Source organism: Xiphophorus hellerii, chromosome 7 (assembly GCF_003331165.1).
Source record: "Xiphophorus hellerii strain 12219 chromosome 7, Xiphophorus_hellerii-4.1, whole genome shotgun sequence".
NCBI classification, from domain to species: domain Eukaryota; kingdom Metazoa; phylum Chordata; class Actinopteri; order Cyprinodontiformes; family Poeciliidae; genus Xiphophorus; species Xiphophorus hellerii.
The window spans coordinates 30,290,164-30,521,467 of record NC_045678.1 but is presented as its reverse complement, the minus strand read 5'-3'; the positions used below and the strand labels follow the sequence as shown (position 1 = coordinate 30,521,467).

General features: G+C 39.8%; 7 protein-coding genes, 2 long non-coding RNA genes and 2 other non-coding genes across 27 annotated transcripts; 3 read left to right on the top strand and 8 right to left on the bottom strand.

The window, feature by feature from the left end:
• Positions 1 to 2,929: 2,929 nt before the first annotated feature.
• On the bottom strand, positions 2,930 to 76,398 carry col18a1a (collagen type XVIII alpha 1 chain a). Of its 2 annotated transcripts, XM_032567897.1 has the most exons (41): positions 76,262 to 76,398; positions 76,102 to 76,175; positions 30,268 to 30,809; positions 27,383 to 27,463; positions 26,567 to 26,638; positions 21,832 to 21,901; positions 18,621 to 18,745; positions 16,999 to 17,025; positions 16,084 to 16,281; positions 15,975 to 16,001; positions 15,839 to 15,901; positions 15,691 to 15,768; positions 15,567 to 15,617; positions 15,335 to 15,457; positions 15,068 to 15,130; positions 14,657 to 14,701; positions 14,416 to 14,547; positions 13,382 to 13,453; positions 13,122 to 13,148; positions 12,552 to 12,650; positions 11,930 to 11,965; positions 11,672 to 11,761; positions 11,448 to 11,483; positions 11,109 to 11,168; positions 10,949 to 11,026; positions 10,826 to 10,861; positions 10,691 to 10,744; positions 10,545 to 10,616; positions 9,698 to 9,772; positions 9,574 to 9,604; positions 9,333 to 9,377; positions 9,219 to 9,253; positions 8,997 to 9,128; positions 8,063 to 8,222; positions 6,999 to 7,063; positions 6,763 to 6,891; positions 6,630 to 6,662; positions 6,368 to 6,550; positions 5,190 to 5,387; positions 4,526 to 4,641; positions 2,930 to 4,428 (listed from the first exon to the last, which is right to left on the bottom strand). In XM_032567897.1, exons 1-41 carry the CDS (start codon positions 76,270 to 76,272, stop codon positions 4,218 to 4,220), a joined length of 3,855 nt encoding a protein of 1,284 aa, XP_032423788.1. In that variant the 5' UTR covers positions 76,273 to 76,398; the 3' UTR covers positions 2,930 to 4,217. The 2 variants fall into 2 exon arrangements, with proteins under 2 accessions (XP_032423788.1, XP_032423787.1); XM_032567896.1 differs by lacking the exons at positions 76,102 to 76,175; positions 76,262 to 76,398 and adding an exon at positions 41,400 to 41,742.
• A 3,023-nt stretch (positions 76,399 to 79,421) lies between these two features.
• On the top strand, positions 79,422 to 126,464 carry obsl1b (obscurin like cytoskeletal adaptor 1b). 12 transcript variants are annotated; one of them, XR_004339924.1, is made up of 39 exons: positions 79,422 to 79,705; positions 82,803 to 83,905; positions 85,687 to 85,956; positions 87,200 to 87,460; positions 87,550 to 87,861; positions 87,939 to 88,205; positions 89,150 to 89,425; positions 90,404 to 90,679; positions 90,922 to 91,197; positions 91,492 to 91,767; positions 92,054 to 92,320; positions 92,456 to 92,719; positions 92,814 to 92,888; positions 93,535 to 94,578; positions 95,004 to 95,288; positions 97,403 to 97,678; positions 98,322 to 98,600; positions 98,764 to 99,039; positions 99,994 to 100,269; positions 101,619 to 101,855; positions 103,056 to 103,331; positions 103,410 to 103,682; positions 105,506 to 105,781; positions 105,860 to 106,135; positions 106,796 to 107,071; positions 108,029 to 108,304; positions 109,419 to 109,688; positions 109,770 to 110,036; positions 111,072 to 111,341; positions 112,317 to 112,583; positions 114,271 to 114,537; positions 116,129 to 116,241; positions 117,357 to 117,510; positions 118,362 to 118,523; positions 118,611 to 118,715; positions 119,418 to 119,684; positions 120,843 to 121,112; positions 123,868 to 125,399; positions 125,596 to 126,464. XR_004339924.1 is itself a non-coding variant. In XM_032567941.1 (38 exons), the coding sequence occupies exons 2-38, from the start codon at positions 82,891 to 82,893 to the stop codon at positions 123,876 to 123,878; spliced, it is 10,581 nt and encodes a 3,526-aa protein (XP_032423832.1). In that variant the 5' UTR covers positions 79,422 to 79,705; positions 82,803 to 82,890; the 3' UTR covers positions 123,879 to 126,464. The 12 variants fall into 12 exon arrangements, 11 of the variants coding, with proteins under 11 accessions (XP_032423832.1, XP_032423831.1, XP_032423834.1 ...); XM_032567941.1 differs by having other exon boundaries at positions 92,817 to 92,888; positions 123,868 to 126,464; XM_032567940.1 differs by having other exon boundaries at positions 123,868 to 126,464.
• LOC116723206 (uncharacterized) lies at positions 126,184 to 136,444 on the bottom strand. The gene is made up of 6 exons (XM_032567951.1): positions 133,673 to 136,444; positions 132,802 to 132,903; positions 130,341 to 130,397; positions 128,549 to 128,641; positions 127,013 to 127,198; positions 126,184 to 126,937 (listed from the first exon to the last, which is right to left on the bottom strand). The coding sequence occupies exons 1-6, from the start codon at positions 136,040 to 136,042 to the stop codon at positions 126,809 to 126,811; spliced, it is 2,937 nt and encodes a 978-aa protein (XP_032423842.1). The 5' UTR covers positions 136,043 to 136,444; the 3' UTR covers positions 126,184 to 126,808.
• Positions 136,445 to 143,848: 7,404 nt separating this feature from the next.
• spegb (striated muscle enriched protein kinase b) lies at positions 143,849 to 183,383 on the bottom strand. 4 transcript variants are annotated; one of them, XM_032567364.1, is made up of 42 exons: positions 183,061 to 183,380; positions 182,398 to 182,893; positions 175,092 to 175,178; positions 173,692 to 173,737; positions 172,103 to 173,595; positions 171,890 to 172,033; positions 171,613 to 171,795; positions 168,731 to 168,897; positions 168,502 to 168,590; positions 167,693 to 167,868; positions 167,288 to 167,548; positions 167,049 to 167,207; positions 166,352 to 166,541; positions 166,044 to 166,273; positions 165,327 to 165,446; positions 164,748 to 164,852; positions 164,433 to 164,639; positions 164,236 to 164,359; positions 162,808 to 162,980; positions 162,629 to 162,741; positions 160,885 to 161,053; positions 160,709 to 160,805; positions 160,434 to 160,634; positions 160,288 to 160,345; positions 158,988 to 159,065; positions 158,721 to 158,893; positions 158,618 to 158,644; positions 158,382 to 158,534; positions 158,056 to 158,098; positions 157,887 to 157,955; positions 155,137 to 157,801; positions 154,906 to 155,055; positions 153,682 to 153,798; positions 153,446 to 153,613; positions 153,237 to 153,359; positions 151,955 to 152,119; positions 151,104 to 151,836; positions 149,816 to 150,055; positions 148,680 to 148,903; positions 148,116 to 148,191; positions 147,771 to 147,920; positions 143,849 to 147,697 (listed from the first exon to the last, which is right to left on the bottom strand). In XM_032567364.1, exons 2-42 carry the CDS (start codon positions 182,813 to 182,815, stop codon positions 147,442 to 147,444), a joined length of 10,620 nt encoding a protein of 3,539 aa, XP_032423255.1. In that variant the 5' UTR covers positions 182,816 to 182,893; positions 183,061 to 183,380; the 3' UTR covers positions 143,849 to 147,441. The 4 variants fall into 4 exon arrangements, 3 of the variants coding, with proteins under 3 accessions (XP_032423255.1, XP_032423252.1, XP_032423254.1); XM_032567361.1 differs by having other exon boundaries at positions 182,398 to 182,848; XM_032567363.1 differs by having other exon boundaries at positions 175,095 to 175,178; positions 182,398 to 182,848.
• LOC116722942 (uncharacterized) lies at positions 147,500 to 151,239 on the top strand. Of its 2 annotated transcripts, none has more exons than XR_004339870.1 (4): positions 147,500 to 147,613; positions 148,816 to 149,874; positions 149,956 to 150,097; positions 151,125 to 151,239. It is a non-coding gene; the product is annotated as an uncharacterized LOC116722942 (long non-coding RNA). The 2 variants fall into 2 exon arrangements; XR_004339869.1 differs by having other exon boundaries at positions 147,527 to 147,642.
• On the top strand, positions 151,830 to 162,297 carry LOC116722943 (uncharacterized). The gene is made up of 2 exons (XR_004339871.1): positions 151,830 to 152,057; positions 161,847 to 162,297. It is a non-coding gene; the product is annotated as an uncharacterized LOC116722943 (long non-coding RNA).
• A 3,107-nt stretch (positions 183,384 to 186,490) lies between the features above and the next one.
• On the bottom strand, positions 186,491 to 191,120 carry LOC116722940 (C-X-C chemokine receptor type 2-like). The gene is made up of 2 exons (XM_032567366.1): positions 188,732 to 191,120; positions 186,491 to 187,587 (listed from the first exon to the last, which is right to left on the bottom strand). Exons 1-2 carry the CDS (start codon positions 188,844 to 188,846, stop codon positions 186,512 to 186,514), a joined length of 1,191 nt encoding a protein of 396 aa, XP_032423257.1. The 5' UTR covers positions 188,847 to 191,120; the 3' UTR covers positions 186,491 to 186,511.
• Positions 191,121 to 191,241: 121 nt separating this feature from the next.
• Positions 191,242 to 195,503, bottom strand: nabp1a (nucleic acid binding protein 1a). Its single transcript, XM_032567367.1, has 6 exons — positions 194,626 to 195,503; positions 194,326 to 194,464; positions 194,180 to 194,251; positions 192,991 to 193,075; positions 192,364 to 192,433; positions 191,242 to 192,168 (listed from the first exon to the last, which is right to left on the bottom strand). The coding sequence occupies exons 1-6, from the start codon at positions 194,720 to 194,722 to the stop codon at positions 191,966 to 191,968; spliced, it is 666 nt and encodes a 221-aa protein (XP_032423258.1). The 5' UTR covers positions 194,723 to 195,503; the 3' UTR covers positions 191,242 to 191,965.
• An 814-nt stretch (positions 195,504 to 196,317) lies between these two features.
• On the bottom strand, positions 196,318 to 196,399 carry trnas-cga (transfer RNA serine (anticodon CGA)). Its single transcript has one exon. It is a non-coding gene; the product is annotated as a tRNA-Ser (tRNA).
• Positions 196,400 to 200,949: 4,550 nt separating this feature from the next.
• cavin2a (caveolae associated protein 2a) lies at positions 200,950 to 220,799 on the bottom strand. Its single transcript, XM_032567365.1, has 2 exons — positions 220,156 to 220,799; positions 200,950 to 202,835 (listed from the first exon to the last, which is right to left on the bottom strand). The coding sequence occupies exons 1-2, from the start codon at positions 220,699 to 220,701 to the stop codon at positions 201,969 to 201,971; spliced, it is 1,413 nt and encodes a 470-aa protein (XP_032423256.1). The 5' UTR covers positions 220,702 to 220,799; the 3' UTR covers positions 200,950 to 201,968.
• Positions 220,800 to 230,171: 9,372 nt separating this feature from the next.
• trnas-aga (transfer RNA serine (anticodon AGA)) lies at positions 230,172 to 230,253 on the bottom strand. Its single transcript has one exon. It is a non-coding gene; the product is annotated as a tRNA-Ser (tRNA).
• Positions 230,254 to 231,304: the final 1,051 nt, after the last annotated feature.

The following is a 231,304-nucleotide window of genomic DNA, read 5'->3' as shown; positions in this document are numbered from 1 at the left end:
AAAAACTTTAAAAAGAGCTACCTTCACAGAGGATGAACACATACCAAACTTTCTGATCAAAATATTAGCCTGTGCATACATCATGCAATACTGCCTACGAATGTCACGATCATCAGATAGGTCATCAGTTATGTAATGTCCCAGATATTTAATTTCATTGCATATATTGAGGACAATGCCAGATAAAGAGAAGTCAGGGGTTATCAGATGCTTATCTGCTCTACTTCTAACAATCATGACATTGCTTTTCTTAGCGTTATATTTGACATCAAAATCACATCCATATTGGGAGCAGACCCTTAGTAATTGTTGAAGGCCAGCACTATATGGGCATAAGATTACCAAATCATCCGCATACATTATGTGATTGATTGTGCGGTCACCAACTACACAGCCTGTTTTACAACAATTCAGGCGCTTTGATAGTTCATCCATATAGATGTTAAAAAGGTAAGGGGACAATATACTTCCCTGCCTTACTCCATTACCAACATTAAACGAGTCAGACAATGAGTTACCCCATTTGACATACATTAGTTGATGACCATACCAATAGACCATTATTCTATTTAGATATTTGGGTACACCTCTGCTTTCTAACTTGCAGAACAATTTTTGATGATTCACGCGATCAAATGCTTTAGAAGCAACAATAAAACACATAAATACTGTGGTGTTGCGCAAATTATACAAATCTAAAATCTCCTGTAGCACAAAAATACACATGTCTGTACCATGTTTGGGTTTAAAACCGAATTGATTATCAGAGGTCAAAAGAAACTCTTCCAGCCTATTTAGAAGGACTCTTTCAAAAACTTTCGACAAACTACTAGCTAAAGCTATGGGTCGGTAATTCTCCAAGGAGCTAATCTTACCCGCTTTGTCTTTAATAATGGGTACCAGAATGACAGATAACATTGATTTAGGTAGCAGACCATGTACTAGACAGCCAGTGAAACACATAGAGAGTAATGCACAGAGTTTTTTACTTGCATTTTTCAAATGCTCAGTGGATATGTTATCCATCCCACAGGCCTTATTGTCTTTCAGTGTCATAATTATATGATATATTTCTTGTGGGGATACAATCACATTCTCATTACTGTGAATGCTTCCTATGTCAGAAATGTCACTTTTGACACAATTAAACAGCGCACTGTAGTGCTCTTTCCATAACTGAGTGATTTCTTTTACACCAGTAACACCATCAATAGTAGATGGAAGTGACGTTTTACAGTTATTTACTTTCTTTATTTCTTTCCAAAAGTCCTTAACATTACTATTTCCTAACTTTCTAGCAAGAGAGTCAGACCTCATAGTATTTTCACGTCTCCTTATGAATCTTAAAAAATGTTTAAAATTAGCATTTGCTTGTTTTTTGTATTCAAACAAGGGGCCATGTCTCTGTTTACCTGCATCGACCCATGCTTTAAGAGCCCTTCTGGCCTCTGCATGATGTTCTTTTACATAGTCGTTCCAACCCGGCTTGGTGCTATGCAAGATGGTTTTATGCAGTGGCTTGCTTGAGATAAGGAGGGATTTCACAACATTCTCATACAGAGTACATAACTCAATACCATGTTGAGGGTCTTTACAATTCATATCACGGCATGAGATTGCTCCCTTTGGTAAGTGTGTATTGCTGAACATGTCATTAGTTTGATAGCAATAATCTGATAGATCTTTTTCAGTCAAGTTATCCCATGCTATTTTTCCTGTACTTATTTTATAGTCTACAGGCAAAACAGAAGGTATGCAATTCATGTTTACACATAAGGAGAATGGTATATGGTCAGTGGTGGCAAGGTCATAGTTGACACGAATTCCCAGAATGGAATCATGAGCATCAGCTGTACAGATACAATGATCTAACCAGGAAGTTGTATGCCATGATTCACTAATATTGGTGTAGCTGTTGTTAGGCAAAAGTGCCTTACTAGAAAGAATTAAGGCATTACTGTGACAGAATTGCATTAAATGTGTAGCAAATGTAGAATGTTTATCTGTAACATCTGCATTTAAATCCCCCACAATAAAAAAACAAGTGGATAGATTATCCTGCATAAAAGACATAATAAAAGACAGTCTATTAAGAAATTCGTCTTCGTTTTGAGGACATTCATAAGGTGTGTATATGTTTAAAACAATAAAATATTTGTCTCCACAAGTAAATTTCAGCCCTATGGCCCAATCCACACCCAGTCTAATCACATCAACCAGTTGATCATATTTTTTGTGCCATAATATTGCAACACCACCGGCTATCCTTCCCCGAATTATTCTGGTGCTAAGGTCGGTAGTGGATTCACCAGCGCCGTAAAAGTCTTTGTGTATGCAATTCAGCTTCTCCAGGTCCTGTTTAGCTAAGAATGTCTCCTGCACACACAGTATATCACAAGTCTCCAGTAATTTGTCCACCACAAGGCGACGCGCTCTGTCTGTTTCACTGTGTCCAACACGCAGACCTCGCGCATTATATGACACAATATTAATATCAGTCATTTATTTATCAGGATCTGCGTGGCCGTTGCTCATTTGCGGTGCTACAGATGCAGATACGTTGTCTTGCTGCAGTATACCAGTCTCAGACATTAAAATACTTCTGTTAGTTTATAAATCACTGAACGGCTTAGCGCCACAACACATTACAGGTCTGCTGTTGTCATAGCAACCTTCCAGACCTCTCAGGTCTTCTGGTTCTGCTCTGCATCCCCAGAACCAAACATGGAGAAGCAGCATTCAGCTTCTATGCACCACAAATCTGGAACAAACTTTCAGAAAACTTCAAAACAGCCAAAACACTGAGTTCCTTTAAATCAAAGCAAAAGTCCTGCCTCTTTAGAGTCGCCTTTGATTAGATGCAACACACCAAAATGAATGGTTAAATCTTTCAATACAACTCAAACTTGTTTATAGAAAAACACAAAAGTAATTGAAAAAGTCTTTAATTCAGTGCCTGGGTGAAACAGTACAGTCATACAAAAAAAGCATATTCACAGATACTGTTGAGACGTCTGAGGCCAGGGAAGGTATGAAACTCTGACCTCAACATGCTGGTTTTTCTGACAAATATTAGCCAGTTTGCTCAAATGTTTCAATGTGGTAAAAAGAGCAAAAATATTTATATGATCAACATTTAATTTAAAAAGAGCATTGTCCCCTGGATGACCAACATGAATGATTTTAATTCAGTTAAATGTACCAGCTTCTGGAAAATATCAGCAGAAAAGCCTGTAGTGGTGGAGTGTGTGATAAGGCACAGTTTTAATCTTTTTGTATAATGTTGTGTGAAAATAAAATGAGTATTATTTTTTCATTTTATAACTTCATTTAAAAATAAATATCTATTTTCTTTTTTTATTTTAAAATAATCCTTATAAATTTGCTGTAGTCCACCATTACCCCAAGTCCAGAGGAGGTCACACTTCCGCTAATCCGCTAATATCCAAGCTAATTCTTTGTTTAGCACTTTAGCATTTTTGCTAACTATTGTTTTTAGCGCACATAGCTTCTCCTAAAAATAATTTTCTAAAGCACCAATTTAGTTGGCTGTCTTGTAAACTTTCACTTGAATAAGGCTTATGAAAACAAACATCTATTTGAAAACAAGATGTGATTTATAAAAGCAATAGTTCAACGGTGGTTGTAACTCTGCAGCAGCTTTCGCGTTAGCATTTATTGTGAAAATGTTTCTGTATAAATAAACTGAATTGATTGCGCTTTAGCGTTAGCGGGACTAGTGTTTGAGTGGTGCTTTAGGATTAGCGTAGCTAACATCTTATCTAGCGGTGCCCCCCACTGCCCCAATCTATGCTGAAGATGAGAAAACAAAAGTAAAAGCTCAACTCCTAAAAGAAATGCTAAAAATTGGAGGATGGATGAAGACACACAAAAAAAACATTGATAACATAAAATTTAACACAAAAAACAAACATGTAATATACAGAATAAAAAAAAATAATTTGAGAATGATACTTTCTGCACTTAAAAGAAAATATGTGCCACTGCTCTGGAGATAAAGGACCAACAGTTTCCTGCTGGATCCTTTTCTTTAGCGTTTCTGGATGCTGGCAGGCAGGAAAACCCCTTGGGGGGCAGTTCGTCCTGATGTTTACAAGCTGCGTTGGCAGAAAAATTAAAAGAAGGGGGATAAAAATTTACCAGCTGAGTTTACAAAATGTATTTAGCTAGGGCCCTGAACGCACAGGATGGATTTATTATTTGGAGGGCGACGTGAAGGCGTTCTCGATGCAGAGGACGATGTAGGAGCCGGAGCAGCTGCTGGGCGTCTGCTGCAGGAGGCGGCCGCTCTGCAGGGACGACGCCAGGCCCGTCACAGCGTGCTCGCCCGCTCGCCACGTTTCACAGTAATGATCCATTTGCCGGTGGCCCTTTTTGCTCGATCCGTGCCAGACCATCTTCTCTGGCCTGGAGGGGGAACAAAAAACAAACAAACAACTTTAAATCAGGCGTGGAAACAAACACGGCCACGGATTAAAATCTGGAACGGTTAACAAAGACTCACCATGCACTGTCCCTGAGGATGTCTCTGCCGTCAAACGAGTACAACGATACATTCTCTCTCATTTTGTTGCTGTCCTCACTGAAGATGGACTCCCAGCTGCTGAACAACACTTGGTTCTGAAAGGAGAAGGAAGGAAACGGTCAGACTCATAAAAAGAAAACCATGAACAAACATTAAATCATTTCAAAGCACCAGATTCAGAAAACAATAGATTAAAAGCAGCTACTAGACTAGCAATTAACTTTACTGATGCAAATATTTTCCAAAAAATACATTCCTGCTCTTTGTGTTTACTTTGACAAAGTTGACCAAGTTATTTGACAGACTGGAATCTCTGTAAAGGTATTTGAGATTTCAAAATGTTAAAAAGTGACAGGTGAAAATAGATCATCACTGCATCTTTTTTGACACAGTCAGTCAAAATGACTCTAGTACAGCCTCTTCTTGGGAAGCTAAAGCGCCTAGCCCTAATGCTACTTGACATGGTATTGATTAGTGTTTGCAAAGACCCAATCATGGAGCAACATCTGTTTTTTTCGGTGTTAACTTTTGTTGAAGTTTGTTCATTTTATGTTTTACAGCTTTTGTGGCCAGTTCTCGTAAAAATACATTTTAATTTGATTTAGCTAGATAAGTAGAGGATGTATCTGGACAGTTGACTTACCTTCAGGTTCATGATGGGGACTCCGTTCCTGTCCGACCTGCGGACGATGGTGTAGAGGTCTTGAAGCTTGGAGGACAGGAAGGCTCTGAAAGTTCCCTTCAGACCAACAGCGCGAGCCTGCTGGAAGCACAGGAAGTCCGCCCCGCGAATCCCTCGCATGTTGCCGGTCTGGGGCGCGTTCAACGCTACGAGGTGGAGCTGAAAGAGAAGAGAGGCTAGCTTTAGCTTTTTATTTTAAAATATTTTCTCACATTGCAAATTTATGTGACAAGGTTTGACCAAAGCTGGTTGTCCAGTTAAATTGCTTGGAGAGTTTATGTTTGTGATGGTAGGACAGATGAGGAATGTAGATGGTCTACTGGTTGCTATGGAGACGTGCTGATGGTCTCTGCTGAGCACTGGAGATGTATTCACCTCTCTTACCATCTTCCTCGCAGAAAGACAAACCTGGATCTTCGCCTTGTTAGTCACAGTTTTCTAAACTTTCTTTAAAGTTTAACTGACTTTAACTAAGTTTAACTAAAATCAAAGTCAACTTTGCAGATAAAATGTGTAAATTGGTCTCTAAGGTTGCTATCCTTACGTTTCTACGCATATTTGTGTGACTGTTTAATTTTGCAACGTTAAGCATAAAACCGTCTCAGTGCTGCCCTCTTTGGTTTAAACAGTGGCTACTGCAGTTGAATTTTCTTACTGGTTCCAATGGTTCAGCCCCGCGATTGGGTATAAAAAAGTTTCACTCAGACACACGCCCCCTTGTGGTGAATCAGGAGTTTTACTAGCGAACATGGAGAGCAAAGAAGTCTCCAATAAGACCGAAAAATGTCAATAGATTTGCCTCCCGCTAGTCATATTTCAGATAAAAATTTGCCAAAGGGTCTCGCTTAACCCTCTGCGATCATCCTCACACTTGGCCACGCCCTTCAGTATCACTCGGCTCCGCCCACTTTGGTGGAATTGAATAATTCCACCAAAGTGGGGCTTTGCTATAGATGTGGAAAGGTTTAGACCAGTAGATGTTTCCTTGTAGCCATTTTCTGATGAACATCGAAACAACTCTGACTGAGTATAGTGGTATGTTATCTCATCTTTCCCATTTTAAAGAGTGGTTAAGAGAAAAATGGTTTCTGTTTGGTCATGTTTATACTGCAGTAATGTGTTTTAATTGTTGTACTCACTCCTGATTCTGACGAGTCAGCAGCTGGCACCACAGGGGGGCTGGGCTGCCGCAGCGGGGGTTCAATGGGTCGGATAACCGCGCTGCTCTGGGAGTAATGGCCCTCTCCGTTGTTGGAAGTCCGTTCTGGGGTGTGGGGGTACACCACCACCGGTGGGGGCTGCACTTCTGCCACCTCGTTGCCCTTTACATGAAAAACAAAGAGACTCAGAGATCAGAAACGAGTCGGGAAACGTCAAACCGAGTTACTCTTCAAAACGCACCAGATCTCCAAAGAAGGTCCTGTAATCTCCGAGCTGAGAAGAAAAACTGCCGGTTAATACTTTACATTAAACTCTTTGAATATTATGATGACACAGATTCATGGAAATTGAAGCTGAAGCTGTGAAGACGTACGAGGACTTGTCGAAGTCCATTGCGCACTCTCAGATAGAGGTCTGCTTTGTCCAGGATGTAAATGAGACTTCCCTCCGGCTGCTGCCTGGCCGTCGCAATCAGGATGTCATATGACCTCAACACCGTCACCTGGGGAAATAATTAACCATCTTTAGAGCATAAATAACTTAAACAATAGGTGCATAGCACATTAGCTGACAGATATAAGGTCATTTAAAACACAGAGATATTCGTACCCCAGAGGAGAGGCCAGGGCTTCCAGGTGGGCCTGGCGGACCAGGAGGTCCAGGAACGCTGACAGCTTCAAGTCAAAACACAAACAGAAGTTAGTAAAAAAGTCTGAAATAGTACATATCTGTACAAAAACTCCCAACCAGTTCCTCCTGGTGTTTTGGCTCTAAAACACTTTGGTTTACAGAGGAAGACTAAAGGAATTAGATTTAAGTCTAAATCATTATTCCTCTACTACCGTGCATGTTAGTGCTAATATGCTATACCAGACTTTTTTATTTTGGTGTCATCTGTTTGGACCCATCAGTTTTTAAAATGATAATTACATATTCAGTTGCTTTCAATTTTTATCCGATGCTTTCACACCTGATAGTCTGGTAGACTAGACTGGGGACCAAAGTTGTGACATTGGTTACATTTTTAGCTGCTGTGGTTCTCTGTCTCTCTGCTCTGAGCCAAACTAACCAAACCCTTTGAGCAACCTGTTCCCTCCTGGCTTGTGGGGGTGCTGCACCAACAACCACTGAAGGAAGCGACAGAAAAACCTCTGAAAAAGACACATGACAACTTCCTTCCTTACAAATGGGAAACAAAAATGTAATGTCAGATTTTTGTTTTCAGATTTTTATATTCGAGTCTCCTGTGTGTTTGGCTAAAGACCACAAGCCGTTTCTCCTGCTAGCACTAGACTAATGTATTTGTTTTGGTTGCATTTACCCAGAATGCCCTGTTCTGCAGTCCACTTCCTGCTTTTGAAGCGGTCTCCGGTCCGCTTGGTGTTCATACATGCATTGAAACCGTGCCAAAGTTTACTTCATCCACACCAATATCACAGTTGGTGTCTTGCAAACATAGTTTTAATCTTTTTCTTGCTTTCATTACAACACATTTAACAAGCTGATTAATGTCGCTAAGTTTTTAACTTCAACTATTTAATTTCTTCGTCCAGTTTGTTTCTCTGAAACAAACCAGCTCATGTGATCACATGACCCAATATTGATGTCTCATGATGTTGGTCTTGTGTTTTCTACAGCCTGGCTAAAAACAGGCTCAGAAAGAAACTACTTACGATAATTAGGTCTGTATGTTCCAGAAAATGAGGGATTCCCAGGAGGTCCTGGAGGTCCAGGTGGTCCTGCTGGTCCTGGACGGCCATCATAGCCAACACCTGGTGGTCCAGAAGGTCCTGATGGCCCAGGAGGCCCAGCTATAGACTCTCCCTTTGGCCCCTAATAGGAAAGGGGAAAACAGATCAGGGTTTATCTTCAAAAGAGATTCTGGTGCTGAAACTAAAACCACTCAGACCAGTGGTAATTTGTTATGAGGGATTATGTTTTACTAGCTCACACGTTCCTCTTCAGGTTTCACCATTTCACTTCGCTCTTCTTCATTAAACAGGCACAATTTATTGTCTGGTAAATCAGAATTTGTACTTGTTCCCTTTCATTCATTAATATAGTAAATGTTAATTTAACAATTCTTTTCATGCTTATTCTTTCATTATGTTTAGGTTTGAGTTTGGCATTGCTAACTAAAACGGTAGCTATGCTAACCTTAAAATACTAAATATTATTTCCACTAAGGGTAAAGTGTTATACCAGTATGGCATTTAAGAGAAGCTAAGCTAAGCTTCAATTCAAAGTCCTTGAAAGACTACAACAAATTACATTTTGTGTTTTTCTGTTGGTCCTGTATGTTTCTTCTTTCATATAATGTTGGAGTTTTCACCCACTTCAAAATAAGAGCATGAATAAAAACATCTAACTAGCTGAGAACAAGCTATCATTAGCAATAATTGCAGATTCAGTTTGAGTTTGTTTTAAATCATGTCTGGAAGGTCAGCTCCACATGGTTGACTCGAACATTAGCTTCCCCCAATTACCATGTTGGTATTGCATTTAGCATTAGCATAGCTAATGTTTATCGTTAGCGCAGCTAATGTTTTAGCTAGCAGTGCACACCATTGTTGAGCGCTGTAATTGTGCGGCTCCCTCTGAACTCACTGGTAATCCTGGGTTTCCTGGAGGTCCTGGTGGGCCCACTGGTCCTCCAAAACGTGGGTCGTAGTATCCACCACCTGGCTCTCCTTTCTCCCCCTTCACTCCTGGATCTCCCTGGTCTCCCTTCAGCTCATTCTGTCAAAGAACATTATGATATTTTGTCAGTTTACTGCCATCCCGAAATCCGAGAAAACTAAACTGAGGTGAAGAGATGAGGCGGGTTACCTTAAATGTGTAGATATCAAAGTTTGACGCAGTTCCTGTGAGGAAGAGGAGGAGATACTTTAGTGATGAAGATACTCCGGAGAAGGAATACAGAGATGAATTTTTCAGGATTACCTGGGATCCCAGGAGATCCATGCTCTCCTTTTTCTCCCTTTACCACTGCAGCACAAAACAGCATTTTACAACATTTTAGCGCCATAAAAACAATGTTTAACGTCTGATCGCCCACTTTTATCACACCATTACTTTAAAGGTTAGAAAGCAGTCTTAAAGTTCCCAGAATATAACATTTTAAACCCTTGAAACATGCTTATAAATTATTTAATCTATTAACTTTGTTTTATGGCGCCCGTACCTTGGTAACCCCTCGAGTTTTCATCAAAGCGCTAAAGAATGAACAGAGGGACAGAATCAGTTTGGAGGTAGATGAGTTGCATTGACTTGACATGGAAAAGTAGACCTGGCTCTTTTGGACTCACATTAAAGCGATCTAGAGCAATGGCTGGACCTGGTGGTCCGGGAGGTCCTGGAGGTCCTGGTGGGCCGGCAACTCCCTGTAGGAAACACGACTTTATGGTTGGTTCAGATTCAGAATGAAACGCTGCGTAGGTAACAGGAACAGTCTGTGTAGCTCTGACAAAAACACCAAGATATGGCTGAACGTTCCCATCCAACCTTTCCATCTCTTGATCTTTAAACTGCTGTCGAGTAAAGTTCAATATGTTCCCAGTGGTCGGCATATTACTGGCAGAATAACTTTCCCAGGCCATGTTTAGATGGTCAAACAACCTTTTATCGAAGCATTATTTCATTTTGTGGCAGGTAAACCAAGCCCAAAGCTGTTTTGAAAAAGAAAAAGTCAGATAGACTCACGCTGATGTTAAAGGAAAGCTAATATGCTTCCTTCACTAGGGTAGGATAGGTTTATGGGCGATGCATTACAAACAATTTAACACAAAATCATTCTTAGATAATGACATTTTAGTCTATTCAGTTTTGCCTGTTGAACTGGGGTTGCTAGGTGACGGGGCAGAGCTTTGCTGGGGTTGCTAGGTAACGGGTTGGGGTTGCTAGATGAGGAACTTTGCCTGCTGAATTGTGACGTTGCATTCCGGAGGTTTTTTCAAACGGATCTTTTTTCAGACAGCAACAAACATTAACTCATTACCAAAAAACAGTCGGGTGTTCTTTTTGTTTTTTTAAGTGCTTGTAAGTGGTTGTTTTTAGAAGCAGTTGAGACTCAAAAAAGAAGTACAAAAACGTGCAAAATGTGATTTTTTTTTTTGCATAATATTTATGCCGTACAAGAAAACTAATCCAACTTACCGGGTAGCCGTAACCTGCACCCCCTGCTGGCTCTCCTTTTTCACCCTTGTATCCATTCACACCTGGACGACCCTGATGGATAAAAATCACTAATCATTCTGATGCACTTTAAAAAGCCTCAGAAACTCTGAAATAAATGTACTCACAGGTCTTCCTGGCATTCCTATTTCACCTTTCAGTCCAGGAGGCCCCTGAGGCCCCTGCAACAAGACAAAATAATATAATAAAACAGTGAATAAAAATTTGCAGACACTTTAAAAATCTTGAAAATACAAACTTACAGAAGGTCCAATAATTCCTGGCAGTCCTCTGTCTCCCTAAAGAAACAAAGTGGAGATGATTAGCATAGCAAACGGGAACAAGAAAGAGCTAATGGGAATAAACAGACGGATGATGAGACTCACCTTGGTGCCTGTTAGGCCTCCCAGATACAAAGGATTTCCATCTGGTCCAATCATCAAGCCTGGCTCCCCTTTTTCACCCTGAACACACAAAACTGATGATGAAGACGATGGAAACGATTAGCAGCTTGATTACCAGATGATATAAATAACAGGAGTTCACCTTCAGGCCATAACCTGGTGAACCAGGGTCACCTCTGTCCCCCTTCGGTCCAACGGGACCCTGGCAAGCGAATAAAAATATTCAAGTGAGAGATTTAGAAATAAACAACCTCAATCATTACAATTAGCCATGCAGGTCAGCCTGGAAACTGTTGGGAAAATCATTGTGTTGAGCCTACAAATATATTTTGTCATTGTTTAGATGTGGTTAAATGTTCTGTAACTAAAGTCCAAGCATTAAAAATAGTATTTTTCCCCAACCCCTACCAGTGAAAAGTAATTTTAAATAGAGTATAAATAATGAAGAACAAAGGAATCAAATAAGACATTGAATGCTTACAGGAAATCCAGCTCTCCCAGGTAAACCAGCCACTCCCTGAGAAGAACAAGAAACCAGTTAATGTTTCTTCTTAAACATTCAGTGAAAATACAGAGACCTAATCAACTCATCCTGATATCTACCAACGCAACATGATGGAAAAATACACAAACTGTCAGCTGAAACATTTTACGATTTAGAGGCTGAAATGGGCTGAAGTTTGTAGTTGTTTTATGTGAACTCACGTTGTCAGATGGCTGGTAGATTATTTGTCCCGGTGATCCAGGTGGACCAGGTGGGCCTGGGAGTCCGGTTCCATCTCGACCGGGATCACCCTGGCAAAACAAATGAACCCACCAACTAATAAATGACTATTCCATCTGTTATCACATACAAAACAAAACTAAATAAACCACAAAAGCAACCTAAAGCCGTTCTGTATTAATGGTAAAAATTTCACATAGATTACCAGAAATGTAGCTAAGATCAAATATGAAATTTACCGTCTCTCCTTTGTCACCTCTGTCACCCTTTTGTCCCTGTGAAGATGAGGAGAAACAAAATTTTACAGCTTTATAGATCAAAAAAAGCTCTGCTCCTTTAAATATCCTGCCGATACTTGGGGTATGATATTTGATGCTGACATTATAGTCATATAATATATGGACATTAAGCCCTTAGATATGTTTTAATTTGTTCCTGTATGTTTCTTGTATGAATTGTTGGGGGAAAAGAGAGAATGTGAGAAGAAACATGACTGCTGTCGTCACCCACTTCAAAATAAGAGCATGAATATAAAAGTCTAAGTAATTGAAGAATTCTTGACCATCGATAACCAAAATTTTAAAACAGACGATCTTTATTCAACTGAAAGTTTACAAAACATCCAAGAATTTATCTGGGAAAATTAATTTAGGGGAAGCTAAGTGAGCTAAATGTTTACAAAGTTAGCCAAAATGCTAATGTGCTAAACAGAAATTTAGCCCTGCTATTAGCTGATGAAGAATTATTTGCAGTCTATATTTGTCCATTAGCTGAAGCACTTTTGACCTTAGAGGCGCCTCAAGGTCACTTTCTTAGATTAAATTAGCTGGTTTTGTAATTTTTTAAGCAGATGATTCTCACCGGCGGTCCTGGGAAGCCATCCAGGCCTGGTAGTCCGTCTCTTCCTGCCAGACCCTGCTCACCCTTTGGACCTTGACTACCTGGGAAACCGGGTTTACCCTGCAATGGTAGATTCAAGTTATACAACAATGGGAAGGAAAGAAGAAAAAACATCTGAACCTTTTGATTGACTGAGGAAAAAATTTGCCAAATTTTGATAGGGTGAGAGATACTTTGAAAGTTTTTTCCGGTTGTTACCAACTTCAGAACATTAACTAGACTTGTTACAGTAGGACGAAAGTTGGGTTTTATTAAAATGTAAACAAACTTTAGACCAACACTGTAAAAGAAGCAAAATATGTTACATTTACACAAAAAATGTGAATTTGTCTGCTTTGGTCTCAGCTGTCTGCCAAGAATATTTCACATTTTCCAGACTTTTCAACATTTTTTCAAAAGTTTCTTTGCCAATTTTAAAAACTTGGAGATTGTCGTTTAACATTTTCATCTTTAATCTGAAAACTGACGAACTATGGCAGAAGGCCGCCTTTTGGCTGTTCTTTTAAGCTTTTATTGTAGCTTGTTACTTACTGGGTGTCCAGGTGAACCAGGAGGTCCCTGAAAATACAACATGTACTTTGGTTATTTGAAACACAGTCAAAGTAAATAATTAACAGGTGCGCTTTGATATTCCTTTTCATTCAACTAAATTATGCGTATTTTAAAAATTTTTAATAAGCATTTCTACCCTAACAGATCAGAGATGCATTTAGGGCTGATTTAGTTTAAATGTAATTCTTGTGCTGAAATTCAATCCATATTTTATTAGACTACTGGAGTAATTAAGGTACCTGTATCCCTTCTGGTCCTCTGACACCAGGAAGTCCATTAGTGTAAATCCCACTGGAGTCCTCCATGTCATCCTGAAGAACAAGAGAAACAATTTTAGGGTAAAGTAACACATTAATTACGAAGTGTGTTTATCTGCAGGTATTGCTGCTAGTTAGCCCAAATGTTATGTTGTTGCATCAGGAATCAGGTGTTTCCAATGTACTATTCTTGCTTCCTTTTCCCTATCAGTGTTAAAGCAAAAGCTGTGCAGCTTGATTAAGAAAAGTTTGCTATACTTTTGGTTTTCGCCGGACTTTTGTTGCAAAATCGAGAAATTTCAGCCCAGCTTCCTGTTTAATGGCTCACAGAAAATTGGACTGTATCTGAACTGGCATAACTCATAACTTCAGTGGTTTATGCTGTATTCACAATTTTCTGCACCTCACCATTCAAGATTTTTGATAGTGTAGCCTAGCATATTACAGAAAAGGCGGGAATTACCATAGCGACCAGTGACTATGCTTTTTAATCATTGTCTTGTTTCTCATACCACAACCCCTCCATCCCCCATAAGTGTGTTTCTTATGACTGTTTCCATATTGGTATTTTGCAGAAGCTAATGCTACGCGCTAACTTCAATTCAAACTATTTCAGCTCTTAGATAGACTACAACCCTTGAGCAGTAATTTAATTTTGACCCTATAGTTTACGTGTTCTATGTTCTCTTTAATCATTGTGTTTATATATTTTTTTCTGTGTTTTTGATTTTGTTCCTGAATGTTTTTTATTTGAAATAAAGTTAGGAAGAATGTCAACAGAAGTAAATTTAGCAGTTTAGAATTTATCAGAAAAAAATTATTTAGGGGGAAGCTAAGTGTGCCAAACATTTTCAAGGTTAGCTAAAGCGCTAAAAAACAGACCTGGTACTAGCACATCAGCAAATTAGTGGAAGTCTGTCCGCCACTGCATGCTACTTTGTTTAAGCATGCTTAAACAACATGCTTTGTTTAGGCATATCTGCTTGTTAATTTCATTGCATGTTAATTGGACTCACAAATCCAACCCGATGACCTGGTCCTGGAGGCCCAGGAGGTCCAGGAGGCCCAACTGGTCCCATGGGTCCTGGCAGACCAGCCAGTCCAGGCTCTCCTGTAGGTCCCGGTAAACCAGGTTCTCCTAGAGATCCCTGTGGAGTAGAAACATGGCTCTTAAAAATTCACTTTTGTCACTTTTCTAGTTAATTTCACAATAAACTTTTCACCTTTAAGTTAAAATGAAAAATAGTGATGTCACACCTTTTGTCCAATTGCTCCTGGGAGTCCAAGATCACCTGAATCCCCCTAAGGACGTAACAAAGGAAAAAGAAAAAAATTTATTCACAGCAAAATTAAAACTTGAATCTTTTATTCACCTCATTAAGTTTTTTAAAATGAGACAATTTTTGCAAAATCATGTCCTAAAAAGCTCTGCTAATCCACCTCATTTGCTTTTTTGTTGTATTGTTAGAAGGATGTTGGAGTAGGGGATTTGATCATTATCTGTTATAATCAGTGGAAGAGATGGTTTGACAGACACCAAGTGTTTTAATTCAAACTTTCAACTAAAAATCTATTTTCTACATTTACAGGCATAATCAATGTTTGCTGCATGTTATTAGATGGTATTAACATTTAAATGATAAATCGTATGTTCCAGTACATCAGTACCTTTTCTCCCCTGGGACCAGGAGCTCCTGGAAGACCATCAGCACCAGGTAAACCAGGCAGACCCTAAAGTCCAAAAGATTTGGTTGTCGGAACTTGATTTTGGTTAAAGCGTTCTATCATCAGCATAATCAGGCAGTTTGTTAGCATGAAAACAAGAGAATGCAGACGGGTGAAATCCTGTTTTCAGTCAGAAACCCTGCATCCACTCATCTGGATGCTCCTGATTTCCTGCAGTGGTTTCTGATTGGAGTGGACTGTTCCACTTACAGGTTGGCCAGGTGCTCCATCTTTTCCTGGAGGTCCAAAAGCTCCAGAGTTCACGGACGTGCTTGTTGAGGAAAGACCGGGAGGACCTGGGGGACCGGGAGGACCTGGGGGACCTGGAAGTCCCTGCATCAACAATTATAAAGATTCAAAATTTTTCCTCCTCCAATAGATCCAATGGTCCTTGTGGTGTGACTGACGAGGACCAGAGAAGGCCGGTTCTGTTTGTTCTCACCCGAACGGAGACCAAATCAGGGAATCCAGAGGCCTCCATGTCCTCGAATGTCTGAAAGATTTGTTTTAGAATCAGCTGCAGAAGGCAGGAGGAAGTTTTTACCTCATAGCAGGATGTGACTCACAGATCTGTATCCTGTACCCGGTGGTCCTGGAGGCCCTGGGGGTCCTCTGAGGCCGGGCTGGCCCGCTCCACGGTCGCCCTGTATGAACTCGCCTCATTAGGACTTAAACTGAAACCCTTCAACAATCTGCAAACTGGGTTTATCTAACCTTCTCTCCTTTAACTCCTGCGTCACCCGGAGTTCCTGGAAACCCTGGAGGTCCCTGAGGCCCCTATTTAAAAAGCAAATATGATCTTCGGCCCCTGAAACATTCTATTTTGAAAGAAAAAGCAGAAACTACATACAGTTTTTCCATCTTCACCGGGGTCACCCTACGGGAACAGAACAAAGAACACCTGAGTGACTTTCAGCATCTCCAGAGAAGTCGCACGTCTTTCCTTCAGATCCACTTACTGGTTCTCCATCTTCTCCTGGTGGCCCCTGAGGCCCTGCCGGTCCAGGCGGTCCGCGCGGCCCAGGAACCTTCGAAACAACCGACCCATCTCGGTCAACTGAATACTCGTTTGCGGGTCCTGGAGATCCAGGGGGCCCTGGTGGTCCGGGAAGGCCTGGTTCACCCTTTGAACCCGGATATCCAAAACCTGCACTGCCCTGGAACAAAGGAAAGGTCCACATCATGACACTTCTAATACTTTTTGATGTAGAAATCAATAGATTAAACAATTTTTTTTATAAAGCCACACCAGAAGTATTTACTTTGGAGCCAAATTTTTCAACCTGGATATTTAGTTTGGAACTAAACCTAATTTTTTTAATGTTATGAAATTATTGCTGTTAATGTTACAAGCGGTACCTCTACTCGTGACACATCATCAGGGGTCCAAACATATCTGGGGGCTTACTGAATATTGTTTGAAAAACAAATTGAAATGAACATTTTTTACAAAAACAGCCATCTTAGTCATATTCAGTGCCATAGTGGGTATTAGTGGGGTTTTTTATAACAATAAAAAAAAAAAAGTAATAAATACTTAATTTAAAAAGGTAGATTTAGCATATGAGAGACCGGGAAATGGTAAAGAACATGAAAAAGTAAACTGAAAATAATAATGAATCAAAATTAACAGAAAAGAAAAGACGGTTTGGGTATATTGGTCAGATTTCTCATTTAAGCCTCTTGGCGCTCAGGCTTGTACCAAACCATGTTTACTGTTACACCCTCATAAAAACAAGAAGATTTTCTCTCTGTTCATATCTGTCCATCCGCTATGACAAAAGTCGACAATAACAAACTTTTTAATCTGCTTCGTTGCTTCATATTCAATATTTTCAAACTAATCGGTAACCTGACAGGCAGCTGTAACTTACCTTTGCTCCTTTTTCACCTGGTTCTCCCTGAAAATAAAACAAAAAAGCAGTGATGGAAATTATAATCCATTTTAAGAGTACAGTAGAAATCGCTGTAAATGGGAAAATAAAAGTACGGCAAGTAACTTTTGTAAAACTTCCTGTTTTTGTTTAGCAAATGGCAGGTGAATCCACCCAAACTTCCAGAAGTTTTCCCTTTTTTTTCTCTAAATATTTGAGTAAAATGAGAATAAGCTGCATGGTTTGGTGGTTTTGACTCTAGGGCCTCTAGCTCCCTCTAGTGTTGATTTGGTGTAACAACTACAAATTGCTTTGGAAGGCTTTTACTGATGATATAAAAGCTAAAATGTCAGAAAAATTGCAATATTGACTCAAATGAAGTATTTGCTAACTTTACATGTTATACTGTTGCTCAATGCTTCTTCCATACATAAATTATTGTGTTGCGAAACTTGTATAAAACAAATACAAAACCTCCAGAAGAAAACTATCCAAATTATAACTGATTATTTTCATCCAACTAATGAAATATTGTGTTCTTTAAAATGCTATGATTTTTGACCTCAGAACAGCATTAACTATGTGCAAAGCCTAAAATAAATTCCTTCCAAAGCGTACACAGGAGGGTTTTGAAATTAATTTAGGAATTGAGAGAAGAAAAGGATTTATTTAAAAAAAAATACAGTCAAGATGAATATTAAAAATAATTGTACTTCAGTTAGAGGGATTCAGGTGTGGAGTAACTGTTGTGAGGAGTTAAAACTGATTTTCACAAAAATATATAAGAATAATTATTTAACAAAAATACAATAAGGTTTGATTTCATGTTCATCTAAACTCCTTTATTTCTTAGAAAATATACAGGAAACAGGGTTTCCCTCAGTGTATTGTCAGCCTGGCGGGCCACCAGGCTTATTGTAGGTTTTTTAACAGTGATGGCAAAGTTGGATTAAAGAGTCTCTGATATAACGGTTGGAAGCAGAAAGGCGACATAATGTGGTCAGTATGTGAACGCATAAGGAGACAGAGGTCAGCCCCATAACCACTTCCTGTTTTTACCGCTCTACAGGCTAACAACTTCAGCAAACAAAATCACAAGTCACAGATATAAGATCTAAACATTTTGGACATTTTAATTAGGAAGAAACAACTGAAGTGCAAAAAATTGGTATTTAATTTTTTTGTTTGCTTTTTTAAAGACTTTATAGTTACTGGTTAGGTATTGTTTATCATGTCTTCCAATAACACATAATTACCAAGAGATATTTTCAAATTTCCTGTCCACTTTTAAACAGTTTTTAACTCAAAAACACGGTGGGCTGCTGGATGACTGGCATCATCGCTCCTACCACCGGGCTTAGCATGTTTTCCTTGGGAAAACCCTGAGGAAAGATTCTGCTGCTTTGATTTTGATGACCCTTCATGTATAACACAGTATCAATTTTTTCAGTCTACACTTGGTGTTCTTGCCACTGAGAGGAATTTCATTATTGTTAATTTCTGTACTGGTTTTGTTTGTTGACTTGTGTATGGAAAAGTTAAAAATTGGTGTAACTGCAGCTCCGTATTTTTCCCTTTGGAAGGGTCCTTGGATAAAAAATGCTCCGTTTTCTCTGGCTGACCTTTAGTCCGCGGTTTCCCCCTTGGGAGCCGGAGCCTGTGTCTCCCTTCGGCCCCGACGGGCCTTGATCTCCTTTCTCTCCTCTGTCCCCTCTGTCGCCTTTTTCTCCTTTAGCAGCAGCTGCACCTGGAAAGCATAACCACGGGACACATCCATTAGCATCCCAATGAAAACCTCTGGTAGATGATTAATGACTGCATCCCAGAGAAAGACAAACAATCCCTGATCCCAGAAGGAGAAAGGAAAGGAAGCAGGATTCCTGCTGTAATTCTGTAGTTTAGAGACCAGGTGAAGTGGAGGTACGTCTCCCACCTGCCCGTGATTTGACCCAATTTGACCCGACATGCTTGATATCCCGATAAATGAGTCACTTTCAGTAAGCAAGGTGTGAAATGCAGCCTGCTGCTCCAAGGAATGAACTATGGAAACATGACTGAGGCTAAATGTCGGGTTATCAGTTAGAGACGTCACTGCAGTGTGAAATAAACTGATGCCACCTCCTGGCTTTAATGGCCCACTTTAAAACATCAGTTCATCCAAAATGGTTTGCAGAATCTTCCTCCTCCTGACCCTTTTTTTCCTTTAAATCAACATTTTAAAGAAGGCCAATATATATATTTTTAAGCAGCTAACAGAATATTCAGTTTTTAGATGTGCTTCACAAACTAGTGTCAGGATTTTAATAATGAATGTTATCAGGTTATAAACTTATTTTACACTAGTTGAGGTTTTATAATCAGCACATTAGTGGAAGTGTGTCCACCACTAAATTCACCTAATAGCAGAGCTAATTTTATAGCTTAGTGATTTTGCTAACATAGCCACAGGCTAACTTAGCCACAGGCTAAGTTAGCAAAAATACTGTTGGTTTTGGTGTCTCTGTTTCCTCTTCACAAAGCCCCATATCAGTGGTGGGCACAGCTCTGCTAATCTGCTAAAGTGCTAATACTGGAGCTAACTTTTCGCTTAGCGCTTTTCTAACTTTGACAAAGCTTAGAGCACTTAGCTTTCCCTAAAGAGCTAACGTACTTGGCTGTTTGGTAAACTTTCAGTTGAGTAAAATTCTTTTGAATTTTAGTTATTGATCGTTAAGAATTCAAGCTGTCAGCCTTCATTATTTTGAAGGGAATGAAAACGGTTTACTATTTCCTTTAAGTCGAGACTAAAACCCACCTGTTTAGAGTTGCCTTTGATTAGTAGTAACTGGAATATTTCTCATTATATTTGTATTTACTTAATGATGGCATTTGACAAAACATTATTGCTTGTTTTGTAATTGGTGACTGTATGATGTTTTTCTGATGTAAAGCACTTTGAATGTTGAAATGTGCTCTACAAATAATCTTGGACCAAAAAAGAGCTCGCTTTTTTACATTCAAGACAAATGGACTGGAGTTGGATTAAAGCGGACCAAACAGGGCTGGTATGAACGTACCCTTAGGGTCTATATACTCTAGATCAGGGGGGCCCAAAGTCGGTCCTGGAGGCCCGGCATCCTGCATGTTTTAGTTCTCTCCCTGGTTTAACGCACCTGGATCAAATGATGGCTCGTTAGAAGGCCTAAAAAGAACATTGACATGCTGAAAAGGTTGTTGGTACCACCCAACACATTCTCACTCCTGACTCGTCTTATATTGACGAGTTGGGACGATTTCTGACCATGTGACTTGGACAGGGTCCTTCAGCATCACATGTTGACGATTTGGGAAGGTTACGTGTTTTACTTGGATTATTAATGCGAAGGGTTCTCGCAACCGCTGCCGAACCTTCAAAACCCGACGATTTGGTTAGGTTTAGGGCAAAAATTACGGTAAGGCATAGGGTAAAACCCCTCGCGTCACATATTGACGCGAAAGGGGTACCCCGTGCGTCAATATGTGACGAGGACGGACCGTCCCATGTGTCAATATATGACGACGTGGGAGTGAGAATGGGTTGTACCACCAGGGAGAGAACTAAAACGTGCAGGATGCCGGGCCTCCAGGACCGACTTTGGGCACCCCTGCTCTAGAGCAATGGAGAGTGTGGAAAAGAGGTGAAGAGGCTTGAAAAAATGTGAGGTGTGATAAAAGGTTCTTGGCAATAGTGAGACCAGAAATGTTTGGTTTAGAGACAGAACCAATGAGGAAAAGACAGGAGGCAGAACTGGAGGTTGCAGATCCCAAGATGTTGAGGTTCTGTTTGGGAGTGATGAGCATGGATGGGATCAGGAATCATCAGAGGGACAGCTCATGGTAGATTCTTGGAGACTGAGATGGCTTGGACATGTTCAGAGGAGACATGATGGCACCCATTCTGCAGAATGGGTGCTAAGGATGGAGCCACTGGGCAGAGAGGAAGACCCAAAGAGAGATTAATGGATGTGGAGAAAGAGGAGATGAAATTGGTGCGAGTGAAGGACGAAGAGGACAGGACTAAGTGGAGACAAATGATTCACTGTAGCAAAAAAAAAAAAATTGAGCCTTTTTTTCTTCCTCTAAGCTCATCTTTATTTATTGCAGTACTCGTATTGTCCACTAGATGGAGACATTTATCAGTGAACGTGTTTTCATCCCCTCTTTAACACTGTTAGTCAGAAAATGTTTCCCTCTGTCCCACAACGCGATTTTATACTAAAGTTTCTTTATAGCCAAAAATGTACTATGAAGTATTAGGATCAGAATAAGAGATTTGTTCTGAAATTGAGTATAAATTACTAATATTATGATGATTAAGTAATTTCAGCAGAATAAGGGCACAGCATTACTAAAATAAATCAATACCAAGGTCACTTCACATAATGCTCAGCGTCCTTATTCTTTTTATAATTTTATGTGTTATCATAAAATTGCTTAATTCTACTAATATTACGTTTCTATCCTGGTAACTTTGTTTTTCTCATATTATGTCTTTATTCTCGTAATATTATAACTTTATTTTTATATTATTACAATTTTTTTCTAGTATTTAACTTTATTCTCCTAATACTATGAGTCTGTCGTAATATTTTTGTAATTTTATGGCTTTTTTCCTGTAATTCTTTTTTTTCTTCGCCTAACCTTAGTTTTCCGTCGTGTTTATGTCTCTAAAAGTGAGAATCCTGAAGTTCTTTAACAATAACTGACAGGAAACAGCAGATCCAACAGGGTAAAATGTGAAATGTTCTAACTTTATACAAAAATTTAACTGATCCAGTGTGAAAAAACATAAAAATAAATGATGTGAAATATTACCTGCTTGTGCCCTCTGCCCGGTCCGCTCCAGCGGCGGCTGTTGGATTGGAGGAAGAGACTCATCGGCTGTCTGCAGAAAAACAGCAGATTCCAATTTAAATTTAAAACCTGCAGTGATTTTGCTCCATTTTCTCCGTCTCTACCTCCCACTGAGAAAAGCTTTTATAAACAACGCTGCATCATGGGAAAGAGTTTCTCCCTGTAAACATTAATCACAAGCTCAAATGAGTCATGTTCTGCAAACTGCTTTAATGTTGGGAGACTGGAAGTGAGTTCTGCTTGTACAAACTATCCCAAGCTTCTCACAACACAATGTGCCGCCTGTTTTCATTCATTTGCGGTTAATTTACTTTGCATATTTTGCACAACTTTACATTTACCTAGCTGAGGCTGTGAAGGTGAAGTCATCAGGTACTAGAATAAAACCTCAACTATGGAGAAAGTTAACATCTTTATTAGACTTTTATTTTTTACAATTAAGCTGAAAAACAAATAAATCCTTTGTAGAAAACATGCAAAATGTGGAAAAAGTATAATTTTAATAATTTACTGAAGCATCCTTCGGTTCATTTTTAGCATTATTTTATTTTATTTGGAGTCTTTCTTCTGAAGTCAGATTTCCCACTGGGAAAGTGGCAGCAACTCCGACTTTCTCTGGTTACGACTTGTAAGGTCAACTTGGCGTTTCAATATGGCCGCTACTCACATTAATAGTAATAAGCTGTGGCAGAAGAAAGACAGAGTGGCTCTAGAATCAGTGTTACATGTAGCACCTGCAACTCTAACCTGAACAATTTGAAAGTGGCGTTTGCTTAGGGAAAGTAAACCTTAACATGGTATTAGTAAGAAATACTACAATGTGTTAGCTCTAGACAATTGTATTAGCTGTAGCTAATGGTGTTAGAAATAACTAGTGGTGTTAACTCTAACTCATCGTGTTAGCTCTAGCTAGTGGTGTTATCTGCAGCTAATGCTGTTAGCTCTATTGAGTCGTGTTAGCTCTAGCTAATATTGTAAACAGTAGATCACAAGCCAACCATGTTTGTTTTTTCAGATATCTCATGTTGGTGAATGAAAATATACAGGCAGTTTTCCTCAATCCAGATGTTTTCATTAGCTTCCACCACCTTGACTTGTTTTTCTACTTTTTTTCTTTACATTTGTTAGTAGAATAGTGTAGGATATTTGTCCCTTAAAGAAGGGAAAAGTTTAAAGATAAGTCCTTATGCTTCTACATAATAAAACCTGGCATCTTAAAGAACATAGTTGCTTTCAACATGTACAATTCTTTGACCTCCCATAGCTCTGTGTGAGTAGAATGATTAAAAATGCATCATGCATCTGGAAATTTGTCAAATTAAAGTCGGCAATATGTTTCCTGACTTGTTTGCCACAAATGTTTTGTAATTTTTCAGAGAAATCATCTGGAACATAAAAAAGGCAGCGGCGTTATGAATGTTGTAATGCTTGAAACGGTTTCGGTGTGATTTGTTTTCCCTTTGATTCTGCTCACACCGCAGAGCATATCCGTCATACGTGTGGATTGTTTGAGTCGCTTGGCTCCTGTTTACTCTCTGAAATCACTCTGTGGTCGCTCCAGTCTCCAGTCAGCCAGCCAATAATCGCATCAGGCCTGAGACAGGAAATGAGAACAACAGAAGCAGATTTCTTCACTTTGTTTCTGAAAACCTCAGATTGTCCCCTGTGCATGTAGAAACGTTCAGGAGGAGGAGGAAATGAGGACCACCCGAAGGTTTGATGTGATGATAATTAACTGTATTTCTCAGCTCTGTTGCAGAGCTTTGATTGACCTGAGAATCCTCGTTATTTTAACTTGATTTATGGATTATTGTAATAAAGAATGGCCTGATCGCTTACACCATGGCTGCTAACGGCAGGTTGCTTAGCTTTGATGGAGCTCTGGACTTCTGAGGATCGTAATAGTTGCACTGAAGATTATTTAAAAAGTATTTCTTAAAGGTGACCAATTATATTTCATACAAAACATGTTAATTGCACTTTTTGCACAAAATCATTCTTAGACAATTAGTTTTTAGTCTGATAAGTTCTGCCTATAATGAACAGTTTAAGGGCCTCTACCACCAAATCCAAATAAAATGCTGCTGGCCACGCCCTCCAACTCAATGTTTACACTCGCAGGGAAAAATGTCTGCAAACAGATGCAGAGTTATACTACCGCACATCTTTGAAAAGCAGAAGTGGAGCCTCCTGCACAGCTAACAAGAATGCAGAAAGTGGTTTCTCAACAACTAAATACTTGCCTTTTCCAGCAACCATTGTACAGGGCATACGGCAGTAAAACCAGCTGACCAAACGTGCTGGAGCTCAGCTTGGGTTTCTAGGTAACGGGACAGAATTCTGCTGGGGTTGCTAGGTAACCAGACGGAACTCCGCTGGGGAGACCCAAATGGAAGTGCAAAATGTGAATTGTGCATAATAAGTCCCCTTTAACACTGGATTTCACTCCCATCTATTTACAAGATGTTCTGTAAAAGTAGCAGCAATTGTTAAACCTGAAACCTGATGCCTAACGGGGGAGCCTGATCTGGCAGTGACCCGTTAAAGACTCGCTCTGCCATCCATCCATCACGGTGGATTCCAGGAAGACAGAATGGAAAGTCTCACCTCTGCTCTCCGCCTCCGACGGCTCGCCGTCCGGACTTGCCTCTTAATTGCAAGGGTTGGACGAGAGAGAAGAGGACGGGACGGGACGTGTGAACAGATTCTCGTCAGATGGAAAAACATTGGCAGGTGGACATTAAAACGGCAGCTGTTTTCCCAAACATGACATTTTCATACAACATGCTGATTAATAAACGTCTGGAGGAACGAAAGAGAAAAAAAATCCTCGTAAAAGTTGCTGAAGATGAGACTTCCGAAATGAACTGCCTGACCTCAACCTCAACCTCCACTTTGTTGGTTCCTGAAGGCATGTTGATGGAGAAACCAGTGGAAATACCAACGCCTGGAGGCGGCGGGAAGCCTCCGACTTGGATCGGATCGGATCCAAATTGACATCTGGTTTTTCAGACTCCTCTGTAATTGTAAAAGCGCTGCGCTCACTTGAACTGGCTGGAAGCTGCAGCACATCTTAGCCTTGGTGTCAAAACGCAATGGATAGAAAGCAGAAAGAGGAAAGCTGAGGAGATAAAGAGAAGAAGTGAAGTGACAGCGTGAGGAGTCCTGGACACGGCCATTTCTATATTTATTGGGGCCCCTAAGTTATTAAACTACAATGAAGAGATTCCTAATCCTTTAGCTGGTCCACAATATATTACATTTTGCAAGCCAGACAGTTAAAATTACAAATCTAAATTAAATGAACTATATAAACTATAATACAAAGAACAGAGCAATACTTTATACGTCAATAAAAAATACAGATTTTAAGTGTTTATAAAAACTCTTGCTAGGATCCCAATAAATAGATCTGGAGTTATATTCATGACTCCAGAATAAGCACAGTGTGACGTCAAGCCCCACATCTCCCTGCTGGAGGGCAGAAAGCTGCTCACCGACGATGAAAACCATTGGATCTAGATGTCAAGTTGTCAATATGAGACACTAAATGTTAAATGTATGTGATATGTGAAAAAAAGTGCTTTGCTACCAATTGTCAACACTACAACAACTAGATAACAAGGTCAGAAAAAAGTTTTATATAAAAAAACAGCAAGTCAGAGGGAAGTAAGTCAGCTATCCGTCAGCTAGCTTGACTTTGAAAACCTTAACATGTAGATGTGCTATGGAATACGATCTGTTTCAGTTATGTTAAAAAAATTATCATCAGATCATCAGTAGAGCAGGTTTTTAAATGAGCTAATCAACAATGGCAGTGTTAGATTAACTAATGGCAGCGGTAGCTAATCTACCACAGCGATCGCTTATTAGTAATCATATTACAAAATATCAAACCTGAAAATATAAACCTGTAATGAACCAAAGTTCTGTTCTTTGTGTGGAAATGTTTGCGTGTATTTGTTGGTGTTGAATCCTGATACGTTAGCGGAGCTGTCAGTCAGTTGCTATGGGAACCGGCCTGTGTAGCATAGCCGACACAGAGAGCAATAAAGGATAATGCAAGTCGTTTTGAGTTGTTCAATGGCTTTTCTGCAGATAATTAATTCAATGTGTCAAAATGACAGACATCAAGAAACTCCAGCAGAGTTATTTTTTGGAGTTTATTTCTACCTTTAAGTTTTACTCATATAAAAGACGTAATAAATATATGAGATTGCTACAGATAAAGACAGGACTTCTTAATTTTCCTCAGATGAAGCTGAACATCTCAGGAAGGAGCAGTTGCCAAGTTAGCATAAAGCAAGAAACATCCCTGATCCGGGGAGTTTGAGGGAAGTTTTAGAAGACAATTCCAGTTCCTAAAACTTCCTGAATGCAGAAAAAATCCAGACGAAGCTCGATTTCCAGGCATCAGCTCTGCAGTTTTTAATCTTCCCTCAGGGATGAGTGTTTATCCACTTAAACAGAGTAACCCGAGGCTTCACTGAAACATAAAACACAGCTCTGCTCTTCACGTTTTGTGTGTAAGAAATACAGGCATGGCTGGGTGAACCGACGGATTTCCCCCTTTGCAGCAAAGTGCTTTCATGTAATCCCTCCTAACATCCGGAGATTAATTTTTAAACTGAATCTTTCAGGATGATAATCAGTTTAAATGAAAAAATAAGAGAGTCAGAAAATCACGTTTTCATACCGTCTGTTGAGGTTTCTCACTGAAAGGTTTTGGCCGTCTGGTTTCTCCGTAGCCACTTCCTTCTCCTGAAGCCTGAAGAGACCAATGAGGAAAAAAAACATCAAGTGTTTTTAATCTAAACATTGAAACTCTGTTAATTTATCATTAAATCACTAAAAAGCAAACTTATAATAGCCGATGCAGATAATTAGTTCAATGTGTTTTCAATTATTTAATGGTTTCTGTTCCTGGGCTTCATCGCTGTGGGCGGGGCTATGAAGTGTGAACTTTGATGGTCGAGTTTGACATGGTGACACTTTTTAATAATTTAATGACATATTTAATTAATTAACTGTCTATTGGGCATTTAATTGTTTAGTTACTTTATGGTACATTTCATTAATATTTTAATGACTTATTTACTGATGAGATTTTGTCCCTTTTGGTCTTCCATAACAATGTGAATAGAAAAACACAATTAAATTTTTCTTGCTTTTAAAATGTATATGATGATCTGAAACATTTTAATATGACAAGAAATATCAAAAACCAAGAAATCATATATAAGTAAAAAAATAATCATTTTAACCCAAGAAAATTAGATGATTCTAAACATTATTGGCAAATATGAAAAGATGAACTGAATAAATCTGAAATGTTGCCACCAAGTTCGGGTTAAGCTGCAGCAGATGGTCGTTTTAACACGATTACATAAACAGATTTCTTTTGAGCAGAAATACTTTCCTTAACCTTGTGAAATAAAATATGTAGCATTCCTGCAGAAAATCAAGCGCATACAGCCGTTGATCTGCAGATATGCGATTATTCGTCGCTCACCATATCGGAGTCGTCGTCCTCCTCGCAGAACCGCGCTGCGGCGCTGGGGTCTCCCACCACCCGCAATTCGCTGATGGCGCCCTGAAACACACACACACACACACACACACCACCGCTGTTTGATCTTCAACGACACGTATAATCACACACACTCCACACGTCCTCCGGACGTATAAACAGGAATGTTTGTCGTTGCCGTGGGTTTCCTGACATTCCCGAGGAATTCCCCCTACATCCGTGGCTCCATTGAATCGTCTGTTTCTGTGTGAAGTTTTGCTATCTGTTCCTCAAACATCCAATCTGCTGGAAGACCTCACACTCGCAGCAGCGGGCAAATCTTCTCTATCAATGAGCCATTAGTCTGAGGAAGAGCTTTTTCTGCAGCCATGTTTGAAGTTGACCGTTTAGGACGTACTGATGTCCAGAGTGAATCATTAAAGGGATTTTAGACGAACTGCGTTTGAACTCTCACCTTTAAAACGTTCAGATGACCAGGCTCCTTTCATCGCACTGCCTCAGATCTTCAACATTCAGATTTATGCCTCATGAAAAGGTTTAAACAGTCAATGTAGCACATTCACTGGTTTTTAATGGAAGTGGCATTTAATATATGTTGTAAACATAAGGATTCAGGCCAAACATAATCCAATTAGGACAAAAAATAAATTTGCACAACTGCCAGATTTGGGAGCCTTTAGAATCAACAAACAAAGTTTAAGCCTCCTTTAAATTGAGGAAATATTCCCACGTTTTCCATTTTAAAACAATCCAGGCTTTTCCAGACTCCCATTTTCACATGTTATTATTTTTGGACCTGTAAATGATAATATGGCATATAATTTGGTGTGACTATTTTTTTTCTATGAAGTTTAGTATGTAATAAAGCAATAATGATATCATCTAACTCCAGGCTGACCTTGATAAATATAAACCATTCATGCTTGGGTGTGTGTGTGTGTGTACATACTTGTTTATGTTGCTTTGCTAGGACCTTGTATTTACATACCTTAAGACACTGCTGCCCAAAGTCGGTCCTGGAGGGCCGGCAACCTGCACGTTATAGTTCTCTCCCTAATGGTAGTAACAACCTTTTCAGCGGGTCAATGTTCTTTTAGGCCTCTAACGAGCCGTCATTTGATCCAGGTGCGATAAACCGGAGCGAGAACTAAAACATGCAGGATGCCGGCCCTCAGGGACCCACTTTGGGCACCACTGCCTTAAGAGGACTGAAGGCCTTACGGGGACCAAAACACGGTCCCTTTTTTATGGTTTTTATGTATGGTGTAAATTAAGTTTCGGTTAAAGTTGGTGTTAAGGTTAAACATAAATACTGTTAGAACAGACTTTGTACCAAAATCACACCACTATGTCAAAAACTATTTTTCCCAGAAAAAGGAAAAAAGAAACAACAAACAGCCTAGTCTTTTTAAAATTTGTATTTTTTTCTCATACTGACCTATACTTTAGCTTTTAGACAGGCTAAAAGCTAATTCTATTTATTTTCATGCCTTTCAAGACAGTGAATGTTTATAGATATTCTAATTAGTCAGGAGAATTAAGCAAGTAATGCATAAACAGCTAATTTTATGCTGTTTTGCAATAAACAGTATAAAATTTGTTTTATGATGTTTTAAAACATATTTTTAAATTGGCACTTAAGAATCTGTCCGGAAAAATTTACCTATGAGAAGCTAAGTGCGCCAAACGGTAGCAACATTTCTAAATGAACAGTTAGCTCCAATATTAGCACATTAGTGGAAGTCTGCCCACTATGCATCTATTTGTTAAACCATCCATCCATTCGTTATACCATTCATCCAACCACTTGTTCAACCAACATCATCTGTCCAACCATTTACTCATCCAACCATTTGGTAAACCATCCATCCATCCATCCATCCATCTCTCTGGGCTCTGTAGGAATATCTGTCTTGAGTATGGAGTCTGGAAAAGTCTTGAATTTTGGCATGAAAAATGTGCAGAAACTTTTACCATAGAATGAAGACATTGAAAACATGTCTGCAAAACCGCTTGGTAAATGCTCACTGAATAATCACTGAGCATCTTTAACTGAAGCAGTGCACCCCAGACTGCTGAGGTCAGCATTTGTAGTTAGAAAATGTCAGCTGAGTCATGGTAATGAGATTAAAACCTGGAGCTTTGAATGGCAGGGGAATACAGGCGCATGTTTGGTGTCAACCTGTTTCAGAATAATGGGTCACATGAGAGTCATCACACTCACATATTTATTATGGCAACAGGAAATGAAAAACGTTCAGTCTCATCACTGCAGGAATGGCATTAGATCCTGTTCCAACTTTGGTCTAGAGCAGCGTTCAGACCGAATGCGATTTGAGCTTCAGGGCGTTGGGTTTACATGCAGTCTTTATGTTGACACATGCATTATGTGCGTATTGAGCATTTGATGAGCATCCGACGCTGGAGTTTTAAAATCTAACTTTTCCCGCCGGATCTGGAGCGTCAAGCAATCAAAAAGACTTCTATGTGACGTAGTGGCCTGTAGGTGGTGTCCTACCAGGAGATGCAGACAGCGATACGTGTTAGCAGGTTGTTAAACTGCAGGTTGAGATGAAAATAATCCTGATAGAAATCCTCAACGGTGCCAAACTAGGTAGTGGAACTCACCAAACTCTCAACACCTCTGAATTTTCTGGTGAATTCAAACACGGTGCAGAGACTCCCAACAATGTACTCTTGATTTCAGTAAATAAAGCCAAGACGCTCTCTCAATATTTCAGCCACCATTGTACAAAGTTACCGGAAGAGGAGATACAATGGCTTAATTCAAGAGGCTCCTGTGTGTGTGCGCGCCATTTGACATGAGTCTTGACCAAAATGTCAAGCATCGGACATGTTTTACCAACCTTAAATTTGTCAGGATGCTCCCCTCCAGCCTGGCCCACGAACACCCCAGACCCCGACTCCAGCTTCAGCTCCCCCGCCGATCGCTCCATCCGCATCACCTGCGGCTCCACGTCACAGTTCAGGTACAGCATGGCCTTGTCGTCCTTCACAGCCACAGCGAAGCGGTTCCAGGCGTTCGTCATGGACGGCACGCGGAACCTGGCCGCCTCTTTGGACTGCCGGGCGCCGACCTGGCTGTAGAACAAAACGACGTTTTGCTCCGATCCCTGAACGGCCGACAGCTTGACGCCAAGGTGCATGATCTGCTGCGAAGAGTCGGTGATGGAGAAGACGATGCCGCCGTCATCGGAGGTGGGCTTCAGGCTGAAGATGAGGGCGAAGTTCCTGTAGAAGGGGTTGGGGAAGTGGGCACGGGCCAGCTGGCCCGTGGCGGACTCTGGCCCGAACAGGTAGGCGGGGCTGTTGTCCGGGCCATCCACCTCCAGGATCTTCTCTGGAGGAGGATCGCCGATCAGCTGCAGCAGCGACACACCGCTGTCTTCTGGAAAACACAAACGGGAAGTCAGTCTGGAGTCTGATCGGACATAATGCAACTTTATACTGCAGATATTATGACTTTATTCTGGATTTATTACAATTTTATTCTGGATTTATTACAATTTTATTCTGTATTATTACAACTTTTTTGGCTACTACATTTTTCTCGTATTGTCACAACTTTGTCTTATGACCATTTTTCTCTTATTATAACTTTTTCTTCATATTACTATATTTTCCTAATCTTGTGGTTTTATTTTCATTATTACCACTTTATTCTAGTAATATAACTTTAATTTTATTATGACTTTGTTCTCATAGTAATGTGGTTTTATTCTCATAACAATATGACTATTCTCTTATTATTAATCTTGTATAATTACGACTTTTTTGTTGCATCACTTTTTTCTAATTTTATTACAATTTTTCTTGGAGTTAGCCCTTTATTCTCATAATATGGCTTTAATATCGTATTAGTGCTATTTTGTTCTCGTATTATGACAGCATTCTTGTGTAACCGCCTTTTTTCTGGTAATTTTATGACTATTCACATATTTCTATGACTTCATTCTCATATGACTTTTTTTGTATTGTTATGATTTTATTCTGGTAATATTGCAACTTTAACCATATGTTATTACTTTTTCTATATTTTTAAAGCTTTATTCTTGTAACATTCTGACTCTAATCTTGTATTATTACAACTTTTTTGTTGTGCTACCTTTTTCAACTGTACAACTTTATTATAATATTCTGACTATAATCTCATATTATGACTTTATCTTCACACGAGTTTTCTCTCATCATTTTGTGACTTGACTGAGACGCCGTTGTCTGGAGAACAGAAACAGGAAGTGAGTTTGTCGGCCCAATCGGACCGGGTTTGGGTTAGAGAGGAGGGCTGCATGGCAGAGTTTGGTGTTAGACCACAAACTGTAAGGCTGCGGGGTTGAGGACGAAACACAAAAGCATCACAAGGAACATTTATTAAAGAGTCACAGACAAATTACTAAACTTATACTTTAGAAAACAAAATACAGAAACGGAGCTGAAATCTAACTGAACAATCAGAAAAGTGGCAAAATTATGTAAAAATGAACACATCCGTCTGGTTTCAAACACCATGAAGATCTGAGTGATTGGGAATTATGAACTGAAGCCACATTTAAATGTATAAAGTTGGACATCTCAACCCAATGTCTTTGGGAAACACCAAGGAAACTGGATTTCACTTCTGTTTGCGAGTGCAACGTAACAAAACACGAAAAAGTTTATTTTCTACTTCAAACGTTTCTGTATTTAAATGTAATGGGTGGGTTTGCCAGAAGTCTGTTTTTAGGTAGAAACTCGCTACATGTTTGTGGCATGACTTTTGAGATAAAAATAAAGACAAGACCAAAAACAAAAGGCCAACTAAATTCTAACTCTGGTTAAGAAGATAAACTTTCCACAGAAAATCTCACTCTAAAAAAATTACAGAAAGGGCCCAATTTGTACCATGTGGGCCACACAAAACTAATTCAGGGGCCACAAACAGTCCACAGACCGCACTTTGAACACCCCTGTTCAAAGTGGATATTTATTCATGATAAATATCCACTATTTATTCTTTTACACCTGGACTCTAAGAGCCATTCCCGACTCATGAAACTGCTGAATAAACTGTTCTCCTTTCTTCTAAAGGACGTTTTTCCCGTACTGAGAGGAAAAGCAGAGAAATGACTGTTTTCGGACCGTTTTCGGCTCTCGTGTGACGTATTTTTGGAGCTTTGAAGACGTGTTTCGGTTTCACCACCTGGAGGGAAATAAGTATCTGTGTCGCTGCGTTCAAAGCCGCCCCGCAGCCACCAGAGCAGGAGTTTGGCGGCTCGGCTGTTGGCTTTGTTCAGACGTAAAACGCTCAGCTGGAGCCCGGATCTTCCTCTCTGCTGTGAAACCGTAAACATCAGCTGCGATCTGTCAGAGGAATAAAGACGCTTTGATTTGAGTCGGAGCTGACAGAGAGGCCAGTCAGGACGGCGATAAAAATCCTTCCCGCTACGCAGATGTTCTCCGCTCCATGTTTGGCTGCTGAGGGAGATGATTGTACTGCATCCCGATTTAAATACAGTAAAAAACATTACAATAAATTCATCTTGTCGCACTGGAAAACATGCTGCAGATCTGAAACAGAGAGCTATGGAGACGTTTTTACCATCGTGGTCGCCATTAATGGTGGAAGAAAGTCTTTGGTCACTGTCCAGCATTCTTTGTCCCAGTAGGTTTAAGCTTTATAAATATCGCCGTGACCTTAAAAATCATCCTGGCGCATTAGGGCCAGGCTAAGAAAATAAAGTCACATTATGAGAGTCGGAAAAATACGAGAAATGTTGTACAACAGTAATTATATTATCTAAATAATATAAAGTTGTAAAATTAACTGAAAAAAGTCGAAATAATAAAGTTGTACAACTATAAGTATATTATAATATTGAATTTTTAATATTACCAAAAAACGTAGAAAAATATAACGAAGTTGTATGACAATAAAGTTGTACAACTTATTGTATTAGTATGACTTTATTCTAGTAATATAACAGTTATATTATCTGGAAAAAGTCATGACACAAGAATTAAGTCGTATGACAGTAAATTTATAATATTCCCTAAATAATACAAGAATATTTTAAAATTGTGCTATGAAAAAATCTGTCAAGACAAATTTTCGAATTCTGTGGAATTTAATTTGGAGTTAAATTCCACAGAGAAATCCACGAATAGCTGGAGGTTCACGGCACTGATGGACTAAACTGGTGTATTCATGTTTAAATCTTCCACCAAACTGTAAATGTGCAGAAGCCAAGCCACAGTTTTCTCTGTTTTGTGTTTTTAACGACCACTGACATTAAATGTATTATTTCTTATCAGAATTTTATCATCATGACTCGAGAGCCTAATCAGATCATGTTGTATATTTATGTTTTAGAAATGGTGATATTTTTACACTTCTACTGAAATCTGAAATACATTTATTTTAATTCAACAACTAAACATAGGAAAAATGAAAATGTAAATAGAGAAGCAGAAAATGAAGTAATTACAAGATCAACCAAGAGTTGGTGGATGCAGCTTTGGTGCTGGCTTGCTGATACGCCATATTGCTAATTATCAACATCTCATCTTGACAAACGCCTTGTAAAAATATCCACTTGAGTTGTTCGAATGCAGTCCAGGTTAAGAGGCATTCAGGTACACCTCGCCTGCTGCATGAATGGCAGCCAACGATAAACAGTCATTTGCAGCGAGCAGAGCAGATGTTTGCTTAGATAAACTCAGAATGGGAGACCTGCAGAGTCCCACACGTCCTCACACGTCTCAGCCCGGCTTCCCATGAGCTCATTCATGACAGACGTTTGGAAAACTGCAAAAACTGATTGTAGTTCGGCTCTTAAACGCAGCGCTTCGTCAAAAACGCAGAACATCCAAAACTTTTCATGCTTTGGGTAATCCAGAGGATTCCTGTCTCCTCTCTCCCGACTCTTTCTTCTACAGTTCACACTTGTAATTAACTTTAATACTTCTACCAAAACATCATATTTGCATCTTGTTGGAAACTTTCTAAACCTGTCATTAGAGGCAGCATCGCTCCTACAGAACAGATGTGCTCTCCTTTTACATGCAGGCTGGCAAAAAGAGACGAAATGTTTCCATGAATCTGTAATTCTCGTAAATTTTCCAGATGCTGCAATTAGAAAATTTCGACCAGTTTGCACAAGAATTTGCAACAGAATCTGGTGCGCTGAGCGTGCAAAACCGCTAGCGACACAAAAGCTTTCATCATTAGCATTTTAAGTGCAATCTGAATTCAGGTCCCCATAATGGCCGCTGTCGAACAATGGCAGCTTCAAGGTCAGTTGAGCACCAAAAATAAAAGAGCTGCTGATGAAAGGAGCTGCTGGGTTTATGGTGACAGTTTGTCTTGTCAGGCTGGCCGCCTACCAACCAGGAAAGCAGCTCTTTGTCTCTAAGCGGCATTCCAGCACGGGGCGCCGCTGGTCGCGATGTCCCGTCGGCGAAGCGGCCCATACGTTGGGACACCATGTGCGCCGCTTTGGGAAATCAGGTCTGGTGGTAAGCTAGCGGGATTTCGGCCGGCTGGCAGGAGAAAAGACCTCAGTGTTTTATTTAAGAGCTTAACGTTACGTTCAAACATTCAAGTCCGACACATATCCGACTTTTTAAAGGCAATCTGAGCGGTTCAATTCTGATCTTTTCACCAAAAACAGAAAAAAATCCATGTTGAAAGATTATGTCCTATTTGTAAAACCAATACCGAAGTATAGATTCACAAGATCCACAATGTTTCTCTTTTTATTTCATTATTTTTTGTGCAGAAGTTATAGCATTACCACTTCATTCTTATATTACGACATTACTCTGGTATTATTACAATCTTCATTCATGAATTATTACTTTACTCTTGTATTATAACTTTGTCTCCAATTATGACTATTTCCACAATATTATGAGTTTATTCTTGCATTTTATTGAGTTTATTGTCGCACAACTTTATTCTCATAATGAGAATATGAGACACACTAACAATGCAAGAATAATTGTATTATTAGTGGTATAACTATTCTCGTCATATTAGTGTTTTATTATGAATGGTTGTGCATACAAAGATTTTTTTAATCTTACATCAAAATGTAAAACTTTTTTTGTAGTTTTAGATTAGTTCCTGTTCTTACTGTTGTTCTCTCAGCAAATTGCTCTTTTTCTGTAAACTCGAGTTAATGATTAATCGATTACTACATTAGTTGACGGTTATTTCATTAATCGATTAATCACATTTAATCCGATTAATCATTTCAGCCATAATCACATCTCTAGTATGTAGTTCTCTAAACTACATACAGCAAAACTTCCCAGTCCATTTAATGTCATTTCAATACATTTGTCAAATCAAAAAAGAAAACAAAAGTTGGATCTACATGTAGAAAGGAGAATCTACTTCTAAAAATTTTTCCTATAATCCATGTATTTCCTTAAATATATGTAGTTTTGAAGTTAAAAGTGAAAATGCTGGATATAATTGGAAACTCAACGAGAGCCAAGTCAGAGTGAATCCCTGCCAAGAACCACCATGAACTACTCAACTCAGACGAACCATCATGCAACTAATCAGTCGGATCACTAAAAACATATGAAACAAAGACTATAGACGCAACCCGAATATGTCAATTAAGGATGGTTTCCCCCTCAGGACATCGTCTCAAACCCTCTGGGATAAATTGCAGTTGACCTTTAGACCCTGATATGAATGACTGCTCATCTTTCAAGGAAGAGGCCGGTAACCATGGAAAAACATAATTAAAGGAGTTGTTGAGCCCTAACAATCCTGATCCCCGACGGTGATGGGATCACGCCTGATGGGAGTCGCACTGAAAAGTCCACGACTGCCTCACAGTATCCTGAAAATACACGGTTCCTGGTCACGGCTCGGCAAGCCGGCCAGGAGAGAAACGGATCGTCATAATCAGGATGAAGATGGAAGGTCAGGCAACGCCTCAGCAGGCGGACACCATGAAGGAGTCATGAGACTAATAACAAAGGGTGAGAGGGAAAGATTAACAAACTATTGTAGCAGATTTTCTTCAGTTTTTACTGAAATCCAAGTAAAATAGCTTAATATTCCTCAGAGGTTAGACGCTTCAGAACCTCCCACAGTTAACAAAAATCACGCGCACCTCCTCTTTGGATTAACGGTTTATTAAGGTTTTCTCCCAGCTCACAGTTCGGTAGACTCTCTTCAACTGGGGGCCAAAGTTGAAGCATTTGTTACATTTCCAGCTGCTGTGGTTCTTTCTCAATGCACTGGGTCAAACCAACCAAACCCTTTGAAAAACCTGTTCCCCTCCTCACCTGTGGGGGCGCTGCACCAAGAACCACTGAATAAAATGAAACAAAGCCCATTTTTGTTTACACTTCTTTACGAAATGTAAACAAAAATGGAGTGGTGTCAGATTTTAGCGTTTGGAGGATTTCTCTTTTGTCTTTGGCTCAAGATCATGAGCCATTTCTGCTACTAACGCTAGGCTAACATGTTTATTTTGGTTGTAATTACCCAGAATGCCCTGCACTGTAGTTCACTTCCTGCTTTTGGATCAGTCTCTGGTCCGCTTGGCATTCACACAATGCATTCAAAATGAAGCAGAGTTCACTTTAACTGAACCAAGACCAAAGTTTTTAGGCGGACCAGAGTTTGATTTTTTGGTCCGATTATGTGTTCACACCTCCCTAAACGAACCAGACTTTCTACACAAACGAACTGGAGTTGGATTAAAGTGGATTAAACCAGGCTGCTGTGAATGCACTTTAGGTTTAGCTGAAGGATTTAGAGTAAATAGACAACTTAGGTAAAAATAATAATTCAACAAGAAATACCATCAAATGCAGCCTGTTTTAGTTCTGGAGTTTTACACAGATTCTTTAGATTCCTCAATCTAACCTCAAGTGAGACTCCAGTCAACAAAGATGAGGAGGAAAAGCTCTAATTTACAACAGAATGGCTGAAAAAGTAATTCACCATGACATAAGATACAAATGAAGTCCGGTAGAAAACCTTTGCTGGAAGTTACTGCTGCTGAAGGACATTCGACAAACTCCATTTTGTTTAATAAATAAAAAATGAAAACAGTTTTAAAATCCATGTAAGCGTTGGATCAGTTGTTAAAACTTAAAATTAGGAAAGGATGCAACTCTTCCTGCAGTGACTGTTTCCTAGACACATTAGTTTTAATTTGACCATCCAACACCAAATCAAAACTCGCACAAAGTGGTGTGCTAATCGGCTAATAGCAGAGCTAAAGTTTTAGCTTATCACTGCAGCACTTTTGCTAACTTTGAAAACGTTTTCCTCACCTGGCGTCCCACAAATTAACTTTTCCTGATAAATTGTAAAGCACAAATTTTGTTGCCCATTTCAACTTTCAGTTGAATAAAGTTCAACATCTGAGTTGAAGTTTTGGTCATCGACTGTTACGAATACTTTAAGTAGCTAGACGCTCATTTTGACATTCTCATTTTTTTATGTAGCAATCCTGTTTCTTCTTCTCGCGTTCTTTCGCTTTTTTCCTCCCCGTAACTTTTATTTGAAAGAAGAAACATACAGGAACAAAATAAAACTTGTTCTAAACATGGATACAATATTTAATATCTAAGGACATTACAAAGTATGTAAATTAGAAGGTGTAAATTATACTGTAGCTCCAGTCTTTCAATGGCAGATATAATTTCAAATGAAGTTAGCGCTTTAACATTAGCTTCTGTAAAATACTGTTGGTGTAGCTTGTTGACATTAACAGAACAAATGTGTAGGATAATGTTTAAGGGTTAGCATAGCTAACTTTTTAGCTAGCAGAATCCACAACTGCCATTAGCTTTCTGTGAAAGTATTGTTTGTGTAGCACATTAACGTTAGCTAACCCTGAGTGTTTAGTGTTTATTTCTAAATGATTTTAGCTGTAAAACACTTGGTTTGATCCACAGTGACTAAAAGCAGCAGGCTAACATGTAACAGAACATGTTAGCCTGCTGCTAACAGAACATGAGCTGCCAATCTCTGCAGTTTTGTGATTCTTAATCTCTTTCCTTCCTGAAACTCTTTCACACCAACTCAAATATGTCTTGAAGCTGACATCTCTGGTGGTCATGGGACCAGAAACACGATGTCCACTCATAGCTGTCAGTGAAGCTTGGTGTCTAAAAGATAACACTGCTGTAAAAAGACCATCTTCAGTTCCCGCTGATATGGAAGATAGGCAGAGCAAGAACCGACTTCCCACATAAAGTCGGAAGTGTCAAAGTATGGTTTTATAGTTTGACACAAAACTATAAAACCATGGATCCTCTCACATTAATCACTTATGGACTAAACAACTGAGCCAGTCTCTCCGTACTCATGAGAAACATGGTAATATTGGGGATTATATGACTGATCTGATCCTATCTGCTACTTTATGATGTTTTCATCCAGAAATGCAGCAGAAAAAAGAAGCTGTTAATCTGGATTACAGCTGGTTCTTGACATTTCATCCCTGGTACGCAGGAAAATGTGTCAAGGTTTGGTAATTTGGGGAAATTCAGGGTTCAACACAACAAATCCATTCTAACTTTGTACCCTTTACCAGGTTCTAACATATAAAGCTAACCTGTCAAAAAAATCCAAAGTGGTCAATATTCTGAACAAATAATTTTAGTAATCGATTATTCTGTTGATTATTTTGCCTATTAGTCCGATTACAAAAATCCCAATAAAGCTTATTTTTCAAAATATTAAAAATACACAAACATTTATTTAATTAAATTCCTTTTTTAAGTAAGACAATTTTATTCCCAAAAATGCAATAATATAGCATTTTATTAGTGAAAGCTTGTTTGACTTAACATCTACAGTTTAAGGCTGAACTGGAGATTACTTTTTTTTATTAATTGATTAATAATTGGATAGCAAAAGGTGATAAATAGGAGACTCTTTGCAGACAAAAAGGGTTTTTTAGTATTAAATGCAAATTGTATATATTGTTTGAACAGTTTTGGCTTAAATACTGCTCTGAGTATGTTGCCTTTTTTGAGTCTGTGTTCTCCAGGTTAACGATTAATCTGATTGATCATTTCAAAACACTAATTTAAATGTCTAATAGTTAATTGAAGAATGCTTAACAGTCGATAACCAAAACAACAAACGTCTAATTTAATTCAACTGAAAGTTTACAAAACAGCTGGAAACATTAGTTTAGGAGGAGCTAAGTGTGCTAAATGCTTTCAAAGTTAGCAAAAGTGCTAAACAAAAATTGCAAAAGCAGCTTCAGGTTTTGCTGCTTCTTGTGTGAAATGACATATGAATGATGTGGTTGTGTTGTTTAACCACCATATGGCTGCAACAAACCAGAAAACCCTAATCTAGAAGCGAACACCAACATATGCTTCCTTAAAGCATTAAATGTGTTAAAGTTGAGACAGATTAGATTTTTGCGGCATGTTGAGGAAATCACAAGCACATCGGAGAAAAACATAAACATGCAACAAAAGTAGTTGGGATCCAAACTTGTTAGGCTGCAGCCAGAATATCCCAAAGGTTAATTCATCAAATGTTGACGCTGTTAATATCTCAGGGTGGGGATGAGGTACTGGGAAGAAGAGGATTCTCAAACCAGTTCAAAATGAACCCAAACATAATGTTCATTTTGAGCCAGTGGTTACCTTTCTGGTTACAAACTGACAAGCACTGAAACCCATCATCCTCCTCATCTGGCAGAGCCTGGCACTCCACAGGGAGGCGACCCTCATCCAGGAGCACCCAGCAACTGTCCCGCAACACTTCGCAGAAACGCCGGCAAGGCAACGCGGGTGGCGCGGCTGCCGGGCCACACTCCGGCACCAAGAGGAGGCAGAGAAACCACTCCATGGCGTGGTGGCAGCGCGACCGCAGCAGCGGCGCCCACTCTTCCAGGAGCGCCCGGACTTCCCCCAGGCTGCTGTGGTTGAAGTAATTGGGCACCGTAAAGTTTTCCCCCATCATGGAGGAGCAGAAAGGTAGAGGGGAATCTAGCTTCAAGCATTGTGAGGAATGAGTTGCAGTTGAGGATTCTGCTGGTGCCTCAACACCTACGACTGCCTGGCTAAGCTGTTGTTCCCCTATTGATGGTTGAGCAGCATCTGAAACATGTGGAGTTGGAGCTAAGTCAAGTTTATTAGCATAGCAAATGAGCAACAAGGCAGTTCAAAGTGCTTCACATCATAAAAACATCATTCAGTCACCAACAAGCAAACTTATCAAGCAAATATACATCAAATATGTTGGTCGATGTTTTAAAGTGTATTTTCTCAGCGGTGAAAATACTGTTGCAGTAATTAATGCCATTAAACATAAACGCCTGGATGAGTTTCTCTAATGTTTCAACCTCCTTCTTCACAATATGTAAACAAAACTAACGAGACATTAGTCCTCTTGAAATGTTTTTCAGGTGATAGGAGACCGACTTTGGAACCATCTTTATGTGGCTCTGAATGTTCAGGTCAGATTTTGGGTCTGATCTCTAGTTTCTAGCTGTAGTAACTGAAGATGGGCTGACTCTAGATCCAAATATAATAACCTCAGTTTTGTTTCTGTTTAGCTGGAGAAGCACTAAAGCGAACTCTTGACTGGACGTTTCATGCTGAGCAGCTGTGGTGGATACATCGGTGCCTGCTGTGTATCTCTGGTTGTGTGATATGAGTTGCTTCTGTTGAGGAAAACGTCTGGTGGGTTAATGGATGCTGACTTGTTACTAGAGGCTAAAATGAAGTCGAAGTCGGTCTGTAAAATGTTTTCACCAAAAGAGTCTGTTTTCTTTGTTTTGGGGTTTCAAGAGGAGAAGAAGGACTCAAGACTAAATTGCTGAACATTCCTAGTGAATCTTCCTTAGGAAACTTCTGGTTTTGAGATTTCAAACTGCCTCCAGTAACAGTGTCATGGGTATTACCTCAGTTCCTGTTAGAAGAACTGGTCTGGAGCCAGATTTTGGATCTAAAACCCTAAACAATCAGATTCTGCATGAGAAGATGTCATTACCGGGTTTAGTCCTGCGTGATGTTGTCCCTGCGGTGGTTTGTCCCACTCCACGCCCCCTCTCTGGTGGCGTTGAAGGAACTACAGTCGTCACTCGAGGACCTTCAGTGGTCTCATCCCAAGTCTGCCCAACTGTTTGGAGCACGTGTCCTTCATCAATGATCTCTGCTCCAGCTGTGGTGCTGCTCTCAGATAGAGGCTCTCCGCTACCTGTCGCAATGCCAGAACCCTCCAGTTCTAACCCGGGCGCCAACGTTGTGCCGGTCTCACTCCAGGACCAGAACCAAGCCTCGGAGTAGACCACCCACAGGGTCAGAAGGGGCAAAACCTTAAACCAGCTCCTCATTGTGGTGTCCAATGAACCGGATGAATCAGCCTTCCAGAGGGAACTATGACATGTCCACGCAGTCCTCACACACTCCTTCCCTCTGCTCTGTCACCACACACACTCCAGCACAAGTGAAGACGAGGGCATCCATTCAGAGGAATGCAGAGGAGGAGGTGTGCGCCGTATTGGCTGCCTTAGTAATATTTATGTTGCTAACTCCTCCTCCTTTTGTGGCAGCAGTGAAAAGCGATCTCTCCTGCTGAGTGATACCTCAGAGTTACAGCAGCCTGTCTTTTCAGGTTACAATACTGATGCTTTCAGAGACGGGCAATTTGTTCCCGTCTTTGTTAAGTTATGTTAATTAGAAAACTATAGATATAGGCTAAGGGTGATTCAGGTTTTCAACCAAAGTTATTACATTATAAACTGTGAGGAGAGTCTGAGAACAGACAACAATGTCCCAGAAACTCAGCTGAAGAACAGAATCAGGCTGCAAATAACTGTCAAAACAACAGAACCGGGACTCAATGAACAAACATACAAGAAGATGTTTTAAAATAACTGATTTCTGAACAACAGCATTAACTTTTTGCAGTGTAGAAAGTCATGATCCTTAGAGATTAAGTTTGGCAGACCTGGTTTAATTGGGCGCCCAAACTGCCACATTTGTTACATTTTCAGCTGCTGTGGTTCTTTCTCTCTGCTCTGAGTCAAACCAACCAAAACCTTTGAGCATCCTGTTCCCCTCCTGGCCTGTTGGGGCGCTGCACCAAGAACCACTGAAGGAAACAACATGAAAACCTCTGAAGACACTGAATGCAACCTCCTTCTTCACAATATGTAAACAAAATTGGAGTGGCATCAGATTTAGGCGGTTGTCGGATTTCTCTTTTTCTGTGGCTAATAGCCACGAGCCATTTCTCCCGCTAACGCTAGCCTAGCATGTTTGTTTTGGTTGTATTTACCCAGAATGCCCTGCGCTGTAGTCCACTTCCTGCTTTTGGAGCGGTCTCCGATCTACTTGGCGTTCACATCCGTGTCAGAGTTCACTTCAAACTAACCAACACCAAGTTTTGTAGGCGGACCAGAGTTCATACCTCCCCAAACGAAACAAGCCAAACTTTCTAGGCAAGCAAACTAGAGCTGGATTGAAGTGGACTAAACGGGGCTGGTGTGAATGCACTCCAAGTTTAACACCACATACAGCTGGACGCACATCTTCCATTAAGTCCATTTTGCATTAATCTAAACTATATTTGCCCAACAGTTTTGGGGAATCATCAGGATGATTTCTTGGTAAATGTGAGACCATAATGAAGCACACTGATGGCTTTAGGTAAAAATTTTGCTGAATTAAACAAATTTTATATTAAAATGACACAAATTGTATAAAAACATTAAGACAGCCCCCATAAGTACCAATTTATACAGTTTTTCTGCAATAAAAATTTGATTTGGAGTTTCAATTATGCTTTAAAACGGACAAATCTGTGAAAGGTAGATTGTTTTTCATAGCACTGGCACTTTATGATGATCTCTAAGTTCCATTCTTACATGGTAATATCTTTAAAATGGTTCTGCCAAAAGTCCAAAGAAAGTTTGGTGAGCTTTTGGTCGTTTATGGTTGAAGGATTACCGTAAAGCCTGTTGAAGAGAAACGTGTCACAATTATTCTTTAAGTTGATTGTTTCAGAAACTCCTCAATAATCCAGGATTCACCTTCCTGCCCAAACTGGTCTCTTATGCAGCCTGTAGGTCTGTTTGACAGAGACCCTCCACAGCCACTAATGGCCTCTGGGTGATAAAAGCAGAAGTCTGTCTTTTCCGTCAGAGTAGTGGGCTTTAAGAGAAACAAAGGTTTAAAGTCATTGATTGAAAAGCAGTCAACGGTTGTCTCTTATGCAGGTGTTTTAATGTCAGGTTGACAACTCTAAGTCTTTGTTTTGCGTCTGCAAGAATTGTGTTTTTGTTGGATTAGATAATTATGTTAAATATTTAATTGTGAAGGAATGTGTTTTTTTTGTAGCGCCTTACAGAAAGTCCCTGAATTTCTGATTTAGACAGAAAAGCAGAAGGTTTTTGTGTTGTCTGTCTGGAGAATGATCTCAGTTTCCCCTCGGGGCGAGAAGGATGCAACCCTTCAAAACAACCAATCACTCATTGTAAAACTGCCAAAACGGGACAATTTGATTACAACTGTGGACATAATGACAACTCCAGGAGGCAAAAGGACTTTCTCGAGTTAACCTTCAACAATGCATTTCAGTAGAGAACCAATTTCAAGCCTCATTTAAAGATTACTGTAAACTCTGGATGGCGATTCCCTTCTTTCTTCTGGTTATCGTACATTTAATCAAGATGTCTTGAAGTTTAAAATAAACTAGAAACTTTACCAATTTCCAATGAGCCGTTGGAAGGAAATGTAGCCAACCAAGCACGGGAGGCCAAACACACTTGGCAAAAGTATTTAGCAAAAGGTTTGCTTGTCAGCAGAAATTGCAGTTTAGGAAGAAAAACAAACTAAGCAGAATCATAAATCACATCCGAAGATGTTTGTACAACTTCAGTCTGCATCTTTTAGCGCATGTAATCTCCAGACATCAAACGCAGAACATTCTTTACGGAGTTTGTCAGAAATTATGTGTGGCTGTTTTCAACGTTTCTTTCATCTCTCGTTGCGCTAATAAAGAGTCTCCTTAAGACATGAAGAAGAGCTGGCTGGAGGACTTCCTGTTTCAAAGTGCTGTCGCACTGTTAATTACAGCTTGAAGGGTTCAAAAGTTGGGACTGTGTGTTTAAGGCTGAGGAAAAAGGAATGGGAGAAGCTTTCTAAATAAGACCTCAGAAAGCATGAAAGGGTTGGTTGGTAACTACGGAGGGCTGATCATGCCAAAACTGGCAACTATAGAGATAAATAAATGGCTTTATAAAGTACTTGACGTGTCAAATATCGCATCCAAAAAATAAAAAAGTTAAATATTACTATTAAATTTTACAAAAGTGTGAAAAGAAAATATTAAATAAAAAAAATAAATGTGTCATTTTTAAAAATTACAGTAAAAAAACAAGAAATACAGATTGTAAAGAGGTTAGTAAGGAAATAAAATTACACTAAATAAGGAAATATTTTAAATAAATAATAAATAAAACAAGATTGAACATTAAATAATAGTGATCATGTTAAATTAACACTGTTGAATTTTATAAAAATATTTTAATCTATTGTCACAAAGTATAATCAAATAAATTGGAAAAGTTCTGATTTTCTGTTTTTGGATACAATATTGCTCACATTAGTTTTTTTATGAAGCCATTTATTCATTTCCATATTTAATGCCAATTTTGGCAGGATCAGTACTCCGTAGTTAAATATGAAGTATAATGGTATCAAAGTGTCTTGTTAAGTGTGATAATGTGATAATGTAGCATTTGTTAACCAATTCAAAGCTAAAATGTGACTTGTTTTCCTTTGTTTACAAACAAAGCAAACTAAAAAACCTTTAGATTTCTTAAACATTACCAAAAGTGACTTTTGGTAATGTTTAAGAAATCCTAAAGATGAGATGAAATTCCAGCCGTGTGTCTGTCCTCACAAGAACAGACAGAAGGATGCAACCCAATGCCAGGAATGAGTCCATCAGAGAGCAGGTGACCGATTGACTCACTGCAGCACCAACATCCCTGCGATTCCCATATCCGATTTCACACCCAGAGGGTTCATTTTAAACACTCTAAATTTAACTTCAGTGACTAATTTAAGACCAGAACAGCTTTAAATAACGAACAGGAAGCTTGAATTGCTCCACTGAAGAGTATCAACACAAAGGAAATGGTGTGGTTTTCCCTTTAGGGTAGGAGGAATCACTAGAGCGCTTTCTGGTAGACACATTAGCTTTGAATGTTTCAGGAAAGTAATTCATGGTTTCTGTGAGGGCAGCTGGTAAATTCAAATAACAAACCTGTACATTTGAGAATCAGGACGTTTAGTGAAAGTAGCCTGTAAATTATGGGAAAAGTTTGGAAAGAAACACTCAGGCTCTGAGAAGGTAATATTTCTTCAGGTAAAAATGTGTCTGATTATTGTCAGATTATTGGCAGCAACCCAGACAATAAAAACCATAACCATTTCCACTGCTGCCAATCTGCTGATGGCGCTTTAGAAATTTTGCTAACTTTGAACATTTAGCGCACTTAGTTTCCCTTGATTTAATTTTTCTGGATTAATTCTAAAGCGTTATTCACACAGCTGCTTTGTAAACTTTAGTTGGGCTCCTTTAATGTTAAGTTCTAGGAAAGTAACCTGGAGGTTCGTTTTACGTCCAAATGTAAGTTCTGGGTACACAGAAAAAATAAAACTTTAAAGGGCACTTGTTATGTGAAATTCACCTTTTGCATGTTTTTGTACAGCCGGTTTTTGGAAAAAAGTTGAATGTTTTTTTTAGTGTCTGGAAAACGAGATATTTCAAAAACATCCCAAATGTTGAGTCACTGTTACCTAGGAACCTCAGCCAAGCCCAGTCTGATTTCCCTGGGTTGTAGCAACCCAAGAGGAGCTCCACCATGGTTGGTCAGCTGGTTTTACCACTGTCTGTGTTGTATAATGGCCGCTGGAAGAGACAAGTGTTTTGTCATTCACTCACTATCCAGAAACAACTTGCTGCATTCTTGTTGTTTGTACAGGAGGCTCTACTAATGCTTTTCAAAGGTTGTATAATTGCTCATCTGTTTGCAGCCATTTTCCTGTGTGAGTGTAAACGTTGAGTGGGGGGCGTGGCCAGCAGCAGATTATTAGGATTTAAAGTGATAAGACAGCCTAAAATTCGTAAAATCTCATTATGTAAGAATAATGAGATTCTTCTTTGCACAATAATTTTGCCCATATACCCATCCTAAGCAGTAGATTTTAGGTAAAACAGACCATAATAACCAGCCTGGCTGCAGCTTGGCCTCCATCCGCTCCAGATTTGAGCATTTTAGCAGCACCCCTCCTCGCCTTGCTCATCACGTTGAAAGACCCTAATTTAAACGACATCTCGTCTTCCATCTCTCAGATCTCTGAGCAGTGAATGTGTGTCACTGAGTGTGTGCGACAGCCAGAGAAAGAGGAGTGGGGGGTTGTCTAACAGAATGGAGGTCACGGGGTCACGGTTATCGCGCTCCGAGGGGAAGGGTTCTGGTTTCCCACAGATGGAGACTTATCAGGCCTGCAGGGGCAGGTTCTGACTGGGCCACTCCGCCTGAGGGATGAATGTGCCCCGGTTAGACATCAGGCCATAAACTGTTAAACTTTCTCAGAGAAAGTCAAACAATAAATGGAAGACATTGAGAAAAAAACCATCCAACCTTTGAGTTACAACATCTGGTAAATTTAACTTCCATGAAAAGTTTCAGGTGTCATTTTGGCCAAATTTTCCCAAAAATATGTCCAACAGTACTGACTGTCTTCTGAAATCTCCAATAATGATGATTAGGGACAGGCCCAGAGTGCAGTCAGCCCAGTATGGTAGCAGTTCTCAGGCATGTCTCAGGAATGTGGCTTCCATTGTCTCCGTGAGAAACCCAAGGACATTCCTGGAAAGTCTGGTGGCTCTAAAATGTCTGCCGTAGTATTCTGCATTATTTCTTACTTCACAGAAGTGGGTTTGAGTTCTGCCGGGCCACGGATTTCCATACCGTTTGTAAAGTTACTCAGTCAAAAAGTGCAGCAACAATTTGGGTTATTTAGTCTGTTAGAAGAGGAAAAACATGGCCGTTCTTTTTTAAATGTCCTATTTTCACATAAGTTTTTCATTCTATTTTAAATGTCACAGTTTCAAACTAAATATTTAGTTTACAAAGCTAGCTCAGAGCTAGACATTTAGATAGTATCCATATTCTGTTGCCTGTAGGTAGGAGTCAAAAATCACTCCAGGAAGAGTTTAAGAAATTTGCAATGTTTTGGTATTACACTTACAATTCTTAGCAACATAATTAAATATGTAGCTCCATATGAAAAATTATTTTGAAGCCACATTTATTTGTAAATTTATTTGACATTTAGTTTGAAGCTAAATATTTAGCCTGCTAACTAAAAATTTTGTTTTAAGCAAAGAAATTTGATTAATTAAATATTTAGCTGGAAGTGAAATACAGTATATATAGCTTGCTAGCTAAATAAATAGCTTAAAGGAAAAACATTTAGCTTGCTAACTGAATGTTTAGTTTTAGTCTGAACTTAACTAAACACTTAGTTTGAATCTAAATATTTGGCTTCAAATGAAACATTTAGTTGGGCGTCAAACATTTAGTTTTCTAACTAGACATTTAGCTTGAAGCAATACGTTTTGTTTTTTTAATGCATGAGAATGCGTCTGCTGGTTGGTTGAAGCTCGGCTCCATCAGTCAACTGAACGTCTGCTGCAGATTGAGCCTGCAGGGTTCCTGCTCAGACAAGCAGCAACAGCCTGGCTGTCACTCTCTGGGAGACGCATTCCTTAACAACGGGGAAAACGCCGCCTGCGGCGCAGAAACAGCTACAGTATCAACCAGAGCTGGATCTGCTGGATCTGTGTTCAGCCTGCGAGACTCAGAGTTTTACTTTAACCGCTCTGATCAAGATGTACGTCTCAATGTAAACCCAAACACTCAAGCAAATAAATCATTACAATAAGATTAAAATATCACAACAATCCATTGCTGCTTTTTAACCTCAACGGTTAAAGATTTAATCAGACCTTTTGATTGATGAGTGTTGATTCTCACAGGCTGGATTTAAAAACTGACATCATCAGTGTCAGACTTCTGTTGTGGTTCCTGAATTTATTTATAATAACAGCAGGAAATTAAATCTGCACTGCAAAAACACAAAATCTTACCAAGTATTTTTGGTCTATTTTCTAGTGCAAATATCTTATTACACTAAAAATGAGACATAGATAACTTAGAAGTAACCTTTATTTAAAATATAGGAGCTTGTTTTAAGTCAGTAGCTACTTAATATTGCCATAAAAATTTTGTTCCACTGGCAGATAATTTCATTAACAACAAAAGAAAAATATGATGTGAAAAATGTCTTATCAGTGAAATAATCTGCCAATGGTACTGGGCAACATCAATGAATTATTTACTTAAAACAAGTGCTAAACTTGATCAAACAGTCTCGTGATTTTAATGCTCTCAGGTGAGACTGGAGCGTCATCCTGCTGCACGTGCTGCAGAAACAGAGATAGAAAGGTGAGATGGGAAATGGCGCCCTCTGCTGTTTATAATGAAAACAAACATCCATCAGCCGCCTTTGTAATCTAACCACAACACTTTTTAAAACCCTGACTCTGATGTATAAAAAGTTTTCAACACCAGGAACATAACAGATTAAAATAACTGTCCTGTAAATGAGCAAATGACCAGAAGCAAGCAGCAGGTGATGCTCTGCTGACAAAAACCCACCTGGGGAAAATCAAACACGCCGTCATGAAGCTGTCAGCGCCTGGCAGATTGGAGCCAGAACGCTGCAGGAGGGAAATAAAAGGCGGCGTTTTGATTCTGTTTCTGTCTGATGCTGCTGCAGATAACGAAGTCGTTACAGGCTGCTTGTTTCCGTCTGCGGCGCAGACCGCAAACACGCAGCGCTGAGCTGATCAGGTTTAATCTGGCGCATTGAAACTCAGCTGCAGGGTTTCTCCTCGGTTTTACTCCAGATATCCAAACTTCTGTCATCAGCAGGAAGTTCAGCTGATCAGGTTACCGCCTGCTGCCCATCACTGCTCTGGGTAGTAAATGATTAAATTAGATTTACTGAGATTAAATGAGTCTGAGGCAGGAGGAGATTTACAGATTAGAATAATGGAATAATCTGAAATTAACAGGCAGGAAATTATTAGAAAAAAATATTATGAAAATATGGATGGATGGATGTTGGATAAACTGATGGATGGATGGATGGATGTTGGATAAACTGATGGATGGATGGATGGATGGATGTTGGATGGATGGATGGATGGATGGATGGATGTTGGATGGATGGATAAACTGATGGATGGATGGATGGATGGATGGATGTTGGATAAACTGATGGATGGATGGATGGATGTTGGATAAACTGATGGATGGATGCCCATAATTATTTTTTAAACTACCAGAACAGAAAAAGTCTAAAACAGTTTTTATCTTCTTCTTTCTATCGATCTGATTAATAGTGTCATTTAATCCCATTTCATCCCATTTAATCCCGGTTCACCATTTAAAACCAGTGTTTCTCAATTCCAGTCCTCAGGCCCCCCTGCCCTGCATGTTTTAGGTGTTTCCCTTCTGCTACACACCTGGATTGAATCTATGGGTGATCATCAGGTTTCTGCAGCAGTTGATGGTCATGCAATCATTTGAATCAGCTGTTCTGGAATAGAGGCACATCTAAAACATGCAGAGCAGGGAGGCCTGAGGACTGGAATTGAGAAGCACTGGATTAAAACAAACATCCTGTTTTTGTTCTCACTGAATCCATCATTTCTCTGGTGTGATTCCAGGTTCCACCAGCAGGGGGCGACCCAGCCCCAGTGAGGTCAGCTGAGGGGTCAGAGCCAGCAGGTGACTCTCAGCCAACCAGAACATCTGAACACAAGTAAAGACAAGCAGCTCCGTGTTCCTGCTGTCCTCCGTTTCTATCCTGAAAACTTTCACACTTTGATTCCTCCAGGTTTTAAAACAAACACAGAGGAGGAAGTGTTGCCGGCGGCAACCGGTTCGCCGTGTGTAAACCCGGAGCGAGGGGTCACGGCGCCCTGACTAATCATTCACCTGGAGGAGACGACCCTCCCTCTGCAGGAATCCGGACCCGGGGTCGCCGGGGTAACCGGGTTCAAAGGGCGCGCCGCCGCCTGGCTGCACATTTACAGCCGGGGGTCAGGTAAAGAACGCAACGCGTCTTCATCGGGTGAAAAGAAAGTACACCCCTCACTGTGTTCAAGCAGGATCTGAAATTATTTAACTCTCATTCTGTAAATTCAATATGCAAAAGTGGAGTTTGGAAAAAAATAAAATAAGTAAAGTAAGTACACCCCAGCGCCTAGCAGCTGTTAAAGCCATCTCTCTCTCTCTCAGCTGCTTGTTTTAGCCCAGTTTTCCTTCCATTGAGCTTCAGTTTAGGTCTGAACTTTGACTAGGCCATTGGGACACTGGATTAGGTTCCAACCATTTATTCATCCTTTTCAATTAGTGGAGTAAAATCTTGTCCTTCGTTTCCTCTTCAACTCTTGTCCTGTCATGAACATTGACCTTTAACCTGCTGAGACCTGTAGAGTCTGATTTGAAGCTGTTTGTTAGCTTAGATAGTTTGACCTTTAACCCTGAACAGACTGATGGGGAGCAACAGTTGCTTTTCTGAGCTCCAGGCTGACATTGTTCCATCTTGGCTTTGCTTAAATATGGGAGCTCTAACTGATGATGATCAAGATACCAGTCTATAATTAGCATCAGCTAGCTAATTAATCAGGTAATTAGTGCTATAATTAGCATTGGCTAGCTTGTCCAGTGGAGAATCAATGGTATATCTCCCACTAATGATTGGTGTGGAAACTGGTGGCGAACATCCTGAAGCTGAGTCAGGGTGTACTTTCTTTTTCACCACATCTATATTCCTAAAGATGACAGGAAAAGTGAAGCTGTGTGAGTCCAGAGGTGCAGAGGTTGGTGCAGGAGCGGCACATTCCAGCTGTTCGCTCCAACATGTCGGAACGTCTCCTTCCTCAGACATCCGACTCCCAAAACCAGGTCAAAGGGTCCGACTGGGGGCCAAACGCCAAACTACACACTGCCTGCTCATAGAACTACCATTTATCATCATTTGAGGGGAACAGAACAACACCTGATGAGAGAGGATGAGCAGTGGACCAATAACCGGATAAAGAGGAAAGAATAAACGATCCAGATGCTTTATTAAAGTGAGGAGATGATACCCATCTTGGCCTGTCCGGGTTTTCCCTCAGGACCGTTCCGGCAACATGTCCGCCCTGCTCTGGAGGAACAGGAAGTGCTCTCTGGGGATTGGCTCCTCCAGACGGTTGTTTGTATCCCGGGTCTCACTGAAGCCGTTTTCCCACACGAGAAAACGCAACGGGAACGTTCTGGGAATTCAGAGTTTCTGTCCGTAAAGTAAGCAAAGAAAAGAGCCGTGTGAAGGAAGGAAGAAAGAACTGATCCGCAACGAGGGAACGGCACGAAGCTGAACACCGAGAGGAAGAGGCTGCATGCAGCAAGCAGAGGGAATTCTGGGAAAATTCCTTCCTGGTCTGGAAAATTTGATACTTATTCATCCATCCATCCAATGATACAACTATTAGTTCATGTAACCATCCATTCAACCAACCAACCATCCATCCATCCATCCATCCATCCATCCATCCATCCATCCATCCATCCATCCATCCATCCATCCATCCATCCATCCATCCATCCATCCATCCATCCATCCATCCATCCATCCATCCATGTTTCTTGTGTCTTTATCTTTTGTCTTTTTCGCTGGAAGAAAAAGCTGTGAAAAGATGCCAGGATGTTTAACAGAAAATGAGCCACCATGTGGGAACATTAGTCACGCTCCATGTTGAAAGAATCTGAGACAAACTGTTTATTTGGTCTCAGTTTGTTTCCGTAACAATAACAGACCAAGGCTGTTTCTCCAAACCACTCATTTGCAGCTTATTAAGGTTTTCTTCCTCTCCTGCAACATAAACTGAAAGCTGAGACCTCTGTTTTATCTACGCAGTAGAAATATCCAAAGCAGACTGTATTCACCAGCATTTCATCTGCTGTGCAGTGCAGCAGGTTTGAATTCACAGTTCATCCGTGTGTCACGGCCATAACGGGACAACGGAAACATCCAATAAAGACTCGATTCGTGTTTGTTTCTGCCTGGTGACTCACTCAGAAATGAACAAAAACAATGCTGTGTTGGTTTGTAGCAAGCATGAGTCAGGAGCGAGCGTTTTCTCCGACCTGCGAACAGACGGAGGGGAACTCCAGGGGCTGAGTTCGCCACAGAGAGGCTGGCTTGTGTTTGGGACGCCATATGAACGAGACAGAGTATTGATTTATCAAGCAAAGGACAATAAATGACATCAAAGTGATGAAGGTTTCGGTCTCGACATGAAACTTTAGAAAGTAACAGCAGTTCTGGGAAGAGCAATGTACCGCTTCAAAACGCTTCTGTGCTTAAAAGGTCATCTGGTGATCTAAACTGGTGCTTAAAAACAGAAAATTAACTGCAGGTTTCTGGACGCAATGAGTGCTTCAAACAACATCAACCAAACTGTTTTCTTCTGCCAGCTAAACCAAAACACATGGGTCATATGGTCCAGAGACTGACGGTGGTCTACTGACACGAGTGAAAGGAACCGTTTTATCCAGTCAACCAGGCATGGAGGAACGGTGAAACAGAAAGGACACACCCGTATCACAGATCCAGCCGACCAGACGCCATCGGAGGCAGTGATCCCCCTCCTCAGCAACCTGATTAACCACAATCTCTTTGGTCACCTTTAGGCAATCAATTCAATCTGATCCCAAAAAGCAATTCATGTGATTCATGACTCAATGTCATGAATCATTGAGTCATGACATTGACTCAATGATTCATGACTCAATGATTCGTGACATTGAGTCTTGAGGTACTTGAACCTCAAGAACAGATGAGAAACATCTCTACTAAAATCTGGAAAATGTTTCACAGACATTTTTAAGGCTTAGAGACTCTACAATGAGAACCATCGGACAGCGGAGAGGCCTTGAGTTCATCAGCGGCTCATCCAGGACGTCACATCCTGAGCAGGTCTGGACGCTCAATTCCCTTTTTTTTTTTTTTTTATTTATTTTTTTGCCCGGTTGTTCATACTACTGATTAAATGCGACTGCAATCAGTCTTCTGAGTGAACAATTTATAATTAAACATAAATGTCATAAAGCAACGTGCCATCTACGGATAGTTTGTTCCATCAATGGGAGCCGACAGTATCGTCAAGATCATAAGACAAAGGAAGCTCATGAAAAGAAATCCCCACTTATACCAACGGGATTCTGTAGAGAAGTCCGTTTGCATGTGTAGTCAGAACCAAGAATGGCAGGATTGTGATAGACTGCTCTCATGTTTCATGATTATAATTTTATGCCCAGTTTGGCTTCTGGTGCAGAATTATGATGTGTGTCTCACGTCTCTGATGTAAAGGTCGGATAAAATGCAGCATGACTGTTCGGATTGCAGATGCTTTGAAAACTGTCGGATACAATTTATTTCCATATCTCGAAGTGGCACAGATTGGAATTTTTTGTGCAGTGAAAGATCAGAATCAGGCCGTTCAGATTGCCATGAAACGGTTGGATAATGGTCACATTTGCCTGCTGGATGCAGTTGTGTGACGACCATCATATCGTCCTCCCCTTCTTGTCAGAACCTCCTTGACGAACTTTTCTGGAAACTATTGAGTGTTTGGTCAGAATTGAGAGGATGTCTGTTTATGCAGGAAACGGCCTCATCTACTCAACTTCCAGAGATTTTCAGTCAGAGACCAGGATGACCAACCGAGGGATTTGAGAAGACGAGGAAGTACGTACCGTTAGATCAAACGTGCAGCGGGTGAACTGACCGTTCTTTTTCTGTTGCTGGAGCTCATCAATCATCGTGTCCTCCAAACTGTGAACTGTTAGAGCCGATCCTCTCTGCCATGATCTCTGTGTTTACTATGCTGGTGTAAACAGCATATAGGACAAACAGCATGATGATATTACAGGGAAAGAGGTTTGGTGTGTCTTGTGGGAAAATTAACCTCCCACAACCTCTTGACCGCCCATCAACTGTATGACTTTGGTCCCACCTTCCTGGACCCGTTAGGCCAAAACACCTAAAGCTTTCCAGGCCTCATAGTTTCAGCTGAGACAAGATAAGATGGAGTGATTGGGGTTAAATTAAAGAGTTTCAACCCCAAAGATCCTTTCTTCATGTCTTCTCCTGTCATAATGTCACAATATTTTGAAAAAGGAATGAAACTCATCTGTTTGTTTGGTTACCTAATTAGCCTTTTTGTCTTATTTACCCTTCATCTTTTCCTTCTTCCTCCATCATGCCAAAGGTAAATACTCTGGAAATTCTTATTCATAATCCGACTGTAAACGCTGGAAAAGCTGCAGATGAAAGCCTTCCGAAACGACAAGACGATACAGGCAAACCTGAATGCTGCTGAGTCATCAATTATCAGACAGCACATCATCATGAACAGCCACTGAAGGTAATGTCTGAGCCAGCTTCACCTAATGAGCACCAGGTCTGCTTTTCACATCAGTTTCACAGAGAAACTGATGGCTCTGGCTTTTTGTTTCCACACTTAAGTCTCACCACATAAATGTTCATTTAGAAGCACATGTTTTGACATGAAGACTAATTTAATGAATCCGTTCTTAACTCCAAGCTCCGGATTTTGTTTCCTTTCTTAAAAATTTCCTCCATTTATCAGAATTATGTGGCTTTAATGCTGTTCTCCCACCTGATAGTCTGGTAGACTCGGTTTGTTTGGGGAACAAAATCACAATATTTGTAACATTTTCAGTAATGGTTTGTACCAAACCAACGAAACCCTTTGAGCAACCTGTTCCCCTCCTCGCCTGTGGGGGCGCTGCACCAAGAGGCACTGATGGAAATGATATAAACAACTTTGAAGACACTGAGTTCAACTTCCTTCTTCATAAAATGGAAACAAAAATGGAGTGCAGTCAGATTTTAATGGTTTGAGGATTTCTCTTTTGTCTTTGGCAAACGATCATGAGACATTTCTCTCGCTAGTGCTAGACTCTCATGTTTGTTTTGGTTGCGTTTTCCCAGAATGCCTTGGACTGTAGTTCACTTCCTGCTTTTGGAGCGGTCTACAACCGCTGAAATCTGACGCCACACAATTTTTATTTCCATTTGGTGAAGAAGGAAGCTGTGCTCAGTGTCTTCTTGAGATATTTTTGTGTTGTTTCCTTCAGTGGTTCTTGGTGCAGCGCCCCCCACAGGCGAGGAGGGGAACAGGTTTTTAAAAGGGTTTGGTTGGTTTGACTCAGTGCAGAGACAGAGAACCACAGCAGCTGGAAATGTAACAAATGTTGCAGTTTTAACCTCCCACAACTTTCAATCCTCTAAGTCTTTGATTCTTGGGGAATATGAGCCCTGATAACTTAGAGTTAATAGTTATCCAATAACATAGAGCTGGGATTTTATTTAGGAGCATCAAAGATTACAATTTCACAAAAGAATACCCTGAAGTTTATGATTGTAGCATGGTAAAAGGTGTAAAAGTTTAAGATTTTAAGATCCTTTATGATTTTATCTGCAGAAATGCATCCGAAAAAGAAATCAAATTTCCACAACCCAAACCTCTGATGTCTTATTACTGATTTCACACTCCAACCTGAGCAGCTCCTGCCCATGAGCTCTGAAGCCTGAAGTGAAAACATTCCAGGTCAAATTATCCCGGCAGAACAAAAAAATCTGTCAAACAAAAACGGGACAAAGCAGAGAAAAACTGCATTCCGGTCATGTTGGTTCAGGATTCGCAATACCCGAATCTCCTGCATGTGAAGGAAGAGCAGCAGCTACGTTCACCGCCTGGGGGGGGAAACGTTTGTTTGGTCATTCAGACAGGCGACGGTTTGATTCCCTGGAGAGATTTACGGCAGTAGTGAAGGGTATAATAAAATGCTGGCATGGGGGCGGGGGATTTCGATCCACAAGTGATGCAGCTAACATCTGTCGGACTTTAATGACGGCGTGTAGGAGGAGAGCAGCAGGCAGAAAGAGAAAGGGAGAGGTTGTGGTTGAATTCATTCCACCGGGTCGACGTGGCCCTTCACTTCCTAAACACTAAAACAGGGATTTGCTTTGCATTGAGCCGCTCTTCAGACGGCTGCAGAATCATTTTCTGAGGCTCAAGTAATTATTTGAGGGAAATTACTCCTAAACTCCCCAAAGAAACCACAGAAATATCAGGATAACGGTTTGGTAAAATTCATTAAATGCAAAGGAGTGAAGTTAGGCTTTTACAGGTGGTCACTTATGCTTCCTTGAACAGGTTAGGATTGACCTATGGCCTATACAAAACATGTTCACTACATTTTTCACTCCAAATCTTTCTTAGCTAAAGAAATCTGAACTGTTTTAGGGCCTCTGTCACTTTAAATCCAAATAAACAGCAGCTGACCGCGTTCAACATTTACACTCACGTGTGAAAATGGCTGCATACATCTTTGACAAGCAAAAGTCGGTCCTCCTGCGCAAACACCAAGAATGCCGCAAAGTGATTTCTGTTCGGCAAGTCAATAACAAAACATTTCACTGCAAAAACACAAACTCATACCAAGTGTTTTGCTCCAGTTTCTGAATGTTTTAGTACACAATAAAACAAAACTAACATTACAAATGACTTTTAAGCAAAATATAGGAGTTTGTTTAGTAATAATTCCTTAATATTAATGGGCAAAGTACTAGTTAATAAGGAAAATAATCTGCCAGTGGAACTAGTGCTTTGTCCCCAAATATTAAGGAATTATTAACTTGAATCAATCTCCTATTTCTTACTGAGAAGTTACTTGTAAGTTAGTTTTATCTTATTTCAAATGTAGTAAGATATTTGTACTAGAAACTCGACCAAAAATACTTGATAAGTTTTTGTGTTTTTGCAGTGCAGTAGCCATTGTTCAGGACATACAGCAGTAAAACTAGATGACCAAACATGCTGGAGCTCTGCTTCGGTTGCTAGGTAACGGCCTTGGGCGTGGCTTGGGTTGCTAGGTAACAGGCCTGAATGTAACTTAACATTTGGAAGGTTTTTGAAATGACTCATTTTCCTGACACCAAAATCATAAATTAATTTCCAAAAACCGACTGGGTGGGTTTGTTTTAAACAGTTGGGTTGTTTTTAAAATCAATTGAGACCCAAATGGAAGCATAAAAATGTGCCAAATGAGAATTTTTCACCATAAGAGCCCTTTGATTTTGCTCTTTTGGAAAAAAATAAATGTGCTTCTGATATATTTGGTCTGGTTTTCTTCAGATTACCGTCTCCTACAGACCAGAGACCGAACGGCCGCGTCCTTTCATCCTCCACATCAGAGATCTGACAGAACTCGTCTAAATGTGTCGCATTATTTGCCCTGGTGTCATTTAGCAGCAGCAGAAGAAGAAAAGCTCTGTGTTTGAGCAGCGGCTGCTTTTCACTGCAGGTTCGTTGAGCAAATACTTGGCTCTGATTCTGACACTGATATACCCTCCTTTATGATATTTGTGTTTTTAGTGTCAAAGCCTCACAGATGCCTGAACTCGTTCACCTCAAACAAAATGAGTTCACTCCACTCATATTCATGCATTTCTATTACATTCAGTAAAACTTTGGAGTAATTAAGGGATGTTTGGTCCTATAAACAAAATGTAAACTGTAATGTGGGATTAAATACAAGTTGGTTCAGCAGATTAAGTTAAAACTATGGGGTTTTTTTTCTGTTTAAAATATTTTCTAATTAGCAATCAGCAGAAACAACTTTACAGAATCAGCATACTATGGTAATAATTGTGCTAAACCTAAAACTGATCATAAACATTAATTACGCCAACACAATATTTAGTGGAAGCTAATGCTAAAGCGCTAAATTCAATTAAAATGTTTCTGCCCTGGAAAAAGACTACAACCCTTAAACTCTGCTTCAGTTTTGACATAATTTACTTGTTCTAATGCCTTTACATTTTGTTTTTATGATATTTATTGTTCTCTATTGTCTGCTTTATTTTGTTCTTGTTTGTTTCTAGATTGAAATAAAGTTATTGAGGGAAACAGAGAGAGAACATGAGGACAGGAAGCAGAACTGCTGTGCAAACACTCTTCACTCACTTCAAAATAAGAGCATGAATATAAACGGCTAAGTACAAATTCTTAACAGTCAATAAGCAAAACTTCAACAAAGATGTTGAACTTTATTCAACTGAAAGTTTAGAAAACAGCCAAGTAAATTACAGTTTAGAATTTATCCAGAAGGTAAAACCGCTAAGCTAAAAATTAGATCCGCTGTTAGTGCATTAGCAGAAGTTTGTCCACCATTAGAAGTACTGTTTTCAAAATTAGCTAAGTGCTAAATGAAGAATTAGTTCTGCTATAAACACATTAGCTTCTACTGCGACACAGCATATAATCACAAACCCGCCATTTTAACAGTCAGACACGGTGGTGGAAGCATGATGATATGGGCTTGTTTTACAGCCATGATCTCCTCTAAAGACTAAAGTATTCTAATGCGAGTCCATCTGTCCAACATTGTCATCAAACACAGCAGAATCGAGGTCCTGCAATGGCCTAGTCAAAGTTCAGACCTCTATGTGATTGAAATGCTTTGGTGGGACCAAAAGCAGAAGCAAAAGTCTGGAAACCTCCAGGATCTGAAGCAAGAATGAGGCTCTAACCGTGAGTTTGTGACGCTTCTATCGTCCTAACCCAAGTTTAATCGAAATAAGCACCAAGACAAATGGAGACAGCAGAAATCTTTCAGCTTCAGGGATATTCCTGCAATCTGAACCGAACTGAACCGAGGAGCTCTCCACCGCCGTCCTGCTGCGTTTAGCCGCAATGGGTGGAGAAGCTAAGTAAGGATACGCCGCTTTTGTCTGCGCTCAGGCATTCCCCCTGAGCGCAGACTTTTCACCAGGGAGATTTCCCTGTGTGTGTCACTCAGAAACGAGACAGAGATCCAGAAAGTTACAACTGGAGCTGCACACACACGCAGGTTCATGCGGAGGCATTCCTGTTGGAAGGAGGAGGAGTGGATGTTTATATGTGTGTGGCCTCGTTCTCCTTCCAGACCAACAATGCGCCATTCAACAACAGAAAGTACATAAGCCTCGACAGCTACAAATTGTTACAGGAAGGGCGTTCAGAGGCTGGAGTTTATGAAGTGAGAGGAGATAAAATACACAAACACGGATGGGAAAATGGTTTCAGGGCAGCTAATGAATCTGGACGTCTCCTACATCTGAAGAAGATGAAGTAAACGTTCTCATGGTCATCTGCTAAAACCTACAGAAGCATTTAACTTCCAGACCTTGGAAATAAATTCAGGAATGTATCTTTTCATAACAGGATCTGAATTATGACATCTTAAAAAGGCATAAAGGGGTTTCCTCTGACTGCTTCTCACCCTGTTTCTTCTAGTCGACACTTAAATGCCCCAACAGGTGTTGCTGATTTACTGCTACCACCTTTATTTTTTAAACAAGAAGATATTTTGGTTTTAACAAGAAATAAATCTCATTATAACAATTTTTTTTTTTTATCTCATCCAAACAAATTTTGGATTTCATTATAACGTAAAAACCAGTGGTGAGCACTAAAAGTTAGCTGCACTAATCCTAAAGTACTGACCGTAAATATTAGGTCTGCTAATGCTGAAATGCTTCACCAACACAGTATTTTGAGGAAGCTAACGCTAAACCGATAGACCAACTTGGTATTTAAAATAAGCTAACGCTGAAGCGCTACACCGTATGTTAAAGAAGCTAATGCTAAGGCGTTATACCTACATGTTATTTTAAAGACACTAATTCTGAAGCGCTGAATTTAACCATGATGTTGTAACCTTGAGCATCAATTTAATGGTAATCAATCTCCACCTACTTCAAAATAAGAGCAGGACTTGCCTTTAAGCTTCAACACAAATGTTGAACTTTATTTTACTGGAAGTTTACAAAATAGCCAAGTTAATTATCGCTTGACAATCTGAATGGAAAATTAATTTAGCAGAAGCCAAGTATGCTAAAGGTTTTCAAAGTTAGCAGAAGCGCTAAATGAAGCAATAGCTCTGCTATTAGCGGAAGTGTGTCCACCACTGGTTAAAACACTTGCAGCATGTTGGTTGGCTCTAATCCTTCAGCGACCCTCGGAGGCCACAGCAGCTTCGTGATTTACTCTGAAAAGAAAATTAAATCCTTAAATTAAAGGTGCAGTCCGTAGCAGCAATGGTCTCGTCCATCTGTGAGCTTAAAATAGCAAAAGACTGAAACATTTCAACCGCAATAAGAAGGAAACTTTCCAACTTTGCAGGTTTTTAGGTCAGATCAGACCTGCTGGATACCTCAGCAGTTAACTCAATATCTCTGCAGGGCTGGGTGGAGGTTTGCACGGCCGGGAAGCTTTAAACCAGCGCCGCAAACTCCTCCGCTAATCCGCTAGTAACAAAGCTAATGTTTTGTTTAGTGCTTCTGGTAACTTTGAAAACATTTAGCATACTGAACTTCCCCTAAATTAATTTTCTGTTCAAATTCTGAAGTGCTAATTAAGTTAGTTGTTTTGTAGACTTTCAGTTAAATAACGACCAACTGCTTCTTCTTTCACGTTATTTAGCATTAGCTTCACATAAACACCATTTTGCTATCTCACTTTCACATTTTTGTTTCGTGCTTTTCCTAATTTTGAAAATGTTACTTCCACCAGAGGCCCACTTCTGCTTTTCTCATCACTTTAGTACTTTTAATAAGTTTTAAATGGTTTAGCAATTAGCTAAACAATTTAGCTTCTGTTCGGCAAATTTTTCCAGATGAATTCTAAAGCACAGGTTTCAGGTTAAAATTTATTTAACACACAGTTAAATACATTTAAACATCAACAATCAGCTTTCCTGCCTCATGTTCTTTAGCATTAGCTTCAGCTAAACTCTGTTTTGCTTTCACATTTTTGTTTAGCATTTTTGCTCATTTTGAAAACGTTATCTCCAGTGGAGGGAACGCCTCCACCAATCATCTATGGTGCTAACGGCAGAGCTAATTTTTCACTTCACACTTCAGTGATTCTACTAATTTGAAATTGTTTAGCGTACATAGCTTCTGTTAAGCTAACTCTTCCAGATAAATGCTAACGCCTTATTTGTGTAGCTGTTTTGCACAGTAAAAACGTAGGAAGTGGAGAACAACCAAACTGCAGCCTATTATCTCCCTGCTGAGTTTATCAAGGAATAATTTGTAGCCTGTGGACGCTTCGCCTCCCGTAGCGAACCTGCCGTGATATAGTGACGCTTGGAGAGCAGCCAGATTTTTTGTTAGCTTAACGCGGCCCTGCAGCAGGGGAGGTTTGGCTTGACTTGCCCTCAGGTTAAACATGGAGTTGAAGGTTAAAGAGAAGCAAAATGAAATCATCCATCATGTCAGCGCTTCCAACAGTTTCTGTGCGCTTCCCTCCTTAACACAAAGGTAGTTAAAGACATTAGCAACCGTGTTTATTAGAAAACTCTGAGGATATACGGCTTAATGCTGGTTTCTGCAGCTGGAGGGAGGCTCCTGCAGATGCATACCTCAAACAGCAAAGTGCTTTAACATGCTGAGGTCTCTGCAGTGGCTTTAAGAGCGAGTTGCAGCCTGTAAAATGACTCAGGTTGTGTCTAAGTGAGACTCTGACAGGTAAAACCCTGCTTTCCTTTGTGTTTGTCTTTCTGCCTTTGTTGCTTTTTCATCACAGTGCTGCATTAGAAGCTGTCCAATAATGTCAGGAAATAAACTTTATAGCTTAGTTTGTGTGGGAAGGGGGTGGTGTGTAGGTCTGATTAGTAGTTATTCACAATATGAGAGCTGGAAACTTGTTTCATATTTTTTTCTTATTTATGATTTTCTGCTCTTAGATATTGTATTTACATCTTGTCCTCTACTATCTATTTAGTTCCTGGACGTTTCTTGTTTTAAAGTTATTGGGGGAAATAAGAGAGAGAACTTGAGGGCAGGAAATGCTGCGTAAACAGTCTGCACCTACTTCAAATTAAGAGCGTGAAGATAAATGTCTATTTGCACAAACCAAAACTTCAACACAGACATCAAACTTTATTCAACTGAAAGTTTACAGCCAACTATATTAATGCTTTAAAAGTTATTCTGAAAAAAAAAATTAGCTTAGGGGAAGCTAAGTGTGAGGGAGGAAACAATCAGTTTACAAAACAGCTACACAAATCAGAGCTTTTAGCATTTATCTGGAAAACTGATTTAGGGGAAGCTAAGTACGCTAAACAAATTCAAAGTTAGCTGAAGTGCTAAGTGAAAAATTAGCTCTGTTGTTAGCGTATTAGCCGATTGGGGGAAGTGTTCTCTCCACTGGAAGAAACGTTTCAAAATTAGCAAAAGAACTAAATAAAAAATGTGAAAGCACTTTAGCAACATGTTGTTCAGCTGAAACTAATGATAAAGAACGCGAGGAAGGAAACAGTCCATAATTTAAAACACAACGTTTTCAAACTAGCCGACTATATTAGCACTTTATAATTTATCTGGAAAATCTGTTTAGGGGAAGCTAAGTGTGCTAAACATTTTCAAAGTTAGCTAAAGCGCTAAGCTAAAATATAGCTCTGTTATTATTAGGTAATTAGCTAATAATAATTAGTTGTAATAGTGTGCTCACTATTACAACTAATTATGATGCAAAACATAATTTGGACAATCAACTTTCTCAATAAAAGAGCCCAGATTTGGATTAGCTTTCCACCAATAATCAATAATCAAGTTTAATGACTTGATTGTAGGTTTTGATCTTTCTTTGTATTTTTAATTTTAAAGGTTAACTTCTAAATGCTGAACCAGCAAATTATCCTTTGCTGGAGGGGCTGCAGACGAGACAGCGGTTTATTTTAAAATGTTTTATTTCTTTTCCTGCTCAAATAAATGTGAAAGACCGGTAAGGACTTGGCAGATTTTTTTATCACCTAAACAAACCCGGTGAGACAAAGAAAGAGGTGGTGACTAATCCAAACTGTGGAGAGGTTTTTAATGCACAATCAGCAAAAGTTCAAGAAGCAGATGAGACAAGTCCAAACCAACACCAAGCGGCTAATTTGGGAGTAGCCAATACCTGCAAGTGATTTCTCAGATTTAATGAGCATTTTCTCTTAAATGAACCGCGTTGGAGGAGCATAATTAGATAAAGAGAAAGAATATGATCCATTTAAAAGCCACAACCTGACTCAGATGTTTAGCAGAGATGGATGCCCTCCGGTGTAATTCACAGGGAGCTTCTGAGTGTTTCTTAATCTAGTCAGTCTAACAGCAGAGTCACTACAGGTGCTTAAATCTGCAGCGGCTGAGCTAAAAGGTGCCGTTCTGAAAGCTAAGGAGAAAAACCAATAATAGCCTGAGGCTTCGGACCAAGTAACAGAACTCCAGGACTTTATTTATTAAAACAGAGACCCGCCTCTTTCCTCCAGGGCATTCTTAGGATTCCCATGTGGCTTACACAGGACGCTGACCACCTAACAGCCTCATGCTAAGCACTCGAAAAGGATGTTAAATATTTATCCCTGCTTGTATCAAACACTCAAAGGAGATGCGCTGCACAGCCGCAACGTTTAAAATGGCTGCAGGTTTCCTGAAAGAAGTTGGTTTTTATCCACCGGATGAGAGAGAAATTGACAGAAGAAAGTCTGGATCAAGCTAATTTTAGCTTAGCTTAGTTCAGAAATGGTTGTTTCCAAACAGCAGATATTAACTAAAGAGAAAGGTTTCAGCTACTGAAGCAGCTTCATTATTAAAGATTATTAATAATCATCACAAGTACATGGAATTTGCTAAAATCGGAATCTGTGCTAATGAGTGAATGCTAATGCTAACACGCTAATCCAACAGCATCTAGTGGAAGCTAAAGCTATCATGCTAACTTCAACTACAAAGTTGAATCCTCAAGCAACAACTTCATTTTCATTCTAATGTAATGTTTAATGTTATAATTTACATCTTAATGTAATTAAATTATTTTTTCTTCATTTAAACAGTTAGTGGGAAAAAAGAGAGAAAGTGTGATGAGAAGAAACAACTGACGTCAAATCAAGACCCAAGTTCAAACTTCAGAGGTAAATGAAACGCAGCATTACAGCAGTTTTTACTTCTAACATGTTTTAACACTTGCTGTAGGCGTCCTACGCTGCCCCCTGCAGTATAGGAGAATATTGACAACATCTCAGAGTTTAAATGCTGCAAAAGCTGCATTAAGCCTGATTCAAAGCTAACTTTTGACGGCTTAGATAGTGTGTGTGTGTGTGTGTGTGGGTGCGTGGGTGGGTGTGTGTGTGTGTGTGGGGGTGTGTGTGTGTGTGTGTACATGTTTAGGAGCTTTAAAGGAGCTTCTTAAAGGTCCAGAGGTGGCTTTCTCTTTTTCTGCTCTGAATTTTTACTAAATCAGACTGAATTGTTTCCTTTTTACCTTTGAAACTAAATTTTATAGGGGCAGTATTTTGTGTTCTCCAGGCACATAGTGCCATTTAATATAGGGTCAGGTCACTGTTACCTTCAGTTGTTATAAAAATGCTAAATATATCAAATATGACTTAAAAGAGCATTTACTTCCAAGGAGGAGCTACACCTTGAAGGCGGGGCTACATCCAACCAGGCGTTTTAATAGCTGAATGGTTGCCATGGAGATTAAAGAATTTCTAAAACCTGCATTTAAGTATCAAATAAACACTCCAGGTGTGACGTTTTGAGGGAATAACATTATAACATGATGGAAAACTAAAAGAAGTCAATTTGAAATGAAACTGCCCCTTTCAGGAAGCATCCAAAGACAATTTTCTAGTATTTTTTTCTGAATTTCAACAGACAGAATTTTAAAAATTTAAACAGGGTTTTAAAAAGTGAAAACTGAATTTTAAGAAAACTTTCACTCCAAGCAATAAACACCTGATATGTTTTAACAGTTCAACAGAAGAACTTTTTTCTGAGTCTCACTCCAGATTTTCCCCCTTTTCAATAAATCATTTCTTCACACACTTCATGTAAAACCTCTGCCTGCCTTTACAGGCCTTGGACTTTGTAATCAGGGGGAAAATGCTGCTACCTGCGCACCTGCGTATGCATTCAAACAAAGATTGATCTCTGTCCATTCCTGCTGCAGAATTCAACTTTCAGTCATGTTCAAGAACAAATCTTTACGTCCAACTGGAACATTCCTCCAGTCGTTTTGGAAATATTACACCTCACCTTCAATTGACACTTAAATCCCCGACAAAGAATGCAGATGGCGCTTGGAGGGGGATGGCGTCATGGCTACCGCGGCTATCAGCGGCCGCGGGGTGATACAGCAGATCGGGAGATACCACAAAGAAGGCTTTCATCCGCCAGACAATATCAGGGCCCTCAATTAGCAGAGCCCAGGGTGCCAGCGGTTATTGTTCCCAGACTGGCCACGTCAGCTCGGGGGGGGGGGGGGGGGGATGGCAGAGGTCACGGTGTAACTCCGCTTCAGCCTCAGCAAAGCAACGGCGTTTATAATCCATGTGATTGGGATTAAACTGGAGAGCGTAATGAGTCTGACTGGTTTTTAAAATGCATTTGAAAGCAACATAAGAGATGAAAGAATAGACAATTAGGTAATTAGGTCATCTGCACTGCTGTCAGTTTTACAGCTGCAACTAAATGCGTTGATGAAGAAAAAAAGTGACCTTTTCCTTTTTCCTGGAGCCTGCAGCTCAGCAGAGCCCAACGGCTTAATCCCACTAAAAGCCTCACCAACTTTTGCAATCCTGGCCTCCTTTTAGACATTTTTCCACTAATACTTGCTAATTTCTGCTGTGGGGGCGGAGAGCCTTTAAGCTACCAAGAAATACAGACTGAAATGTGCAATCGCTGGATATTTCTTCCCACAACTGAGGCATGAGAAATGAAAACCACTTGAGTTTTTCTTTTAGAAACAAGCAACAAATCAGAGCAGAAATACATTGAAAGCCTGTAAAATGCATTAGATATGTGGGGATGTTGAATGAGTTGGTGAAAGCTGAAATATTAATATTGAAACAGCTTTCAATGACACCAAAATACACCTGCAAGACTCATGAGTGGTGGGCTAAGCTAACCCTAAAACACCAATCATAAACAATAGTTTCACTAATGCAACAAAAACTTAATATCAGTGTTAGGTGTAAACAAAACTGATCTGGAAAATAAAATCAATTCCAATCTAAAGACCATCATCATTCAGAGAGAAAGATTATTCTCAAGAGGAAAACAGTTCAGAAAGCTGGAGCTCCATCTCAGACTTTACAAGCCTCAGTTAGCAGGTTAAAGGTTAAAGTTCATGACAGGACAATTAGACAAACACTGAACAGGTATGACTATTTGGAAAGTCGTGTCTCTCTAAAACCAACAAGATTGCATGATTTATGGCTGCATCTGAATAAAACACGACTTCTGGAATGACGACCTTTAGCCATATTAGACCAAAGTAAAGACATTTTATCGTGATGTTCAGCAACATGTCAGGAGGAAACCAAACAGCGTATCTGCGTAAGCTAACGGTCAAGCTACAAACCCTGGGCACCTTACAATCATGGAGTGGACAACGATGAGTGGACCAGCCATGTTGGAGGGTTTTGAGTGGTGAAGTGTCGTTTAACACCAAACTACAGCATCTTAACTGGGTTGAAGTCCAGGCTTTGGCTAGGCCACTCCAAACATTGGACCGGATGTTCTCCTGGTGGATTTCTGGTAGAGCCATCAACTGTGATAAATTAGTTTCCCATGAACACATGGAATATCCTCTTCTGTGGTCGGATTACATCTGAGCTGGTCCCAAACTGACATTGAATACTTATTTTCATGTCATTAATGGATTAAAATTTATGTAATTATTGAATTTCCATTACAAATGTGTCCAAACTTTTTTGATATTCCATTAAAAATGTTGAAAAAACACAATTTCACAAATGTGGTGTTACTATTAAATATGAAACGTGATTTAAATCAAATTTGTTCAGGCAATAAGAGATTAAAACATCCTCCGATCTCTTCTTGTCTTCTTTGTAGTTTCCGTCTGTAGTAACATCAGTTTGTTGATGTGACTCAAAAGTGTTTTGTACACAAATTTTGATACAGCTGTAAAAAAAACAAAAAAAACTCATTCTAGTGCAAAAGCTTTTTTCAAAAATGCCGTATTTCCATTTTCATATGTCCAATTTGAGCAATTTTAAGGTCAATGGAAACTCAGCCATTGACTTTGTTTTTTCTACTGTTTTTGATGGGATTTTTTTAGATAATGTGTTGCTTTTATAAATCTTTTATTCATCAGACGTACTATTGCATTACTTTCCTATATCTGCAGTTCAGGTATTAAGCAACCTAAAACTTAAGTAAAATGGCTCAATCAGTTAATTTGTGACCTAAAAAGCTTTTCATTGTTTGAAAACTGCTTCTTGTGTTTTCTCAGGTTATTTATGTCTGATGTAACAATTTATTTTATGATCCAAAACCTTCTTACGTGACAAAAAGAAGAAATCTCTCCTGGGAAAAACACTTCTTTCACAGCTTGTGGAGAAAACATTCAGCGGTTATAAAGATTTTACACAACCCAAATAATACGGCTATAAACTTCTTTTTCCAAACAACATGGTGCCTACTGTTGTTTCAGCCAATCAAGTGGTCAGTGAGGAAGCCAAATCCTGCCAATAATGGCACTGTCTGGACCAAAAGCCTTACAGATCTTTTAAAGCACCTCTAGATGTTTACAGTCTACAATCTTTCCAGTCTCTAATTCTGATGGCACTGAACCACCTGGACCAGAACAACGTCAGAGTGTATGAAGCATAACCATTCAGGCGCCCAGCGCTCCGTCTGTGCACCGTATAATAACCTGGTGAAGCTAAGCTAAACCGTGGTGAAGAAACGGGGTTGGACTCCCAACAAACCCATCTAACTTGTTAGTATCCATTTGGATTAGAGGGAAAGGAGGAGCAACATGGGAGCCTTCAGTCTTTCCCATAATTCATCCAAACCCGAACAGTCGACACGCAGTCATGTGGTCGCCGTACCTTCGTATTTTCACACAACACCAACTTCGGTGTGTAGCACACTCATTTCCACTGTTTTGCTACAATGAAGCGTCACGGAGACGGGCTCCTCTGTGGACGACAACATTGCAATTTCCATCCGTCTTTGTCGTTATGTAGTGGAAATTGAACAAATGCATATAATTCTACTATAAGAAGTATTCATGTCGCTTCATGCGGATATAAAAACCGGTTAAAGAAGCGAAATGTCAAAACCAGAGCAGACAGGTTTTCTGTTTGTGTTGAAGAAACACTCCATCTTGGAAAAATAAGGGAAAGGGTGCAAAGAGTTTTACTTTTAGCAGTGAAATGTAAACATAGCAGAGTGGGAATCTTTTACTTTCTCACAATTTGATTCCAATTTTTGGGGCCAGAATTTGATTCAAAATAATTTTTTTCATATTGATTTCTGCTTTAATCTCAGTGTTCAATGAATCCTGGTGATCTCCTCCAGTCTGCTTCGTAGGGCCGAATGACAAATCGAGACATTAAAGCTTCACATCTATTAAATTTTAAATATTAATCCATGTTTAGATGGAATTACTCCTTCCCTGCTTCCTAAACTTTTTTAGCGAAGTGTCACGTAGCGAGCGCCACCTTTCTGCAACCTCCCCCATGGACGCCAACGTTGCAATTTCCATTCAGGAGTTTGTTTTTTTTTATAGTTATTTACTGAGGATTCTTAAACAATGTACATAATTCCTCACCACATCAGATAAACATTCTGCTTTCAAGATGCCTGCAAATACAAAAATGGTTGAAGTGAAATACCAACATCACCATCCGAGCACATTTCTGCATGAAACATGGCAACAAACTACTGACCAATCAGACAACAGTTGGCCCAAAACTCTGTACGAAATAGTTGAACTTGTGGTTGATGTTGAAAAGGGAAGCAAAATGATGCATCTTCATCACGCGATGACATCAGTGAGTTGATTTTAACTGTCCTCAAGCTCCCAATTCACATTTCACAGCTATAAGGAACCAAATTATTTGTTTTTGTAAAACAAGACGCAAGCAGCGACGTCTGGAGTCCCTGTCGGAGTCTTTTCTCCGTTCTTTGGCTTTTAAAGCTTAACTTGTCCAAACCAAATGCACCTGGAGGCTTCCCTTCCAGCCTCCTGATGCTCACCGTGAAAAAAATACCCAAACCAAAGTCTCAGACTCAGCAAAATCCCCCTTTTGTCACAAGATCTGTGGCCTTGGTGGTAATCTCCCTGTCCCATAGGATTCTCCTCAGTTCACACCCCCATGGTGTGAGATTTGTGAGGGTAAGTGCCTCCAGAGACGGGACGGCCGCTCTTGAAGGACGGGTGAATGAGTGGAATTCAAGGATGCCCTGAAAAGCGGCGCACACATCATGAGAGTCAATCAGAAGATAAGCAGACGTGGAGAGCAAAAAAAGAGGGATATAACTGCAAAGTGAGGTTCAAAATGCACAATGGCATTCCCGAGAGGGGCCTCGTGAAATGCTGAATGGTCTATTCATTCACTAAAAAGGGGAAATGGCTGGTAGCTGGTGCTTGGGTTTAACACCGTTTGCATCTTTTTGATAATATTAAAAGGATCACATCACCAGTAGAGACATAAAGCGGTCTATATTGGCATCGGCCATAAATCATGGAGAGTGAAAAGCTGATGGTATACATTTCCTAGAACCGGAGACGGAAAATATGGAGTGATGGTGGGAGTTGATGGGATGGGGGGAGAGGGTCTCTGGTTTCATGTCCCTTTGTGTTCAGCAGGCTGTCAAAGAAGACTAGTGAACACGACCTGAAGCTGAAGACCGGGACAAAGTGCCAGGTACACAGATCCGGTTTCCCCCGCTTCAGCCAAACGCTGCTTTGTGGGGGAATAATCTGCACCTGGTGGTCATGGAAACCAGTTCCCATCCAGACTGAAGGCAGCAGACGAGCTGACCACCCGGAGGAAAAGTGTGCCCTGCTTTACGTCTAATGAATTCTCTAGTTTGCGCCGTAAAAACCGGAGAGATAGATCTTTAACTTCTGCAACAGCTGCTAGCCACAACAAACCCAATAATGACCAGTCAACTCGTTTTCCATTCCCGATTTATGTTGACCAAGATAAGAAAACACCAGCTGGGTTTCCATTAGCCATAGAATTGCGCAAATTATGAAAATTAATTTTCTTAATGGAAACATACCAATTCTGATAAAACTTGTTTCTATAGACCCCTTGCAACGTGACGTCATTCGCGCTAGATCCCACCCCGCAGACAATGACTAGCACTGGTTTTAGCAGCCACGTTGCCAACATAAGGTGCAAACTCTTGAATGTATGCATGCTATGTAAAAGAAGGAGGGACGCAGAGCTTTGCTACTACGGCAACTAATAAAGCCAGAAAAAACTTTTAATTAAAAAATATAGATATGGAAGGAGAGGCACATAGTTAAGTTATGCTAGCTTGACTTTGAATACCTTAACATGTAGATGTGCTGCAGAATTCTGTTTTTTGGTTCAGTTAACAAAATAACAAAAAGGTGACTAACACACCAACTCTGACAAATCATCAGTAAAGCAGAAGTTTACATTAGCTAATCAACCACCTCTATGTTAGCTTAGCTAATAGCAGCGGTAGCTAATCTACCACGGCAATCATTTATTAATAATCACAAAATGAACATCAAGCCTGAAAACATAAAATTGGAACGAATTGAATATTACGTTCTTTGTGTGGGAAATGTTAGAATGTTTTTTGGGGTTGAATCTTGATAAATGTCGTGGCGTTGTTGTCGGTTGCTTTGGCAACAAGTCTGTGTGTAGTGTAGCCAACAAGGAGCGAGGTAAAAAAAAAAATCCTCTTTATGCTCTCCAGACGCAAAACTTCAGTTTATAAACAATTTATGAAAGATTACATTTAATTAAAACCATTTAAATCAATAGTTTTCACACTGTTGGCTTTTATTGAGCCTGGGTGGTAAAAATCAGACTAACTACTGTTCCCTTGGTTAACTGTGAGCAGACACTCCACAACCTAAACTAACCTTCACCAATAAATCAAATAAAGTTAAAACAGGAACTAATTATAACAGTAAACATAATTTATCCATCAATACATGTTGTTTCAGATTCTTCTGCTGCGAATAACGAGTGAAGAAACAAGGCAGAGTTAATAAGACGGTTGGGTTTAGGAAGGAGGAGAAACACAAAATACCACTAAGATGGACGAAACAAAGTAAAAACTCAGATCAGTCAACACAGATCTGCAGAACTGAATAGAAAACATGTATATACAGTAGAGTCCTGTAATTTGCAGAGCTTCACACCTTGTGCTGAGTGTTACCTGGATTACCTGGGAAAGACGAGCAAATAAGTAAAGGTTTCACCTGAAACAGGAAAGAGGTGCTGAGAGGCGAAGCGGCACTCATGGTGCCATTAGTTCTGGAGCGAGTGCTCGACAAATCCTCTTCTTTCAGTGCACAGCCAGTAATTACCCAGTTCCTCTGTATTTTGCAGCCGTCAACCCAACATTTGGACGTTGAGGACGAGATCTGAGGGCAGCGCGAAGGTGAAACACAAATACCGGCTGTGAGCAGCAGGACAAAAACAGACACGGGTTCAACTCCACGTTCATTCAGGATCGATGAAAAACGACCCAAAATCAATGTAAAAAATGTAAAAATAAAAAACCCGTTGTCATGGAGACGGAACTGGAGCGAACGCATGCGCAGAGGAAACTACAAAAGTCAGAGATTCAGCCGGTCCCGTCTCCGTTTAAGGTAAACATTTGGACTCTTTTTGGTTTTGACCAAATTCCCGGAAAAACCGAGGTGCTCATGAGTTTACTGTGCGAAAGATTTGTAAAATGAAGATTGATCACCTCGGAAACACCGCAAATATTGGAGCTAAGCTACAGCGAAGCAGAGCTACGTCACAGAGTCCGGTACCGAGCTCAGTACGCCGCGCTGGGATTGGTCAGAAGTTTGTTGCCATGTTTTAAGCAGAAATGCACAAAACTTGCGTTAACTCACAATAAATCAGCAAATACACCCTTGTTTATTTTGCATATAACAGCAAATATCTATTTAAAATTATATGTTCACATTTAAAGAGCCTCACTGAAAACGTGTTTATACATTCTTAACTCTGGTGCAGAAACTGGTTGAAAACCGAGCTGTTAACTTCATGTTTTTGTTTGTCTGAGGTTGAGATGCGTATGAAAATGTCCCTTTATTAACCATTCAGACTAAAAACACAAAAAACTATTAAAACTGCCCAAAAATAGTCCAAATAGTTTGAATGTATTTTTACCTTTTTTCTCCCTTCTTACAAAAAGTTTTTGTTTATGTCTTAGAAGGAATGGAAAGAGAGTTTGTGGTGCATTTGTATCCTAAAGAAAAATATATAAAACTTAAAATATCTCACTAACACATATTATAATACATGGAAAAACCTCAGCAGAAAGTATTCAAGTGTCCAAGATGTCACTGACTACTACATTACTGCAACGCAAAATAAATAAAAAATCCCTGAATGTCTTCGTAGAAATACATTTGGAGAGCGACATCGATAGTTGGCTATCCGGTGTTTGTATCCATAGGAGACAATAATGCCAAGTGCTTTTCTGATTTGGTGACAAATTACGCACATTTTTTTTTACAATTACAAATGCTGTAAAATGACAAAAAAATTCTGGATGGAAAATGCAACGTTGTTGTTCATGGGGGCGAAGCGCTCTCTACGTGACACTTCGTTACAACAAAATGGAGGATGTAGGGAGGGAGTAATTCCATCTAAACATGGTTTATATTTAAAATTTAATAAACGTGACACCTTCATGTCTCAGTTTGTCATTCTACCACGCAAAGCAGACTGGACATGAGGATCCTTGCAAAGCAGACATGAGGATCCTTTCCAACCGATTAAAGCAGAAATCATCACGAATAATCGTTTTGAATCAAATCGTGAGTGAGCAAAAAAATTCCTACCCCTAACTGATATGCAAACAACAAAAACTGTTTGATTTGTTTTTTAATTTACGGTGAATTTTCTCTAATCCAGTCAAAATCATACAAGCTCAAATATGTTCCTCCAAATAAGCCTAAACTTTCTCCCTAGATGCACAATTTTCGATTATAAATGATCTATTTCGCAGAATTTATTAGATCAACCAGCAGACAGAACAATGGGAAAATCAATAAAGATCTAAGAAACTTAGGTGGTTTGACTTGTGACAACTTTTCATTTTGGATATTTTTGAACATTAATCTACTGAATGTTTTTCTAATTTTATAGAAATTCTGTAAAAACCATAAATGGATGAAAACATGAGTGTGAGCACATGTGGAGGTTTTTTCATGCAGTCATATTGAAGCAGGTCAGGGTTGGGTGTGTTTCTTTCTGTGTAGGAGACTTAACAAAAGCCTTGTGTGAAGTCATACTCCACTACCAGCTAAAATTCTTATATTTAACCTTTTTAATGACAGATTTTGGGTGTTTCTTCATGTGGGAGGAAAGTGATCTGAGAAAATATAACATCTTCCTAGAGATTTCCAGATTCACCAACCTCCGCATTTCCAAAGATGAAAACCAGCTAAACTAAACCAAAGGCAGCTGTTTCTACCTCATGTTTCCAGGTGTGCTAACACTGTAATGCTAACTGGGTCATGTGTTTTCAATGAAGGACTTGGATGTTGACAGACAGGTCTTTCTATGCATTACAGATGGGCGCTGCCGTCATGTTGGTCTAAAGACGGATCCGAAGACCTGGAGCTCAGATGCTAAAGAGTCAGATTCATGTAAATTCTCTACACTTCCACCTTCAGATGATCGTCCGCCATCATAACTGTGTGAGATCTGGGTGGTCAGTCATCAGATCCACACCTAAACTGGACATTTAATGTTCCTCCCACCCAGAAACGCAGGCTTACAGCCACAATAAACCCACTGTCAGTCTACAAACATCTACTTAGCTTCAGTCTAATTAACTCTCTAAACGGCGGCAGCTGACACAATACAACAAAACAAACGCTCGATGGGACTTGAGACACTTCCAGGGAGGAAGATTACGCGTAAGCAGGTTTAATGACTAGAAAATCCAGGAATTAAACATCACAAGGTTCACTGGGTGAACAGAACTGGTGCAGGAAATCAGACTTTATCCCTGACCAGATGGGTTGGCTTTTTTTTTCTTCCCTAATTATACATTTTGTGAAGGATTTGCAGCTTCAGGCTCCATTAGAACAATGCAAACTTTTTAAAACTCAAGTTTTCATCCATGATTAGCAGATAAAGTCCAGCAGAGTTTCCCTCTTTTTCTGTTTTGTTTTCCAACGTCCGTCCCGCTGGCCCAGAAAGGAGAGGACAGCGGGCCGTTAAATGGCACAGTTGGGGTCTGTCGCAGCCGCTCCCCTCCCCCGGCGGCGTCCCGCTGGGCGCATGTCAAAGATCACATGACAATAGGGATTCCTGACCCAGCTTAGCAATGGGAAACACTGAGTCAGAGCTGCTGGTCTTCCTGTGGACCGATTCTCCACCCGATCCCAACCAAACCGCAGGGAAACACCCCACATTTTCCGGTTAAAAGAGGTGAAGAAGATTCAGAGCATGCAGGTTTAATGTGGTTTCCACAACAATTCGTCTTCTGGATCCTTAAGTGATCAGGAGTTGCATTTCCATTGAACATACAATTGCAAAATTTTACATTTGGGAAAGTAAACACGCCAATTTTCTTTAAAAAATACAAAAAACCTTAGTTTTCCAATAAAAAGTTTTGATGCTAAGATGAGGGTTTTTGGTTGTATTGAAATTGAATGAATTCAATTCAATTCGTATGAATCCTGTTACCACATCAGCGTAGTAACAGGATGTTACTACAGCGGAAGCGACAAAGAAGACGACGGGAAGTGGAAGGAAGGTGATGGAGCAGAATGATGTTTTAATGGAGAACAAAGTATTCCCGTGTGATTTTTACTGCATTAAAACTATTAGTTAATGGAAACACCTCAATAGTAAAATTGTGTTTTTTCGACATTAGCGGAACATTGTCACAGTTTTGCGCACATTTGTAACGGAAACAATTGCTATATAACCGTGATATTGACAGTTTTATGTACATTGTAATGAAGATGCAGGTATTAGCGCAGTATTGACAAAGTTTTGCGCAGTTTTGTAAAGGAAACGCGGGAAGAGCCAACCAAATATTAAACATCATCCTGTCCGTTTTCATTCGCCATCATCTGTTACAAAAACATTTCCTAAAATGGATTTCCAGCGATCAGGATGAAGGATTCAGAGCAGCAAGAAAGAAAAAAATGCCAAACAAACGTGGACAGAAAAAAATCTTCCAAACATTCAAGCTTAGATTTGAGTAAAATTCTGTCAATAATCAATCATATCTAAAAGTCTGAGGCAGATGCACGATTGGGGGCGCGAGGATTTGCAAAAACGAAGAAGAAGAAAATCCTGCAAACTTTTAAACGTTTAAACTGATTGTTCGCATTTACTTTTTAAACTATTTTGCGCAAATAAGCGAGTTTATCTGTCTGCGCAGGTTTGCGGGGGAAACGCGGTGGCAGCCGCAGGTTTTCCTACCTGACCACTGCGACGCAGCCGGGAGGATGAGGAGCAGGACGCAGCGGAGGAAGAGCTGCAGCCGAGAGCAACACCTGCGGAGAAAACGCGTTCACAGCTTTTCATGTTTTACTCTGACACAAAGTGAGAGAAAGTTTCAGAAATGAAATGAACCCAGCACCTCATCTTCATCTTCTGTCTGTGTGCGGGACGGTGCGGGGCGCTACATGGACTCCTCCAGGGGAGGGAGAGGAAAAGGCGGAGAGGAGAGAGTCTGGGTCCGGGGCTCCGCTGCTGCGCCGCCGGGACAGCTGATGAGGAGGAGGAGGAGGAGGAGGAGGAGGAGGAGGAGGAGGAGGAGGAGGAGGAGGAGGAGGAGGAGGAGGAGGAGGAGGAGGAGGAGGAGGAACTGACCTGCACATCAGGGACTTCCCCCGGGTCCTAAAGGAAACCAGCAGGTTGAACACAGAAAACCTCCCAATAAAGAAATAATAAAGGAAACTAAATAAATAACAAGAATAAATTTATTATATTTTTGATTAATCAGCAGTAATTTTATTGCTTCTACTACTATAATAAAAAGTATTATAGTTAAAAATAATGTTTTAGGATCAGATCGCCAGGGTCCGCTCCCAGAACAAGCAGCAGAAATGGGTTTTCTCCGCAGGGTGTCTGGGCTCAGTCATCCGGGAGAGACTCAGAGTAGAGCCGCTGCTCCTTCACATCGAGAGGAGCCAGTTGAGGCTCGGGCATCTGGTCAGGATGCCTCCTGGACGCCCCTGGTGAGGAGTTCAGGTCCCACCGGGAGGAGGGGAAAACCGGGACATGGAGGGACGATGTCTCTCTGCTGGCCTGGGAACAAGAGGCTGGGGAGGGAAGTCTGGGCCTCCCTTCTGAAGCTGCTGCCCCCACGACCCGACCCGGGTAAGTGGAAGAAAATGGATGGATGTTTTATTTATACAATGATTTATATAATATATGTTATTATATAAATATTTTCCAATATTAAAATGTTAAAAGTTAAATACTACTTTTACCACTGCTACCACAAAATATCAGCAAGAAATTATATATTTATATGATTTATGCATTAATATAGATTATTACTCAAATTAATAATAAAATAGTAATAAATGTAATTCTAAATGATATAAGTATTATAATAAACTTGTTAAAAACAATAATGTTCATAAATAGGAAAAGATACGACTAATACCACTTTGACTAAAAATAATAATAATAAAGGATAATTATTGTTAGTAAAACATGATTAAAATTAGTTTATATTTGGATAAATTAGCAATACTGTCATTAATTTCATATTCTGTTGGCCAGAGGTGGGCAGAGCAACAGGCTGCAACAAATACAAAAAGTAATAATTATCATAACAACAATAATAAATACACATCATTTTTATATTTCTGTATTTTTATATATGCATTTAGTTTGTGAGCTTTTACTATGGTATGTACTCTAACTCATTATATCAAGAATAATAAATATATATATTTGTTTAACACAGGTTTTCATGTAAGATTTGGTAGTTTTAGTATTTATAATTGTATTAAATTCATAAATCAGAACAATTTTAAAAGGGAATGTTGCACTTACAGAAGATGGCCAGCAGAGGGCGAAGTTGCTCTCCTTTCTACAGAAAGATTTAATTTGATTCTATATCTGATCGGTTTCCCTGCAGAAGCAGCCAATTAATCAATAATATCGATTTATCCAACAAAACCCAGAACCACAGACAGGCTGAGAGACTTTCTGCTGAGCCTGGACAGATTGATTTGGTGTAATTAGGTATGAAAGGGATTTTATTTGGTTTGTCTGAGGATAGAAGTAGAAAATAAACCGGAAAACTTTCTAAATAAAATCATAGAGGAGCATAAATCAATCACCTCTGAACCAGTATTTGTATTTCTATTTATCAGGAGGAAAAAACAGCAGATTTATTTGGTTTGATGTTTTTTTTAGGTCTTTATGTCGTTCTGCATCTCATGCTTCATTCTAAACTGCAAATCTTACAAGGCATCTTTGTCCACTTTTTAGTGCAAATATCTTAGTAAACAAGACAAAACTAACTAGCAAGTATCTTTTCAGCAATTTATAGGAGTTTGTTTTAACTGAATAATTCCTTAAAATGTATGAAAAAGTTCTAGTTAAATTAGCAAAACACTAATAAGACATTTTCCCATTTTATAAATGAAATAATAAAATTGTAATTTTTTATCAATATGAAGGAATTATTGTCTTTAAACAAGCTGCTATAGCTTGAAGAAATTTTAGTTTTGTCTTAATTCAAGTGAACTAAAAATATTTGCACTAAAAACTAGTTAAAAAAACTTTGTAATATTTCACTTCAGTTCAGATTTATTCAAGTCCCAAAAAAGATGTAAGTCATGAGACAAAATATAAAAAATTTTTAAAGTAAAAGACATTAAAGTTTACCAAAAAACATAAAATAGAAATCAATAAATGATATGAAGAGCGCAGCAGTGTGTTTTGTGTTTTTACAGTGTATCTGAAACTGATTAAACTATATTGGGTTGAATTCAACTTTTTCCTTTAGCATTTGGCTCTTTTTGTAAATAAATGCAACTGAATCATTTTATTGGTAAAGCTAATACAAAAAGCAGTGGTAAATTAATAATAAAAACATGTTTCATTTTAAAACCGATAAAAACAAAAACGATATACGGAGCATGCCTGACATTTAGAGTAAAAAAACATCCAGGAATAAAAATGGAAATGAACACTTCAACCCAAAAATCCAGAGTAACATTAATGATTTGATTAGTTAGCATAGCCACAAATGATGGCAGATAAACGAGTTTTCAGTAAGTTGATTGACAGCGCTAAGCCCCGCCTCCTGGCTCTAATTGGTTGTTTTTGGTGCATTTCTTCAGACGGCGATAGCAGCTCAGGAATGAAGGGGAGATGATCTTTCTTTTACAGATTATCTGTCTTTTTTTATTCTCCAACGACATGGTGACAGTTTAACAAACATGTAGAAACACATAATAAAAGTTACCAACTGCAGCTTTAAATGATTGTATGCTGTGAGTTAGAGCGGCATGACTTTGTCTTATCATCTTTCTGTTTTTACTTTAAATAAATAGATAAAATAATTTACTACGGTTTATTTACCTGTCAGTCGGGCTTTCTTAAAGTGATTTCTTGAGTTTACCAGATTACTTTTTCACACTGGGCCAGGTTGGCTGGAAATGCTACTTAAGCTATCTTTAGCTCCTGCTGGCAACTGAATGGAAATGCCTGACTGATCCGCTCTGCTGTCATCAAGGCACCCAGTATTTTTAGGGGGCTGCAGCAGCTGCAAAAGCATTTAGCAGCACTCTACGAACAATGACAGTTGCCGGAACGTACACAGGAACTGAAGCGCCGCTCTGAACTCGCTGCTGTTTGGGTTCGTTTTGCAGCTTTCAGCTCCTGCTGCCGGACAGAAAGCTGCGAGGATGTAACCGCGTTGCTGCAGATTAGCATGTGTGTGAATTTAAAGTCGACTTGGGACACGGCTCGGCACTCGGGACACGCTGCCCTGACTCGGACCACGGCTGCAGGCTCGGAATGTGTGTTGATGGCCGTTCCCGGCGACTGAAGCGAGGTAGGCGGGAGAGGGCAGAGGTCATTCCAATTAAATAAGACAAGTAAACACAGGGGTCAATCTCATCTCTTTAAGTTTCCACAGGGAATATTAAACACATTTAAACTGAAACATCTTAACTGTGGCAATGAAATATCTCTCACAGTCACTTTATCCTGAGTCATTCAGACTAAATATTTCCAAAAATGATAAAAAAAACAAACAACAAATCCCTCCCATTAAAATGATCATGTTATTGATCAACAGTTGATTCAGTTTTCATTATGTTTACAGCGGCTTTTACATTTTAAAACCAACAAAAGTTCCCATTGGGGTCTAAATCAGGAGAAGAGGAGGGGAGGAGATTATTTCGACATGTTTTGAGGCGTTCGTGTGAACATGCAGTGTCGTAGTACGGGATGTTTTCTGCCACTGCAGAATGTGCGTACTGAGGATGGAGACAAAACTTGAAACGGTGCCATCCATTCGTAGAGCAAAGCAGCTGTTTTATAATTACTCACACCCTGAATGATTTGGATTAACAGTAAGATTTCAGAAGGTCTTGATGATGTAATTTAGAAATATCTGACTTACCAATTTTCAAAATACTCATAGAAAAGTTATACATATGAAAGTTACCCAGCAACCAATTGCTATAGCTAATTTATTGTCATTAAATATTCAAATAAAGCCCACAATCATCAAACCTGCCTACAGACATCTAGCAACAATAATTGTATTGTTTTGTCAACTTTGCAGCAATTCCTCATACGGGGCATGCATGTGGAAAAGAGTGGCCACCTAAAAATGTAGCTGTGCTAACCCTAAAGCAATAATCATCAACATTAGTTCTGCTAATGCTAAAGCGCTAACTTCAACTCAAATTATATCTACTCTAAAAATACTACAACCGCCAAGCACCAGTTTAATTTTGACATTATAATTTAAATGTTCTATAAAACCCTTAGATATTGTATTTATGTTTATATCTTGTTCTCTACAGTTTTTATTTTGTTCCTGTAAGTTTCTTGTTTGAAATAAAGTTATTGGGGGAAAAAAGAGAAGAAATTAAACTGCTGTGCTAACGGTTAGGGTTAGCATTACAGAGTTCAGGAAACGCCAAATTATTTATTTCCCTGCAGATGGAATAAATAATCTATTATTTATTCCATCTGCAGAATTAAGATGAAATTAAGCTGATAATTTCATCTTAATTTTAAGATGAAATTATCTTAAAAGTCACCTCATAATTTCACCAACATGTTTATCCTGATTGGAAGTGACCAGTGGTGAGGACCACTAGCTAAAACGTTAGCACAAATCAAAAACATTAGCTCTGCTAATGCTAAAGCGCTACACCAACACGACAGTTTGTGCAAGCTAATGCTAAGGCGCTAACTGCCATTCAGATCACATCTGCCCTTTACAGACTCCAACCCTCGAGCACCAACTTAGTTTTGACATAAAAAATAGAGAACATAAGGAGAGGAAACAGTCCTGACCACTTCAAAATAAAAGCTTGGATATAAACAGTTAACCACTTGACAATTTTGTAACTTTAACACACGTCAAACTTTATTCAACTGAAAATTTACAAAGCAGCTAAGTAAATTAGCGCTTTAGAGTTTAGGAGAAGCTAAGTGTGCTACATTTTTTCAAAGTTAGCAAAAGCACTAAACGAATATTAGCTCTGCTATTAGCGCATTAGCAGATTACCGACGTGCCTATCGCTCATTATTGGAGACTAATTTTATAGATTAGATTAGATATTCTGGAAAATTCCCACTGAAATGAAAGATTGCGTCCCCAGTTCTGTCCTGCCGGACGGGAACCACAACATATTGTTCCGGTAAAAACTTTTAGGTATTCGTTCTGGGACTTTGCTTCTGTGTGAGCCCGCATGTTTCTGGCTGGCTTTGTGATACCCGAAACACACTCCCTCACAGGTCTTTATTTAGCGCTCGCTATATTAAGAGCTTTCCCACTGAAATACAGCACCAGCTGTACTGGCTGTGTGTTGTGGCTGCTTTTGCAAGCGGGCCTGGGCCGCCCAGCAGTCCTCCTCTGACTGCTGGGCTGGGTTTTTCTCCCACGCAGACAGATCTAATTCAATTAACCCTAATATTCATGCCATCCGTTTGTGCTGAAACACATGCAGTTAGAAGGGGCGAAGGGGAACCGTTGGAATGACAGAAGGTACTCTTGGCATTTTAACTCATTTTCCCTTGGATAACATTATCTCATGAAATACTGGACTCATGTTTCCAGGTTTTAATATTCTGGTATTGGAGCTTCTTTATAGAAAATGTCAGAGAATGCATTCATCTTTAACAGGACAACCAGAACTTAAATATTTTCCTCTTCTATATAATCCATTATTTACACAACACACCCAGTTTCAGTATTTTTCAGACTTTATATATGTAATTTATGTGTAATATGAGCAGTTTGGGACCTAAAACCGACTCTTGGGGAACACCTCAATTTATTTCCATATTATAGCTGATTTTGTATTCACCAATTTGTACAAACTGTTGTTGATTTTTTTTGTGACTCCTAACCCAGTTCAGTGCAACTCCTCTGATGCCATAATCTTCCAAATTTGGGAAAAATATTTGGTGATCTATGATATTAAATGTTTTAATCTATAAATATTCCTGCTACATATTTCTTTTATCGTTTGTAGCTCTTGAAACGTGAAATTCCCCTGCAGGCTGAGCTCAAATCATGGCAGTGACATATGACACGACTTTTGGGACAGATACTACTACTTCTGTGGCAGCTGCCACGTCTTTCGTGGTACCTGTCACTACTTGAGTGGCAGCTGGTGCTAGCTGACACTCAAGCTGCCACTAGGTGGCCATAGTGTGCTAAAACTGTCACCGAAACATGGCATATGACACCAAATCAGTGGCAGCTGTATATGTATGTATTCTTGTTTTTTAAGAGTTTTTTAAAAAATGTTGCTGTTTATTTGTTCAAAATAAAATGATTCATATTCTGCATTCAATCTTATACAAAAGCCATGGATCTGCCACTGATATGACTTAAGATTTATGTCAATAATAATACCAGAGATCTATTTTTGGTCAAAGTAATCTAATTTTTTTTTCTTTAGAAACGTATCGAGCAGAACTTGGATGGACTCGGTCCAGTGAAAAGTCACAACTCTCCTGAACGACTTGAGGGACGCTGTCGGAGAAGGAATGGATGTCTTTGGTGGCGCTCCACGTTTCTTAGCCTACCCAAGACCTGTAGTGGTCCAAAGTGGGACTGATGCCGTGCTTAAGTGTCAGATTGGCGGTGATCCACGACCTGCTGTCATCTGGGAGCGAAACAACGAAAAGATTGACCCCCAAGGACGATATAGGGTCTTTGAAGATGGCAATGTTTACAACCTTATCATAACCGCTGTTACTATTGAGGACAGTGGGCAATACATTTGCAAAGCTAAGAACAGCATTGGGGAAACGTACGCGGCTGCCACCCTAAAGGTAGAAGGCGAGGCACAAGAGATGGAACTCAGAGAGGAAAACAAGCCACGGTTCCTCATCAAACCTCTTTCTACGCGTGTCGGCCGTGGGGAAGACGCCGTCTTCTCCTGCAAGCTTTGGGGAAACCCGCGACCAGAAGTCGTCTGGGAAAAGGACGGTAGAAAACTCAACGAAATATTTGAGAGCACGCATTTCAGCGTGGGCTACCAGGATGGAGGATGGTTTCAGCTCAAGATCTTTAAGACTCGCGCTCCGGACGGTGGGGTGTACACATGCAAAGCTCGGAATGAGTTCGGAGAGGCGTTGGCAGGAGCCGTGTTGCTCGTCGACGCCGGCCCTGGACACGAAGAGGAAGGAAACCGTAACGGCTACACTAACGGCCACTGGAAAGTTCATCAGGGAAAACAAAGGACTGGCAGACAAGTGCCAACCCGACTAAAGGACGATGCCATGACAAAGTCTACAAAAGTAAAAATGTTTGCTGTGACTGAGGGCAAACATGCCAAATTCCGCTGCTTTGTGACTGGAAAACCCAAACCAGAAATAATCTGGAGGAAGGACGGTAGACTTATCTTGTCCGGAAGGCGATACTTGTTATATGAAGACAGAGAAGGATACTTCACGCTCAAAGTTCTGTACTGCAAGCAAAAGGACAATGGAGTTTACGTCTGTGCTGCATCAAATACCGCAGGGCAAACCCTCAGCGCTGTGCATCTCTCCGTCAAGGGTAGGTCAATGCTTTTTTCAGAGATTTCCTTTGCATTGTTGAGTCAGAGCGGGCACAGGACATCCAGGGATGTCTTCTGCAGCAAGGAATGGGGCAGAGTGGGGCGTGATGCGTCTCAAATTTCTGTCCATTTGATTCTGGGATGATGTAAGTAGGATATAAGGGTACACTGAGGTCATTTACTGGGATAAAGCCAAGGAGAGAAGGAAAAAAGAGGATTTAAGACCTCTGACCAAGGCTTGTTGACAATGTACTTCACAGAAAAACAGGTACTAAAGTGAAAATATTCCAGTACAGCCTTTAAAACTTAATTAATCTAAACAAGCCAAGTTCAGTCATATTATCATAAAGTCTGCAAACTTACTCGGCTTGCTGAATGGCTATGGATTGGTCCATGTGAGGCGAGTGGTTTTAGAGTGGGTATTATGTTTCTCACGTGGCCTGAGAAACTCTAAACTAAGGTCACCACAGTATCAGTTTGAGATAGTAAATATATCATTTGAGACCAGACTCTTTGTCTGTACTGCAGCTAGTTAGAATGTGAAAGGCAACTAAATATATTTGCAACTGGTTTTAACAAAATATCCGTAAGGCAAAGCGTCTATGATAAGGAAACGAAGAGCTTTGCACACAGATGGCTAAATAAAGCCCACATTCTGTTGTTTACAACTGTCTGGTACCGTCTCCTGGTGTCGGTTGCAAGCACTTTATTCCCTATCTAACACCTCTGAGTGTTTACAAGCCTCCCATTCCTCAACAAAATAAGTTCCTTGTCTTTTGATTTCTTGTTTGCTTAACTGGAATCTGTCGTAAAACATATTTGAATTTATAGTGTTACTACAAGAACATAGCTGTGGGTCAGATTATCCTGAGTACACTCACTGACAAGAACAGTGAAGCACTAAGTATCCGGCGATAATGTAACAATTTTCTTTAGCTGCGCACACCAGCGATGGATATGTAAATGCGAGGAGCCGAAACATCCAGAACAGGCAGTAAAGTGCCTGAGAGGTGGCATTTACTGCAGCATTGTGTTAGAGTGACAGTCAGGCAAAACACAGACTGAAGGTCAGCAGACACAGGGGATCCCTCATGGAGCTACCACACAGCATGACCATGGAGTTTGATTGGGGTTTTATTTTGGGTTTATACGAGTGGAGGCAGTCACCTGATGCAACAACCTGGCATGCTAACACAGAAACGTCTAAGTGGCTTGACTGAAACACTTTGGCATCCAACAGAAATGGTTAAATTTGGATGTAAATTGGTGTTCATTGCCAGCTGCCATGTCTGAGGCTCTACCAGAGATAACAAGTCACATTACCAGGCACATTAGTTAGCATAAAAATTTAATTTTATCTCCTCAAACTTGCATTAGCTGATACTTGTAGCTTTATTTAGCTGAAGTCTACTGGTTGCAACACAATTAGCATCAGGCTTCTGTTGGTAGGGACAGAGAGGGGAAGAGGTAGAAAGAGAGAGAAAAAAGAAAATGATAAATCATGGAAATTACTGAGCTCGCTTTAATTAGTCATGTGATTAATTGACTTACAGCGACAGGCCTGGATGGAGGGAATGTCAGTCCTGATGGTCACCAAGAGTTGGTCAGTTAGCATTGCCGATCAACTATTGATGACCTATCAATCACTACCAGAGCATGTGTAGCAATTGAAACTGTATTAAGACTTACTGTTGTCATTCTCTAAACTGTATAATATATTTTATCTTACATAAATTGGTAACTATAACTACCAATATTCATTTATGACCTTCAATTGCAGAGCCACCTGTCCGGTTTAAGCAACCTCTCTATGATCTTGAAGTTTGGGAACGGGATTTAGCTGTTCTGGAGTGTGAAGTTCCAGAAGATTCAGTTCCCATCACGTGGTATCTGGAGGACAGACGACTGCAGCCGGGGGCCAAATATGGAATGGAGGAGTGGGGAACAAAACGAAGGCTGACGATTCGGGACATTGGCGTTGATGACGATGGGATTTACCTCTGTGAGATGCCTGATGGGGGCAGAAGCATAGCAGAGGTAGCTGTAAAAGGTAATTACATTTCATTTATTCTTTTTAAATAACTTACATGATATAAAAATCTTGTGTTGTTTACAGTCTATATGACACAATATCTCATCTTGGTAATTACAAGATTTACGTAGCTGAACAGCTTTTTCTCAAGCATTCAGTGGACATAAAGTTATAATCTCTTTATGTCAAAGTGGAGTTATGATGCATATAGAAATGATCCAAGTGCTTTAAAAAACATCCAGCTGTTTTCTGGCAACAAGTTATTTGTTTTTTGTTGCCTGGAAAACAAGCCCTTTCACAAACTTCCCAAATTTAACGTCACATATCAGTAGGCACTACCCAGAACCCAGAACCCAAGCAGAGCTAGTCAGCTAGTTTTACTGCCATACAATGGCTGCTGGAAAAGACAAATGTTTTGTTGTTGACTTACCATTCAAAAATCTCTTTGACTAAAGTCAGAGATGTACAGTTGTACAATTACGCATCTATTTGAAACATTTATTTGTTTATAAAATAAAAGAGTAAATTTTGAGACGTATAAAAGTGACAGAAGCCCTAGAACAGCTCATTCTGAAAGGACCTAAAATGGACAGAACTGGTGAAATATCATCATCTGAGAAAGATTTTCTGCAGAAAAAAACTACCAACCATGTTTTAACCATGTTAGCTCGTAGACGTATCCTGGCTTGTTTAAACTGAAGCATAACATGAAGCTGCCCTTTGAGTAGAAATGGTTTTCCAAGGTACTTATGAAACCAAGTGGCTCTGTTATCAACCGATGGCATTCCAGTAGAATACAGTGCTCTCTAATGGTATATATATACTGTATATATATAACTGTAGCTTCACAGTTTGTTTAAGTCCAGAATTTCCCAATAATTTCCAACAGATAGGTCCCATAAGACAGGTATAATGTCTGTAAATCACAATGAAACCTGGTTTAGGAAGATTGTTTTGGAGATGCTAGCACCTTCACCTTTTGGCACCCAAATCTTTAGTAGAATATTCCAGAATGTGATTAGTTTTAAGCTCTACAGAGGATTTACAGTTCAGTTGTTTATGCCACCAAAGCAGATTTACATAAATCCAAAGAAACCAGACTAGAAAGAAACACCTGGAATATTTATTATCTGAAATGTTTTGCTCTTCTCAGGGAATGCCTGGGAGTCTCTGGAGAGTATCAATGTGCAGAGGGATACCTTGGTGTCCCTTCCTCATTCCCAGATGGTTGTTTGTTTGATAAAACGTATTTTTCTTGCAGGTACAATTTTGCGAAAGCTTCCAAGGAAAGTGGATGTGTTGGAAGGTGAAAATGCCGCCTTTTGTGTTGAAGTGGAAAAAGAAGAGATGGACATACATTGGTACAAAGATGGCATTGAGCTGCGTGAAACGCATCAGACCATCCTGAAGTCCTTTGGTCGAACTCACATCCTGGTTTTTGTCAACACGATGCCCCAAGACTCTGGCCTTGTGACCTTCCTCGTTGGCCGGTCCAAGACTTCATCTCAGTTAAGAGTGAAAGGTTTGTTCCAGTACTTACTGCATTAAGCTTTGAAAAGCCCAACATTTACCAGCTTTATGGTTTATAAAACCTTACTGATTTGTTTCTAGCGGCCCGACATTGTCCTCCAAGTTGTCCGGTAGGAGTTCAGATCAACACGGAGCGCGCTAACGCCGCTCTCCTCTCGTGGGTTTCCGCTCCGGATTCTCGGAAGAACCCTCCGTCTGGTTATGTGCTTGAGCGACAGGAAGTAGGCACTGGTTCGCAGGAGTGGCTGCAGTGTCTGACCACTGACTCTGCAACCTCAGTGGAGATCCTTGGTGACAGTGTCCCATGTGAAGCAGATTATCGCTTTCGCATTTGTAGTGTAAATAAATACGGAAAAAGCAACAATGTTGAGTTCCCCAGAACTGTTCATCTAGGTAATCCAGCTACAATAACCAACCCTTCTTTCACTGATTGTTAAAAAGTGTTGTAATAAAGTCATCTTTGTTTGCAGTTCCTGTCGCCAGAATTCAAGCTCCTTTACAGGACGCCTTGGTGCCAGAGGGACAAGATGCTCTTTTCACCATCGAGCTTTCTGCTTCGGTGATTGGTACGTGGTTCTTAAATGGTACTCAGCTTCAAGACGATGAGCGTTATTCCCTCCGCCGGTCAAGGACACACCAGTCTCTTCGTATCCGAGGAGTACGCGATGCAGACAACGGAGCGGAGATTACATTCATTGCCTATGGCATCCGAGATTCTGCCGCTCTGTACATTCAAGGTATGCATAATTTATTTATAACCTTATAGCATTAAAGACCATGGTAAGACTCCACAAAGGCCAAAAGGTAACCTGGAAATGATAGTTAATGAGAGATTGAAGGAACAGGCCTGATGGGTATTCGAAAATTCAAAAAAGGTTACATTTAAGAGACAGTAAAGTCAAAGAGTGAGATTGGAGGGACGGGGTATATTTCAGGAGAATTTGACTCTTCTACACTCAGTTCAATTGGCAAAACTGCAACATTTGTTTTATTTCCAGCTGCTGTGGTTCTTTCTCTCTGCTCTGAGTCAAACCAATAAACCCTTTGAGCAACTTGTTCCCCTCCTCGCCTGTGGGGGCGCTGCACCTAGAACCACTGAAGGAAACGATGCAAAAACCTCTGAAGACACTGAGCACAACTTCCTTCAAAATGTAAACAAAAATCAAGTGGCATCAGATTTTAGTAGATTTCTTCTTTTGCCTTTTACAAAAGATCACGAGCCATTTCTCCCGCTAACGCTAGGCTAGTGGTTATATTTACCCAGAATGCCCTGTGCTGTAGTCCACTTCATGCTTTTGGAGCAGTCACCAGTCTGCTTGGTGTTGACTTATGAATTCAAACGGCACCAGAGTTCACTTCAGCAGAACTGAAACTGAGGTTTGTAGGCAGACCAGAGTTTGGTTTTTTGGTTGCCATCAGAGTTCGATTAGCATTCACACAACTCCAAACGAACCAAACTTTCTAGGCCAACAAACTACAATTTGATTATAGCGGACTAAACAGGGCTGGTGTGAATGCACCAGTAAAAACCATGATTTATGTGGAAATGTAAAGGAACAACAACAGGAAGAGCATTATAGAGGCTTTCAGAACTGGAACAATCTAAGAATAAAGAGGAAATGAATTAATTTACATGTAAACAGTTGGTAATAACAGAAATGTTTTTTCCTAAAATCTACAGCTCCACTTGTGAAATTTTCACATCTGTCTGAAATGGATCGAAACAAGTTTGTGGAAGTTGGCAACCCCATTGTGCTCTACTGTGAGCTCTCTGATCCTGCTGCTCCGGTGCACTGGTACAAGAACGGCATCGAGTTACAAACTATAGAAGGTCTTCACATTCAGTCCGAGGGAACAATGAGACGAATTGTCATCCAGTCTGCAGACTTCTCGCATTCAGGAGTCTACTGCTGTGATGCCATTGACGATGTAATCAGGTTCAACGTGGAAGTCGAGGGTAAGAGGCTGTAATTTCTGTTGAGATCTCTTTTATAAAATCTAAATTTTTTGTGCCATTTTTACAATCTACTGTTTCTTTCTTATATACTCTTATATAACATATAGACCCCTTGCATGTTATTGTTTACTTCTGGAAATCACAAACACCCGCAGAACGCTGGAGGGCAAATAGACGATTCTTTTACTTGCTATCCAATTAATTAATTGAAGCCTGGGGATGTAGGTATTATTGATTTACTGCAGGACGCCACAGCAAAGGAAAGCCATTGAAGAATAACTCAAAACCTCTTTTTCTCACTCTGCGTTGTCTACATGACACGCTGACTCTTTGACATAGCAACTGTTGACAACACAAGTACATGTTTCAGGATTCAACACCAAAAAACACTAAAACAATTCCCACACATAGAACAGAGCATTCAGTGTATTACATTTTTATGTTTATTTTACGATTATTAGTAAGTGATGGTAGGTTAGCTACCGCTGCTATTAGCTAAGCTAACACGGTAGATTAGCTCATTTAAACATGTGTTCTACGGATGATCTGTCAGTGTTGATGTTTTAGGTCGCCTTTTTTAAAAGTGTTTAACTGAAACGAAACACAGATTTCTGCAACACACCAACATGTTAAGGTTGTCAAAGTCGGGCTAGCATAACTGAACTACTTACCTCCTTTTCAAATTTTTTTTCTTAAAATTGAGGGAGAGGGAATTTTGACAATGACATGACAACTTGTTGATAATTAGTAGCAAAGCACTGCATCCCTTTTTCTTTTACATATAACTCGCAGCGTTAAGATTTAGTGTGCCATGTAGATAACCTAATAGCTAAAACCAATGCTACTCATTGTTAGCTAGCAGTTCTTTGCCCTCCAGCAGGGAGATAGGGGTGGGATCTTGTGTAAGGGGTTTATAGAAACAAGATATCCTTTTCTAAAGCTTCCACAACCCAACCGATTATTTCTCAATCTCCATAGCCCCACCTGTGAGGTTTTCCGCAATTCCAGATGCTGAAAGGAGCAAAAGCATCCAAGCAGGCGGGCCGTTTGTTTTACAGTGTGAGCTCTCAGATCCCTCTGCTCAAGTCTACTGGTACAAAGATGGATCAAAGCTCCACCCTCAAACCGGAGTCGATGTTAAAGCCGAAGGCTTATGGAGGAAACTGGTCGTCCATTCAGCAGAAGTCGCTCACTCCGGCTTGTACTGCTGCAAGACAAAGGGCGACGCCGTCACCTTCAGTGTGGAGATCACAGGTGATTCCTTGATCCTCAACATGTGAAACATTAACAAGCTCCTTTTCAGCAAAGCAACTAACTCTTATGATACTGTTGTGTGTTGTCTGATGTTTTACTCTTCTTGCCATTGAATGTGCAGCAACATTTTATCCTTCAGCCTATTAGCAATTAAGCTGTCTGGAATTAGATTATAAATAATAACCTAAATGGCTAACATGAGGTTGACTGAAGGTTGTCATAAATTTTAAACATATCTGTAGCTCCACCTATGAAGTTCTCAGCTATTCCTGAGGATATGAAGATCAAGTTGATCGAAGCTGGCAGCCCTATAGTTCTCCAGTGTGTGGTGTCGGATCCTGAGGCCCAGGTTTGCTGGTTCAAGGAAGAAATGAAGCTCATTTCCAGCTCTGGATTAGAAATCCATTCAGTGGGCAACACAAGAACCTTAGTTATTCAGTCGGCAGAGGTGTCTCACTCTGGTGTATACAGATGCGCCACTGACGATGATACCGTGGAATTTCAAGTGGAGATCAAAGGTGACTTTTCACTTCCTTTCTTAAGTGTTGATATCGTAACCACCACCTCCTCTCTCAAGGTGCCACTAACTATCCCTGCTTAAGAACTATGTGGTTTGATGGCTGCTTCATTCGCACAACCGAACAGAAATGTTAACGATTGTTTATTGTCACTTGCTGTGTAACTGCTGTGGCTTTCTCTCAACTCAACGTCTCCAAAGCTCTTTTTATCTTCTGCACAGTAGCTATCTGTTTGAAAGGTGTGTGTTTCCACAGCCTTGGGTTTATTTAGTTGTCCTGAATTCCCAATGATAGCGCTACCTGTGACATACTCTACTATCTTTGACGCTGAGAGAGGCGGGTCCCTTGAAGTGGGCAGCCCTTTGAAGGTGGAATGTGAGGTTGCAGCCTCCACTGTCCCGGTCTGCTGGAATAAAGATGGTAAAAAGCTCGACCCGCAAAAGGGTTGGGGTATACAAAGTAATGGCACGCCGCCGGGACCCGTTATCCCACCCCCTGAGCTCTTGCCCTCAGGGCAATACTGCTGCCAAACCACTGAGGCCACTGTCCACGTCTCTGTGGATGATAAAGGTGATATATTTTTTTTTACAGTTGTTTCACTATTACAGCAAATCCTAAAGCTTCATAGACAGTAGATATGACTAACATTTATAAGCATTTCTGTACCTGTTTATGTGATGCTGTGTCTAAAGGTGTGTGTCCGAAAGGTGTTGTAAAATAATCTCTACTTACAGAATGAAGATTTGTGTTTAGTATGTAAAAGCAAAGCTGTTTTTCATTGAGTTTGAGATTTGATAGATTCGTCCAAAGCTCAGCCTTTCTTCAGTCCAGTTATATTTTGAATCACTATCTTTAGCTCCAACATTGCCGCCCTTCCGGGAGGTTGGAGGGTTGCAGACACTCGAAGCAACCCGTCCAATTGAACCAGTCGGTGAAAGCTCAGACCCTGCAGGCCAGGTGTCATGGCCAAAAGATTCACAAACCCATTCAAGCAGACAATTTGGTTTTGAAATGGGAGACATCAAGGAGACCCTTGTTATTGAACCAACTCATCCTTCAAACTCTGGAGCATACTATTGTGCAACAGCAGATGATGTGGCCAAATTAATAGTAGTAAATCAAGGTGATTTTTCTCATTTGCAAATGTTATATATATGCATATGTAGTTCCAATTCTCTGTATGCATCTTTGAAAGACTGTCTTTAGGTAGAAATAAGGACGGTATGCACTGAACTTATTCCCTAATGATTGTTTGTAGTGTCCCCTCCAACATATGTACTTGACCCTGACGAGAAGACCAGGGCAACCGAAGAGCAATATCCAATTGTTCAGCAATTTGAGATTTCAGATCCCATTGCTAAAGCTTGCTGGTACAAAGACGGAACCCAGATTTATCCTAAAAGAGAACCCGGCACCGAAGAGCACAGCCAGATCTTGGCCCTTGTGCCCCAACACTTGTCTGACGATGGCGGGTTTGGCTGTGACGCGTCTGATGGTGTGCCGTTAAGAGAGGACGTGAAAGGTGGTGTCTCTGCACATTTAAGACTCAAGAATTTAGTTACATGCGTGAAGCTTTCACCCACCTCATTGTTTTCTCTTTGGCTTTGTCCGAACAGCAGAGCAGTGTCACTCACGTGACCTGGTTGGTGAGGTAGCTGATGCATCAGCCCAATACTCTGTGGAAGTCAAAGGTGATTTGATCTTTTAAAATCAGTCATCCATGTTAATCCAGCCCATAAATGCCACTAACCGTAGTGGTGTATTTCACTGCTAGCTCAGTCATGTGAGCCATCTGTAAATCTTTTTTCCTTTAGAAAACAGCTTTTTGTCACACTTTCATCCCTGATATTAGCTCATTTTACTGATATTTTCGGCTCTTAATCAAAGACGTGTTTTTGTGTAGATGTGTAGTTGCTTTTCTTACTAATCTCTGTGTTGTTTGTCACTTCATTCTTCATTTTAACAGTCATCTTTGCTTACAACTTGCAACTCTTAAAGTCCATCTGTTGTCCTATTCATCTCAAGATCCTGTCATTCACATTGCTGCCCTGAACCTCTGCCTGTTGCAATGACAACGAAGTCTTTTCCTAAGAGAACTAAATAATTCCCTTTTTTAGGTTTAAAGGGATTAGTATTGATGGCATGACAGGAGGCATTGTAAGGGAGACATGTTGTTTACTTTAAGACCAATCCTGGTCGATCTTCTTGATTGTCTTTGCAATGGATTATCCCATAACTTCATGCTAACCCCCACTGCTGTAAAATATGTTGTGAGAAGAAATAATGAGAACACCAACAACTGAAAACCTTTCTCTGTGTACACCACAATGCTTATAGCTACATCGCCAAGGCTCTCTTCTGACCAAGAAAGGAACAAGTCTACGGAAGAGGCTTATTCTGACCAAGATACCCAGACGTCCCCACAATGCAATTTTGGCACCTTCACCGGAAATGGGGGAGATGAAGTTCACGTTGAGTATTCACCAACCTCTCAGCCAACATATGGATTCACATCTCACTGCAGCACCATGAAATCCCACTTTAGGCCAATACAAACTGAATTGAACTTGGAGGATCCTGTCCCGTCAATGCAGATAAACCACTTTGAAAAGAAAATAACCAATCAACTAAAGCCAGGTAACCTCCATAAGACTATAAAAACCTTGACGGGGAGAGCATCAAACACCATACAGGCTTCAACAGACCAACCTGACAAGTTTTGTGCAGCCTTAGAAACTGGTCCTCATCAGCAGGAGGACTGGTTTGAGCTCTTAAAAGGTTCAACTGTAACACCAGAGGAGGGCTCAAAATCCACACAGACAACTACTGTCCAGTCAGACAGAGACTATGGGTCCATACAAATACCAGCTGCCCTTCCTGAAAAGCTCCTAGATTGCTCGCCGTCTGGGAACGTCCTCTTTTTAAGGCCAAACGACTGTTTAAGGACATCAACTCACCAGCCAGAGGAGCTAAACCGAGCCAAACAGTCATCAGTTGCATTGTCAGAGGATTTGTTATCCTCAGGTTTGTGTCCAAATAATGAGGCAGAAGTTTTCCAATCTGAACATCTTACGTCAAATACATTTGCCAAATTGGACAAATTTAATTACACTGGACAGACTGTATCCAACCTTCCAGAGTTGCTATGTCTGTCAAATAAGGAAAAAACGGTCCAAGAAAATCATCATGAGAACCTGGAGCCCGTAGAGGACCAAATGGACCAGTCAAACCACCGTGGAGAAAGTTCTACCATTTGCTTTCCAGACCTTTATGACTTCAAGAAGACATCGACACAATCCCAGTCAGAGAGGAATTATCTGTCAAGAACACATGACAGTGACTGGAGTGACAATGTCACTGCTAATAAGGTGGCTGTTGAAGGTGATTTCAATGGTTAGCATTAAACCAGCAATAGATGGACACAATGTTGACATTGTGTAAGCCCAAGATTGCTTTTTGCAATCTTTGACATTTTGAAAACTTTGTATTTACTCACCTGACTTTGTCTATACTAAAACTTTAGTAGTTAAATACTCTGAGCTCGGGTGATCTAGAGGAAATTATAGAACCAAAGAAAAGAATATACATTTAAGTTATAAAACCTAACTCTAAATGGCTAGCTAAAGTCTAACCAAAGAACTGTTCTGTTTCAATGACTAATATCGATGAACGTATCTTTGAATTTTCTTTAACGTCAGAATATTTTTGGCAAGACTAATTTTTGAACCTTTGCTCTTGATACATTATAACAAATACTTTGTTATAGTCATTATAGTGATGACACTCTCTCTTGATGTTACCTCAAGCATCCCCAACTCTGCCAGTGAGAATCAAAACTCTTCAAGAGGCTGAAAGGAACAAGGCTGTTGAAGTTGGTGAACCCATTGAGCTACGATGTGAGATATCAGATCCCAACGCTCCAGTAACTTGGGTTAAGGATGGAGTAAAACTATCTGAAGAATCTGGGCAAAACCTGCTCACAGAGGGCTCCGTGAGAACGCTGGCTTTCCAATCCGCGATGCCGTCTCATGCAGGAATTTACATCTGCAAGACATCACATGATGCAGTGCAGTTTTATGTGGATGTGAAAGGTGATCATTCATTTATTATGCAAATTTGAATGAGAGAACATAAAATATTTTCTTAATTTGTTCTTGAGAGCTTTTGTTATCTGTAAAATTATACAAATATGGCACATAATACGAACTGAAAAACCAAGCTTCGTTCAGTCTGGAACAGACACACCAACCTGTAACAGAAATATTATTCTGAACCAGATAAATTGTTTAGCAGTGACTATAAAAAAAAACACAGTGGATCCCTGCCTATTTGCGGTTCAGTATTTGGCAACGTAATTCCATTTGCAAAGATTTTCTGTGGGGCGTATCTTAGAGATTTCAAAGAAAATAGAGCTTTGGAAGCTGAAATACCTCGACACAAAGCTAGTTGGCACACTATCGGCTGGTGTTTGCCAAGCAGACAATCTAGGAGTCACATTCATTTTCCTTGCCATTGATTGTCTAAACCCACAAGAACGAAGATAAGGAAGATCGTGGGCGGTATCGTCTGCCGTAGCACCGAGATGGCTTCCATTATGTGTATTATCACATTTTAACATATATTTGGTGCCTGAAGCATTAAAATAGGCTAATTCAAGCACTTTTAGAGAGGTGCTCAAGTATTCAGTGAGAATACTTGAGGGGGTTTGGTTGTAGTTCCTTACCACGGTGAATATTTGGGGTCCACTGGCTTAAAACTTTTCCTAAATCACTGTTCCTGACTTTTACGAGCTTGCTGTCTGCTTACTGCAGTGTTTCTCAGTTCCTGTCCTCAGGAAACACTTTCCCTGCATGTTTCAGATGTGTCTCTTTGCCACAACACCTGATCCAAATAACTGCATGACCTCCTCTGTGTGCCATCAAGTGCTGCAGAAGCCTGTTAATCTGATTGAAGTCAGAAGGGAAATACCTAAAACATGCAGGGCAGAGAACCTGGAGGACTAGAATTGAGAAACACGTTTCCAACAAAAAGGTTACTAATATTAATTAAAGAGATTTCCGAGTGTACGTTATAATTTACATTATAAATTATAATGTAAATTATAATGTATATTACACTGTTCAGCTGTGTAAAACAGCTGAACAGTTTAGTGAAAGTTTGATAATAATGTAGTTCATTAGGTAATATCATGTAATTATCAGAGGAATAATCAGAAAATTGCCTGACAGTATTCTCAGTATATTAATCCATTCATCGTTTTGTATTTGTTTTCATGTTTTTGTTCTAATTCAGTGCCAGAATACAATGATCTCAAATAGAGACAACTCTGTAAGATACCACTTCTTGTGACACATTAACACGTTTCTGTCACTTTTTAAAGCAAACTTTTACTCCCAAATTATTGGAAATCATTGGATGTTGCGTCCTTCCAAATCATAATGTCTTAAGTCCAGTTCAGCACATATCTAATCTGATGTCAGATGGTCCAGATGCTGCCAGACTACAACATTCCTGCCTCTCTTGATTGCCCAGATGTCGACACAAAGTTCTGCACCCAAATAAGAATATTTGTAACTTTAGGGCAAGGAGGCATGCTTGGCGGTGTGCCGTGTAAAAGCACCCAGGGATTTCTAATAATTTAAAAGCCTCTCTGGACCTTGATGGAGTCAACAAGCATGACCGGGAGGAACTGCCTCACTGATCTAAGTCTGAGCAGTGGGTTCAGAGATGAGCGTTGGTCCTAAGGGTGAGGATTGCTCAATCTTAGACATAATCAAAGTTTACATCAGTAGAGTGCTTTAAAAGAGCTGCTTATCCTGCACACCTACTGGCCCTGGGACATCTGGTTGGGATGCTTTTCAGGTGCCTGATTGGAGGTTTTCTGGTCATGTCATGCTAGCAGGAGACCTTTGGGCAGACCAGGAATAAGATGGAGGGATGAAACATTTCATCTGGCCTGCCAGGGACACGGATGTTACCTCCATTACCTGACATGAAAAGTCAGTGGAAAAGATGGATGGATGTCAGCTAATTTGATAAAGACATGATATTACCTTACTGTTTTGTTAGTAGTTACCAATTTATGAGATTTTTACTTTTAGTTTGATATAATGCACTACACATGTTGATGGTCAAGGTGAATCTTGTCATTCAATCAGATCAGTGCACCTTATTGACTAATTTTATTCTACATTCAATCCTGTAGCTCCTCCTCTGACATTTGCAGCTTTATCTGAGGCTGACCATAAAATGACAGTAGTAGCTGGCTCTCCCATAGCGCTGCGGTGCGCGCTGTCAGACCCCTCTGGACAAGTCAGTTGGTACAAGGATGGAAGAAAGCTCCTAGCTCAAAGTGGAGTAGCCATCCAGTCACAGGGAAATCTGAGAAGTCTGGTTGTGCCATCCGCTGAGCGAGTTCATACTGGTGTGTACCGGTGCGAGTCAAAGGATGATGACATCCAGTTCTCTGTGGAAGTAAAAGGTGACGCACAAAACACCTGGCAGTGCTTCTAGTGTCTTGCAAAGCACTAACACTGAGTGCTTATCTTAACTGAGTTTTATTACTTAACATAAAGTTGTTTTAATATTTTGCTTCTTTAATACACAAAGGAAGATTCCCTCATGTTGTTTGGTCCCTGTTACATCCAATCACAGTGATATTTCCAAATTAAATACCTTCAAAACCGTAACACAATAATTCAAGAGCTTTACTTTCCTAATATCTCTGCCGTTCTCCTTACAGTTTCTGAGTGTGAATATCTGCTGTATTAAAGAGGTTGCATTTCTTATTTCTTATTCTTTGACATACTAAACACATGGAAGAAAACGGTAAGCATAAAACATGTTCTTGTTTGCAACTTACCTCTAATCTCTGTTGTGAACAAAGTGTGACGTTGGAGATGTCACGTTCTTGGTTTTTCTCTTCTAGACACTCTGGTTTTTGTCTTTCTGTTGAATATTTGTTATGTCCAATATGCTTTGTGAGATATGTTTGTCTTGTGCTAGCTGTGTCGATAAACTTAAGATAAAGTCTAGTGTTTCAAAAGTTCTTGTATTACTTCAATAAATTGCATTAATTAAGTTGAATATTTACTCTTTCCTTTTGGAATATCCCAAAACTGTAGGACTACCTGTGAAGTTCTCAAAGCTGCAAGAGAAGGACAGGAACAGATCCATCGAAGAGGGAAAACCTCTTGCCCTTAGCTGTGAACTTTCTCATGATCCCTTGGCTCATGTCGACTGGTACAAAGACGGGATGAAACTTGGGTCTTGGGACAAAGTGGAAATTAAATCAGATGGTCTGACAAGGACCCTAATCATCCCATCAGCTGAAAGCATTCATGCTGGTATCTATGAATGCTCGACATCAGAGGACAGCATTACCTTTAAAGTGGACGTAAAAGGTGATTGCTTATTGATGTGTCTGTGAAGGGATTGCTTAGTCTGCATGGTGAAAGTGTACTTTGCCTCAAATGGTCTTGAAACAGTGACTGGCTGAAATGAGTGTTTTGTCTGGTGTTTGTGAATTCATCCCTTGTTTATGCCTTTGTCATTCTCCTCTTGTAGGCCAATCACCAAGGATTATAGCAACCCCATTTTCAGAAAAATACAAGCTGATTAGAATTGGTTCTCCAATATTCCTGCAGTGTGAGGTGTCAGACCCTGCTGCTCAGGTTTCCTGGTTTAAAGACGAGGTGGAGCTTTTCTCCAAAACAGGCCTTGATATGAAAAGAGACGGCACCCTGAGGAAGTTAATCATTCACTCAGCGAAGGTCTCTGATTCTGGCCTCTACAGCTGTAGTCTCGCCGATGAGGCCGTGACCTTTCACGTGGACATTGAAGGTGACTTTCTGGAACTTATTTCTAACACATCTATCGTAATAATAATCAATTTGGGAAAGTCACATCTTTGCACAAGTTGAAACTAATCAAGTCCATCAATAAATGGACAAACTTTGCAAAAACTTAAGGCTTGCACATACTTTATCTGAAGTGCCACAATCGGCTCTCATTGACGTAGATGTAAACTCTGTCATCTGCCTCTCCTTGTCGACAGCAGGCCTGAGTCAAACTATTTCGGCAGAGTTCTGCATGAAGTGTTGCAGGATTGGTCAGAAGCTCAGACACCAATCAGCAATGTCCATATTTCCCTTCAGCTCCTTCACTTCCACTATCCGGTTTCTGTCTCTGCAGAAGACACGAATACCTTTAAGGAACATTTATCAGATGCGGTTTTATGTACCAGGATTTCCCCTGGTGTATTATAAGCCTGGTGGGCCACAAGGCTTTACTTGATCTCCCACCAGGCTAAGTTTGTTTGGTTATTCTAAACAGAGTTTTTTGTACACCACTAACAGTGACAGTAAAGACGAACGGAGCCAGGTTTATAGTTGATGCTGGCCGTCATCCCACTATTTCCAAAATTATCATGCCTGCTCATGCATCTCCAAATTTTCGAAACTTTTAACATTTTCAATATAAAAACTTGGTGGGTTGCTGGTGAATTGACCATCCCACCAGGCTTGGTAGGTTTTCTGTGGGAAACCTTGTATATTTGCTCAAATCCTAACTAAATATCAGTGCAAACCGTCAAAGGGATGTAAAGTTTGCAGAAGTGAGAGGGTTGTTCCCCAAGTGGATCAATGAAAAGAATGTGCGAATACAAACGTCCCGTAACCATGTTGACCGTTCAGCTTCGGATGAAGTATGGCAGACTCTTAAGGCAAACCAAAATATGAACCACACAACTTTAAAATAAAAACTATGTAAGCTTAACAAATCTCATAATATCCACAGCTACTCCTGTGAGGCTCTCAAAGCTACCAGAGGTTGCAAGAAGCAAATTTGTAGAAGCAGGCTGCCCAGTTCAGCTGCAGTGTGAAGCCTCAGAGACAGCTGCTCAAGTTCACTGGCATAAAGACGGAGAACGGCTTCTGGAAACCAGTGAATATAAAATCCAAACCAGTGAAAAACTGAGGGAACTGGTGATTCAATCAGCAGAAGTCAGGCACTCTGGGTTGTACAGCTGTGAGGCCACAGATAACCATATTCAATTCAAGGTGGATGTTGCAGGTGATCTAAGTATTTTGAGCTTTGTGAGAGTAACTAACTCTTAATTCTTCCCTGACCTTTAGGCAAAATGAAGTTACAACTCTCATAACCTGCACTAATGATTAATAATCCATGTCAAAATAAAAGTAATTGACCATGATGAAGTATTTAAAGCTTCAGTGGTTTGCTGCTCAATGTGATCCCACTTACCAAAAATAGACGCTGCTTCTTTCAGGGCAGCTGAGTAAGTAAGTATATAATCACCTTGTGAGAACAAATACACACAAGTTAAAATTCAATGTTGGCTTTTCAAATTGTTTCAAACTGTTTTTCTATTTGAACGTACAAGTGGACTTTCTGTCAACGATGATTCAAAGATCAACTGGGCAGAGACACGTCCAGCCCTTTAGATGCCTTCTGCCTTCTCTCTTTAAAACTGCAAATCAAAAATACATTAAATCAAAACGTGATGCTTTTATTTTGAAAAGCCCTTACTTTTGGAGGTGAAATCTGATTTCCTCCCTGATCTCTGGATATGAAATCCTCCTGCAGTGCAGATTTAGCTGACGTCACTCGCTCATGTCTCACCATTTGATTTGAAGAAGATAATGGAAATAAAATTTCAGTTTCAGTGCAGCGGCTCGTATTTAGGTGCTCAAATGTTTCTAAAAAACTTAATATTTTCATAATCAAATATATGGGAAAAACTGTTTAGACAATTGTACAACAATTGACCATAAAATTGCGCACATTGAAAGAACAATAATAATCTTGCTAAATGGAAACACGACGATTTAGAAAAAATATAAGTTTTTTTATGAAAAGTTTTTATGCTGGGACGAGGTTGTTTTTCAGCCGTATCAAAATAAATAAATAAGCTTTTTACGCTTTTATTCACGTGAGATTTTCAAATTAACTTCTTATTTAATGTAAACACCGTAATTGCGAAATTGGGTTTTTTCGAATATAGACAAAGTTTTGCGCGCATTTGTAATGGAAACTCAGATACGTACAATTGCTCACGCTGTCCTTTGGGAAATGAATTGCTGACGCCTCTGTTGAAGGTCTTTCTGGGTTTTTAATGTTAAAGGCATTTCATGGCCTTTAACTTTGGTATTGCTGCTTTAGACTTTAGCTTATTTTAAGTAAATCTGCTCTGTTTCACAGGCAGAAAGATAAGCACTAACATGTTTGTGAGAATCTGACTCACTTTGGACTGGCTCCAATAACCTTTTAACCTCTCAGCCAACCTTGTTGTGTTTCCTGATACACATTGACCTTACTTAGCCCAGCACTGCACCACCGGTCTGACTGCTGTCTGGTTGTTGCTCAGTGAACATAAAGTCCTGTACCATGGGTTTGATTCTCAGCTGTTTCAGAGGCTGAGAGGAGCGAATCTGTTGAGGCAGGAAACCTGATCAGAGTGCATGGTGAGATCTCAGACCCTGCAGTCCAAACCTGCTGGTATGAGGACGGGATACAATCAAGCTTAGAGGTCCAGTCAAAGCCCGATAAGGGAGCTCTGGTCATGGAGTCGTCCCTGTCATCATGCTCTGTGGTGTATGAATGTAAGGCTGATGACGGTGATAAAGATTTCAAGGTGAAAGGTGATATGCTCAGCTTTATCTTGGCAAGTTATTTTCACTCTTCAGTTGTGTTGACAACGCTAAGCCCCGCCACCTGACATCTTCACGGCCTTTAATATGTAAGAAAGCAAATCATGATCATTCTCATTTACACCATAACAGATTTTATTCCAACGCCGTTAAAGCTGCAGTATGTAACTTTCATCAAACATTTATTTATTTACATATTTGTTGAACCTGTCGCTAAACTATAATATTGTCGTTTTGAGACCATTTTAAAGCAATATAAGAGTAATATTGGTTAAAAATAATAATACAAGATGAATAAAATTTAAATTCTAGTGAACATTTAACACAGGAACTGGGAGACATATTAGATATCCAACATAAACAAATCAACAGAAATAGCAAATAAAATGAATTATGAAATCTTTGTAAAGAAAATTATCCTTCAAAATAAGGTTTAGTAGAGACCAAAACAGCCGACTGAAGACTTTTATCATCCAGTTTTTGATAGAAAAACTATAAATCAATGCCAATGGAGATTATTGAGGTCGTTTTAATTGATGAATTGATTTATTGTTTTTTGCTACATGACTGGGTGTGAGACAGATAATCTGTGGAAAAATCGAGCTGCTTTTTGTTTTCCCAGTGCTAACTAGAAATGACCAATCAGAGCCAAGAGGCGGGGCTTAGTGTTGTCCATCACCCTCTGTGTAGCTCTCTGCTACGCTGCTGCTAGCATAGCATGTCGTGAATGCTCAGGCTAGCTAGCATAGCCACTGATGATGGATCATCTGTTTTATGTTTTATATGTTGTATGAGATAGCGTTGAGTTTGATTGACAACGCTAAGCCCCGCCTCCTGGCTCTGATTGGACGTTTTTAGTGCATTTCTTCAGACAGCAATAGTAACTCAGGGAAATCGATCTTTTCACAGATTTTCTATCTCATAAACTGAAACAAGGTGACATTAATAAATATGTAAAAAACATTTTCTTTATAAAAGTTACATACTGCGGCTTCAATGCTCTTAGAAATATCCACGACCTTTAATGTTTTCACCCGCCTTCTTACACCAACGCATTGCTTCTGAAATGGTTTCAGTTTGCAGAGGAATGTTAACTCTGATCCTCACACTGTGTGCTGTGAGTCTGAATTTGCTGAAGAAAAGCTGCTGAATTTCCGATGGTCACTGAACTTTTCTGACTGTTTCTCACAGCGCCGCCTGTAACGTTCACCGACATCCCAGAGAAGGACCTTTTCCGAACCGCTGTGGAGCAAGAGCAGCTTATTCTGTCGTGTGAAGTTTCAAGAACCGACGGCGTGGTCCAGTGGTACAAAGACGGAACCGAAATACAACCGAGCATTAATGTGTCAATGGAGGCCGAGGGCGCCAAGAGAAATCTGATTATAAATTCAGCCAAACTGTCTGACACTGGCGCATACACATGCCGCACAGGAGACAACATTTTAATATTTAAAGTCAACATAAGAGGTAATAAATCACCTTTCAGGAAACACATTCCCAGGAAACGCAAATCTGATGTGTTTTTATTTCACTTTTCATCCACAGAGCCTCCTGTGATGATAGTTTACCCCAAAGAGGACGTCCACCTGGACCGCCACGTCCCTGAGGAAATCATCCTGAGCTGCGAACTGTCCCGACCCAACGGAGCCGTCGGCTGGTTCAAGGACGGCCAGAAGCTGCAGGAGAGTGAGAACATCAAGCTCAAGTACGAGGGTCCGTACAGACGACTGAAGATCCTCTCCAGCAGAGTCGAAGATTCTGGCGAATACGTCTGCGACACGGCCGACGATTCCATATTCTTCCATCTTAGCATTACGGGTAAATTGTCTGATTCTGCCGTTGGAAGTTTGCATTTTGTTTGTTTGAATTTCAGTTTAAAGTTTTGTGCTACGTTGCTCCATGTGGCATAGCAGAGCAGCTCGTCCTCAAAGCAGCTGGCATGGTTTATGTTTGAACGCAGAATGAGGGCGACCCAACTTCTGCAGCATCTGTTCTCTGCAGTTCATCCCCACTATACTAGAGATAGACTGTAGGGGGCAGCATACGATGCTAATGGAAACCATACAACACTAGGCAGCGTGTTTAGAAATAAAAAAGCCCCAGAGATGTCTGTCTTTGCAAACTTGAAGAAGCTCTTGCTGGTCCACAATAATTCAAATTTGGTTGTTTGAACCGCAGACAGTTCAGACACGCTCTGAACTGTCTGAGTATTTACAAAACGTTTGAGGTCTGCGGTGTGGAAAATCTGTATGAGTTGCTGAAATTATATAATTTGTCCCTGCGGCGCCGCGTGGGCGTGTCAAGCATAGATCAACCTTAGATGTCTGAGTACTGTCAAGAAATCTTCCTAAAGAAAGTGAAACCTGTGCTCTTATTCAGCCAGTTATTACTGAGCAATTAAAGTTGGACCAAATGAATGGATTGTTATTTAATATCTGGTTAGCTTCATAGCTCCCTTCACAGTCAAATCATGGCCAAATGTCAGTGATTGGATGAAATCCAATCGAGTTGTTTAAAACCTCAACAGAGTCCACGCCTCCAGCAAGCAATCATTTGTCAATAGCCGACAGTCCAGACCCTCTGGACGAAGCAAAGCGGGAAAACTAGGGTGCACTGATTGCAGTTTTCTGGCCAATTACCAATCTTTATAGAAGCCCGATTCTGATTTCGCCCAATACCAATTTTTCTGTCTGAAATTTTGCTCAATAGAGCAAGAAAATCTCTGAGTTGTCAACAGACTGGCGACTGTTGTTGACTGGAAACGACCTGGTGGGGCGGCAGAGCAGAAGAGGACAGTGGATGATTTTTAGACCTTTACTGAGGGACATGAGATCGGTGGATAAGTCTGGCTTCAGGTGTAAATATCGACCAATAACGGACCTCTTCTAAAACTAGCAAAGGTCTGGTTTTTACCAGGCTGGGGAAATGATATAATTGTAGATTTCTGTCTTACTGGAAAAAATAGAATTGGTAAACTCTTTTATAGCCTGTGGTCTAAGAGGGATAGGTAATAAAAGTAATTTTATAAAGAAAAAAAAAGATTCTCATTGTACATCTTTATTTTTTAGCTTTTCAAACATCTTTACCAGGTGTGTTTGTTGGAAAATATGGCCTCTTTCTTACCTGATACACCATGAGGCTCTGCCACATCAAATGTTTTAGACTAATTCCCAAACATGGAGAAGCAGCATACAGCTTTTATACATCAGGAATCTGGAACAAACATCCAGAAAACTGCAAAACAGCCGAAACACTGAAATCCTTTAAATCTAGACTAAAATCCCAAATGTTTAGAGTTGATTTGATTACTAATAACTGGATCAATTGCCAATATTTTGGATCAAAATGTAATGTTTACTAGCTTCTCAAATTGGTGACTGATGTTTTTATAAGTTTTTGTGTTTTTATGATGTGTTACCAAAATAAACCTTATTATTTTGATTTAATGCAAAACAATCCTTAAAATGTTATTGTCCAATGGAGAAAACAACCAAATTTGAATTATTGATAATCCAGTTGCATAATTCCAACCTTGGAATTAGAAATATTTGGTATATTTTCTTCCAAACACTAATTTCTTAAGGCGGCTCCAACTTTATCTTTATTGGATTTGATGAAAAGGCGTCCATATCCGTTTCCAGAGCCTCCGGTTCAGATTCTGTCGCCGAGCCAGTCCCAAATGGAGCTGTGTCAGCAGACCTCGGAGCGGATGGTCCTGAGCTGTGAGATCTCTCGGCCCAACGCCGTGGTGCGCTGGTATCGAGACGGACTGGAGGTGGAGGAAAGCGAGAACCTCCTCCTGGAGGTGGACGGCGTCTACCGGAGGCTCATTATCCCTGAAACGACGGTCAAAGACTCAGCAGAGTACGTGTGCGACACCGGAGACGATTCTGTGACGTTCTTTGTGAACATAGCAGGTAAAGAAACGGTAAAGATCACCCATCCACTTCAGTATTTTCATCTTACTGACATTTCCTGGGTTTTTTAATGTGCAGAACCTCCTGTGCGGTTTATGCGCCCACGGAAGATGGCGAGCAGAGTTGAGAAAGTGGTTGGTGAGACTTTGGTTCTGGACTGCGAGGTTTCCAGGTCAAACGCCGAGGTGACCTGGAAGAAGAACGGAGAAGAAGTGGAGGACTCCAGGAAAGTCACCGTCCTGGAAGATGGCGTCACTCGTCAGTTAACGATTCATTCTGTAACGGTGGAAGACGCCGGGCAATACGTGTGTGACGCGAAGGACGATGTGATGGACTTCAATGTCAGAGTGCAGGGTGGGTTTTGTTTTTATCATGGTAGCAGAATAGATGAAGAAAATGTTCAGTTTTGGTCAAAAGAAAAAATGGACTCTATTCTTTAAGGACGTCTTCACACCTGATAGTCCAGTAGATTCGGTTTGATTGGGGAAAAGTTGCACCATTTGATACATTTTCAGTTGGTGTGAGTCAAACCAACCAAACCCTTTGAGCAACCTGTTCACCTCCTCGCCTGTGGGGGCGCTGCATCAAAATCCTCTGAAGAAAACACTGAGCACAACTTCCTTCTTCACCAAATGCAAACAAAAATGGAGGCATCAGGTTTTAGTAGTTGTAGGATTTCTTTTTGGCTAAAGACCTCGAGCCATTTCTCTTGTTTGGTTGTATTTACCCAGAATGCCCTGTGCTGTAGTCCGCTTCCTGCTTTTGGAGTGGTTTCTGATCCGCTTGGCATTCACATTTGTGTTCAAACCAATCCAGAGTTCACTTAAACCAAACCAAGACCGAGGTTTGTAGAAGTTTGATTAGCATTCAGTCCTCCCCAAACGAATCGGACTTTCTAGACAAATAGATTGGAGTTTAGTTGAAGCGGACTAATCAGGCCTGGTGTGAATTCACCCTAAGACTTCTCATTGATAGCCAAGGTAATAACAAATCAATACTTTGTTTTATTCACAGATTTGCCTGTAAGAATCCTTGGAAAAACTGATGCAAAGACAGAAAAGCAGTTCCTAGTTTCAGATGACATCATTCTGGTGTGTGAGCTGTCGAACGCCAACGCGTCCGTCCGCTGGTACAAAGACGGTCAGCTGATTGACGACAGCCAGAGATACTGCTGCGAAGAGCAGGACGTTTTCCGGTCGCTGGTCGTCCTCAACGCCGGCCTGGAAGACTCAGGAGAATACAGCTGCTACGCAGGAGACGACAAGATGGCCTTCACCATCACTGTGAGAGGTAAACCTGCTGACCTCTGACACCAGAGCAAGACTGTAATTATTGTCATCAAATGAAAACAAAAAATATTGTGACTTTTTATTACTTACTCAACATTTAGCTGCAATACATTAAACCAGGGGTGTCCAAACTTTTTATCCCGGGGGCCAAAATGACCAAACTTTAAATTCATTAAGTTAAAACTGTTTGTTTTACCTCCTCAACAATAAACAGTTTTTATTAAATCTCTGTGTCAGTAAAAATCCAAAACATAAAAGGGGCTTCAGACTTTTGCCTTATTAAAATAAAAACTATTTAAATACATTTTGGCCACAAATGGCCCCCGTACCTCATTTTGGACAACCCTGCATTAAAATAAGTATTCGGGTTTTTTGTAGATCCAAAACATAAAAAGGGTTTTGAAGGTTTAACGAATGATTACAAACTTTGCTAGATGATAAATTGTCCCAGAAATTATTGTGCTGAATGATAATATTGTCGTTTTCAGTCCATTTTAAAGCATTTTCATGATAATGATCAAAAATTAATAAACTTTAATTTCTACAGAACAAATAACACTGGAACCGGAAGACATTTTAAATATCCAAAATAAACAAAAACAATAAATAAAATGGGAATAAAAATCAAAACACAACTGAAACCATAAATATATTGAATCATAAAATCTCTGTAAACAAAATTATCCTTCAAAAATATTAATCATTAGACTCAGACAGGTAAAACAGCCAGTTAGGACTTTAACTTTTAACTGCAAATACCGTGTTTGTTTTGCCAATTCTGGGCAACAAAACAAAAGATTTAGGTCACTTTTATCGAAAAGTATATACGCAATTTTAATAAATTAATGAACACCAGATGTGTTGATCAAAAGAGAAAGCCAAAAACCTGAACTTTTAAAATTTGTGTAACGCCTCCTTGTTCATCTCCAGGCTAATTAATGTGATTGTTCATGTTCAGAACCTCCTGTGCAGATTATTGGGAACTCTGGGAACCCGGAGCATCATGTGATGGTGACAGGAGACGACCTCATCCTGGAGTGTGAAGTTTCCAGAGCGAACGCCGACGTAGAGTGGACACGGAACGGAGAGGCTCTCCAACCGAGCGACCGGATCCGGATCGACAGCTACGGCGTCGTGAGGAAGTTCGTCCTCTCCGGGCTCCAACCCTCAGACTCTGGAGAATATGTGTGTGAAGCCATCGACGACAAGCTGGTCACAGTCGTGGAGGTTCAGGGTAAATCAGAGCGTTCCTTCTAGGCCCTTAAAGCTGCAGCAACTTTTACAAAAAAATGTTTTTACAGTTTATAAGACAGAAAATCTGTGGAAAAAATCAATTTCCTCCACTTAATTCCTGAGCTGCTAGTACTGTAAGAAATGCACCGCTATTGGTGAAAAACAACCAATCAGAGCCGGGAGGAGGGGCTTAGCGCTGTTAATCAATCTCATGTACTCGCTGCTAAATGTTCTAATGGTGGAGAAACAACTTCCTGTTACAGGAGAACGTTTATCTGCCGTCATCTGTGATTATGCTTATGGAGCTACATTAGTCTCAGAAAGATTCCCAAAGCTACAGTAAGACTTGCAAAAAGATCCGTTTAAATGTGTGTATTTCAGCAGTGCAGCTCACAAAGTCGATACTTACAGAAACTTTAATGCAAGTCTTTAATATAGTTGTTTTTGGACTGTAGGCCAAGTCAACAATACTACATTTCCAACAAGTCTGATTGTGCTCAGATACTCGAGCTTTTCTTCTGGGATATCTGAGAAAGTCTCAAAAGTGGAAAACGCAGCGAGCCGATCCGCCCGCAGCTGGTGATCCGTGAACGTGTATTTGGTGATTTGTATGCATAGTTTATTACAACTTGTGCATTTGAGAAACTGCTTACGCATGTGAATGTTGAGGTACGCTTTTATTCATGGTGTTCTGCACATTAATGAATCATGTTGTACATTTATACGTCTCCTTTTAGTCTTGTGGATCTTTTTGGACACCTGCAAATCTTAGTGTACACTTTGAGAATCTTTCTGAGTCTAATTTAGCTCCATACATGCTAACTAGCATTAGCATTCACAAATGGAGGGTGATTGGCAGCGTTAAGACCCGCCTCCTGGCTCTGATTGGTTGTTTCTAGTTAGCACTGAGACGAGAGGAAATTAATTTGACTAAACTGCCACAACAGTTTCAACAAATATGTGAAATAAAAATATTTTTTATAAAAGTTACATACTGTAGCATTAACTTGGTCCTTATAGCTGCTTGTTTTCAGTTGCATTTTAGACGTTTAGGGGTTGTAGCTTCATATCTTTTTGTTTGAATTCTTTGAGAAACTTGTTTTTTTCTCCCTCAGATCCCCCAGCCAAGTTTCTTAATAAAAAAGGAAAGAATAACATGTCAGCTTATGAGAATGAGAGCATCACATTGTGTGCCGTTGTGAGCAGCGAACGAGCTAATATCCGCTGGATGAAAGACGGCCAGCTGTTGAATAAGGACAACATTCATATCTCCAGTGAGGGCAAAACTCATAAGCTCACTATTAATCCTCTGCAGCTGTCAGATTCTGGAGAATATGTCTGTGACGTAAGCACGGATGAAATGTATTTCATTCTTTTAGTCGAAGGTAAGAACGCCTTCTGCTGTGACCTTTACCCTGACTTGCTTGTTAAATGTTTATAATTGTGATCCTTTGGTTTTTTTTCAGAAATGAAGGTGAAGTTTGTCAAACGTCTGGAGAATGTGATCTCTCTGAAAGGTAAAAGTCTTACACTACAGTGTGAGGTGAGCAAGCCTAAAGGAGACGTGCAGTGGCTAAAAGACGGTAAGGAAATGACGCCAAGTCGCCGCTGCACAATACGAGCCCAAGGCCGAGAGCGAAGCCTGACCATCCAGCAGCTGACGGACGAAGACGCTGGACAATACGTCTGTGAATCCACAGACGACCGAACAGCTGCCACTGTCAGCATCGAAAGTAAGTCACCTTCATTCCTCAAACTCAAGTGATTAAAGGTCAGAATAGATCGATAGGCCATACAAAACATGTTCATTACATTTTTCTGCTCAAAATGACTCTTAGATAATAATATTTTAGTTGTTTTAGGGCGTCCTGTCACTTTAAATCCAAATAAGCTGCTGCTGTTTATGCCCGTCCAACTCAACGCCTACACTCTCACATAAAAATGGCTGCAATTATTCAACCATATGTCTTTGAAAAGCATTACTTGAGCCTTCTGTGCAACCAACAAGAATGCAGGAAATGGCTTCTGTACGGTAAGTCAACAACAAAACACGTCACTGTAAAAACACAAACTCTTACCAAGCATTTTGGTTTGCAAGTAATTTTTCAGCAGGACATTGGAGTTTGTTTTAAGTCAGTAATTAATTAATATTGATGGAACAAGTACAGTTACTAGTGAAATAATATGCCAGTGGAACTAGTCCTTTTCCCACCAATATTAAGGAATTATTGGGTTAAAACAAACTTCTATATCTTCCTGAAAAGCTAACTGTTAGTTAGTCTAATTGTTTCAAGTGAACTAAGATATTTGCACTAGAAACTAGACCAAATATACGTGGTAAGATTTTGTGTTTTTGTTGTGCAGCAGCCATTGTGCAGCGGTAAAAACAGCTAGCTCAGCTTGGGTTGCTAGGTAATGGGGTGGAACTCTGCTGGGGTTGCTAGGTGACGGGCAGAATTCTGCTGGGGTTGCTAGGCGACGAGCCGGGCTCAGCTGGGGTCACTAGGTGAGGGGTCAGATCCTGCTGATTTGTGATGTTACATTTCAAAGGGTTTTTTTAAAGGCTCTTTTTCCAGACACCAAAAAATCATCAAAGTAAGGCCAAAAAACAGCTGAGTGGGTATTTTTTTAAGCTTGTGTTGTTTTCAGAAGCAGTAGAAACCCAACTGGAAGCACAAAAATGTAAAAATGTGAATTTTGTATAATACATCCCCTTTAATGTAAATTTCTACCCGAAAACGTGACAGATTTTTAACGATGATTTTCAGCCCCCCGTGTTGTGGAATTCATCGCTGAGCTGCGTAACATCACCATCCGTGAAGGGGAAGATGCCGTGTTTAAGTGCATGGTCTCACCGGCCGACACCACCTTGGTTTGGCGTCTGAATGGAAAGGACGTCACTCTGAACGAGCGTACCGCCGTCTCCTGTAACGGCCTGTGCCACATGCTGTGCATCAGCAGCTGCTTGGTGTCAGAAAGCGGCACAGTGACGGCTGACGCCGAGGGCCTGGAGTCAGAGGCAGAGCTAACGGTCCAAGGTGAGCTCCTCATGTCTCATAAACAACAGACTGTCTGCTTTTCTCTTTAATTAAACATTTAGCTCCTCTGGCCCTTAATTAACAACAAAATAAGTTTTAAATTATACTAAAATATACTTATACATGGTGCATGGGAGAGGGAAAGGCGACAGTTATGCTAGCTTGACTTTGACCACCTCAACATGCAGATGTGCTGTGGAATTCGATGCGTTTCGGTTCATTTGAAAGATAAATAAAAGGCGACCTACACACCAACTCTGACAGATCATCAGTAGAGCAGGTGTTTAAATTAGCTAATCAACCATTGCTGTGTTAGCTTAGCTAATAGCAGCGATAGCTAATCTACCACAATGATCACTTAATAATACAGTAATCGCAAAACAAGCATCAAGTCTGAAAACATAAAACTGTAACTGAATCCTCTGTTCTTTGTGTGGGAAATGGTCTTGAATCCTGATACATTAGTGGAGCTGTTGTCAGTCAGTTGCTATGGCAACTGGTCTATGTGCAGCGTAGCTGTCACTGAGAGGGAGAAAAAAATAAGAATGCTAAGGCTAGTTAGCATAGCAACCGATCACAGTGAATGAATGGTTTTCCTGTACAGGTAAGTTGTTTTTCCGCCATTAGCACGTTGAGCAGTGGTACATGAAATTGATGGACAGCGCTATGTTGTGTGTAGATTTTCATTTCTATCTTATTTATTGTTTTTGGTTGTTTGGGATATTAAAAATGGCTTCCAGTTCCACTGTTAATTGTTCTGTTAATTGGCTCTGATTGGTTGTTTTTCTTCAGCTCCACCAGATCATTTATTTCATAAATTATCTGTCTCAAAACAAACTGTCACAACATGGTCACAAGTCTTACAAATATGTAAAGGTCATATTGTTCTTTATGAAAATAAAAGTTACCTACCGGAGCTTTAAACACTTAAATGTTAGAGGCTGCTGTCCTGTAATCTGTATTTGTCGTTTAAAGAGCAACAGGCGCTGTTCACAAAGAAAATGGCGGCAGTTGTAGCTGAGGAGTACGGTGAGGCGACTCTGGAGGTGGAGGTTAGTCAAGAGGCGGCGGAGGTCCAGTGGATGAGGCAGGGGATCCTGATCCACCCCGGCGCCAAGTACACCCTGAAACACAAGGGCCGGACCCACAGCCTGACCGTTCACCAGGTGGCCGCGGCGGACCGGGGCGCCTACAGCTGTGAAACCCTCCATGACCGGACGCAGGCCCAACTCGCCGTGGAGCGTGAGTGTCCTCGTGTTCTCGCTACGTCCTGTTGCTGTTTGTTTACCACCGTTACCGACAACTCCCCCTGCGTCCGAGGGCCACTCTTAATTAGCGGTAATCTGAGTTTACTGGGAACAGAGGCAGCATGTACTGGGATGGAATGGCAACCAACAGGTGACATCCCAACCAAACCCAAGACGCAGAACAAGGTTGGCCTGATCAGACTCAAGCACTGCAAAAAAAACCACCAAATCTGACCAACTATTCTTGGTCCAGTTTATATACCTTCGAACACTTGAGATAAAAGTGAATGTAGCTGCTTATTTTAAATGAATAATTCTGTAATATTGATGAAAAAGTTCTAGTTCCACTGGTAGAATATTCTACTTATGTCATAATCAACAACAGTGCGCCGTTGCCTAGCAACCCCAGCCAAGCCCAGCCCCGTTACCTAGCAACCCAGTTCTAGTTCCACTGCCGGAAAAATGTCTTGATTGAAGCCTGATAACGTAACTTTTCTGTTGTGATGTTTTATTTACTGATTACTGTTATTTTATTTTATTATTACTTTCTGTAGTATTTTTTTCTCTTTCTCGTTTCATCAACTTATTCTATTGTTCGTTTTTGTACAGAACTTTGGTGCCGTTTTAAACCTATTTTTAAAAATACTATAGAAATAAATTTGACACTGACATCTTTTTAAAAGCTAAATAATCAGCCAGTGAAACTATTTCATCAATTTTAAAGAATTGTTGATTTAAGTCAAACTTATAAATCTTGCTGAAAATTTGCGTCTACGTTAAATTTAGAACGTAGAAGCAAATTAAAGTAATTCCTAGTTTTTATTAGTTATTATTATTAATTAGTTTTAGTTTAGTATTTATTAGCTATAGTAGTATTTTTAGTTCTTACACATTTTGGTTTATTTTTATGTGTAGAATTCAAAAAGGTCAAAGTGTTGTGATTATTTATACATTATTTGGGTAATGAAGACTCAACAGAAAATATCATTTTCAATTCTTGAACAATCAGCTGCTTGAGTGGGGAAGAAAATCAATTTCAGTTCAAAAGGCTAATAAAAAGATTCATAAACATGAAAATGAAGGACATTATATGTATGATTTTAAGTGTCCTGAGATATTTGCAATAGAAACTAGTCAAAAAACTACTTTTGTTTTTGCAGTGAGAGGACGTATCGTTCTTGTCGTCTCTGTAAAGATTTCCTTGGTGACGTAAAAGCTGGTTGACGTTGAGGCGCCGTTAAACATCTTGTGGTAATTAAGATGCACTTATGTTAGGGTTTCCTCCTGCTTCTGCTGCCCAGGCTGCGGTCTGCAGGCGAGTGGCTGAAGTAAAAGCTGCTCTTTCAACACTTGTGCAGGTGGGAAGGGGAAAGTTGGGACTTTGGGCCGCTGTTGGCACGTCCTCTGAAGTTTGATCTACTCTCACTGCGTCTAAATTTACACACTGGCCTTCAAAACTAAGGTTGTTGTCATCAGGTCTCCAAAATAAACACTCATTTTTTCCACTGGGAATGTGTGTGTATGCCACAATAAGTGAAAAAACTTGGCAGTTTCAAACCTGGGTTTTGTTTGAGGGTCAGTGGCTAAAATCAGCCAGCTGGACAGATTCCAGACCCATTGTGTAAAAGAAAGAGACACCATTCCTGATAAATTCCTGTCTTTTGTGCTCTGTTGCCCCACAGCGCGAAAAATCAGCATCAAGCGTGGGCTGACAGACATTAAAACCACGGAGAGAGAAACGGCGTCCTTTGAGGTGGAGCTGTCCCACGCCAACGTCCCGGGAGCCTGGATCAGAAACGGGATCCAGCTGAAGCCGACCAACCACTTCCGAATGAGCGCCAAAGGAGAAGTCCACAGCCTCACCATCTCCAACCTGTCGGTGGAAGACACGGGCAGCTTCGTGTTCAGCGTGGAGAACCTGAAGACGTCGGCTCGACTTGTTGTGAAGGGTAGGAAACCCACAGGAAGGTCAACAGATCAGCACCTTCCTAAAATATCTTTTGGAAAGAAAGAAGTGGGGATTTTGGCAAAGAAATTACTACCTCTCTCCAAAACATGCTTCAGGCAAAAAAGAAAAAGAAATTTCTGGCAAAAATGACTTTAGGAAGGTGACAATATTACATAGACAATGGAAGAAAATGGACTAGCACTCAGGATCATGTAGCTTGAAGCTAAGGGGCCATGTTGCTCTGAAGCATTTAAATAAACAGAAATGTGACTTTCTAACTTCTTGAAGGTATTTCTGCTCTGGAGTTTGTTTCCTTTAAAAGGGCAGTATTCTGTCTTTGTACCATTTTATAGCACAACCAAGTATATTCAGAAAATACTCTATGTATCAAAGACGACTTTAAAAAATTGACTTTGATATTTAACGCCTTGAAATTGGGCCACTGTTTCTTTAAGACTTCCTGTTCTTTCTGAAGCTCCGCCTCCAGGAAGTCATCCCAACCTCTATTGGCCCTTAAACAACATTTTTACCAGCTTTGCTCTGAGCAGCAGCTCCTATAATGAGCTCAGCAGGTGTTTGCTAATTGCTGCTGGCTAGTCTGAAGGAGCTAAAATCTATGAATACTTAAGACAGAAAACAGTTTATAGCTGCCTTTTTTATTAGTTCAAACTAACATCCTCGGTCTTCCTCATTTCCAATATTGAGGCTTCAGTCAATCAGTAGCAAGGATTGGCTGCTTTTCAAATGCCAGCCAATAGCAGGTCTTGTAGCATTGCTGCTAGCTATTTCAGCTAACCAATCAACTTTTTAAGAATATTTTAAACACGTTCTACGAAAATATCTACAATTAGGTGAATTTTCCACAAAAAAATAAAAAAGAAGATGTGGAGAAAGTCAGAATACAACAAATAAAGATGTAAACGTGAAGTTGTTTTGTCATAAAATGGTTTTTATGGTGTTTTTAGTTGTTCCTGGCTTCCACATACCTTACCCGCCAAGCTGTTTCACACCTGTCAACATGACGACCCACCTCATTTAAAGACACAACGCGACCTCTGTCTGCCTCATCAGCTGGGAATGCCTTTGTGTCCGATGACCTTTACCCTTCAGCTGACTGTCGGATGCTCTGGAAACTGCCTGCAACTCATTTCTCCTGTGATGTGACCTCTGGTCCTGTTCCAGGCATAATGGCAGCCTTATGTGTCCGTCAATATAGGATTATGTCCAAGCAAACCCGTTGATTTGTTTCTATCTTTTGTACAACAGGTTTAACGAACCAAGTAATCAAACTGTATCGTTTTGCTGCAACCTCAGGTGGCAGCTGCAGTTGTGGCCGAATGGCAGCCATTACAGGCATGATAGTAGTAGGGAGTGGTGCCTTCATCCAGGCTCCCGTTACAAACAAAGGAAATAACCTCCAACCGTCCAATGAGAAGCTTCGGCTCGTTCTCTCAGGTTGATCTTTTCTCACTCCGGCGCGTCGTTCCTGTGAGCTGCTGATGACATGCAGAAGATCAGTCCAAATATAGCAGCTAATATGAATATGTAAATATGTTTTTGTGGTTTTAATAAGTGATTTTGTTCCTCTCCAGAGCCTCCAGTGACCGTCGTCAGGAAGCTGGAAAACCAGAAAGTTCCTGACGGGTCGGTCATCTCCTTCGACTGTGAGCTGTCCAGACACAACGTTGACGTCAAATGGATGAAGGTTGAGCTTTTCTCCAGCTGTTTCCCTTCAGAAAATCATTTTATATAAATACATTTATATAATTTTCATTTTTCTATGAATTTTGAAAATTCAGTAAAATGTCCAAAAACCTTTGTTTTTCTCATTGAGACTCAATCACATAATTTGGATGAAAGTTGACTTTAAATTAGTTTAAAAGTTATAAAAATGTACAATTTTATGCTAAGTTAACTTGATTAATGTTGGTTAAACTTAAAAAAAATTCTCTTAATTTTTAATTTTAGTAACATTTAAAGGCAGTTAAGCCTTTACTGTTTTCTGCAAAACTTTTAGGAAATTTAAATAAAAAAAAGTTAATTGTCTAAATCAAAAGTCTGCAATATGTTTAAAGTTGCAAAAAGGCAACTAATAGTGAAATTTGTTGACATTTTTAAAAATCTACTATGTTTTTACGTTAAAGGGATTTAAAATAAAGATAAACATCAAATGTAGCAAAAAGAGGATGGACCTTTTTTACTGTGGGATGAAATATGATGTAAAAAAACACAGAAATGAAGAATCTTGATTAAAAAAGGAAACTTATTATAAATCTGAAACTTGTTTAAAAGCTATATCTTAAATATTTGTGTTTTTTTTTATCTTTGTCTGGATGTTTTTGTGTTTATTCTCAGCAACAAGATGTGTTGGGCAACTAAAAAAGCAACCTACACTAAAAGTGTGTTGCTGCGAACAGACTAAAAGTCTTTTTCAGGTTTTGTTTACTATGAAATTAAATTAAATGATAAGGACACTGTAATTTTTATCGTTTTTTAATTTCACTTAAAGACTTTTTTAAGACTGCATCACCCTTCAATCCTGAGCTGGAAAAATAAATTTGTGAAAACTTTTGTATTGTGGTGAAGGGCCGAACAAAATCACTTTGAGGGCCACAAATGGCCCACGCGCCGCACTTTGGAAACCTCTGTTTCAGAACGTTTTGAGCAAAGGTAGAAACTGCTGAACTATCTTATCCTTTGCAAGTAAATGCTGACTAAAAGGAGAATAAATGTCTGCTCTGTAGTCATCCATTAAACTGTTTCCTGTGGAATAATCAATAACTGAACAGGAAGTTTAATCGTTTTTATTTTTTCTTTCAGGACGGGGTTGAGGTGAAGCCCAGCAAAGACGTCCGTATTTATGCGATGGGAAGGAAGCGCTTCCTGCAGATAATGAAATGCAGCGCGGCCGACTCCGGCTTGTACGCCTGCGACGCTGGTGATGCTGCCACTTCCTGCTCAGTGGAGGTTTACGGTAACGCACCTTTAAAAACCTGCTAAAACATGTGATTGTTGAACAGGCTGAATTAGCTCCAATTAAAGTCATTTAAACTTCATGAAGATATGTGAGATTATGTTATTGTAATATTGAAAAAGATAAAAGATCATGTAAAATATTCCTTTAATAAGATGTAATGTTTTGTGTAGCACAGCACTGCCCTCTGTTGGCATCTATCAAGTATTACAGTCTTTCATTTTGTATGTTTTTATAACTAGAAATTAAAACATAAAAAAATTTGAAAAAGTTAGAAAAGAATTTTTAGTGAAAATTTGTAACATTTTAATTTTGATGTGAATTTTTAAAATTTTCCCCAAATCTTTGTGTTTCTCATTTAAACTCAATAACAAAATTTATAATAAATAATAAATCTGTAAAATATTTGTGGAGAATTGAGATAAATATTGCAGGAATAAACTGAAAAACAATTAAAAACCTGCGTTTATGACTCCACCTGTCGCAATAAACAACAAACCAATGAAAAAAATTATAAATTAAAATCAATTTCTATTTGCATTATTTCTATTTTTTCTTTTTTTGTCTCTTTCTACCAAAACGTGGATGATGAAAGTCTTTTTTTGAAGGACAGTGTTGTTTACAGGGATTTTATAATTAACGTTTTTGTTTATTTATTTTTAGTACTTGAAATGTTTTCCAGTTCCAGGGTTAAATGTTCGTTAGAATCTAAACTTTATCGATCTGAGAATATCTTTTTACAGGAAAACGGTGCGTTGTGAACTTCTGGGACATTTTATCGTCCTTCAGATTGTGATGATGAGTTTGTAGTTTGTGGTTTAAAGTGTCTTTGGTGTGATTTGTATCTGCAGAGCGTGAGCTGCTGGTCCTGCAGGGTCTGGAGGATTTGGACATCCAGGAGGATCAGAACGCCGTGTTCGTTTGTGAGATCTCTGTGGAAGACGTTCCAGGGGAGTGGTACAGAAACGGCGAGCGGATCCAACCGACCAGCACCGTCAAGATCCGGCAGGAAGGTCAGTTTTACAGCTGATGCTGCCTTTAAAGGTTAAACAGGAAGTAAAACGCTGGATGACATCGATCTTATTTTTGACTTTTTTCAGGAACAAAACATTTTCTCCTCATGTGCAACGTGCGACCTGAAGACTCCGGGGAGATCAAGTTTGTTGCCAGAAACTCAGAATCTGTTGCTTACCTGGAGGTGGAAGGTAAGAAATTCACCTTTAATGACAAACTAACAGAGACATCAGAATGTCATTGATTATTCAGTCTGATTATTAATTAGTGGTTATAACTTAACCGACTCGCCTCTTGTTCTTAAACACAGTGGTTTCATTAGACCAGCGGTGTCCAAAGTGTGGCCCGAGGGCCATTTGTGGCCCCTTGGATACATTTTTTGCGGCCCCTGACTGCAATTCAAAAATGAAACAAATGTGACTCTTCAACACTGTCATTTCTTTTAGTTTGAGATTTTAAGTTTATTTCGTCTTAAAAGGCAAACCTAGAGATTTTTTCTTTAGCCTGTTTTTTCATTTTTATCTCATAATTTGTCACAAACATCACTCAAGAAAATTAGTACTTTTGTTCCTGGGATTAACTAAAAACAAATTTTGGTTTTTAAAAATTGGAAACTTTTTTTCTGTCTACAACAGCAAAATAATTTGTGATTCGTCCTCCTTCTCCCTCCTAAAGCACCAGCAGGAGAAAAGGAGCAAATGTATCACTTTTTGTTCCTTATGTCTGTGGACGTTTTACATGTTTTCAGTGAGATATGTTTTTATTGTGATTAATTATAATGATTGTTTCCTTTAGTGTCCCCCGGCTGCTTGGTGCTCTACTAATTTTTCTAAAACATCATAAATAGAATACTGCATCCTTTTTTCTTAAATTTGACACTGTTTGTGCTCCAGAGCTCCCGGTGAACATCGTGAAACCTCTGCAGGACGCCAGCGCCCTGGAGAAGAGCCGCGTCGTCCTGGACTGCACCGTGTCCAACCCCAGGTGCAGCATCCGCTGGTACAGAGGCATCAACGTCGTCCTGCCCTCCGAACGCTTCGAGATCTGCAGCGAAGGCTGCTACCGCAAACTGATCATCCAGCAGGTGGCGCTGGAGGACGAAGGCACCTACAGCGTGCAGGTCGGAGACTACACATGCTCCGCCAAGCTGACCGTGGAAGGTAAACAAGTCACCCTGCAGCACCGGTTTGTTTTGGAGACAAAGGGTTTAACTGCAACACAGCGCTAAGGCACTCAGATGTCAAAATACTAAGACAATTCATGTTCTTTTCTTACTTTTCAATCTGTGATCTCTGGACCGCTGCTGCTGCGTGAAAACAACAGTTCATTTACCACAGGAGTTAGCTTTGTGCTTAAAAATATTAATGGATAAGTGACAGCTGAACAGAAATGCTGACGATAGCAGTGGAAAGAAAACAACACCAGGACTGTTTAAATGATCCGAGGAATTCATGTCTGCAGGAATATTTCTCAGTTTCTCATGTTGGGCTGCAGAACTTTAGTTTTTAAACCGTATTAACATAAATAGGCAGCAGATCTAAGTCTGCTCTGCTGAGTGCGACACGATGTGACGAGTCGGTGAGCAGCGCCGCCGCACCCCGCCCCGCGCCGCGTTGCGCCCCGCGCCGACCAACTGCATCTTAGCACCTAAAATAGGAATATTAATGTTGCGCTCAAAACAATGTTTCATTTCTACCAAAGAAACTCAAGTCTATTTTTCTTTTATTATGTTTCTAAATAACAAATAACCTTAAAAATGTTAATGCACAAAACATTTGTAGTAAAGAAAAACGTCCTTTTTATTTGCATGTTTTATTGTTATAACGTTTAGGATCCATAAATAACTAAAAACTCTCCGACCATCATCTCCATTACTGCAGCCTTCCTGCAGTTTTATTCTCTGTTGTTTAATGAGAATCCTGTAAAAATAATAAGACAGTAAACTGAACTACCAGCGTTGGCTTGAAATATAACAGATTATAATCGAACATTTCTATTTTTGTCTGAATTTCTTAAAATTTTATTTTCAATCCACATAACTTTAAATTGTTTGTTTTATTATATTTTTGTGCTTTTATTAAAAATCCTCAGTTTTAAAGCAGAGAAGCTGCTTACTTGTCAGCCCGCGTTTCTAAATGATAATATGAAACTGTCATGTTTACATTTAATGCTTGATGTAATTATTTATAGATTACTATTTTTGTTGGTTGGAATCAGTCAGATTTGTTCCCAGTTGTCAAAGTGTTTGAAACGTCTTAAAGGAAACTGTTTTCTCGTGTTTCTCGGTGACCGCCGTCTCGCTCCTGTCCGCCCACCAGCCCAGTCGGTGCTGATGGTCCGGGAGCTGAGAGACGTGGTGGTGTCGGCGCCTGACGACGCCTGCTTCGAGTGCGAGGTGTCGGCCCCGGCGGCCCGCGCCCCGGCGTGGAGCCTGAACGGCGAGCCGCTGCAGCCCGGCCCGCGGGTCCGCCTGGAGAAGACGGGGACGGTCCACAGGCTGACGCTGCGGCAAACCGCGGCCGACATGAGCGGCCTGGTGGAGTTCACATCCGGGAAAGCCAGAAGTCAAGCTCAGCTCCGAGTCGCAGGTAGGAACAACTAATTACACTGCAAAAACACAAAATCTCACCACGCAATTAATGCACTTTCTGCAGAAAATAACTTTATACACTAAAAATGAGACAAAACTAACTTAACTTTTCAGCAACTCATTAGAGCTTGGTTTAAGTCAATGATTCCATAATATCGATGAGTACTGGCATCAATAACTCAGAAAGACTTTTGGTTTTTGCAGTGTACATGGTGCTTCTGAAATGGAGGCTTTACAAACGTCAGCTAATCTAACTTTTGTTCAAAACAACAAAAAAGAAAAGTAAACTGAAACAAATGTTTTGAAGATGGAAAAAAAAGTTTTAAAACTGAAACAAATGTTCAAGCCGACTTTTCAGATTCAAAATTGATTTCAGTTCATTTTTTTCCCTTTTGAACAAACTTTTTGGGCCCATTTTAGCTCCATAATTGAGCTGCATTTCTTCAGAACTTTTTATATATGCTGTAATATATTCCAGTGTTCACCAAATATCTTGAGGCTTTTTCCAACAAAAAATGCACAAAATATTGAACCACAAGCAGGAAAATGGATGGACGTAAATGTCAGTTCTCCTGTTGGCCAGTAGGTGTCAGCAGAGCTACATAATGAGAGGATTCTTCTGGACCTGATTCGGCTTTTTGTCACAATTTATCCAGAAACAGCTGCAGTTTTCTCAAAATCAGGGAGTTTTCTGCATATTTACAGAATAAAACAAAATGTAAAATAAAACAGCATTCCTCCTTTAATATGAAAAAGGTACAAAAACTGAAAAACTGGCATTTCGTTTTACAGATCTATATGTTATCAGATTTAATTAGATAACTTTTAGTTTTTAAAAACTAAAAGTCTGGCTGCTTTTGAAAGAGATTTAGACTGAATTATAAATGATTTAAAACTTTTATGCATTAAGATTCTTACAAAGTCTCCAGTCAGAGCCTGGCAGGAACTTTTTTGAAAAAAAAAAAAAAAAAGTACTATAAGAGTATTTTTTCTATGCTTTCCTTTTACTTGAATAATTATATTATGAAGTATTTCTACTCTTATTGGAGTAAGTTTCTGGATTTTCAACTCACTGAATGAAAAACATTTAACCAAATAAAAAAGGAAATCACACAAAAAAACTGAAGTTTCATAAGAAAAGATTTAGAAAAATTATTTTGCTTTTGATCTTTAAAATAGAAAAATGTTAATTTAACTTTATATTGTGGTCCGTCTGATGTGTTTTTACATAAATGATTGTTTTGATTAGTTACTCAGTAACTTTGTAAATACTTTTTCCCTCTTGATTAATTTCTTGGCTACTTTTTACTGTTTTTTTGGTTGTTTTTTTTACAAAACAATTCACCAGACGGCTGTTTTTATTCACAGTTCATGAGTTTTATTTGGAAAGAAATTGATTTGGAAAAATGTATTACATGAATTATATGTTTTAGATTAATTATTTTAATTTTGGTTCTTAAAATACAAATATTTCTTCTAAACTTTATATTTTGGTCAGTCTGATGATGTAATGTTTAAATATTAAATGATTGATCATTTGATTAGTTCTTCAGTCGCCTTTTTACATACTTTTTACTTGAGTAAACATAAGCTAATGTAGTTGTACTCTTATAATTTTTAATGATGATAAAAGTTTGGTAGAAAATTAAGAGACGCTTTCCTCTGTAATATTCAACCTGAACCACTAGGGGGCGGTAATAAAGCTTTGAGTTTCTTCCGTATCTCAATTTGGAAAAACGAAGGAAAAGTTGTCAAAATGTCTAGAATTATCTGACCAAATCAGATGAAAATGTGAATAAAAACGCAGATAAGTGATTTTTATCTGTCCTGGTGGTGTGTGTGGGTGTGTGTGTGTGTGTGTGCGGGTGTGTGTGTGTGTGGGCGTGCGCGTGTGTGTGTGTGTGGGTCAGTGAATAGGTGAAGCGGTTCGGCACCCCGGGCTGCCACGTTCTGTAAATAATACAAGGTGTTTATGGTCCTGGGTATGTAGGTCAGGCAACACGGCAGCGGCACCAACAAGCTGCTGGGAATTATTTTTAGTTTTATTATGATGCCTCAGATTAAACAGAGTTTAATCATCTGACCCAGATACTGAAGTTTAATCGCTCTGAACCTGAACCACAGACACAAAAGAGTTTATTAAATATTAATGAAGATATTCACAGTCCCCTACAAAAACTGACTCAAGTTTACTAAACAGAAAACAGTTTCACTACTTAGACAAAATAAAATCTAAAAACATTTCAATTTTAGTTAAAAATTAAATATCTTCTACTGATTTTTGAAGTTATTAACTCATTTAAAAAATAAAAGACTTCCAATATACAAATTATTCATACAAGTCCTGCTGTCTTATGTTTATAAAGTCAAACAAAACAACTTAAATTTTAAGTTTAAATTCAAAACATACTCTTAAATCAGAATCAAGATTGACAAATTGTTGTGTAATTTGACGAGATGCTTTGAATTCATTATTTTCTATACATTTTTATTTTATTTCTTCTCTTTCATGGCGTTATGTCTTTATTTTACCTCAGTTTTTAGTCTGTCTGCAGGTTAAAATCTGTTAACTTCATTTCTGTACAAGGTCCTTTGCCATATTTACCAATACATTGTTAATAATGAATAAAAATACATTTGAAACAAAACAGGACAAAAAACAAGATAGTAAAGATTAATTACTAATTTCTTTGTACTTTGGTTTTATAGCAGCTTTACTTTAAAAATGTAAAATTTCTGTTTTGTTTTCACAGGAAATCCCTGAAAGAAACTCCAAACCTGCAGTCGTCTGACGCTTCAATATGTATAATTATTTTATTTAGTCTCTTTGAAGCAGCTTAAACTACCTTACTGTCTCCTGAAACTTATTTTAATTCAAACTGTATCTTCTGTTGTAAATAATGTTGGAGTGATTTGACTGGACCTGGTTTGTTAAAGCTGTTACTGTCAATAAACAGCGAGATGATTCAGAAACTATTTACAGTTTGGTTCTAACGATCCTGTTCGGGTTTTTTAAAGTTTTAAAATCTACACACTGAATCCCTGAAAACAGAATCTGAAATAAAAATAAAGTTTGTTTTTTTCTTAACTCCACCAGACAGAGAATCGGAAACAAATTAACCTGGAGAAGTTAAGAAAACAATTAATAAAGAGTCAAGTTAACAGCTACTGAGCATCAAGCTAACAGGTGATCAGTGTGAAGCTAACATCTGAGTGCTAAGCTAACAGTTACTGAATGTAAAGCTAACAGGGACTCAGCATGAAGCTAACAGAGATTTTGTTTTTGTAGGAATGGTGGAGAGGGAAGAGGAGCATAATTTTGAAGATAATTAAAATTGTGCTGTACAAAAACATAAAATGGTTGTTTTGTTTGTTATCCAGAGTCAAAATGAATAAAAACTGCAAAACAAAAATTGAAGGAATAAAGTTAGGTGTATCTTTTATGAATTTGGTGATGCAGATGAGCAAACTACTGATTAGATGGATGGATAATTTCCTGTGTGGCTAACTGCTAATGTGGCTATGCTAAAGCCATTGCTCATATAGAAAACCAACCAATGGTTAAGCTGTCAAAATCACAAAAAGTAAACAGTGCAATAATGATGATATAAAAAGATATTCATTATAGATTCCATTTTAAAAATGTTTTAAATCGTTTAATATGCTAAAAGTTGTTACTTAAAACATTAAATTTTCTTGGACAAATATTCTCAGTTCCCTTTTCAAACCCATTTGTGTTCATTAGCAGAACTCTAATTTGTTTAAGCCAGTTCCTTTACATATATCAAAGGAATATTTTCCTAAATAATAGTAAAAAATAAGTATTTTAACATGCAAATAAATACTGTGACATCTTTGAGAGGATGTCACTTTTTTATCTAAAAGCAGTACAATTAAAGACATTTTCACAAATTCTGATTCTAGTTACAGTTAATCAGATAAATACGGCAGAACATGTAACACCATCATCTTCTTTCAGAAAATAGCTCAGATTCAAGTTTATTCAAACAGCAGCATGTGTGAAGTTGTCAGTATCTTACCTGCTGCAGACAGTAATGGAGAATCATTGAGAAATGAGAACGCTAACAGCTATTCAAGCTAGCTATTCAAACTGATAGCTAGTCAGAGCCAAGCTAATGGCTACCAAAACAAGCTAGCAACTTCACAAAGTAAAGCTGACAGTTCAAGAGTAACGTTAACATCTACTAAGTTAATACATATTCAAAACAAAGCAAAATTTCATTTAGCTTGGGTAGCTGTTAGATTATGCTAACAGCTACTCAAAGTGGCTACAAAAGGCAACCAATGGCTGCTCAGAGTAAAGCTATCGTCTCAGTACAACAATAACAGCTATTAAAGCTAAGTGCTACTCAGACTAAAGCTAACAGCTTAGTCAAACTAACAGCTATGCAAAGGAAATCTGACATCTACTAGCAATGAAGCTAACACCTTATTTATATGAATAGCTGCATAGAAGAAAGCTAACTTTTAGCTAGCTTTGTATCCACCAAATTTAGCCACCTTATCATTTTTATCAGTTATAGTTCATGCAATTTTATGCAAATGTATTCATATTTTGCATAAAATATGGATAAAACAAAACAAAGTATTTGTTTTATCCTTTTACACGTGTAGTTTTATGAACATAACTTGTGCATTGAAGTCACTGATAAAACCTGATGTTAAGATAAAGTACGTTTGATCTAAGTTACAGCACCCAGAATAAAGCTAACAATTTAAGCTAACATGTCCTCAAAAACACAACAGCTACTCAAAGTTGTCATCTACCAACGTACTTATAAGCTATTAGCTTGACTCAAACATGAGAACGTAATTCTGCATCTCCAAACATTTAGAAATAATGATTTCTGTCCACTGCAGATACTGACTGTTCACTGCTACTCTTTATAGCCTAGCTTAAATAAAGCTAATCTGTCAGCTTAAAGATACATGTTTGCTACAATAAATGGCTGAATTATTATTAAAGAATCTTCTTTCCTGGGTTAAAGTAAAGTAGGGATTTAGTGGTGTAATTTTCTTAAGCACATGTACTGAACAGGCAATTTAAACAGTTTTTAGCATAATGCGCATTTTTTATTATGAAGCATAGCATATTTTGTGCATATCTTCAAACATCAAGAAACATTTCTGTCTCTATTTACAAAAGTAACGATCAACATTTGTATTGAATGTTTAAGGTTATATTTTCCGCCTGTAGCTCCCCAGAGTTATTTTTATGGAAGGCGATTACGTCGACTCATCGCTATGATGCCTTATTTTCTGAGTGATGGTGGAAATAATTCTGTTGTACAAATGCTACATTATACTGACATTAAAGTGAGTAATGGTGGCTCATTTGTCCAGGACTATTTGTAGAAGACTGCGCAACTGTTCACACAATCTAGTTACAAAGGTCACAGCTGTCATGTAATACACACCCACACACACACACACACACACCCACACACACACACTGCTCTCCAGTTATCTACAGAGGCTATGGTAAGTCCATGAAGCATTCCGATGATAACTGGTGGATTTATCCAACACGCTGTGAGATTATGAGATTAAATGCGAGTAGTTTTTTTTTAAAGTGTGGTCCTTGTAGTGGGAAGCACGATGGAGCCTGCGGCTCGCCAGCCTCCATGGCCCCGAATCGACAGTCGCTGGTGACTCTCTGTACCCGAACTTCCGTTAACTCGAAGTCTTCTGCTTCCTCAGAATGTCGTAGATGTCGTCCACTTTGCTGAGTCTCTCAAAGAAGGGGATGAGGTCGAGAAGCTCAGTGTCTGACATGTCATCAAACCAGGACACGACGGGAACCTGGAGGTTTAAAACGGTGATTTTAGTGGGAAATAATGTTCAGACTTTAGGCATTTAATCACAGGAGCAGCGTACCGCGTTGTCCGGATGGAAGATGTAGGAAGCGGGGGAGTTGTCTATGATGATCACTCTGTTCAGGTCTCTTCCTAAGCGGCTCAGGTCTTTTACGTAGTTCCCTTTGTGGTATACGCACGCCTCCCGAAAGAGGCGACTCTGGAAGGCTCCGCCTTTATCCAACAGGTCAGACACAGGATCTGCATACTGAAGGAAATAAGACAGAAACACACAGAAAATTATACTTTAGCACATTGAAACTCTGGCAGCGTTCAGGTTGATGTAATATTTGCTTATATTTGACCAGAATCTTTATTCCAATGCTTACTTGTTCTTCCCAACAGCTGTGTCACCTGAATACTTGATATATAAAGTCATGTGCTGCTGAGCAAGTCTCACTTTTCTCCACATACAATCTCAGAGCTAAAGAGGATTAGCTGCTCTACGGTAATGTAGATGCTAAAACGTTATTCTGAGAACCCAGCTTTTCATGTCACTCTCTATATGTCTGGTTCTAAACTGTGACTTCAAGCTAATGCTAGCTAAGGCCAACCATCCAAGCTTAGTGAGCGGATATTGGTTTATTGTGATCTCCAGACATCAGCCAGTGTTTTGTTTGCACAGAGGGCAAACAAAAGGTAAAACTTTAAGGGAAACAAAGCGTTTTTTAATCTGGTAAACTTTATGCTCACAAACAACCAAGGTTGCATCAATTTGGCTGTTTACTTCCTGCTAACACTGCAGTTTGCATTCATATTGATACGTTTCCTCATATTTACTGAGGCTTTTTATCCCAAGGCACAGGTTCCTCCCCACAGCCGTGTCACCTGAATACTTTATATATAAAGCCACATTCTGCTGTGAGAGTCTCACTTTTCTCCACATAATCAAGTCTGTGTTTTGCTTCTTTGAGTTTAGCTGCTGTATGTTAATGCAGATGCTCAAAAGGTTTGTCATGTCAGTCAAACTCTATAATTAAATATGCAGTTAGTTATTTGGCCCTAGAAGCTCACATCAAGCTAATGCTAGCTAAGGCTAAGGCAAAGGGAAGGGAAATGAAGTACTGTAATTTTTTGACTCGGGCATAGGAAACAAATCAATCCCAGCTGAAGCTAAGTAGCTAATCTAAGTAAGTGGGTTTTGTTTTAACATCAACAAATTACAAAAAGTAGAAACAGCTGGAAAATGACTTTATGCTCACAAACACCCATTGGCGCTTAGTTCCTGGTAAAGCTATGGTGATCTCTAGTGAAATAAACTCTGTACTTTTTTCTCTGGTCCTAATAAGCAAACATATTTATTAATCAGTTCCCTGTTAAACAGACTCTGTGCTATGAACAACAGTTCATCAATGCTGGAGAGCCACCATTTTCTACAAGTCTTTACCATTTCATAATTCAATATTTATATCTCTATGGCTCAACACTATGATAATATTTAAACTAAGATTTTAAACTTTGATGAATTTAGGTGAAAGGTCAAACATAAATGCCATAAAAGGCCGTCCTCAGAGTGATGTTGCATCACAATGACCTGAGAAGATTTAGGAAAGCAAACCTTGGATAAACTTGCGGTGAATAAAACACACTCAAACATTTCTCCCATCCTCTGGAGGAACTCATCAACATGCGGCCTCTTCAGTACATGAACCTGAAGGAAACAGAAATATAACTGTTAGACTCACTGGAAATAAGCTCAGAAAGAAGCTATAGTTGTCATTTTATAGAAATCGTGTTATTCTTCTAAATGAATTTCCTTATATTTTACTGTAAGACGCTGGCAGCCATGTTTCTGAACCAAGTCATCCAGAATAGGCTTCCCCACTTTTACAAGCCGATCCTGGAGTACTTGAAACGGACCCAGGCCCAGAGGAGGGAGTACTTTAAAAGTACCACTACATCAACATATTTAGACTAAAAGGTGACTGTGGCTCTTTGGTAGAGTAGTCGTCTTGCGATCGGAAGGTTGTAGGTTCGATTCCAGCTTGGGTAAGGCACCGATCTGTGTATAAATGTGTTTGTGTTTGTGAGTGCGACTGGGTGAATGTAACTCTAGTGTAAAGTGCTTTGAGTGGTCAAAATGACTGGAAAAGCGCTCTATATATAAGTTCATTTACCATTTAAAAAATAACCAAGAAACTACTCAAGATTACTCGGTAATACCAGCTTTAACTGGTAAAAACAATAATTTGATATTTAAAATGACGTAAATGTAAAATAATAATAATAGTAATTATAAAATAACAAAAATCAGGCATAATAATTTTTTCCACAACTTATGAAATTTTAACAAAAACTGTAAGTGTGTGTTTGGTGAATTGTTGACTTCATTGTTTTTTTCTTCCTTAAAGCTGCAGTATTAAATTTTTATTTTAAAAAATATTCTGTTTTCATATTTGCTGAAACTGTCACTCTGCAGTACAGAATGAGAGAATCTAGAAACAACCAATCAGAGCCAGGAGGCGGGTCTTACCGCTGTAAATCACCTGTGTGATGATTTCTTTCTGCTAGGCTGCAGCTACAATGCTAATGCTAGCTGGCATAGCCACAGATGATGGCAGATTTCCTGTAACCGTAAGTTGTCTCTCCACCATCAGCACATATAGCAGCGAGTAAATGAGCGTGATTGACGGCGCTAAGACCCGCCTCCTGGCTCTGGTTTGTTGTTTTGGTGCATTTCTTCAGTCGGCAATATTAGCTCAGGGAGATCGACGTTTTCACAGAACGTCTGTCTCATTAAACGGTCACAACATGGCGACAGCTTTAACAAAGATGTAAAAACAACTTTTTTAAAACTTAAATGCTGCAGCTTTAAGTGAAGCTAATCACAGTTAATATCCAGAAAAAATAAAAAGCATTCACTGAAGTAATTTTGCCAAAACATTAAATCAAGTAAATGTAACTGGTTGCCATCCAAATCTTCACAGGATTAAATTTTGTTGTTTTTTGGAAAGTAAAGCCTCAGTCAGCTAGAAGAGCCAATCGCAGCTAACGGCTAGCAGCTAACGGCTAGCAGCTAGCGGCTATAGCATATAGGCTGCAGGCTGATCTGGGGATAAGATGTGATACAGATTGAGATTGATGGCGGGTATTTCTGAGAAGCGTCGCAGGCTCTCCTTATTTTATCAGGACTGAAATAGGAACCTGCAGCCGGGAGCCATCAATATAAAGAGCTTCAGCTCTGCCAGGAGCAGCAGCTTCGAAACCAGCTGGCAAAGCCACGCATCATTCACCGCATTATTTATGCAAAAATAGGAGGTTTGCATTCAAATCGGAGCCAAATCAAAATCTAGTTTAAGTATTTTTAAACTCAAATTGTTTCTCCACAATGAAATGTTTTAAGTTCCTACCTGATGAACAATTCCTTCGATTTCCACTGGAATGATAAAGTCTGCATTGTTCAAAGGCTGTGGAGATAGAAAACAGAGACAAGAACCATATCAATTACAACTTTAAGCACTTTAAAAACCTATTTGAGTCTTGATAATTAATTAGTAAAACATCAGAGATACAAGGAGGCGAATCTAAAAAAAAAAAAAAGATTTACTGGGTGAATTCTCAGCATCTGAATTATGCATCTCGGATGTTGAATCACTGGAAGCTGAGCTATATAAGGCGCGGGGCTCGAGGGGTGACGCTGTGACGTAATTTAATTAGTTTTCATATTGGATACTGTGTTGGATCAAGTTCTGCTCTAAATGATTCGGCAGCAAATTTTCCTAACAAAAAAAACAAAAACAAAAAAAAACATGAAAAACAGACAAACCGAATTAATACAGAAAGCTACCGGTCAGAAGTTTTTCAGAATAATGAGAATAAAAGTCATAATTTTGAGTTTTAAAGTCAAAAATACGAGTAAAATTTATTTAAAATAAAATACATTTATGTACTTTATAAGAAATTTTAGTTTTAAAGTCAATTATGAGAAATTATTATTATGAAATTATTGAATAAAAGTCAACTAAAGTTCTTGAGTTGTTTTTCTTAGTTTTTAAAGTCATACCTGAAAAGTGTAAAAGTGTAAAGCCCAAATTATGAAAAGTCTTTCAAAAAGCATGACTTTGATCCTTGTAAATATAACTTTAAAACTTAATTACTAATTCAAAACTCACAATTACGGCTTAATATTGGACTGTTATTTCATGGCAAAAATGGTCTTCCATATACATGACCTGGGTTTGATGACTAGTGACGTTTTCTTTTATGGTTTTTCATCTAATTTTGTGTTTGTACTAAACTGATTTTCAGGATGGTAGAAATCCTGCCAACCAGAGAAACGTCGACACGCGAGTCAGGCAGTCGTCATTTTAAAGATGGCCGCCTCGGTTCAACTCATGCTTACCTAAAGAGCCTCTGGTTTCTGCAGACACGTGTGAACTCCTCTCCACCGGCTCCTTTTAGGAAGGAGCACTGAAACAGAAACTGATCGACCCGGCAGCGTTTCAGCGGCACCGACAGAGCCCAACTCATCACTTCCTCTGGTCATTTCATTAGAGGCACTAAAAATTAAATTGTTAGTTTTGTCTTATTTAAAATGTAATATTTGCACAGACTTATTTGTATTTTTTGTAGATAATTTTACAGTTTTTCTTATACACTGCAAAAACAAAAATATTTTTGGTCCATTTTCTTGTGCAGAACTTGATAAAATACAAAACTAACTTGCAAGATATGGGATCTTGATTTAAGTCAATAACTTCTTATTATTGATTTGACTAGCTTACTAGTTTCAATGGCAGATTATTTAATATAAAATTAGACATTTTATTTCTTATACGTGAAATAATCTGTCAGTGGAACAAGTATTATTTTAATTTTAATTTTGTAGTATTTCATTTGTACATAGGTAATTTCTTTACAGTTTATTTTGTTACTTTAACTGATTTCATTCATTTAATTTTACAGTTTTGCATTTAAATCCATATTTTACGTTTGGGGATAAATGTTGAGAACTTCTCTCTCAGCAGGCAGCAGTGATGTGTGACGAAGCTAATACTGAGTTTTATTATCCGTTTTATACGAAACATGGAGTTAACAGAATAATCTTGTCTACAGGTTCTTTACAGCAACATCCAGTGACAATCTGTAAGAACAGTCTGTGACCAGAGGGACGGACGGATGGATGCGGCGCTTATTGCACAATTTACCATGTTAGCATTAGCTTCTTCTGCCCACTGCAGCCACTAAAAGAATCAAAATGTATAAAACATATCCGTTTTAATTAATTAATGTAAAATCATGAGGCTGTTAATAGTCAGTGGTATTTTTGTGTAAAATCTATCATTCAAATCCTAAAGACCAAACTATTTGTGGGGATTTTTGTTGTGAGAAATCAAAGAATCTGAATAGTTTTGCATATTTTCCATCTGAAAAAGGTCAAAAATTAAATATGAGGAAAACCAAATGAATTAAAAAAATGTATGAATAAAAATGTATTTTTCATGAAAGACATCATAGTAAGTTGTAAATGCAGTCAGAAAAGCAGCTGTGATGCACAACAGATTGGAAATGGAATCTGTCAACATTTCACCGTCCTGGATATTAAGCTCAGGTCCTGTTGTGTTGGTTAGTCTCAGTTTTTCTATCTGGCGCCGCTAACGTCAAAATGAAACGTTTAGTGGAAACACGTGAAGAAGGCCCTGCTGCTTTAGCTTAGGATGTTCAGAGCAACTTATGGCAATCAGCATAAACTATTTCAGAATAAAGGTTATTGCTAATTAACAGTGCAGAGTCTGTCAATTTAATTAAAAGTAATTTCTGCCGTCAGCCTCCTTTTATGACTGAGAAAGAGGCTCAAGCCGGGCGGCTTACCTTAAATGAACTATGCACTAGAGTTTCATCCAAATCGATGACGACGCAGATCTTTGCTGGATCGTCTGATGCCGACTGGGAGAGCAGTGGTTTTACTGGAACCTGCAGGCAAGCAGAACGTTGACGCCTGAAGCTCAAACATGGAAAAGTGAACAAGAGTTTGACTTTGAACATGAAAAGCAGCGACCAGCAAGCTGATACGGAGCGCCGTTTGTAGAATTACATAGAGAAAAATGAACAGCAACAATCATATTAGCTTATCAGAAAAAAATTATAGAACATTTTCTCGTTTATTTATAATTGTCACAGCTTCAAATACTTAGTGAATAAATCAACTATTTAACTCCAGACTAAATATTTAGCTTCATGCCAAATATTTAGCTTGCTAACTAGCTTCACACTAATTATTTGATTTGCTAAATAAATGTTTATTTTGAAACTGACATTTATAAATGACTGAACATGATAAAAATATGATTTTGAAAAATGAACCCTCATTTTTTTCTTAGCAAAATAACCCAAATTTTTGCTTTATATTTTGAACAATGTAACTTCAAACGGCTCCTGATGTTTCAGGTTCTTAACAGCCGTAGATGTGTTGTGGTGTTTCGGTGAGTGGTTACAAGAGACTTGATGCGGCAGCTGCTGCCATGATGATACAGAATGTCAGTATCACAACATCATATCTTGTCCTTCAACAAGCGCTCAGTGACTCTGGATTCCTCATGCTAAAAACAAACTGGTATGACCAAACAGGTTGTATGTGACCCTAATGACCATGTGGAGCAGGATACTGATGCTGACACTCTGTCTTAAATGACTCTGGGCTTATTAGAGGATCTAAAAAGTAGTAAATATGTAAATATTGTACCTGCTGTGTTGGCGGGATGCAGTATTCACATTCACAGTTCTCTACGGATTCATCGTCACTCTGCTCCTCCTCTGAATCCTGGCTTGGTGTGGCCTCGTGTTTTGAGGCAACGCTGTGAATGACACCCAGAGGAGGTGAAAGGTCTGAGATTCCCTGCAGCTCATTTTCAGGTTCTAGACTTTGCTCTTTACGGATTAATTCGAGGACATTAATTCCTAATAGAGCTGATGACTCCTCGACATCCTCTGGTCCTTGATCACCAACAGCTTTTCCATCAGAAGACCTGCTGTCCAGAATATATCTGCTCAAAGGTTGTGCATCTGAAGACTGAATGCTTCTAATCTGATATGCATAGTAATCCTCAACACCTGATGGAAAACACTCTCTGGTTTGCTCTTCTGTGAGTCCCCAATAAGGCTCCATCTCTGAAAACGCAGAGAAGCCATCCAGTTCAGCATCCAAATTCTTATTGTCTTTGAGATCTAATGTGGTCTCAGTGAGGGCTTTGGACTTAACTTCACCTACCAAATCAATGTCCTCACCAACAGAGTCTTTGTCTTCACAAACATCTCCCTCCACAAAGATTTCTTGGGCACACGGTGCAAACGTGCTCTCCGCTCTGAATGAGTCCAGGTAGGACTCAGGTTCTTCGTCGTAATCATCAGAAATTTGCCCATCGTATCCCCAGGCTTCATCATCATAATACATTTCATCTTCAGAGTCCTGGTAGTACTCTGGGTAAAGACCAAACGGTTCATTATCTTCAGCTTCACCTTTTGTTGAACTCGATTCTGATTTTAGGGTCCAGTTCTCCGAACCATAAGATCCAGTGTCTCTCTGATTCAGGTCTTCTTCCTCTGAATCTTCACAATGTTCATCCTTTTCTTGGCTGTTTGTTTCAGTTACTTCTCCAGTATGCACATCTTTCTCCTGTTCTTCAATTACCTCTTTAGTCTCCTCTTTGTGAGCCGTTTTGACGCTTTGTTTCAGAGCTTCCTGTTCAAGATGGAGGTGGTGGTGAACGTCGCCTCCATCAAAACAGGAGATGTAATTCCGCTTTTCAGCAAATGCCTGTCCAGAGCAGCCTGCTCTGTCAAATAAATCAAAGTAGTCCTCAATAACTGTGTTGACAGCAGAAGTTTTCTTTTTGTCCTCCTCCTCGCTACTCTTCTCGACGCCCGGATGTTTTTCTGCATCATTCTCTTCGAAGGATTCCCACTGCATCGGCTCGTCACTTGTATCATCCGGAGCTGCTTTGTCGGATTCTTCGGATGAATCTGAGCAGGGATCAGAAGGAAAACTGTTGTCAAGACAAGTCTTGAAGGATTTTGAGTCGTCGGAAGATAGGTCTTCCTCGGCGCAGGACTCAAAGTTGCCATGTTGACTTGACTCGTCCTCTGAATCGTCCCTATGCAACTTGTCAACATCTTCAGAGGCGTCGCCTGTAGAGGTTTGCTCAATGTTTTCTTCTCCTCCGTCACTTTCACAGGGGTCACCAGGTGTCTCCTCTGACAACGTGGAGGACTCTTCACCACTGACCATCTCGTTATGATCGTAGCTCTCCTCCTCTTCATCACAGTAATTGTCCTGACTTTCATCGTATTCAGAGAAGTCAGCAGCACACGTTAAAGAGTCCATGGAGTCCGAGATGTTTTGGGTGAAATTCTGCTCCGAATTCTGCTCCGACCAATCAACTGAATCTTCAGTTGATTGGTCCTGCTCCGAGTCAGAGTCCTCACACTGACGATCCAGAGGCAGCTTCAGGTTTTCTGTGCACTCAGTCACAAAACCAGGCATTTCGAACTCTCCAAAACTGTCAGAGTTCACTTCCAATTCATCTGGCTCATAATCAGAAGAGTCCGACTGTTGATCAGAGGGCTTACATTGCTGAAATAGTAGGAGGTGTTTTGGGCAGTGTTCACAGCAAAGGCTACTTTTAGAGGCTAAGCTATGATTAGCACAATGCTCAGAGGACTTGCAAGCTTTAAAACACTCACAGTGTTGAGTACATTCATGATATAGTCGGCTTAACCCTGAACACTCAGTGTCTTCAAGGGCGCCGTCCGGTTCAAAAAGTCCATTGCTTGAAGAATATTCCTCAAAGCTCTCAGTCAGTCCTTCACAATCGTTGCAGAGTTGAGTCTGCGGTGCATTCATGTTGCAAAGAGGAGGAGGGTCCATTCCTCCGCTGACACTCTGCTCTGTGTATCCCACAAGGGCCTTTATGTCCAGTTCACTTCCCTTTGAAGAGCTGTTCAAACTTGCAACTCCTGTTACTTTAGAAACAGCACATTGTCCAGACAGAATCGCTCCAGCGGAAAGCTCCCCCTCTCCACCAACTTTCCCCTGTTCAGAGTTCTCCAAATACATCGCAAAAGTCTCTTCTGAGCCCAGATGATGGGAATTAAGAGTCTTTGCTCCATGCAGAGTCCAAACAGCAGGCACCTTTGGGGTCCATTGGGAGAGGAAACTCTCAGAGCTGAGATCACTGCTGGCTCTGGAGAGCAAGAGCAACGGGAGCGACAGCACTCACGATGACATGACAGGTTGTCACAACCAAAACTGAGACTCGACCCTCCCTTTGCCAGACAGCAAGCAATTTATTTTGGGTGCTTGGAAAGACGTGACAAATAACTTCTGGAATATCAAATCTCTATAAAAGGCTGAAGTAAGGCATAAATCTGAAACTGACACCTGAGAACTTCTTGAGCACTTGATCTTCAGACTGAAGCTGACTAGAGGCAGGTTGTTTTCCTAGAGAAAACTCGCTTCAACCAGAAGCAGCATTCTTGCAGCAGAAAGAATGCTGCAAGTTAATGTGTATGAATCGGTTAGCGACCCATCATTGCCCAAATGAGTAATCATTCATGTCAATGTTTAGGTCAAATATCCACATCACAGAGAAATCATCGACTTTAAGCTGACTAATTTAGTGGTTTTCAAGTATCCGCTGTCTTTCCTGTTACTGGAACTCTGTTCTTAGATATCTGCTTGACTCTCCAGGTCAAATATGCACCTCTGTAACATTTGTACCATTTCCATCCTTCTTGTAACTCCCTGATTGATGTCTGGACATGGAGTACTTTTCAACACGGCCGTTCGTTACAGTCCAGGAGACATGTCTTAGGAAACATAAAAAGCTGAGAAACTCATTGAACGAGTGACAACCACGGTGATCACATGCCGTTCGGAAGCAGGAAGGCGCAGAAGAAAACTTATACCAAACGTACAAACGAAAGAAGAGCTTCCATTACACAAAAATGCTTTTCTTCTACCAAGAAGGGGGCGTTATTTTTGACCGATGGAGTCTTTGTGTCTGACACTGAAATGACTGAGGAGACAGTTGTGGATGCTTCTGTCTCAAGCTGCTCTTAAGGCATAAATATTCAGCTTCACCAAGACATCAAGAGTCCAGATTGCTGGCTTTATTTTGTTCCAGTCATTCAGTTTCATGTTTAATGAAGACACAGACAAGTTTAAAGATATCAAATGGCAAAATATAGGATCAAGTTTCAGTCAAATGAGGACTGGATCAGCTGCATTTCACATGTAGAAGTTGTTTGAATATTAAGAATTGGCTTAAGAAATAATTTCTCTAAACGTGGTATGACACGTAACATTTACCATATAGCTTATATTTTCCTAATTTTAGTAAACATAAACAATATTCACCCATTTCAAGATACGTGGAGAATTCTTGACATTTTATAAGCAAAACTTCAACACAAATGTCAAACTTTAATCTACGGAAAGTTTACAAAACAGTAAAAGTAAATTAGCACTTTAAAATTTGACTTGCACAGGGGAGTCAAGTGCACTAAACGGTTTCAGTTAGTAAAAATGCTAGAAAAAAAAAGATTATCTCTGACATTAGCACATTAGTGGGTGAGCGGAAGCGTGCCTACCACTAAGATTAACAAATGTCCAATTACTTGAACAATTCTTGACACTTTATAACCAAAACATAAACACAAAGGCCAAATTTTATTCAGCTGACAATGTTTACAAAACAGCCAAGTAAATTGGTGTTTAAGGATTATCCAGAAAAATTAATTCTAGGGAAGCTAAGTGCTCCAACTTTCTGAAAGAAAGCAAAAATTAGCTGCAATATTAGGGATAAATGTAAATGTGTAACTGCTTAAAGAATTAACAAAAAATAACTAGAACTTCAGATATATGGAATTTTATTCAACTAAAAATATATCTGGAAAAAATAGGATGCTAAAAGTCTAAATGTTCTCAAAGTTAGCAAACATGCTAAATGAAGAGTCAGCTCTGCTATAAGTGCATTAGCTGAAGTGTATAAACTACCATATTTGGTAGTTGGTAGAGGATTGTATGTTATGAGATTCCTCTAAGTGAGTCAGAGATCATCTAAAGTTGCAGGATAGTAGCTCTCCTAAAGTGCTTTGATTGAATGCATTTGGGCATGTGTACAAATCTAACTCATACTTAATGTCTCAGAAATTATTTGGCATAATTTTGCATTTTAAGTTGTCAGTGTGGGCTTTGTCTAAATCCACAGCTACCAAATGAATACTGGAAACTTTCACCTGCTTCAGCTGCAGATATAGGATATGCCCGATGTCATGCATGTAATTTATTTCTTACTACGTTACACTTCATACTCTGTTTGCCAACATCCCAAACACAAGTAAGAACAGCTACTGGCATGCAGCAGAAAACATCCCATCAGCTGCCATCCGAGTGATGTGAGCCAGTGTTTACAAAGGAAGAAAAAAAAATCTGACAAATTAGGTGAGGCGTGATGGCCACTCAGAGCTGTCAGGCCAGGCATTAGTGCCACAACCACACCGGACCGAATCCTGCCGGTCTGCTTGGGATGTGAAGGAAACGGGGAGAGTTGTATGGAACAGCATTAGTGCCACTGAAGAAAAATTCTGACTTTAATTCTGAGTTTAGAGTCAGAATTGTTAGTTAAAATTTCTAAGAGAAAAGTCAATTTGGAAAAAAGTCAAAATTCTGAGAAGTCAGAATTCTGAGTTTAAATTTTAAAAATTGTTAAATTTGAGGGGGGAAAAAAAGTCAGAATTCAGATATTACAGACAGAATTTTGAGAAAAATGTCAGAACTGAGTTTAAAATAAAGAAAAATGTAAATTTGAGGAAAAAAGTCAGAATTCTGAGATTAATGTCAGAATTATTAGTTTAAATTTCTAAGAAAAAAATAAATTTGGAAAAAGGTCAAAATTCTGATAAGTCTGAAGAATTGAGTAAAATTCCTAAAACTGGTTAATTTTGAGAGGAAAAAAAGTCTGAATTCTGATATTAAAGTCAGAATTTTGAGGAAATAAAGTCAGAAATTTGCGAAAAATGTCAGATTAAAAAAATTTGTCTACGAGGAAAAAAGTTATTAGTATGAGAATAAAGTCAGTTGTCTAAGGTTAAAATTCAAAGAAAAAAGTCAGAATTCTGAGGGGGAAAAATAAAAATCAGATTTTTTTTCCGACTGGCCCCAATACTCTCCCATAGCTCCGTTTCTCTAAAAATAAATGCAAACTTTTATTGGAATTTATTGCCTGTTCACGTTTTATTTGTTGGGCCTCTTCTCCATATTCTGACCTACGTTCAGAAGATATTCGCCTGGCTGACTGCTTCCCTCAGCTCGGGGTTAAAGTGGCCTCATTATGGTCGGGGCCATCGTGTCGGGACATACCTCTGGTGTTCCTGAGATGAAACGAATTAATGAGCTGCTGCGTGTGAAGGAACCCGGCTGCTGGAAGCACGCAGCTCTAAGCTGGTGTAAAAAACATCACGATGCCCAGAGTAAGCTCGTATCTCAGATGACACTGATGAGACTAAAATAGGCTGCCGGCAGCTCCTGAAACTGGTGAACGATCACATTCTATTAAAGGAAAGTGGACGTGATATACAAACACATATATACAAGCACTGCAGGCGCTTAACTTAAACAGTTTGTAGTTGGGTTTTTTTATGTGAGTCTACATGTTAAATATCTTTGTTCTCTCTAGAAGCTCCTTTGGTGGCTTTATCCATCAGGCGGACAGTTTTACTGCAATTTTAATGGCTGAAGGGAGAGAAAACACAAACAGTTGGGTGCAACAAAAGGTCAGCCAGTAGCTCAGTCTAAGACAGAAACTGTTAAAAATACTGAAAGACAGATCCCAGTGGATCATCTCTAGGAAGAAAACATGGAGTTGATTTCAGTTGAAAACCAGCAAATAATCGATGGTGGATTAGACGGTGTGAACGTTACCTCTGATTTCTGACATGCAGCTCCAGCAGATCTCTGTTGTCCCAAAGAAAGAAAATCTCAAGAGGCCGGACGATGTTTTAGCACAAAAATACATTAGTTTATACATGTAAATTTAAATTCTTGAACATAAATAAATTGTGTTTGAGTTATTGAATTATTAATGAACGGACCCTGTTTTGAAGTATTTCAATTCAACTTCAAAGATTAAGTAAATACAAAAAGTAAAAAAGGTCTGTATGTTGAAATGTAAAAGACTTTATTTCCAACCAACATTTGATAATATTCGAGAAGAGAATTATATTAATGCAGCTATGTTAACATATAGCTGTTAATATATATGTTAACCTGTATATTATGTGTATATATTATATTATATATGCATAATGTATATACTATATTCAGTTAACACTAATAATATGTAGTTATGTTATCAAGGTTTTCTATAGTGATATTTACTAAACCTAAACTGAATCACTTCCTGCAACCTCTGAACTGTATTTGGCAGCCATCTTTCTTTCACATCACAACTGACTTTCAACCATGAACTTCAGATTCCAACATGCTAGTTACACCTTTACCTCACCATGTCAAACAACCACAGCAACTACTGCTTCAAACAGCACAAAAACAAAGACAGAAGGATTTTCAACAGCAGAGTCCTTCTCAGCTCAGACTCTCAGCAGAGAATCAAACCAAACCAGAACAGCTTAAGCCTTCAACAGCACTAGCATCAGCGTTGCTTAGCATCAAACCCGCATCAGCTCCTACCCTGAGATGTCTTCTGGACCTGCCATTGAACAGTTGCTTGACCCAACCTACCTTTGCTGGGTCGGGCGGATCCCCAAGTAGCTTGAAGCAATCCTCAGCTTGATTGAAGATCAACCTAGGTATCCATTATCGATCTGCTGCTAATTCCAGATGCCATTTTATTCCCTCACATATTTCAGAGAAGCCAGCAGCCAAACAAACCGCCGCAGAAACGCCATTGTCGGTCGGTCGGTCCTCTTCTGCTCCTCTGTTTAAACACAAAAATATGACTTCAATAACTACATCAGGGAAAAACAAACTTCGAATAAGGTCTCCGAAATAACTTACCGAATCACAAACGCAGACAAGGAGCAGTTCCCGCGGTTTACTCGCCCACACTTGCCCATCCTCAGCCGGTCAAGTACAAAGCGCCAAGCTAGTAGGCCGGATCAACACCGAGACAATTACAGTCCTCAAAAGCTTTGAGTTATTTAGGCTGGACGTCTTGGGAGATCAGAAAAGATCATTTTTAATCCGGATTCCAGAATGGATGAATATCAGACCGCCAAGCGCGAGCAGCGTCCTTTTTTAAACAAACTGCGCCATATTTGAAGTACACCTTGGGACGGGAACAGACCACGTCAGTCTCATACCATATTTGGAAATGGGACAATGGGCTCTTCATGCGTGCGGCGCTGACGTCACATCCGCAAGAGCGAAATGCGACTTCCGTGATTCTGGTTTGAGTAACTATGACAGCTACGAAAGACATATCAGGATATGCTACCGTTGTCAAAGTCAAGCAAGCATAAATGAACTACTTCCTTCTCCCCCGCTATTTTTTTCCAATGGTTTTTCTACGTCGGGGGTGTGGTGACGTCATCGGCCGAAACAATAACGTCTCAAAAACGAAAGCCGTACTAATGACGGTGTTTTTTGGATGGTGACCTCTGGATGACCTAAAAAATCATTTTTAATATCTCAAAAACCAGACCTGCACATCCGGAGCGCTAACCACTCAGGCTATTTGCTGGAATTTTTCACATTGGTTTCAGCTCCACTCAACTCCAAAATTGATCAAATAAGTGACAAAAATCCAGTTTTTATATATTTTTCCCCCCCAAAAAATTGCTAATTAGATGCATTTCTTTTAATACGGCAAATGTGTAAAATTCTTTTTAACTTTTGTACCCCTATTCTTACAAAATATCTAACTACTTTGTTTATTGTTAAGCAGGTAAAAGCTGATTTTAAATATTTTTTGTTTGAACCAACGTCTGCATCTGATTCTTGAACAACACAGCTACTAACTCTTGGAAGTGTTTCATGCTGCCTGCCGCTAACGTCGCTAAAAATAGCGTTGAAACCCGATCTGAGTCCGCACTTCCTGGAGTTAATGACACTAAGAAGAACTGAAACATGGTTGTACTAAATAAGACGTAAGTTTCTGTATCTGGATGTTTGCCGTTTTGATCCCGTCTCCTGTAATTATATGTGAAAGAGGGAAGAAGGTTTCAGATGCCTTTCAGCTGAGATATTTTCCATTCATTATTGGCCGCACACCGACAAACGCGGCTTATTTTCCATGTGTCTCTAAATCATCCCTACATGGACTTTAAGTAGGTAGCAGAAAAGCAAGAAGCAAAGTTCTGGTGCCACAATCCTCACACGTTCCCGTCCGACGCTCTCAGTGGCCGATAATGAGCTTACAGCATTTCCGGGAGGCAGCGGCTGCCTCGCACCATAACGGGCTATTTTAGCCGACGCTAGACTGCCAAGCGACCCCCATGACCGACTTCCTGCCACCTGACATTGTTTAAATCTGAACGAGTTCAACATAAATTTAGGAAACCCGGTGTTTTATAACGTTAAAGTTAAATATGTTGAGCTATTGTTTTGCTAAAATGGGTTTTGGCTAATCACCTGTGGACGGCGGCCATGTTTGGGACTCTTCTTATCTGTCGGCGGAACCACGCCGCCATCTTGTGACTAAATCCTGCTTTACAGTTTGTGTTTTTTCAGACAGCGAACATTTCATTAACCTTTCAACCGGAGAGATGAATATCACAGCTTGTTAGGGTCATTGAAGACAAGAAAATAAAAGAGGAGGACATTTCTGCCACAAAACTTGTAAAGTTTGAGATTAATCTCAGAAAATTTCTAGGAAAAACTTGGAAATTCCTGAGCTACAAAAGTGAAACATTTACAAGAAAAATGAAAAAAAAATTTTTAGATCAATCTCGGAAATTTTGAAGGAATTAGTTGACATTTTCCAGTTTTCTGAGCTACTAAAGTTGAACATTTGTGAGAAAAAACTTATGACATTTTGAGATGGGAAAATCAATCAAATTTGAAATTACAAAAGTAAATTTCGAGATTAATCTCATTAATTTTATAGAAAAAATCTGGAATTTTCCAAAGTCTAAAATGTTTGACTTTTGGAAGTTTCCTGAATTTCAAGACTTAAAAATTTTAGACTTTTGAAACTCAGACATTTCAAATGTTAAAATTAATCTCAGGAATTTTCCAGAAAATGTGGACATTTCTGAGTTTCAAAAGTGTAAAATTGCAAGAAATAATACAGATTTTTTTTTTTTACAGAAGTTTTTTCTAAAAGATTTCTGAGTTTCAAGTCGAAAATGTGCAAGAATGAACTATAGACATTTCTGAGATTAATCTATTATTTTCTTAGTTTTTTTCTCGCACACTTTCAATTTTTGAAATTTCCAAGTTTTCTCTAGAAAATTTCTGATTAGTCACAAATTTTCTAGAAAAAAACGTATAAATTTCAGGTCAAAAAATGCTTTACTTTTTGAAATTTTCTGACTTTCACAAGTCAAAGACTTCAGGCTTTTGAAACTCAGAAATTTTCATGTTTTTTCCCTAGAAAACATTTTAGATGAATCTCCAAGTTATTGAGTATTTTGGCACAAATTAAAGCTTTTTGTCTATCTACAGCAGCCCTAATACACCACTGTATGTGTGTAGATTACCAGGTTATAGCAAAAAATGCTGCACATTGAAGCTCCTCCCTGATATGATGTTTGTTTTAGCTGTGAGTTTTTAATATCCTGGTGTTTATAGAAATATCTTTCAGATCAATTTGAGAAGAAGTTCTGATCATTTTATTGTGTCATGTAGTGTGCAGTGCTTAGCACAGCATTTACCCAAACAAAATGCCACCACGAATTCTTATATTTAATTGTTTCCTTTATTTTTCATAACAGTAACACCTGTCAAGCCATTTCACAAATAAAAAGCTGAAGCCATAGTGACAAACACAGTCGCTCAAGAAATTAACAATTTTAGCCAAAACACACACACACACACCCACACACACAAAGCGCTCACATTAAAAATAAACAAGTCATCCTTTAAACTACATTATTTTTACCCTCTGGGTCTAAACTTCATCACGAGGCACTGCAACAAAATATCTTCTGATTATTCTACAAAACGTGGCGAAACCCTGTCACTTCATTTAGTCATCGAGGAATTGGGTTCTCATACTGCACAACACTTTTTTGCACTTGCATGCCCATGTTTTCATTCAGGTTGAAGTTTTCTGCATAGAAAAATGACTGCAATGCAAATATAGAAGAGGGGTGGAATCAGTCGGCCAAATCAAACAGAATAAATAAACCTGTGAAAAGATTTCACAGAAAAATCAGCAGCATTTGTCAGTTTGTAAACATATAAATATATAACTGGTGACTTCTTGAAATGATAGTTATTTTCCTTAAGTTACTTTAAAATGTGCTTCCATATAAAAATATTATGTATGCTGCTTTTAAAATCAAACGTGACCAGATAGAAAGAAAAGATACAGTGAACCCTGTGGAGGCGACTGACCAGAGCCAACAGTTAAAATCTGCAATAACTTTAAAAAACCTGCCTATTTTAATAGTTCAAACACAAAACATACCTTATTATTAATTAATACACACAGTGGGAACGAGCTAACATTCACAGTCTTCCTTATTTCCTGTCTTGGAGTTACAGCCAATCAGTGCCAAGGAAAGAAAATGGCACTTCCAGATTGGCTGCTTTGTAAAAACCAGCCAATAGCTTCTCAAGTTGCATTACTTTATGGAAAAAAATGTAAATGATCAAATTTTCCCAGAAATACTGAATAGGCTGAACCTAGGCAGGGTTCACTTTACATGAAACTAAACCAGCTGAACTGTTCATTTATGATTAAATGACTAGAATCTGTAACTGTCAATGTGCTGAAACTGAGCATGTCTGATTTTGACATTCAGTCTACAGTTTACAGTATGTTGTAAATAATTAGCAATGCCAAAAGATTTGTGCCTTTCAGAAACAATATTGTACAAAAAGAAAATTACAAAAACAGCATTAGCTAAAAAAAAAAAAGCATTGGCTAAAACAATAACTTTCCTAACCTTTACATGCTAGCTGCTGCTCTTTAGGGGTATTTAGAGATTTATAAAGTAATTCAGATTAAATTCTTGAACACTCTGCAACTCACTGTGAGCACGCTAATCCAGTTATTCATTTACTTTATTTCTTTAGTCCTACTCAAATTAACAGTTAGCTGGAGCCTGTTTGAGCAAAACGTATAGTAAAAACTATATTTAGCTTTAAAAAAAGTGCAATTACCTCTGGATTAAATACGTCATACTTATCTGACTGTAAGTGTTTGGGTGAACTGGGTGAACAGGTGGCTAGCTTTCTTTGTAAGCCCTGTAGGTTTTAGAATGGGAAACAGTTAGCTAACCCCTTAGCTAGCTAACTACTGAACTACTGTTCAGTAGTTTTCAGCAACTGAACAGCAGAAAACTGTGAGGGAAGAAAATGTTTTTTGTTTCATGGGGAATAATGCTAACAAAAATGCTAATTGGCGTGACACATTAAGGGAATAATATAACAAACTGACTTTCTTCTTGATTCTTCAAGCTGATGTTAGCACAACAGCACAGCTACTGACTTCAGGAAGTTTGAAAAGTAGGAGATTGAGTGCTAGCATTGCAGTGCTGCTAGCCTAGCCTCATTACTGATGATCTCTAATAAGTCTAACTTGTAAAAATAGAAAGGACAGAATTTTTTTTCAAAGTTTGACTGAATCTAACTGTCATGTTGTAACTGCACTGTAGCTAGCTGCTACAGAAAGCTAAAGAACTAGCATTTAAAAACTCGTATGAGCCTTTGCTTCAAAGAAAGCAAAAACTTTCAGGATTGTTTATTTTCTAAGTATTAGCTTATTATGTTCCAAGTATTAGTACTGCAGCATAGCTAGGTGTGACAGGAAGTTAGAAAAGTAGCAATTTAGAAGCCTTTTTCCAATATGAGAACTTCAGGCAGTTATTTACTGTTCTGAATACTAAATTAGTTCATAGTGTTGTTGTTTAAGACCTTAGGATTCACTAACTAATAGCTAGATATGATTGAGACTGAAAATTAATATGCTAATATTTGTGTAGAAATGTGCTGTCGTTTTTTAGTTGTATGCTAAAGGTTGCTATCCTCCGTACCTGCCATTAGAGAAACACTTCTGCTGTTAACATCCCTGCTGGAAGAAAATTAGTTTTATATGGAAGAGTGAAGATAGTAACTGTATCACAACATTTAAAAAAGTTAGACAGTCGTCGCTTTTTTCCTGTGTATGATCAGCAGATGTTCAGATTCTTTACTTGTAGCCCTTGTATGGAAGCCATTGATGTGACTTCTGAACTGAAGACATTAAACAAAAAAATCAAAACGGGAAGTAGTTAATTCTTGAAATGCTACATTCCTGACCTTCACTGAGATGCTACAGCGACATCGGTGCACGTGTAGCACAGCTGAGACGTTCGAGAACAGCGTTAACCACTCCGCTGTTAATCTGGGAAACAGAAGCAGGCACAACATAAACTAAACTGTCTTCATTTCTTGACCTAAATTAGGGCTGGACAATAAATCAATAACAATATATATTGCAGTATACATGTGATCAATATCAATAGATAGAATGTCCAGTAATTTCACTGAAATCTGATCCAGAACCGCACGGCATTCTGGGGGATGTAGGCAGAGGAAAGACTTTAGCTGTTCAACCTCTCCAGACTGGCTAAACAAAGCTGGTGGAATCAACTAACTCATCAACTCACTCTCTCTCTAGCTGCTTAGTAACGACCTGCTGGGTGCGGTTTCAAGGTCAGTTACCTAGCAACCAACGTCGGTTACCTAGCAACAGCCTGCTGGGTAACTAAGCCAGCAGCAGTTTGAAGTTCCCCCACCGTGTCTAATAACTGCTTAAAAATAAAAAACGGAGCAGAAACTGGAAACTGGATAAACCAGAAAGGTCACACCACCAGTTTGGCAGTATTTAAAATAAAAAACTAATCAATAATTATCAATATTGACTGATATGAAACGCCTGTATTGTGATATGTTTTTCAGCCATATTGCCCAGCCCAAATCTAAATATGGATTTTGTTGAAGGATATGTCTTCCTCAATTTGGAGGAGAGCGTTTTATTTACATTGACTAATTACATCGTTAAGCCTTCCGCATTAGGCTCCTGTAACATGTTTCTCTCATTATCGTAAACTTAGTGGTACGAAAAGAAGAATTAAATTCAAAACAAATGTAAAAGTTGCAAACTTTGAGGTATAGTTTGAAGACAGCGTCCTCTTCTACTGTATGACGATGTTCATACCGCTTCCTTCACCTTTACCCAGAGTTCCCTTAGCGGTGAAGGGAGTTTCTCAGCTTCCTGCTGGGAACCAGGAAGTGGTGCGTGGCGTGGCGTGTCCTGCCAGCGGATATTTGGAAGCCTGTTTTCACTGAGTCACAGGTGTGGAGGCTGACACGGGCACAGTCGGCACGTTGGGGCTGGTTGGCGTTTGTGGCGAACTCGAGTAGGACCGCAGTAGGACCTTGTGCTTGGTGGCGACCTCCTGCCGCCGCCGCTGCTGGTCGGCCAGGAACTCCTTGAGACGCGTGGTTGTAAAGGTGAGCGTCTGCCTGCGGAGCCGCATCAGGTAGGCATCTTGAAGCCAGGAGTTACTGAAGCAGTCCTTGATGGACGGACGGGCCCTGGTGAAGAAATAACGTGTAAAAATTCACTGGATTAGTTTTCTGAAGCTAGCTAATATAGCATTCTTCTTACCAGGGGTAGCTACAGAGGATCTTTTTCAGGAACAAGGAGGCACTTTGGGACACATTCTGGTAGAGTTTAGAGAGGTCAAACTTGGCGGCCAGGATCTTGGCTTCAGTCTCCTGAGGATCATTTTCCATGAAAGGCGACCTGCCGCTCAACCTGGAACACCAAGATCAATCCATTGAGTATCATGACCTGCTGTGTGAACAAAGTCTGAGTCTGTTCACTGCTTCAGCATTCATAAGGCTGGAAATCAAAACAACCATTTTTAATCATAATACTGCTTTTCATGTGAGGAATGCATTTCTACATAAACAAGGTTTGTCAGGAGGAAGCTGTGAAATTGTTACTTACATGATGAAAGTCAACACACCCACGCTCCAGATGTCAGCCGGAGGACCCACAACGTCTCCCTTCAACATCTCAGGAGCTGAGGGAGCAGAAATAAAAATAAACCGATTCAAATCACCTAAAACCTACTATGAAACAAACTGCTTTTATTCTTAGTAATTGTACTATAAGTCGATTGTACCTGTTTAGAATGTTTTTTCTCACTCTTATTCACTATTCAATAATCATTACCTTTGCTTAGCAGTAATGCTGTGTCATACCTTCTGATTTTAGTTAGCCACCCGTCCTTTGTTTTTGTTTTTGCAGCAATCTTTTGTCCTTTAGGCCTTGTTTTGTCAGAAACTTTTCCTTTTCAAGCTTGCTAAGCTAACTGTGCTAGCTTAAGGAGCAAAGCAGCTTGATTAATTTTAATGGCTTATATCTTATAATAATGTTGAAAAACGAATTACATTTTATGCTAAAAAAATGGGATTAAAAATTCATATATAATTTTTTTTGCATTTTTCAGAAAGCTGGGGTCAAGATATCTCCACTGTACTGCAGATAAAGTGTAAATTTTCCTCTTACACATGTACTGCAGCGTTCCAATCGGAGGGCTGAACTGCTTGAGGAACAGAGGGTTGTACGTCTGAGCGCTGCCGAAGTCGATGATCTTGATAAGGTTCATGTGCGTCACTATGATGTTCTCCGGCTTGATGTCCAGGTGCAGAATGCGGCGCGCGTGGAGGTAGTCCAGACCCTGGAGGATCTGCACGATGTACGTCACCACGTCATCCTCAGAGTAACGGAACCTGGAGGGAACCGGAGAACGTTTCGTGCCATCACTCCCAACAGTGGTGTCAAACTCACTCTTATATTTCAGATCTTAAATATCTCCCAGGTTTATGACCAAATGTTTTGATAAATCTACGTATTAAACTGTTAGAGTTATAGCTTTCTCCACATATGATCAGTATGTCTTGAATTTAATTATTTAACATTGTAATTTGACACGATGCAAGAAACTGATTTGATTTTTATGATCCTCTGAAGCAGGGGCGTCCAAAGTGTGGCCTGAGGGCCATTTGTGGCCCTTGGACTGAGTTTGTGTGGCCCCCAAAGGCAGTTTGAGAATAATAGAAATTTGGCGTGTCCAAATAGATTTTTATTTTTAAATCGGGATGAAATTATTACCAACATCATTTTCTCATAATGGAAAAAGTTGGGTACAACAAAATAACCAATCTTTTTTAATAAGCAGAACCACATTTATCCAGAGATTTTTACTGACTTTATGCACCAAAATGAACTTTTATTTAATTTACTGAATTTGGATAAATATAGCAAGCAGTTTAAAAGAAAGTAGCGCTAAATTCTGTTCTTATAAATGAGAATCCATTTGTTGTATAACGCCCAAAAGAATTTGAAAACAAGTTGCCTTCTTTAAATATAGCAAACCCGAAAAATCCTATTTATGTTTATGATCTACAATGAACAACTTTCCTTTTCTACAAAAAACAAAAGCATTTTACTACTTTATTTGTCTTGATTTTAGGTTTTGTTCTTTTTTTTTGTGGCCCACGTGATAAAAAGTTTCGACACCCTGCTCTAGAGTCTCGAGGGCCGCATAAATAGTTGTGATGGGCCGGATTCGGCCCGTGGGCCTCGAGTTTGACCCCTGTGTTTTAGGAAACGTCAGGCTCGATCAGGATTCGGTTCTGGACCTTTCTATGAGGCTGTAGAGCAACTCCCTCCCGCTGCAGTACTCAGAGATGAGCACCAGGTAGCGCGGCGTGACGTAGGCCTCGTGCAGCGCCATGATCCTGTCGTGGTGGAGGGATTTGAGGATGTCGTACTCCTGCAGCACCGCCTGCTTGGTGTCCGCCTCGTAGGGAACGATCTTCGCCATGAAGAGGTTTCCTGTGGCGTTCTCACGACACTCCCGGATCACACCGAACCGGCCTCTGAGGGGGAAGGAAACATTAGCACGTGTTCACACTGAGGAGGTACTTTGGTCCAAAACTGGATTTTAATAGTTTCGTTTGGTGCATAGGCCTGACGCAATAAATCAATCAACAGCAGGACAAATTAAAACAAACTCAATCGTTTCTGCTTGCATTATTTATCATTTCTCTCTTTCTATTAAAAACTGGATGATAAAAGTCTTCAGTCTGGTGTTTTGGTCTAAACTAGACATTTTTTAAGAGACTTTATAATTAATCTTTTTGGAATATGTTGCCTTATTACATTGATGTCTGATAATGTCAATTTTAAAAAGAACCTTAAAAAATTTATAATAGAGAATGAATTCATATTGAATTGAATTAAGTCTGTTATTGTTTGTTTTATTTATCTCCATTTTTAATTTAATTTTGATCAGCTGCCTTTGGTATTTTATTATATCTTTTTTGTAATGTTTGTAAAGGAAGAATAGTCTCTAGTACTGTACAACTAACGGGGACTTTAAACAAATAATATATTTTATTTTACATATTTTAAATTTCTTCCAGTTAGAATTTAACTGAACTTTGAGAGAGTATTACTGCATTATTATTATTATTATTATTATTATTATTATTATTATTATTATTATTATTATTATTATTGTTATTATTATTATATTACTGGAAAGTGGTCTCTTGAAAACAACATTGTAGACTCTGAATGCGTACATGCTTCAAGCGACTCGTTGCACTTTAACATGGAAAAATGTCTTGTCACAAGTGAAATAATCTGCCAGATCATTTTTCGTCAATATTAAGGAATTATTGACTAAAAACAAGTCTCTAAATCTTACTGAAAAGTTACTTGTAAGTTAGTTTTATTTGTTTAAGTGTATTAAGATATTTCCACTAGAAACTGGACCAAAAATATTTGGAAAAAGTTTTTGTTTTTACAGTGCAAAAATCAATTTTGGATCGAATTGTGAGTTGGTAAACGATTCCCACTCCTAGAATACCGTTATTTAAACAAGAAGGAGCCAAAAGTGCTTGATAATGTGGGCTACCTCACCTTGCTTTCTCGTCCATGAAGGTGTAAGGTTTCTGCGGAACGCCCTGGCGTAAAGATCCCTCCCCAGCCTTGCCCAGCGGCGTCCTGCGTCCAGACGGTGTGAGGCGTCCAGACGGGGTGATCCGTCCACTTGGAGTACCACGACTGTCCCCTCCCTGCAGAACCGGCGTCAGGCTCTGCACTATCACAACGGGAGGGGAAAGTGCGAGCGGAGTGACGGAGGGCGCTGTCGTCGCTGGGGTGGAAGCAACTTGAGAAGGCGGCGTAGAACGAGCTGTTGCTGCGGGAACATACATTGGCACAGAGGAAATCGGCTTCCCGATTGGAGGAGCAGACGTTGGTACCGGAGAAGGTGGCTTGTTAATCGTTGAGGGGAATGCAAGAACAGGACTCTGGGGTTTGGGTGGAACAACAGGCGGAGGCGTCAGCTTCGCCTGAGGTTTGCTGACGCTGATGCTGATGGAGGTCTTGGCTTTCGGGGGTGTGACTGGCGCTTGGTCAGCTGAGGTGGGTTCAGTTCCTGCAGGATGGCCAACAGCTGGCTTACTGGCTACAGGAGACGGAGATTTAGCCACTGAAGATGCAGGAGTTGGGACTGTGGTCACAGTAGTGGATTTACTGGGAGCTGGTTTAATGGGAGGCACTTTCATGGACGACATCATGACCACAGGGGGCGCTGGACTTGTGGCGGGAACGGTCTTCACCACCACAGAAGAACTGGACTTGGCTGGTTCTAATGAAGACAATTTACAATGTAGACTGTGACTTTGTAAAGAAACACATTCAATCTTCTAAAAGTAAAAACATTTCCATAAATCAGGGTAATAAGAGACACAGATAAGGTAACGTACCAGTGGGATCCAGAGTCACAACCTCTGACAGGTTGCTGTAGGGGCCCTGACCGGCTTTGTTGACACAAGCCACTCTGAACCTGAAGGAGCCCCCTGCTGGCAGGTCAGTCACATTGTAGTAACAGTCTGCCACTCCGGTTGCAACTATCAGCCAGTTGCTTTCACCTGAAACAAGGAGCCAAGGGACTATTTAAATAACTCTAAAATAGTCCAAGCATATATTTTGGTACCATAATTAATAAAAATGGAGTTGTATGTATCAATATAACTACCCGGGGCTGGTCGAGTTTTCTTTGCATTTAAACTTGAAAACCTTTTGGTTGGAGCTGTTTTATAGTTTAAGATTCAATTCATCAGAAGGTCAATATTTCTTGAAAAATTTGGAAAAGGTAAACGGATATGCAGTGGTGCTAATCTGCTAATAATGTGCTAATAGTGTTTAGCACTTTAGCATTTTTGTCAACTTTGTAAACATTTAGCGCACTTAGCTTCCCCTAACTGTTATTTTCCAGATAAAGTCCAAAGCACTAACTTACTTGCCTATTTTGTAAACTTTCAGTGGAATAAAGTTTGACATCTGTTTTTAATGACTGTTAAAACTTCAAGTAGTTCATATTCATGCTCTTATTTTGAAGAGGGTGAAGACTGTGTATGCAGCAGTTCTGTTTCCTCTCCTCCGTTTTATTCAAGAAACTTTACTGAGTGAATGGTAAATCTACAATAAATGAATGAATGAGGTATACTAAAAAATTCGAAACTCGTGTGAACAAACAACCAGAGGTGTTAATTAAACAATTGTTTTGAATCTCATTAGGTATGGGTAGCAATATGATTGATTTTAGCACTTTAGCATTAGCTTCCACTAAATACTATGTTGGTAAAGCACTTTAGCATTAGCAAAACTAATGTTTATGCTTTTCTGCTTTAGCGTTAGCGCAGCTAGCTTATTACTTAGCAGCGCCCACCACTACGTACAATCTATAAAATTATAAAAGTACCAGTTTGACATGGTTTATTGTTTCATAGCAGTAGCACTGTTATAGTGAATGATACCAATAACATACATGTTGTCAGTAACACTGCAGCACAGCTAGCTGCTACCAGAAGTCGGAAAATAAGTAATTTAAACCTCCAGTATGTTTCCCATATATTGTTCCAGGATAACAATCATGGTGACTGTATTTGTTCTTTCTAGATTGAATGAACTTCATAAAAGTTAGAAACTGTTGTATCTATCCACAAAAATAAGAACTTAAACAGTGGATCATGTGGGTCAGAGAACCTTCTGCTCTCCTCTCCAGAGAGTAAGTGCAGGGGGCCATTGTGTCCGAGGGTCGCCACACCACTAACACTGTGTTGTTATATTTCTGAGGAATCTCTGGGGTCCCAGGACGATTAGGCAGGCCTGTAAGACATACAATGTATTACATATACATATATTCTCATTAGATCAAATATCGGTATTCCAACTATATGTTTAGTATTTCTTACGAGCGAGGGATATAGTGCAAGAGCTGGACACGGTGGCCAGGGGGTTCGTAGCAACACACTCATACACCCCAGCATCTTTTTTGGTGGTTTGCATGATCATCAGCAGCTGTCGGCCATCAGGGCAGGAAATCATGTTCATTCTAGAATCAATTTCTAAAGGCTTCTTGTCTGAGGAGGAAAATGTTAAATATATCACAAATGTATAAAAACATTTCAGTGTATATTTGTAGCCTTACCTTTTACCCAGGCGATGTGTGGATGGGGGCTTCCAGCTGGCAGACAGCTAAGGGTTACTGGGTCACCCTCCAGGAGGACATGATCTCTGAGCTTGATATGGAACACAGGAGGAAAATCTGGCCCAGAATGAAGGAAACCGCCATTAAAGAGGACCTATTATGCAAATTTTACTTTTTGCAAGTTTTTATACTTCCATTTGGGTCTCAACTACTTCAAAAACCAGCAAAAGTACTTTATAGAGTACATTTGCTGCTTCTTGGCAATAAGTTAATAGGTTTTTAGTATGTAGAAAATGAGCCATTTGTAAAAACCTCCAGATTGCTGAGTTACATTCAATGAGAAATGTTAGAAAAATTATCTACAGTACAGACCAAAAGTTTGGACACACCTTCTCATTGAATTCAATGATAAAGTGTGTCCAAACTTTTGGTCTGTATTGAGTACAGACCAAAGGTTTGGACACACAGTTGTGTCCAAACTTTTGGTCTGTACTGTAAGTTCATTTACTTGTGAGTTTATTTGAAAGGTTATGTTTTCATATTATTATTTTGTGTGTTGTTTCCTTGACTTATTTTCTTCCGTGACACACTATTAACTATTTTTTAGGATGTTTGCCTAGAGGCTAGAGACGTTTACACATTCCTGTGTTAACAGCTTTCTGTGAAACTGATTGGTTGTGGTCAGCCTAGTGCCCTTGTAAGGGCATGTCCACAGAAGGTTCCAGAACACCCTGTAGTAAAGGTCATTGGTCAATTCTTTGTGTGACTATGTGAACACACTATGTGAAAACACTTCCTGCATTCTTGTTGGTTGTGCAGACGACTCCACTTCTGCTTTTCAAAGATGTACGTTTGTATAATTACGCATCTGTTTTTCGCCATTTTCAAGTACGAGTGTAAATGATGAGTGGGGGGGGGCGTGGCAAGCAGCAGATTATTAGGATTTAAAGTGACGAGATGCCCGAAAACAGCTAAAATCTCTGTATTTAAAAATTATTTTGTGCAAAATATGTAATGAACATGTTTCGTATAGCCCACAAACCTGTTAAAGGAAGCATAATAGATCACTTTTAAATATAACCTTGAATGTGATGTAACATGCTAGCAGTAACCATTGTGGTTCAGTCTATTGAGACACATTAAAGACCAACCTAGGAGAAAAATAGCCACTAAACTTTGAGGAGAGGAACGTTTTGATTTGAAGACACAACAGCACCATCTTACCTGAAGCTAATTTGGAGTACTGCCGTGAACGTAAGGAACTGCTGTCTCTGGAGATGGCCGTTGGTAAGTCAGGCTGTGATACTGTTTTGTCTCGTTTGCCTCTTGTCAAGCCCCATCGATCCCATCTGGATCTCCGCTCAACTTCAATGCCTGTAATATAAAAATAAAAAACATACATTAGCTGTAATTGACTTTTTTTGATATAATAAATACGTCAAGACAACACCATACCCTTGGATGTGTCTGACTTTAGGCTGGACATCGAGTCAAGAGACTCGGATGAGGCACCATTAGTGGCCTGAGACGCCAGTTGGTTCTGAGGAACAATGATAGGCTTCATAGCTCGACTCTCTGATGTTGATCGACGAAGCATAGAAAGAATTGGTGCTCGTTTTGTTTCCTTGTCTTCTGAGGCTCGTCTCTCTTCTGAGTAACTTCGAATTCTTGTGGAGATCCCTGCCACGGTTGATTCAATCTTTCTGCGCATCGCCAACACTGGTGATTCATTAGGTTTCTTCAGCTCCTTTTCATCCACTTGCTTATCACCATCTCCATCCATCTTGGTCATCTCTACCTCTTTCTTTTCCTGAGAACCTCGTCTGCCAAGACTCCAAGACAGCCTTTGTCTTAAACCTGCTGAGTCGTCGTCTTTCGATACTTCATCTGTGCGCTCTGTCGATGGAGTTCTCTTCAAGCGCATAGAGAGTCTCCTCATGAACCCTTGATCCTTTTGAGCTTCACGAAGGTCTTGGACTGACTTGGACTTTTCCTCAAGTCTTCTTGAGGCTAACTGTAAGGGAGCGCCAATCGGCCCAGGTCTGTATATCTCTTCAGATGTGTCTGACGTTGCTTGGATGGCCGGTGTACTGTCTTCATTCTTTGATCTTGAGAGAAACTTCAGACTCCTTGTGAGGGAAGATTCACGTTTTTTGAAGCGGGCCTCAAAAACCTCTTCAGAGGTCATATCTTCTAAGTCAGCTCCGGCTGAGACCCCTTGCTGGGGTGATGTTTGTGAATAGGTCTTCGGCGGACTGGGTTCTTTTGTAATCATTTCTGGCGATGCGACTCTAGCGTAGACTGCAGGGTGCTCGGTGGTTGACATGATTGGCTTTGGTGAACTGAGTAAGTCGGATGATGTGCCAGTATTGGCTGGAACAACAACTGGAGTGGAAGGGGAAAGGGGCGCTTCGTTCAGAGGCTGAACTGAAGGCACCATGATGGTCTGCATTATGCTGGCGTAAGCTGACACTCTTCCATCTGGAAGAACAACTCGGGTAGGAGGTGAGGGTGTTATATATGTTGAAGTAACAGCGCCTGGGGGTTGATAAGGTTCTTGTGTTGGTTTCACCATAACCGAACCTGTGCTTATGATCATCTCAGAAGATGTTATTGGAGTACTTGTCTTCTCATCTGCATTTTCTTTAGCTTTTGACTTAACTGCATAGTCAACTCTTTCATCGTCTTCTTTTACCAACTCTTGTTTTTCTTCGTACACCTTTTCGCTCTCTTTCTCCTCTTGCATTTTCTCTTCTGCTAAAGAGCTTTGGGCCGCATCAGAAGGTGTGTGGATACTCTGACCCAAGTTATCTCCTTCAGTCAATGGTTCCTCTGAAATACTCATGTCCTTCTCTGAGAATCCACTTGTGCTAGATCTTTCATCAAAATTACTATCTGCAGTCAGTCCATCCATCTTTTCACTCACAGTCTCATCTGTTCGAACCTCTTTCTCCATCAGTGAATCCTGACTCTCTGTTTTGGATTGATTTTCTTGCACAACTGGCTCTGGAGTCAGTGGTTTTGGGGAAGATTCCCTGGGAGTCTCTGGACGGGAGTCTAGCTTGGTTTGCTCCGTTAGAGCTGACATGGAAATTGCTTCTTTAAGCCGCCTTTCTTCTACTTGTGCGACAGGAATCTCCAAAGGTGCTCCTGATCGTCGATGTAAAGCTATAGGTTCTGAATCCCCTTGACTGAAAGAAGTGCTTTTACGTAGAACTTTAGGTTTAGGCACCTCGTCCCTTGGAAAGTCACTGGATGAAGCTCTGGTAAGTGGAGGTGGGCCCAGACGAGCAGTGCGAGAGTAGCGATCTGAAGGTATTGCTCGCTTTTCGTCTCCCATCCCTAATGTTTCTAAAAGAGGTCCTCTCAGGCCACTCATCTTATTGTCTACAGAACCACCACGAAGCAGTCGCTGCCTCATTAGCTCCAGTTTTAGAGCATAGTCTTCCTGACTCATCTTTGTGGTTCCAGGGCTGGTGCTCCTCCTCGGTATTTCCATGGAGACAGCTTTCTTTAGGACTCTCCGTCCTTCCTCAGGGTTTTCTTCTCCCGCTCCTTCCTCAGGTGTAATCCGAAGCAGCAAAGCACTGTCGGCCGAACCACCACGCCGTAGTTCCCCCCTTTTCCGGCCTCCTTCCACCTTGTCAGACTCCATGCTTGATCCTCTTCTAAGGGGTTTTCTGGATTGTTCTGACTTTTGGATCAGTTCACTCAGAGGTGATTCCTCTGAGAAACCCTTGTCGTTGTCTTCCGATGATCGTTTCCGAAGACAGCCTTTCCCCCTGGCCTCGCCTCTTATCGTTTCCTGCTCCTGAGAGTCAAACTCCATGGCCTCCAGACCTTGGGAAGATAAACTTGTTCCATTCTCCTTTCCTGATTCCTGCTCATTGGTCTGAATGTCATTCAGTGACATTCTTGATCCAGAGAAGTCCATGTTGAGTGGCATTGGAATAAAAGGAAGTTCATCAATGTCTTCGTCTGAATCAGACGATGAAGATGGCAGGGGTGAGCCTTCTTTCTGGTGCCTCTGGACGGCAATCGAGGTGTGGCTTGAGGAATCGTTCAGCAACTCTGGTATAGATCTCATGACCATTTTTGATTTATAGCCAATTATGGAACGCTAAAAAATAAGCAACAAAATGTTACAACTACAAATCAATGTCTGCAGGAAATTCATCATAAGAATTGGAGATAACCTTCTTTACCTGCCATTTCCTGCGAGCAGCAAACTTCTTCAGACCTTCTGTACTGATGGCCTTCCCCTTGCTTAGTATCTGCATATGGCATTGACAGTATTCGAAAGTAATTATTTAGGAAGGCCATCTTCATAATGTCACGTGGAACTCAAAGGATGGATCATTGACTTTTTCTCACCTTGAACCACGGATGTCGAAGACACTCCTGAGTATCGGGTCTCCTAGAAATAAATTACACAAAGTTATGAGCAAATGCAATGTTTCACAGTTTCAAATGGGTTTTCTTTGCGTAATATTATATTTTGGTTTAGTGGTATTTGGGAAACTAGTTGCACGTTTATAATCACGCTGGTGTAGCATGTTAGCATTTAGCAGAACTAAGGGTCAGCGCAGCTAGCTTTTCAGTTAGCAGTGTCCACCACTGGTTGTAATACAACGAAATGCAAAAGAATTGACACAGACATATGCTAATGAGACAAATATTTTCCTCTACTAGTTACTCACAGCCTGTCAGCTACCAGCAGCTTGATGATGAACCCTTTCGCCTCTCGGCAAAGATCAGCAAACATGTTCTCTTCAAAAGCCACGTTGTAGTTCCTGATGTTCAGGACGGAGCTGCGGTCGCTTTCCCCGGCAAACGGGGAGATTCCAGTCAGGCTGCCAACAGAGGAAAATTCAATAAATACAGAAAATCAGGAGGAGAAACGCAAAAATGAAAACCTAATTTAGGTTTTACTCACCACAGGTACGACATAACCCCGACAGGCCTGTGAACATAAACCAAAGGCTTCTTTAAAACCGTCCAACAATCATTAAAAATGCTCTACATTAAAGGACGTCTACCATATGTCGGTGGCTTTTGAAACAGGCGTCTGGTTGACGATTTCTGGTGCAACAAATTCGGGTGTGCCGTATTTGCAGTACTGAGCCTCATCAGGCGTGAACTCAACGGCGTTTCCAAAATCACATAAACGGATCTGATCGCTTTGGAGATCCGCCATGAGGATGTTATCGGGCTGGAAATAAAACAAACACACAAAATGATCGTCGGCAGGAAGAAATACATCTGTGAAATAGCAGTGGGAAGGGCGACGCTCCATCTACTTCTACCTTTATGTCAAGGTGGATGATGTTCAGATGGTGAAGGTAGTCCAGTCCCTCCAGCAGTTGTCGCACACATGAACGCACCTGTTGAACAAAAACAGCTGCTATTTATCACATAATTATACTTTATATGTCAGCTTAGTGGGCAGAACCGGTTCTTTCTTAAAAACATGATGTGGAGGTACTGTCTCTTCTTCTTCTGTGCTCATTCAGTTCGGACTTTCTTCTTAAACTCTAAAGAAAGCTGCACCATGATTAATGAGTTGAATAAAAATTATGACAAAAGAAGCACCAAAACAAACTTAGTGAGAAAAATACAGAATCGTAGAAGAGTATAAGCTGAATTTTCTTCCCATTGTGATCCATCTGTGCATCAGATTCACAAAGCAAGTAGCTTTATTGATGTGTCGGTACAAAAGTGCATCAAGTCCAGGTTAAATAGGAAATATTTCTATTTAATACGTTAATTTTGATGAATTAATTACTTAGTTTTGAACATTTTTAGCACAACTAATCACATTTTTTATAACATGCAAAAGTTCTGGCCTGAAGCGTTGTATTTGTGCGTTTCTGGTACACCCGTAAATCTGACGCACAAGCGACGTCCAATGATGGACGACAAAGCTGCTTCTCCTGGCCCATCGTGGATTAACTTTTGCTTCAAAAATCGATCTGACTGAACGCTGAAAAAAACTGTTGTGTTTTATTTGTGCTAAAAGGAGTTAGCATATCAGTAAAGCTTTTCAAGCCTAATATAACATCTCAATGCTAAACATGTAGCGGCTAGCTATCATATCTTCTAACCAAAGTCTAATTTATTAGAGTCATGTTTAATAATGTCTGCAAATCAAGTCCTATCTACTGGATTTTTCTCTAACTGCAAGTTTTGCAGTTTGAACAAAAAAACTGGATCTTATTCTCTGTTTTGATTATTTATGTGTAGATAAGAGAAATGTCAATATTAGGCACTTAGCTGGAGATAAGTTTAACCATATTAAATTTCTTCCCTCTTAAAGTCACTTTTCTGTCTTTTTCTTCTTCCAAGTTGAATTTACTAGATGCTAACGTCGTCTTACAAACAGCGCTGGTCTTTGAGAATCACACGCCATTTTCATTTCTGTAATTTACATAGAAATAGGTGGAATTTGCTTGATGATATTTTGTATAAATGCTGCAGAATCACATCAGCAGAGTTTTTACCTCGTTGCAATGCAAGCAGCAAAACTTCTTGTTTTTAAAAGACAAAATAATCTGGTTCTGATTCTAAGCAAAAATCTAAGATCTGTTACTTAAACGCAGGGCTTACGTCAGACTCCAGGACGGTGGATTTCCTGTTAAATCTGTCCAACAGCTCCTCATGGCAGCTTTAAACATGAATTAAGGCTTTTTCACACAGCAGACCTGACACATGTTGAATGATCTGTGAAAACGTTTTCCTCTTTTTTAGGATACATTTCTGTGATGATGACGACTGCGTTCTTCTTCTCAAAGGCGTCGTGGAAGTAGAGGACTCTCTCGTGGTCCAGCTTGGACAGCAGTCTCATCTCTCTCAGAGCCGACGCCTTCCTTTTCGCTCGAGTCGAGATAAATTTTGCGGCGTACTCCATTTTGGTGGCTTTCTGCTTCACCCGCTTCACGTAGGAAAACGTTCCCCTGCGGTGAAAGAAAATAAGAGCTTGAAAACGTCTTATAGATCCAGAAGTATTTCTAAAAAAAGCTTGTTTCACCTTCCAATTTCCTTGTGGACGTCGTAGTAATCGGTCAGTCTGCGCATCTTCCTCAGGATACTCTCCTCATCATCAATGGGTTCCTCCTTCCTCTTAGCTGCAGGAACAAACCAACAGCTGAAACACTGCATGCAGTAACTTAATTTAATTTAACGGCTGCATGTGTGAGCCGCTACCCTGATGAACGGTGAGTTCGGCTTTGCAGGACACAGATCCGGCCAGGTTTCGGGCCGTACAGGTGTACACGCCGGAGTCCTCAGGGTGCGCGTTCAGGACCACCAGGGAGCATTCGTTGTCATCATAGACGAAGGTGTAGTGACTGCTCTCTGACAGCAGGACGTCCCCCTGGAGTTCAAAGCTCTCGTTTTATCAGAATCCCAAAGAAAAGCTGGAACTGTGAAAGTGTTTTGGTCGCTGTTGGTTAATGAGGAAGGTCTCGTTTCTGATATCTGGATGATTACTGGCATCAAAGTGACATAAATTTTGCTCATTGTTTTGTTGCAGGATAATCTTATGCTAAAATAATTTATAATAAGGATGTCCAAAGTGTGGTCCAGCAGGATCTCATTTAAATGAGAAAACTTTGTTGTTTTAACAAGATTCTAACAAGTTCTTTATAACAAGATTTATATCACATTGAAACCAAAATATCTCTTAGATAGAAAAGGTTGCAACAGTAACACAGAAACATGTCTTGGGATTTTTAACAAGTCGTAATTTGTCAAAGGAGTGTATTTTATATTTGATAAACAGGAAACTTTCTTGTAGTAAAAAGATATAAAACTCGTCTCATAACGAGAAACGTTCTCATTTTATCATGTTTTTCATTTCATTAAAACACAAAACTTTTAATGTGATTTGCATCTCGTTATAACAAGAAAGTTTCCTCATTTTAATGAGATATAAATCTTGTGCTGTTATAGAAGAGTTTCATATCTTTTATATAATTAGTTTTATATCTCGTTATAATGAGGAAAGTGTCCCGTTAAAATAGGATGCAAAACTCATTAAAACAAGAAAAAAATAAAGGTCCTGGGTTTAAATCCCGACCTGGACCGACTAGCGGACCCTCCCTTCCAGTCATAGATGTTTTTGTGGCTCATATCCAAAATATTCAATTGAAAATCTTGCTTTGCAGAATCTGTCGAAGTCTGCAGACAGAAGAATAACCGAAAAGTTTAAACCAGCTGGAAGTGAGACAATCTGAGCTGGATGAGGACCAAAGTTTATCTTCCACCACGCACAGCGAGGAGGACGGTAACGGAGGCGAAAACATCTCACCGTTGGAGAACTGCAGCAAAGTCTCCATAACAACCATTTATTTAAAGGCTTTTGTGCACATCTTTACCGGGAGAGCCGACGACTGTGGAGGATGCTGTGCGTGACAAAGATTTGTGAATCTTTGTCTTCAGGATCTGCTCTCAGTCGCTTGTTCATGATTCTCTGGTGTCATTTTGAAAGTTTAGATCCATAAATGGTTATAAATCAGTGTATAAATCACTAAAAATCATGATGCTACCACCACTCAATTTAAACCACAATCAAGGTTTGTATGTTTTCCAAATAAATAAATAATTACATTATAAAGTGGAACAGAAATGCTCACGAACAGCTTAAATCCACAAATATTTGAGACTTAAATATTGCTAATTTTAACAAATATATCCTAATGTACATTAATATGGAAACCGTCCTAGTGCTACAGCAGAAGCTAACATCTACAGTTTTCCTTATTTTTGCTCGTTGGTGCTCAGCCTATTAGCACCAAGGAGACCAAACGGTGCTCCTGACTTGGCTACTTTGCAAACACCAACCAGCAGCACATCCAGCAGCATCGTGGCTAGATATTTTAGCTTTCCTGCCTTACACTATGAGAAATCCCCTGAAGGGAAATTTCCATGAATAACTTGGAATTAGCACCTTGAACCAGAGGATGTCAGGGACAGGTTTGCCCTCCACGACCACAGCAAAGCGAGGCGTCTCCCCCGAACAGACGTCCAGGTCTTCCATGATCGTCTCGAATGTCGGTGGAGCTGTGGACAGAGTTTCAGTTAAAAAACCTGTAGATAGATGGATGGATAGAGGAGCATCTTCCCTACCGGCCGTCTCCACGCTGAAGCTGCAGATGTCGCTTCCAAACTCATTGGTGGCCACAAAGGTCATCTCACCGACGTCCGAACTCTTCACCTTCAGCAGCTTCAGCGTGTGCTGGTCGTCGTCTGGCATCGCCATCTCATACAGGCCGGGCTTGTTGGTCAGAGTTACTCCTTTCCTGGAGACAAGTTGGTTTTACATCAGTTTGAGAGACTCGAACCTCAAAATAAGCTTCCCCCTTACAAAGAATGGAGAGGTTTGTAATTTTTATTACACCTCAACTGTGAGAGACAGAAATATAGAAACTTTTATTCTATGATTTTTCTTAAATAATTAATTGCATGAATTTGGTATTTTACACAATGGAAACAGAAAAATTTGGTCCAGAAACCTTTGTTTATAATTACAGAGGTCAGGCGTTCTCTATAGTTCTTGACCAGGTTTCCAAACATCTTTCAGGGTTTGGGGTTTTCACTGGGCAACTTTCTATTGCCTCCAGACTGTTAGGCCACTGCAGAGCATGAAATACTTTCTCTGGAGCCACTCCGTAGTTGCCCTGGGTTTTGGGTCATTGTCGTGCTGGAAGACCCGGCCGCGACCCATCTTCGATGCTCTTAAGCCCTTTCTCCATAGTCAAGTCTCACTGTAGCCAGCTAATGTTGGTTTGGTTATAGTCAGGTTGGCTGTTTCTCCATTGGCAGTCCAGTTGACGAGGCAAGCCAGCTCAAATTGTGGTATTCTTCTACCACAGTTGATAAAAAGGTTTGGACCTCAAGGTTTGACCATGGAATTATCGATTTTCAGCTCACCGTCTCGCCAACTACTATGGTCTCGTCGCGGATTGGTTGAGATGTTGTTTGAGCGGGAACCCACGGGCCAATCAACGAATGCAGCCCGCTGAAATCCAATGGCTTGTGCGCAATATCCACCTAGCAATAGCTTGTATCGCCACTGAGGCGGTTCCAAAAAATGGGGAGGAACTGCACAGGATCTGACAATGGAGACAAATCAGGTTAAGGTGGAACCAATAAAAGCAACGCCCATGGAGAAGGTTCTTTATTGAAGGAAGGTGGTTATTGTGGATAGGAGTTATCGCCCTATCCTTCCTATCTTTCCTATACTTCCTGTCCTTCCTCTCCTCAATAAAGGAGTCTTCTTGCCTCCTTTGCAGGCAAGCATTCCCAAAGAACAATTCATTAGGGGAGTTGTGACAAAAAGTGCCAAACGATATTCTTCTGTTAGATTCTGTCTCTCACAGTTGAGGTGTACCTATGAGAAAAATTACATACCATTGCTTGGAAGTGGGGAAACTTGAGAAATCTGTGGTGTATCAAATAATTTTCCCCAGGGTAAATCTATTTTTGGGATGCAGGAAGAATAAATATCTTTCCATTCATCTAAACATATAAAGTGTAGATACATCAAGTCGGTACCTCTTCCAGGTGACTGCGGTGTTGACATGATTCAGAGTGATGGAGATTGTGACTGACTGGTTTTCAATCACATACACGATGTCTGGTTTATCAATGATCACTGGAGCCTCCTGAAGGTATGGACCTTAAACGAAACCAACACAGAGCATTTAATAACTCACTATCGTCTACTGACGGATTACCAGACCGGACTTTACCTCTGTCCAGGAGCTGGACTGGATCGGTGGCTGGGGAGGGTTTGCTGAAGGCTTTGGAGGTGATGGTCAGGACCCTGAATGCGTAGCGGACGCCTTTGGAGAGGGTACTGATGATGTAGGTGGTTTCTTTCAGACCAGAGGCGATTATGATCCACTGGATGGAGCCGAGTGCTTGCTGCTGGATGGCATACATCAGGGAGTTGGGATCTGGAAGAGATCAAGACCTCACTGAAACTCTCCAGATTCAACACTGTAAGTCAGGGGTTGAATCTGTGTCCACTGGTCTGAAGTCATGTCCTTAATGGTCCTACGTACCAATGGAAGGGTCCAACCTTCTGGGTTTCTTCCAGCTCAAAGTGATGGTTTTTCCAGTGATGGACTCAATCACTGGAGTACCATCAGGAGGATCAGGAAGAATATCTGTGGATGACAATGTGTTGGAGGAAGCATGAAGAGTTCCCATGCATTACTTATGTCAAAACTCCAGACTTTCCCACCATCAATGCTAAATTAATAAATACAGGCAAAAGTTCCCAATGACTTCAAACATTTCTACAGTGTCCAACCCTTCCTGTAAGAAAGAGGAAGGGTTGGATGGAGTTTTAGAGAATGGAGAAATGTATTCTCCAAATTCTCCAGATCTGATAAATATTTACATTCTATACTTTTCCAAAATTCTTGTGATTATAAAGGAAACCTGCATGGATCTATAGTGTCTGACGTGGTCTTGATCAGTTATTCTCAGGGCGTTTTGAAGGTCCAGTTCCTAAAACACTGGTGGCTTTGGTTTGTTGGTACTCTGCCTGGACTGGCCTTCAGAAAGTCAGGGGACTATAGATGAAGACCATGTGGAGTACTTGTAGAAATTTAAGCTGAAAACAAAGATAAAATTACCTGTAACATAGAGATGTGCATAGCAGGTGGCCTTTCCCACCTTGTTGGCGATCACGCTCTTATAAACGCCCCCATGAGCGTGACACACAGAGCGGATGACCAGGCTGTGAACGTCACGGACTGCAGAGAGAAGAATAAGCAAGTCTTAAAAGTTGGTCTAGTTTTGTTGGAAGGATTCTTGAACAAAATATATGATCATCCCGATGGACGAGTCCTGAAACTGTAGGCAGCAGTAGTGGGCACTGCTAATCCGCTAATGATCTAATAGCAGAACTAATCTCTTTTGCTAACTTTGAAAACATTTAGCTTCCTCTAACTTAATTGTTCCTGTTGATGTAACATGTTGTGTCATCGACACATGCTAGTTATCACTGCAAATCACCCTGAAAAACCATCGTCACATAAAACATGGTGACATCAGCATCATGCTGAGGGGAGACTTTTCTTTAAGACGGACAGTGAAGCTGGTTGGAGTTGAACGGAGCTAAAAACACAACATTCCTTGTGGGAAACCTGTTACTGACTGCCAGTAGTTTTCACACTTTCGCTAATCTGCTAATGTGCTAATAGCCGTCGCTTAGCGCTTTGGAGTCAATGTCCCAACTGAGAGTTTTCATCCAATCTCACTGGAGTTACTTTGAAAATAATTAAATTCAGTGTGTAGATGTGAGTGCAGGTTTAGCTAAAGTAGCAAAGCGTTGGCGCAGCTCCACCTACACTGCGTCATCTTCCTGTCCTCGGTGCTCTCTATCCTCCGGCCGTTATGGAACCAGGCGATGGTCGGGTACGGCAGGCCGGCCACTTTGCATTTCAGCACCGCTTCCTTCCCCTCGATCACATCCAGGTCGTAGAGAGGCTTGATGAAGTCGGGCATGGTGAAGCGCTCCACCTCGTTCTCCGGGACCTCGGGCTCCTCTGGGATGGAGGGCATCTTCTCCAGTTTGGCCCTGAGAGGGAAGAGGGACACGGCTCAGTGAGGAATATTTCACAACTTTATGAGTTCCAGGTGAATAACATCTTCCTACATCTGAGAGGAGATGGCCGGCCGCGGCTCTTGGATGTAGAGTTCAGCAGAGTTCTCGGCTTCTCCGTGAGCGTTTCGGGCTCTGATGGTGTAAAAACCTTCGTCGTCACTCGTCACGTGGGAAATAATGAGAGAATGGCGGCCGCCCTCCTGGACCATCCTGACGTCTTCGCTTTCGATGAGCGGCTGGTCTGAAGAGAGAGGCAGAGAGGGGGGGAAAGATCACATAATCTGTTTCTGCTTCTTTTGTCAAACTTAAATGTTGCAGATCAAGAAAACTATTTATCAGACACAGAAAACCTGGGTTTCCCCAATCAAATTTAAGTCTGGACTTTGACTAGGTCACACTGAAACTTCAATTTTTTACATGCATAACCCAAGTTATGTAGTTTTCCTTCAGGATTTTCTTGTAAAACTTTTGTTTGTGCCGCTATTATTTTAAAGATATTAATAAAAAAAGTTTCTTATTTACAAAATCAAATTTGGTGTCAATCACCTCAACTCTGTTTGTGCTGCTTTTGGTGTCAAGATATTGATGATGACCAAGAAAATACTTATTATTATCCTTTAGAACGATTGCAGCACAAAGGAAATTTTTGCTGCACAAACGTTTGAAGTACATTTAGTTAGATTTGCAGAAGGTGGGTGGCCATCTGCACTCAGGTTATAAAATGTGTTTATTTGCAGTGTGTTTGTACCAAAGTGGCTCCAGAGGACGTTCGGCGGCGGCGTCCCGCTCACTTTGCAGTCGAACCGAGCGTTTCGACCCTCGATCACTTCCAGAACGTCCAACTTCCGAGTGAACAGAGGCTCCAGTGACGGGATCACTTTGAGTTTCCCGCTTGACGTGACTTCCTCTGAAAGCGGAAACCCAATAACAGCGATTAGGTGACATCGGCGTCGGCCATCTTGCGTCTCACGTTCTCCGGGTCCGAACCTTTAGCGGTGCTGAGCTTGCAGGTGTACGTCCCGCTGTCGTCCTCGTGGACGGAGTTGAGCAGCAGGCGGCACTTCCTGCCGTCGAAGTGCATCTTGCAGTTCAGCAGGGCGGGTTGGATCAGCTTCCCGTCCGCCAGCCAGTCCACATCGGTGTCCTTCGGCCCGACGGCGTGACACTCGAACAGAACCGTCTCTCCCGCCTTCGCCGTGATGTCCCTCACCGGGCGAACGACGGACAGACCAGGCTCGACCGGAGGAGCTGAGAGAGAGAGAAACATGAGATAAGAGATTTTACTGAATGTGATAGGAAGGAAGGAAGAAAGGAAGGGAGGAAAGAAGGGAGGGAGGAAGGAAGAGAGGAAGAGAGGAAGGGAGGAAGGAAGGAGCCATCTGTGCAGCTGACCTTTGACCTCCAGCCTGGCTTCGCACTGCTTGGTGCCGTACTCGTTGATGATGCGACACGTATAAACTCCAGAGTCGGATTTGGCCGCAGACCTGATGGTCATCTCGAAGGCGCCGTCCGCCGCCTCCCGAACGACGTGACGGGCGTCCGACTTCACCGTCACTCTGTCCCTCAGCCTGACAACAGCAAAAATAAAATATTTAAATCCAGAGGTTATCCTGCTGAATGTGAGAATTGTTACATTTCCCTCTGTTTTGGTTTGACAGACTTGTGGTGGGCGGCGTTCCTTCATCGCTCTTTATTTTCCGCTATTGTGGCTTTAAGTCATGATGAACTCTTCGGCCCCCATGAATGATTCAGCCTGACTGATTATTTAGAGGACAGAGCTGATGTGATGAGTTAAAAATAATGCAGCGCTAAACGTTACATAACGCTAAAGAAAAATGAAAACAACATGTCTCTTTGTCTATGGAGATAAACTGGAGCCAAAAAGTTTATAAAAAGATTTAGGCTGAAACATTATTTTGAAATTAAAAAATAATTTTCAATTTCAAAATAGAAAAAAAAAGGAAAAAAAGTTTGAAACTGTAAAAAAATATTTGAACTGGAAAAAAAAATTTTAACTGAAAAATTGTTTTGAAACTTAAGATTTGACTTTTCAAATTTTGATTCCAAGTTATTGTGGCTGTGAGAGTAAAACCAGGTATAAACTGATGCACTGATGAAGCTGCTAAGCCCAGAAAACTTCCTAAACCTCATTTGAACTCGTGAAAATCTGCTTCAGTTTGATCAAACCTGAAGGAACGTACCAGTAGAGCATGGGCTTCGGCTGTCCTGCAATCCGAACAGACATGGTGACTTCCTGTCCTTCACTGACAGATTGGTCGGCCATTGTTGCCTGTTAAAAATGTAACAAAAAATTAATAAAATACAATGTTAAATACACATTCCCATGCTCTAAAACGGTTAAAAAAGCCAACAAAAAAACCCATTAAAATTCAAAGTAAATTAGCTTCAGTTTGTCCTCGATGGTCTGACCAGAAAAGCAGGAGGTTCCCTGAATCTTGTGTCAATAGTTCGTCTCGGCTCTTGAGCTCCGAAGTCCATGGCTTCCTCCAAAGGACTTAAATACTCTTCATCAGAAGTTATCGGGCTGCTGATTTCCATCGGCACACCCAAACCTCCTTTTAGCTCCTGCACAGAGTCTGAGATCAGCAAAGTTGTGTTAAATTTCCATCCATCAACACCCTCAGCACCACTCCCAAGTTAGCTCTGGGTAAAATGAGCGGTTGCTTTGACGATTCCCGCCTTTTTTTACAACTCATTGGGAGTGGCTGCAAACAACAACAATCTGTTTAAAAGAGTAGAAATTTAGCTTCACATAAGCAGTTCCTCAGTGAAAACTATGATTTGTACTAAAACACAGTCTTCAAATCCAGAAGATGCTACATATAGCATTGTTAGCAATGCTACATATAGCATTGCTAAAAAAGTCAAAAGTTGTTTTCCAGTGTTGGACAGTGCTAACTAAAAAGCTAGCTGCGCTAATTCTGAAATACTAATCTTAAACATTAGCTCTGCTAAGGCTAAAGGACAATACCTACACCACATTGAGCAGAAGCTAATGCTAAAGCGCTAATTTCCACCATGACCATCACCATGTGTTAATGACACACCATACATCAGTGGTCTAAAGTGCCGCGCAAGAAATAATTAAATACCTCCGTTTTATGTATTGAGCCTGGAGGATCTTTCATTTTGAAAATCCTTTAGCCGGATTCTCTCGGTTACGTCTTGAGCGTCAACATTGACCCCCTCGGTCCGCAGTAAATGTCCGAAGTCTTGACCGGTCCGCTGTACTAAAAAGGTTGGGGACCACTGCCATACGTCATTACAGCGCCCCCCACAGGGCCTGATTTGTTATTGTGCACTTATGAGCATGGTGGACGTTTCAGTTTTACAGTTGTGTTTTGCTAACGCTGTTGCTGATTTTGCCTAATTGCCTAATTGACCACAGTAAGGCTTTGGTCAGAAAACATGAAGGACAGTTGTAGATTTTAAGCCGATTACTGCAGAACCAGCAATGCATTCTGGGTCAGGATAAACGTAATTTGCTGCGCCACATGTTGAGAACCTGAGGAGTACCAACAAAAAGGCTCTAAAACAATTCATGTGAGTTTTTATGTGCATTTGTTTGTTTGTTTATATAAGTGTTGTATTTTTCTATAGGCCTCATTCATTTGTTTGTTGCACACTTGCCATTTGCTCAATAAAGTTTATTTTAAATAAAGAGGGAATGTCAGGGGAGGAACTGCTGTGTAAAAAGCTTCAAAATAAGAGCATGAATATTGAAATGGAAAATCCCTAAGAGTTAATAACCAAAACTTCAAAACAGATGATGAACTTTATTCAACTGAAAGTTTATAAAACAGTAAATTAACGCTTTAGTTTTTATCCAGTCAATGAGCTAAATGTGCTAAATGTTTTCAAAGCTAAATGTGCTAAACGAAAAGTTAGCTCCACTATTAGCAGACAACCACCACTGTTGTTTTCTAACAGACTTGGTTTTTTTTAGCTATTAAAAACTGACTTTAGTGTTTAAATATTAGGATTTCTGCTTTTCATTTTGCCTCAGTAAACATTTATTATTTAGCTTTTTGCACAGCTCAGCGAGAACACAGGCGTTGAAGGTTTACAAATTACCCGTACCTCTCCTGCGCCCGCTAATAATTACCATCCGAAATGGAAAACTGTGTTGCATCAAAACAATAGTGTATTCACAGTGAGCACAGCTGCTGACACTCGCTGGGAAATTTATAGGTTCAGTTTCCCCTTGTCGTTTCTATGGAAACTATAAGTGTGGTTATTGAGCTGGAGTATATGGCGCACACACAGACACAGACATGCACACTCATTTTGTGTAGGGAGATAACGGCGAGGGAGCAGCAGAAAAAGCAGCGTGGGAAGAGAAAGTATACAACAATGGATTTTTATAAAGTCAGCAGCACCGACTGAAAACAAACGTTATGTACACTGACCTGATTTAAATCTATCAACAACTTAGGTACATGAAATATGAAAAACAAAGTAATCTGTTGCAAATTAAAGAGGTTAAGTAAATCCTTCAGGGTTCAGACTGTGGATCAGCACCAATAACGTTCAATACGAAACTGCAAAATGAACAGCAGACCAATAACAGACTGGAAGGAAATGAGGTTTAAACCAAAAACATTGGATTGATTCAAGTAAATAATTTATACCACTTTAAATTGACATCAAAACACGTGGGATACTGGGCTAAATGTAAATAAACAAAGGGAATTTTGTATAATATCAAGTCCTGTCACTTTGATGAGTTCCTATTCTGAATAGTGTCTGTATATTAGGATCAAAGGTGTGCAATTCTAAGTTTCCCCAAATAATCATATTATTATGAACATAATTAATCATAAATTTAGGAATCCTGTATGCAGATGTGCAAAGTGTAAAAAATAAAGAGTAAAGTCATTTTACAAAAATAGAGTTGTACAAGAATAACATCATAACAATATGAGAACAAAATCACAATATTACAAGAGTAAAGTCATAGTGGTAGGAGAATAAAGTCAAAATTAAACAAAAATAAAGTCGTAATAATATGAGAATAGCTGTACAAGAATAAAATTGTAATAATGCCACAAAAAGTTGAAAAAGATGAGAATAAAGTCGTAATAATGCAAGAATAGGTAGCCAAGTCAGATCTTAAAAACGCAACTGAAGATTTGTAACTTTTTGACTTTCTTCAGGTAATACTTTGACTTTATCCTGCTAATATTATGATTTTATTCTCATGATTTCTGGCTGTAATGCTCTGTTGTACCGTTCAAACGTCCAAAAACAGAAAAACTAAAGCAGTTAAAACATGAGCAGCGAAGTCTCACCTGCTTTAACAGTGAGTGTGGCGCTGCTGGTGGCTCTTCCCATCTGATTAACTGCAGTCACGCAGTATTTCCCACTGTCAGCTGTTTTAGCTGATTTTATGAGCAGACTATGTCGTTCGCCTTCCACTTTGACCAGGTAGCTTGGCATGCCTGTGACGTCCATGTTGTCTTTTGTCCAGGTAACTTGAGCAGACAAGACAGTAAGGCAAGTAACTCAACTTGTTCTCTTAAAATTCATTGTTTTCAAGGATTTTAACTTTAAAAAAATACATGTTACCTTCAGGACATGGGGTTCCTGCGATTATGGTTTTCAGTAGCACGTCTGCGCCAGCGGATGCTACGGTATCCTGGAGGCTAAACTCAAACACGGGAGCCTCCATCGGGTCTTCTCCAGCAGAGACGTACGAATCGTCTGAGGAATCTGCACATTTTTAACCGTCGTTATCCCCAGGCAATAATACTGAACAAGAATGACTCTTAAACCACTAACCTAACTCTGGAGACAGAGGACGAGGACGGCGGCTCTTCCCTTTCGTCTTCGGAGGTTTTCCCTGCTTGGCACTTATACTCATCTGCTTGGGCTCTTTTGTCTTTGCAGGAACGTACTCGTCCATTTTCTCATCTTCAACAATAATCGTAGGGACCTTTAACCGTGGAACCGGTTTGGACACCTCCACCTCCATCACGGCCTCTGCTGGTGTAACGGATGTTACTCGTGGAGATTTTGGACGAGGCTGAAGGTGAAGATCTTGCATAACGACAGCCCTTTTCTGCACCAGAGGACTTTCAGGTCTGTTTTCAATTTTTCTCACTGCCACCTCAACGGGCGTCTTCCTCCCTGTCTCTGGCTCTTGGCTGTGAGGCGATTCTTGCATTCGAGAAACTCTTTGAACAAGCGGACTTGGGGGCCGTCGCTCAACCTTACGCAGTGTCATTGTGACATTGGGAGACTCAGCCCTTTGCTGTTGATGTAATGCTGGTGAAGACGACCTGGGAAGTATTTCTGTTACCGGACTGACTCTGTGTAACTCCCGGACGAACCGTTGTCCCGGCAGCTCTGATAGCTGCACCGACTCCGGCGGCCCTGGGGCGTCTCTGAATCTCCCCGCTGTTGGGCCAGTTGCTGTTGTCTTCTGGGGTTGATGCAGTTCCTGCTGCTGTTGCTGCATCTGTTGCTGACTCAGGTCCTTCTCCCTTTGCTCCTTTTCCCACTGAGCGCGTTCTCTTTCTTGCAGCTTCTGTAGAACTTGTGGAGGAATCGGTTCGATTTTCCTGAACGGCTGGCGCTGCCTCCCCTTCAGGGTGAGCTGTTCGGTGGAGAAGGATTTCTTTAGATGGGGTTTCCCAACCAGCTTCTTGATGCGCTGGAGCTCTTCCGTGAACTTGTTCTCAATGTCCTGAACCTTTTGAGAGTAGCGAGGTTTCTCCTCCAGGGAAGCAGCTCTCTGCTTAAACATGGATCTCCGTTCAGCAGCATCCTCTTTCAAAGCCTCTCGAAGATCTTCTCTTGAACTCTCCCTGGAGATGCCCAACCGGCTTCCACCGTCGTCTGAATCTACCGACCCGGCACGGTTGAACCCTGCCCAGGACCTTCCCGAGACAGAACCTTCTGGAATATCAAGGCTTCGCCGCCGCTCCTCTAAACCACGGACCTTCTCAAAAACCTTTGAGCTTGCCCTTGTCAGCTTCGGAGAAGGTCTGAGGTTGAACTCTTTTCGGGAAGACTCACTCAGTGGGGTCTGTGGCCTGGAGTCCTGGCCGCCTCCCTGAGAAACACTTTTTGGCTGCTTTGTCTTTTCCTCAAACTCTCCTGGAACCGTGTCTTGGTATTCAGTTGGCACAACAGTTTTCTTACGCGAGCTGACAGGAGTGGTTGAACCAGAGCGGCTTGGCATCGGAGAGGACGGGCCACGCTTGACCAGCCTTGGCGATGGCGGTGGAAGAACTTGAGGAGGAGATTCTCTTGCGAAATCGTCTTGGCTTCTGAAAAAGAAGAATTTAATGTCAACACCTGGATTCAGAATGATTGTAGTAAGACAACAAGGCATTTTGGACCGCCATCATGTGACTCCTGCTTGCCTGGTAGAGAGATCCTCGTGTCCATGTGTTCCACATTTCTCCATCACTGTTTGTTATGCAGAAAAACAAATATGTTGGTAAATTAGTCATGCATTCATGGTAATATTAAATAATACACATTTGCAACTCCAATGAATCCAGTAGTTCCTCAACTTTCAGCTGCTAAGCAACCATTCCTGTTTCCATTTGCAGGTACAAACTTTCGCCTTGTTGGTACAAAACGTCGCATCGACTGATACCTGAAAAAGTCGGATTCCAATCAACCAAAACTACAACGGTACAAAGGGGCTGATTTGCAAACTTTCAGCTGAATAAAGTCACATGTCTGTTAAAGTTTAAATTATCGACTGACAGAATTCATCACGCAGTTAGATGTTTATATTCATGCTCTTATTTTGAAGTGGATGAAGACTCTTTAGTTCCATTTCCTCTCCTCACGTTCTCTGTCTTTTTTTCTCATTAACTGTGTTTCAAACAAAAAACATACAGGAACAAAATAAAACACAAGAACAAGATATCAACATAAATACAATCTCTAGAGTCTTTATTGAACATGTCAAAATTAAATTGGTGCTTGAGGGTTGTGATCTTTGAAGGGCAGACATAATCTGAATTGAAGTTAGCTGTTTAGCATTAGCTTCAGCTAAATACTGTGTTAGTGTAGTGGTTTAGCATTAGTTACCGCCCAAAACCATGTTGGTATAGGTAAGGTAAGGTAATGAATTTTTATTTATGTAGCACATTTTCTGCAACGAGGCAATTCAAAGTGCTTTACATAAATTAAAAAGGAAACAAAGTAACAAACCAAAGGAAAGAGCAAAAGAAGAAAGAAAATCTAATAATGCTGATAATCCGTTCCAGTTCTGAGCTGCTAGGGTAATTTTTCTGGATTCTAAGTTTGCTCTTATTCCTGTTCTGGGTTGCTAAAGTAAAAGTGAGTAGGTATTGTATTTCTAAAAATGTTCCAATTTTGTAAAAGTAGTAATAAAAACTAAATATTCCTGTTCTGAAAGTAGGTTTCCTAGATTCTAAATTCGTTCTAATCCCTTTTCTGGAGTCTCTCTGCATAATAATCCAAAAAGTAACTGAATAAAAATAAAAATAAGTAGCGTTTTAGTATTAGGGGAACTAATGTTTCTGAAAAGTTAGCACAGCGTCTGAAGCACAGCTGACGTTTTAGCTAGCAGTGTCCACCACTGAATGTGATTCAGCTGTGTTGGAGCAGGGATGCATCTAAAACCTGCCAGGCAGCAGCTCTGGGGTTGTTGATGCCTCATTTAGGGTTTTGGACAGTAATACTTGAACATGCTGTTGATAAACGTCTGAAGGCTGCGGCAGCAATAACAGCAAATCCAAAACAAATCCTGGCGGGACACAGTGGAGGAAGACAGACGGGTTACCGCCATGAACGGCCTGGTCCTCGGCGTCCCCGCGGTCCTCTTTGGTCTCGAACTGGTCGCCACCTTCATCTTCTGTTGTCTCAGAGTCTGCAGGCATGACAAACACAGCCTGAGTGAGTCTGTGATGTAATAATTTACCACTCTGGCAATGCGGGAGACTGAAGTTGGAACGTGGCACGAGGAGAGGACATGGTTGCCATAGTAACATGCTTACTACACCGTCACTGTCACAACGATTCATTAGCAATATTTGGTGGAGAACAATTAAAAAACAAGAGCCTTGTTCACCTTGGTTTGTTGAGTGAACCAGTAGAAAAGGAGAAACTGCAAACACTGAGGCATCTGTCAAAAACACGCCGCACGTCGCCGTAAAGGAGGAAAGTAAATATTGGAGACTAAATTAAGGGCAGCTTAATGTCAGCAGATTCTCTCCAGATAGAAGCGCATGCTAATAAGAGATGCCTTTTGTTTTAACACGCACAGAAAATTCAGTCACTGCTCTGAAAATAGAAAGCATGACTGAGTCACTCTTATCCAAGTGCCGCTCATGAATCTGCATCCCAGCATGTGGAATCACTTAGAAAGAATGGTTTAAAAATAGTGTTAACAGCTACTGCAGTTTAATAAAGCTTCCTTCATCATTTTATTGTTCATACCCACTGGAGCTGGTGCCCATCTGTCCTTTCTTTTATTATTTTCCTATAAGTGATGCACTGTACATCTGTTCATCCTGCATGTCTGGAAACTAAACTTCACCAGTTTCCACCAGTAATCTGTGCATGAATCTCCACAGATTACTCTGCAGATTAATGCAAAATTAATGCAAACTGCATCCATCCCCACATTCAAAGTAAAAATACAAACAAAAAACAACCTACTGTAAATGTTCTTCCTTTATGGAGATGAAATTAATGTAAAAAATGTGACTGTTTTATTCAGGGTCCGTTCATGGAGGTTTAACCCTTCATACCACTTTCATATAGAATAGATCCAAAGAAACATAAATACAACAAACGTTGGTCGGTACATATCCGCTCATGCTAATGTTGCTATGAGAGGTAACTTGATACCAATCTAGTGGTCAAAATGTGAACTACATGTGGAAACGGAAACGTACAACAGGCCAACAAACAGAAAACAATCTTAACCCTGAGATAGATTATGTAATAAAATATTTACATTTTTCTAACGTCTTCCACAATTAATACATCAGAATAGACAACTTGTTACCAAAAATTCAAAAGTTATTACTAATTTGGGGTATGAAGCTTTTTAGATACACCAGGCAGCAAAGGAACTAGTAATACTAGTATTAAGAAGCAAGTTTGGGTATAATTGTATAAAAGTGTATAATTTATGTGTATGAATTTGATTATTCAACTTTGAGTCAAAACATTACTTTTAAATAAAATAAATAATTCATAAATACATTGATTTCTTTAATATAAAGTTTGACATATGTATTAAAAGTTTTGGTTATCGACTGTAAAGAATTCATAAAGTTGCTCTAAAGATGTTAAAGGAACAGTTCTGCTAATCCACTGATAGCATAGATACATTTTAGCTTTGTATTTTGCTAACTTTGAAGAGTTTAGATTAAGTTAAATTAATTGTTCTGGAGAAATAATAATTTGCTAATTTGTTGTTTTGTAAACTTTCAGTTGAATAAAGTTCAACATTTTTGTTTAAGGTTTGGTTACCGACTGCTAAGCATAGTTAGACATTTATATTCATGCTCTTATTTTGAAATGTGTGAAGACTATTTCCTCTAAAGTTATCCACCTGTTAGAGAAGCACCAAGTGATGTTTTTAGTATCTAGAATCATAATAACATGGTTGAAATTAGCATTTATTTTATTTAGCTTCTGCTAAATGCCATGTTTGTGTTGCACTTTAGCGTTAGCATTAGCTAGTGTTTTAAAAACAATGCAAGTTTCTCTATTTAGTTATATAATCTAGTTTAATAATCAGATCATCTGTCTGACTATTTCTTAATTTCTTTCACATCAAATGATTAGTTTTGACGTACAACATCACTAGCTTGACTTTAATTACTTTGTTAATTTTTTAAAATATTTTGGCTTCTTCTAATTATAAATCTAGTCTCGCTGTTTAGGTTCAGAACATAAAAACTGTTTTTCTTTTAGTAAAAAATAGCAACGAAAATAAAAACTTGCAATGACGGCCTTGTCCAAATTTGGTAAAATATTTAAAGTGAAACGTTTAAGTTTTTTTTTTTGCTGATTTCTGAGCAACAGGGATTGTTTGAGCTGTTTGCACAAAATTCTCAAACTATTGTGTAAACGGTGATATGAACAGAGGTAATCCCAGATATAAATGCCTCCAGCAATCGAATACAGAGATAAAACATTAAACGATCACTTGCCTGGTTGTTCTCTTTGGTCTGAAATGTTTTCATGGTTGGTTTATTTCTCTGCCTGGCTGACGTTCAGCAGCAGCGTATTCCCCGCCACACACGGGGGGATCCGCGCCGCTGCTCCTAAATGAACAATTTTCCTCCAGAGACATCAGCAGCTTCCGCGCATGATGCTCCGTTTCTCATACGCTGACAAGCAGGCGAGAGAAAAAGAAATAAACAAAAAGCAAAAGAAAAAAGGCACTTTGTCGATTACATAACGAGTCCGACTCTCTGTGGTTCTACTGAGGGAATCCATGTGTGGGAAGCAAACCTCCATCCGCAGGTGCAAATGTCTGTTGAATGCATCTCACCCCCCCTCTGTGGTAAAAACAATAACCGGCGACGGATAGAGCATCTTCCCCCGCTGCAGCCCCCAACGACGAGCCGGTGGGAATGATCCAGCCTCTCCGGATCCGACTCTTCCTCCCCATGAGGTCGAGTTTTATCCTCAAACCGCTGGATGGAGCAGAGAGGAGGAGGGGAGATCCCCGCTCCTCCGCGCTGGGAGAACACGCTTTATTCCAGCAAATCCCGCTCATCCTGCGTTTTTTTATTAATAAATACAGTAACTGCTGAGAAGCAGCAACGTTCACGCAGAATAACAATGTGCCAACAGCAAAACAAATCATCTGTTGTGTAAAATCTGCTCCATGCACCCCAGCTTAAAAAAACCCACAATCAGCAACGCAAAACGTTAAAATGACAGAAAACAGGAAATAAATCGCATGAAACATCCAAAAGAGGGGAAATGTAATCAGGTTTTAACAGCTCTGATTTCACACGCTGCTGATTGTGTAATCTCTTTTTGTCTCCTTGGAAACTGCATTTCATGAGGTTTTAGTTTCAGTCTGCTGTTTGATATGAACATCTGAGTGATAAAAATATGAAGAGGAGAGGAAATCATCAGCAGGCAGGAAAAAAGTTTCCTAAAAACTTAAAGCAAATGATCTACTCATTAAAATCTACTTAAATAGGTGTTTTATGTATTTTTCAGGTGCCTTTTTAAAGCACAATCAAGTGTCAATCTTTCCTTCAGTTGTTATGAAAATGCTACATTTATATCAAATATAACTTGAAAGAAATTTGACTCACAATTTGACGCATTGAAATTGGCCTCTGTCTCTTTAAGCCCTGAATCCTTTGGACACCGGCAACTTTTTTAAAAAGCAACAAACAACAAATCTAACAACTTTTCTTTTTTCTTTTTTTTTTACCAAAGACAAACTAGTGACAAAATCCAGTGCCTTTGTTAAAAACCTATTTGCAATAAATCCAGCAACTTTGTTTTAAAAAGTGACTGCTGATAAAAGCAGCTACTGATCAATTTTGCTACATTTTTTCAGAAAAAGCAACAAATTTAACCATCTTTTTTACAAAAGTGACAAATTTAGCGACTTTTTAAAAATAAAATGCGACTAGCAACAACCAATAGGAAAATCCAACTGCAGTAGCCTCTGTTCAACCCAAAGAGGGCAGCACTGAGACAGTTTTAGGTAACATATTGCAGAATTAAGCAAATTTACACAAAAGAAATCTCAAGATTTGCACAGAAACATAAAGATAGAACCTTTAAGAAACTATTTAAACAGTTTATCTGCAAAAAGAAAGTTGATTTGGGGTTTAGTTACTCTAACTGTGGCAACAAAAACTGAAACTAAAGCAATCTGTGACGAGGAAAAATCACTTTAACAGGTTTGCATCACTTTCTTTATTAGAACAGAAATTTTTTAAATCCTATTGCAAAGCAATGCCAGGATGGAAACCTTTGTTCTCCAGTCCATTTGTAGCCTGATTAATAATGACCTTTTTCACCCTTTGTGATTTATCCTCTAATTAAGGTGGATCAGCCCCTGTTGATTCACTGATTGCATCAGAGATCAGAGCGGGGATTTCCAGAGAGTAACTCAGGTTCCACCTGTTCGCTCCTGGACAACCCGGCGGGGAAAACATGCAGACGATTCGCTCACACTCGCCGACTACGTCCAACCCTCCAAATATAGCCCAACGCCCAACAGGATAATCACCCCACATGCTCCAGATGGGCCGTTTTCCTTTCTCTCATCCCTTCACCTTATGACACTTCTCAGCATTACAACCTGATTTTTGGCTTAAAAAACTCAGAAATTAGTTATAGAGCTGGGATTTTTCCTAAATTAGAATTTATTGTTTCAACTTTCAGTCGGATTTGCTGAAAAGTTGTGAAAAATGTCCAAGAAATTGTATAAAAATAGCTTAAAAACATAGGAAAACACCTCCACTTTACAACTTTTGATTGATTTGTTAGCATAAATAAGCAGCAGAATCCTGCACAGGTAAAAACAGAGTTTATACGAGACTTTTTTGTGATTTTAGTCGAGGAAAGACACGTCGTGTGGATGATCTGAGGGAGCTCAGAGGCTCGGAGCGAAACACGTTGGCTAATATTAGCAGTGATGTCTTGCTGTGTAACAGGAGAGACGCTGGGCCTGCTAGCATCACAAAAATCTGAGGCCAGGCACATTCCTCTGTATAAATAACCGGGGGGTCGGAGGAGAAGAGGGCGGACAGAGAGACGTTCAGAGAGAGAGACGCGGCTTCGCTGAGTGATGGGACAGCTGGAGCCAGCCGAGGATCCAGGAGTTTGAATCAAACTGAGCTGCTGTGAAGCTGAAATTCAAGGTTCCTCTTTGCTGTGGCGAGTTTTAAACATCGAAGGTGGGAAAGTTCAACCCAAACGATTGACTCTGAAAACAGCAGCAGCCTGTTTTCTTTGCTTCTGGCTTTTTACGGGAGGAAAATAAAAGAAAGACGGCTCTGATTAGTTGCTGTGGTTTGTCTTTTAAAACGTGTTTGGTTCAGTAACTGAACATTTTTTATATTTTTTTTTATTGTTTTTTTGTTTTTGTAACAGGAAGGCTGATACATCACAAAAATAAGACATTTGACCCATAAATATTAAAAATGTGACTTTTATCTGCTAGATCTGTTTACCTACAATGAAATAACACTGATTTATAACTTAAATTTAGGAGCTTTTTTTGCTTAAATGATTCATAGGTTAGCATTAGTTAGCTTAGCATAACTAAACTATTTAAAATAAAAAGAGTGCTGCTCATTTTACTGTAATTTTTTACATTTTTAGTCATTTTCCAGCCAATTTTGGAGTTTGAAGATGTTAAAATTAAATTCACATTCTATAATATGTTCTACTGTGATAACATTTAATTATATGACAGCAATAAATAATATTTACCAGCAGGAGGTCTCTCAAGAGTTACTTTTATTTGGTCATAACCTGTTAGATTTCATAACACCAATCAGTGGAAATGAAGTTTCATATAAAATTCAGTGAATACAGGCAGGATTTAAGGATTGTTTATTATTTATCTCCAACATTTATCAAAGTAACCAATTTATTGTATTAAACTGGTCAGTTGACCAGTTTAATGAATTAAATGTTTAAAAACATTTGGACTCGTTTTTCTGAGACTGAGCTTTCAAAATTAGGATTTTTAAGATTAGGTTGTGAAATATTTTGTTTTTTTAAGCATAAGATATTATTGTTCAAATATAAAAAAGCAACTCTGTAGAACAGCTGACGCATGAACAGAGAATCGAGGCGAAGCTTAGCAGGAAAATCTGGTTTTCTGATCAGAAACACTGAAAAACGGCGAGTAGCTTTGGATCAATCAGCTGTTTAAGAAATTATTTATTCCCAGAAAGAATCACAGAAATCAAACCTTTCCACTGCATGCTCACGTCACGCAAAGATGCATCTGACACCAAAAAAACATGCAAAACTGAATCTGGGTTTAGATTTGAAAAGGAAAAATAAACCTGATTCTGGAGAGAAAGGGAGTCAACATAGATACTTTCTCTGATTTAGATAAAGGTTGTTTTTTTATGATACAATTATTAAATGTTTCCAGTAATGATTTATGTTTACAGCTAAAATCTCCCAATTATTTGCATCCTACAGGCAGCAGGTTGGATCCCAAGGAGTCAAAACTTAGTAGCAATAATTTGGATTATTTAGCCTGAGAGGCGACGAGAACAATAGAGGTTCATTTCAAAATCATATGTTCACCATCTTTAACTATCAAATGTCACAATTACAAACTAAATATCTAGTGATAAGCCAGATATTTAGTTAGCAAGCTAAATATTAGATGCCAAATATTTACTTAGAAGCTACATATCTTACTAAATATTTAGTTAGAAAAATGTTCTGTTTTTTTTTGCTTGGAACCAAATATTTTAAATATGCATATTTAGTTAGAAAGCTAAATAACAAAACAATTATAAATGTACCTCCCAACATCAAGTTACATGTTTAGTTTTAGCAAGCTAACTGTTTAGTTTATCTAGTTTTTATGCTACATATTGAGTTTGAAAGCTAATTATTTAGCCAGCAAGCTAAACTAAGTTTGAATTTATTTAAGTAGGAAGCTACATATTTAGCTAGATCCCATTGAGTTGGAAGCTAAATCTTTAGTTAGCAGGATAAACATTTAGCTTGAAGCTAAATATTTAGTAAGTAGGCTAAATACTTAGGCACTGAATCAACTAAATATGTAGCCTCAATCAAAAATATTTAGCTTTAAGCTAATTATCAAAAATAAATATTTAACTAGAAGCTAACTACTGAATATTTAGCCTGCGAACTAAATGTGTATTTTGGTTAAGTAACCCTGATCATTTCTGGCTCCTAAGTAGGAAATTAGTTGGGATTATTGTGATTATTGACCGGAAGCTGAAACTTTGACTTGTCTGCTAGTTTAGTGAAATCCTTAATAAAGTTCTTATTGTGAATGTTATGGGTATTCTGAGGAATCCTGATTTACGGTCCGTTTAGTACTTTAGTCTGGACATCCATGCTACATCTGTGTAAACTAGAAGAACCGTTACCTTCACCCAGATCCAGGACGGCCAGCACGGCGCTGGTCCGGGCTTCTCCCAGGTGATTGTTGGCGATGCAGGTGTAGAGACCAGCATCGCTGGGCTTGCAGTCCCTAATCCACAGGCCTCCGTACTCCTGGTTCTCCATGTTGAGCAGCTCGTCGTTGTGGTACCAGTACAGGGACGGCTGGGGGTCCCCAACCACGGTCACCTTCAGGCGGATGTCACAGCCAGTTCCCACCGCGGCGTTCCTCATTTTCCGGATGAAAACGGGAGGAGACGGGTCGGGATGGCCGGGGCCCCGGGATTCGGGAACCACCTGCTCCAGGGCCGTTTTGGACCGTTTGGGTGGGATGATGGGACTTTGGGGCGCTGCTGCTTCATCGGCCCCCTTCTTCAGGGTCATCGCTACATCAGCTTTTCTCATGGTTGGACGTGTAGGCGAGTAAATAGTTAGGGCCTAAAATCAACAGGTCCAGTTATAATCCATCCATTTGACTCCAGGCTGAAACATAAAAACTTTAGTAACATCTGTGCAGCTGTTAAATATTCTAAAACTGATGCTATCTGGTGTCGGCTGTCTGAAAAAGGAATTGTTGATGAGCAGGTAATCAGGCAGGACGGAGACAGCGACCACTGCCTGAACAGAGGTATTTTTAGGATAAGACGCACCAGATCATGTTGCATTAACAGCAGATCCTTTGACTTCTCTTGGAACTGACAGCTTTGATTTTCCAACCTCGTTTTTATCCCAATTTTCTCTTTCTCTTGGTTTTACCTCTTCACAGTGGAGTTCCTCCCAAACTAAGGTGGACAAGTCTTCATTGAGATTCCTTGAGATTGGCTTCGTCCAAGGACCAGATCCTACCTGATAAGTTGCACCGTGACCCCCTGCAGTCACCGCTCCTTGTCCCGTAAGTTAAATCAGCCCACTCATGATTTCCCCCTACCGTTGCCAGTCAGTCTGGAGGGGGAAATGACGGTCGGAGCCCCGCGAACCGCACAGCGACAGCTGCTTGGTCCGTCTGCCCACTCAAAGCAAGGCTCCCGCCCTCAGCGTCATTTTTAGCCAGCCTGAGGTCAGAAGAACATGGTGCAACACTTTGGGGCATGCTGGAGAGAGTGGAGAGTGGCTACAATTTGGGTTATTTATCCTGTCATAAGAGAAAAATGGGAGTTCAATTTTCAAAGTCATAATTTATAAATGTCAGCTTTAAACTAAATGTTTAAATAGCATGCTGGACAGTTAGTTATCAAGCTAAACTTAGCTCCAAACTAAGTATTTAGTTAGCAAGCTACATTTCAGCACCAAACTAAATGTTCAGTTTGAAAGCTAACCATTTACCTCAAAAACTAGATATTTATGAGCTAATTAAATATTTAGCTAGCTCAGAGTCAGCTAAATAATTAACTCCAGACTAAATATTTAGCTAGTTAAGAGCTAGCTATATATAAATATACTGCTAGCTAAATATTTCTTTAGCTAGCTAATTTTTATATTTTATCAAAATTAGCTTGATTACTGAACATAGTTACCTTACCTTTAGCTCCTAAGTAGTTAGCTAAATTTTAGCTCCAAGCTAAGTAATTAGCTAGCTAACTATTTAGCACCAAATATAACTTGATATTTAGATCTGAGATCTTTAAATATTTAGCTATCTCAGAGTTAGCTAAATATTTAGCTCCAAATTTAATATTAGCTAACAAGCTACGTTATATATTTAACTACAAACTGAAAATTTAGTTATGAAGCTAATTTTAGCTCCAAACTAATTATTTGGTTAGCAGGCTGAGTATTTAGCTAAAAAGTTTTTATTGGAGCAAGCTAACTCTTTAGCTCCAAGCTAGATATTTGGCTCTGAGCTAATTAAATATCTAACTAGCTCAGAGTTAGCTAAATTGTTTATTTGTATACCCATTAGGGTTAAATATTTTGCTTGCTAACTAAGTATGTAGTTTGGAGTCAAATAGTATCCTATTTTTAAAGCTTCAAAAGCATGACTCCCATTTTTCTTGCCTGCATTGAGACTTTAAACTGCAGATTTGGTGGTTTGTCAGAAGGTGGCAGTGTGACTGTTTCTACAATTACACAGTTCACTCAGACTCAGAGGGTGGACAAAACAAACATTTCCTTTGTTGCATTAAAAGCAACGTCGGTTTCACATCTCAAGGATCAGTTAAAGGTGACGAGGAGAGAAAAAAGCATGTTGACATCTGACTGCGCTGTAATTGTCTTGCATCAGAAATTGCAACTTCTGTTTTTGGTTTCCTCACTAACCAATAAAAATAACAGCTGATCGATGATGTGACTCAGAGCTGCTTTTGTTAATCACATGACAAGAAACTGAGTCCTTGTTTCAACTTTAATGAAGTTTCTTGGCCGTACAGAAATTAGATTTTTAATATGTACAATACAACAAGCTAGCTTCATTTGAAACTATTAAATAATAACAGCAGATAAAAAATATTTTTATATTTACACAAAAAACAGATTCATAAAAGACCAACATCTATTTCACAGTTTCTTGTGCATCTGTTGGTGTTTCTTTTTTAGCATTTTGTCTGTCTAGACATTGTGATGCTGAAAGCTAGTTATGAAATATTTTCACAACTTACCCTAAATGTTGACAGATCTGGTTTTCCCACCTTTCACTAAGATATAATTCCGCTAAAATAAAAACAGAGGCAACACAAATGCATAGCTGAGTAAAAATCAGTGTACCAAAACTTTGCCCAACACACCTGCATTTTTTAAAATACATTTCATATGTTTTTTTTTAAGAAATTGATTTGTAAAAATGTTTCTATAATCTGATTTTGTAGTGGTGTTATTTTAAATTTAAATTTTGTATGTGTCTGATGATGTCATTTTTAAATAATTAGATCAGTTAGTCGTATCTGAGTAATTGATAAACTTAGAGCATGTTTTTGTTATTCTTTAATTTTCTCATTTATTCACATCAATGTTTTCATTTGTCCTTAAAATAAAAGGATTTTCACCTAAATTCATATTTTTGTGTAATGATATGATTTTAAAAAAATACTAAATCAGATTTTTTGATCCATTACTCAGTCACAATTTTACCAAATAGATTTTTATTTTTGCTTGAGTAATTTCTTGGACGGTTACTTTTACTTTTACTTGAGTAAAGAAATGTTGAAGTAGTGCTGATGTTATTTGAGTTTAATTTTTGGTACTTTTACCCACTTCTGCACAAATGTTCCCAGCTTAAGTTAAGGAAGCCTTTCTTCTGGTAGCATAAATACAATGAAATGTACATCAACACATAGGAAACTTATTTACAAAAGGCAAAGAAGTTTTAAAGGCAACTAGAAGTAAATAAATTTGTAGAAAGTCCGGCAAATATTTGGAGTTAAAGCTTCACTTGGTAATTTTTATAAAAAATAAGTTTTTTATATATTGGTTAAAGTTATTGTGATGTCATGACAGTTTGTTATGAGACAGATAATGTGTGAAAAAATGGAAATGTCTTCCCACTTCTAACTGTAGAAATACATCTCTCAGTCAACAACCAATCAGAGCCAAGAGGAGGGTCTTAGCACTGTTAATCACTCTCATATACACTACTCACATCCTTTTCCCACTTGCTCTCTGCTATGCTACAGCTGGTTAATCAGATACAAAGCTATTTACAAATGCTAACTAGTCTTAGCCTTCCGTAGCTTCAGCCAAGAAGGCTAAGGCTAGTTAGCACAGCCACTGACAATGGCAGATAAACCGTGTTTATGTAACGGTAACTTGTTTCTCCTCCATTAGCACGCTGATCAAAACATACACGAGCTTGATTGTCAGCGCTAAGACTCTTCTCTTGGCTCTGATTGTTTATTTTGGACTGATAGCAGTGCATTGTTTTCAGATGGCAATAGTAGTTCAGGGAGGAGATGGAGAAGATTGATAACAGCGCGTACACGAGGTTGATTGACAGCGCTAAGACCCGCGTCCTGACTCTGATTGGCTGTTTTTGGTCAGCAGTAGTAGCTGAGGGAGGTCGAGAAGGAACTTGACTTATTCACAGATTATCTGTCAACATGGTGAAGGTTTCAACAGATATGTAAAAAACACTTTTGTAAAAGTTTCATCCTGCAGTTCAAAGTAACATTTTCACATGACTGTTGATGTGATTTCCGATGATATGGAGGACCTGCTGGCTCTGGAGATCGACGCCCGCTCCAACAGTCCCATCTTCCTCATTTTCTGCAGCAGCTTCTTCCTGAACTTCTCCCCAACAAACGCGTACAGCACCGGGTTGACGCAGCTGTGCAGCAGCCCCAGGCTCTGCGTGGCAAACATGGCCTGGTCCACCGCCGTCCTCTCCTGGCACCCGTACTCCACAATCTTCAGTCGGAAGAAGGTGTCCGCCATCACCGCCAGGTGGTACGGCGTCCAGCAGAGCAGGAAGGCGACCACCACGCATATGATGACCCTCATGGCGCGCTGCCGCTGGAAGCCGCCGCGGACGTGGAGGAGCCGCTGGATGGTCACCCCATAGCAGGGCAGCATGACGGCCAACGGGATAACGAACCCCAGGAGGTGGCGGAGGACTCTGGTGGCCAGCCGCCACTCGTCGGCGCTGCTGGGGTTGTACTGCACTGCGCAAACCATCTGGGTTGTATTTCGGGAAGGGAATGCGGAGCTGAAGAACCCCGGTAGGGACAGCAACCCACCAACAACCCAAACCACGACGCAGATAACCCAACTGCACACCTGGCGGTTTGCGCGGCGGGCCTCCATCGCCCGCACTATGACCATGTACCGGTCCATGCTGATGCAGGTCAGGAACAGGATGCTGGAGTAGAAGCTCAGCTCCTGCAGGACTGTGACGATTTTACACATGAGATCCCCAAACACCCAGCCGGAGGTGACGGAGGTGGCCCAGAAGGGCAGGGTGAAGGCCAGCAGGAGGTCCGCGACCGCCAGGTGGAGCAGGTAGAGGTCAGAGGGGGTCAGCGCCTGCTTGCTCAGCCCGATCACCAACCCCACCACCAGATTCCCCGGAATGGCCAACAGGAAGACGAAGACGTAAAACAAGCAGGCGATCAGCATCATGACCTCCGGGAACCGGAAGTTGTCGCAGGGTTCGGTCGCCGGGTTCAGGATGAACTCCGTGTAGTTGTAGGTGAAGTTCAACTCTTCGTAGATAGAGCTGAAGTCGTCAACAAATGACGACATGTTTGGATCTGAGGGCAGAAATTAAAAACCTTCAGTGCATGTTCAGCTTTGGTATCAGTTCAGTGAAGAATGTAAATAATTAATTAACTTATGATTACTTCCAATCAATTAACTAATTACAATGGTAAATTAGGATCAAACTAAGTAAAAAGTTTAAAAATTTGAAATGATGAGAATAAAGTCGAAATAATACAAATACATAAAATGAGAAAAAGGTCATAATATTATGAGAATGAACTCATATGAAAATAAAGTCATAGTATTTGGAGAATAAAGTCGTACAAGAATAAAGACAAAATTTTACAAGAAGTTGCAATAATATAAAAATAGTCATAATATTATGATAATAAAGTTTTACAAGAATAAAGCCATATTTTAAAAATAAAGTTGTAATAATGGGATTTTCTCATAATGCTGCAACCTTAATCTCTTAATGTCATGTCTTTATTCTCGTAATTTAATTTCTTTTATTTTCTAAACTTTACGTAACACTAATAAAGTCTACTTAAACACTTTTGTGTTGTAGTTTGGCCGCCATCCAGCAGATGGCGCCGACGATCACCCTTAAACGGAGCCATTTGATACAGAAACAAAGATGGCGGCCGGGCCATAACGGGAAAACGATACAAAATCCACTTTATCCGGTTCAGTTTTGAAATATAAACTAGACAAACTCCTGAAGTTTTACCATTAATGGCGCTCCTAAAACAGAAAGATCAACTTTATCAAACAAAAATTACTAATATTCTACAAAGGTGAGGATGTGATAGTAAAGCATAACGCAGAAAAAAATGAGGCTACTTCTGTATGAACGTTCTCATCTTTTCTTTTCCTATTCAGAAACTGAATACATTCCTGTTTTGCTTAAATTTTAAAATATGTCTGTGCTTAATAATGTGACAAAACCACAATTTTATGTTTATTCAGTCAGTATTTAATGCAGCTGACACAAAATAATGTGAAAATTGTATTATTTTTTAATTTAATTTACCATATTATGAAAAATGTAGCCCTTTATGAAAGAATGCCTACCCTCTGTAAAACTCAGTTTTCTTAATAAAATGGCCACTCATCAGTTAATCAATCTGATTAATTAACCTTAGATTAACTAATTAAATGATTACCTCAACTGAAGATGAAATAAGTACTCACCAGTAAACATGGTGTCTTGGCTGCAGAAAGGCTCCAAATATGTCACAACTGGACAGGAGACGAAGTTTGTATCTGTCGACTCTCCTCCCATCAAACTCACCTTCCTGTTTCTCATAATTTGATTTGCTCAACACTCCTGACTGGGAAGTGTCTACCTCTGTGGCAATACTGAATATATTATACCTTCTTCAATAAATCAGGCAAATAAAGGTTTATTTTGTTGGGAAGTAGATAAAAGTGTGTAATGTAAGAAAAATACAATAAATTGGATTAAATTAAATCTGAAATCTGAAAAGAAGTGGTGGGAGTTTATGCTGAAATATAAAATAAAGTCATGCTTAGAGAAGAATGATCTCACTTTAATGAGTTATGAATATGAGTTAAAGAGAAACACCTGATGTGAGGAGCAGCTGATTTAGTGACGTGTGATTCAGCGGTTTTTCAAAACAGATTTATCGGAGGGGACTTCGCTCCCAGTCGGAGAGGAAGTCCCCGGCTCATGACATGTGTCTTTGTTGACACACGAGTTCATCACATTTCCTGCCGCACTTCTCATGTGTTTCAGCTCACAGTGTCACAAGTGTTGACAAAAAAGCAAAACAAAACCCAAAATGAGGCTAAACTTTTACAAGCATAAAACCTGACAATCAGACGGACGTTTATGCATTTTAATTAGATTTATATTGAGAAATGACACTGAAAGCAGGTCCAGATGTGAGGAAATGCATGAAAGAAAATAAGCCAAATATTTGTTTGTATTTCAGAAACTAAAGTGTGGAAGCTGTTCAGAGAAACTCTGGTAGTTGATTTAAAAGTAGAAACTTCTGTTTTTCCTTTAACATCAGGAACTGGTTTCACAGTGAGAGCGGCTTTTCTTTAACACTCCAGTTCAAGTTGTGAAATATCCTGCAGGATTTTACACAACCTGCATCTAATTTACATCATGAATGAGATCAAAAGTATTTTATAAGCTGGCCTTCAGAGGACTGAGTTCATACTTTAGCATATTTTACTGTAGTAAAAATAAAAAGCAGCCATATAAGCCATATTATTCATCTACGAATAAAAAGTATTTGGCAAAAAGGCAACTGAGAAATGGATCATAACGTTTGATTTAGTATTTTTAAAAATGATGTCATTACACAAAAACAAAACTTTAAACACTAAAATGAAAACATTAATACAAATAATACTGTTCAAAATAAAAAATGTAAGCAGAACTTCCACCAATGTTTTCAGTATAAACTTTATGAAAATGATACTTACAGTAGATAATGTTCATTCAGTTCAAGTCTGAACAAGATGTTCAGTTTCCTCACTTGATCTCCAAATGGAACATCAGGCTCTGCAGACAGAAATTAACATTAGAACAAAGTTTGTAGTGATTCTTCAGAATAGCAAAGTGCAGTAAAACTATTTCCAAACGTTTTCCAAAATGTAACTAAAGTAAAGATTAGCTACTCACCTCTGATGCTAATGACACCATATTTTCTCTAATCACAACCTTAAAAGTTCAAACATGTCTGCTCTCTGATGGCCACTCAAATGATGTTTAGCTTAACTAAATGTGTAGATTGCTAACTAAATGTTTAGCTCTACTTAGTTTGAAGCTAAATGATTAGCTTGCATACTCAACATTTAACTCAGTATTTAGTTTGAAGCCCAGTATTTAGCTGTTTAATAAGTGAGCTAAATATTTAGCTTGCTCAGTAAATATCTGGCTGACTAGTTTAAAGGAAACTATTTAGTTTGCAAGCTAAATATTAAACTCACTATTTAGTTAGGCTAAATATTTATCTCCAAACTAAATTTCTAATTTGGTTAGTTAGCTTATTGGAAGCTAACTATACATCTTTAAATTCTCAGCAACAAGACCACTTCAAGACTTTTGCTTTAATGAACTTAAACTAACAGGTTTGCCTGAATCTGGATGTTTGTGGTCATTTCCTGTAAAACCAAAATAAAACCAAAATAAAAGCAAGTTTGTGCTGTACAGAAAGTCTTATTTTAGGAAACATTTCTGATCACCATCATGCCTTTGGGCCGGATTCTTGGCCCACGCACCTGATATTGGATTAAAATTAAAGTTCCACTGTACAATTCCAGTTTTTAATGATCGTTAGATCTTCGTCCCAAAACAAGATTTTAGATAATTATGGAGCAGTTATACAAGTAATCATAAGAAATTGGTGTGTTTATTGCACATTTTAAATTTTACTAAGTAACTATGGTGTTTACCTTTTAAATTTGTGTTTTTTGGGCACTCAGGTTTTGTAAGCAGCTTAAACTTGGAGAAAGTGTGTGTGAGATTACAGAGGCTCAGAGGGGGAAGCGACGCTCAGAGGGACAAAAGGTTTAGGTGCTTGGTGCAACAAAGGATGTGAGGAAACTTGGGGTTAATGTTAAGCAACGTGTTGCTGCAAAATGGAGCACTTGTTGACAGAGAAAAACAACTAAAAGAGGGGGAAATAAAAAAATAAAAAAAACATGTTCTTGACACTAGATGGTGCTGAAGAGTTGAAACTGAGAAAGTTTATTTGTGGCACTTTGGTGGCCGGAAACATACAGACGTTTGACCAACAACATTTTATTGGTGAAAAACAAAGTATTTAACTGCAAGCTGTGAAAACCAGACGCCATTAGAGTCAGTGAACCAAACATGTCCAGGTTGGACACCAAAAGCTTCTGGAGCCAGAAAGAAATCCAAATATGGCAGCATAATTAAGATTTACTTGAACCGTTGTGTCTGATCATTGGTCCGTGATAAAAATAGAAAGGTATAGTTCATGGCAAAAAACAAGAAAACCATGGTTTATGGAGAGGAAATAGTCATTCTGTACGGCTATGATTAAAATCTAACAGCTGACGTGTTTTCAGAGTCACTTCAGATATGGTTGAATGCATTCTCACCCACTTAAGGCCTTTTCCACTTGGAGAAAATAAAGAGGGAACACCTTTTCCTGACTTAAATCACAGCCAAGCTTCAACATAAATTAAGAGAAGAAAGTGCATCAAGTGTTCAAGTAGGATGTGTTCTTTGAAAGAAGGAGGGAGGGAGAGATAATACTGGATAACTACCGTCAGGTCTCCATCCAAGATGGCCGCTGTCATGGCTCTGGCGCTTAATCACTAAGACAAAATGATGCGTCTGACTACCGTAGGCTGTATAAAACCATTCATTATTGGGAAGGCCGTCACCGGCGGGGGGAGGAGCCAGGACCAAACCAATCGCTTTCATCTCTTGGCACGTCGCGGATCCCTGCCGTTGCTAATGGTGACAGAGGACTTTGTAGTCGTCGGGGGTCCGCTGGCGTTGACGGGCGGCGCGCCGTTGCCCGCCGTCGACCGTCCATTAGAACGACCGGCGTTGCCGAACGTTGGGTCGCGGGGAGCGCCGGGGGTCGGGTTGTTGGCAAACGGCGGCATGGCGCCGTTACCTGTGGGAGAAAAAACCAAAAATGACTGAAACTTGAGAAATTACAGAAATTCAGGGTAAAAGCAAATAAAAGCGGGAGTTACAAACCAATCTCACTGCTTTACAAGTCAATTTACTACGTTATTAAAATGATATTTAGAGTTTTCCTGGAGGTCATTTTAAAAAGAAAAACCCAAAATAAGCCAAACCCACTGACCTGGTGGAGCAGCGGTACCTGAATTCTGATTAGGCGGAGAGTTTCCTCTCTGGTTCTGGTCAGGCTTTCCCTGTTTGGAGGACAAAATGTTAGACATCTCAAAGTTACTGAAAATATTTAAATATTACAATAATCTATATAATTTACAGAATATTCACTGAAACGCAAAGCATCCTGGGAGAGGAAAAGCTTTAGCTGCTCAACCTCACACCTAGCTAGGAAAGTTGGTGGAATCAACCAACTCTCACTCTGTGGTTGCCTAGCAACAACCTGCTGGGTAACTGGACCAGCAGCAGTTTCAAGTTCCCCCAGCGTGTCTCCTAACCGCTTAGAAATAATAAAAAAAACAACGTAGTGGAGAGAAACTGGATAAGACAGGAAAGGCCATGTCACTGGTTTGGCTGCAATTCAGATATTTAAAAAAAATTACTAATCAATAATTATAAATATTGACTGATATGAAACATTTATATCATGATACGTTTTCAGCCATATTGTCCAGCCCTGCAGATTGTTGTGTTTTAGTTACTCAGAACCAAAAAGTCTCACATTTAAAAATAAGAATAAGATCAAAGTCAGCGTAGCGTGACCTGTAGGAGGTTTCTGGGCGGACGGGTCGGTACTCACAGACTTGTTCTGCTGGTTAGCCTGCGCTAGCAGCTCTGGGTTTGGTTCGCTGAAGTTGGGCACCTCGGAGTAGACCATGCAAAACCTGGGAAAGAAAAACTGACTTAAACTAAAAATCAAACAAAAACTCTCCAAAACTGAATTAACCAAGTTCATTTGTACAGCGCATTCAGAATGGTTTATATCATAAAAACAGAAGAATAAGAAATCATAAACAACGTACAGAGAAACCAGCGACAAACATTCTGATGAGTGCAAATACTCAGGGAAACGTTTTATAAGCCATGAACTTTAAACAATCAGTATATCCAGGTAAATTGGAGTGGTTTGCCAAATAGCAACTCTTGTGTATTTAATGTCTTATAGTTGCTTAATAACTGTTTATTATATTATATTTATAAAAGAGAAAGTGTAAATATGTTTCATACTAATGAACATAACCCCGTAATTTGTGTATGTGTCCATTTTCCCACCATGTGTATATATTGTATTTATATTTTGTGTTCATTTTGTAAAGATTTTTATATTTATTCTGTCAAATATTCCAATATTTGACAGACCAATATTTTGTAATTTTTGTCCACAACCACAGATGCAAATGTATTGCAGGCGGTAGTAATTCAGGAGCCTTTAAAACCGGTTAGCAATAATTGATTTTTGTGTACTTTTATGCACAAACTTTGAAAAAGATATTGCTGACCAACATCCTGAAGCTAATCGAGAGTGACGGCTAACATTAACATTGCAACATTACATAATATCTCCTAGTCTTAAAACAATGCAAATGGGTTTAATGTTCATTTTGGTTTCATAAATGTCAGATACATGGTGATAAAATCCTTTAGTTTCACACACAATTCAATTGTACATTATCCAGGAATAATTTTGAGATAGTAAGGAAATGGCAAAGGGGCTAAAACACACTCAATTTTGTGTTTATTAATAAACAATCTGCAGAGAAGACCATCAGGGCTGAACTTCTAATGTCTGATAAAAGGAAGCAAACATATCTGCAGACCCCACACATGATGGACACGAACTGTACGGACATCTTAATGCCTGACTGGTTGACTATTCTGATGTGAAATAAAGCAGAGTAGTAGCTGAAGAAGAAGAACGGTGATGTGAATGAAAAGCAATACCAGCCACTTTTTTTGATATTTAATGACATTTTAATGGAGATACTCACTCTCCAATCTTCTGAAGATCCCCCCCTCTTCCAGTGTAAAGGGTCAGGCATCCTTTCCATATGGATGCATACCTTCAAAACAAAACATTAATCATCTGTAGACAGTTCAATTAATTTAAGCAACGCAGCTTCAGAGACAGACCTACCCTCTGGTGAGTTTGATGATGTCTCCAGGCTGGATGAGACTCCCCAGTTCGTCCCACACCGAGATGGCGATGCTCCCGCTCTTATCCGCCACCTTACAGGACCTCACCTCATGGCCGTCTTTCGTTTTGGTCACTCGACCTGAGAGAAGATTTAATTTAAAAAACTATTAAAAAGTCAGAAGTCAATGGTAGCCAGCAGAGCTCCCGGTACTGTGACCGAGTTCTAGCTCGGTCCCTTTAAGAGACACAAACCCCAGTGGACGTGGGGACAGAGGGGGCTGCTTTAGCCTCACAACTCACCGATCTCCAACACGATGAACACAATATTCAGGTTCTTAGAGCCCGGTTTCACGTCCTTAATCAGGAACAAGGCCTCATTAGAAGGTGCTGCCATCATTGGCTAGCCTCTGTTAGCTTCCTCTCTCTCTCCTTCGGTTTGCCTTTCAGCCGTTACTGTTAGCCTTAGCGGTGCTAGTTAGCCTGCTAGTCGCAGCCCTGTTCCATAAAAATAAACGGCTTTAAACTGCCCCTAACTTTTCAGATTCGGGACGGTTCTATGCTTCCATTCAGAGTTACGCGGTTAATGAGCCCATAAATAACACCAGTTGGTGATTGCCGTCCCCAGCAGCACCAGTTGTTAGCGGAATGCTTGTTAGCTCGCAGTTAACTAGCTACCTTCGGCTAGTTTCAGGATGCATTATATGAGCCGTTCTGTCCCGACTATCGCCATAATAACGGTTTCATTCTTCACATAACACCAGCTAAAATGCTAAACACGTATTAATAAGATATTAATGTATCAGTTTTATGAGGCTGGAGTGTCTAAAATACCCCCCGCAGGCAGAAGAAGCTTAAGTTAGAAAGATTTTAACCCCAGCCTGCTGCCAGAGTGAGGAAACACCATCTCTGACCCTGAACCGCTTATACAGCTGCCCTGATGCTTTGTGTGGCTCAGATTATATGGAGCTATTTCAGCTTTGTTAACCGTAGGCTGACCTGATGCTTTGCTATAACTCTAACCGAGTTAAATTACTCCTGAAAGCTCGGGATTATAGTGTTCTGGATGTTAGCCCCTCCTGGGCCGAACTAACAAAGCTAACTATTAAAAGCCTGAGCCAGCTGCTTACAGTACCGACTTTTCTCTCCCTTCTATAATGCCCCAAAAACTACGTTACCGTGCTCTGCCGGTGACTTTTTATACCGCTTGGACTGTACCATTATCCACTTAACAGGAGGGGGTTCAGTTCACCCGCACCGCAGCCCCACATGAGTTCAAGAGGCGTGACGCTCTTAGGCATAGACATGAATACGCTCTTGGGGATGTACGTCAACATGGCCGTCATATGTAAAGTGGCATTTGTAGCGACACAGGCAGAGGAACGTATTTTTATGTTTCGTTAAAACAAAACGTATTTTCTCGTTTTCATGACATAAAAATACGTTTCTCTGACAAAGGCATGAATGAGCTCCATTTGTTTCTTCAGTTCCCAAATATCTCGCGAGGTGTTGCCATTTAACTGTTACAAGCTTAGTTTAAACGAGCTAATATTTTCGTTTTAATTAAAATAAATAGTTTTATAACAATACTTAACACTGGTTATAGCAAGTTTTATATTTCGTCAAAATAGGAAGATAGTAAATAATTTGAAAATAGTGTGTTTATTATCACTATTTCACTATATATCACTCTAAAGTTATTTAAATGTATCACTGCATATAAAAATGGTTCATTCTTGTTTCGAAACAGGTTTATATTTGTAGTCAAGCAAATCTTGCCACTCACAGTAGGGTCACAGTTTTGTGTACTCCGGGTTTCAACGCGAGAAAAGGATGCGAGATTTCAGCATGAGGAATCTTTATTAACGTTGTAATCACGGTTACTCTCTAAAACAGCGCAGTAATGAGTTTAATCATTCGGGTGAGTTAATAAGCCAGAATGTGTTGTGAAAGCTTGTTGCAATTTAAATCCGACCGGAAAATCAAAAAGTTTATCGTCACGAACAGGATTCGAACCTGTGCGGGGAAACCCCATTGGATTTCGAGTCCAACGCCTTAACCTCTCGGCCACCGTGACAGTACATCCTATGGGCGTACGAGCCGGATATATCTACGTTACCAGTTACTGGAATATAAGTGTGACTGGGATTGTTGTTTAATTGTGTGTGTAAATTCACTCGTTTCTAGCATTTACACAAATATTGGCGAGGTGTAACGTAAGATGCGTAAGATGTAATGGGGTATTTCAAACACTAGAGGGAGACAAACACCATCCGAACGACGTCTATGTTGGGTAGAAAACGTTCACACGTTATTGTGTTTTTCCGCGTTGCAATCATAAACTTCAACGTGTTTTATGGGGGTTTTATACACCAAGCTATTGGGAAAAGGAAGGAAGACATGTGGTTTTCAGTACTTTGTACAAATAATTTCAAATGCCGTTACAACTACGATTTCAAATTAGATAAAAAAAAAGAATTTTCAAGCCTTTTCACAGATTCTCAACCAGATTTAGAGTCTAATTAACACATATACTTGAATCTAAACCATCCCGTTGCAGATGTGGCTGCAATGTTGGCACAGTTGTCCTGCCAGCAGATGAATCTCCACTCCAGTCTCAAGTGAATAACAAACTTTCTTTCAGGAATATTTAGTTCAAATCAACTCCACCTTCCTTGATCCGACTGAAGAAAAGTATAACTTATCATAACATTGCCACCGCCATGCTTCACTGTGGACATGGTGTTCAGGGTGATGTGGCGTGTTAATTTTCCTCCGTATGTAGGAGTTTTAATGTTCATTTAATGAGAAACTGGCAAACCATGAATGATTAATGCTGTATAAGGACCAACTACTCATAATCCATCCATCCATCCATCCATCCATCCATCCATCCATCCATCCATCCATCCATCCATCCATCCATTTTCTTACACCCTTGTCCCCAGTGGGGTCGGGAGGTGCTGGTGCCAGCTAACGTTCCGGGTGAGAGGCTACCCATAATAAGCGGGTTAAATGGTCTCAGATAACATCTGAAAGGAGCTGAGAAGAGAGCAAAGATCTGCAGAGTCTTGTCTGTCTCATGTCTTTTTTCCCTGCTCATCTTTCTGGCAGAAGAAAGATGAGCAGAAGAGATGACAGATCGAGTCTTTAATTCCTCATTTGAGAAAAGGAGGGATAAATGTTTGTTCCTCTACATATAAATGCTGCAATTTCTGTCAATAAATGAGAAATTTTGCACTTTGCATGCACCCTGATGTGTGATTTCTGCCTCAGCATAGATATTAAATCATAGAGTCAAGGACTGTCAGGTAGATAATGCAGGATTAGTAATCTGGTTTTGGGCCAAAGGCTGTCAGGCTTGGGGACCAAAATTTTTTTTTTTCTCTAGATATTCTAATATTGCAAGTGGAAGCAACAAATACACTGCAAAAACTCAACATTTTACCAAGTTTTTTTGTGTTTTCTAATGCAAATGTCTTAGTATACTTGAAATAAGAAAAGAAGTAACTTTGTAACAAGATGTAGGAGCCCGTTTGAGTCAATAACTCTGGTTCCACTGGCAGATTGTTCCACTTATAACACGGGAAAATCTCTCATTATAAGTTGAGGGTGTCCAAAGTGTGGCTCAGGGGCCATTTGTGGCCCTAATAACAATTATTTTTGGCCCCTGACTGCAGTTCATGAATGCTACAAATTTGGTTCTTCAGTGGGAACTTTTATATTGTTTTTAGCACAAGATGTTTTCTGACATTTCCTTTTAATGTCAGAAACTCTGTAGAGTTACAGAACCTGAAAAAGTTAGGAAACACTCTACCTTTTATTGAGATATAAAATTTGCCAGTTTAATTTTTTAAAGAGGATTTAAATAAAAATTCACAACAAAATTATTTTGTGTTTAAAAGTGGGAAAAACAAAATGGCCACCAAATTTTTTCATCTTCGGGTTGCAAAAGGTTTGGTCACCCCTGTTATAAGTTATATAATCTACCAGTTTTTCATCAATATTAAGTAATTATTGACAAATAATTACATGTAACTTAGGTTGTCTCATTTCCAGTGCACCAAGATGTTTGCACCAGAAACCAGACAAGAATAATTGTAAGATTTTGTGTTTTTGCAGTGCAGTCAGATGGTTTTAACTGATTTTGGTTTGTCCACCTGGTCAGTAGAAGGGGAATGTATTTCAGTGAAGCAACTCTTTCTAACCACCACTTAGCTAATGCTAATGTCAGCCTGAATCTGAATAAAGTGCTGCATGAAGCAGAGTTGAGCAACTGAGCCGCTCCCTGGACCGTGACTCATCAGCGCCACACCTCTGCACATTCTGACGTTTTCCTGCAGAAAATAAACCACAAAAAGTCCATTTCAGCGTCATAAAATCTTTATTGATTTATGCAGGACTAAACTTTGCAAAGAAACAGCAGGAAAGCGTGGCAGGGAAACATCTGTGAGAAGATCTTTGGTTTAAGTGGCTAACAGAAAAAACAAGCATCCTAATTATAGCTGCAAAATAAAAGCCCCTCTAACAGCTGATTTCACTTTCAGCAAACGACACAGAAAAAGATCATTTCAAAACAAAAGCTTTATTTATGCAAGCTAGCACAGAATATATGCAAAAACCACAAAATATCAGGAGAATTTCTGAAGAAAAACATGATTGAACCGTTTTAAAAAGACACACAGTGAGCAGTTTAGAAGAAAATACATCAACTTATTTAGTGTTTTGTCCTTTTACACATCCCATAGATTGTTTCTGAAGTGATGCACCATATTTCTCATTTCCCAGATATTTTTAATCCCATCATGAAAAAGAGCAGAAACTATTCATCAGAATGAGCTTTGAATGACAATATTTTCAGTAAATACATCTCTGACTGAAAACTGATCTATTTAAAAAATAATAACAAGCAACCGGGCAAAATATCCAACAATAAAAGCAGTTAGTATATATTAGAATATGTAATATAAAAGTGTTTCATTTTTATCTGCTTTCAGGTGTAAACAAACATGAATACTTCTGCAATTCACTAAATATTTGTTTTTTACTCAGATACGCAAATATATCTAAAACAGTGTAAATCAATGACATAATTTATTTTAATTTCCCAATAATTTCACACAAATGAAGCATTCATATATATATATATATATATATATATATATATATATATATATATATATATATATATATATATATATATATATATATATTCATTGAGGCTTGGTTTAAGTGGCTAACAGAATATATATATATATATATATATATATATATATATATATATATATATACTGTATGTAATTGTGCAAAAACAATAAAATTAGCGTTAATCTTCCATAAAGACCTCAGGGATAACAGATTAGTAAATGCATGTTTTGCATAGTTAATATGGAGATGATACATTTAGATTTTTTTTAATTTATTGTTTTTTGGGGGATTTATTCCATCCAGGATCAGCAGTTTATGTGCCTATAAGACAAGCTGCAACAGATCGTTGATCCCATAAAAAACATGTCTATTCCCATGGTTCAATGCAAGCCTCAATGCAGAAAAACATTTTTAAAATCCTGCCTGAAATCACCCAGGGCGTCTTCACGGTCCCTTCCAGCACCTGGAGAACTTTCCCACAGTTTCCAGCACACCTGTGGTTCTCCCTGAACCTCCACCAGTTTCAGACTGGGAGGCCAGGAGGATGAAATGTGCGCCAAGCAGAAGCCGTCTGTCAAACCTGGGAACGCTTTCCTCCGCTTTTATCTGCTCAAGTTCGACCCGTCTACCGTCCGGCAGCCGCTCAAACTCTGTAAGTTACCGTTAGAAACTTAAATGATTTCAATGTAAACTTTTGTTTTTATGCATTTGGAAAACTTTGATCTACAAGATGCAATCAATTAGAGTTAAACAGGAGACACATTCCTGGTGTGTTTTTACTCAGCAAAGCCACTGGAATCCGTCCATACAGGTGAGCAATTACTCAGACCAGCTTGTGCAAGTCGAAGGCAGCGCAGCAGGATGCATGAGGCGTGGAAAATTTAATACGCAGAAGCAATAATCATCCTGTTTTAGATGTAAATCTGTATTAAAATGAATCCACACCAAAGCAAAGCAAGGCCGAGGTGGTAATGATGACAGTCAGCAAAGAAAAGTTCAGATTCCAGGCGATCTGCAGCAGCAAGTGGCAAAGATACGGAAAAACAACGGGGTCAAACATTATTATGATTCCTTGAACAGGCTGGGAGAGAGATAAAACATATTCATTACTGTTTTTGTTTAAAATCATTCTTGGGTAATGGGATTTTACATCTTTGAAAAGCAGAAGTGGAGCCTCCCACACAACCAACAGGAATGCAGCAACTGGTTTCCGTATGGTGAGACGACAACAACCACTTGTTACTTCCAGCAGCCATTGTACAGCCCATACAGCGGTAAAACCAGCTGGCGCTCAGCTTAGGTTGCTTGGTAACGGGCGGAACTCGGCTGGGGTTGCTAGGTAACGACAGAATGCCCGTGGAATGTGGCTTAACAATCGGGAGGTTTGTGAAGCGGCTCTTTTTCCAGGCACCAAAAAATCTTAACTTACTGCCAGAAAACAGCTGACAGTAAGTTTTTCTCTGGGTGTTTTCTGGTTTTTCTCGGTGTTTTCTGGGTTGGATTGTTTTAGAATCAGTAGAAACCCAAACGGAAGAATAAAAACATGCAAAATTTGGATTTTTCAAAATAGTTCTCCTTTAATTAAGCCACCAAGCTTTTGTGTAATGTTAGTTCTCCAAGTGTTGTTTTAATTTGCATTACATTAAGTCCGAAGTTTTGCTGGGTTTTTACAGTTTTTATATAAATAAATGTTAAATGTATCTATTTTGATGGACATATTACCATCAGTAATATGTTACTATAGAAAGGTATTTAATCAAAACCCTTCTATAATTTTGTGAAAGGAAGTTATTTTCTGTTTAAAAGACGTGTAAAGAAACATTTTCCATAACTTTCTTCCCCTAAAATCCTAAAACAAATAGAACTGTGACTTTAGTGTAGTCAAATTAAATCCCAGGTTACTGCCACCAAACTTTAGCAATTCTCTCCCTTTATATACATTTTTAATGTTTTTAATAGTTTTTAGGTATTCCCCACACCCATCATATAGGAATAATTTACAGTTGTTCTTGTTTTGATAGTATTAATATACTATTACTACAACATGGTGTTCTAAATCAGTTATAAGATCAGAAAATAAGAGGAAAACAGATTTACAATTGCTCGGTTGTAACAGAAGACGGTGGACGACCAGATTCACCGGTTGGGTAGGATCTGGAAATCCAGTAAACAACCTCAACAAGCCTACAAAGAGGAAGAAAAGGAAAAAAAACAACCCATCTCATTCCAGCTCCGGCACAACCTGGCAACGCGCTGCCTCAGCAGGTTCTGTTTTTCTTTTTCACTTTCCAGGGAACAAAAGAGGCCGTTTTTCAGCAAGGAACCTCCTGCAGGAGGAAGACGGTTGCTCCAGCGCCCTGGAGATGTTGGTGATGTGGCCGTGAGTTACGGTGGATCCCGACCCGACAGCCAGGAGCGACGTTTGGATCTTCTGTAATCCTAGGAACTCAAAGACGAATAGAAGAAGAATCGGACTTGATGCTTTCAGCCGATTGGCATTAAGACACTTGCTCCACGGCGATCGTTTCTGTAATCTGGACTTCAGCCGCCACCTCAACGGGGCTTTTCTGCTTCTCTTGATCCTCCTCTTCCTCCTCCTCATCCTCACCAACATCTTCGTCGTGCTCCGGAACCGCCAGGCCAGCCAGACCCTCGCCGTTGATCTCCGCCTCAACGCTGGAGGACTTCCCGTTGACGGACACCTCTGCCTGGATGGTTTCCGTCGTGGTCGGACTCAGGGTCTCCACCACCTCCTTCATCACCCCTTCCTGGATGTGAACCTCGCCTGAGGGAATCTTACCACCCAGACCGGTCAGCGCAGGGATATCCACATGGGTTTTTTCAACAGGGGAATTTATTTCTTGAGCGGGCGCATCCCCATCTCTGACCTTCTTTACGTTGAAGGTCATTGGGGAAATCTTGAAGGAGGAGGCCCTGGCGGTTGGAGACTTGGAGTGGCTCGGGGTGAAGCTCTTCTTGATCTTCTCGCGCTTCTCTGGAGGAACAATCTTGGAGGTGATCTGGTTTACCTTCTCGCCGATCTTGGCTTGTGTGAAGACCTTCTTTAGGCTGTCGACCTTCTTCAGACTGGAGCGTTTGAACCGGTCAGACCTTCTTTCGAATTTGATGGGGGAGACATCGTACTCCAGGGAGTCGCCCTCGTCTCGTTGGGACGCAGCGCACGCCAGGTCGGGGTCGTCGTCTGAGGACAGACTGATCTTCTGGAGCATCTCTTCCTGAGTGCGGCTGCCTTCAATAGATCCTGTGATAGACGGAGCCGGCTGGATGGTGGACTCTGCGTCATACTGGCTTGGTACGGGAGTTTTGGGGGAGACCACCACGTTGGCAGGGATCTCATTGTCTTCCTATTGGGGGACAGAAGAAAGAGATGGATGTTAAAGGAGATAGATTATGCTCCCTTGAACAGCTTAGGATAGGTTTATGGATGATACAAAACATGTTTTTTACACAAAATTAAGTTTTTAGTCGGGTGAGTCCTGCCTATTTTGAGCTGTTTAGGGGCATCCTGTCACTTTAAATCCAAATAAGATGCTGCTGGCCTTCGCTCCAGCTGAACATTTACAATCACACAAACAGATGCACAATTATACAAATGTACATCTTTGAAAAGCAGAAGTGGAACCGTCTACACAAAAAACAAGAATGCAGCAGGTGGTTTCTGGATGATAAGTCAGTAACAAAACTCGGTGTACAAGGGCTGCTGGAGAACAGCAGCCCTTGTACACCACATACAGCAGTGAAACCAGCTGACCAACCATGCTGGAGCTCAGCTCGGGTTGCTAGGTAACGGGCAGAACTCGGGTGGGGTTGCTACGTTACATTCAGGAGGTTTTTTAAGCGAATATAACAAAAATAACATTTCTGATCATGCCATCAGTTGTGTGTTTTATTTACCATCAATAACTGAAACTTATCCAGATGATAGATCAATGCCCACCCCTACTTTAAATATTACATTTCAGTACATAAATCCCTTGAACGTAAAGTTGAATATCTCTATATTTAAGGCGGGTAATCTCCGCCTTAAGAAACGTTGACTTTGTGTTTAATATGCTTTGGCATCCAGGCTCGGTCTGAACAGACCAGTCTCTGCATGCCTTTCCCCTGAATTCTGAGAAATTTCACTCGTTTCTTTTGAAGGATTCCAACACGTCTCTATATCGCACAAACACACCATAAACAGAGACGAGCTTCATATCCACCATTTGACCGGCTGCCTGCTCATCTGTGCACAATCAGGAAATCAGAAGCATGCAGGCACCAACAGTCTTCTCCTCCAGTGGGGATTTATGAGCTCCCACTCCTTTCTCTGGCCGAGTCGGAGCGAGGGAAGAGCGGCGGTGCAGATCCAGCGACTGACATACTCCAGTGAACATGTGAAATGCTCATAAACGAACGGTGGGTGGATCACCTGAGGTTCAGAAACCTGCTGTATTGTAAATTTCACTGGTTTATAGTCCACATCACATGTTTGGGTTAACTAACTGACCGATTCAGCTGGTTGACTGTGAGACCGGCCACATGACTCACAGGATAAAAGGTCAGACTAAATGGAAACAAAATTTAACTTTAATCTGGATTTCACTTCCATCAGGACTGAAAGTTACAGAGATTATAGAAATATTTTACAGTAAAAACGAAATAAAAAACACATGAATGGATGAACAGATGGATGAATGTCTTAGTTAAAAGATAAAGTCTGAATCTATTTTTCAGTCTTTTCCAGGCCTGGAGAATCCTTAACCTGAGTCATGGAATTGACCGTCACAGAAATTCACCAAACTTTCAGATCCGACGTTTTTTCTCCTGAAATTCCTTCATCCAGAATTTAAAAAGAACTTTCCAAACCTCCAGAAACATTTAACCCAGCCTCTCTACACCATTTCTGTTTTTATTTCTTCACAGTAAATCCATCTGCTTGGTGGGAAAAATGAAAGAACCGAAACTTTAACCCCGTTCCCCGTCGCTCTGGTAGGTGATGCAACCTGCATGGACGGACAGAAAGAATGCCTGCATTTCAAAGAATGCCTGGCAGCTCATGAGACAATCCCAAAGTACTCCCAGCATGTTTACAGACCAGGATGACTCATTTATTCATCAACGTTTGTTCTTACCTGCACCTTATAAACATTTAAAAAATAAAAACGCGCGCACACTGCGTCCTGTTTTTAAAGCGCTGGTATCTCCTGGCCGGATCTAAAAAAAAAAAATCCAGCTATGAATCAAGGCTCCGGTGTGGGCCAGGCATGTGAGATATCTCCCAGGTAAAGAGAATAAATCTGTCAGTGTGTTCTGAAGATGGGGCCAACCCAAACCCGGAGAACAGCCGTGAGTTATTAACAGGAGAAAGAACAATAAAAGCTTTAGGAGGAAACCTGGTTTAGTCAGATAACTCCAGCAATGTAAAGAAAATCTGGTCCAATCTGATATGTTGTTTTGTAATTTAAGAACCAAGCCAGCTAAAACATCCTGGAACATTAATTTCTGGGTTTGAACCAATAAATCTTTTTTTCTCTTGGTATTCACAGCTGCCCCAAAACAGTTGAAATCCACAAAAACTTGATTTTTTTCTCTAAAAATACTCTTACGTATGTTTTTATAGTAGTTCTAAACACCAAATATACATTAATGTGCATTAATACACACAGTGGAAACTATGTTAGCATTGGAAGCTAACAACAACAGTGTTCCGTTTTCCCGCTCCAGAAAGAACAGCCAATCAGCATCAAGGAGAATAAATGGCACTCCTCGATTGGCTCCCTTCCAAATGCCAGACCAAATCTGCCCGAAAACAGATAAAACCCACAAATATTTTATTTTTTTCCTCAAACTGTTTATGGTTAGCATCAGGCTCAAAACATTTTCTCAAATATATTAAAATGGTTTGTAACAAAGACGTAAAAATGCTTCATTTTCACTTTAAACAACCATTCATTATCTTTCAAATTGTTTTGATTTCATATTAGCTCCTGCTGATATTGCTAGCTATAGCTAATGGTGTTAATGCTAACTAATGGTGCTAGCTCCTAATAATGGTTTTAGATACTGCTAATGGTGTTTGCCTTAGCTAATTCTGTTAGCTTTAGCTAGTAGACTTAGAGCCTTCAAAAAGTGTTATCTAAAATTAATAGTCTTAGTGTAAATTAACAGTGTAAGTTCAGTTCTAGCTCTAGCTAATGGAGTTAGATGCTGCTAACAGTACCAACTCTGGTGTTAGTACCGACTAAAACCAGTGTTGTATAGTAACGAAGTAAAAATACTTCACTACTTTACTTAAGTATATTTTGGAGTACTTCATACTTTCCTCGAGTATGAAAATTTTTGATGACTTTCACTTTTACTTCACTATATTTCCGAACTTAATTGCGTACTTTTACTCCGATACATTTTCAATGTGTGGTTTAGTTACTCGTTACAAAAAAGCGAGAGAGAGAAACGCAAGTGTTTTGACCCCACCTACTGATTAGCAAGTAGCAAGTAGGCTACCGAACAAAGTCGGTAGCCTACTTGCCTGGTCTTGTTCATCACCACCAATAGGATACACCTGTTTCGCTTCTCCCATTAAACACAAAGCAAGTCTCGCAATCAGTAGCAGCCACATGGAGGAGGAGACGGAGACCACAACGACTGCAACTACGTCGGACACGGCTCCAGGGGAACCACCAGCTGGTGATGAGAGCCCATGGCCTTATTTAAACACAATACACTCTTTCGTGGGTGTTAAAGATTCGTCGTACCGCATGCAGTTTATGTTATTCCTGCCCAAAGATGTGGAAATTCTATCTTACAAAAACTCCCCGTCCAACTTGAAGAAACACATCGAGGTAACGTCTTATGAAATGGTTATAATCCTCCTGTTTCAGTAACTATAGCTTGGTCACTAGGAACTATTGTGAAATCTTGACCATAAATGAACTTTGTTTGGCATTGTTTCAGTTCCACACGTGGTGTATTTAGCTTAGGCCTAATGTTGACTGTAGCAGGCTACCTAGACTCCTCTGTTCAAGGGGGGCAGAAGCCATAGCAATAGCAATTTAGACAAAATTTAACGAATATAGGAAAGGCATGCAAGTTCAAAACCAGGTTTACAGATGCCAATAAGCTGCATTTCCCTCCCAATTCTTTTTTTCTTTTGCATAATGACCAGTTGTGTGCACCACCTACTGACTGTAGCATTGACTGATTCACTGATTTGTGAAGTAGAGTAATCGTAACAGATCTTTTTCTTCATGTTGGCCGCATTTTCTGTACTATTTATTTTTCTCATTTTCAGCACTGACCTTACTTGAAGGGAAAACTTAAGGCTTACAAAAACTTTGTATTTCTGTCCTGGAGGGTTTACTAAGAAGCTGGTTCAGTTGTAAAGCCGGTTAAGTTAACCTTGTGCTATAGGTAAAGCACCTAATTTTCTTAACTAAATGATGCCTGCAGGTATATCTATTAGCAGGTTTAATTTTGCCTGCACTTGGTTGTGTACATTATTTTAAGTGTATTTGACAAGTTTACCAAAATATAAAAAATGTCATTCAAACTGCATTTGCCTTGTTTTACTTTTTACTTGTACTTTTCATTACATTACTTGAGTACATCCATTTTTACAGTAATTTCCATACTTAAGTACAAGAAGTTTCAGATACTTTAAGACTTTAACTCAAGTAACATTTCAGTCAGTGACTTGGACTTTTACCAAAGTCATATTTTGGAGAGGTACTTGTACTTTTACTTGACTCTGAGATTTCAGTACTTTATACAACACTGACTAAAACCATTAGTTAGTACTAACTAACTAATGGTCAGTTAGTACTAATGGTGTTAGCACTAACTAAAAGTTATTGCTAAACATTAGTTAGAACTAATACTGTTAGCTCCATTAGTTCTAACTAACCAACTATGTTAGTGTTAGTTAGTTAGCGCTAACTAATAGTGATTTAGTGCTATTAGTTAGAAGTTAGTTAGAAGAGCGGCTTTCTGCTCTTTGGCTAATCAACCTCGCTCTCGTTGCTCAAACAAATGGTGTTAGCATTGATCCTGCTAATACCATTAGTTGGCTCAATGGTATTATATCCTGCTAATAGTGTTAGCTTTAGCCAATGTGTTAGCTTTAGCTAATGGTGTTAGATCCTATTAAAGGTGTTAATGTTAGCTAATGTTTTAGCTCCTGTTTGTGTTATTGGATCCTGCTAATGGTGTTTGCGCTAGCTAATGGACTTAACTTGTGCTAAAAGTGTTAGCTCAAGCTAATTTAGTAAACAGTAGTTGATTATATTTGTTTCAGTGAAAACTAGTCAGTTTTTCTCAGTCCAGATGTTTTGTAGGCTGTCCTGATCAGCCTCCATCATCTTCACGTCTTTGTTTTGTTTGAATCCACTACAACCTTAAATTAAGCAAATACTTTTAGAAATAGATTTTTAAAACACTTTTGAAAACAGAACTTTTAATTGGCCTTGACAGCAGCTATCTGTCCATCTGTTCTTTCTACAGTTGGACACATTGCAGCTCCAGCCACACAGCGGAAACGTCCGATAATCATCAAAAACAAACAGTCACAGAATTAAAAGTCAGGATATTTTTAGGCTGTAAACAAAAAGCAGGAAACTGGCCTGGAGGAGAATGTTATGTTTTCAGCTTTTCTCCTTTTATACAGCGGATAAAATTAGATTTGAACAGATTTTTCCTCAATAAACATTTTTCTATTGACACGAAATTCACACAAAACGTTGGAAACAATCCAAGCAATCCACAAATATAAAGGAAATGAAATTAATTTAACCGCCTGTGAGTCAGGACTGGTTTTAATCAGCTCCACTCTAACAGGTTATTATGAGGGAAACAGTTTATTTTGCTTTCCTGCATAAGGATGATAAGAACTTCACCGGTGTCTGGTGGAACCGCCTGTCGAGGGAACCTCAGTCCGGACATGTTGGACTCTGACTGGATCAGGTTTGTTCATGAAGAAAAGCTACTGGGAGCAGAAACTGAAACTGCAATAGAGTATTAGGGCATTAAGGAGTAATAATGTCATGATAATACTAGATTAAAGTTGCAATAGTAGAATAAATCTGAATAATACGTGAATAAAATTGTAATACAAAGATATTTGTAATATTACAAGAATGTAGTCATACAAATACTTCAATAAAGTCGTAATAATAAGACAATAAAGTAACAATAATATGAGAATAATGTAGCAATAATACAGTAAGTCGTATTACTGTATTAAATTGTAACTATACAAGAATAAATTCTCAGTAATACAAGATTAAAGTGACATTACGAGAATAAAGTCGTAATAATCCAAGAATAAATCTTAACAATCCGAAAATAAAACTGTAATAATACGAGAATAAAGTACCGTAGAACTTTGTTCTTTTGTTTTTACAATGTTATTCTGGTAATTAATATTTTTCATACTGTGGCTCTAAAACTCTATTTTAGGCAAACAAATCCAAACTTCGTCCACTTAAAGGTCGACTTCCTGCAGACAACCTGCTGGTTTTCCTTCAGCCCGTTTTCAGCTTTTTAAACAACTAAACTGTAGAAACGAACTTGACCCCAGTTTGACCTTCCATAGTTTTGGAAGAAACGCCACAAACAGCATTTTCCTCAGAACCACGTGACCCAGGACCGACTGTTCGCTTTCTGATGTTCTCCTGGGAACCTCGTCAATTATCCTCTGAGGACGGACTCATTAGTGACGACGCAGTTTGTCTGTCAGACACAGGCTTTTGTTTAAAGAAAGAAACTCTTTCAGGAGAGCAGAAAAACAACGATAATCCAGGCTGACAGCAGAGAGCAGCGCGGTTACGCAACCTGGTGTTTATCAGCTGCATGGTACAATTAGCATCTAATGGCTGGCTTGTAAACGGACGCTCATCAGGGTGTGGCTCAGTGGATTCACCTTTCAGATAAAGGGCCATTCATGTAACTGTACACCTTTAATTTAGCTGTTTTCAGCTGAAACATCTATTTTAAATGAGCAGGTGTGTGAAGGAAGGAGAGCAACAGCAGCCGCTTCGCTTCCATCACTGATCAATTAGTTTGGAACATAATCAAACCTGATCAAATCCAAATCAAACTTTGTAAAATAACTCCAGTCTGCTCTAAACTGATACCAAATATATTATGTAACAAATTAGTTTAGCATATTCAAAACAAATAAGGAAAAAAGGAGCAAAAGAGAGAAAGTAATCAAGAATGAAAGAAACAAGGACAGAAATAAAGAAATACCAAACAATTATTTAAAGGCAAAGATTTTTTTTGTAAACGTAACCGAATCAAAAATTTGTTTGTAATCATAAATCAAAACGATGAATCTCAACTCCTGCCGTTGGGCTGGACGTCCGGAGTCCAATCGGAAGTTTCAACCCTAAAACACAAAATCCAAGTTGGCTGCCGCGTATACAAGTCCAGAAATTCAGGTTCATACTCAGAAATACATGATCCATCTCAAACTGGACCAACAACCATTTAATTCACTAATTCAAGTCCACAGTTTCATATTTCTAGTTGCTTTTTTTCTTCAGATTTTGAAGTTTTACATCAAATCAATCAAAATGTCCAGCTGCTGTTCACAGACAGCTGTATCCAGAAAGTTGAGTGGAAGGACAAAGTATGAGCCACCACACACCAGCGTATTTAAAAGTATAGTTGGACTGTAACTGTTAAATTTTTTATTGGTTCTATGTTTTGGGTTTTCTTTAGCTGCATCAAAGAATCAATAAGGAAATTAAAACTTCACGTGTGTCTAAATAATCTGCGTTACACACGAGTTTAAACTTTACGGCTCAGGCAGCCAAACAGATAAACTTTCTGTTGATGTTTTTATTTGCTGCCTTTTAGTAAGAACCAGACAGACAGGAAGCTTTAAATGAAACAGAAAGAACGGCTGGGCGGACATCTTTCTTTCCTTTCACCGTAAGTCGCTCTCTGACTCCGCCTGTCTGTAACGCGACCCGGGTCATCCAACGCTCCAACCAGAACCTTCAGCAGGAACAACGGCTGCAGCGCCTCCTGAAACCAGACCAACCGTGAAAATCTCCCCTCATCTGCAAACATTTTGACCAGAACCATCTGTGGACACGGGAAGGAAGCAGGAAGGAAGTGGAAATCTGGGATTTGTCTATGGAGCAGAACAAACACGATAAGCTCCGTGCACACGGAAAAACACAAAAAACACGGGAAAAACACGGAAAAATATTTTAAAAATACGGGAAAAACACGGAAAAACACGGAAAAATAGGAAAAAATACAGTAAAACACGGAATACGCTCCAATGTATGCAAAACGTTCTGAACCAGGCGCCATTTCTCTAATAGCTCAGGGGTATGCAAACTTTTGGTCACTGCTTCAAAATTACTTGTGTGCAAAAAAAATCAAAATCAAGTAAAAAAAAGGGATATAAATTTATTTTCAGGACTTGGGTCATTTTTTTTCCGGTGTTTATTATATTTAGCAGAGTTTTAAAAAATACAACAGTAGCTCAAAAAACTTGTTTTTTCTAGTTATTATAAAAACCTGGTTATAAAAAAATTAAGACTTCATCAAAAATAATGAGAATAAAGTTATATTCCAAGAGAAATGTCATAATATTACAAAAACAAAGTCATAATATTACTTTATTAATAAAATAAAGTTAAAATACTACAAGGATAAAGTTGCATTATTCCAACTTTATTTTTGTATCATCCTGATTTTATTCTCGTATTTTTTATTTTTTTTAGTGTGGTCCTAATGCTCTGTTGTAAGTTTTATTATTAATCAAATAATTTTTTCCTTAACAGAGCAGCTCTGAGTGACGGCTTGTGAAGAAAACCAGAAACTTCAGTCTTGAAACTGTAAACGAGACAAATCGCCTCCCAGAGACTCGTGAGGTCACGGCGTCACGATGTCACGGCGTCACGACGTCACGATGTCACGACGTGAAACGGCGTTACGATGTCATGGCGTCATGATGTCACGGCGTCACGGTGTCACGATGTCACGACATGAAACGGCGTCACGACGTCACGGCGTCACGATGTCACGACGTGAAACGGCGTTACGATGTCACGGCGTCATGATGTCATGGCGTCACGATGTCACGACGTGAAACGGCGTCACGACGTCACGATGTCACGGCGTGAAACGGCGACCTGCTCAGTTAATGACCCCGAGTCTCTGGAAATGAGGAAACTGGCGAGTTCATCGGCCTTTCTGCGTCGCCATCATGCAACACGGCGGCCTATTCAAGCCCGTCGCCATGGTGACGCCATGGCGATGTAATCTTGGAGCAAACCATTATTTTACACATCCGGATCGTGATGTTTAACTTTCTGTGGCATCAGAGTAACGTGGAGCTGCAGCTGTTTGAGTTTTTATCGCTTTAACTTCCTGATCAGCGTCACAAAAGTTTCACAGCTGGTTTAAAATCTTTTTCTTTGTCAGGAATGATGGAAAAACGTTTTCCGGAGTTCCGCGTCGACATTCCTCCACATTTCCAGTTCAATATGTCAGTAAGCCGCAGTGCAGACCCATTCTTTTTCATATCAACCGTTGTTTGATAAGAGCAAAGCAGAGATAATGTTGGACAATGCTTTTGGCTTCAGGGCAAGATGGCCGCCGCAAAAGTCCAGGAAGTTATTATTGTTCGTTTTTAATGTTTCAGACGGAAGTAAAAGGAAAACCAGCAGAAAGCTGATTGTGTTTCCCTTCCTGACAGGAACGCCGAGGCTCCGGGGAACCAATCAGAGGAACGAGATTCACACTCAGAGTTGAGCAGGAAGTTTGTCAATGTTTGTGTTTGGATGAACTCATTGAATCGGCTCTGACTTTCTAAAGCTACAAACAAAACAAACAAAACTCCTTCAGTGACAGACTGCTGCGTCCGAGGCGCACAAAGCAGCGTTAAGGCAGATCCTTCCTCCAGCAGCTGGGACTCATTTCTGCTGGTATTTCCACATCTTTTAGTTTCATCTACTGTAAATAAGTACTAAGGTGGTGGAGTACTAAGGTGGTGGAGTACTAAGGTGGTGGAGTACTAAGGTGGTGGAGTACTAAGGTGATGGAGTACTAAGGTGATGGAGTACTAAGGTAGGGAAAAAGATTACAAGAACAAAGTCATGATATTAAAAGAAAGACAATCTGAATAATAGAATAAAATTGTGCAACAAAGTCATGATAAACGAGAATAAATTTGTAATTTACAAGAATAAAGTTGGAATAATACCATAAAAACGTCAAATAAAAATAAAGTCGGAATATTGTGAAAATACAAGAATAAAGTTGTACAACAAAAAGTCATATTATGAAAATGAAGACATTATAATGTGAGAAAAAGTCATGTGAAAATAAACTTATATTATTACTACTTTACTCTTGTATTATAAGAATGAAGTTCTATGACAATGTCAGAATATTACCAGAAAAAGTTGCTATATCAGTAGAATTCAGTAGTAATTTTATGATCACAAGAAAAACTTAAAATGAGACGTGTTGAGTCTTATGAAGCTATATTTTGGTTTTATTAATTCTTCAGATTTTAACACATCATTAAATTATTTTCTGCATCAGGATTTCAAACGATTGAGCAACAACTGAATCCCCAGACCTGCTGCTCATGACTATCAAAGCTTTTCTCTCATTAAAAAACTTTTCCTAATAATTTTATGACCTTCTTCAGGGAACATTGTTATTTTATTTTTAATAAAGCAGCTTTTGTAAAGTTTATAAAGATGATCCTCAGTTCCACATTCCTTGGATCAGCAGATATCTGATGTATGTTTCAGTTTGAATGTTTCTGAATGTTATTCTTTAATTTGTTTGTTAAAACTTTTTTATATTTGTGTGAACCTACATGCTGCTTCCTTATTTTCCTCTCTGTGGGACAATAAAGGACATTTTTATTCTATGAACTGTTTTAATCGGGTCTCTATTAGAACCATCTACTGGAACCTAGCAAGGGTGTACTTACTTTTTTATAAGATTTTAACAGTATTAATTATATTATTTTAATAAATAATGATGGTTTTGAATCTGTTTTATGTTTTGTTCACTTGACTTTCAAATTAAATGCATTTTTTAACCTGGTAAAAATCACAATCATGTGAATGTCCAAGAATTAAAAGAAGGTGTACTTACTTATTTTGCATGACTGTATGATATGATATCAAGCCAACTATTTTAGTTTGTTAAATTCTGTTTCTGCTGACATTTAACTTGTGTTGTGGAAAAAATAACTTTAACAAGAGTTTGGATGAGAAGAAATAAGAAATTTATTAAAACCTTGAAAGGTGAGAACAGAAATAAAGAGTCAGTCAGTCAGTCAGTCAGTCAGTCAGTCAGTCAGTCAGTCAGTCAGTCTGCTCTGACCAACAGTGGATCTGGCTCCTTTTATACAGGGGTCTCAAACTCCAGGCCTCCAGGGCCGCAGTCTTGCAGTTTTTAGATGTGCCACAGGTACAAAACACTGGAATGAAATGGTTTAATTACCTCCTCCTTGTCTAGATCAGTTCTCCAGAACCTTAATGACCTAATTATTCTATTCAGGTGGTGCAGCAGAGACACATCTAAAAGTTGCAGGACTGCGGCCCTCGAGGACTGGAGTTTGAGACCCCTGCTTTTATAGGTTCTGGTCAGAGAAGAGAGACTTGTTGTCCATCTGTGTGGGCAAGACCAACACAGATGGTCTTACCATTTGTCTGTTGTTAAGGAAAGAGGGTTGTTCTTTCATGCTAATGAGGGCAGAAAAGTTCTGGGTTGGGGAAGTAACACTTAGATAGTCTCCAGGATCAAGAAGCTCCTGCTGTTACATGACACTGCAGAGGTCAATCTGAGAGCAGCTTGACCAATCTCATGATGAGACCATGTAGAAAAACCTAAAGCAGAAGAGAATGGTGAGGAGCACATTATAAAATTTTCCATTACACTGGATGTGAACCAGAAGAGAGCAAACGGGTGCGGACGTGGGTTCAACCAGCCTCGTTAACGAGTTAATACCAGAGCTAAAACCAGAGACATGCAAACTATGAGCCGCCCAAAACAAAGACGCTCTGTTCCCGGTGGAACAAGCTGCTTCACAGCGTTAATGCATCCCCATTTCTACTGTAATTAAAATGTAAAAAACGGCTCCTTCTCAGAAAGCTGGAGTCCTCACTGCAAAACGTTGGACGTCTGCAGAGGAAGTTCTCCCAGGCTCTGTAACATTCTCAGGTCTTCTCTGTGTAATTCAAGCTGGAGTGTAACTAGAAGAATCTGCAGCTATAAACTTGCATTTGCCTCCAAGACAGAAACAGTTGAGCCGACTGGTCAAACCTGAATGCAGGAAGGCTCGTCTGCACGCATACAGTCTGCAAATTTCCTCAACCTTTCCTCTTAATGCTGCTGTCATCACAAGAGAAATGCAGCTCATACAAGATATTCTTTTTTCCTTTCTTTGTTTCTCTGCTCATCATTTTTCCTTCTCTATATTTATCCTCAGCTCTGCGTTGTGCCGTAAACCCAGAGGATTATCCGAGGAATGAACCCCAAAGGGAAAGAAAGAATGATAACAGAGCAGGAACGTAGTTCGTAAACAAACTTCATTGTTCATTTGGAGAGCACGCCTTAACAGGCTGAGAACTCACTTTAACAAGGAGAACAGGTTTATTCCCGCTAAAAATACACAAACGTATAGAAAAAAGTGCAGAAAACTCACTTTTTCTGCTCTGATGGCACATTTACAACTTATTGTTTTTACATCAAATCTGCAATTTTAACCCAACCTAAAATAAGTCACTAGAAGCATGTGAACACCCTGAAACAAGTTATATATCACCATGAGGAACATGAAACAAACGGAGGCTGTAGCCTGCAGCCAGCAGCCTGCAGCAGCCTGCTGCAGCCTGCTGCAGCCTGCTGCAGCCTGTGGAGGAGGACCCGATTCCCACACAGCGTCTGCACCATCTGCACCACGCAGCAGCAGCACAGACTGTTTCCACACAACTATTTCAGCTTCACAGGTACAAAGGCGCCAATCTGATGCAAGAGAAAATTACTATAAATCCTCCTAAAGGCCAAACTTCACTATCTTTGTCTTTTCACAAGAAAAATATCAAACTCTGAGTTAAAAGCAAAGAAGATTGAAGAAACAGGTTCTGCAGAATAATTTTACTATGATCACTGAACTGGAGGTCACATCCTGAGAAATCTGGTTGGTTTAATCTTTTTATTTTTTAACCTTTTTTAGTTTATAAATGCGTCAAGCGAACAGAGTAAACGGTTAGGGTTAGAGAGTGATGCTTTGATGCAAAAGGGAGGATAAAGTTTTAATCTTTTAATTACGAGTTGGATTTAAAACTAATCTATGAAGGAATCTGGAGCACCTTTTTTATTTTATGTTACGTGCAATTAAAAAGTTCAAACAGTCGAGTTTCTTCGAAAGAAAATCTGAATCTTGTCTAATGAAAAACCGTCACCTTCATGTCTATTGAAGAAATTTTCATGATTGCATTTGAAGTCCATTTCACCCTGGAAGTCTGCAGACGCTGCAGCATCAATTTGTGCAAAACTTGGCAACATCAAAGTCCTCTAACAGAGAACCCACACCTACAGTTCCTTCATTTGATCTGAATCACTTCTTCAGTTTATTGACTGGTTACATTTTCTGCTGGTTTGAGGGGTTTTTTCAAGCTCAAGCTTGCAGCAGTCACCTGGTAGCTGAGCAAAGCCACATTCACAACCTAAACTAACCACTAGAGTTCATTTGGAAACGTACCAAGACCATCTCATCCAGAAGGTTGTTTTCATTCAGACCCAAATGAGACGAAAACAAACCAGAGTTTGTTTTAAATGGACTAAACCAGAATATCCTCAGTTTGAGGCAGAGAACCAAACCTTTGAACGTCCTTTAAGGAGTAAATCTACCCAATGAAGCATTCTTATCACTTGTTTAAAAAGTTTTCTTTTCTGGAAGAAAATGCAACTACTGTGGAACCAAACATGCTTCACCATCATGTTAGGACATTAAATCCAACAGCGACAAGTAAAAGTTTGACCAACAGGCTTTTTCAACTCCACTACTTAAAAGACAATGAATGGGATTTATGAGTTTCTTCCTCTGTATTCGAGGCTGACTTGAGTGAAAAGATTAAACAAAGAGGGAAAAACAGGCTTTACTTCCTTCTTCTGAAGCTGGATTTAGCAACAACCTTTGATTAAGTGTTGATGCACAAAGCATCATGACGGTTGGTAACAAAGCAAACAAGAACAATGACAGGAGCTTTATCTGTCAGTGCAAACCTCTGAACTTTCCCTCCCAAGAGGTTTTTACTTCTAATCGAGCCTCCTGCTCTACTTAAATGCAATCTGGCATCCTGGATCTTCTGAGAAATAAACAGCGACAGGAAAAGTTATGATCGGCTCAAAAATAAATGACTTCTGTTGCAGGAAATGAAATTCATGCAGACTGAGGCAGGAAAGCACAATAAGGTAAACAAGCCAGTAAAGCGCAGCAGTAATTAAGACCTCATTAGTGACTTAGCAGAGCGGGAGACATCTTTGTCCAACTGGAGCGGATATGGACCTCCCCGTTTCCACCTCAGCTGTCGCATACAGGAGCACGACTGTTTGGGATCAATCAGGAAGCGCTCCCGCCCTCCTCCGCTGATGTCCACTGGCCTCTGTGGTTTGAGTTTGGCAACAGATAAGTGTTATCAAAGCTCGCAGGGAATCAGAACAGGTGGTAGAACAAAAGATGAGGGCAAAAACTGAGCTACATCAAAGCAAAAGCTAAATTGAGGAAGCAAAATCTGATGTTAGGGGCAGCAGGAAATGATGGGTGCCAATTAGAATCAAGAATAAAAAGGAAAAAAGAAAAAGAGTTGCACTCTATTCTATCAGTCCTCCCTCCCCTCAGGCACAGTGAGGCTCTTTTACAACCGCAGTAACTGCTGCACCTCTGAATTTTTGCAACTTTTAAAATTTTTAACACAAAATTATGTTGGGTTGCTAGTGGATTGCCGCAGCGCCCCTACCACCAGGCATAGCAAATTTTCTGGTGGAAACCCTGCAAAAGCTAAACTGAGGAAGCAGAATCTGACATTAGGGGCAGCAGAAAATGATGGATGCCAATTAGAGTAAAGAACACAAAGGAAAGGAACACAGGGCTGCTCTCTGTTCCTTCAATCCTCCCTCCCCTTGGGCATAGCAACCGCAGTAACTGCTTACACCTGACCATCAAACGGCATTGCTGCATGCATGCAACAGCAGGTACTTGGCCTTACTGCACCCGTATGCAGACACCGCATGCTCGGCTCACAGAAATTAAACCGAGGCCGAGCAGCTTAAAAAACAACCAGAGAGGAGAAAAACCGATAGACCTGCAGACCGGCTTAAACAGGTTAAGGTTCTTGGCACCTGCTGCATTTGAACAACAGAGCTTCAGTACCTGGGAAACCAGATAACAACGGCGGTAAAGAGCTCTCTGTGGCTCTGCCTGAGTCAACAATGCCCCCCTCCTTCTTTTACATGACACACACACACATTCAACAGGATAAAAACCGACGCTGACTCCTAGTAAACCGGCCTATATCAGGTTTTATGGCTTTAGTGGCGACTACTGAATGACCAGAGGAACTTTTTAGGATTTTTATTTATTTATTTTTCCAGATCAGTGACTTTTACCTCCACAGGTGAAAGGAAACAGCTGAAGCTGAACATCCCGTCTAAACCCAGGAGTGTGTGTGAACGCCTGCTGCAGCCTGTAAGCAGATCCAGGCAGAGTCAGCGTCTAAAGCAATCCTCTATTATCTCCTGCAGCTCCGTTCTCAGACACACCCTTCTTTTCTGGAGCACAGGGACAAGCTGTGTGTGTGTGGGTGTTGCTGGGCCCTAAAACTTGTGAATACTGGGATCATGTTGTTCACCTCTGCAGTTGTTGGTCGGAGGTCCCATCAGGCGAGTTTCAGGCGTAAATGTGCGAAGCTTTGCAGCTGGACGCACACATCCTGAACACACCCACGACTCCAGGCAAATAGGAATGCAAATGGGACTCAAACAGAGCAACATGTGTACCAACGAGAACCAAATCGCTTTGAAGTTACTCTTTATAATTTAAGAACGATTTCCTTAAAAATCGATTACATTCAAAATGAAAACCGACACACTGTTCCCACTTTACTTCTGCAACAACCAAAAGAAATCACAACCAAGCGGATCTGACTCTGTCCTTCAACGTCATGAATGAGTTGAAATCTGATTCATGAGATTTCAGCAGAAAACAATGAGACGTGGTTGTTTTGAGGGAAAATCTTGAACCCAGGACTGCTTTAGCCAAGCTCTGGATGCTCAATAACTTAATTTTTATGAACCATTTCAGAGATCTTGTATAGTTTTTTTTTTTTTTGCATTAATAGGGGAAAACATGCCTGTTTAAAACAACATGTCTATAACCTTAACCACTGAAAACAGATTGGAGCTGACAATCACATACTTTACTACAGCACGATTAAAAACAGGTACAAATGTTTGACCCAACATTGGACCAGATGCTGGAACATAACAAACCACAAATAGCAGAACTCTCCAAATACTTGAGACTCCATCTAAAAATGCTTACAGCTGCCAGTTTTATCAGTTCAAACACCAAACATACCTTAATGTGCATTAATAGTGGACGCCATCTTGGCACGACCGCAATGAAACTGGTAAGAATGTAAATATAAACTCTAGAATTTTATAAAATTAGTTTCTGCAGATGTTTGCTGCTGCAGAATGAATGCAGCTGATTAAAAACTGGATCATGTGTGGAAACCATTTGAAAGCCTGTACTGTTGTGTCCTGAACTCAAATTAAGTCATAAACTGACTTTCCTTACAAACATTTGATCAAATTGTTTTGAAAAAAGGTACTAAATGTACGAGTCTCACAAATTGATCTAATATGAGCAAAGGCAATCGACCAAAATATGAGAGAATTTAACAGGTTGAGAAATAAAATATAATAAAAAACACACATTATAGTAGCAGATTATTTAAATATTTGGTTCTGCATTTAAAGCTGCAGTATGTAACTTTTTTTTTAAGTTAATTTTTTTTTAACATATTTGTTAAAATTGTTTCAATGTCAGAACAGTTTGTTATGAGACGATTTGTGACAAGATTTGTTTTTCCCATTTCCTCTTGGAGCAACTATTCCTATCTAAAGAAAAAACAACCAATCAGAGCCAGGAGGCGGGTCTTAGCGCTGTCAATCATTCTCATGTTTGCTGCTAGTGTATGGTGAAGCTAATTAGCCTTAGCGCTCATGACAGACTATGTCGTGGTAATGATTGACAGCAGTAAGACCCGCCTCCTGGCTCTGATTGGCTGTTTCTAGTTCGCACTGAGAGAAGACAGAGGAGCTCCATCTGTTCACTAATTATCTGTCACAACAGGATGACAGTTTCACCAAACATGTAAAAAAATTTTAAAATTTCATAAAAGTTGAAGCAGCTGTTTGACCAAAACTCCCAGCAGTGTCATCATGATTCATCATGACAGCTCAGGCTGAAACAACAACCTGGCTGCCATCGGAGTAATCACCAGGTCTGCTGTTTTAAATAGATCTCAGAAACCGCAGTCCTCCATAATAACCTGCTGCAGTTTCACAGGTTCTGCCTCTCAAATGGCGCAAACTGAATGTTTTGGTGCAGCTTTTTTAAAACCGACTAACCTGGAAGATGAGCACTTTGAAATTGTTCCTCTTCAGCAGGTGGTTGTGGTTGGCCTCCAGCTTCCTCACCTGCACCGCCTGCCTGTCCAGACGCTCCTTCACCTCCTTCACGTTGCCGTTGACTTTGCGGGAGCGCTCCAGCAGCTTGTTGACGCTGTTTGCGGTGGACAGGTGGGTCTTGGAGAGGCGCACCACGTCGCCCTGCACCACCCGCACGGCGCCCTCCAAGTCGGACTGCCGCTGCTCCATCCTCTGCTGGTTCTCCTGCACCGCCTCCATCATGTTCACCAGCTTGTCCAGCAGCGCCACCACCGTGATGGCGCTCACCTGGCCGGGCGGGGAGGGCGCGGAGGCCGCGGCGGGGCTCAGGGGCCCCCGCAGGCTGAGCCGCTTCAGGGTCCCGGTGGGGGTCGGGGAGCAGGGGGCGGAGGACGGGCTGATCTGCAGCTCCGTGTTGTCGGGCTGCAGCTGTGGGAGGGTGTGGGTGCTGCCAGATACACTGACCGACACGCTGCCGGGCTCTGCGTGGGACCCTTCGTCTTCCATGGCTCCTGAACTCAAACAGTTCCTCTGCAGAGGGGTGGGAGGTTGCTGTCACTCTGCCGGGCTCCGCAGCGACTGCAGGCGGGCTGAGGAGCTCCTTGGAGTGGGTTCGGCCTCCACGCCCCTTTCTGACACGCACAAACACGCCGTGACCTTTTTCAAACACCTCCCCTGCGGGCTGAAAGGAGGGGCCGCGTTGCTAAGGGAGACGAGCAGGCCGAGCCCTGCTGCTGCTGGAGAGGAAATCCAGACCGACTGATGGGAGGTCCGGCTCCGTTTGGGATCCTGGCTCCATGGATCGGCTCACCTAAAAGAACCGGTTCTTTTGACTCACAAACGGCTCTTCAGTCACTTTTCTAATATAGATATAGGAGATGCAAGACGGTGTGTTAGAGTCATTGTAGATAGATTAAAAAAAGAGTAAATTTCTGCCAAAAAATTAAAACCTTTTGAGATTAATCTCAGAACTTTTCTAGGAAAAACAAGATAATTTCTGAGCCCCTAAAGATAAAAAACTCCAAAGTTTTGAGATTAATCTCAGAAAGATTCTAGTTTGTTGGCGGATATTTACTACGCCTTTTCTTTTTCTCCGAAGAGTTTTTGAGGCTCGTATTTTTTCGACAGTAGGCAGACAGGACGGAGGGGGGAAGACATGCAGCAAAGGCCGTCGGGACCGGGAGTCGAACCCGCGACGTCCGCGTTGAGGACTAAGGCCTCCAAACGTGGGGCGTGCTAACCCTGCACCACCACAGCACGCCCCGACTACGCCTTTTTAAAACATCTACAACAGCCCTAATACATCATCATAGAGTTGTGACCGAAGAATCACATACACACATTTACACACATACAGTTTTATAAACTTTCATTTGATTAAAGTTCAGCATCTATGTTGAAGTTTTGTTCTTTGACTATAACGATTCTTCAAGTAGTTTGATGTTTATATTCACCCTGTATATTGCGGCGCGTTAGCATTAGCTTCTACTTATTACTTCGTTGGTTTAACACTTTAGCGTTAGCTTCTCTCAGATACCATGTTGGTATACCGCTTTAGCTTCCTCTAATTACTGTATTAGTGTAGCTCTTTAGCATTAGCTTTCTGTAAATACCATGTTGGTATAGCATTAGCTTCCACTAATAACTACAATGTTTTAAAACATTAGCATTTGCTTTTGCTAAATACCATGCTGGTATTGGTATTAATATGTCGGCATAGCAGTTTAGCATCAGCTTCTTTTAATTGCTATATTGGCTTAGAGCTTTAGCATTAGCTTCTGCTAAACACCATGTTGGTAAAGCATTGCAGCATTAGCAGAACTGATGTTTATGGTCAGTGCTTTAGGGTTAGCGCTGCTAGCTTTTTGTCAGTGAGCTGGCAGACGCAGCCGGCTCAGTCTGGGCCGACTCACAGCTACAGTGAGTGAATGTCAGCTCTTCCTTGCATTTCGGCCTGCTGTGTGTCCATTCCACATTGAGCATGCCTGACTGCATCTGTTAAATAAAAGTGAGGGCTACCTTTGTTTACAGCACTGGCTGCTGTTCGTTCGCATCGAGCCAAACTGTCCCAGACTGTCCAGAACAAAAACAGCGCAGAAGTTTCTGCTCAACAACAACTCATTCAGGCTTTTTCTCCAAAGACTCAACGGGACTTTAAGCCGCCTGGTACCTGCCTGCTCCTCCTCCTCCAGGCTCAGATTATGGTGTCTATCTGAGTGTGTTTCTCTTGTTCAGTTCTGTATCATGGCATGGAAATGTGGAAATCCCTGTTCCAACCATGAGCTCATCTGCAGGCTGGCATCCTGCCTGCTCTCTCTTTCTCAATCTTCGCCTCTGTCACTGTAAATCTTTTATTCATAGTAACGCGATCACATGCTGTAGGGGCAAATAAAGCAGGAATGTGTCGCAATCCGAGTGGAAGTCACAGCATGTTGCGAGGCGTGTTTTTATCTGACGGATTGATTTTCTCACAGAAACAAAATGATACATCCGACCTACGACTCCGTTATCAGAGCACACAGGCAATGAAATCTGCATTGGGTTGGCTAAAGTTAAAGAAGCATTGTTTCCTCTAATATCAATACATTCACACCCATAAACTGGGATTAGGCTTCCTGTAAGTGCTGGTTAAAACACACAGAGGAGCCACACCTTGGGACAATAGTACAAAACTGCTGCAAAACGACTCCGTCCTTCTTCTATTCAAACCTGAAGCACGAACCAACACCAGAGTCAATACCTCACGGTTGTTTTGTGTGTACATTTTGATTGGAGGAACATTTGCAAAAAATGGTGTTTGCATGTTTGGGTTGGTTTATTGTTTGGATGGTTGAACCTGGGTGTTTAAGAGCATCCACATTTAATTGTCTTGCTGGATTTCTCCCAGTCGACAGTTGGTGATTTCAGGTGAGCCCTCGTCTTACCTTTATCCTCCAGCAGCTCGTCAATGGTTCTAATCGACTCGTTAGCTTCCCAACATGCCCACACCCACTAGAAACCAGATAGGGCAGCGGCATATCCAGTAGCTAAGAGTTTGGACGTCATGTCATGAGCTGCAACCAACCGTTTATATACTGGAGAGTAAATAGTTGCTGCATTTAATGTTAAATTACAAGTAAGTACAGCATTAAAATGAAAATGATCAAAAGAAATAAATACGTACAAATAAATACAATAAAAATGGAAAGGGTCTTTTTTTAAAAAAGGCATGTTTGACTGAGATTTTTCTTCAGCTTTGTTTGTTTTTACCATAACATAAAAGCCCTGAGGGATGAATTTTAACATTTCAGTAACTTTAAAAATGAGAACAATGTTTCCAGAGTCTTTCTGCAGGGAGTTGGACCAACTGAAGGCATTTATAAATGTTTAAATACGGATGTCAATTTCCTGATTTGAACTTTCTTTAAATCAGGAAATATTTTCTAAATGATCGAAGGAGAAGTTGTTTGACGTGACCTTAAGACGGGCAAAAACAACACATAAAATCCTTAAAGTGCAAGTAAACCCCCAAGCATAGACCCGCCCACAGAAGAATTTTGAAAAATGACCAAAGTGGGCGGAGCCAAGAGAGGGGCGTGGCAAATTGTGGGGTTGAGTGGAGGGGTTAATGAAACACCGACTTTGACGCTATATTTATAATTTTTTTAGATCCCTCTAGCAACTTTTTCCCACAACAAATAAGGTTTTCTGAGAATTTGGCGACATGATTGAGATGATTTTATATCTGAACTGTGATGGTGACGTAATCAATAAAAACATGCGACTGCAGTAACTGCCATTCAACCCAACACTGCAGAATAAAACTAATTTACTAAAAAAAGTCCCAATTTCACTGAAACATAAATACAGCACTCTTAATGATTAGTTTATACAATTTATCCAAAAACAAGTAGATTTTTGCTTTAGTTGCTCTTTAAGTTTGCAACAGCCGGATTTTACTACTGGCGGAAACGACAAAGAAGACGACAGGAAGTGATAGGAGGTTCATGGCGCTGCATGTTTTATAATGACTAATCAAGTGAACAAACCTATTGATGTTTGATTTAATTTAATTTCTCATTTAAAGGAAAAAAACACAATTCTGAATTTGTGTTTTTTTTTACATTTGCACACATTTGTTATGGAAATGCAGCTTCTAAAACTTCTATTGAAAAGTTAACATCTAAACCACATTGTATACTTCTGGATGTCCAGACCAATCTATGAAGTCGGTTAATTAAGATGATGATGTCAGTTTTTAGACTGAATGCTGTAGAAAAACGATACTGGTGTCATAAAGGGAAGGTTTAAATCTGACACCAGTTACTGACAGGAGAGTTTGCCATGTTTTTATTTTTTTTATTTTTTTTCACAGCTTCGTCTTTTCGCAGCTAAAAGAGTCAGCGGCAGATTCCTCTGTGTCAACGTGAGGTTAACACCTCCCCTGCAAAGGGCTGTCACTCGATCAGCATCAAAGCTGTGAAAGTCTCGCTGAAGTGGGAGATATTCACTCGCCAAAAACAGTAACTTCCTTCCCAGGCCGAGTCCAAACCCAGATTCTGTCGCCGCTTTCCCCGGGAGACAGACACAGTTGTTGACACAAACGTTTGACCTCTTGTTCCTCCACTCTGACTTTTCCCACTTTCACTCATGGGACTCTGTGCAGGAAAGGGAACGACCATTTTCTTTCCATCCATCCTTCCTCTTTTCAGCCTTTTCCTAAACGGCTGGAGGTTTTCCAGTTCTCCAGTTTTCCTGCTCTGTTTCCCAGTTGAATGCAAAGGAATGTCATTTTGTTTGGCATTGACCTAAACATCCTTTACATCCTATAAATGTGATAAACATCATATCATGATTATCTCTGTAAGTCAGCAGCAGAAGATGGACCCATTAAGCCACCTAGAGGCTGACAAATGCAAATGTGACCTAATTCACTTCCTCGAAAGTTCTTTACTAAATTAACTCAGATTATGCTTACTACTTATAGCATGAATTCCTATTATGTATGTTTTCTTATTTTGGTGATATAATCTCCCAATCATAAAGACTCTCCAGAGTAGTTTTGCTGAAACTTTGCAGCAGAGACTCGTTCCCTTCAGCAGACACGCTGCAACACGCTGGACGGCCTGAACCTCCAGGAACCTACCAGGGCGCGGCGTTTATGTAAGCTGCTGGCCTCCGTTCATTATCTAAGAAAGGCTGATTGCAGGTTCGTTGGTTTTTTATCCTTTGACAAAATGTCATTGGATTCATTCATTAAAAAGGCAGAAAAAAGGCATTAATTTCAACACTTACACTAAATGTTCATGGATGGAGGCTGTGGATCTTCTCTAAGGGAGTTTTCCCACCTGGTAGTTTTGTAGACTCGGTTCCATTTGGACCAAAATTACAACATTTGTTCCACCTCCAGCTGCTGTGGTTCACTTTCTCTCTGCTCTGAGTCAAACCAACCAAACCCTTTGACCAACCTGTTCCCCTCCTGGCCTGTGGGGGCGCTGCACCAAGAACCACTGAAGATGAAAACATGAAAACCTCTGAAGAAAACACTGAGTGCAATAAAACGTAAACAAAAATGGAGTGGCATCAGATTTAAGCTGTTGGAAGATTGAGCACAAGTCACTTCTCCTGTTAGTGATAGACTAGCACGTTTGTGTTTGGTTGTATTTACCCAGAATGCCCTGCGCTGTAATCCACTTCCTGCTTCTGGAGCAGTCTCTGTTCACATATGGATTCGACCCGTGCCAGACCGAAGACCGAGGTTTTTATGTGGATCAGTTTGCATCAGAGTTCGATTCACACCTTTCCAAACGAAACGGACTTTCTAGAGAAAAAAACTACAGTTGGATTAAACCGGATTAAACATGGCTGGTAGGATTGAACCCTTTGACCAAAAGTTAGCCAAATCAGGTGAAACATCCACATCCTGCCTGCTGCCTTTACTTCCTCCTTAATTTGAGCCGGTTTTGTGCAGCTGACACATTTCCTGATCAGTGTTTAAATGGCACCCCCGATGTTCGTGATTACCTGCAACAATGGCGGGCAGATGGGCCAACCTGTGATGATACGATGGATGCCCGGCAGCGTTTGATTTGTTTAAGCAGCTCAGGCTGGATGTCTGGTCGCGCAGTGGGAAGAACGTAAGCAATGGTACCCTTTTGTCGCTAAATCAGAGGCTCCTGCAGAGAAGAAAATGGCATGCTGGGACCAAAACAGATGGTGATGGATCTTTAAATGACCCTCTTCCGCAGAGCGCCGTGTTGGACACTCGCTCACATAAACGTGGCCTTGCACACTACAAGAATAGTGTGTTTATTTGTGGTGTGTAATTTTGCAACGCTGCAAGTACTGCTGTTAATGGACCAATTTCAGAAGCACTGAGCGTGACACAGACACGCAGACTCAACCAGAGAGGAAAAGCTTTCTGCAGGTTGGCGTCTCTCTCCATTTGTTTTCAGGTGAACAAAGTCATCCGTTCTCAGAGCAACAGGCCAGTTCAGTTCGTGACGGCAGCTCCGGAGCAGTTTGGTGGTTGTGAATCAGTGTGAGGACTCTCCTGGGCCGGAGCCACATGCCACCAGCCACAGCCGCCTGTTTCCATACATATTTTTTGATCACTTGCGTTCCACCTCATTGCTAATTTCCACACCGGTGCTCAGTCATGCAGAGGAAATTCAGCTATCAGGTGGAATGTAAATGATCTACATTTGGATATCCTGGGGAGATACGGGGCAAGTCCACACAGGTTATGGTACCAAGAACCTCCCTGGGAATCAGACACAGTTTTGTCAAAGAAGACTGGAAACTAAATGCATCAGGTTTGCTAACAGGGTTGGCAGATCTGACTGTCAGCTTCCAGCCCAAAAACAACATTTAACCCGACCAAATCCAGAACAAAATAGCCCAAACATCAACCTCTAATCTCATGTTGACTGTGCTGTGCACTCAGTTTCATTTCGGTTGTTCGTTACTGTATTCTGACCAGAACCAGATCCGATTGGAACGGCAAAGATCCTGACTCAACGAGACTTGAGTTGTTTTGGTGACATGTCCTTTTAAATCAAGATGTTTCACTGCGATTTCAGCTTTAAAACACAATGACACTTGATTAACCAGTGATTAACCACTAATGATGTCATGTTCAACAGATTCTACAGATTTCAAAACAAGTTAACAAAAACCAAACAATGACAACTATTTAGAAAGAGTTTCCCTCTGAAACCTTTTAAAAATTTGACAAAAGTAAAAATTTTAACAACCTGTCCAAAGTCCAGTCAAACACATTCAAAAGCAGACCAACTGGGTGGAAACCTGCCCAACCTGGCAACACTGTCTGCTAGAGCAGCGGCTAACATTACACCTGCAGCTAGAGCCAGCATAGAGTAACCTTTGACCTACAGATGTGACTGTTTAGGTGTGAAGGAACTGACAGCAGGACTAAGAATAAATTTCTGAAGCAAATGAGAATATTTGAAGAATAGTGATTATTAAAACATTTATATCCTTTGTTGTTTGAGGCGGTTTTAAGAGAGATCAGTCCAGAACTAAGTGCAGAGCAGCAGCTGAGTTGATCTGCTCATTAAGCAGAGCTGACATCCAGAAACTTCTGTTTTTACTTGCTTTTCAGCAACTGAAACTATGATGTCACTGCAGACCTATGCACTTTCACTGCCTTAGGTCACTCAGCGAGGCTCGACTGCGTCTCCTCCACCAATCCAATAAAAAAACACTCATTTACCTCTTTAGAGCAGGGTGGTGCCTTTTCTTATGCAACGTTTTGTAACAATCACATCATGGTGGTTCTGCATTTAGATCATCATGTTGTTTCCTTCTGCCATTTTGGGCCTGAAATATGACCATTGGAGCTGACCATGTGTCAATTTAACTTAGTGACCACAAGTTTATTTATCTTTATTCTACTTACAGAGCATTCACACCAGCCCTTTTTAGCCACTTTAATCCAAATCCAGTCCGTTTGTCCAGAAAGTCCGGTTCGTTTGGGGAGGTGTGAATGCTAACTGAACCAAAAAAACGAACCGTCCTCCGACTACAAACCTCGCTCTCGGTTCAGTTGAAGTAAACTCTGGTGAATGGATTGAATGTGACGCCAAATAGACTGAAAGCAGGAAGTGGACTAAAGTGCAGGGAATTCTGGGTAAATACAACCACAACAAACATATTAGCTTAGCACTAGTGGGAGAAATAGCTTATGGCCTTTCAATAACAACAATCCTACAATGGATAAAATCTGACAATACTCCATTTTTGTGTCCATTTTTAAAGAAGGAAGTTGTGCTTAGTGTCGTTTCCTTGAGTGGTTCTTGGTGCAGCGCCCCCACAGGTGAGGAGGGGAACAGGTGTTGGTTGGTTTGAGAACTGAAGATGTATAAATGTTGCAACTTTGGTCCAAAATTGAACCGAATCTACCGGACTATCAGGTATGAAAACAGTTTTAGTGTTTGCTATGAGAAAACGTAGTCCTACAACTCCTATAAAATCAGCAGAAAATACTCAGGATTATCATGATTTGATCAGAGGTAAAAATCTGTCATATTTCATAAAGCATAAAAATCCAAACTGAAATCAGAACCAAATGGGATTAAAAGAGTTTAATCCAGAATTTTTAGATAATATCCAAATTAGTTTAAAGAAGTCAGGTTTGGGTATTTTATGACCATTTATCTCCTTAGATTATTAACATGGGTATGAAATGGTTTCTTTACAACATGGGAAATGGAAGAAACAAAATCTTTATGTATACGTACAAAATCAGTCTGACGAAGGGGAAAAGCTGCATTTAATAACTTTCCTGTGATGTCATATACAAAAAACATGAACTTTGACTTGGACATAAATAATAATAATAAAAAAATACACTTCTCTGATCTCTTACAAATATAAACATATCAGTTGTCTTAAATGATTTTATTTTTAGCAGGATTTCCTTTTCCTTGCAGATCACAGCCGGGCGCTGCTGAATGTTTCAGTTTCTGGTTATGATTAAACATCAAAGGCTGTTATCGTTCCAGTCTGTAAACAAAAGTCTAAAAAAAGCTGGAAGTTGTCGGTGACATTTATGTCCTTCACCAGCAGCTTCTACTGGATCCGGACGTCTGAAATGGGAAACCCAGACGTTCACAGAGTTTTCCTTCCTGTTCCTCCAGCCTGTCAGATTTATGCCGACACCAGCAAACACATTTCATCATTCAGAGGAGGAAACAGGACGATGGAGAAAAGATAAAATGGAGAAAACTATTAGATTATTTTGGTAGATTCAGTGAAAAACCCTTGCAGAATCCATAATAATGCTTCAAAATAATATATATTTATTTAAAATCAGTTTGCAGTTTTATTAAAAATAACTCTGACCACATCAAAGCAGTTTTTATCATTACATTTCGTCCAGTTTGCATTTTTATTTATTGCACTAAAATATTAAAACTTATTTTCACTATCATTGTGAATGTAGCTCCAATCAGTAACACTGTTGTGTTTTTGAAATATTACATTTTAGTTTCTTTCTAAATGTGCAGAAAACATAAAGAGTTACGACTTTGAAACCAAACATGACTATTAGTACCATTAGCATCAACGCAGCAGAAGTTATGAAAATAAAAAGAAAAACAAAAAAGAAAAACTCCAGGGAACAGTAAAAAATAGTAATTAATATTTTCTGTCACTGTTATATATATTTTAAAAATAAGTTTTTAAAGTATTAAAATTTTAAATAAGTGAAGGTAACAGATTTTTCCATTTATTCCTATAAAATGTATATTTACCCTTTTTTCTTTGGAAACTGTCATTAAAAAACAAAATATATTTAAAAATAAATGCATGTTTCTCTATTTTATATTTAAAGAATTAGTGTTTTAAAAATATAAGAATCAGACTTTCATCATCAGAGCGCAGTAATAACACTGTCGGTAATTCTGTGTATATTTTTTATGACCGTCGAAACATTAAAAGAGAATTAAATCACTAAGGGAAAAACAAAAGCAACTCGTTGTCGGCAGGATTCGAACCTGCGCGGGGAGACCCCAATGGATTTCTAGTCCATCGCCTTAACCACTCGGCCACGACAACACGGCAACGTAACCGACCTATGACGCAATATGAGGATGTATTTTCCCCGCGGTTCTGTCTCGCAGGCGTTTTGGTTTGTTTCTATAATTCATCCGAAACCGAATACTTCACGCACGGTCACATGTTTGCGGAATGTTCGTTTTCGTTATAAACACGCGAAAACATGGTTCTCCGTGGTCAACAACTTTGAAATGTCCTGATTTATGAAGCGGCCGGAACCAGAACAATGTCGACCGCTGTAATATTGGATCAGGAGACAACAGCACCATCTAGTGGCGGTTTTCATCTGTTGCTTTGACTGATTTTTGCTACCACCTAAATATGAACAGTGGCGCAGTTGGTAGCACTGTTGCCTTGCAGCAAGAAGGTCCTGGGTTCGATTCCCGGCCGGGGTCTTTCTGCATGGAGTTTGCATGTTCTCCCTGTGCATGCGTGGGTTCTCTCCGGGTACTCCGGCTTCCTCCCACAGTCCAAAAACATGACTGTTAGGTTAATTGGTCTCTCTAAAAAAAATTCTCCCTAGTGTGTGTGTGTGAATGGTTGTTTGTCCTGTAAGTCTTTGTGTTGCCCTGCAGACTGGCCAGGGAGGCGGGGTACACCCCTGTCCAGGGTGTACCCCGCCTCCCGCCTGGAATGTAGCTGGAGATAGGCACCAGCAACCCTCCCGACCCCATTAGGGACAAGGGTGAACAGAAAATGGATGGATGGATAAATATGAACATGTTTGTTTTACTGTAAAATAAACAAAAATTGTACTTACGTAAGAGCTAGAGTACGTAAAATTAATATTTCTATTAAAATGCAAAGTACGGTTCAGGAGAAGTACATTTCATTTAAAAAGTCACTCAAGTAAAAAGTTTCAATCACCTCCGTATGACATTAAATGTACGAGAATATACAAAAATATGTATTTTTGTATAGTTTGCAGAGATTTAAATAGTTAACACTTATAAAATCAGTATTAGGTCATTAAATTGATAAATATTCTAGATTAATCTCAAATTTTCATTTTTTTCCTCAAAGATTGACTTTTTTAGCTCAAAAATTTTCT

Bases quoted from the DNA above. Each gene is read 5' to 3' on its own strand.
- col18a1a (XM_032567896.1), bottom strand. From the start codon at position 41,742: ATGAGGAGCTGGTTTAAGGTTTTGCCCCTTCTGACCCTGTGGGTGGTC. The intron at 11,169-11,447 runs GTAAGCATTCAA...TTCGCTTGCCAG, and splicing joins CTGGGAGAGCTGGATTTCCT to GGTCCCGTTGGACCGAAGGG. The intron at 9,773-10,544 runs GTAAGTTGGATT...TGTTTCCTACAG, and splicing joins GTGCAGGTTACGGCTACCCG to GGAGTTGCCGGCCCACCAGG.
- obsl1b (XM_032567940.1), top strand. From the start codon at position 82,891: ATGGATGTCTTTGGTGGCGCTCCACGTTTCTTAGCCTACCCAAGACCT. The intron at 107,072-108,028 runs GTAAACCTGCTG...GTTCATGTTCAG, and splicing joins CTTCACCATCACTGTGAGAG to AACCTCCTGTGCAGATTATT. The intron at 111,342-112,316 runs GTGAGCTCCTCA...TGTCGTTTAAAG, and splicing joins GGCAGAGCTAACGGTCCAAG to AGCAACAGGCGCTGTTCACA.
- LOC116723206 (XM_032567951.1), bottom strand. From the start codon at position 136,042: ATGTATTTGGAGAACTCTGAACAGGGGAAAGTTGGTGGAGAGGGGGAG. The intron at 127,199-128,548 runs GTTTGCTTTCCT...TATTTCCTTCAG, and splicing joins TCACCGCAAGTTTATCCAAG to TATGCAGATCCTGTGTCTGA. The intron at 126,938-127,012 runs GTACGCTGCTCC...TTAAACCTCCAG, and splicing joins TCTTCCATCCGGACAACGCG to GTTCCCGTCGTGTCCTGGTT.
- spegb (XM_032567361.1), bottom strand. The intron at 173,596-173,691 runs GCAAGCAGGAGT...CTTCTTTTTCAG, and splicing joins CACGAGGATCTCTCTACCAG to AAGCCAAGACGATTTCGCAA. The intron at 164,640-164,747 runs GTACGTAGGACC...GATCTCTTCCAG, and splicing joins AAGGTTGGACCCTTCCATTG to ATCCCAACTCCCTGATGTAT.
- LOC116722940 (XM_032567366.1), bottom strand. From the start codon at position 188,846: ATGAGAAACAGGAAGGTGAGTTTGATGGGAGGAGAGTCGACAGATACA. The intron at 187,588-188,731 runs GTGAGTACTTAT...TTCTGCCCTCAG, and splicing joins CCAAGACACCATGTTTACTG to ATCCAAACATGTCGTCATTT.
- nabp1a (XM_032567367.1), bottom strand. From the start codon at position 194,722: ATGATGGCAGCACCTTCTAATGAGGCCTTGTTCCTGATTAAGGACGTG. The intron at 194,465-194,625 runs GTGAGTTGTGAG...ATCTTCTCTCAG, and splicing joins GTTCATCGTGTTGGAGATCG to GTCGAGTGACCAAAACGAAA. The intron at 193,076-194,179 runs GTGAGTATCTCC...TTTCTTTCCCAG, and splicing joins GATCTTCAGAAGATTGGAGA to GTTTTGCATGGTCTACTCCG.
- cavin2a (XM_032567365.1), bottom strand. From the start codon at position 220,701: ATGGAAGACGAAGGGTCCCACGCAGAGCCCGGCAGCGTGTCGGTCAGT. The intron at 202,836-220,155 runs GTTAGTCGGTTT...GTCCCCCAATAG, and splicing joins TCAAAGTGCTCATCTTCCAG to GAAGACAATGAGATCCCTGC.